Source organism: Capra hircus, chromosome 11 (assembly GCF_001704415.2).
Source record: "Capra hircus breed San Clemente chromosome 11, ASM170441v1, whole genome shotgun sequence".
NCBI lineage: Eukaryota > Metazoa > Chordata > Mammalia > Artiodactyla > Bovidae > Capra > Capra hircus.
Genome location: NC_030818.1, coordinates 14,308,190 through 14,551,982, shown reverse-complemented (window position 1 = coordinate 14,551,982; position 243,793 = coordinate 14,308,190). Strand labels below are relative to the sequence as shown.

The following is a 243,793-nucleotide window of genomic DNA, read 5'->3' as shown; positions in this document are numbered from 1 at the left end:
CTACGTACGAAACCCTGACCCAGAGGCAGGTTGTCTATGAATGGTTTAGCATCTGGTTCCCCAGGAACGTGCAGTGCATGATCGGCAAGGGGCTATCCTGAATTTTGTACTCATCATTTTTCTCCTTTTCATTTTAGTTTCATGTGTACATTAACATGTATAAACATGTTATGTAGTTGCCTGATTTTTACGTAATACAAATATAATCATATTGCACATATTCTTCTTAATTTAATTTTTCTGTTCAATATTAAGTGTTTGAGGACTTCCCTGGTGGTACAGTGGCTGAGAATTCGCCTGCCAATGCAGGGGACACAGGTTCAATCCCGGGTCCTGGAAAACCCCATATCTACTGAGTCTGCGTTCTATAGCCCTTGGACCGCAACTACTGAAGCCTGCGTGCCTAGAGCCTGTGCTTGCAACAAGAGAAGCCACCCCAAGGAGAAGAATGTGCACCACAGGAAGACTTGTTCCTACTTGCCGCAACTAGAGAATGCCCGTAAACACCAATAAAGACCCAGCACAGCCAAAAATATAAACAAGTATTTGAGATCCCTTCTTGTTGGTTTGTATAGCTATAGTGTATTTGTTTTCACTGCAACTGTTGAAGGGTATTTAGTTTGGTGCCAGTTTTGTTTTTTCCCCCTAATTAATTTCTTAACTTAGCCAAGACGCAGCACAATAGTAGAGTGGTTCTGGAGTCAGACTGCTTGCATTCAAATCCCTGTTCCACCACCTTCTTGTACTAGTGACTCGGCTGGCCTCCATATCTGTAGTTCAACTTCCACACCTATCACATAACAGAGTAGTAGCCAGTGCCTGGAATGAAGTTGCAGCTGAATATTTGTTAAATGAGTTCTCCCACATCTATACATATATTATAATCCAAGTGAAATAAAATACTGACAAGTTTCTGAGCACTCTTTGCTCTTTTCCAGGACCACAGTTATCCTCAGGTCATTTTTCTTTCTCTTAGAATTGATTTTCCTCCTACTTCCACCATCAAAATCCTTCAAGGCTCTAATATTGTCTTCTTGATAAATCCTCCCCTTACCACTTCCAGCAGAAATTATATTTTTTTAATTCTTATAACAATATGGTTATGTTACTCTGTGGTTCTTCTAATATATAGTTTGTGTTATTTAAATACTTTATTACCTCCTGATATAGTTTATAAATTCTTTTCAAGGCAATGGCCAAACTTTACACATTTTGGTTCACTTTCTACACCTAGCCTGATGCCTTGCTTATGGTACTCATTTAATAAATATTAATATTTTGAAAAACAATTCAAATATGGTAATTGTTGTAGATATCTGTTGCTATGGGCTTCTCTAGTAGCTCAGCTGGTAAAGAATCCACCTGCAATGTGGGAGACCTGGGTTCGCTCCCTGGATTGGGAGGATCCCCTGGAGAAGGAAACAATTACCCACTCCAGTATTCTTGCCTGGAGAATTCCATGGACTGTATAGTCTATGGGGGTCTCAAAGAGTCGGACATGACTGAGCAACTTTCACTTTCTGTTGCTATGTAATTAACCACTCCCAAACTTACTGACTTAAGATAACCATTTATTTACTCACAGTTCTGTAAGTCAGCAACTTGGACTGCTTGTGGCAGGGTGGTTCTTCTGCTGGCCTTGCCTGGGTTCATTTATATGAATGCAGTAATCTACTATAGGCTTGACTGGGGATGGATGGTGTAGCTATCTTCATTCACATGTCCAGAGGCTGCTGGTGGCTATTGGCTGGGGCATGTATCTCCAGCAGAATATTCCATATCTTTTTTTTTTTTCTTTGTAATTTTTTATTTATTTATTTTATTTTTGGCTACACTGGATTTTCCTTGCTTTGCATGGTCTTTCTCTAGTTGCAGTGAGGGGGGCTACTTTTCATTTCAAAATGCGCCTCATTGTAGTGGCTTCTTTTGTTGCCGACAACAGGCTCTAGGCACACAGGCTTAGTAGTTGCGGCTCACAGGCCCTAGAGTGTGGGGTCAGTAGTTCTGTGGGCTTCCACAACATGCAGAATTTTCCCAGACCAGGGACTGAACCCATGTCCCCTGCATTAGCAGGCAGATTCTTATTCACTACACCACCTGGGAAGTCCCACCATACTTCTTTATATAGCGTCTGGCTTCCAACAGAGCATGAAAGGAAGATGTAAATCCTCTTTAAGCCTAAACTTCAAAGTTGCATAATGTAATTTCTGCTGCATTCTATTATCAAACGAAGTCATATGGCCAACCTCAATGGAGAAGATGGGAAAATAAATTCCATATCTCAATGGAGTAGTAGCAAAGTCACATTGCAAAGAAGTATACAAGTATGGATGAAAGGAATTATTGTGGCCATCTTTGCAAGTAATCTACCACAGTGATTGCAGGTAGAATTTCCTTTTACCTCGATTTCAGATTAGAATCTAAGAAAGCATTTCCCAGCCATTTTGCCGAGTCATCAAAACATTTCTAGTTTCAATCATGAGGTACAGTAACTTACTTGTTTAAGGAGACAACAGCAACAGTAATAATGATGATGACTACTACTACTAGCTAACATGTATTGAACTCATATTCTAGGCTAAGCAGGTTAACTTGACTGTTGTAGTCAATCACCACTATTTTAAGCCTTATTGCCTCCATTCTTCAAAATAAGGAATTTGAGGCTCCTAACAGCCTGTTAGTTGCCCAACATCATGTATTAATTAATGACACATGCTACTTCAGGGTTTTAAGTTTAAAATCTAGGCCTCCAAAGAAAAACACTTGTATATAGACTGTTTATATTTTATTAATCTTGAAATATATATATCACTAACCCCTGAATCGAGAGTAATCTTTCATTCCTGAGCCTCCAGGTATTGGGTTTTTGGCCCCTTGACTCCCACTTGCTAGATCTCTGCTATCCAGTTGTTCTTAACATTGACTGCTTTTCTATAACTTTCTGCCCCCCCCCCCTTTTTTTTTTGGTTTGGTAAAAATATGGGCTTGAGAGAAAGACAGGTTGGTGTTTTGGTTCTGTCACTTATTGGTTGTGTGATATGGATCAAGTCCTTTAACTCATCTGTAAAATGGGTAGAATAAGAATTAAATTACAAAATAAAAGAATACATCTAAAACCTCCTGCCATAATGCCTGGAATGTAAGAAGGCTCAGTAAATTTTATTCATTTCTGTCTCTTACATGTACAGTGCCATTCCAGAATTTATACTCCACTGGGATCTGAATTTTCAATAATCTCAGTCCACATCTTCTGCCTCTTGGAATTCTATGCCAGTCAAATCCATTTTCTCAATTAACATCTTTTAAAACTTGTCTCAAGAAAAATAATGCCTGGATATTGTTGACACTGTTTATTTGCTAAATCATGTCTGACTCTTTGTGACCCCGTGGGCTGTAGTCCACCAGGCTCCTCTGTCCATGGGATTTCCCAGGTAAGAATAATGGAATGGATTGTCATTTGCTTCTCCAGGGGATCTTCCTGACTCAGGGACTGAACCCAGGTCTCCTGCATTGGGTGGATTCTTCACCACTGACCACCTGGGAAGCCACCTAGCTATTACCCTGGCTTTATAATCTCCCTGCACTGAAGATACTAACCTTCTCAGCCATTTACTCTGTAGCATGACAACTTCTCCATTTTCAGATGGCAAGAACTTGCAGGACACTTAATCTTGAAGGCAATCTGGGCCAATTTCACCAGGACAAAAAGAGGACCTGAGTACTGTGCTAACTAATCCAGGACATTGGTCACTTTATCACTTTAACCCATTAATTTATTTAGAAAGAGATTACCACTTAACAGTTGTTATATGTGTATATAAATCTCCTTCTCTTCTAAGAAATTCCCCAACCTTCAGTTTGAAAGATGCTGAATTATTTAAAGTAGGGACCTATGACACTTATTAAGGATTTCTTTTCAATTAATAATAATAATTAAAAGTAAAATGAAGTGGTGCACCTAGAACCAAGAGAAGAATAACTGATTTTGAAAAAGGCAGAAAATGTAAGAGAGAAACATTAAACATGGTTGGAGATTAGAAATGGCAAGAGTAGAGTAACAATTAGGGGATTTTTATCCTATAGCTATGTTTATAAGCAAAAACATGAACGAAAGAAAGTAAAATCACTCAGTCATGTATGACTCTTTGTGACCCCATGGAGGTCACAAAGAGCAGCCTACCAGGCTCCTCCATCCATGGGATTCTCCAGGCAAGAGTACTGGAGTGGGTTGCCAAAACACAGTTGTGGACAATTAATCATTTCCCCACATTGTGACATATATTTATTCATTCATTTGTTCAACAAACATATTAAGCACAGACAACCTGCCAGGTGATGAGTAAGGTGCCAGGACACAGTAGGGAATAAGAGCAAGTGTACAGCCCAATACATGGCTAAAAAACTTAAATCGCAAGTAGCAACAGTGGTCAGACATATATACATAAATTCTATGTGTGGATGTGAAATTCAAAAATGTATATATGATGTGAATAACAAAGACTTTGAAAAATAAATAAATTCTTAAAAAATATTTTGAGAAATTAAAGAGTAGCATTCTCTTATTAAATGTGACAGCTGTTACTAGGCTCCGGCTCTTTGCCTTTCAGAAATGTGTGCCTCTGTTGCCGAAGTTTTAAAACATTTAAAGAGAAACGAGAATTCTGATTTTTTATGCGAAATTTATTGCTCAGGAGATGTTGGCTCAAAATTTGAAAACAAACAAACCAAAACAAAACTGAAGCACCAGTTTGAGATTCTCTAGTTTGCAGAGGATTTGTTACTATGGCAAGTGTGGATGAGCTCATGGTTTTGAAATAGTAGTAGGTGTAACAGTATAAGTTGTTACCTAATTTGCTCAGCTCAGTTTTTAAAGCTGGGAGGCTATGGAGGCAGAGCAGAGTCAGTTAACACAGGATATTAAATGAATGTGGTAGAATGGCAGTCTAAATTACCGGAAGGTATATTCAGTCATCACTCTAAAGAAAATACTTAGGTATGTAAATATGTTACATTTCTATGTTTATGGTGGGCAAGGCATTTACTCTGACATACATTAAAAGGAGAGTAATGGGAATTGTTAGCACTGGATGAATGTTGGGACACATAAAAGAAGTCGTCTGTTTCCCAGAATGGTTTCCATTGTAGTTTCAGAAACTGTTCATTAACCTTGAGATCCTTCTTATCAGATAAGCTTGATTCCTATACTGTTTGTAAAAGTATTTACTTATTTATTTTTGGCTGCAATGGCTCTTTAGTGCTGTGCACAGCTTTTCTCTAGTCACAGCAAGCAGGGGCTACTCTCTAGCTGTGGTGCGAGGGTTTCAGTAGTTGTGGCACAGAGGCTTAGCTGCCCAAGGCATGTGAAATCTTCCCAGAACAGGGACTGAACCCATGTTCCCCGCATTGGCAGGCAGACTGTTTAACTGCTGGACCACCAGGGAAGTCCTCAATTTCTATATTCTAGTATTTGTTGTTGTTCAGTCACTTAGCTGTGTCCCACTCTTTGCCACCCCATGGACTGTAGCACATCCAACTACCTCGTCCTCTGTCATCCCCTTCTCCTCCTGCCTTCAATCTTTCCAGGCATCAGGATCTTTTCCAATGAGTCAGCTCTTCGCATCACGTGGCCAAAGTTTTGGAGCTTCGCCTGTAGCATCAGTCCTTCCAAAGAATATTCAGGATTGATTTCCTTTAGGATTAACTGGTTTGATCTCCTTGCAGTCCTAAGGGTCTCTCAAGAGTCTTCTCCAACACATATTTTTACAACATGTTTTTGCAAAGATACCTGAGTTTCTTCATTTAATTTCTTCATCAGTGAAATTATGTTAATTGGAATTATGTCCCTTTGGCCCCATTCCTCCCTGCTTTGCCGAAATAATTATTCTTTGGTCCAACTTGCTCCAACGATACCTGCTTGCATTTATCTCAACTTCATGTGAACGCCTTCAGAATTAATCTGAAGTATTCAGATAGCTAGCATTCATCTGTAATCAGTTATCTTATATTGACATTTAAATGTCTGATCTAGCTGAACTAGAATTCGAATTTATGAGGGCAGGCACTGTAATTTATATTTATCTTAAACTCTCCAAGAGTGGAAGATCTCCGTGTTTACCCCCTGGTTTGGTCATTTACTAGAAGTACTCACACAATTCAATTTTGCTGATGGCTCAGATGGTAAACAATCTGCCCGCAGTGCAAGAGACCTACATTCAATCCCTGGGTTGGGCAGATCCCTTGGAGAAGGGAATGGCTATCCACTCCAGTATTCTTGCCTGGAGAACTCCATGGACAGAGGAGCTTGTTGGGCTACAGTCCATGGGGTTGCAAAGAGTCGGACATGACTGAGAGACTTTCACTCACTCACTCATACAACTCAGAATAGAGTCTTATTTGCAGCTCTGATTTATTACAGCAGAATGACACAAAGGAAAATCAGCAAGGGAAAAGGCACATGGACAAAGTCTGGAGGAAACCCAAGATCAACTTCCAAGAGCCTTCTCTCAGTTGAGTCACACAGGACGCCATTCCACCAGCAGTGAGATCTGACAGTATGTGTGAAATGCTGTCTATCAGGGACACTCATCAGAAATTCAGTCCTGCTGATCATGTGGTCATTCTCTGCCTAACACATACCAAAAGTCCCAACTCCTAGAAGGAAAGCAGGTGCTTAACATAAACCATGTTGTCTGATCAAACATTTTAGACTCAGTAAGCCACTCTCATCATATAGGGAAAGTTTTATATCAGAGTTGTTTAATCGCTAAGTTGTCTGACTGTTTTGCAAACTCATGGACTGTAGCCCACCAGGCTACTTTGTCCATGGGATTTCCCAAGCAAGAATACTGGAGTGGGTTGCCATTTCCTACTCTAGAGGATCTTCTTGACACAGGGATCAAACCCACATCTCCTGCATTGGCAGGTGGATTCTTTACCACTGAGCCATTGTGACCCCATATATCAGTGTAGGGAACAGTTTACTATTCAAATGCCTAGACACCAGCCAGTCTTTTAAGCAGGCCTTTCTAAAGCTAGAAGTCTCAGGCCTGCTTTGTTAACTCTTTTCTGCAGATGCCCCATAAATAGGAGGGTAAAGGGAAGAATGAACTGGAAGGCTTTTTTTTTTTTTAATGCTATCATATAACCAATGAGACTCATTACTCATGTAAATATTCTTCCTCATTATTGCCAGTGTTACATACATTAAAGTGACATATTTTCCAATTAAGACATTTTTCTAAATATTTTTGGCCTCTATTTTTTTGTTTTCCACTTTTTCCTTGAGGCATGTGGGATCTTACTTCCTATACCAGGGACTGAATCCATGCTGCCTATACTGGAAGTGCAGAGTCTTAACCACTGGACCACCAGGGAAATTCCTGGTCTTTTAATTTTTTTTTTTTTGCAGGTGCATTTGTGTATTTCCCTGTTGCCACTCCTTGGAAGGAAAGTTATGACCAACCTAGGTGTTGGAGAAGACTCTTGAGAGTCCCTTGGACTGCAAGGAGATTCAACCAGTCCATTCTAAAGGAGATCAGTCCTGGGTGTTCATTGGAAGGACTGATGCTAAAGCTGCAACTCCGATACTTTGGCCACCTCATGCGAAGAGTTGACTCATTGGAAAAGACCCTGATGCTGGGAGGGATTGGGGGCAGGAGGAGAAGGGGATGACAGAGGATGAGATGGCTGGATGGCATCACCGACTTGATGGACATGCCTTTGAGTAAACTCTGGGAATTGGTGATGGACAGGGAGGACTTGCGTGTTGCGATTCATGGGGTTGCAAAGAGTCGGACACGACTGAGCGACTGAACTGAACTGAAATGTGACGGCATATTAAAAAGCAGAGACATTACTTTGTCAATAAAGGTCCATCTAGTCAAGGCTATGGTTTTTCCAGTGGTCATGTATGGATGTGAGAGTTGGACTATAAAGAAAGTTGAGTGCCGAAGCATTGATGCTTTTGAACTGTGGTGTTGGAGGAGACTCTTGAGAGTCCCTGGGACTGCAAGGAGATCCAACCAGTCCATCCTAAAGGAGATCAGGATACGACTGAGCGACTGAACTGACGGTTGCTATTATTAGTGGTGTTTCACCTGTTTGCTATTGATAGGCATGATGGGGCTTTTTCTTTCTCTTCTGCATCAGGTGGTCCTCAGTGTGACTAGAGATGGCAGGGATGAGCTAGTTCCTGGACTTTTAATTTCAAAACAAATTCATGCCTTTGGTTAAAAAAAAAAAAAGTCAAACACTATAAAAGTTTGTAGAAAGCAACAACTTATTTACCTTCCACATTTCACTCTCCACAGGTAACCACTATTAATAGTTTGTTGTATATCTCTCCAGGCTTTTTTCTATGCATATACAAGTATGTACATGCAAAAAAATAATGGATCTCACTACACAGATTTCCTACAACATGTGTTTTCAGATAAAATTATGTTGTGAATATGTTTAACATGCCAGTAGCTATAGATGTAGATTTATATAGCTATAACAAAACTAGACATTAAAAAGCAAACATCACTTTGCCAAACAAGGTGCATATAGTCAAAGCTATGGTTTTTCCAATAGTCATGTACAGATGTGAGAGTTGGACCATAAAGAAGGCTGTGTGCTGAAGAATCGATGCTTTTAAATTGTGGTCCTGGAGAAGACTCTTGACAGTCCCTTGGACTGCAAGGAGATCAAACTAGTCAATCCTAAAGGAAATCAACCATGAATCTTTATTGGAAGGACTGATGCTCCATTGCTTTGGCTACCTGAGGTGAACAGTTGACTCACTGGAAAAGCCCCCGATGCTGGGAAAGACTGAGGGCAGGAGGAGAAGGGGATGACAAGGATGAGACGGTTAGATAGCATCACCGACTCAATGGATATGAAACTGAGCAAACACCAGGAAACAGTGGAGGCCAGAGGAGCCTGGCAGGCTATCGTCCAAGAAGTCACAAAGAGCTGGACATGGCTTAGCAATTTAACAACAACAGCACCGTAGATCTACGTCATTCTTTTCAATGGCTGCACAGTAGTCCACTGTATTGAGATATCATAATTTAATCTATTCCCAATCTTCTCCTACTAAAAACTGTGCTATAGTAAGTATCTTTGTATCCTTGTGTTCTATGGGATAAAATGTCATTCCATTTCTTTTTGTCGTAAGCTTGTAATGAGTATGAACTCCTTTCAGAATACACGATAGTGAATATTTTTTGGCTAACTCTTCAAATTCATTCCCTTTCTTCCCTCTTCCTAGTCATTCTAAGGTTTTCCCTTGGGAAAACCTCTCCTGTCCCACTGCATAGCCATCATGCAATTCAGGTGGGATTAACTACCACCAGCTCATATCTGATGCAACCAGGTCATGTCAGGTCCAACCCAAGATGGATGGGTCATGGTGGAGAGTTCTGACAAAATGTGGCCCACTGGAGAAGGGAATGGGAAACCACTTCAGTTTTCTTCCCTTAAGAACCCCATAAACAGTATGAAAAGGCAAAAAGAGAGGACACTGAAAGATGAACTCTCCAAGTCATAGGTGTCCAATATGCTACTGGATATCAGTGGAGAACTAACTCCAGAAAGAATGAAGAGATGGAGCCAAAGCAAAAACAACACCCAGTTATTCTCCTCCTGCCCCCAATCCCTCCCAGCATCAGAGGCTTTTCCAATGAGTCAGCTCTTCACATGAGGTGGCCAAAGTACTGGAGTTTCAGCTTTAGCATCATTCCTTCCAAAGAACAGCCAGGACTGATCTCCTTCAGAATGGACTGGTTGGATCTCTTTGCAGTCCAAGGGACTCTCAAGAGTCTTCTCCAACACCACAGTTTAAAAGCATCAATTCTTTGGCGCTCAGCTTTCTTCACAGTCCAAGTCTCACATCCATACATGACCACTGGAAAAACCATAGCCTTGACTAGACGGACCTTTGTTGGCAAAGTAATGTCTCTGCTTTTGAATATGCTATCTAGGTTGGTCATAACTTTCCTTCCAAGGAGTAAGCGTCTTTTAATTTCATGGCTGCAATCACCATCTGCAGTGATTTTGGAGGCCCCCAAAATAAAGTCTGACACTGGTTCCCCATCTATTTCCCATGAAGTGATGGGACTGGATGCCATGATCTCAGGTTTCTGAATGTTGAGCTTTAAGCCAACTTTTTCACTCTCCTCTTTATAGCAGTGGTTAAAGTCATGAACGCTAGAGCCAGAGTGTCTGGGTTTGAAACTGCGACCCCGCCACTTGCAGCTATAGGTCTGTAAACAGTTCCTCTTCCCATTATGTCTACTGCTGCGGGTAGGAATCCCTCAGAAGAAATGGAGTGGCCATCATAGTCACCAAGAGAGTCTGAGATGCAACACTTGGATGGAATCTCAAAAATGACAGAATGATCTCTGTCCATTTCCAAGGTAAACCATTCAATATCACAGTAATCCAGGTCTATGCCCTGACCAGTAATGCTGAAGAAGCTGAAGTTGAACGGTTCTATGAAGACCTGCAAGACCTTCTAGAACTAACACCCAAAAAAGATGTCCTTTTCATTATAGGGGACTAAAATGCAAAAATCGGAAGTCAAGAAATACGTGGAGTAACAGGCAAATTTGGCCTTGGAGTACAGAATGAACAGGGCAAAGGCTAATGTAGTTTTGTGAAGAGAATGCACAGGTCATAGCAAACACCTTCTTCCAACAACACAAGAGAAGACTCTAAACATGGACATCACCAGATGGTCAATACCAAAATCAGATTGATTATCTTCTTTGCAGCCAAAGATGAAGAAGCTCTAAACAGTAAGCAAAAACAAGACTGGGAGCTGACTGTGGCTCAGATCATGAACTCCTTATTGCCAGATTCAGACTTAAATTGAAAAAAGTGGGGAAAACCACTAGACCATTCAGGTATGACTTAAATCAAATCCCTTACGATTATACAGTGGGAATGACAACTAGATTCAAGGGATTAGATCTGATAGACTGAGTGCCTGAATAACTATGGATGGACATTCGTGAGATTGTACAGGAGGCAGGGATCAAGACCAAGAAAAGAAATGCAAAAAGGCAAAATGGTTGTCTGAGGAGGCCTTACAAATAGCTGAGAAAAGAAGAGAAGCTAAAGGCAAAGGAGAAAAGGAAAGATATCCTTATTTGAATGGAGAGTTCCAAACAATAGCAGGGAGAGATTAGAAAGCCTTCCTCGGTGATCAATGCAAAGAAACAGAGGAAAACAATAGAATGGGAAAGGCTAGAGATCTCTTCAAGAAAATTAGAGATACCAAGGGAACATTTCATGCAGAGATGGGCTCGATAAAGGACAGAAATGGTATGGACCTAACAGAAGCAGAAGATATTAAGAAGAGGTGGCAAGAATACACAGAAGAACTGTACAAAAAGATCTTCACAACCCAGATAATCACGATGGTGTGATCATTCACCTAGAGCCAGACATCCTGGAATGAAAAGTGGGCCTTAGGAAGCATCACTACGAACAAAGCTAGTGTTGGTGATGGAATTCCAGTTGAGCTATTTCAAATGCTAAAAGAGGATGCTGTGAAAGTGCTGCACTCAGTATGCCAGCAAATTTGGAAAACTCAGCAGTGGCCACAGGAGAGGAAAAGGTCAGTTTTCATTCAAATCCCAAAGAAAGGCAATGCCAACGAATGCTCAAACTACCACACAGTTGCACTCATCTCACATGCTAGTAATGCTCAAAATTTTCCAAGCCAGGCTTCAATAGTATGTGAACTGTGAACTTCCAGATGTTTAAGCTAGATTTAGAAAAGGCAGAGGAACCAGAGATCAAATTGCCAACATCTGCTGGATCATCAAAAAAGCAAGAGAGTTCCGGAAAAACATCTACTTCTGCATTATTGACTATGCCAAAGCCTTTGACTATGTGGACCACAACAAACTGTGGAATGTTCTGAAAGAGATGGGAATACCAAACCACCTGACCTGTCTCCTGACAAATCTGTATGCAGGTCAGGAATAAACAGTTAGAACTGGACATGGAACAACAGACTGGTTCCAAACTGGGAGAGGAGTATGTCAAGGCTATATACTGTCACCCTGATTATTTAACTTATATGCAGAGTACATCATGAGAAACACTGGGCTGGATGAAGCACAAACTGGAATCAAAATTGCCAGGAGAAATATCAATAACCTCAGATATGCAGATGACACCACCCTTATGGCAGAAAGTGAAGAACTAAAGAGCCTCTTGATGAAAGTGAGAGTGAAAAAGTTGGCTTGAAACTCAACATTCAGAAAACAAAGTTCATGGCATCGGGTTTCATCACTTCGTGGCAGATAGATGGGGAAACAGTGACAGACTTTATTTTTTGGGGCTCCCGAATCATTGCAGATGGTGACTGCAGCCATGAAATTAAAGACACTTGCTCCTTGGAAGAAAAGTTATGACCAACCTAGACATCATATTAAAAAGCAGAGATATTATTTTGCCAACAAAGGTTCATCTAGTTAAAGCTTTAGTTTTTCCAGTAATCACGCATGGATGTGAGAAATGGATTATAAAGAAAGCTGAGCGCCGAAGAACTGATGCTTTTGAACTGTGGTATTGGAGAAGACTCTTGAGAGTCCCTTGGACAGCAAAGAGATCCAAACAGTTCATCCTAAAGGAAATCAGTCCTGAATATTCATTGGAAGGACTGATGTTGAAGCTGAAACTCCAATACTTTCGCCACCTGATACGAAGAACTGACTCATTTGAAAAGATCCTGGTGCTAGGAAAGATTGAAGGCAGTAGAAGAAGGGGTGACAGAGGATGAGATGGTTGGACGCCATCACCCACTCAATGGATATGAGTTTGAGTAAACTCTGGGATTTGGTGATGGACAGGGAGGCGTGGCGTGCTGCAATCCATGGGGTCGCAAAGAGTCGGACACGACTGAGCGACTGAACTGATATTCTTTCCCGGCTTGTTGAATTTCGGTCTGATATTTTTTCCGTAAGAATTATTCAGCAATTTTTTTCGGTTCCGCGAAGAAGAGCTTCGGCAGATTTCAGGCAGCACCGAGGGATGGCCGGGCCGAACCCCGATAGCTGGTCTATTCACTGGGTCTGCAGGTGGGGTGGGCGGCTGCTCAGCGTAGGCAGGTCAAGGAACGATTGTTTCGCAAACTGCGGGCCACACCTTGGTCAGGACGCTGCTTATCGTAGACAGCACGTTATACTTGCAACCCTCCGGGTCCTTCCCAGCTCGGGCCCGGCTGTACAGTTCTGCGCAGGCGCGGCAGTCGTGCGACATCCGCCACTTACGGCGGAAGCGGTTTGTGCTGGGAGTTGGAGCGGTGCAGGGCTCTTAAGAACGAACGGCTTGGGCGCGGGTAATCAGCTCCCTTTCCCCTTTTCCCCACCTCTTGTAGGTTCTTGGGAGTACCGCGGAGCTACCGGACCTGATGCGGGCGCCCGGTCGTGGACAGTCCCATCCTGCTCCTCTACAGCTCGGGGTGCTCCCGCGCCCAGGTGGGGGTGAGGGGCGGGGTCGGGACTGGGTTGGGCTCCATCCTGGCGTCTTCATCTTAAAATCTCCCGGGTAACTCACGGTTTTTCTTGTTTTCCAAGACTGGTATCCGGGGAGTGTGACTTGCAGGGTCAGCCATGGAGCCAGAGCAGATGCTGGAGGGACAGACGCAGGTACTAGGAGGCCCTGGATTTAGGGTGGCGGTGTGCAGCAAGGAAGAGTGGCTGATGCCTCTGTGACTTGTGTTTTGTTTTCTAGGTTGCAGAAAATCCCCACTCTGAATATGGTCTCACAGACAACGTCGAGGTAACTTGCCCAGTTCCTATGCCATATCTTTGCGTCTCTTAAGAGCTGCAGAAAACTTGGGATCCATTTTTGCTAGGTTGCTTTGCACAAGGGAAAACTTTATCATCATGAACCAAATAGTGTCAAATTATGGGCAGCTTATTTTATTAGCAGCACTAATGCTTCGTGGTATGTAGACGTACACACTAGCTGAGTCCAGAGGTTGAACTTTGATATAGAGAAAGAAACATATTACTAATGGAGATTGTCAGAATCGTTTTGCTTGGTGGCTGTTTATGTTCTGTTGGAATATTGCAGTGGAAAAACTGCACATTACAATTAGGAAACCCATTGTTTTTGTAGCAGATAGTGTGCTGGTGAAGTCAGCATTTAGTCAAGGTTGATATCTTTGCAGAGTTCATTGGCAGGAGACATTGGAAGCTATAACACAGGTAGTAGACACTGTTTTTGCCTTACATGGTTAAACCTGAATTTAGAGAGTTAAGTGTACAAAACCCTATACAAAACGAGTATAATTTTATAGAGCTTTTTCATGCAGGTATGAAGAGGTTACTTTGTAAATGAGTGCTAGAACAGTTCAATTAACCAGAGCTACCCACTCCTGTGTTCTTGCCTGGAGAATCCCAGGGATGGGGAAGCCTGGTGGGCCGCCGTCTATGGGGTCGCACAGAGTCGGACACGACTGAAGCGACTTAGCAGCAGCAGCAGCAGGTGGAATTGGTGAGGAATATAGAGAAAGTGTATGTGTTTTATGGGGGAAAGAAAGACATCAGTAATTAAATAAATGAGGGCAGGAGCATTTCCAAGTACAGTAATAATAGTAATAGCTACTAGTATTAGCGCTAAGTAACTTTTGTGTATTTTCCATCTTGCAAGGCTCAGAGAAGTTGACTAACTTGTCTAAGTTCACCAGGAAGAAAGTGAACTGTGTTTTAAACCTAGGCAGGCTGACATTTTTGAGGTGGGATTAAATCATATTGCTCATCTTGATCAACTCCAGAATTCCCTGTCATGTGGAGTGACTTCTCTGTGCCTGTAAATTGATTACTTATTGGTTTGATATCAGGGTTAAGAGAATTTGAATCTTCATGATGTACTTTTTAATTGAGCTGCTATGCTGAATCAGATGAAGATACTCGATGCTGCTTAGCGTTTTAGTCATTTAAGAGGATTGCTTTTAGGCATCAGTGCAGTCTTTTGTTGTTGGTGCTTGTATATGGAGGCAGAGCCATGATACAGTGATAACAAATATATTTTTTCAAACCTTCAGACCAGTTTCCATAGTACAGTGAGAAAAAAGGAAAGTGGAGTGAATGAATGATGGTGCTACATTATTTAGTGATTGGTTTTCTTTTTTTGTTTTGATTGGTTTTCTTGCTTGCATAGTTTTGAAATGCCTGTTCTTTTATGAGTTCATGGTGATAGTAAAATAATAATTATGCTTGTTTGTTTGTGAGGTTTTACTTGGTTAAATAAAGTTAACAATCTTGTTAGTCCCTTCTTTCAATATGTTATTGTTAATTTACTTGTTTGTGATATCTCAAAGTCTGGAAGTCACTGTTCTACAGCTGTTGCTTTTCTCTTTAGAATTTGATTTTATTTTGACTGTTGACTTATAATTTTTTTGGTGGTTGCTTTAGGACTTGTACAGAAGTTTAACTTCCCACAATTTACCTCCAAGTGGTATCATATCTTTTCACATATGGTATAAAGACCTTGCAACAGTATCCTTCCATTTTCTCTCTCCAGGCCTTTATATTGTTGTTATCACATATTATATTTCTGCATATGTTATAAACCCTGCAGTTGATTGTTTTTATTTTTTCTTTAAAAAGTCAATTATCCTTTTTATTTAAAAATTTTTAAATTGTTTACTTAATATTATAGTTATTTTATTGCTCTAGAAAATTTAATTTTTGAAACTATCAAATTACATAATAATAATGAGACTATCCCCTCCACAATCAACTGAAATTAATGGGCTTCTCTAACTTCAGTCAGTTCAGTTAAGTCGCTCAGTCATGTCCGACTCTGCAACCCCATGAATCGCAGCATGCCAGGCCTCCCTGTCCATCACCAACTTCTGGAGTTCACTCAAACTCATGTCCATTGAGTCAGTGATGCCATCCAACCATCTCATCCTCTGTCGTCCCTTCTCCTCCTGCCGCCAATCCCTCACAGGATCAGGGTCTTTTCCAGTGAGTCAACTCTTCGCATGAGGTGGCCAAAGGATCAGAGTTTCAGCTTTAGCATCAGTCCTTCCAAAGAACACCCAGGGTTGATTTCCTTTAGAATGGACTGGTTGGATCTCTTTGCAGTCCAAGGGACTCTCAAGAGTCTTCTCCAACACCACAGTTCAAAAGCATCAATTCTTTGGCACTCAGCCTTCTTCACACTCCAACTCGCACATCCATACATGACCACTGGGAAAACCATAGCCTTGACTAAACAGATCTTTATGGGCAAAGTAATGTCACTGCTTTTGAATATGCTGTCTAGGTTGGTCATAATTGTCCTTCCAAGGAGTAAGCGTCTTTTAATTTCATGGCTGCAGTCACCATCTGCAGTGATTTTGGAGCCCAGAAAAATAAAGTCTGACACTGTTTCCACTGTTTCCCCATCTGTTTCCCATGAAGTGATGGGACCAGATGCCTTGATCTTCGTTTTCTGAATGTTGAGCTTTAAGCCAACTTTTTCATTTTCCTCTTTCACTTTCAACAAGAGGCTCTTTAGTTCTTCTTCACTTTCTGCCATAAGGGTGCTGTCATCTGTATATCTGAGGTTATTGATATTTTTCCTGGCAATCTTGATTCCAGCTTGTGCTTCTTCCAGCCCAGTGTTTCTCATGATGTACTCTGCATAGAAGTTAAATAAGCAGGGTGACAATATACAGCCTTGATGTACTCCTTTTCCTATTTGGAACCAGTCTGTTGTTCTGTATCCAGTTCTAACTGTTGCTTCCTGACCTGCATACAGGTTTCTCAAGAGGCAGGTCAGGCGGTCTGGTATTCCCATCTCTCTGAGAATCTTCCACAGTTTATTGTGATCCACATAGTCAAAGGCTTTGGCATAGTCCGTAAAGCAGAAATAGATGATTTTCTGGAACTCTCTTGCTTTTTCCATGATCCAGCGGATGTTGGCAATTTGATCTCTGGTTCCTCTGCCTTTTCTAAAACTAGGTTGAACATCAGGAAGTTCACGGTTCACGTATTGGTGAAGCCTGGCCTGGAGAATTTTGAGCATCACTTTACTAGCATCACTCATCCCTAGATGAGTGCAATTGTGCAGTAGTTTGAGCATTCTCTAACTTAGTAGATAAATATTTCAAAATTACAAAAATAGCTGGCTACAGTTGAGCTATCAAGTAAGTATCACATTTCTGTGGATCAAAAAGTTAAATAAAAAGAAAACTGATGTTACTGATAAGTCACTGAGTGTATTTGAGAAATCCAAGTTACATACACAGAAGAATATTGGTTACAAAAACCATTACATTACTCAGTATTAACATTTTGCAATGTTTTAAACAGCAGTAATAAAGATCAGAATGAATTTTATAAAGAAATTGATGGAAGCTTAACAAATGTATTAAACATACAACTCAATCACAGTTGTATTGTACATCCAATTCCCCCAAACTTATCTCTGAATTGCAAAATAGAAATGTACACTGTTTACCTCTTAATTCCTCCTCTGGCCCCATTCCCAATCAATAACCTTACCTATAAACCTTCCTATTAATGGCAACCCACTCCAGTATTCTTGCCTGGAGAATCCCATGGACGGAGGAACCTGGTGGGCTACAGTCCACGGGGTCGCAAAGAGTCGGACACGACTGAGTGACTTCACTAACTAAATCTTTTAAATCAGATTTGATGGGCAAGTATACATAATCTTCTTAACTCTTCTTGCTATTCTTTGGAACTCTGCATTCAGATGCTTATATCTTTCCTTTCCTCCTTTGCTTTTCGCTTCTCTTCTTTTCACAGCTATTTGTAAGACCTCCCCAGACAGCCATTTTGCTTTTTTGCATTTCTTTTCCATGGGGATGGTCTTGATCCCTGTCTCCTGTACAGTGTCACGAACCTCCATCCATAGTTCATCAGGCACTCTTATCAGATCTAGTCCTTTAAATCTATTTCTCACTTGCACTGTATAATCATAAGGGATTTGATTTAGGTGATACCTGAATGGTCTAGTGGTTTTCCCTACTTTCTTCAATTTAAGTCTGAATTTGGTAATAAGGAGTTAATGATCTGAGCCACAGTCAGCTCCTGGTCTTGTTTTTGCTTACTGTATAGAGCTTCTCCATCTTTGGCTGCAAAGAATATAATCAGTCTGATTTTGGTGTTGACCATCTGGTGATGTCCATGTGTAGAGTCTTCTCTTGTGTTGTTGGAAGAGGGTATTTGCTAAGACTAGTGTGTTCTCTTGGCAAAACTCTATTAGCCTTTGCCCTGCTTCATTCCGTACTCCAAGGCCAAATTTGCCTGTTACCCCAGGTGTTTCTTGACTTCCTACTTTTGCATTCCAGTCCCCTATAATGAAAAGGACATCTTTTTTGGGTGTTAGTTCTAAAAGGTCTTGTAGGTCTTCATAGAACCGTTCAAATTCAGCTTCTTCAGCGTTACTGGTTGGGGCATAGACCTGGATTACTGTGATATTGAATGGTTTGCCTTGGAGACGAACAGAGATCATTCTGTCGTTTTTGAGATTGCCTCCAAGTACTGCATTTTGGACTCTCTTGTTGACCATGTTGGCTACTCCATTTCTTCTGAGGGATTCCTGCCCGCAGTAGTAGATATAATGTTCATCTGAGTTAAATTCACCCATTCCAGTCCATTTTAGTTCGCTGATTCCTAGAATGTCGACGTTCACTCTTGCCATCTCCGGTTTGACCACTTCCAATTTGCCTTGATTCATGGACCTGACATTCCAGGTTCTTATGCAATATTGCTCTTTACAGCATCAGACCTTGCTTCTATCACCAGTCACATCCACAACTGGGTATTGTTTTTTCTTTGGCTCCATCCCTTCATTCTTTCTGGATTTATTTCTCCACTGACCTCCAGTAGTATATTGGGCACCTACCGACCTGGGGAGTTCCTCTTTTGGTATCCTATCATTTTGCCTTTTTATGGAGTTTTCAAGGCAAGAGTACTGAAGTGGCTTGCCATTCCCTTCTCCAGTGGACCACATTCTGTCAGACCTCTTCACCATGACCCACCCGTCTTGGGTGGCTCCACATTGCAGCCATGAAATTAAAAGATGCTTACTCCTTGGAAGGAAAGTGATGACCAACCTAGATAGCATATTCAAAAGCAGAGACATTACTTTGCCAACAAAGGTCCGTCTAGTCAAGGCTATGGTTTTTCCAGTAGTCACGTATGGATGTGAGAGTTGGACTGTGAAGAAAGCTGAGCACTGAAGAATTGATGCTTTTGAACTGTGGTGTTGGAGAAGACTCTTGAGAGTCCCTTGGACTGCAAGGAGATCCAACCGGTCCATTCTAAAGGAGATCAGCCCTGGGATTTCTTTGGAAGGAATGATGCTAAAGCTGAAACTCCAGTACTTTGGCCACCTCATGTGAAGAGTTGACTCATTGGAAAAGACTGATGCTGGGATGGATTGAGGGCAGGAGGAGAAGGGGACAACAGAGGATGTGATGGCTGGATGGCCTCACCGACTCGATGGATGTGAGTTTGAGTGAACTCCAGGAGTTGCTGATGGACAGAGGCCTGGTGTGCTGCGATTCATGGGGTCGCAAAGAGTCGGACATGACTGAGCGACTGAACTGAACTGATACATAATCTTCATTATTATTTTAGAACAGATACCAAGTTCAGTCATATGCTAAATCTTCAGTTACATGCCTTTCAAAAGGCATCTGCGCTGCTGTAATTGTGAAAATTTAGGCCTAGGAAACTGAGAAAACTCTTAGTCAAGAATCTGATCTGAGTAATTGTATAAACTACTAAAACCTGTGTGTGCACATTTCTTAAAAAGAAGGATTTTGTATTTGAGAAATGTTACTCAATGGGTCTCTGAAAGGAAAACTGTCTTGACTACCGCTCTGGAATTTAAAATGCTAGGTTACCACAGATATTTACCCAGTTGGCTAACAAACAAGCTTATCCTGGGACCTTTAAAAAAAAATGTTCAAAGCCACAGAAGTAATTATGAAAATAAAAATTTGGAGGATCATAGCATAAAATACATATAGAATTCCTATTATAGTGATACATCCAAAATAAAATCTGTCCTAACCAAGCAGCACTTGGTTGGTTCAGAAAAAATTTGAAATTAAACATAGTGGGAAATGTTTTTGTTAAAATCACTCAAAATTACTGAATGGCAAAAGAATACTGTCTCAAAATATGCTGAATTTACATGTTAACATAACCATAATCAACTCATGCCAGATACAAATTAAGGTTATCAATTAGATGAAAACAATTTTTAGAGCTATTTTTACAAGAGAAATAGATGTATTTCATGATTAAGGCACACTAGTCTAAAGAATTTTAGATACATTTGTCACAAGATTTAAACTTACGTGTTACAATAAAGTTCCTCAGTGTTTAAAAGTTTGATTTTGCATGCTGGGAAAAGGATTATTATTCTTTTGAGATGCATTTATGTAAATTGCATTGAGGGCAGTTTTACACCTGGAATTAACCATCTCTAACAGAAGTACCAGGAGAGGGCAATGGCATCCCACTCCAGTACTCTTGCCTGGAAAATCCCATGGATGGAAGAGCCTGGTAGGCTGCTGTCCTTGGGTCGATAAGAGTCAGGCACGACTGAGCGACTTCACTTTGACTTTTCACTTTCGTGCATTGGAGAAGGAAATGGCAACCCACTCTATTGTTCTTGCTTGGAGAATCCCAGGGACAGAGGTGCCTAGCGGGTTGCTGCTGTCTATGGGGTCGCACAGAGTCGGACACGACGGAAGCCACTTAGCAGCAGCATCAGAAGTACCAGCTGCTAATAATACTCGTTTATATTATATATAACTTAGCTGGATGGTAAACTATGCAAGTGTTAGTGCAATGCTCTGAAGACAAAGTCTTCTCACAAACAGTGGGCAAGCAGGTTTCATTATTAGATATTCAACAACAGCCCTCAAGTTGTTAACGTCCCCTACAATATGGATTTCTTTGAGAGCGGTATTAAGGAATTTATAGTATATAAAAAGCTGGAGCAGATTTTCTTGGCCACTAAAAAAGCATAAAAACTGTAGCAGACATCAAGATTATTTAATGACAAGCAATGAATTTCAGAATATTCTGTTGATTAGTGCTTAATTTATGGATGAGAGGTCTCAGTAGAGATAAACTATTTGAACCCTTTGCACTGCCTTTTTCCAGTATGTGGCAGCATGAAGCCAAGAAAATAACAAGACTGGGAGAATATTAATTGTAACTGGAGGAGTTGACAAAGATGAGTGGATACAACAGGTAGCGCCAGCAGTCCCCTAACAAAGCTCAGGCCAGGAATGCTCTGCTTAACTGGAAGCAAGTCATCTTTTGTGCAGCCCTAGAGCACTGGTCAGAGCACTTGCCAACAAAGCACGTTGGTAACAGCGTGCTGCTTCATGCAGCCCATCAAGAGGCAGCGCAAAGAAACAGAACAGTAAAGTGAACAAGCCAGAAAGCCACATTGTTGTCTTCGGTTCACTGGCCGTCAAGACTTGCACTGTGCCCTTCCCTGGGGGGCCGTTCGTGGAATGTACGCACTATGGGGGTCCCTCACATGCGTCTGGGAGGCTGTCCGGCACCAGCAAGATTTCCAGAAAGACCAGAGCAAAGGCGGAGCTACAGAAAGAGGCCCAGCAGGGTCAACCTAATGCCGCCTGCTCCAGGTGATTGCGGAGCCCGGAAGTGTTCCCTTCACTTCTGTCTAATTATCTCTTTAAAAGAGATTTAAACATTAAGAGGAAGGAGTCACGTTTATCCATATAGATATTATTTCTGGGTTCTCCAACCTTTTGTGTAGATCCAGCTTCCCATCTGGCATCATTTCCCACCCTCCTGGAGGGCTTTCTTTAGTGTTTCTTATAGTGGAGGTCTGCTGGTAAGGAATTCTTTAAGGTTCTGAATGTCTAAAAAGTAGAATTATTTTCCCCTTGTTTTGAGGTATATTTGCTGAGTGTAGATATGCTTTACTGTCTTCTGGCTGATGTTGTTTCTGATGAAAAGTGTTCTATCACTACTCGCTTTGCTCCTCCATATTTAAATGCCTTCTCTTTGTGCTTTTAAGATTTTATTACTAGTTTTAGATAACTTGATTTTGATGTGTCTTGGCATAATTTTTTGTTTTAATGTTTCTTGTGCTTAGAATTGAGCTTCTTGGATCTTTGCATTTAGAGTTTTAATGATATTTGAAAATTCAGACTTTTTTTTCAAATATTTTCAAGTATTTTGTTAGCTTCATTTATTCATTGTTTCCTCTGTCTTCTTTAACATATGGAATATATTATAATAACTAGCCTAATGGCATTGCCAGTGCTCTCTGTATCATTTCTGAGTCTGTTTCTGTGAATTGGTTTTTCTCTTCATCATGGGTGGTTTTTTCCTGCTTCTTGGTCTGTCTGGTAATTTCTACTGAAGGCTTTGCTCTATGCACTTTGTTGGGTGCTGGTGCATTTGTTTTTGCATTTCTTCAAACCTTGAGCTTTGTTCTGGGACATGGTCAAGTTATTTGGGAACATTTTGATCCTTTTGAAGTTTGCCTTTAAGCTTTTTTAGATGGGACCAGATTAGCCTTTGGCAACCCACTCCAGTTTTCTTGCCTGGAGAATTCCATGGACAGAGGAGCCTACACTCCATGGGATCACAAGGAGTCGGACAGGACTGAGTGACTAACCCACTGGCCTTTAGTTCATGCTTCATTTCTTCCTTGTGTATTCTGCCCTATGCTTTATGTATTATGAGGTTTTCATCTAGGTCATAGGACCATGAACTACTCCTGGCCTGTGAAGCTCTGGGGATTGTGCCATGTGCTTCTTCCAAGTGGCTTTTTCTTCTGGCCTTGGGTAGTTCCCTCACACTCATGCTCCGACTAGTACACGCCTGAAAAGTGGGGGACGATCTCTTCGTCTCTTTCTGATCAACTCCCTTCTGTGAAACTGTCCTCTTAGCACTCTGCGATTTCTAGTTCCCTTGATGTCTCTGACTTTTCAACTCTTGTCTTCTCAATTTAGGGAGACTGCAGGGCTCTGCTTGGTTCCTTCTTCCTGGGTATCATTGTAAGTTCTCTAGGCAGGATGCAATAAGCGTGGCAATCATAGGATTCACCTTACTTTTCCCCATTTTTGTGGTCGCTGTTCCACACTCTTAAAAGCTTAATCTATTATGAGTATGTGTGTTAGTTTGGATATACATTTGACCCTTGAACAGCACAGGTTTGAACTGTGTGGGTCCACTTAAATGTGGATTTTTTTTCCAGTAGTAAATACTGTAGTGTACTGCGTGATTTCCAGTTAGTTGAACCCAAGGATGTAGAACTGTAGATACAGAACCACAGATATGGAGGAGCCAACTGTAAGTTATAGGTGGGTTTTTGGCTGGGCAGAATGTGTTGGTGCCCCAAACCTTCATGTTGTTCAGGGGTCAACTGTAAATTTTTTTAGATTAATTTAAGATTTTGACTTTACTAAAATTAAACATTACAGTACATAGTAAGTATTTAGTGAATGTTTAAATGATATAAATGAGAGAACTTGTCAAGGACCTTATTTTAGGATCTTATTAGAGTTGCTTACGTATTGCTGTTTTTTGTTGAGATATTGGGATGTCATGTAAATGACTAGTTTTTATCATATATTTGTTGAAATTTACTGATGAACAAGAAGTTTCTTAATTCATGGGCAAATAGCTATTCTATTCATTAGCATATATAATAATTTTTATTAAGTCCAAAAATTAGACTGAAAAATCATAAACAAAACTAGACAAGTTATCTGATAGTTCTGGCAAATGTTTTGAAAAGCATGGTATGTATGTTATATGCTTAAAGTTTTTTCCCAGTTTTTACAAAATAAAAAATTTTCTTAAAAAAAACTAAGTATAGAAAAATTGTTTTTATAATTATTGACTGATTTATATCCGTTCTGGTATGATTGGAACAACAGTTCTTTAAATAAAAGTGCTCTTAATAGTGTTTTGACTTTTGAGATAGCCACTTATTTCTAAACTTCTGAAATGGTAGATTTTCAGAAGGCACAGCTTTTTAGTAAAGCAGTTTTTGATACTCTGGATATCAGATGACTCTATATGAAAGGCTTGAATTTTCTCATGGAGATTCTTAGGTGAAGGAAGTATAAGTCATCATTTTCTAAACATTATTTAGTATCACAGTAATGATCTTTCCCATATTAGTCATTTCTTCTGTTTTTTGGCTATTTTTACTGAATATTTTTTCTTAAATTTACTTTTAAAAATCAGATGCATTTATTTTAAGAAGAAACATAAATGGAAAAGCATTCTCATTGTGGTAGAGGTAACTATAAAAATGAAAACAGGGAATACAAAAGAGACTACAAAACAGAGGTACTATATTTTAGCTAGACTCTGTTGCCTGTTGAAGCCTCTGAGCCTGAAACCTGTTCCCTGTCTTAAGAAGGGGGGGTTAGCAAGTGTTACAGAAGTGTTAGAGACATCTTAGGGTCAAACTGAGACTTTGTCTGTGATATTACCTGTGATGAAGAAATTGAAACAGAACTAGTTTTCTCACTGTGACTCAGTGCTGCTTAGTGTCATGTCCAGATTTTTTTGAAGCACACTGTAAAAAGGTATTCTCAAAGAAAAAGTACATATTTTTGCTCCTAAAAAAGGCAAAGAGAGAAAGTAAGTGTAGCATCTGGAGATAGGACATTAAAAGGATGAGATATGGTGCCTTCAGAAAAATTCTTGAATGACATTTAGAAGTGAGTCTGATTTTATTTTGGCAGAGAGATTTGCAGTTTTAATATTTATGCCTTTTTTTAAAAAATTCTCTAGAGGATAGTAGAAAATGAGAAAATTAACGCAGAAAAGTCATCAAAACAGAAAGTGGATCTCCAGTCTTTGCCAACTCGTGCCTATCTGGATCAGACAGTTGTGCCTATCTTATTACAAGGACTTGCTGTACTTGCAAAGGAAAGGTAAGATAATAGTGTCTGTCTGCAAATGGGCTTACCAGAGAAAGCAAAATAAAAACTTCCCTGGTTGAAATATCATTAATTATGTGTAGCTATTTTTTTTACTGTATAAGGAACTTATAGATACTAAAGATTTTTTAAAAAGAAGTCAGACATAACCTCAGTTCAGACATTTTCTTTTTCTACTAGTCTTAGATCCTATGTGCATATTTGTAATCATGGTATACATGTAATTTTATGTCTCGTTTTTGAGCATTTAGGTCCAATTTCCTTTATTGTTGTTGGTCACCAGGTAGTTTATCTGCTTTCATTTCCTTTTGTTTTTGTTTAATTACTTCCTTATGATAAACACCCAAGAGTTGGTTTACTATTTCAAATGACATGACTATTTTTATGGTGTTTGACCCATAATAATATATTTCCATTGAAAAGTTTATACTTAAGATTCTTCCAGTGTCATCATAGCCTTAGGTACACGTGTGTTATAAACTTTTTTTTTACCAAGTTGTTTTAATTTACATTTTTTTGTTAGCAAGATTACAATTTTTTCTCTGTTCTGTACATGTTTTTTCCCTGGTAAGTCTACCTAAATTATTTAAGTAAATAATTGATTTAAGTAAATCTTATTGGTTTAAGTAAATCAATAAGACTTTTTTTTTGTAAGTTAATATTAGTCAATATTTACTGGGTGTAACTGGCTTCCAGGTGGCACAGTGGTAAAGAACCTTCCCTCCAATGTAGGAGAAATGGGATTGTGGGTTTAATCCCTGGGTGGGGAAGATCCCCTGGAGAAGGAAATGGCAACCCACTCCAGTATTCTTGCTTGGATATTTTTCCCAAAAGACTAATAATGAACACTGTAAAAGAAGGCCAGTATATTGGAAATTCTAAATATTACTTTAAATTCTAGAAGAATAAAATTTGGAAAAGTTTTATTAAAGTAATATTCTATTAATAAATGCAAGTTTTTGCATTTATTGTAAGGCATTTTAGCAAAATAATCCATCAGATTATTATGTAACAAGTATTGTCTCTGTCTGCTGCTGCTGCTAAGTCACTTCAGTCGTGTCTGAGTCTGTGTGACTCCATAGACAGCAGCCCACCAGGCTATGCCGTCCCTGGAATTCTCCAGGCAAGAACACTGGAGTGGGTTGCCATTTCCTTCACCAATGCATGAAAGTGAAAAGTCAAAGTGAAGTCGCTCAGTCGTGTCAGACTCCTAGCGACCCCATAGACTGCAGCCTATCAGGCTCCTCCGTCCATGGGATTTTCCAGGCAAGAGTACTGGAGTGGGGTGCCGTTGCCTTCTCCGTGTCTCTGTCTGGTTAGTTCAAAAGGCTATTTAAAGTGCTAAGAGAATGTTTAGAGATTATTGTAAATCAGTTCTAAATATGCTTTTTTATAGTAGAGTTTAAAATAGATGTTCCCCCAACTTTTCATTTTTGGACCTGTTTTATCAGCAAAAAGAACATATTTAAAGGTAATAAATGTGAAATAACATTTTATTAAAATTTTTTTCCAGTTTTATTGAGAAAAATATAGACATACATCACTGTTTAAAGTATATAGCATGGTGGTTTACCACATAGGTTTAGTTAACATCCATTATCTCATATAGATACAGTGGGAAAAAAAAGAAAACATCTTTTTGCTAGGAGAACTCTTAGGATCTACTCTTTTAGCAACTTTCTTGTTATAGCAGTGTCAGCTATGGTCATGTTGCACATTACATCCCTTGTACTTATAATTGGAGTATTGTACCTTTTGACCGCCTTCTTCCAGCTCCCCCTCCTACCTGCTGCTTAATTTTAAAATATGTTTAAGGGACTTCCTGGCAATCCAGTGGGTTAAGACTCTGTGCTTCCACTGCAGGGGCACAGGTTCAATGCCTAGTCCAGGAACTAAGATCTTATATCCCATATGGTGCAGCCAAAAAAAAAGAAAAGATTTTATGGAACAATACATTTAACACATCTAGAATGTAAATTTCTAAAATGTGGATTTCTTTTCCCTTACAGACCACCAAATCCCATTGAATTTCTAGCATCGTATCTTTTAAAAAACAAGGCACAGTTTGAAGATCGAAACTGACTTATTGGGAAGAACAGAAAAATTTGGTTTCTACTGTAGATTTACATGATTAAGAGGCAGCTTTAATTGCCATGATTTCCCCCTCCCCCCCTTTTTGGAAGAATAAGAACCTTCAGGACAACAGAACTTACTTCGGAGTTGCAGAAGAAGACATCATTTCCCTTATTGATTTAATCACAACTTATTTAATAAATGTGTTCCGTGCAATTTTTTTTCAGATTGTCTTTAACTTTGTTTTTAAAGTGACCTTCAAAATAAACTGTTGAAACATCATTATTTTACAGTAGTTTTTGTTCTATGTGCAAATATTTTATGCGGTTCAATTGTTTTCATGTATTACTTACTCCCATGAGTCTTAGCATGTTGCCTAGTTTTGCAACAGTGTGAAAATACACCATAGTCAATTAGAATATAAAAAACTCTCAGCCAGTTTTTCTAGTGTTGTTTCTGGATCTCTGAGAGACTAGGATTTGGGCATCTTCAGTTTTTAACAAATGTCATTGGTGATTCTAACGCACGGTAAATTTGGAGTGCTGTTATAAGTACTGCAGAGGGTGTACAATATCTTTCGGTGCTGTCAACCTTTATGGTATTAATAGTAGATATCATTTATTATAGTTCTACTATGTGTTAGGTGCAGAATTATTTTATTTAAATTATCTCTCATGTAGCAACTCTGCAAAGTAGATCTTGTTATTCCGATTTTGCAGATGAAACTGATTGGGAGAGGTTAAGTGACTTGCTCAAGGCCACACAGCTGGTAAGTGTTTGAGTGGGCATTGAGACCCAGTTCTACCAATGTGTTGCTGATAGCTAAGTGAGAAGTTCTTGGGCTAGTTAACATACTGCTTCTTTTTGTAATTAAAAAACACCAGCTAGTCCTTTTTTTGTTTTTCAGGTCTGCTCACTTTGTCCTGTATGAAGAAATTGAAGTAATGCACTAGCTCAGAAAAGAGAAAATTGTCTGCAGAGAGCCAGGCAGGAAAAACATTCACTAGAACAGTGGTTTCTCAACTGGGAGTGATTTCGCGCCCGTCTCCCCTCCTTTCCCAAGGGACATTAGGGGATGTCCAGAAACATTTTGGTGTCGTAACTGGAGTAAGGTGAGATTCTACTGGCATCTAGTGGATAATTGCCAGGAACACTGCTAAATAATCTTAATGCACAGACAGCCTGGGTGTCCCACTCATTCCCCCAAATCATCCAGCTCAAAATGTCAGTAGCGCTAAGGTTGAGAAACCCTGCTTTGGAAGCATGTTAGAGACATGTCTCCAAGCTAACTAAACATGTGAAGGCAGAGTTAGAAATGTAATGCTGATATGGTATGTCTTACAGTTCTCTTTAATACAGCAAAAACTTTAAAGTTCTCTTTAATATAGCAAAAAAGGAGTGACACTTGGGGAGGTGATAGAGTTTTGATGTATCTATGTGGGTTGATAGGTTTAATGGGAAAAACCTGGAAATACTGGACTCATACACTGCTTATAGTTTTTGCAAGTATTAATTTAACAATTTATTTTGGTGATTTGATTAATATGTTACTCTGCCTTGTTAAATTTGAGTAAGCACTAATTCAGACTTCCCTGGCGGCACAGACAGTAAAGCGTCTGTCTACAATGCGGGAGACCTGGGTTCTATCCTTGGGTTGGGAAGATACCCTGGAGAAGGAAATGGCAATCCACTCCAGGACTGTTGCCTGGAAAATCCCAGGGACAGAGGAGCCTGGTAGGCTACAGTCCACGGGGTCGCAAAGAGTCGGACACGACTGAGCGACTTCACTATATTCCCTATAAGTACTAATTGGGTAGTCTTTTATTAAAGCATAAATAGTTTCAACAGTCCATCAGTGATTCACATCAGAGCCACTTGTGAAATTTTTCATATATAAATATATAAAAAATATATTAAAAGTATAAATAGAAATTATATCTGTTATCTCTCTGGATGCCTGGACCCTGGAGAGCCTGATGCAACTGGGATAGAGCCTGGGCTTCTCAATTTGAGAGAAACTCTAAGGCATTCTCATACCACCTTAGGTTAGCGACTACTTAGAAGTAATTCAGTACTCTGCCTAGCGCTGCATTACTTTTAGTGTTCTACTGAGTTATCTTCAAGATAGGGCTTAAATTATTCAGTCTTTAAGTTGATACCTTTTTCAGTAAGGGCTGAGAATAGGCAGGTCTTGCTGGCAGTGCACATCCTACTTAGCGCTTTCCACATGCCAAGCACCATTCTAAATACATGAATTGTCATTTAATCCTCAAAACCCTGTGATGCAGGTTTAGGTGAAAAAAGTGAGATTTAATTAGCTTGCTTAAAGTTATAGGGGAAGTAAGTTCGGGGCAGAGATTCAAACCCAGCTCAAATGCTGTATTGGCTCCCTCCCCTTAATGCTGTATTGCCCTCAGGTGTGCTTAAAGCTTTTCCTTGAGGGGGAAAAAATCAGTCTGTCTGTATGTGTGTACAATAGAAACCCTCTTATCTGGTTGGTAGATTAAAAGAAGGAGTCATAATAAGGAATCATAAAAGACACTGGATAGTTTTTTTTTATCTTAATCTGTTATTAACTTGGTAATATTTTTGATTTCAGCCATTGCTCTGGGTATGGATTCTTTGATTGGAATTCTGTATTTCTTCCACAAACCACTCCTATAATGTATGCAGTTTCAGATTTTTTGAAAGTAGAGTAAGCTCTTAGACATAAGATCTTCATGCCTTAAGGTGTTAAGTGTATAGTGACCCTTTTTTCATGAGTTATTTCCTCCTGCCTTTGGTCACCTTATCTGCTTCTCATTTGACAATTGTTTTTATTGAGTCCAAAGCATTTCACCTAATTTCTGTACTAACACTTTTTGCATTATGTATTTCTATTTCATTGGCTTGTGTAATATTTTATTATGTAATGGCAGTACCTTGTACATCTGGTATAAATAGGTTGGAGAATGTGATTAAGCCTTGTTAGTGATATGCACACACCTGGGAGAAGAGTTGCAACAGTGAATTTCCTAAGTGTAATCTACCAGCTTTAAGAATTCAGCTTGTGGTGGACATGGCTCAGTGTATTTACTATGGAGGTGGAGAACATCGCTTTACTCCAGTAAGCTGGTTAAATAGGAATCACTTAAGCAAGCTTCTGCTATACTTTGAGGAGGTATTTCATGTGTAGCTGACAATTATACTGTGGAACCAATTCCTATCCTTTGATTAGGAAGATAATGTTTAGTAAGCAAATTTTACAATAATAGAGTACAATAATAGAGCAATATCCTATGGAGTGAATTTCTTGAAAAAGGTGGATAAGTGAGAGGACCAGTACAGTAAATCAGGAATAGATTCCCAAAGGATATAGAGACCTTAAATTGGAAAAACAGGGACTTCCCTGGTGGTCTAGTGTTTAGGACTCTGCGCTTTCACTGCCAAATTCAGTTCAGTTCAGTCGCTCAGTCGTGTCCGACTATTTGCGACCGCATGAATTGCAGCACGCCAGGCCTCCCTGTCCATCACCAACTTCTGGAGTTCACTCAAACTCAAGTCCATCAAGTCGGTGATCTCATCCAGCCATCTCATCCTTTGTCATCCCCTTCTCCTCCTGCCCCCAATCCTTCCCAGCATCAGAGGCTTTTCCAATGAGTTAACTCTTCGCATGAGGTGGCCAAAGTACTGGAGTTTCAGCTTTAGCATCATTCCTTCCAAAGAACACCCAGGGCTGATCTTCAGAATGGACTGGTTGGATCTCCTTGCAGTCCAAGGAACTCTCAAGAGTCTTCTCCAACACCACAGTTCAAAAGAATCAATTCTTTGGTGCTCAGCTTTCTTCACAGTCCAACTCTCACATCCATACGTGACCACTGGAAAAACCATAGCCTTGACTAGATGGACCTTAGTCAGCAAAGTAATGTCTCTGCTTTTGAATATGCTATCTAGGTTGGTCATAACTTTCCTTCCAAGGAGTAAGCATCTTTTAATTTCATGGCTGCAATCACCATCTGCAGTGATTTTGGAGCCCAGAAAAATAAAGTCTGACTGTTTCCCCATCAATTTGCCATGAAGTGATGGGACCAGATGCCACAATCTTAGTTTTCTGAATGTTGAGCTTTAAGCCAACTTTTTCACTCTCCTCTTTCACTTTCATCAAGAGGCTTTTTAGTTCCTCTTCACTTTCTCACTGCCAAGGGCACAGGTTTAATCCCGGTCAGGGAACTGAGATTCCCACATGCTGGGGCCAAAAAAATATAAGTTTTAGTAGAAGGAAACTAAACTGTCTTCCTAATTCTGATGAGCCTATTGGGAGAATATTGAACCTTTGTTTAAATTTCATTTAGGAAAAGGTATAGGAGATTTTGGGCCTTCCAGGTGGCTCAGTGGGTCAAGAAGCCAACTGTAATGCAGGAGACACAGGTGACGCAGATTCAATCCCTGGGTCAGGAAGATCCCCTGGAGGAGGAAATGGCAACCCACTCCAGTATTCTTGCCTGGGAAATCCCATGGACAGAGGAGCCTGGTGGGCTACAGTCCAAGGGGTCACAAAGACTCAGACACAAATGAGCGTACACACACACATAGGAGATTTTAAGACTGATAACCTCCCATTAGCAACATGATAGAATGGTTGTAGGGACTGCATTAAATATCGTAGCCAGGTATGTTCCTGGACTGGATTCCGAAAAGGTATTAACAAATAGGCCTGATACATAAAGGGGAAAAAGATGGATGGTGTAAATGACTACTTCTGAGAATCCACTTGCTTAAAATCTCTGGAGTTAAAGTAAGTGATCTAGGGAAATAGATCACTGGAGCTAGAGGGGGCAGTCGAATAAGAATTTTCTTTATAAGAAAACTCGTAAGCCTTTAAACACTTTAAATCTTTTGACTCAGTTTAATTTATCTGTTTGTTAATCCTAAATAATTAAAAAATTTGCAGAAAGCTCTATGTACAAAATTTACTCCAAAAAATTGGAAATGAACAAGTTTTCATCTTGTGGGAATCATTAAATATGTAAAGACTTAGCCTAGTGTCAGATACATAGTAAGGGTTTAGTAAATATTCCTTATGGAGAATGATTTCTAAAGAAGAAAAGGGCTGAGTCAACTGATACTAGGTTATATTGTTAACTGAAATCAAAAGAGCATCCTTATGCTAAACTGTTTTCTCAAGCTTCATTTTTTCAAAACCCTGTGGTATTCTAGAATATTTTTCTGGTAAACAGCCTTAGTAATTAGAGGGCTCCTCAATCTAGCAGTTGTGTATAAAGTGAAGGTGAAAGTCGCTCAGTGGTGTCCGACTCTTTGCAACCCCATGGGCTATACAGTTCATGGAATTCTCTAGGTCAGAATACTGGAATGGGTAGCCTTTCCCTCCAGGGGATCCTCTCCAGGGGATCTTCCCAACTCAGGGATCAAACTCAGGTCTCCTGCATTGCAGGCAGATTCTTTACCAGCTGAGCCACAAGGGAAGCCCAGTTGCTGTATATAGTCACCCTGCTTATTTAACTTCTATGCAGAGTACATCATGAGAAATGCTGGACTGGAAGAAACACAAACTGGAATCAAGATTGCTGGGAGAAATATCAATAACCTCAGATATGCAGATGACACCACCCTTATGGCAGAAAGTGAAGAGGAACTCAAAAGCCTCTTGATGAAAGTGAAAGAGGAGAGTGAAAAAGTTGGCTTAAAGCTCAACATTCAGAAAACGAAGATCATGGCATCCGGTCCCATCACTTCATGGGAAATAGATGGGGAAACAGTGGAAACAGTGTCAGACTTTATTTTTGGGGGCTCCAAAATCACTGCAGATGGTGACTGCAGCCATGAAATGAAAAGATGCTTACTCCTTGGAAGAAAAGTTATGACCAACCTAGACAGCATATTCAAAAGCAGAGATATTACTTTGCCGACTAAGGTCCGTCTAGTCAAGGCTATGGATTCCCATTGGTCATGTATGGATGTGAGAGTTGGACTGTGAAGAAGGCTGAGCACCGAAGAATTGATGCTTTTGAATTGTGGTGTTGGAGAAGACTCTTGAGAGTCCCTTGGACTGCAAGGAGATCCAACCAGTCCATTCTGAAGGAGATCAGCCCTGGGATTTCTTTGGAAGGAATGATGCTAAAGCTGAAACTCCAGTACTCTGGCCACCTCATGGGAAGAGTTGACTCATTGGAAAAGCCTCTGATGCTGGGAGGGATTGGGGGCAGGAGGAGAAGGGGACGACTGAGGATGAGATGGCTGGATGGCATCACGGACTTGATGGACGCGAGTCTGAGTGAACTCCGGGAGTTGGTGATGGACAGGGAGCCCTGGCATGCTGCGATTCATGGGGTCGCAAAGAGTCGGACATGACTGAGGGACTGAACTGGACTGAACTGAACTGAAGGTTTAAAAATGGTCAGTTTAATACTGCCATATAAGCTCCAAAAATCAAGCCTAATAAATTACTCAATTATTTTGGGGTATAGGTACTATATGTATATGGCACAAAGTTCAAAAGATACACAAAGATGTACACTGTTAGCAGTTTGTTATATTTTTCTAGAAGTATTCCATGTATATGCAAGTGTGTGAGAAGTATCTGGTTTTACACAAATGCTATTGTAACTGTACACATTGTTGTGCAATTTGCTTTTTGCATTTTTTTTGGAGTTCTTTCCATACCAGTATATTCTACCTTATTGTTTTTAAAGGGTGTATACATATGGATATATCCTAAATTAACAAGTATCATCGACAGATACTGTGTTTGTTTCTAGTTGTTAGTACAACCTGATGCAGTGATTCTCTGACATGCTATTTCAGAAGATAGTTATTAATGTTGGGTTCTGGGTATCTTATTTGTTGAAGTCTGTGCTTCATGAAGACTATTAATGAAGATTTCCTCCTTGCCCTTTACTTTGGATGATGTTTGTGGAGTGTCAAACCCAAATCCTTGGTAGATATAATGGAATTGTTAATATGAAGTGTACAGTATTGCCAAACAGGCTTCTTCTAGGATATCAAGTATTTTCCATGGATCAAGTATTTATATGGATCTTCCTAAATTTAGGGGTTGTGAGTAAGTGAGTAGTTTAAAGAGTTTATCTTTGAATAAAGTAGCCAGAATAAGATGGACAAGAGGAGTATGATGCGATATATTAAGAGCATTCGTGAGATAATAGAAGATCCTCTAGTCTTTGACTTCACTTGGCATTGTGGTCTTTGTTGAGTGTGATCAGTAAGAAAAATCCTTTGAGGAAAGAAGCCTCCAACTGAGCATTTTAATAGAGAGGATGCTTAATTTTAGATTAGATTACTAGTTTGGAATGAGACCTAGGCTTGTTGCTAGGAGCAGAGAATAATGAGAAAACAAACATTTACAAAGAACAGTTTATAAGTTGTTTTCAGGTGCCTTACTTGGTGATTCTCACAGCAAGCCTGTGAGTTAAATATGACTGCTGTTTGCATTTCACAGATGCGATAACTGAGGGTTGAAAAGGTTAAATTACTAGATATCCATAATCACATAGCTGATGAGTGACAGGGCAATCAATGTTCTTACACCATATAAACCATATCAACTATTTCCTTTTCTTGAAATTTACAGTGAAGTGTTTACAATTTCATCAGTTATCACTGAGTTTTGTCACTTCAGAAAGAGTAACAGGGAATCGGCTTCAGCCCTCCTTTTTCTGTTATCCCTAGATTGACAACTTGGTATGTGTACCCCCACCCTCCAATATTTGGACAGGTTAGTGGTGAAGTGAGAAGGTTAAAAATTGAACACAGAACTACATAGAATGGAGGGGTTTTTTTTTGCAGCGTAAAAAGAGTGTATAAAAAGGTGTGAAAGTCAGAAATGTTCCAGTAATTGACCAGGACTGGGATCTCAAGCAAGATCCATGGACCTTAAAGTTGAAAAGGTGAGAATAGAAAGTGTAGTACCTGAAAAAAAAAAAAATCTATTACTATGACACTAGGAAAACTTGAAAATTAAGCACAGTCGTTTGCTTTGGCCTCTACCACGGATCTGTTTAGAGGCCAAAGCAAACGACTGTGCATAATTTTCAAATTTTCCTAGTGTCATAGTAATAGATTTTTTTTTTCAGGTACTACACTTTCTATTCTCACCTTTTCCACGGCCTCTACCACAGAACTGTTTAGACTTCCCTGGTGGCGCAGACGGTAAAGCGTCTGTTTACAATGCGGGAGACCCGGGTTCCATCCCTGGGTTGGGAAGATCCCCGGGAGAAGGAAATGACAATCCACTCCAGGACTATTGCCTGGAAAATCTCATGGACAGAGGAGGCTGGTAAGCTACAGTCCACCGGGTCGCAAAGAGTCGGACACGGCTGAGTGACTTCACTATATTCACTATACGGATCTGTTTAGTGTGAATTTCAGATATAACAATGTTTTAGTTTTAATTCCAAGTCTTTCATCGAGAGCATGCCATTTGCTCTTACTCTCTTCCTAGTTTTGGAATGGTCTACTCCATAACATTTTCTTGGAGGTCCAAGATATTCTACTTTACTGCGATTATTATATAATTTTAATATAAATCTTTGTTTCTGACGCTTGCGGTGGGATTTAAAAGACAATTGAGGGTTGGAAATAATGTTTGGGGGTTTAGCCGCTAAGTCGTGTCTGGCTCTTGCAACCCCACGGACTGCAGCCAGCCAGGCTCCTCTGTTCATGGGATTCTCCAGGCAAGATTACTGGAGTGGGTTGCCATTTCCTTATCCCTTCCCAACCCAGGAATCGAACCCTGATCTTTTGCACTGCAGGCAGTCTTTACCAACTGAGCTATGAGGGAAGCCAATGTACTAGGCTCTCTTAACACCTCGAGTATTGTTACGACCATTTCATAGATGAGAATAACTGAGGCTAGCTATGTCACACTGTCGCCCAGGTACAGAGTTAAGATATGCACTTACATAAACATAAATCGAAACAAGACAACTTTACAGTATCGAAGCCACGATTAGGTGGTAAGGGTGGCCCTGTGAAGCAAAAACAGCATTTGCTGCACCACAGGCACACCTGCTTCTGCAAATGAACTTTCCAACGTGGCGACAGACTTGCGTGCCTAGGAGTGAAGCCTTGGGGGTAAGCACCCACTAAGGGTTCCTGCGTGTGGTGGGGAAGACAGGGGACTTTCCACGTGGAAAGCTGCACCGAAGAGCCCTCGGTGTTCTCGGTTTAAGGAAGTTGGTTGGGGGAGGGGGCTTGCCCTGCGGCTGCGTCCTGCTCCGCGCGCCCTCCCCCTCCCCGCCTCTGCTGCCGCTAAACCCCGGAGAGCGGAGCGTGCACGGTGAGATTCCTCGGCGGGCCTGGCAGCGGCTGCTGGGCATGCTCAGTGGGCAGGACCCGTTAGAGTGGCGAGTAAGGAAGCGTTGGCTCTTCTCTAGGCTGCCTTCCCCGGTTCAGGCCCCGGCCCTGGGCTTTTGTGTGCGCAGAGCCGCAGCCGCCGCTGCTTCCTCGCGGGGCCGCCCGACCCCAGATGCCGTCTGGCCTGTCCGGTGTCCGCCGTTAACCTCGCCGCGCAGCCGGAGGAGGAGCGGGGCGGGGCGGGGCCGGCGGGCCGGCAGCCGGGCGGGCAGGAGGGCCCGGCCGGGCCTGGGGGTGGGGGTGGGTGCGGGGAGTCCCGCCGGGGGTGGGGGGAGGGGGCGGGCGTGGAGTCACGGGGGTGGGGTCACCGGCGGTGGCTCGGGGAGGCCGACCGGGAAGGGAGGGGGCCGTGGGGGCGGCTCGGAGGAACCAGCCCCGGCTGGGCAGCAGCGGCGACTCCGGGGGCCGGGGCCACGGCTCTCCGAGCTTCGGCGTGAGGCCGCCGCGGGCCCCGTCTTCCGGCGGCCGCCCGAGTTTGTGGTGATTGTTGCCGCCGCCGCCACCGCCCCGGCTGCCATCTCCTCCTCCTCCTCCTCCCGGGCCGCCGCCTCCTCCTCTTCCTCCTCCTCCTGGGCCGGGTCGATCCCCTCCCCGCTGCCGCCTCCTCCTGGGCTGGGCCCGCGGTGTCTCGTCCCCTCGCGGAGCCGCTCCTGCCGCCGCTGCCGCCGCCGCCTCCTCATTCATCCTCGTGCACCATAGGCGGCACAGGCACCAAGATGTCCAACCGAGTGGTCTGCCGGGAAGCCAGTCACGCCGGGAGCTGGTACACAGCCTCAGGTAGGGCCCCAGGCCGGCCGGCCCGCCCGCCGCCGCCGCCGCCTGGCCCGGCGCCCGGCCGCCCGAGCTCGGCGGCCCGGCCCCGCGCGGCGGCGGGAGGGACCAGGGCGCGGACGGCCGCCGGCCGCGGACCGCGTGGGGAGGGAGCGGGCCGGAGGCCGGCCTCGCCGCCTGCCCGACCCGGGCGGCATCCTGCCGGGCAGCCCGGGGCCGGCCACCCTCACGCTCTGCCCGGAGTTGGGCGAGAGGGAGAGTTGCCTCCTCCGCAGCCTGCGCCCTCCCTCGGGACCCGGCTGGGGCAAAGAATGTGCTACCCGACCGAGCCTCCTCGTCGCCTCCTCCAGCTCCCGGGAAGCGGGTGGCCGGCCGCAGCCACCCTGGGGAGGACCGTTCACCAGGCGCCCGAGTCCCGCTTCCTCCGCGCGACCCTCCGGCCGCGGGAGGGACGCGCCTTCCTCTCCCCTTCCCTCCCCTCCCGTCTCCTCTCCTCTCCTCTCCTGCCCGAACGGCGCCCGCGGGACCCGGGGAGTTCTCAGCCTCCCGGGTGCACCCGGTCTCTGCTCGCCCGCCTCCTGCCAGGCACCCTTCGCCCTCTCCACCCCCCACCCCCACCCCGACAGTTGAGAACGGGAGGCCGCATTCTCCCTCACCTCTTCAGGTGCTCTGCCGTCTTGAGAGGAGTGAAGGGTAGTACTTTTTCGCTTGTCAGACTGGACGCAAGGTCTGGGCTTGGGAGATCTGGGAGAGGAGGCCCTTTCCTGGGATTTGCAGCTCAGCCCGTTGGGGGTAGGGTAGGACTACTGTTAAGCAGGGGCTTGGGGTGGCCTCCCAGCTCTTTTGTCGGTGTTTTCATTGTTACTGTCATTCACGAAAGGGGCAGCTGGAGATGGCATCAGCACTTTTCCTGAGCGGCCTCTCAAGCCTCAACACCGAGCAGGTGCTGGAAATAACGAACGCGGTGGTCAGGTTTTGAGTGAATTTAATCTTCTGTCGACACTGTCCAAAAACATTTTAGAGCTCTTTATGTAAAAGAGTGTAGGGATTTTCCCTTTAATAAAGCTCTGGTTGGAACGACTGTTTGGGGGGATTACTTTCTGGAGTCACATTTCTGTTAAGTGACAAAGTTCCACTGTGATTCCTGAATTTTCCGTCATTTGGTACTGGCTTATCAATAACTAGACCCAACTCTTTAATGTGAGTCAGATCATGTTTTCTTTTGCAAATGGTTGGGTTGGACACTGACATGGTTTGTGAGAAGACAAAGATTTGCAAGATAATTAATTTCTCTGAGGTTGCTAAGCTCTCATTAAATGCATGCACTTTACTGACTCACTGAAGATTTCCTGTGTTAAGAAGACACAAAGGATTTGTAGGCCTAACAGGTAGCTATAGTTTTGCATTAAGCAGATGACTTTTCATGGTTACAGTGGCTTCCCTCATGGTCCCAAAGTACTTCATAAATATTTCATCAGGTCTCACAACCTAGAATGTTAGCTAAGCTTTTCTTGTTTAGTTTATGCATATGTGCCCAAGATTCTGTACAGACCAGTGGCAGAACAGGAATGGGAGTCACTGGTTCCTGGGTTTCTCTTCCAGTCAGTGCACTATTACTATTAAATTTATCAATGAATAATAGTCTTTTCAAGGTTGTAAGTCACTAAACGTTTTTTCTTCAGTGTGTTCTGAAGCGTTACAGAGTCTCAGTTTTCACTTTCATGACCATCTTTTGGTTAATTTGTCTTCTATACCTTTCAAAAGTGTTTTAAACTTCTTTTGTAGTTTGCATTGAACTGTGGGCAAATGATTCTGGAGCAATTTTTATAGGTTCTTGAACATTTTTTTCATAGTAAAATAAGGCATAGTTCACACTTCAGACTTGAAAAGACTTCTTCAGTAATCTCAATGTTAAGAATTCTTTAATCTAGCTCAAGACATTGTGTTTTTAAAACTATCAATAGTGAACTAAAATGGACAACTTAAAAAATTTTTTTAACTATATTCTCATTTCTCTAAATTCTGAATGAAGTCAATGTCATTTTGGTAATGTGAGTTGTCATGGAGAAGTTTATTGTTAAAAAAAATTCAGACCATGTGTGGCTTGTGTGTGTGTGTGACTTAAGTAATAATTAAGGGTGAATTTAAAGCAATTTAGTTTTAAAAGCTGATTTCATGTTTTAAAAATGAGTAAAAAGATATGTAAGTAAATTTTGATTTAATCTAGTGACCCCTAGACCCCAGTGTACCTAGATTGGTACCATTGACCATTGGAAAAATTTTACTTGTGTTATTGTTGTTCCCTTAAACTAACCCTAAAAACATATAATAGGAGACATGCTTTTGGATTGTCATTTGTAGTTCCTACAGCATTTAAATGATTATGTCTGTAGAATTGTTCAATTACTGATAAAAGAGAGAAATAAAATATGCTTCATTTATATAGCTAGTTCAGAAAAAAAAGTGTATGCACACATATATGTGTTTTATAACACACATCTTCATCTAGCTATATGCTAGATCCATTGATAGAAGTATCAAGTATTCCCTGCCCTCCAGGAAGATAATTTGAAGTAAGTAGTAACTCAGGACAGCAAGTAAATATCAGATAAATTGAAGCAGTGCTTCTAGAAGCTAGGAGGAGGGTGGAATCACTTCAAAAGATTAGAATTATGTTTCGAAGGAAGAATATTTGGGTAGCTTTGGAAAGGGGAAAGTATATTGGGGAACACCACAAAGATACAGAAGCAGGTGAGTATAAGTAGGTCAGTTTAACAAGAATGGAAGGTTCTCACAGGGGTGTGGTTCAAGGACCTGGTTGAAGCTAGGGTGTAGATCCCTACACATTCATAGGGATTTGACTTATGCAGTGGGCAGTCACAACCAGTGCAGAAGTTTCTGAGTGGGGCACTGATGCACAAGAAACATTTTAGGAAAATTAATCTCGTAGGACGGTTAATCCTCACTTCTTTATGGGTGTACAGCAGGGATCAGCAAACTCACATTGCCTGCAGTCCAAATCCAGCCTGTGACTTTTTTTTTTTGTAAAGTCCACTAGTGAAGTATGGTTTTTCATTTTTAAAGGGTTTAAAAAAACCAAGAAGTGCAGTAGAGACTGTATGTGGCTTGTAAAGCCTAAAGTTTTTTACTTTTTATTGGCCTACAGAAAAAAATCGTTGACACATAGTGTACGTTAGTGGTTCTCAATGTGACTTCTAGATCAGCAGTATGACTGTATTCTGTATTTGTTTCTGGGTGTGTTGTATCTTTCATTTCATTGTTTCAGGCCCTTATCTTCTATCTGGACAGTTATAACTCTCTCCTAACTGCTGTTCTTTCTGCCAGCTTGATTCCTCTTAAGTCTATGCTCTGCATTGCTCCCTGGATAATCTCTCTGACCACATAATTTCTTTGCATAATCCTCACTGGCCCATCTTGCCTATTGGATAAGGTCTAAGCCCTTTCATGACTTGGCATCTTTCTATCTCTTGCCACTTCCCCCAGTCCCATCCTTGTTCTCCCTTTTACTACTCTTCAGCAATGTCTAACAGCTGTTCATTGTTTCTTTAAATACACTATGCTGTTTCTTATCACTGTGTTTTTATTCGAGCTATTTCCTCTGTTGGAATGCACTTCACCAGGATAACTTCTAATGTTTTAAGGACTCAGGTGTTAACACCTCCTAGAAGCCTACCCTGATGCCTTTCCTCCCACTGTCTGTCGTTGATGTTCCTTTGTGTTCCCATAATATCCGGTGTGTATCTCCATACATTTACGTTGTTATCCATGTGTGTGGTCTTTTGTAAGATTATGAACTAGAAGCCAGGGATCATTTGCTACTAATTTTTTTAATACCTTAAGTTCTCAGCGCTGGTTTTGTACAACCTAGTAGATATTCAATAAGTATCTGAACAAGTGAACATTAAAGTACTTGGCATATAGGAGGTTCGGACAAAGATATTGATGTCTGAATCCCTAAGAGCATTGGGCGTCATATAGGACCATTGCTAGTTAAGTCTCTGAGCATGATGTAGGTGAAGAATCTTGTTAGAAAAGGATTAGAAATCTTGATTCACTAGTTAGGGGGACTGTATTTCATATAAGATTTTTAAAGAAATATGACATACATAGAGAAAAGTGTACAGCCAATTGAAGTTTCACAGAATAGGGATATCATTGTAAGTAGCAGCCAGCTCAGCAAATGTCAGTACTGGAATTCTCAACTTGCACTGTATTCCTTGTATTCTAACACCATGGGGAAGTTTTGTCTGTTTTTGAACTCTGTATAAAAGGAATCATGTAGTATATCTTGTTTGAGCTTCTTTTGCTCAACATTATGTTTGAGATTAATTCATGTTTTACTGTGGTTTGTTTATTATTATTGTATTCTATCCTAATGTTTGGGGGGTTTGTCGCTAAGTTGTGTCCGTCTCTTGCAACCCCATGGACTGTAGCCTGCCAGGCTCCTCTGTCCATGGGATTCTCCAGGCAAGATTACTGGAGTGGGTTGCCATTTCCTTTTCCAGGGGATCTTCCCAACCCAGGAATTGAACCCGGGTCTCCTGCACTGCAGGCAAAGTCTTTACAAACTAAGCTATAAGCTGAGCGCTGAAGAATTGATGCTTTTGAACTGCGGTGTTGGAGAAGACTCTTGAGAGTCCCTTGGACTGTAAGGAGATCCAGCCAGTCCATCCTGAAGGAGATCAGTCCTGGGTGTTCTTTGGAAGGACTGATGCTGAAGCTGAAACTCCAATACTTTGGCCACCTCATGGGAAGAGTTGACTCATTTGAAAAGACTGTGATGCTGGGAGGGATTGGGGGCAGGAGGAGAAGGGGACGACAGAGAATGAGTTGGCTGGATGGCATCATCGACTCGATGGACGTGAGTTTGGGTAGACTCCGGGAGTTGGTGATGGACAGGGAGGCCTGGTGTGCTGCGATTCATGGGGTCACAAAGAGTCGGACACGACTGAGCAACTGAACTGAACTGATTCTATTCTATGAGTAAACCAGTTTTTCCATTCTACTGTTGATGGACATTTACATTATTTACAGTTTTGCCGCTTTGGAAATTTTTGTACTCTTATTTCCTGATGAACACATACATGCATTTTTATTGGGTATGTACCTTTAGTGTAATTATTAGGTCATAGTTATGGCTATGATATATTCATTTTTAATAGATTTTGCTGAAGTTCTACCAAGTGGTTTCATAAACTTATACTCCCTCTGGCAGCGTGTGAGAGCGTTCCAGTTGTTCCACATCTTTGCCGACACTTGGTATTGTCAGTCTTTTTATTTTTGGTTATTGCTGGGAGGGTGTGTAGTGACATTGATTGTAGTTTTTATTTTCCCAATGACTGTTGAAATTGAGCATCTTTTTTTATTAGCCATTTGAACTTCTGCTTTTGTGAAATGTCTTTTAAGTCTTTTGCCCTTTTTCTACTAGAGTATTTACTTTTTCCGTATTGATGTAGTTCTTTATGTATTTTGGATACAGTCTTTTTAGATAGGAGTATTGCAGATATCTTCTGCTCTGTAGCTTTTTCAGGATCTTGGTGTCTTGGTGACTCAAAAGTTCTTCATTTTAAAGAAGTCTGGTTAACAATTGGTTAGTGTTCTTTTGTTTCCATTTATGAAATCTCTACCCATGAAATTTAACTTTCCTATGTTTTCTTTTAAAAGCTTTCTTTTCACCTTTCATAGTAAGATCAGTAATTCATTTGCTTGATAGCTGTATCTGTATGGTTTTGGTGGGTTACATAGATTTATTTTGAAATGTACATATAGAAAAATTGTAAATAAGTGTGTAAAATGGGTGGTACACTTTGATGAATATCCAGAAATATAACATACTTTGTAACTATCTCCAGCTCAAGAAACAGAACATTTTCAACATCTCTGAGGGATGTATTACATTTTAATGTTTTCTGAAATTGGTATATTTTATATCTTAAGTGTGTATATAATGTGGGAGTATTCCCCCCCCGGAAATTGGTTGTTATAGCTTATAATCACTAGTGCCATAGAAATAAGGAAATATATCAGAGTCTAATGATTTCATAAAGCATTCTTGAAATGTTTGTTTGATATATCTTAATAGCAGTTTGCTTTTTTAAGTTGTTTTAATTCTTTCTGTTGTATTTCATGAATATATTTAATAGAATTATATCAGGGTTCTATCGTTGGAAAACCACAACCTTTTTTTATTGCTTGTATCTTGAGTTCTAGAGTGTCAAAATATATCTTGGTGTGTGAGAAACAAACACATTCTTTGAAGAGAAAATACTGTATAGTATTTAGTTTTGAAATGAACTTTCTTCTTTGTGCTTCATCTTGTTATTTTATGTTGGAGAAAGACAAGAAAGAAAGAACAAATTTCTTAGGTAAACTGTTGAGATTATTGCTTAATTACCTCTCTCTCACTTTCTCTCTTGTCCTTTCACGTGCAGTTTCCAAGTCAAAAATCTTCCCTACCTTCGTGGTGTAGTTTATATTATCTACTTTTGGGTTTTTGTCCATTTTGAAGAAAGTCAAGACACCAAATAAAGATGTCATTTGTTAAATGTATTCTGTAGTTGTATTTACATATATGTGTATGTAACTTCTAATCTTCAAAAGGCTGCTACAAGTTTGGTATTATCTGCATTTATGGATGTGGAAACCATGACTCAGAGAGTTTGAGAAACTTGTTTAAGTTGTTTAAGGTATAGTAAGTAAGTGGAAGAGCCAGTCTGACTCTGAAACTAGGGGCGAGGAAGTATGCTTTCCCAAACACTGAGATTTTCTGTTCCAGTCAGGTTTTTCCCTTACTACAATATTTGCATTTATATTTCATTTATGGTTTGTAAAGCATTGTCTCACACATTTTTTATTTTCAGAATAATCTTATGATTAGGTGTAGGACAGGTAGGGTGGGCAGGTCTTTGATCCACCCCCACTTTGCTATTTTATTCATGAGAAACTAAGACTTGAAGGAGACTAAATTGCCTGAGTCATCTGCTGTTAAGTGGTAGAGCTAGAATTTGAACCTAGGACTTGTAGCTGAAGCCTAGTGTTCTTTCTAATTATAGTAATGCCAGAGTAAGTAAGAAGTTGAGCTATTTGGAATCAGTAAGCACCTCTATAATTGTCAGGTAAATATATTATAAAATAATAAAAGTGTGATTAAAAAACATTTATGAAATATTGAGTATTATTGATATGGTATAAAAACTGACAAAAGAATTGGTAGAATTTAATTAATCAAGGATTAATCAAATCTAGGATTTGAATTTGGGCCTAACAAAACTTGACACTTCTGTAGAGGCTTTATTTAACATATTTATCAGTATTGGACAGACTCAGTTCTGTCTGAAAGGTACTACTGCTCTAGGGACAGGTGCATAGAAGAAGATGAAACAGACAGAATCGCTATAGAGTTTATATTCTAGTTGGAGACAGGCTATAAGTAAGGTAAGTAAAACATAAAGTACGTTAGATAGAGGAAAGTGCTTTGGAGAACTACAAAGCAAAGAGCTGACGCAAGAGGAATGTTAAAGAATGGGAGGAATTTTAAATGGCAAGGAAAGGGTTGACTTCACTGGACCTACATTTGAGTGAAGAAGTAGGTGAAAGAACAAGCCTTGCATTCTATATAATTTCAGGTCAGGGGTACAGCAAGTTCAAAGGTACTGTGGCTAGAGCAGGCCTGGAGTATTTGAGGAATGCAAGAAGGCCATTGCAACTAGAATGAAGTGACATGAGGTGGTTTGATATGAGGTTAAGAGGAAAATAAAATAGCTGGGGCAGAGGCACAAACGTGTTGTGGTCAGACGATATTAGGTCTGGAAGACCAGTGTGAGGACTTGAGTGAGATAGCCATTGGGAGATTTTGAGCAGTTCGTGACAGGATCTAATTTAGACTTAACTCTAACAGCTTGACTGCTATGTTAAGAGTAGACTAGAGTTGGGGCATGGTGAAAGCAGTGGCAAGGCCTGCACCAATAGTTAAGAGGAAAGTAGTACTCCATCTTACAGATGGGGATGGATTGAGTAATAGCTGTGAGGGAGAATAAGAAGTGGTTGATTATTGGATATATTTCGATGGTAGAGTCAAAAGGATTTGCTGACATACTCAAAGTGAGATATGAGAGGCAGAGAAGAGTCATGGATAGCTCTAAGGTTTATCCTTGAGATTGCAATAATGGAATTGCTGTTGTCTGAGATAAGGAAGAGAAACAGGTTTGGAGGGGGAAGGTTAGAAGCTTGATTTTGGTCTGTTAAGTTTGAGATGTGTGCTTTATAGTTAAGTGAATATGTGAGTCTGGAGTTTAGGGGAGACGCCTAGGATGGAGATATAAGATTGGGAATTATCATCATGTTGGATGGCTCAGCAGTAAAGAATTCGCCTACTAATGCAGGAGGTGGCGGGAACATGGGTTCAGTCCCTGGGTTGAGAAGATCCCAGGGAGGAGGAAATGGCAACCCACTCTAGTATTCTTGCCTGGAAAGTTCCATGGACAGAGGAGTCTGGCTGGCTACAGTACATGGGGTTGCAAAGAGTTGAGCATGACTGAGCATGTGAGCATGCACGCAGATAATATATTTGAAGCCAAGTGTCTGGATGAGATCACTGTAGGAATCAAAGTGGCCAGAAAAAAAGAGGTTTGTGAGTGAGCCTTAGAACACTTTGCACTTGAGGAGGTGAGGGTTATCATGTAAGGAAGATAGATGAAGCTTCTGGTGAGGAGAAGGTGTCCTGGAGCCAAGTAGGGAAAATGCTTTAAGGCATCTCAACACAACTTATATAGTTTTTTTTCTTAGAAAAGCACATTTAATCTGGTTTAAGCGACTCTGGTCTTAGCCGTCTCTCACCCTGCTCCCAGAGCTTCCTAACTGGTTGCCTAGTTCCCATTCTATTCTTTACACAACAGCCTGAGAGATCTTTTCAGAATGTAAATAAGATAATATTATTTTCTAAAAATCCTATCATATTAATATTTAAAATCATACTTAAAAATCCTTGCCAAGGCTTAGAAGGTTTTACATGCTTTCACCTCTGCTCAACGGTCTCATTTTATCTCATATTGCTTGTTGTTTACCTTATGCTGTTCCAGCCATTCAGGCCCCCTTTTTGTTCCACAAATACGTCAAGCTTATACCTGCCTTAGGACTTTTGCGTATACTTCATGATGTCTTCATGTATGGATGTGAAAGCTGGACAGTAAAAAAGGCTGAGCGCCGAAGAATTGATGCCTTCAAACTGTGGTGCTGGAGAAGATTCTTGAGAGTCCCTTGGACTGCAAGGAGATCAAATCAGTCAGCCCTAAAGGAGATCATCCCTGAATATTCATTAGAAGGACTGATGCTGAAGCTGAAGCTCCAATACTTTGGCCACCTGATGCGAAGAGCTGACTCTTTGGAAAAGACCCTGATGCTGGGAAAGATTGAGGGCAGGAAGAGAAGGGGACGACAGAGGATGAGATGGTTGGATGGCATCACCGACTCCATGGACATGAGTTTGCTTGAGCAAACTCCGGGAAATAGTGAGGGACAGGGAAACCTGGCAAGCGGCAGTCCATGGGTTGCAGAGTCGGACATGACTGAGCTACTGAACAGCAAAGTTGTTAACTAACAAAGTAGTTAATAACAAAGTGTTAACTAATCCTGGCTTGATAGTCAAGGAAAGGGTGTTATTTATTGACTCTTATTAGTCACAGTTAGGAGGAGGCTTAGGGGGAGACATTGAAAATGAATGGAATAGGTTTTCCCAAAGTGTTCTGAGAAACAGTAGTCCTTGGAGATGCCTTTGCAGAAAGGGTTTATGGTCAGATAAGTTTAGGAAATGATGCATCTGTTTTTCTCCCTTGGGCTCAGACATCTAACAATGGGCTTGTTTTATGGCTCATTACATGGTCTGTCTTGTTGAGTGTTCTGTGTTTGTTTGAAAATAATGTATGTTTTCTGTAGTTGTGAGGTAGAATGCGCTCTAAATATTAATTAGGTTAAGTTGGGTTGTTGTATTTAAATCTAACGTTCCTATTGATTTTCCTTTTTTGTCTGTCCATTCCTGAGAGGAGTATTAAAATTCCAACTGTAATCCTGGATTTGTCTATTTTTCTCTTTTAGTTTTGTTGATTTGTTGCTTCAAGTTTTGTGAATCTCTGTTTTCTGATATACCTGTTAGGAATTACACCTTCTTGGTGAACTGAGCATCACAGTATATGTTCCTCTTTCTGTTTGGTAGTATTTCTTACTTTGTTTCTTGTTTTGTATTAATGAAGCCAGTCCAGCTTCCTTGTGGTTAATATTTACATATGGTATATGCTTTTCCTTGTGTGTCAAGGGTCACCAAGACCACCTTCAGGTTTGATGATTTGTTAGAAGGATCAAAGCAGTTATACTTACAGGTGGGGTTTATTACAGAGAAAGAATACAGATTAAAATGAGGAAAAGTACGTATAGTGGAGTCCAGGAGGAACCAGGTGTGAGTGTCCAGTTGTCCTCTCAGTGATGCGTGACAGCAAGCGTAAAATACTGCCAACCAGGGAAGCTCAGCTGGGCCTTGGTACCCAGGTTTTTATTGAGGGTCAGTCTGTAGGCATGGGCACTTTTGTGACTAGCTACTCAGTCTCTAGCCCTCCTGTCTCCTGCAGAGGTCATACTGATACAATGTGGCCCAGGTTAGCAGGAGAACAAAAATAGGAGTTCACAGTAAGTCACATTGTTGGCATACACTATCTGGCAAGGCCCCAGGTATACAAAGACACCTAAAAAAATTGTGGTGGAATATATGTAACAAAATTTACTATTTTACCAATTTCTATGTGTCTACTTTTCTGACATCAGCACATTTGTGTTGTTTACAACCATCTCCAGCACCCATTTCTAGAATGTTTTTATCTTTCCCACTGGAGGTTTGTACGCTTTAAGCAGTTAACTCTCTGTTGACCCCTTTCTTCAGCCGTGGCAACCCATCTTTTTTATCTATGATATTGCCTGTCCTTGGTGCATTTAAGTGAATTCATACAATATTTGTCCTTTTATGTCTGATTTATTTAACTTGGCATGTTTTCAGAGTTCATTTAGGTTGTAGCATGTTAGCAGAATTCTTTTCTAAAAATGAGTACTACCCATTGTATGATATACCACAGTTTACTTATTCATTTATTTGTTGACAGACGTTTCCGTTATTTCTACCGGTTGACTTTTGTGAGTGACATTGCTGTGAATGTTGGTGTACAAGTGTCTGCTTGAATCTTGCTTTTAGTTATTTTTTATATCTATCTAGAAGTAGAATTGCTGGGTCATACAGTTCAATACCTGGGTTGGGAAGATCCCCTGGAGAAGGAAATGGCAACCCACTTCAGGACCCATGGAAAATCCCATGGACAGAGGAGTCTGGTAGGCTACAGTCCATAGGGTCGCAAAGAGTCAGACATGACTGAGTGACTTCACTTTATAGTAATGCTGTGTTTTAACTTTTTGACAAAACACCAAGCTGATTTCCACAGTAGTTGCACCATTTTACATTTCTACCAGCAGTGTGTGGGGTTTCTGTTTTTTTTTTCACAACGTTGGCAACACTTGTTATTTTCCTTTTTTTTTTTTGATAATAGTCATCCTAAAGACTGAGTTTGTATCATTATGGTTTTGATTTGTATTTTTCTAATTACTGAAGAGGAACTAAAAAACCTCTTGATGAAAGTGAAAGAGGAGAGTGAAAAAGTTGGCTTAAAGCTCAACATTCAGAAAACGAAGATCATGGCATCCGGTCCCATCACTTCATGGGAAATAGATGGGGAAACAGTGGAAACAGTGTCAGACTTTATTTTGGGGGGCTCCAAAATCACTGCAGATGGTGACTGCAGCCATGAAATTAAAAGACGCTCACTCCTTGGAAAAAAAGTTATGACCAACCTAGATAGTGTATTCAAAAGCAGAGACATTACTTTGCCGACTAAGGTCCGCCTAGTCAAGGCTATGGTTTTTCCTGTGGTCATGTATGGATGTGAGAGTTGGACTGTGAAGAAGGCTGAGTGCTGAAGAATTGATGCATTTGAACTGTGGTGTTGGAGAAGACTCTTGAAGGTTCCTTGGACTGCAAGGAGATCCAACCAGTCCATTCTGAAGGAAACCAGCCCTGGGATTTCTTTGGAAGGAATGATGCTAAACCTGAAACTCCAGTACTTTGGCCACCTCATGTGAAGAGTTGATTCATTAGAAAAGACTCTGATGCTGGGAGGGATTGGGGGCAGGAGGAGAAGGGGACGACTGAGGATGAGATGGCTGGATGGCATCACCGACTCGAAGGGCATGAGTCTGAGTGAACTCCGGGAGATGGTGATGGACAGGGAGGCCTGGCATGCTGAGATTCATGGGGTCGCAAAGAGTGGGAGACGACTGAGCAACTGAACTGAACTGAACTGAATGACTAATTATGTTAAATACCTTTTCATGTGCTTATTGGCCATCTGTAATCATCTTTGGAGAAGTATCTTCAGGTCCTTTGCCCATTTTTGAATTGGGTTGTTTGCTTTTTTGTTGTTGTTGACCTGTAAGAGTTTGTAATATCTGTAATATTCTGGAAAGAAATCCTTTATCAGATATATGATTTGCTAGGATTTTCTCCCATCCTACAGATTGCCTTTTTACTTTCTTGATAATATTCTTTCACGTACAGTTTTTAATTTTGCAAAATTTAGTATTGTCTTTTTTTTTGTTACTCATGCTTTGATATTATTTCTAGAAAACCATTGGCAAATCCAAGGTTATGAAGATTTGCCTTTGTATTCTGAGAGTTTTAGTTTTAACATTTAGGTTATTGATCCATTTTGATATAAGTTTTGTAAATGGAGTGGGTTAAGATCAGCTTCATTCTTTTGCTCATGGATAGTCTAGCTGTCTCAGTACTGTTTGTTGAAGAGATTATTCTTTATCCATTGAAAATTCAGACCAATAGTTCATAGATTTTTGGGTTTATTTCTGGATTCTTAGTTCTATTCCATTGGTCTTTCTGTCTGTCCTATGTCACTACCATAATCTTCTATTTTATTTATTTGTGTTTTTTTTTTTGACTGCCTCACGACTTGCAGGATCTTAGTTTTCCAACCAGGGATTGAACCTGCACCGTTGGCAATGAAAGTGTGGGTTTCTAACCAGTGGACCACCAGGGAATATGCACAACCACACTGTTTTGATTTCTGTAGCTTTTTTTTTTTTTGTAATATTTATTTGGCTGCGGAGGGTTTTAGTTCTGGCATGTGTAATCTAATTTTCTGACCAGGGATTGAACCTGGGGCCCCTACATTGGGAGCACAGAATCTTAGCCACTGGACCACCAGGGAAGTCCCTGATTTCTATAGCTTTTTTTACTCTGTTTTTGAAAGGTAGTTTGGTAGGTATTGAATTCAGTAGATATGTTGACATTACTTCTTTTAGCATTTTATAAATGTTCTGTTGTATTTTGGCTTGCACAGATTCTGAGAATTCTGTGATTTTAAAATATTTGTTCCTGTGAATTCAGGGTGTCTTTTTTTCATCTGGTTACTTTAAGATTTTAAAAAGTTATTACCATTTTCCTGCTAGTCTATTATCATGTGCCTTTGAATAATTTTCTTTGAATTTAGTCCTGTTTCGGATTTGTCAGGTTTCTCAAGATGTGTGGGCTGTAGTTTGCAGCAAATTTGGAAAAACAGTCATCATTATCATCTCATATGTTTTTCTTTTTCACTTCCTTTGTTTTCTAGACTCCAAGCAAAAGTATGTTAGATAGCTTAATATTGAACCACAGTTCACTGAGAATTCTTTTTTTTCTCTCTGCTTACTTTTGGATAATTTCTTTTGCTTTATCTTCCCAGTTCACTGATTCTTTTTTTTTTTTTTCTTGTGCAGTATCTAATTTTGCTTTTAATTCTATCAGTGACATCTTTGAAGTATAAAAGAATTAAAATAACTGCTGATTTCATGGTTTCACCTGAATATTTCTTTCTTTCTTCCTTTCCTTTCTACACTGTGCGACTTGTGGAATCTCAGTTCCCTGACCAGGGGTTGAAGTGGAACCATGGCAGTGAAAAGTCCTGAATCCTAACCACTAGATCACCAGGGAACTCCCAGTATTTTCTTAATAATTAATTTATTCATTACTATTTCTTTTAGGTGATGGATTAATTTAGATACTTATTCTTCTGGCATAAGTATTTATTGATAGTTGCTAGTGATACTGTTTTGCTTCAGAGAGAGGAAAAAAAGGTTAAATATTTTTGTTTTCTGAGCGCCTAAAAATTGAAAAGGCATTTGAATTATGGCTTAATACTGGCTTTAGGATTATGTCCTTTAAATTAGACTATAAATTAAAAGTTTAAAAATACATTTTGTGTGTTTTAAGATTAAAGGTAATTCATTGAGAAGTCTCATTCTGGTACCTTTTTGTGTATCCCATATTCCGCTTCGCTTTATCAGATTCTTGAGGTCCCAGTGTTCATGCATATACAAGCACATATGGACATGCCACCATTTTCTCCCCCTTTTCAGCAAATGGAAGCTAAAGTGTAAAATGCCAGTCTCTCATGTTTTGTCTTTGCCTTTTTGTATTTACACTTTTAATAATTGGAGATCTTTTTAGTGGCCCAGACAGTAAAGAATCTGCCTGCAATGCTGGCGATCCGGGTTCTATCCTTGGGTTGGGAAGATTCCCCTGGAGAAGGAAATGGCACCCCACTCCAGTATCCAGTGCCTGCAAAATTTTTCCAGTGCCTGAAAAATTCCCTGGACAGGGACTTCCCTATTGGTTCAGTGGCTAATATTCTGTGCTGCCAATGCAGGGGCTCCAGGTTTGACCCCTGGTCAGGGAACTAGATCCCACATGCCACAACTAAGACCCAGTGCAGCCAAATAAATAAATAAAAATATTTAAAAGAAAATCCCATGGACTGAGGAGCCTGGTGAGCTACAGTCCATGAGGTCGCAAAGAGTTGGACATAACTCAGCGGCTAACACTTTCAACACTTTCATGTTACAGCAGGTATTTTTTCAAAATTATTGATAACCTCACAAAACTTGTTTTTTGTGGATTATGTCTATTAATACCTATCAAATTAGAGATTGAAAGTGAGGAACTTTAGAAATATTTACATTTAATTCATTTAAAATAACAACAATAAGCTCATTCCATGTTAACATAAGTAGCATTTTTAAGAAAATTTTATTGGAGCAGAGTTGATTTACAGTGTTGTGTTAGTTTCAGGTGTAAGGTGATTGACATTTATTAGCATTTTTGCAAATATATTTAATGTCTAGCTTAATAGAAAACAGCTGGATTTTCATATCTGTTACTGCATTTTCTAATGTTATTTTACTTGAAGCATATGAGAAAATTCTGGTCTTATACAGATATGTAGTTAGAAAAGAACAGAGTATTTTAATAGACTGTTCAGATAATTGTGGCTATTCTTTGATGCTATATAAGAACTCAAGTGGTAGTTTATTATTTTTTAAACTTTTACGGACATTATAGTTGACATCCAATAAGTTACACTTTTTTAACATACCTGTGAAACTGTCAACAAAATCAAAACAATGTGCTCCTTGATGGTGAACTCCAGTTTCAGAAAGATTTTATTGCAGTGTGAAATTTGAAATCATGGCAGTGAAATGAAGTTTTCAAGATCAGTTGGTCTGTCCTCCACTTTGAATGTTTCCATCCACGCAGGATTTTTTAACCCCTTGCATTAATCATTTGGAAAATATTTGTTCTTGGGTTATGCAGATCTGACGAGTGTTTACATGTTTTATTATTCAGTGTTAAAGAATCACATTTGTTAATTTCACATACTCGTCAGAAAAGTGATAAAGTAGGAAGCTTTTAAATCTATAGTGGGAGAAACAAGTTTGCAAAATTCTGCTTTTCTCAAAGCTTGAATTTTGTAGTTAGCAATAGATATTGACAGTTGTTTTCCTTGATGTTATTTCAAGGAAATATCTGCTAAATACCCAGGATAAAGTAACCATTTGTCTATGAATCGTTCTTTCAAGAAAAATAATTTTCTATAAAAACATGGCTTGCAGTGCAGTTGTGTAAGTGCCCTGGGACAACCATTCAACACAGAATATTAAGAAAGTGTGTAGTCAAGGCTAGATATTTTATAAAATGTGTATATTTATAGGTACAGTTTGGTCAAAGGTATTTTTTAATGAAACTTTTTGAATGGTGGTTAGTGTGGGGTGGTGAAGAATGTAATGACTACTAGTATGCTGCTGCTGCTGCTAAGTCGCTTCAGTCGTGTCCAACTCTGTGCGACCCCATATACAGCAGCCCACCAGGCTCCCCTGTCCCTGGGATTCTCCAGGCAAGAACACTGGAGTGGGTTGCCATTTCCTTCTCCAATGCAAGAAAGTGAAAAGTGAAAGTGAAGTCGCTCAGTCGTGCCCGACTCTTAGCGACCCCATGGACTGCAGCCTACCACGCTCCTCTGTCCGTGGGATTTTCCAGGCAAGAGTACTGGAGTGGGGTGCCATTGCCTTCTCCTGACTACTGGTATAGTGTGGTACTAATGCTAAGATGTCTATCATGACTTTTGAACCATCAAGTCAATGCCAGTGAGTGAATCTCAATGAGTGCCAATACAGTGAAACAAGCAAATAATGTTTTTAGTATTTTGAAAATGGTTTTGACTTGATGGACCTTTTGAAAGGGTCTTGGACTTTGCGAACCTGCGGTTTGCAGAAATTCTTACTTCTTTCTTGGCAATTATGATTAAACCTCACACACACGGATTATGATTAAACCGCACACACACACACGCGCATGGACGCACACAAGCACACACACGGACTTTGAAAACCTCCGGTTTGTAGAAACTCTTACTTCTTCCTTGGCAATTATGATTACACCTCACACACACAGACACACAGACACACAGACACACACACACACACACGCATGCAGTTGGACTTTGAAAACCTCCGGTTTGCAGAAATTCTTACTTCTTCCTTGGCAATTATGATTAAACCTCACAACACACACACACACACACCCTATGCCACATTGTATACTCCTCATACTAGTCAAAAGGGTCTTGGACTTTGAGAACCTCACACACACCCCCCCCACACACCCTATGCCACACACACACACACACCCCATGCCATATTGTATACTCCTTTTAGTAATCAAAAGGGTCTTGGACTTTGAGAACCTCCGGTTTACAGAAATTCTTACTTCCTCCTTGGCAATTATGATTAAACCTCACAACACACACACACACACACACACACACACCCCTATGCCATATTGTACACACACACACACACCCCCCCTATGCCATATTGTACACACACACACATACACCCTATGCCATATTGTATACTCCTTCTACTGGTCACACACATACACACCCCAGCACACCCTATGCCATATTACATACTCCTTCTAATTATAATGGCTCAAGGAAAATGGGAGATGTAATTTATAAATTACATGTGATTTTGATAAACTTCCTCACTTATGTTTTTCAAAGTGTGGTGAGGGATTACCATAAAACTTTTGAGTTAGACTCGCTGATATGTGGGACCCAGATGTTTCCCTTTTTTTCCTTCCTTGATGTCTGCATTTTTACCACACACCAGAGTTGGTTCTAATACAATAAAACTGGGTTGCTCAAAGTAGAGAATGACATCACCATTATTAGTTTTGTATTTACTGCTCAGAGTGGAAGATGACATCACCACTACCATGTTTGTATTTCTAGCACCCAGAGAAGTGTCTGGCACAGAGCAGGAACTCACTAAATGCTTTATGAGTGAGTGAATGACTAACCTGACTAGATTATTATGCTATTTGTCTGACACCAACTTGCTAAATATTAATATATGATGACAGAGTTAGCCTTAAATTATGTCTTTCATTATATTTTGTAGTCTGCTTAGTTTACAAATATTTAGAACTTAAAAATATTTAAGTCAGATAATATGGCTGTACTGCGTAGTGATTGCTGCTTTGGTGACCTCCTGTTTTTAAGCTTCTGGTTTTAGGTAACCTGCATGATTTGGCTTATGCCTGTCTGTCCTCCCTTGTCTGTTGTCATTCTCTCCTTTGGTCACTATATTTTAGGATTCACGAAACTGATCCTTTTTCTTCCTGGTTCCTGACCTCAGGGCCATTGTGCTTGTTGTTCGTTCTCCCTGGAAGTCTCTTCCTCCAGCTCTTTTCTTGCTGCTTTCTTCTTCTTCTTCAGGTTGCAATTCAGTTATCATATGCTTGGGGTGCCTTTCCTGCCATTCTTACTTATTCTTCCTTTATTGCTCATTAAGTAGCAATGCAATAGTCTATTTCTTTCATGGCATTCATCACAGTTTGAAGCTACTTTGTTTACTCTTGGCTTCCCTTCTCTAGAATGTATACCCCATGAGAACATAGAGCCACCTGTCTTGTTTATTGTCTTCACAGTACTAGTACCAGAAATAGTATTGGCATATAGTAGACATTTTATAAGATTTATCAAACAGATGAGTGAATGAAAAGAATATATGGAAGAAAAGTATCTGATCATATAAGAAATGACTTTGACTTAGTTTTTTATTAATAAATTGAGGACTTAATGTGAATAACTTTGTTCTACTAGTTTTTAAGTTAAATATCACAGATTACAGTTTCTGGTTTGTAAAACTGCCCGTGGATTAGACATTTCTCTTTATAAATAAATGTAATTTAAACAGTTGTTAAAACTAATAGAAAAGGGAACAGCCGTGTTTTGTGATTTAAAATAAGTAGGTAAATTATAAAATAAAGACTTTACTCTTTATAACCATCCAATAAGTCATTTTAGATAATGTGATGACCCAAGGACGAAAGAGCAGATAAAACCAAGGAGGGTCTTGGAATGCAGGAACGGAAAACCAGACCCTTATCATCCTTCCCTCCCCCATGTTGTAACTATTAATGGAACAGTATAACCCATCTCCCCTCCTACCCTGTAGGGAGAAGGTATTTGCCCTCCTCTTCCTCCTACCCAGTATACATGCTTCATCCAATCAGCAAATGACCCGTAAGACCGCTATCCCACTCCTTACACCCAGGGTATAAAAATGAATCAAGAACCCCTGTTCACTGCCTTTCACCATCGGCTCTCCCTGACTACCAGGAAGCTGGCCTGCTGTGCTGGCAATGACTCTCCCCTGCCCACTCTAATAAACTTTATTCTTCTTTCATTCTGCCTTATGTCTGGAAATTCTTTTCCAACCCATACTCAGACCATGACAGATGAATTATGACTTTCAGCATTGTAGCTTTTTTTTAAGGGATTTGGAAATAGAAAAGTATATGACATAGCTCCTTTTCTTCCTCCATCTTTATTGAATCATAATTGACATATAACATTGTGTAAGTTTAAGATGTACAACATGATGGTTTGATGCTCTTATATGTTGTGAAATAATTTCCACAGAAGGGTAACACTCTGTCATCTCACATAATTACCATATTCTTTTTTGGTAAGAACATTTAACATCTACTCTTTCAGCAGTTTTCAAGTATCCAATATAGTATTGTTAACTATAGTTGTACATTAGATCCCCAGAACTTATTTATAACTGATGGTCATTTTGACAGATGTGCAGTGATAACCTCATTGTGGTTTTGATTTGCATTTCTCTTGAGAATTAGCAGTGTTGAGCATCTTTTCATGTGCCTCTTGGCAATCTGTGTATCTTCATTAGAGAAATGTCTGTTTAGGTTATATGCCCATTTCTTGATTTTTTTTTTTGATATTGAGTTATATGAGCTATTTGAATATTTTGGAAATTAAGCTCTTGTTGGACTCTTCATTTCCAAATACTTTTTCTCATTTCATAGGTTGTCTTGATGTTTTCTTGGTGTTTCGTTTGCTGTGCAAAAGCTTTTAAGTTTGATGAAGTTTCATTTGTTTATTTTTGCTTTTATTTCTTTTGCCTTGAGAGACTGATCTAATAAAGTATTGCTGTGATTTATGTCCAAGAACGTTTTGCCTATGAGGTCCTCTAAGAGTTTTATGGTGTTAACTATAATTCAGAAAGATACATGCACCCCAGGGTTTATAGTAGTGCTAGTTATGGTGATTAAGATACGGAAACAATCCGAATGTCTGTGTGCAAAATGGAATATTACTCAGCCATAAAAAAGAATGAAATATTACTATTTGAAGCAACATTGTTGAACCTAGAAAATTGTATTCTAAGTTTAGTAAGTCATACAGAAAAAGACAAATTTATATGACATCACTTATATGTGAAATCTAAAACAGATACAGATGAATCTATATACAAAGCAAGCAGGCTCACACATAGAAAACAAACTTACTGTTACCAAAGGAGAAGGGAGAGGGAAGTGATAAATTAGAAGTATGGGATTAACAGATACAAATGACTATATGTAAAATAGAGAAGCAACAAGAATTTATTGTAAAACATAGGGAACAATATTCAATATCTTGTAGTAATCTATAATGGAAAATAATCTGAAAAAAAAAATCCGAATCACTTTGCTGTATACCTGAAACTAACATAGTATTGTAAATCATTTGTACTTCAATTCTAAATAAATAAACTGTAAGAGGTAGAAGCCAAGGAGCTGACTGTTCAGTGATCTCCGTCTCTGCTTTGTGTAGAATTCTTCGTCTCCTGAGGCTACTTTACCAGCTGTTGGCCAGCCTATAAATGCACTCTTCTTGGCTGTAGACCCCCATTCCTGTTCTAGTCAGCTGTGGCCAGATTGGAAAGGTTACTTGGCATTATGCCATTTGTAACCATAATTACTGTTTGTCTCTGCATTTGACTATCAGTTCAGTTCAGTTCAGTCACTCAGTTATGTCCTACTCTCTGCGACGCCATGAATCGCAGCATGCCAGGCCTCCCTGTCCATCACCAACTCCCAGAGTTCATTCACTCAGATTCACGTCCATCAAGTCCGTGATACCATCCAGCCATCTCATCCTCTGTCGTCCCCTTCTCCTCCTGCCCCTAATCCCTCCCAGCATCACAGTCTTTTCCAATGAGTCAACTCTTCCCATGAGGTGGCCAAAGTACTGGAATTTCAGCTTCAGCATCATTCCTTCCAAAGAAATCCCAGGGTTGATCTCCTTCAGAATGGACTGGTTGGATCTCCTTGCAGTCCAAGGGACTCTCAAGAGTCTTCTCCAACACCACAATTCAAAAGCATCAGTTCTTCGGCGCTCAGCCTTCTTCACAGTTCAACTCTCACATCCATACATGACCACTGGAAAAACCATAGCCTTGACTAGACGGACCTTAGTCAGCAAAGTAATGTCTCTGCTTTTGAATATACTATCTAGGTTGGTCATAACTTTTCTTCCAAGGAGTAAGCGTCTTTTAATTTCATGGCTGCAATCACCATCTGCAGGGATTTTGGAGCCCCCCCAAAAAACGTCTGACACTGTTTCCACTGTTTCCCCATCTATTTCCCATGAAGTGATGGGACCAGATGCCATTCATTTTCTGAATGTTGAGCTTTAAGCCAACGTTTTTGCTCTCCTCTTTCACTTTCATCAAGAGGCTTTTTAGCTCCTCTTCACTTTCTACCATAAGGGTAGTGTTATCTGCATATCTGAGGTTATTGATATTTCTCCCAGCAATCTTGATTCCAGCTTGTGTTTCTTCCAGTCCAGCGTTTCTCATGATGTACTCTGTATATAAGTTAAATAAAGAAGTGAGTAGAGGTGAAATAGTTAGAGGTGAAATGCAGGGTGATTAGAAGAGGCCTTTCTGTAGAGGTAGAAGTAAGTTGAAGTGTTGAATGCTGTGAAGTTCCTGAGGAGAGAGATTTCTAGTTAGACTATATATGGCTGAAATACAGTAAAGAGGGTTGGAGAGGGAGACTAGGACTTCGTCATGTAGAGTCTTAGAGGGCTGCTAAAATGGTTTGGGTTTTATCCTAATTATAATGGGAATCCATGTGAAGGCAGATAGAACTAAAAAAATTTTGATCAAGCATTAAAATGTTTATACTAAAACAAATATTGAATGAAGAGCCATGATTTAAAAATTAAAGTCCTTAAAATATTTCAAAGTTTCACTGGTAATTTACATTAGCATTGGAATTTTAATCTCAATATAGTTTAATCACCAGCTTTCAATTTTCTTTAAATTTTAAAGTGCTGTTTTTAAGTAATTGGAGCTTCTCTGTTGTCTCTGGTGGTAAAGAATCTGCCTGTAATGCATTAGACCTGGGTTCGATCCCTGGGTTGGGAAGACCCCCTGGAGAAGGGAATGGCTGCCCACTCCAGGGCTCTTGCCTGGAGAATTCCATGGACAAAGGACCCTGGCAGGCTTCAGTCTATGGGGTCATAAAGTCAGATACAACTGAGTAACTAACACTTTAAGTAACCGAGCTAAGGTATTTTGGGTTATGGACTTAGATACAGTCTGTCTACCAGTTTGCCCATCATCTGGTATAGTAATCAACAGTTGGGTTCTATATACCAGTTAATAAGGAAGTGTTTACGAAATACATGGTAGCTTTACACTAAGAATTTTGGGGAATAGAAAATAAGTGGAAATGAACCCTCACCGAAGTTCAAATGAGCCAGCCTCTAATAATAGTAGGGCTTCTGGCTTAATGACTATTAATCAGCACTTATTGAGTCCTTACTATATGTCAGGCGTTTGCACTTGCACTTCTCTTTTAATAAGACAAGCACATGAGGAAGCTGAGTGTTAGGTTGTTCGAGATTATGAAGTTTGTGATTGTGTTCTGACCCGTTGCCTCCCCAGTTGGAGCTCTTACCCACGTTCCATATTACTTCCCATGCAAGTTTTTTTTATAAATATTCTATATTCTAGATTATTAAACATATATTCATTTGAAAATAAAATATTAGGAAGTAATTAACTTTTAAAACAAGTTTAATTTTGTGGAGTTTCAGAGTGTAATATCAGTAAAGGCAGAAGTAAGCCTTAAAAGCCTCCGGATGTGTAAAGTGTTAGCCATGCATGGTGCATAAATGGTACAGGGACCGAGGGTGATCAGTGGTGAAGAATCTGCCTGCCAGTACAGAAGATGCAGGAGACACGTGTTTGACCCTTGGGTAGAGAAGGTCCCCTGGAAAAGGAAAGGGCTGCCCGCTCCAGTGTTCTTGCCTGGAAAATTCATGGACAGAGGAGCCTGGCAGGCTGCAGTTCATGGGGTCACAGACTTGGACACAACTGGGCACCCACACAGGTACACATTTCGATATGTAGCTCTTATAATTAAAACATATCTTTAAGCAGGAGAACTTTCAGTAGCTACCCATTTTCTGTCTATCTGGATAACAAGCTAGCTCCTTAACGTAGGCCTTAAGGGGTCACCCATTCTAGCTCTCCCCATGTCAACTGTGCAGGCTTTTGTGTGAAGCAGCTGGAATTGTCATTTCCACTTCTGTGATTTTGTTCATAGCTTCCTTCTGTTTGGAAATACCCTGCTGTCTTCTCCTGTGGTTCTAGTTAACACTTGAGTCCATTTTCTTCCCAGCATTTTTTCTTCTTCAGAACTTTTTAATCCCTCCCTAGGCATTGTGTATATCCTACCTTGTTTGGTTTAGCTTTTTCCCCAGCTAGATAAGCTGATGGAAGTGGCTGTGACCGATACTGTTATGTAGTGTTTTATACACATAAGAAGCTCAATAATAAGAAGTTATACATGGCAGTATTAGTAATGCTTTTTAATAAACATTTTCATTTTGTTTATCTTATTATATAGCTTAAGTTTATAATCTGAAAATTTATATTCTTTTGGAGGATTTTGATGTTTAATTTCATCAAGAAATGAAAGGTTGACACTCTAAACGAAAAACCAAATATATTTTGTGTTGGTGTGTATAAATAGCAAGAATATGATTATAGTAATTAATATTGTGAGTAGTTAGAATTGCGTATTCCCTTGACATTTGATATATTTAGTTATTGATATTTCAAAGCAGTTTTCTTGAATAACTTATTGGTTTTAAAAATATAGTCTTTATAGCTTTGACTTACACGTTCTAAATTTGGAATTTAGAACATGAGGGAAGCTTTTGACTTCATTAGTGTTTTTCTACGTTGAACTATTTAAAATTTTTGAACTGTCTGAAAATTTGCTTCCTCAGTTGCCACTTTATCTTTCTCCTATAAAGCGTTCAGTTGAGGAGCACTAATTTTAGGAGAAATATTTGTTAAACATAGTTGAAATTAGCATAGTATAGTCTAGATGAAGGGAGTTCCCTGACGATCCAGTGGTTGGAACTCTGCACTTTTCACTGCCGTGGATTCGGATTCAATCCTTGGTCAAGGAACTAAGATTAAGATGTATGGTGCAGCCAAAAAAAAAAGTCCAGATGGAAGTTAAACTTAACCCTCTTTTCATTTTATGGGCCATTTAAAGAGAAAGTGGTTTGCATGTATAATCCAACTTTGTGGACACTGTGGGTTCTTTTCTTCAGTTGTGTTTTCATAATCTTAGTATGTGAATATATATGTTTAGTAAGTTTTAGAAATGTGACCACTAATGCTAGGTTGTTAACGGTGTATATGTTTTACATTATTTTCAGCATTTTTTATTTCTACCATATTTAAACATGTTTTGGAGTCTAGACTCCTTTCTCAGCTCATCATTGCAGTGTACTTGCATTGCAGTTTGTTTCTAGGCAAAACCACTTTGTTTTTTTAGCATGCAGCCCACATAGGGGGTGGGGAAGAAATGGAACTAGGACACTACTGCCCTTTTCTGGATAACCACTAAAGGATGTGTAAGCTAAGTGTTCTTTAAATATGGATGGCATCTCCTCCATGGGTTTAGGTGTTTAGGCTTTCGGTTACTGGCCTCAGTAAGACCCTATCGTATATACATTGCCTGCTGACTCTTTCTCTGTCACACAGATCTGGAGTTGAGGATTTTCCTCAAATCCCAACTTTATCTGGTTAAAGGAGTGTTGTCCCAGGAGAATGCATAATTTAGGAATCATAAAACTCACCAAATGTGCTGGTGTTTATTTTTATTTTTTACATTAGTTTTACTTTCCTACTGCTGACTGGGAAATGGGCGAAACTTTATTTAAAAAAAAATTTTTTTTATGGTGTTCCTGTTCTAAGAAAAGTCAGTGTACCTCTTAGCACTTTTAAGATTTCACTACCCATTTCCATTACTCATGATCATTGTTTTGTTTTTCTTGGTGACATGTGGTTATGAATACAAGATTGAGTTAACTTAGATTTTGGTATTCTACATCTGTCCATAAATTTTTTATCTTTATTGGTATTTTGTACTTTGAAATGGCGAATTTATAGAGATCTTGAAGCCATGAGAAAACAAATGTATTCATATGTTTTAATTTTTACTTAGAAGCCAATTTGAGTCATTAAAAAGGTGCATAACGGATATGTAAGTATCCGTTACATAAATCATCTTGTTAGGTATATGTAATTTTTTAGAACAGTTATGTCTTGAATATGAAAACAAAGTATAGTTTTCCAACCAATATCATGTTAATTGAAACTAATTTTCACATATTTAAATTGTTAACTGTAAATGAGGAGATATACTGACCTTGCTTCTTTGCTGAGTATCAGGCAAAAACGTGGTGAGTCGGAACTTCCCTGGTGGCCTAGTGGTTAAGACTCCGCACTTCCACTCCAAGGGGCACAGATCCATCCTTGGTTAGGTAACAAAGATCCTGCATGCTGTGCGGTGCGGCAAAAAACCCCCACAAAAACCCCAAAAACCACCCAAATGTAGTGGATAAAGTGCCCTTGTTTAGTATTGCAGAGCGAGGTGTATATTTTATGGATGTCTGTGACATTGAAAGTGAAAGTCGCTCAGTCATGTCTGACTCTTTGCGACCCCAGTCCGTGGAATTCTCCAGGCCAGAATGCTGGAGTGGGTAGCCTTTCCCTTCTCCAGGGGATCTTCCCAACCCAGGGATTGAACCCAGGTCTCCCTCATTGCAGGCGGATTCTTTACTAGCTGAGCCACCAGGGAATAATCCCAAGAATAAAGGAGTGGGTAGCCTATGCCTTCCCCAGGCAGATCTTCCCAGCCCAGGAATTGAACCGGGGTCTTCTGCATTGCAGGAGGATTCTTCACCAGCTGAGCTAGGAGGGAAGCCCTCTGTGACATTAGGCAGGTACAAAAAATTAGAGGAGGAGAGAGAATAATTAGCACTTTCTGATTTACTGACTTCATTTTTATCATACTATGAGTGAAGATTTGTCTAAATTATCTTTGTTTTATTGAGGTAAATTTTAGATAATATGAAATTAGCTGTTTTAAACTGTCACAAATTTTACAGTTTCATGTACATGAAATATCCCCATGAGGTGAACCCCCAGAGACAGAAAGCAGATTGGTGGCTGACAGTAGGTGGGGATGAGGAGTCATTGCTTAGTAGGTACGGGGTTTTCTTTGGGGATTCCGAGGATGTTCAGGAACTTGGTACAGGTGGTGGTTTCACAAACCTTTCTGTTGAAATATTGGGTATTGGGAATCCTCCCAGAAAGTTTCCTATGTAATTAATACAGTCTTAAATGGCTAACTGGATCTAATAACTAGCTTTTCTATATAAAAGGTAGATGGTATTGAATTATTTATAACATTTATCTAAAATAAACATTATTAATAAATATTAGTGAAAATACGCATATAAGATCAAGTCAGATTGGTATTTTACATTTTTTAGTAGTTTACAAACTCATATTTTTCCAATTTTTTTTTAGTTTAAAATTTTGTTGTTATGAGTATACTGTAAATTGAACCAGGACTCTAATTTTTCTAGAGGATGAAAAAAATGTTAAAAACCTGGAATAGAAATATCCTGTTTAGAGAGAGAATGTATTTACTATCTAAAATTCTATCTATTAGGGACATTGACAGTAAAATTAGGATGAAAACAAAAAACACAAATAGAGATTAAATTGTGAAAACAGTTTGTATGTCAAGAATTCTGGGGGAAGCATAGAGTTTGGAATGTAAGAATATGAAGTTGAAGGTAGTTTTGTAATCAAGGAGATAAAAAGTGAAAGAGGAGGAGGAGGGCTCCTTTGTAATTAATCTGAGGCACTTGGAGGATTTATCACACTGCAGTTTAGTCTAAGTGAAGTCACTCAGTCGTGTCCGACCCTTAGCGACCCCATGGGATTTTCCAGGCAAGAGTACTGGAGTGGGTTGCCATTGCCTTCTCCGTCTTAAGAAAGCAGAGCCAAATAAATGGAAGGTTTTCTACCAGGAGAAGAAAGTGGCAACCCACTCCAGTATTCTTGCCTGGAGAATCCATGGACGGAGGAGCCTGGCAGGTTACAGTCGATGGGGTCGCAAAGAGTCAGACACGATGGAGCGACTTTGCTTTCACTTTCTTTGCTACCAGGAGATGGAAATCTGCTAATACCAATAGGGTAGCAGGCAGTGCAATATTCAGACTTCCAGGTCAGGAGATCAGCAAGGGAGAGTTCTGAGCAGAATCAGTGAAACCAGGGTAGAAGCTGTTTGCAGTCCGCCCTGCTGGGGTGTTGGTAGCTCTGGGTCCCTTGGTGTTAATTGAAGCCAGGCAGAGTTTAGGTCTGCAGATGCATCCTGTTGCCAAGTGAGACAAAATCAGATACTTCAAAGGTGAGATACCTGGAACTGTTTGAATGAGGTAAGATCATTTCAAGGGCTGGCCAGGGGGAAGATATTTAAGGATAGATAATAGGAAGAAATAGAATAATCTTCAATGAAGTGCTTTTATCTGCTAGGTTTAGGCTTGATATTTTCCTGTATATTCTGATTTAGTCTTTTTGAGTTAGGCTTTGGTGGGGGCGGGTAGTGTCTGAATTTTTATTAATTACATCAGCAGTTCTCTTGAATATGGCTCTTGGACCAGGGATTGAGACACAGAGGCAGGACTCTTGACACTTGGTTAGCATTTGTGAATTTGATTCCTATTAGCTAGTTCTCCTGGGCAGCCCCTCATTGTTCTGAGGCCTCAAGTGGCTCTCCAAGATAATATTTGAGAACAGAGGTCAGAGGGTAATTTGATAATAACTGTTTTCAGAACATATATAAACAACAAATCAAAAATTTTAAAACCTCTGCTAAATACCAACACATTAAAAAAACCATAAAGTTTTACTTAGGAATTATGTTTTTATTAGAAGTAGTTACTATTGATTACCAAATGATTGGGAACTATTAACATTTCTACATGGCAGTTTCATTTAATGAAATTAGGCCGATAACTACAAAATAATTTAGTATTCATTATTTTTCGCCTTCCTTTATAGAACGAAGTCCTGCATTATCCTGTATTTATACGAAGCTTATTGCCCATGAAGAGATGGTATTGTTAGGAAGGAGCTAATTGCATGTGGAATTTGGAGATTTTTTTTTTTCTCACTTTTTAAATGAGATTGAACCAGTTGAGCTAATGTTTGTTTAATACTTTAGGAAAGAAAGGGTTAAGAGAGTTGGCTTTAAGGAAACACATGTTTTCGTGTTATTCCATCTAATGTTACACCACCCCACGAAGGCAAGTGTTTTATCCTCACCTCTATAGAAAAGGAAACAAAGACAGAAAGTTCAGGTCACATACTCAGGTCTTTTTGGCTTTGTCCCCTTTTCTTTCCCTCGTGTTTATGGTGCTCTGATTTCTAAAGTTCTTTACACCTCTAAAAATCTGTGATTTTAATGAAGTGAACAAGATGATGAATTTTCATTTACCTACGGCTCAGACGGTAAAGAATCTGCCCACAATGCAGGAGACATGGGTTTGATCCCTGGGTCTGGAAGATTCCCTGGAGGAGAAAATGGCAACCCACTCCAGTATTCTTACCTGGAGAATTCCATGGACAGAGGACTGGCGAGCTACAGTCCATGGGGTCGCAAAGAGTCAGACTTAATGACTAACACACACAACATGGAACTACAAAATTATAAGCCCATTGCCTGTGTGTTTCCTCTGTACCACTTAAAGTTGCCCTGCACATCATATTGCCCCTACATTTCTTTAACACACATCCCAGTATATCATTTCATCTGTAGACATTTCAGTATACATCTCTAAAAAACGTACCCATACTAATACTATCACTGTTAAACAACCATTAATTCCCTCATGTCCAGTTACTGCTCACATTTTCCTGTCATAATTTCTTCGTAGTTATCTGTTTTCTTTTGGGGAGGCTGGGTTGGTTTTTGCTGCTGTGCAGGCTTTTGTCTAGTTGCAGCGAGGGGGCTACTCTCCAGCTGTGGTGCGTGTGCTTGTTGCAGTGGCCTCTCTTGTGGAGCACAGGCTCTCGTGTAAGAAGACTCCAGCAGCTGCAAACTCCCGGGCTTTGTGCACAGTCTCAATAGTTGTGATGCTTGGGCTTAGTTGCTTTGTGGCGTGTGGTATTTTCCCTGGATCAGGGATCAAATACATGTCTCCTGCGTTCGTAGATGAATTCTTTACCACTGAGCCACCAGGGAAGCCCCCATAATTTCTTTTAAAACTGTTTTTAAGTTTGGATTTAAATAAGAGCCATACATTTTAATTGGTTGATATAGCACTTATGTATTAAACATTTATTTTATTGTTTTTTTAAAAATAGAGTTTGTTTTCAACACTTTTAGGTATATAGCAAAATTGAGCGGAAGGTGCAGAGATTTACCATATAACCCCTGGTTTTCCAATTGTTCCATCACCGTTTGCTGAAAATTCAGATGATCTTTTCTCTGTTGTATTGCCTCTGTTCCGTTGTCAAAGATCAGGTGACTGTATGCATGAGGGTCCTTTTCTGGGTTCTCCATTCTATTCCATTACTCAGTTTGTTTTTTAATCAACACTACACTGTTTTGATTGTTGTATCTGTATATTAAGTCTTGGAATTGGGTAGTGTCAATCCTTAGCCCTCCAACTTTGTTTTTCTCCTTCAGTATTATGTTCCCTGAGTTTTTGTTTTGTCAGGAAGTAACAAATGTCTGGTTGTCTTCTTTTTGGTGATGTTGGTAGTCCTCTGTGATCATCGTTTAGATTTATTAATGTGTTAGGGCTTGTAAAGTGGTGATATTTTTTATCATTCTACCTTCATTTATTATCTGTAACACTTCTTTAAAGGAATACTTTCTATCCTTGATTTTTTTGGCTGTCCAGAGGAACAGTTCATATAGAAGTAGGATGAATAATGCTTGATTATTTTTATTTATTTATCAGTTATCAAAATAATGAATCGGTTCCCTAGCAGTATCCAAAGGTAACTGGCAAATGTCTTCAAGGGTCATTGGAAACGCAGACTTAAAAGATGCTCGGATTGCCTCATCTCTAGCCAGTGGGAGCCTCTGGTTCTTGAACCCTTTCAGCATGGCCTTGATAGGCTTTGATGACTTGCTTTCTGGTGTGTTAGTCTGTGTTCTTCAGAGAAACACAGCCAATAGAATATACCAGGATATATCTCTGTCTTTATCTCCATCTCTGTATCTGTAGAAAGAGACTGCTTATAATGAACTTGTTCACACAGCTTTGGAGACTGACAAATCCCGAGGCCTGCAATAGGCAAGCTGGAGACTTAGGAAGGGGGGTGGGTGTAGTTCCAGTTGAGGGTCCAGTGAGCTCAAGACCTGGGGAGCCAGACCTGCAGGCTCGATGTAGAATTCCCTCTTCCGGCGGAAGGGCCAGCCTTTCTGTTCTGTTAAGGCCTTCAACTGACTGGATGGGCTCACCCATATTAGGGAAGGTCATCTGCTTCACTCAGTCTGCAGATTCAGATGTTAATCTCTTCTAGAAACACCATCACAGACGCACTCAGAATAATGTTTGACCAAAGGTCTGGCACCCCATAATTCAGTCTAGGTGACGTACTAAATTAACCACTAAATGTGGTGTAAGATGTTCCAGGCTTAATTTTATATTTCCTGTTTTCCCAAGGAACCCAGATCTTCTCCTAAACAAAATTGAAGTAAAGTAGCAAAGTCTTCTAAATAATGTTATCAATTAATAAGTGCCATCTGATGATTCTTTTAATGATGAAAATACATTGAGATTCATACTTCACAAAACTTTACTTTAAGAGGCTTTGTAGGGAATTCCTTGGCAGTTGAGTGTTTAGGCATTTTCACTGTAGTGGCTTGGGTTCAGTCCCTGGTTGGGGAACTAAAGCAGTTATCCTCCAATTAAAAATAAATGAAAAAAGAAAGGTATAATTTCTTAAGAGTAATTAAGTTGTCTTCAGTGTTACTTAATTTTCTTCATTTTCTCACTTTTGGGAAAGAGTTTCTCGATGTCTGTCTGTTCTGTCATTCCTACCTTGATCTTTCTTAGTTTCTGATATAACATTTGAGGAAAGTATGGAATGAAAGGTGATGCCGTGGATTTATACCTAGTAAAGTGAAAGTGAAGTTGCTCAATCGTGTCCGACTTTTTGCGACCTCATGGATTGTAGCCCACCAGGCTTCTCCATCCATGGTATTTTCCAGGCATGAGTACTAGAGTGGGTTGCCATTTCCTTCTCCAGAGGATTTTCCTGACCCAGGGGTTGAACCTGGGTCTCCCGCATTGCAGGCAGACGTTTTACCATCTGAGCCATTGATAATTATCTTCTGTAAGCATCAGCCTAAATATCTACCTCTTAGTATGTTACAGTAACGTGGAACTACAGACATAATTGAGTTTACCCCTTTCATTTTACAGAAGAGGAAATTGAGGCTTAGCTCTGTAGGAAAGCTAGGGCTCACTTGGATCATTTGCATTCAGATTTGGCAGTGTGCGGTGGCATTCAGAGACAGACCAGTGTGACTGAAAGATCTTGACATTGCCATTTATTAGCTGTATGAACTTGAGGAAACATATTTTTTTGATCGTGCCATGTGGCACGTTGGATCTTAGTTCCCCAACCAGGGATTGAACCTGTGCCCCTTGCAGTGGAAGCGCAGAGTCTTAACCACTGGACTACCAAGAAGGTCCCAGGGAAACTTTGTTTTTAAAATTTATTTGTAAGCTAGAGATAATAACTATGTGACATGATTACTATGACAGTTAACCAAGAATAACATTCTGAGGAACGCAGTACTGTGCCTGTCACATTGTGCTGTTGTTCAGTAGCTAAGTCATGTTTGACTCTCTGGGACCGCATGGACTGCAGCATGCCAGGCTTCCCTGTCCTTCACTATCTTCCTGGAGTTTGCTCAAACTCATGTCCACTGAGTCGATGGTGCCGTCCAGCCATCTCTTCCTCTCTCGCTCCCTTCTTCTGCCCTCAGTCTTTTCCAGCGTCAGAGTCTTTTTCCACTGAGTCTGCTCTTCGCATCGTGTGGCCAAATTATTGGAATTTCAGCTTCAGCATCAGTCCTTCCAATGAATATTCAGAGTTGATTTCCTTTAAAATTGATTTGATCTCCTTGTAGTCCAAGGGATTCTCAAGAGTCTTCTCCAGCACCACGGTTTAAAAACATCAGTTCTTTAGTGCTCAGCCTTCTTTATGGTCCAACTCTCACATCTGTACATGACTTCTGGAAAAACCATAGCTTTGACTATACAGACCTTTGTTGACAAAGTGATGTCTTTACCTTTTAATACACTGTCTAGGTTTGTCATAGCTTTTCTTTGAAGGAGCAAGTGTCTTTTAATTTTATGGCTGCAGTCACCATCTGCAGTGATTTTGGAACCCAAGAACATGAAATCTGTCACTGTTTCTACTTTTCCCCCTTCTGTTTGCCATGAGGTGATGGGCCCAGATACCATAATCTTAGTTTTTTGAATGTTGAGTTTTAAGCCAGCTTTTTCACTCTTCTCTTTCACCTTCATCAAGGGGCTTTTTATTAGAGTGGTATCATCTGCATATCTGAGGTTGTTGATATTTCTCCCAGCAATCTTGATTCCAGCTTGTAATTCATCCAGGCTGGCCTTTGACATGATGTACTCTCTATAGAAGTTAAATAAACAGGGTGACAATATACAGCCTTGTCATATTCCTTTCTCAATTTGGAACCAGTCTATTGTTCCATGTCCAGTTCCAACTGCTGCTTCCTGACTCACATACAGGTTTCTCAGGAGATAGGTTAAGATGGTCTGGTATTTCCATCTCTTTAAGAATGTTCCATAGTGTGTTGTGATTCGCACAGTCAAAGGCTTTAGTGTAGTCAGTGAAGCAGAAGTAGATGTTTTCCTGAAATTTCCTTGCTTTTTGTATCATCCAACAGATGTTGGCAGTTTGATCTTTGGTCCCTCTGCCTTTTCTAAACCCAGCTTGTACATCTAGAAGTTCTTGGTTCACATACTGCTAAAGCCTAGCTTGAAGGATTTTAAGTATTATCTTACCCTCATATGAAATGAGTACAGTTGTATGGTAGCTTGAACATTCTTTGGCATTGGAATGAAAACTGACCTTTTCCAGTCCTGTGGACACTGCTGAATTTTCCAAATTTTCTGACCTATTGAACGCAGCGCTTTAACAGCACCATCTTTTAGGCTTTTAAATAGCTCAGCTGGAATTCCATCACCTCCACTAGCTTTGTTTGTAGTCATGCTTCCTAAGGCCCACTTGACTTCACACTCTAGGATTCTGGCTATAGATGAGTGACCATACCATTGTGGTTATCCAGCTCATTAAGATGGTAACAATGACCATATATGTGAGACAGAAGAGACACAGATGTAAAGAACAGACTTTTGGGCTTGGTGGGAGAAGGCGAGGGTGGGGTGATTTGAGATAATAGCATTGAAACATGTATATTACCATATGTGAAATATATCACCAGTCCAGGTTTGATGCATGAGACAGGATGCTCAGGGCTGGTGCACTGGGATGACCCTGAGGGATGTGGTGGGGAGGGAGGTAGGAGGAGGGTTCAGGATGGGGAACACATGTACACCCATGGCTGATTCATGTCAGTGTATGGCAGAAACCATTACAATATCGTAAAGTAATTAGCCTCCAATTAAAATTTTTAAAAAAGACCTTTTTTGTATAGTTCTTCTGTGTATTCTGGCCACCTCTTCTTAATCTTATGCTTCTGTTAGGTCCTTACTGTTCCTGTCCTTTATCATGCCTATTTTGTATGAAATGTCCCCTTGATATCTCCAGTTGTAAGTACACTATAAGCTCTGGTTTTTCCTGTCCTCCTCCTTTTTTAATCTTTAAAAAATATTCCTTTATTTATTTGGCTCTTCCAGGTCTTAGTTGGGGCATGTGGGGGATCAGCTCCTGGACTAAGGATGGAACCCAGGCCCCCTGCTTTGGGAGTGCAGAGTCTCAGTGGACCACCAGGGAACTCCCTGGTTTTTCCTGTTCTTCTTGTTTGCAGTTCTTTTCTTGCCTCTTTTTGAAGTGAACATCAAGTGTATCTAAAGTAAATGAAAACAGTATACTTTTGTTGCATTTGTTACCTTGTTCATGGTGTCTACTTAGCAAATGTTTTCTTTTTTTTTTTTTAAGCCTGTATTATTTGTTTTATTTCTTTTGACTGCATGGGATCTTTGTTGCTTTGCTTGGGCTTTCTCCAGTTGCAGGAAGCAGGGGCTCCTTTTCGTTGCGGTGTGTGGGCTTCTGGTTGTGGTGGCTTCTCGTCGCAGAGCACAGCTCTAGGCACGCCTGGGCTTCAGTAGTTGCGGCACACAGGCTCAGTAGTTGTGGCTTGCGGGCATGATTTAAATGGGCTTCAGTACTTGGGGTGCGAGGGCTTAGTTGCTCTGCGGCATGTTAAATCCTCCTGGACCAAGGATCAAACCCATGTCTCCTGCATTGGCAGGCAGATTTTGGTCTGGTCCTTTTCTTAACTTTCTGAATGACAGTTACTAAAGTTCACATTCAGAAGATTTACTTTTAGTCTGAAGTATTTTATCCAAAATAACTTTTGTTGTTATATTCCCATTTATTGTCATTATTTAAATATTAGTCACAAATGTTTTAAACTATTTTATGGGTCATTAGGGTAGATTTTAAACATGTTGATGCTTGTATGCTCCTGGAGCAAGCAGGATTGTTTGGTCAGTATTAATGGATGTTTAAACGTTGCTTTTATGTCCTTAGATGAAAGCTATGTTACCAATATTAAATGTTAGTAATTTTAATTATTGCTTTCCTTTTTAATATGAAATGTTGGCTTGAATTTCTATAGAACTAGCTACAGGATTGTAAACCTGTAATACATGTTTAAATGTGAATATGTAGAAAAAATCTTAAAACTGTTTATCTTCCAAAAATTTTTGCTATCTATTTTGGATAATATTCCAAAAGCTTACTCAAATGTTGACTTTCCCATGACATTAATAGATGGCTTGGTTTATTGAGAGGTATAAAAATATGATTACTAATGCCGATAGGTTAAGGTTATATTTCATAAAGTGAGTGAATAGATGTATTTGAAGTGTTGGAGACTTCAAATTAGGAGAACTAGAGGTGATGAAAAAGAAGGCAATGATAGTTGCTTTCAGTTCTTAGAGTATTTTCATTTGATGACTCCATCTTTTGGTAATTTATCTTGTCTGTAACTACTTGTATATGCAGGTTTTACTCCCAAGCACTGGAAAGTAATTGTTCTAAGATTACTAATTTCTCAGAGTCACCAAATATATTTCTTGGCATTTTTCGGTTCTCATCATGCTTGTTTATTACAGACTATTGGATTAGAGTCTGCTAATCTTCCTGAAGATCTTACCTCTTTGCTTTCTGTGTACTTTATTTCCCCCTAGTCTTGTGTTGATCTCCTTGCCCACTTTTGCTGGGTCAGCTTCATACTCATACCTCTGTCCTAAGACTCAGTTTTTTAACGTTTGTGTTGTCAGCATTGATATGTACACGTTCATACTTAGCCATCGTAATTAGATGACTCCAAAATCTGTTTCTGTCCTTTTTTTCTGCAGTTAAGACTCTTATTCTTTACCAGCTGGATATCTTTATCTGGTTGCCTTATTGTCTCCAAAAACTTTCAGTGTGTCTGAAGTCAAAGTCTTCATCTCGGAACAGACTTCCTGGTCTTGGCTGTGCCACTGGCAGTGTGCTGTCCTTCCTCTACCTCCCAAGTTTAGTCGTGATCCATTCTTCACTCACCCCTTTCTGGTTTATTTAGCCACAAAGGTCTGTATTCTGATTTTGCTGACAAAATTTGGGTAATGTTGGTTTATAGAATTGATTGGTTGAGTAGTTATCTGTATGTCTTTCAAATTGGCTTAGTGTAGAGGGGTTTGAAAGAGCATTTTTTATTTCTTTAATAGAGTTTTTGTGGTGGCTATAATTTAAAAGAAAGTGCTAGTGACATTATCTAAGGCCTCTTAAAGGAGCTAATGCCTGAGCATGGCTGTGAGGCTCTCAGAACTTTTCTGGTTTGATCTTCTGGGAATGGGGGAGATTCCACTTGGGTTTAAACCAGGTGTTCTTCAATCTGGGCAGGTTTTAGATTAACACATTTATTTCAGTATTAGGCAGTTTGATGAAAACAGTTCAAATGGTATGGAAAGTGTTTGGTAGAGTGGATGCACACATGTACCTTAACTTTCTTGCTTAACCATGTCCAATAGTTTCCAAACTTAGTTTTACCCCTAAATCATCAGTCTCAGAACTCCTTAGAAGGCCTTTTATTTTGATGGCTTTTCTGACCAATTGTCTTTGTCTTTTCTTATCTGATACCTGGCATGCCCATTTCTGTTCACATTAGGCATGTTTTCTTGGCTAGTTATCAAGGAAAAACTTGCTGAAATTCTTTTTGTTTGCATCTTATGGTTGCAAAATCAGAAACAGTCTTTAAATCAATGAGCTGGCACACGCAGTACCAACAATTGTGAAAAAAAGGAAAGAGGCCTCAAACATGTCACAGCAAAAGTACAAAAACAAAAATTGTGGTAGATTATCATTAATTACTTCAAAAAGTAATAATGACTTATCTAGATTGTCTGGTACGTGATGGCTGTGGACAATAACTCAAGTACCTGATAGACATTAAAAAAAAAAAGGAAAAAACAAACTGTTGAAGGTGTTGCATTTTCAGGGAAAAAATTATAAAAAGAAAGATATTAATAATCAACTATACTTCAATAAAAATAAACTGAAAAAATACTACTAAAGTGTTTAATGTTTCTTTTCTGGACCATGCTTTTCTAGATTGTTTCTCTATTCTTTGATTCTATCTACCAGAAATCTGGTAATGGATATCAAACCTAGGAAGGCTTCCCTGGTGGCTCACTGGTAAAGAATCCACCTGCCAATGCAGGAGACACAGGTTCCCTGGGTTGGAAGATCCCCTGGAGAAGAAAATGGCCACCCACTCTAGTCTTCTTGCCTGGGAAATTCCACAGACAGAGGCACCTGGCAGACTACAGTCCATGGGGTCACAAAAGATTCAAATATGATCCAGCGACTAAACAACAACTATCAAACCTAGGGAAGTAAAGTAAAAGGGGGAAGTCCCTTCTTGGTAACAGGGAAGTATTGTCAGATTGGTCCATATATATGTATCCCAACGCTCTGATACATATTTTATTGGCCCAATAGCAAGTCTCAACAATTTGGGTTTATTTATTTTAACGTAGATTAGTAATGTAGATGTTATTTTAGGTTTAACAGTGATTTGTTGTTTGGTTTAGTGTTTATAAGTGTTTTTCCATGTCATTTTCATTTGCAATATGAAAATAGGTCCAAGAACGTGGTATATCTCAGTATCTGTGTCATCTTTGATCTCTTTCATCAGTGTCTTATATTAATAGTTTTCTCAGGACAGGTGTTTTGGCTCCTTAGGAACATTTATTCCTAGGTATTTTATTCTCTTCATTGGAGTGGTAAATAAATGGGATTATTTCCTTAATTTTTCCTTCTGATCTTTCATTGCTAGTCTATAGGAATGGAAAAGATTTCTGTGCATTAATGTTGTATCCTGCAACTTTACCAAATTCATTGGTTAGCACCAGTAGTCTTCTAGTGGCATCTTTATGATTTTCTTAGTGTGAATATCATGTCATCTGCAGACAGTGACAGTTTTAGCTTCTCTTTTCCATTTTGGATTCCTTTTTTTTTTTTCCCCCTTGATTGGCATGGCTAGGACTTCCAAACTGTGTTGAATAATAGTGATGAGAGTGGGCATCCTTGTCTTATTCCTGACCTTAGAGCAAATGCTTTTAGTTTTTCACCATTGAGAATGATGTTTGCTGTGGATTTTCTGTATATGGTACGTATTGTTTTGGGGTAGGTTCATCAGAGAAAGTATCTGCATAAAATTCACAGAAAAATTCTTTACTCAAAATTTTGTGATTCATCAGTTTTGAAAATTTTATGGTAATAAACTTGCGGTTATAATGTACAAAAGGTTGAAACCAAAACCTAAGGGAACAAACAAAATGTGAATGACAATAACAATCATAAGTTGTATAATGAACTTTTGGTCAGTTTTAAGCTCTGATAGCTTGGCATGGTGATGTTAAATGTATCAGTCTCTAAAAATGTATTGATACATCTCTGGTCAATAACATTTGGGTAACAAAAGATGTATTAATGTGTTTCTGGTCAAGAATTGTTAATATGGAGTATCATATTGATTGATTTGTGTATATTGAAGAATCCTTGTGTTCCTGCGATAAATTCCACTTGATCATGTAATCCTTTGTAATATGTTTTGGAATTCAATTTGTTAATATTTTGTTGAGAATTTTTCTGTGCTCATCAGTGATATTGGTCTGTAATTTTCTTTTTCTTGTGATTATCTTTTCCTGCTTTTGATATTAAGATGATGATGGCCTTGTAGAATGAGTTTGGGAATGTTTTTCCTCTGCTGTTTGTTTCAGAAGAGTTTGAGATGGATGGTGTTATTAGTTTTTCTCTAAATGTTTGATAAAATTCACCTGTGAAGCCATCTGGTCCTGGACTTTCATTTATTGGAAGATTAAAAAAATTCTTGTGTTTATTTGTTTTCTTCTTGACTGTGCTGGGTCTTTGTTGCTGCGAATGGTCTTTGTGTAGTTTTGGTGAGCAGGGGCCACTCTTCATTGCGGTGCACAGGCCTTTCGTTGAGGAGGCTTCCCTTGTTGTGGAGCACAGGCTCTAGGCATGTGTTAGAGCCCACGTAGCAGCTGCAGCACGCAGGCCCTGGGGCTCACAGGCTCCAGGAGAGGCAGTGTCTGGGTTCAGTGGTTGTGGTGTCTGGGCTTCATTTCTCTGAGGCAGGTGTCCCTTGCATTGGCAGATGGATTCTTACCCACTGAACCACCAGGGAGGTCCCTCTAGGTAGTTTTTGATTTCCTCTGTGATCTTTGGGTTTTAATAACATATTGTTTAGCCTGCCCGTGTTTGTGTTCTTCCAATTTTTGTTTTCCCTATAATTTCCAATCTCATAGAATTGTGATTGGAAGAGATGTTTAATACTGTTTCAGTTTTCTCAAATTTACCAAGGCTTGATTTGTGACTGAAGATGTGATCTCCTGAAGAATGTTCCATGTGCACTGGAGAAGAAACTATATTCTGCAGCTTTCAAATGGAATGTCCTATAAATATCAATTATGTTTATCTGGTCTGATGTGTCATTTAAAGCTTATATTTTCTGATTAATTTTCTGTCTGGATGATCTGTCCTTTGGTATAAATGAGGGTGTTAAAGTTCCCCACTATTACTGTGTTACTGTTGATTTCCTTTTTTATGACTGTTAGTGTTTGCCTTATGTATTGAAGTGCTCCTATGCTGGGTGCATAAATGTTTATAATTGTTACACCTCCTTAGATTGATCCCTTGATCATTATGTCGTGTCCTTCCTTGTCTCTTGTATTACTAATGGTCTTTATTTTAAAGTCTGTTTTGCCTGATTTGACTGTTGCTACTCCAGCTTTCTTTTGAGTTCCATTTGCATGGAGTATCTTTTTCCACCCCCTCACGGTTAGTCTGTGTATGTCCCTAAATCTGAAGTGGGTGTCTTGTAGACATCATATAATGGGTCTTGCTTTTGTATCCATTCAGCCAGTCTATGTTTTCTGTTTGAAGTATTTAATCTATTCACATTGAAGATAATTATATGTATGTTCTTATTACCATTTTCTTAATTGTTTTGGGCTTGTTATTATAGGTCTTTTTTCTTGTGTTTCCCACCTAGAGAAGTTCCTTTAGCGTTTGCTGTAAAGCTGGTTTGGTGGTGCTGAATTATTTTAACTTTTGTGTATCTGTAAAACTTTTAGTTTCTCCATTGAATCTGAATGATATCCTTGCTGGGTAGAGTAGTCTTGATTGTAGGTTTTTCACTTTCATCACTTTAAATATATCTTGCCAGTTCTTTCTGGCCTGATAGCCTTTCCCATATTAAGGAAGTTTTCTACCTATAATCTCTTCAAGTATTTCCTCAGACTCTCTTTTTCTTCTTGAACCCCTATAATTCAAAGATTGGTGCATTTAATGTTGTCCCAGAGGTCTCTGAGACCGTTCTCATTTCTTTTCATTGTTTTTTCTTTACTCTGCTCATTGGCAGTTATTTCCACCATTCTGTTTTCCAGCTCACTTATTCGTTCTTCGCCTCAGTTATTCTGTTGTTGATTCCTTCTAGTGTATTTTTCATTTCAGTTAATGTGTTTTTCATCACCATTTGTTTGTTCTTTACTTCTTCTAGGTCCTTGTAAACATTTCTTGTATTTTCTCAATCTGTGCCTCCATTCTATTTCTGAGTTTATGGATCATCATTATTAATATTACTCTGAGTTCTTTTTCAGGTAGGTTGCCTCTTTCCTCTTCTTTTATTTGTTCTTATAGGTTTTTAGCTTGCTCCTTCATTTGTAACATATTTCTCTGTCATCTCATTTTGGTTGATGGGTTGGGCTGTGTTCCTGTCTTATTGATTGCTTGGCCTGAGGTGTCCAGCACTGGAGTTTGGAGGCAGTTGGTGGAACTGGGTCTTGGTGCTGAGATGCAGACCTTTGGAAGAGCTCACATGGATTCATATTTCTTAGGGTTGAAGTACTCTGTAAGTTCAGCAGTTTGGACTTGGTGCTCCTACCACAGGGCCTTGGACCAGAAAGAAGGCTGAGTGCCAAAAAAGTAGATGCTTTTGAACTGTGGTGTTGGAGAAGACTCTTGAGAGTCCCTTGGACTGCAAGGAGATCCAACCAGTCCATCCTAAAGGAGATCAGTCCTGGGTGTTCTTTGGAAGGACTGATGCTGAAGCTAAAGCTCAGATACTTTGACCACCTGATGCAAACAGCCAACTCATTAGAAGGACCCTGATGCTTGGAAAGATTGAAGGGAGGAGGAGAAGGGGGCAACAGAGGATGAGATGGTTGGATGGCATCACCGACTCAATGGACATGAGTTTGAGCAAGCCCAGGGAGATGGTGAAGGACAGGGAAGCCTGGCCTGCTGCAGTCCATGGGATTGCAAAGAGTCGAACGTGACCGAGTGACTGAACAACCACCACCACCACCACAGGCGCTTAGGCCCAAGCCCTGACCTGTTAGGAGATGAGAACTTCACGTCCTCCTATTCTGCCATCTTGACCGTTGGTATCAGAAACTTATTTTGAGCAGTTACCTGAAAATTATTTCCTTGTGTGGAAAGTTATCCTATTTCTGATTCTTTCCATTCAGGCAGACTCGTTTTATTTTCCCATAAATTGTGTGTTTGCATTTGGTATCAAATTATCCAGATTGGGTAGTAGTAACTGGTTGGTTGTAACCCAAAGAAACATTAAAAAAAAAAAAATTTAGTTGCAGTTGGGAGAAGATAACAAGTCCTGGTTATTTATGCATTAAAGAAGTATTGTGGACTCAACGTTAAGCATTTGTGCCACTTTAGCTTCTTGCCTTTTATGATTCTGGTTCATGTTTCCTAATTAGAGCACTTGACCCTGGTGTTAGAGGGTAAATGTGGTGTATCTTCTTAGGGCCTCCATTTAAATCACAGGTAGGAGCATGGGAGTTTTGAAATTACTATGGATATTGTATTGTCATTTAGTTTATTACATTCACATAAATTTTTGGACTAAGAAGATGTTAGAATTTGTTTATCATCCAGTTTTTATGAATCTTGAATTTATTTTCCTTTGTCATCAGGGTTGTTCGAGTGGAAAAGCTGGTGAGGCATTGATTGAAGTGAGAGGTTAGAAACACTATTAAAAATAAACATGTATATTTTAAGGAATAGTGGATCACTTACGGATTCAGTGAGCTACAAGGGAAACCCTCAAGTAGTTTAGAGACAACAATTCATGCATTTTTATATTGCTAATTTATAGATTATGTGACTTATTTATGCAGTGGAGACAGTTCGTCACCAAGGGTCTGTTACGTTAACTGTGTTTGTTCATATACTCGTTCATGCAGCATGTTCTTGCACGCATTAATGCTCTTATGGCAGTGGTCCCGCATAGTGTGTGTCACAGTCACTGCAGAGTTGGCTAAAAGCTTGTTAAAAGCTGTAGGTACCATCCCCAGAGACTGTGGTGACATAGTGATCTCTCTTTAAAATAAACACATTGGATGATTCTGGTCTGTAGACCACTTTTTGACTATTATAGGAGAAAGAATTATTGTTACTAAAAGGTTAAAAAAAATACCCCATTACTAAAAAAGATTTAATGGCAGGAGAATGTGAAAGTATTTATGACTGTGAGTGATTTAAAACTTAAGCATTAAAAAAAAAAAAAAAACAAACTTAAGCATAATACAACATAATAGGCTTGGTTTTGAATTTGACCTGTCTCCTGTAAAGGCCAGTAGATGGTAGTTGTTTCATAAACTTCAGTAATGGATAACTTGTGACTGGGTGTAATGGGTAACTTGGGCACAATAAAGGGTAAAAATGGTGGAGACCTAGTATATGCTGAAGAGATCAAGAAGAGATAGAATGAATACATGGAAGAACTGTGTAGAAAAGATCTTAATGAGCTGGATTACTACGATGGTGTGGTTAGTCACTCAGAGCCAGACATTCTGGAGTGCGAAGTCAAGTGGGCCTTAAGAAGCACTGCTGTTAATAAAGCTAGTGGGTGTGATGAAATTCTAGCAGAACTATTCAAATCCCTAAAGATGATGCCATCGAGGTTTTGCATTCATTATGTCAGCAAATCTGGAAGACTCAGGAGTGGCCGCAGAATGGGAAAAGGTCAGTCCTCATCCCAGTTCCCAAGAAGGGTAGTAACAAAGAATGGCTCACCATCGAACAATTGCGCTCATCTCCCATGCTAATAAATCTTGCATGCTAGGCTATTCATCATTACATGAACCAATAGCTTCCAGATGTCCAAACTGGGTTTAGAGACGGAAGAACTAGAGATCAAATTGCTAACATTCACTGGGTTAAAGAGAATGCAAGGGAATTTCAGAAAAACATCTATCTCTGTTTCATTGACTGTACTAAAGCCTTGTGTGGATCATGACAAACTGTGGAAAGCTCTTAAGAGAGTTGGGAATACCAGACCATCTTACCTGTCTCCTGAGAAGCCTGTATGTGGATCAAGAAGCAACAGTTAGAATTCTGTATGGAACAACTAATTGGTTCAAGATCAAGAAAGGAGTATGACAGGGCTGTCTGTTGTCACCCTGTTTGTTTAACCTGTACACCGAGCACATAATGAGAAATGCTGGACTGAGTGAGTTACAAGCCGAATCAAGATAAGCAGGAGAAACATCAACAATCTAAGATATGCGGATGATACCACTCTTAATTGCAGAAAGCAGAGGAACTGAAGAGCCTCTTGATGAGGGTGAAGGAGGAGAGTGAAAGAGCTGGCTTAAGACTAAGTATTAAAAAACTAAGATCATGTCATCTAGCCCCATTACTGCATGGCAAATGGAAGGGGAAAAGGTAGAAGTAGTGAGATTTCCTTTTCTTGGGCTCCAAAATCTCTGTGGATGGTGACTACAGCCTTGAAAACAGGAGACGATTGCTTCTTGGCAGGAAAGCAATGACAAAGCTAGACAATATTTTGAAAAGCAAGAGACATTACTTTGCTGACCAAGGTCCGTATAGTGAAGGGTATGGTCTTCCCAGTGGTCATGTACGGTTGTGAGAGCTGGACCATAAAGAAGGCAGAGCACTGAAGAATTGATACCTTCGAGCTGTGGTGCTAGAGAAGATTGCTGAAAGTCCCTTGGACAGCAAGGAGATCAAACCAGTCAATCTTATGGGAGATCAACCCTGAATATTTACTGGAACGACTGATGCTGAAGCTGAAGCTCCAGTGTTTAGGTCATCTGATGTGCACAGACAAATAATTGGAAAAGCCCCTGATGCTGGGAAAGATCAAGGGCAGAAGGAGAAGAGGGCATCAGAGGATGAGATGGCTGGACGGCATCACCGATGCAATGAACATGAACTTGGGCACACTTTGGGAGATGGTGAGGGACAGGGAGGCCTGGCTTGCTGCAGTCCATGGGGTTGCAAAGAGTCAGACTCAACTGGGTGACTGCACAGCAGCAACAACTGTAAAGGCCAATAGATAGTAATTGTTTGCTAAACCTTCAGTATTCCTGCCAGTCACAAGTTACCCATTATTAACACCATGTTGCTATTCCATGGTCTAAGTAGAAAATACGTATCTTATATATATGAGTCAATATATATATATTTTAGTCATTTTAATTGCTTTGAAGAAATACAATGATTTATTTTGAAATGCCAAATATAATTGAGGTCAGGCATTAAATTTTGATTTTTATCAAATGAGAGAAATGAGGTGAGGATATGGTAAAACAGGTGTTGTTCATGCATGGTGCGTAATTATGAAGGGATGCAATTTTGGATAACAATTTTAATACATGTTTTGAAATCTTAAAAAGATTCACATTGATTTACATGGTAATTCCATTCTGAGAGTCTCCAAAGGAGATTATTTAAAATATGAAAATAGAGATATGTGTTATAGAATTATTTATAATTGCACAAAAACTTGGAAAAAATTAAACATATTACAGTAATATTTAAGGAAACCAGTGATCCATTTACACAAAGAAATCTTATTTAACTATAAAATGTTAAAGTGTCCATAATATAGGAAAATACTTATGTATTGTTATGTAAATAAGAGCAGTTTACAGAATTGTCTGTCATTTTAAAGATTAGCAGGAAAGTTGGAACATATTAATTTTGGTGTTTTTTATAATTATAGGATTATTGTTTTACCCTTGTCTTTATATGTGTTCCCCCATATTTTTTTTTATAATGAAGAAATAGCAGATATAAATCAATATGTTGATGTTGAAAGAGAGTTGAGGTCAGACACTATAACCAGGTACTCTCAAGGAGTTCAGTGGCAGCATTTGATAAAGATAGGAAATTTGTTTATAAATAGATTCAGAATAGTGATTCCAAGTTAATAGACTGTTAAAGGAATCAGTGCTGAACCCATTTTTCAGATTATGGTTTTGTAAATCACCTCAAGGGAGGAGTACACGGTGATCCTTCAAATTTTAAATCCCTTTTAGGTACGAAATCCAATGGAATTGGTATTAACTATATGAAAATTTTTGAAAGACTAGATGAGTGGGCAGGAATGTGGTTAAGTGATAGCCACTTGGCCAGATATGAGTTGGATGGTATGCACTGAAGATTGTTCACTGGATAGTTATTTGCCCTGATGAATTGTATTCTGAACTACAGAGTTTAGCAGAAATTACAAACAAATTCTTATGTTTGTAATTTTAGTGGGTAATAAGGAATCCAAGATATTTGGATTTGGTCTGACCCTTTGAGGTTTGTATCAAGGAGAACAATAATTTTCTCTACAACAAGACTGTTTCTGTGTTTTTGGTTTGCTATGTACTGCTCTGGATGGGCTTGGGGTCAGATTCAGTCAGACAGTTCTTGTGTTCCCAAGGGCATGTTATTTTCTGTGTGAGGAGTCTTGTCATAGATACATAAAAACAAATAGCATCCCTTGAGATGTATCTAAAAATAAGATACTTAGTTTTGTAAAAAGCATAGCAATAAATTCTAAGTATATGATCAAGGTAAGACAACAGTAAGGAGGGAAAGGATTTGCGGAGAACTGCTGAAATGTTCCTTTTTAAATTAAATGAGATGATTATATGCAGGAAGCCTTTTGAGAAACAGTTTTGGTTACAGCTAGTCTTTGATGATTTTTTTTTACTGTTCTCCATTGAAATAAAAATACCAGAATATTGTGGAGAGTGTGGTTTTCATAGTGCTACTATATTTCATTGATTTAAAGATATAGATTTCCCCATATTTTAATATTTCTGAAATTGAAATGTGTTTTGCAGTCAGTGGCATCTTTAAATCATTGTCAGTTGTGAAATGGTTATCACTGCCTACATATACCCAAACTCAATAATTAATCCTGTTGGTATGGCTAGATAATGCAACCCATTGGTGTTTCAGGTAACATATCATTTAAGGAAGAGATGAACAGGTCTGTGTTGTCTTCTGAAACCTGTTAGTTGCACTTTCTGGTGATACCTTTTGGTTTGGTAACATCAGGAAAGGTGTAGCATCACAACTTGAACAATGTGTGTCCGTTGCTTGAAGGAGAATTCTGAGGCAGTAGAGGAGCATTTTAAAAAGAAATATCACATCACTACTTCCTTAAATGGTACAGAGGATGATATTATGGAAAAACAGGGTCATTGATGACTGAGTTAAAAAGAAATTTAGAAATCAGATTGTGAATATGAAGAAAATTTTAAGAATATTTTGAATTCATTTTGCTTTTGTTTTTACATAAATAAACATGAGTGCTATGAACATTCATATCTAAGTTAAGAACTTTTTCAATAAATGTAACAATTCTGAGAAAGGAAACAATTTTATTTTTGACAAGTAATAAGCTTGAATACAATGCACATCACCAGCTGTCTGCTAAGAGATTGCAAAGACCTAAAGAACGCTTATCCTTTTATACAGCTAAGCAGATAAAATCCATTACATGCATATTCTTAGGATAAATAATAAGTAGTGCTCAAGAAAGAAGACTTGACAGCAACATTTGTCACACATAGTTCATTCTAAATTCGCTTGGTAATCAGGGTGACCATAATGTATTAGCTAATTGCTTTATCCCAGGAAAAATAAACTTACGTATTTTTATGACAGGAAGTAATTTAGCAACTTGGGGCTAGGTGACCCTCTGAAGTTAGGCTCCTATCCTCCTTGATGATCACATTTCAAAGAGATGGCTACTGGGTCCTTGAGAAAGATGGTCCTGAGTTGCTGGTTAGAGGCTTGTTTAGCTTGTCTTTTTTCTTAATTAAAAAAATTTAAATTTGCATGCCGATGATAATTATCTCATACAAAGGGACAAGTTAGGGCCGGAGAAAAGGATAGTTGGAAGAGCAGAGTCTTTGAGAAAGGAAGGCAAATTGGGACCCAGTGCAGAAGTAGTTTGTTTTTCTTTTGATAGGAGCAGGAAAAGAGGAAGAGGAGGTAGTTCTCTTCTGAGTTTAGGGTGACTAACATTCAGGTTTGCCTGGGACTGAGAGAGTTCCCAGGACACCAGACTTCCAGTGCTAAAACTGGTGAGGTCCTGAGCAAACCAGGGTGATTGGGTATTCTGCTGCTGCTTGTTTTTCCTTAACAAAGTGAAAAGGTTGATCATCTGCTGGGAATGGGAAAGGGGTGACGGTTTAAGATAAAAGGAGAAGCTATATGAAGTAATTCTTTATCTTAAAGATGAAGGAGCAAATTCCCTAGGTCGTTGTGGTATGATTTCTGGGCTTTGTCTCCTAAGGGTCTACTGAAATTTATGAACATAATTTCAAAGTTCTTATGGTTGTGTTTCTTTACAGTCTTATTCAGCTGTTCAGGTGGAGGTGCTGTGTTAGGTGGAATGCTGGTTTTAACTATGATTTGACTATGATGGAGGAAGAGAGGAGCAAAGGAGGAGGCCACAGGCAAGGAAATGATTATAGTGATGGATCATCAAATCTCAGGATAGGTATAGAAGTGGAGAAGAGAGGATGAAGAATAGTTGGCAAAATGACTCCAACAGACTTTTAGAAGTGAACTGGAATAATAGGAAGTGAAGAGAGTGGGATGCCTGAACCTGAGATTTTTGAGGTGGTATAGTTCCTGGTTTGGATAAGGCAGTGGCACCCGACTCTGGTACTCTTGCCTGGAAAACCCCATGGATGGTGGAGCCTGGTAGGCTACAGTCCATGGGGTCGCTAAGAGTTGGACACGACTGAGCGACTTCCCTTTCACTTTTCACTTTCATGCGTTGGAGAAGGAAATGGCAACCCACTCAAGTGTTCTTGCCTGGAAAATTCCAGGGATGGGGGAGCCTGGTGGGCTGCCGTCTCTGGGGTCGCACAGAGTTGGACACGACTGAAGCAACTTAGCAGCAGCAGTTCCTGATTATTGATATAATATGGGAATATGGGCTGGAGTGGATGGCAGAAACAATCATTGAGTATTGTAATGATCACACTATAGATGTGATTTTAGTGATTAAGGCAGGTTTTGGTGCTCCAGAAATATTCAGTTATTTTCTTTTCATATACTGTGGTTTTCTGTTTGCTGTTTTATTTTGTTTGATCAGTACCTTGGTTTGAGGAGGTGGTGGTGGTCTTGAACGAAGGTGATTGTAAATAAATAAGTAGATGGATTAAAGCAAATATTGTTTAATCAGTACTTGTCTTTATCATACGGCTTGCTCCTGGAAACTTTATAATTGGTTAAGTTTCACACATTAACATCTAAAATGATGATCCACTGCCCATTAAGCTATTTTAGTCCCAAATAAGCTCAGGGAGAACTTTGTATCATGTATGGTTACTGTATTGCTTTGCTCACTCCAGTTTACCTCTTTCTCTTTTTATAGGACCGCAGCTGAATGCCCAGCTAGAAGGTTGGCTTTCACAAGTACAGTCTACAAAAAGACCTGCTAGAGCCATTATTGCACCGTAAGTTTAAAGGGTCTTTACCCAGAATCTTTCATGTGTTGATTTTTAGTAAAGGATGAATGTCTATGGATTGAATTAAAAATTAAAAATCAAATGCTGTGTTGAAACGAAGAAGTTATATTCACTAAATTTCATGATTGCTGTGGCTTTCACTTTAACTCAAGGGTAAAGTAATTGGCTATTTTCTCAGATGCAGAAGTTTCAAATTTTATTTTTGGTAATAAAACTGACTTTTAAAACAGTTAAACATTAGTTGAAGCAGTTTAAACATTAGGTAAGCTTGGTGATTGCAGTAGTATTTGGTACAAATGAGTAAGTTCTATTTTAAACATTAAAAAGATTGACTTTAATCACATAATTTTAGACTTACAAATAAAAGTGTATTAAACACAATGTGGTGCAATATGGACTAGCAGCCAGGATTTTAGAGGATGGGTAGATTTTTTTTAAATGAAGGCAGTCTATTGCCTATTAGAAGGCAAGCTGTTGTCTGTGTTAGAGGACTTTTTCAGAATTACAAGCTAACAAACACAGTTAACTGTATGGTATGAATTCAGTTAATTTTGATTTGGTAAATGTTGGCGTTTCTGCTATTTTTCTCTCACAGCAGCGTCTTTTATGTGACTTCTCGAGTTCAGGTTGGTAACTTGATGAATAATTAATAGTGAAAATAATAATAGTAACCACTTATTAAACACTATGAGAATTAAACAAGTAAATACACATAAAGAACTTACATTAATGTTGGGCACATAATAAGTATTATATAAATGTTACCTATTTTATGTGCCAAACATTTAGTTAATGAGATCTAAGTTGATCTCATTTAAAAGATTCAGGAAGTTGACTACACTGCTTACCAACTGTGTGACATACAAGTTATTTAATCTCTTGTGCCTTTGTCTTATTGGTAAAATTAGAATCATGATATTACCTTCATATAGTTTTTCTAACGATTAAATGAGCTAATCTTTATAAAACTTTTAGCATAATGACTTGCTATTACTTATTTTGTCATTCAGCAGATGTCTTATCAGGCTAAATACTAGATACTCTTCTTTGTGCTGCTCTTTGAATAAATTGAAATCACTACTCATAGTGCTTGCCTTTTAGTATTTGGGGAATGCAGACAGTAAATAATGATGCTGTGTTGAGTGCTGTTGGGCACTGAGAAAAATAAAGCAGATAAAAGGATTGAGAGTGACAGCATGGGTTGGGAGTTGCTAGTTTATATAGAATAATAAGAAAAACTCTCCCTGTTAAGTAGCAATTGAGCCTGAATGATGTGAGAGGGGAGTTGTGCAGATATCCAGGAAAGAGCGTTCAGGTTGAGAAGCAGCAAGGACAGAGGCTCTGGGGCAGAATACGCTTAGTGTGTTTGAGGAAAGGCAAGGCCCGTGTAGCTGGAGAGGCATGTGTGTGTGGAAGAGCAGTGGCTGAGATTGGCAGTGGGGGCTTGAGTATGGGGAGGCTTCGTAGGAGACCATAAAAGCTGTGGTTTTCATTGCAAGTTATATGGCAAGTAAGGAGAAGCTTTAAGCAGAAAAGTAATACCATCTGACTTAGGTTTGCAGGGGATTATTCTTGCTGTGGTCTAGACTTTTTGTTTTGTGGAGGCGAGGAGTCTGTTTAGGAGGCTTATTACTCTAGTACTGAAAAGAGATGACGTAACGGCTTTGACTGGGAGCTCTAGTGGCAGAGGTGATGAGAAACAGTATATTCTGGGTATTTTTGAGGCTAATAAAATAGAAGAAAAAGTCATGGATGACTTAAGTTCTGGCTTGCGAAATTGAAAGGATGGAATTGTGTTTATATTAATTAAAGGGAAAAAGAAGGGTAGAGGTGGGGAGTGAAATTTTAAGTGTGTGTAAAGGATCTAACATTTTATTCTCCCTGTGGTAATGTTGAGATGCCTACTAGATATCCAAGTGGGGATTTCAAATGGGCAGCTAAATATGTGAATCTGCAGTACAGGGAACAAGGGCTAGGCTATGTTGGGATATCACACTTAACACAGTTAAGTGTGTAACTTATCACTTAAAGTCTAATTGGACTGTAGTTGCCTAGGGAGTAAAACAGGAGAAATTCAAAGACTAAGCCCTTAGGCAAGCTAGCTTTATTTAGAGGTCAGGATGAAGATGAATATCTGCAAAGGAGATTTTGAAGGAGGACGAGGGAGGAAGGAGGAAAACCAAGAGTGAGTGATGTTTCTGGGAAGTAAAAGGATGGAAATGTGTCAGGGAGGAGAAGATCAGGTGTGTCAAATTCTGCCAGTAGGTCAGATAAGATGCAGACTGATAATTGATAATTGGATACTGTGGAGATTGCTGGTTATTTCAGTAAGAACAATTTCTGTGGAGTGGTAGGGATGAAAGCACAGTTGGAGTGGGTTCAAGAAAGAATCAAGGAGGGAAATGAAGACAGTGAATATAGACAGGTTTTTTTTGGAGAAATTTTGCTATAAATTAAGGAAATAGGGCAATGGGAATATGGTGTCAATGTAAAGTGAGAGTTAATAAAGTGTTTATAATGTTGACACAATCCAGTAGAGAAAAATTGATGCAAGGATAAGCTGGGAAGTTTGTATAAGTGAGATCCTTGGTTGGGTGAGAAACGATAGATTAATAATCATCTTTTTATAGTATCTCATAATATATGTTCTATTGTCATTCCCATTTCTATGTTGATACTTGACTATTATGGTATACCAACTTCCTAGATAAAACCTGTTCTAAATGTGGGAACTGAACTGAATCAACATAAAATTAAAATGAGGTTAGTTATTCATGAAAAACTAGCTATGCTTGTTTCCTTCTTGTAGTTAGTTTTAAATTGAAATCTTTGGAAGTAGCCTGGAAAATGAGATATTTGGGCCTGAGTTACAAATACTTTGATTTGTAAAAAATTTCTAAGTTACCTGAGGTTTCAAAATGAATATTGAAAGTAGTTTTGGCTTTGGTGTGCATGTTTCTGCCATATAGTGACTTTGTAGTTTATATATAAATAATTTCTACTTTGTTAATATATGAAAACTTTAAATTTAGTTAAGTTCATCTTATTATATGGTTTCCAGAGGCAACTTTTCCAGAGTTACCTTTCTTTTTTTTAAGGTCGAAAAGCAATAACAAATATTTTATTGTTAAATAGGCGCAAGGGCTTTCCAGGTGGCTCAGTTGCAAAGAATCCTCCTGCCAGTGCAGGAGACACGGGAGACTTGGGTTTGATCCCTGGGTTGGGAAGATCCCCTGGAGGAGTAAATGGCAACTTGCTTCAGTATTCTTGCTGGAAAAATCTAACAGACAGAAGAGCCTGGCTATGGCTAAAGTCTGTGGGGTCACAGAGTTGGACATGACACAGGCACAGAAAGGTCTTTGTAAGAACATACTTATATAGTAATTAGACAACTTAAAATTTTAACATTTCTGTATTTATTTAAAATAAGAAACGTATTTTTAAAATGTTATAAATTCTAGCTCTCTGGGACCACCTTTTCTTAGATTGTGCCTTCATAAGAATAAATCATACAAGGGGAACCTTAAAAAAACAAACTCAGAACCTAAGTAGCACACTTTCAAAAATGCTTAAACAGTAGGTCCTTTTTATCTTGATGTAGATTAAATAGAATAATGTCATTTATTATTGACATTATTAGAAGAAAAAATATTGACCCATAAACTAACTGTTGATCAGTCATAAAGAATTCTAATCTGTATGACATATAAGCAGGCGCATTTGGGAGAAGGATTAAAAAAATTTGAGTAAAAAATATCCTTATCCTTTGATTGAAACAGAACTACAGGTTCCTTAAGGCAGAGGAGACAGTATGTGGCCCAGGGATATATATTGAAATGATCTCATGAACTAGGAGTTCCAAAAGCCTTCCTGCCATGACTGCCAGATACTTTGATGCCAAAATCGTTTATCTTGCAATATTTTTGAATAATTCAGCAACCGTTAAAATGGAGCTGTATCGGTATACATCACTTAAGAAACCTCTTACTGAATATAAAAATATAAGCCAGTGATTGTAGAAGGGGCTTAATTTGTATGATGAAACCATATTTTGCTGTAAAGCATAGAACCTGCCTCCAATGCAGGAGACATAAGAGACTCAGGTTCGATCCCTGAGTCAGAAAGATCCCCTGGAGGAGGGCATGGCAACCCACTCCAGTGTTCTTGCCTGGAGAATCCCATGGACAGAGGAGCCTGGTGGGCTACAGTCCATAGTTGCAAAGAGTCTGGCACTATTGAAGTGACTTAGCATGCATGCACACACAATGACTATTGAAGGCTCCCACCATACATTTACAATAGAGTTTGATTTTTTTTAAAAAAAGTTTTTGGCTACACACATGGCATATTCTACATTGACAGCATAGAGTCTTACCCACTAGACCACCAGAAAAGTCTGTTAGTTTGATTTCTTAGTGGCTAATCTAGTAGGAATAGTATGGAATAAAGGATACTTTTACTTTTCATTCTGTACCTTTTTTCATTGTTTGACTTTTTTCTTTTTTTTTTTTACTGTGGACATGTATTACCTTTAGTATAAAAACCAGTTTGAAAGCCAAGAAACATTTACATAGAAGACCAAGTTGTATATAGTGAAGCATACTTATAGAGCTCCTACCAGTGTATATCATGAGATAGTGAATCTTCATAAATTATCTAGTTAATTTAATTTCCTAAAGATATGCAGTCCTTGTTAATATTAAGTGGCAGGTTATTCATGGCAGTATGTCAAATCATATATACTCCAGCAGTAAAAGAAACTCAGTATGCAACATTGTGGTTAGCTTATTCTTACTTGACTTTTTAGCTCATAACACTGTTTACTTAATATTTGTGAGGTTCCAATTATAAAAATAAAATATCCTGAATAATGGCTGTTTTACCTGGACATTTTTGGGGTATAACAATCCACTGATATTTTTTACTGAAGCAGGAATCTTTAGGGCCATTGAGCCATGCCTATGAAAGAAAATACAAAGTTAGGTGCAGCAGAATAAAATTGAGAGGGCAGTATGGAGATTGCTGCTTCTGTGAACTGTTTGGGGCCCATTGTCCCCCAGCTTGATCCTGTATGCTCACAGGTGTTATTTTTTTTATTGTTTTTTCAAACTTTTGTTGGTGTATAGTTAATTTACAATGTTGTGTTAGTTTCAGGTGTATAGTAAAGTGAATCAGTCATATATATATATATATATATATATATATGTATATATTCACTTTTTTTTTTCAAAGATTCTTTTCCCATGAAGGTCATTACAGAGAATTGTGTAGAGTTCCTTGTGCTCTGCAACAGGTTGTTATTAGCTGTCTATTTTATATGTAGTAATGTGTATGTTCACAGGGGTTTTTAACTTTAGATTCTAGGTTTGTAGATCATAACTTAAGGTTGCAAACTTATCTTAAATCTCTTAGAAAGGAGATCTCATTTCTTCTGGTCCAGTCTTCTCATTTCATCTAGTGCGGTCTTTATTTTGCATTTTTTGCTGCTGTTCAGTAGAACTAGGACTACTAGATTCTGACTTTGTTGAAGTCAAATAAGTGTTCTTTTATGATTCCCTATATCCTCTTTGATGAAAAGCCTTTCAGAATATTTGTAGACTTGGCATTCATGGTTGATACAAGTGGAAGTTCATGTAGCGATTGGTAATGTTCCTGATGTAGGAATTTAAATTATATCACACTGCAAGGTTGCTGTATGGAAAACTGTCACTTAACCAGTGAATGATCATGGACAGTGGCATTGCATCCTCATTTAATAGCAGCTCTGTAAAGGGCACAAATTCTGGTAGGTTAGGAACTGGACTTGCTGATATAAAGGGTCTGCTGTGTAGATGTAAAGGGAGAAACAAAAGTACTCTGCATTAGAAGAAGGATCAGTTTTTAGAGGCATAGCTCTAGCCTAATGACAAATTATAGATATTAGAGTATAATTCTGTATTTGTTTTCGTGAGAAGTTACATTAAGAATCAGAGTGACCTGTAACTGCTAGCAAGGATGTCTTTGTATTAAGGATTTTACAAACTTTAAAAAGACTGGCTTGGACACACTTTTATGGCGCGTCGTCAAGTATCTGTAGAGCGCAAGTGTTCATTGCGCTTCTGGCGGTCATGCACAAAAGAAAATAACGTAGTCATTCCCCTAGCAAAGCTTTTTACATGCCTGTAGAATTAGATTCTGTCAGCAAGAGAAAGGTATAGGGACAGAGGATCACCGGTGAGAACTGATGATGATTACTACAACTGTATTCTTTACCATATATCTGGGCCAGGATAAAGGAAAGTAATAGAAATTCTCTTCTTCTACTGAGATCTTAGTCCTTGCATACAAGTAGAGTTCCTCACTATGGGGGATAAGAGGGATGGTATACTCAATGATTTTTTAAAAAAAGATACACTTCAATGTATTCTTTATCCAGGTTAAGACTCCTCTCTCTTTGCCACTTTTTTATCTTTCATTCAAGCATACTTTTAAGCCTTCAGCTTCAGAAAGGACTAAAACCATGATATCTGAGTTCTTATTATGAAACAAGTTTACCTTAGTTAATCATGTTATTAAAGCTATCACCTTTCCCTGTAGTCTTACAGGATATATGATTCTGGAATTAGTCTTCAGTTGTTAGGACATTTACTTTTCCAGCTCCACGGACTCTTCCCGCTTTTCCTTCAAATATGTACAGGTCTCTCTTGGTGGTTAAGAATGGGTTCTGGAGCTCTACTGCCTGGCTTTGAATCCTGGAGTACCACTTACTATCTGTATGACCTTGAGCAAGTTTCTTAACCTTTCTGCTTTAGTTTCTTCACCTATAGAAAGAGAAAAATAGTAACTCCTATCTCAGAGAGTTGTTAGGATTAAAAGAAATGCTTTGAGTTAACATAGAAGATTGCCTGACATGTGGTAAGCACTTAGTAGATGTTAGTTACCACTGTTAATCATAACTGTCTTCTTTTTCTTCTTCCTACTTGGTCGCTAAGATATGTCAGTTTTTCTTTTTAGACTCTAGTGCATTGATTTCTCATTTCCCACTGACACTGACACCATTCTAGACCATGACATTACTACCTCAAATCGCAGTTTCCAAGAGAGCTTCATGTAACACTTCTGTCCTTAATGTCCTTTGTGCTTGTTTTTCAGTACATGATAACAGTTTCACATGGTCACTTCCCTGCTCAAAAGCATACATCAGTTTTTCAGAAACTTGTTTTATCAAGTCCAGACTTGATAATGAGTCAGTCTCGTTCTGTCTTAGTACTACTCTCTTATTGCATTCAGGCCAATTTCATATTTTCTCATTTACATCATACATTTGGACATTTGCTCATGTTTTTCCTTCAGCCTTTATTCCCTTCCCTTCCCTTACTATTTCTGTCCTACCTGTTCTTCAAGAATCTAGTGTTTCTAAGAAGTCCGGCACTTATGGTGAATTAACGAATGACAAAGGAGGCATGATTATACAATGGAGAAAAGAAAGCCTTTTCAGTAAATGGTGCTGGGAAAACTGGACAGCTACATGTAAAAAAGCGAAACCATTCTTTAACTCTGTATATAAAAATAAGCTCAAGATGGATTAAAGGCCTAAATGTGAGACCAGACACTCTAAAACTCCTAGGGGAAAACAGGCAGAATACTCTCTGACATAAATTGCAGCTATATCTCTTTCAGTGTATCTCCCAGAGTAATGGAAATAAAAGAAATAAATAAACGAACACGGGACCTATTTAAATTCAAAAGCTTTTGCGCAGCAAAGGAGACCATAAACAATATGAAAAGACAGCCCACAGAATGGGAGAAAATATTTGCAAATGATTTGATTGACAAGGGATTAGTCTCCAAAATCTACAAATAGCTTATGTGCCTCAGTATCAACAAAACACACGGCCCAATCAAAAAAGGGCAGAAGACCTAAATAGATATTTCTCCAAAGAAGACATACGGATGGCCAAGAGGTATATGAAAAGATGTTCAGCTGGGAGAAGGGATAGTTCGGGAGTTTGGGATTAATATGTACACACTGCTGTATTAAAAATGGTTAGCCAACACGGATCTGCTATACAGCACATGCAACTCTGCTCAGTGTTCTGTGGCAGCTTGGATAGGAGGGAAGTTTGGGGAAGAACCGATACATGTATATGTATGGCTGAGCCATTTTGCTGTGCATCTGAAACATCACAACATTGTCAATCAGCTATGTTGTTGTTTAATCGATGAGTTGTGATAAAAGTTAAAATATGTATTTTAAAAAAAGAACTAAGCTTTAGTAGTAACAGCATTGGTAAAATCGGGAGAGACTCAGAAAGACGGGTTGATTTAGAGATGGGAGCATAGCTTGGGGTTCAGGGCCTTTAAATTCACGAAGAGCAAGTAGTAACTAAAGTCTGAAAAGCAGATCTGAGAAGAAAGGACCAGTTTAAGATATAAGAATTGAGAAGTGGAGGAATGTGAAGTGAGTGACAACTAAGAGCAAAGCAGTGTTGAAAATCTGAATGTCATTCACGCTTGAGACAGACCGGGACAGGTCTGGATGGATCAGATGAATTTTAAGGTCCACATGGCAGGGCAAGACAGTGTATTTCTGAATTGATTGGAAGGAGCCAGTAATGTTAAGATGAGGAACAGGTGTTAAGAATCTGAAGCAGTTGGTACTGGTGTCTTGGGCATTGAAAGATGGGGGTTATAATTGGATCAAATAGAGCCTCTGGTTAGTCTAGAGTATCAAGATTAGTACAGGATGACAGCAAATCTGAATTTGCTAAGCCATAGGACAACTTACATTACCTTCTGGCTAAGGTTAGAACTGGGTTGTGAGAATATTGCTATACTGAGGCAGCTTGATAGGCTTCCTTGACAGAGATGTGAGAATGGAGTGACCACCATTACTCTGATTAGTAAAGTCTTCAGTGATTACAGTGTGCTTAGCATATGTCCCATGTTACTTTAGTCCTAATTAAGCAAGCACATTGCTATCTTGTATGACTGTGACTGACTTATGTGACTCTCTTTTTCTGTGTTTAGTTAAGATGAGTACCATTTTTAAAACAGCTCTATTGGGGTATGATTAACATTCAGCTGCATCTAAAGTGTACAGTTTTATATGTAAGTTTGAAATATGTATATGCCTGTGAAATCATTACCACAATTAAGACAGTGAACATACTCCTCATCTTCAGAAGTTTCCTTGTGCCTTCTTTACCTCTCTGCCCTTCTCCCCACCCTCTTACATCCACTGATTTCCTTTCTGTCACTATAGTTTTTATTTTTTAGAATTATTTATTTTTTTAATTTAAGTGTAGCTGATTTACAGTATTGGGTTAGTCTCTGCTCTACAGCAAAGTGACTCGGTTTTACACACACATATGTATATATTCTTTTTCAAAATTAAACATTTTTAATTACAGAATTATTTAAATGGAATCATAATATGAAACTTTTGTCTGTATTCTCTTATTCAGCATATTTACTTTTCTTTATTTTGCCATTCCTTTTTTTTAAGCATAATTATTTTGAGTGTGTCAATAGTTTGTTCTTTTTTATTGCTGAAAAGTTAATTTGTTGTATGGATATATTTTAATTTGTTTATCAGTTCATCTTTTGAGGGATAGTTGACTGTTTCTGTTTTTGGCTATTGCAAATAAAAATGGGATGAATATTGGAGTATAAATCTTTGTGTGCACATAATGCTTTTTTTTTTTTTTTTTAAGGAGTGGAATAGCTGGCAGGAGTTATATAGCAGAAGTATGCTTAGCTTTTTTTTTTTTTAAAGACATTGCCAAACCATTTTTTCCAGAGTAGTTGTACCGTTTTGCATTTCCACAAGTACAGACTGAGTTTCGCTTCTGCATCCTTGCCACACTTGGTATGGCCACTCATTTTATTTTAGCTTATTCTAGTGGGTGTTTAGTGGTAGCTCATTGTTTTCATTTGCCTCTCCTTAATGACTAACCGATGTAGAGCCTTCTCTTGTATGCTTTTTGCCATCCCATGTGTTCTTTTTGAAAGTATTTGTTCACATCTTTTTCTATTTAAAAATTCTAAAAAATCTTAATAAAATATACATAACATAAAATTTACCATTTTAAGGATTTTTTAACCATTTGTATAGTAGTGTTAAGTGCATTCACATTGTTGTACAACCAGTTTTCAGAATTCTTTTTGTCTTGTAAAATAGTTACCTGTGTCTTTTTAAAGCATTAGGTTGTTTTGAAATTTCTTTGTATATCAGATATAAATCTTATATCAGATATTTGCTTTTTCTTTATATATTTAGAGATAAATCCTTTATCAGATATATGCTTTACAAATATTTTCTCCCAGCCTGTGTTTTTTTCTTTTCAGTTTACTGTGTGTCTTGAAATTAGCCATGATAGGAATGATTTACTCCACATTAATAGGCAGATTGCTACAAATCAGGACTTTGTTTTATGTTGATTATATGTCTATACTCAAAGAAAGAAATGGGGAAAGGTTAATAACACAGATTAAACTTTGTGTTATGTCTGTAGCTTTACAGTTGTGACTAGCACAAAGAAACGAGGAAGAAAATATGTTTTTCATTATTTGAAAAACTACTGTCTAATAAACAAAAGGCATTTTTCAAGTTGTTGAATGAGTGAAATTCAGACATATGTCTTCATTGTTTCACTCTTGCACTTGCAGTCATTATTTGGCTAATGATTAAAGAGGTCAGCTAAAATCAGGGAAAGCATTCTGGGACAATCAATTGCCTGTGCGGAATTTGCAGTAAAGGATGTTACATATTTTTTCATTGTTTGGAAATTGTGTGATATATATCTTTTTATTTCAGTAAAATTTATAATAAGCTTCTGTACATGTGTATACATTTTTTCCCCCCTGCAGAGCCATTTGTTAAACATTTACTGCCCACACACTAGAAGCATTAAAGAAAATATTTCTAGACTCACATAACTTGAGTCAAGAAAGAAAATTGATGTTCTGAAACATAGTCATTGTATGGGTGATCAGAGAACTAATGTAAAGCTAAGACCAGAGGGTGAGAAGGATAGAATGCGTAATAGTGAGAGAAAATGAAAGGGCATGATACATAAAAGCCAGGTCAGTTCTCTTACCTCTACGTATGCAGAGGAACATGAGCTGTTTCTTATAGGGTATTTGTTTTGCTCTGATTTGACTTGCTTTTAATCTTATCATTTTGTGTATGTAATAGTCTGTTGATGATATTGAACAGGAATGTTAAAAACTAATATATTATTATTAGTGTTACATTGCGTGTTAAGTCGCTTCAGTTGTGTCCAACTCTTTGTGACCTTATGGACTATAGCCTGCCAGGCTCCTCTGTCCCTGGAATTCTCCAGGCAAGAATACTGGAGTGGGTTGCAGTGCCCTTCTCCAGGGGATCCCAACCCATGGACTGAACCTGAGTCTCTTTCATCTCCTGCATTAGCAGTCGGATTCTTTACCACTGACTCTACCTGGGAAGCCCCTTAGTGTTACATTAGCAACTGCAAATAAGCCTAGAAAATTTTAAATCTAATTTTCCTTCAGATTAAAAAAAAAAAATTACAAAATACTTTTTAACATTTAAAATTGGAACACAGAACAATCATGTGTTCCTTGTGCTATTCTAGAAGTTGCACCATTCCCTACATTGCTTTTTAATCTATACACATAATTCTGTTATGTTTACCATAATTACTATATTTCTTTCAGAAGTTATTTTTCTCCCAGAATGATTTGCTTTTGAATCTGATCATTAAGTTAAACATTTTTTTGTTTTGTAGCCATGCAGGGTATACGTACTGTGGGTCTTGTGCTGCTCATGCTTACAAACAAGTGGATCCATCTATTACGTAAGTAATATAGCTAGATTCCATTTTGATTAGGTGGTTGGAGATTATATCATACTTGCTTTGTCACTGAAGTAATTTGTTTTACATATTTATTATATATTTGATTTCATTAAGAATTTGACTTTTTATCAATTTGGTTATAACATGTAGGTTATAAAAAGCTTTAATACTGTTTTCCATTATCTGAGCATTTGGTTATTACCTTCCCTTTGATGGTAAAATATTTAGTTCTGGAAATGTTAGACGGTTAATACACTATTGTGATTTTGTAAGAAATATATATTTGGTCATTTAGAGGATCAAAATATATTTCACATATACATTTAGTCTTCTTCCATAGTTCCCCAAACTGTTGGACTTGCCTAAGTGGTGACATTGACAAAAAAGCTGTTTCTGGTATGTTAATAAAGTGACTTTTGGACCCCCACCTAAGACCGGGGACTGGTTGCCAGAATATTCAACCTGTGTTTAGAAGGTTGGAATTTTCATTCCCACTTCCTGACCTCCTCTGGGGAGGGGAGAGGGCCTGGAGGTTGAATCAATCATTATCTTGATTAAAAGCCCCAAAGGGCAGGCTTTGGTTTGGAGAGCTTCTGGGTTGGTGAACATTTGGAGATTTAGGGAGAGTGACCTGCCTGGAGAGGGCATGGAAATTCCTGGCTCTTTCCCCTTACCTTGCCCTTTGCATCTCTTCCATCTGGCTGTTACTGAGTTACATCTTTCTATAATAAACCAATGATCTAGTAAGTGAAATGTTTTTCTGAGTTTTGTGAGCCGCTTTAGCAAATAAATTGAACCCAAGGAGGGGGTCATGGGAAGTAATCAGCCTGTCAGAAGTACAGGTAATAACCTGGACTTAATTGGCATCTGAATTGAAATTCAAGGAGGTGGTTGTTGGAATCTCTAATGTGTAAAGCCTAAGTGACAACCTGGGCTTGCACCTGGCATCTGAGGTGGGAGATGGCTGTGGGGACATTCTTGTAGGACTGAACCCTTAACCTGTGGACTCTGATGTTGTCTCAAGGTAGATATTGTCAGAGCTGAGTGTGCCCCTCCTGCCCCCATGAATGCACTCAGTGATAGTGGGTCCAGGAACATTACCAGTTAAATAGTTTGCTTATTAAAATTTTCTTTGAAAACCTGGAGTCGAACACTTTTTTAAAGAAAAATCCAAAGCCTTTTTTCTATTTTAATCACTTTATAATTGAAAATTTCTTATTGTACTTGTTAAATTCTGGTTAATGAATGAAGAATAATTTCTCATTGACAGGAAAAGGTATCTGAATTGTTTTAGAATCTGACAGTGAATTTAATATGGTGTTTGAAGTGTATTATCTCATAATAATTTAATGACAGCTCTGAAATTAGCTTAAAAAAATCTTCCTGGCAAATTGAGACTGAGTCATATAGTACTCTATAAAATGAGAAAGTTGTGAACTTTAAAAGCTAGTATACCACTCTCTAAAATAAGAAATTTGTGAAAGTTCAAAAATTTCTGCTGGAAAATTTTAATTCTGTCAGATGTTGATTGGTTAGACCTGTACTAGCATAGATGAAGTATAATCATTCGTGGTGAGACGTAGAAGTAACTCACAGTAGCCATGAGTTTAAAAAGAGCATCTCACCCTCAGCCTGCTTCCTTGCCTTTGAGCAGTTTGTTCAAATTGTTAAAAAAGCTGCTCTCTTTGGTTTTTATGTAGTATGTTTGTCCTGCACACTTTATCAGGCCTTTATTGAAAGTTTTTTTTAGTAAATTTTTAATAATAAATTATTAAAGACTATAATATTGCCAGATGATTTGAGGCGCATCTTTAACAGATATTTCATAATACATATTTAATGTATAATTTTAACTTGTTTCATGAATAAGGGTGAAGTAGAAATTAGATTGTAAAGCTTTTTAGAAACGTCCTTTATTTGACCCTGGTCTATAAACCATCTGTAATCAAGGCTAGTTCATATAACAACCTTTTCCAAACGTTTTCCGGTTTGGCAGAATTTTTTTGATGATGATACGTACTGAAAGGGTACCCCAGAATTAATTTGGCCTGGGAGTACATAGAGAGTCTAAATTGATATAAGTGGAAATTGTGTGTATAAGCTGGTGGACAGTAAGAATGGAAGGGAAAAAATGGTAAAAAGGAAAGAGAGTAAAAGGTAAAAAGGAAGGACTGAGAAGGCGATGATAAAGGCGATCAGTAAAAAGAAAGACAAATGATGGGTAATGTGAGTGATCACCTTATTCTTGTAATTAGTATATTGGAATAGAATTCTGAATAAATAAATTTGAAGGTCTGAGTGCTGAAAATGATCATTGACAGTCATAGTTTTATTCTCTTGAAAGTGGCTCTCCCTGAGATTTGCAATGTCTTCAGAGTCCTTTGAGAAGATAGAGAACACATGCTTTTGGGAATAATAAGTATAGAGAAAAAATAACAGCCCAAGAGAGAACCTTGAACTTGATACACTGGCTTCCATTCTTACTTTCCCATTCTCTACATGTCCACCAGGATCATCTTTTGTGCGTGGGCTTTGAATAGATCTTTTACCTTGGCATGATTTTTTGATATCTTACATGAACATTTAGAAAATACTTGTTCATTGAGTTAAGCAGGTCTTTCAAATGTTGACATTTCATCATACAATGTAAAAAAAATTTGTTAATATCACCATCAATTTCATTAGAAATAGTTTTAATTATTGGGAAGCTGTCAATCTCACAGTGATACAAGTTTTACGTAAGTCCTAACTTTCACTTAAAAGTTTCAGTTTTATCATTGGCAACAAATACGTCAAATGTTTTCTATGAAGTCAGGCTCATTTTGTTTGTTTTCTAGAAAATTTCTGCCAGTTAGCTAAGTTGGAATAACCACAATTTCTCTGCAGTCATTTTTTGAACTGAAAATTGTGTTCCATGGGGAAAATGTCTACTTTAGCTCATAACTCAAAAGCACACAAATGCTTTTTCCTTGAGACATGCTTCTGTATGTTGCAGAGGTGCTTTGTGCATTTATTACCTCAAATTGAATGCATTTTGTCATACAGCATATTTTAATAAAACTGTATTCAGAGTTCAGCATTTAATGAAATGAAACTGGCTTTAAAAAAACAGCATGAGTGAAGATGAAGAATACATAACTACTAGTACATTTTTATTCCATTATCTTTATTGTAGCCAGCAGTTTACACAGTCCCACTTTTGTACCACAAGTGCAAATTTAACACATTGCAAAGGCAGATAACTTCTTTGTATTATTATGAAAATAGTTTTGATTTTGTGAACTCTTTGAAAAGGTATTGAGGAATCCACAGTTTGCACTTTGAGAACTGCTATAATTCAAGGTGATTGGATTTATATTGTGGATAGGGTATTGGAGACATCTCTGGGGAGATGATCTTTAAGCCAGCAAAAGAAGCAATTAATGTGAAAAAGCTTTGAAATAGGCAGAGGTATCCTTGTCATCAGGGCACTGCAAAAACCAGTGTGCATAAAGTACTGTGATCTAAGTGGGAGAGAATCACATTGGAGGGACTGGTTCATTTCAGACTTTAGAACCTGTTTTAAGGATTTTGGATTTTATCCTCTGACCATGAAAATGAAAAACCTTTGAAAGACATTTTAAGTGGGAGAGTGATATGATCTGATTCATATTTTAGAAAGAGTACTCTGGGCCTTTAAAGAATTTTTAAAATGATACATTAAGTTCTTTCCCATATTTATAGTTGCAAAGTCTTTTCCTATTACTGAAACTTTAAAAACTGAAACTCAGGATGTTACTTAGATAGTAACTTGATTTTAATTTGGATCATTCAGAAAACCTTGCAGGGCAGAAAGAGAGCCAAAAGGAATCTTCTTTGGGGCCACATGACATTTTATTTTTCAGTTAAAATATCTCGGCTTACTATGAAACATTAAAAATTACTTGTGTTCCATTATTTAGTATAAATAGTTGACTATTTATGAGAACAGGCACTTAAGTAACTCATGTGTTGAGTGCACAGACTACTCTCTTAGCAACTCCACAAATGTGGATTCTGGAGGTGTAATTATATGTAAACTACATTATTTCCTGAAAGAATGCCTACTGATTTTTTTTTCCTATTTTTTCATATTAAAAGTTTCTTTTATATGTATGGTAACAGTGATTATATGCAGATATTTTAAAAGTAACCCCTTTATGACAAAGCACTTTGTAATTAATTAAAGGGAGAGAAAGTGGCATTACTTCCAAAGCTTATATTATCCATTTCTCTCCAAAATATGTGTATGGCTTATGTGTTTATGGACCTAGTGGTCTAGGGGGGAAGAAAGAGAAAAGATGGTCATTTTTTATTTATGCTGTTAATTGTCTTTTAGCATATAGCTAACACAGAGATTCAGTCTGAGATTAGTACTCATTCAGTGTGTATTTTGTTTTTCCTTCTTTTCAACAATATCTAGCTTTTTTTTGGTTTGTTTTTGGGTATATCACTTTTAAGGATTTTGTAATGGTGGGACTTAAATCTCTTTTTTTCCCTGGTCTCTCTCTTAACTAAATGCAGAACTTCACTATGTTGCTTTCGGGTGAGTTTCAACCTTTGGGGTACCCAGCTGGATAATTCAGACTGATGGGAGCTCTTTTCCGCACTAGGCTTTATCTTTTCATCTCGGTTGAGTCTGACGAAAATGCAAGCAAGATGAATAGCCACGTATTAAATTAGAGGAAGCAGTTAGGCTTTCTGACCTCCGGTCTTTATTTCTGAAGTAATACTCATCTTTTAGTCACTGTCAGAAGAACCCTGTTACACTTACCTATGAAATATATCTGTGCCTCAATTGATATTATAAAAGTAATTTCATGTTTTAATTATCCTGAATTTCCAGGAGTGCTCTGATTTTAAGTATTCTAGTCTTCTTTTCTTAAAAATACATTCCTCAATCATAAAAATGCTTTTCTTTTCTTACTTAGCTCTTAATTCATACTGGGTTGGCCAAAAAGTTTGTTAGAGTTTTCTGCTTAGGTCCTGTGGAAAAATCCGAAGGAATTTTTTTGCCAACCCAATATAGTACCTTGTCCTTAAGCAAGTTTCCTAAACACTCAGATATACCATTATTTATGTCTCACATTAGACTTTAATTTTAAAAAAAGTGTGGTGTTATTTACATGCCATTAAGATATGAAAACATAGTGGTATCTTTTTGTTCATTTAGGAATCTGTGGATTTGATATTTTTTTCCTTAAACGTTATTGATTTGCTCATAGAGATGATGACAGGAAGTGAGTATTAGCAGGGGAGGTGAGAAAAGGGATTATGTTTCTGACTAGAAACGCTTTGTGGTCTTACATGTCTGCTCTGAGTGACATCTTGAGGATTGCAGTTTCTTCGGGAGATTTTGGGCCTAAATTGAGAATCACCTTTTCCTTACCAACATCTTTCCTAGCTCCCCCAACCCTCCTAACACCTCAGATAGCAAGTAAGATACACCCAACCGTAGGTTAATTTTCTTACCTGTAATAGAATTTTATCAAAATAAATATTTTGCAATATGGCTCACATTCCTTGGCCTGCGAGTTTTCGATGGGAAACAGGTAGAGCTCTGGTGTCTCAGTCTTTGAGTGTTTGTCCCTTAATCGAGCAATGAGTAGCTCTTAAGTTTCTAGGTGTGTAGGTTACATATATATATTCTTTTTACTTAGAGTTTCCTGTCTGTGAGTGTGTGTGTGGTGGGAAAAGTTTTGTTCTTATACATCTGGGAGAATAGAGAAAATGGAGAGTTTTGGAATTAAGATCATAGAGATATTTGAGACAAAATGAGAATTCGTCAATTTTAATCTTGATGTTTAAGATAAAGGGATTGTAAAGATTTAAGCTACAAGTTAGCCCCATTCTTTTCTTTAGCCTATAGTGCAAAGAACACATAATTACGTTTCTTTGTTTTTGGGAATGACTTCTACTTGAATAGGAACAGAGAAAGCTTATTATTACACTGAGTTCTTCTCAACAAGATGCCTTTCTTCTCTGCCATGGGTGAAATGTGGAAATAGCTTTATCTGAATAATTCTTTGTAGTGATATGTTGGATTTTCAGACTTTATACTGTTATGTAGTTTTATTAAAGTTGTAGGCAAGTTTAGGATGTGTTTGAGATTTTATTTAATAGCTGGAATGTTTAAAATGCAATTAATGTAGCTGTTGAAAACCTGTGTTCTAGCCATTGTGAATACAGAGGTGATTTTAAGCATAGTCAGTTGGTTTATTGTAGATAATTAGTAACCTGGTATTTCCAGGTATTGAACATGGTTCTTTTAAAGCCATTTCAACAGAAAGACAGAGATAAGGAACTGAACTTAATTGAGAAGCAAGTCATTAGGTACACTAGTTTGCTAGTGCTGCCATAACAAAATATCATAAACTAGGTGATTGGAACAACAGAAATTTATTTTCTCCTCGTCCTGGATGCTGGAGAAGTCCAAGATGAAGGTGTTGACAGGGTTGGTTTCTTATGAGGCCCCTTCCTTGGCTTGCAGATGGCTGTCTTCCTGATGTCTCTTCACGTGGTCAGTTACCATTTTGTATGTGTGCACCTTTGGTGTCTCCTTCTCTTCTTGTCAAGACACCAGTCATATTGAATTCAGGCCTCACTATAATGACTTCACTTTAACTTAACCACCTCTTCAAAGACCTTATCTCCAAATAGATTCCATTTTAAGGTACGGGGCAGGGCGGACTTTACGTATGATACTAAGGGAACACAATTTAGCATGTAACAGTAGGTGATGAAATCAAGAAGGAAAACAGTATTACACGTAATTTTTAAAAATTACTTTTTTTTTCTTTTTATTTAATAAAGTTTGTGTAGAAGTGCAATTGTCCTGTGTTTTTTGTTGTATATCTCCTAGCCGGAGAATTTTCATCCTTGGGCCTTCTCATCATGTGCCCCTTTCTCGATGTGCACTTTCCAGTGTGGATATATATAGAACACCTCTGTATGACCTTCGTATTGACCAAAAGAGTAAGTATATAGCACTCTTACAGCTTGTAAACATAGTTTTTAAAAATAGGAATTATGAGTTTATTTTAAATTAAAAGTATTACTTTTGTAATATTTCAATTAAAAAAATAAAATTTGTGTAAACTAAGAAAATCTTCCATATGCCTAAAAGACAACTGCAGTTTTTCTGCCAAGCCGCAAAAATCTGTAGATTCACTAGTCTCTGAACTGTAGTGGTTATATTTATAATCAGGGAAGTACCATGTACTCATTGTACCATCAGAAAAGAAATTGGTACCCACAACAACTTTTTGAAAGATTTTGAGCAGGTTAGTCTTCCTCTGTGTATAACAAATCCCTCACTGTAAATGGATAATGAGGATAATGATTTTATTTCCTTGTTTATGGTTTTTATGGGAAAAAATGAGCCTGTAGTTGTGAAGCTCAGCAAGAAGAGTGCTACATAAATCTTAAGTGTATTTTATTTATAAAACATACCTGTTATTTTCATTTTTAAAATAAGATTCCAGGCATCACATTTTTTATTTAGTTGTGTCTCATTTTGTACACTGAATGTGTAAAGTAAAATTTTTCTGACTTTTAATGGTATTTTTGGAGGAATGGGTAAACATAATTTTAAAAATGCCAAACAGTACGGAAACAACTATAACAAACACTCATGTACTTATCATTCACACTTGACTTAGACTTTCCCCTCATCTGAACTCACTTTACATTCCCACATTCCCAAAAGTAGCCACATTCATGAACTTAGTGTATATCCTTCCAGTTCATGAAATTATATTTTAATTATGTTGTGTTTATTGTTTTAAGAAATTTTGCAGCAAATTCTTTTGTAGAATAAAAGAAGCTGTTTGCAAAGGAAATGGTCACCTCTTTTTAAACTTTAGGCTTAAATTTTCATAATTTTGGGGTCTATAGAGTATTAGCATTTTGTTGTTAGGATATAGCTTATTAACAAAACTGGAATATTTCTAACCTTACTCCCTGGAATGGCTTTAGGGTATGTAATTTTTAAATTTTTAAAATGCTTTTAAAATTTTTATTTTTTCTTCCAGTTTTATTGAGATATAATTGACATATGACATTATAAGTTTTAAAGTATGACACAGTAATTTGACTTTTCATATATCATGAAATGATAAGTTTAGTGAATGTAATCTCATATAGATACAAAATTAAAGAATCAAAATAATATTTTTCCCTTGTGATGAGAACTCTTAGGATTTACTCTCAATAGCTTTAATGTATAACATGCAGCAGTGTTCATTATATTTATCATGTTGTACATAACATCCCCAGTACTTACTGATTTTACTACTGGAGCTTTGTACCTTTTTACTACCTTCATCCACCCTCTGGGTCACACTTGATTTGTAAAACCTTGTTAGAGCATTCAGAAAATTTTGGTTTTGGATAGCCTAACAATGAGAATTTTTAATCAGATACAGTTTCATAGAAGAAAAGTCTTACAGTTATTTGTTTCTTTCTTTGATATTGGTTAACCCATTTAAGGATGTAGTTATAAAAATGCTGGTTCTGTTCAATGATAAAATAAAAATATTCTTGTGTCTTTTTTGTATTAAATTCCATTATTTTCTTGCTATATAATGTTTTAAGTATAATTCATCAGAAGGGTCTGAATTGCTAAATCATTTAAAAAATTTAAGATTAAGGCATGGTCCTGTGGTAAATTTATATTCCAGTCTACCTGACAAGTTTAATTCTTAATGTTGAGGAAAATAACATTTTCAGTAGGAATTTTCTGTTCTTGGTATAACAAAACCTAAGGTGTAAAACAGTAATCCTATACATTTTATTTAAAAATAAAACAAAACTCAAAAACTGTATTATTAAACCTCATGAGGAAGTAGATGGGGGGATTTTTCCATATTTCAGTAGGAGTTTTGATCAACCATTCTTGTTAGTATCTACTGGTTGATTAAGGTCAAGGAAAACCTTTAACTTAGAGGTAATTTTAGATATAATGAAAGGACCTGATGATAATTTTAAATTATTATTTTTTATGTAACTATATACCATATGAAAATGCTGAGTAAATCATTACTTGTCTGACTGTTTTGTCTTATATAAGAAGCTAGTTGTTTTTTCCTTTTTTTAAAACTAAAGCCAAAGGAAAATATTACATGATACTTTTGTCTCTTGCCAAAGCATATAGTTTTGTGTTACTGGGTAGTCTCACAGGATAAGGATATACATTAATACATTTGTTTTACTATATTTTGAAACCTCTAGTTTACGGAGAACTATGGAAGACAGGAATGTTTGAACGCATGTCTCTGCAGACAGATGAAGATGAACACAGTATTGAAATGCATTTGCCTTATACAGCTAAAGCCATGGAAAGGTATACTAATTAATATAAGAAATCCCAGAGAAATCATGGATATTAATTTCTTTGGAATTATTTTGACTAGGGTAAGATGATCACTAGGATAAAGAGACTTAAAAATTCTTGTTACAGTGGAATAAAGAATTTTGAGATTAGATTTTTCTGAATGTGGATTGAAGTTGGTTTTGAGTAGTTTGGCTATGAAGGTTAAATGTATGAAGTGGCATGGTTGTTTCATTAGGTAGAAATATTAACAAGAAAACCCATGTGTCTGTGTGTTTGTATGTATTGGTTTGCCTGTTATCTTATTCATTATATATTTATTTATCTCAGAATAACAATTATATTCTTTCATGGTATAGTGCTCCAAGTAAGTAATCATAAAATTTTAGATTTGGGAGTAACTTTGGAGGTAATTTATTTCAGCCCTTATCAAAGTATGTGAATCTCTATTATAAAAGCAATTATTATGTAGTAATATATAATAAGTGAGATAATCTATATATAACATAGATCTCTTATAAAAGAGATCTCTGTTATAAAAAATGCTGACTTGGTACCTGCTAAGAGGTCTTTGAGGATAGCATGCTCACTAGACTATAAGTAGAGTGAAGACAGGGACATTTTGTTTTCCACTTTTACCCCAGTGCCTAGCACAGTGCCTGTCACATAGTAGTCATTATTTTGGTAAAATGAAAGAATTGTTTTAAGACCTTTCTTTCTTCTTTAGGGCAATATTCAAATTAGAACATTTTTCTTTTGAAGGTCACATTTCTGTAATTTTTTCAACCATTTCCTTCATATGGACTTAATATTCCATATGTTTTTAGTTTGATTAGTTCTAAATAGGGTGAGATTATTCCTTCTCTGGTCCTCATTACTGTATTCTCTTAGGAAAATAAGTGGTATGTCTTAGGTTTACAGTAAATATTTGTTAATTAAATGTGTTAATGAAGTATGAGATTAACAATTTTTATGCTGATATGGCTTACTTACTATTATCTGATATATTTGTGGTCAGCTGAAACCCCAAGGGTTTTTTATACTGTTAAACTAGATTATTTTCTCCTTTTGTGCTTCAGTGGTTGATTTCTTTTTAACCCTAAAAGTGAATGTCTCTTCAATTAATTTTGTTTAATTTTTTCATGTTGGTTTTATTCTATTATTGCAGTTTGGGGAGTTATTTCCAGTCTTAATTCTGTTATCAAAGTATTATTTATTTCTCTCAGTCTCATGTTGTCCACATCTTTTCACAAAAATAACTATAAGGGATTACATAGCTGAAGAAGTTTGCAAAAATAGAGTGATATTAAATTGTAAGCAGTATAATTTTAGGTTGTGAAAGTTGCTCAGTCGTGTCCGATTCTTTGCGACCCCGTAGAATTCTCCAGGAATTCTCCAGGCCAGAACACTGAAGTGGGTAGCCTTTCTCTTCTCCAAGGGATCTTCCCAACCCAGGGATTGAACCCAGGTCTCTCGCATTGCAGGCAGATTCTTTACCAGCTGAGCCACAAGGGAAGCCCAAGAATACTGGAGTAGGTAGCCTTTCCCTCTCCAGCGGATCTTCCTGACCCAGGAATGGAACCAGGATCTCCTGCGTTGCAGGCGGATTCTTTACCAATTTTAGGTTATTTGTGTTTTAATACATTCTAATTCTTCAGAAAATTTTAAAGCAGTATAGCCTGTTTACTTTTTGAAATGCTAGTGTCATCAGAGCATCCCATTCTTCAACTGCAACAGGACAGTAAAAAACTTTTGTACCTGGCTAAAATGTTATTTCAAAAGTAAAACAGGTGTAAATGTGGAAATGTAGGAAAATAGAAATTTGAAACCAGTGAACAAAATTTATGTTTTTAATTTCCTCCCTATTAAAAAACATTAAATTACCACTTTTAAGTATATCACTTCTCAGGAAAACCTTCCTTATCTCTCAGATTATGTTGCTGCTGCTGCTAAGTCGCTTCAGTTGTGTCTGACTCTGCAACGCCATAGACAGCAGCCCACCAGGCTCCCTCGTCCCTGGAATTCTCCAGGCAAGAACACTGGAGAGGGTTGCCACTTCCTTCTCCAGTGCATGAAAGTGAAAAGTGAAAGTGAAGTCGCTCAGACGTGTCCGACTCTTAGGGACCTCGTGGACTGCAGCCTACCAGGCTCCTTCGTCCATGTGATTTTCCAGGCAAGAGTACTGGAGTGGGGTGCCGTTAGGATCCCTAATACTGACTCTATCGAAAGCACCTAGTACTTTTCCTTTGTAACCTTGGCTGCAAGCACTGCTTGTGTCACCTAGCTTACCATTACCTGTATCAGTTTCCTTTACTGAATAACAAATTGCCTCAAAACTTATGACTTAAAGTCATAACTGTTTTTATTGCTCACAATTTTGGGGTCAGGAGTTTGAGTAGGGAACACCTTGCTCTGGTCCACAAGACACTGACTGAGATGACTGGAGTAGGCCTTGAGGATCCAAGATGACTTTAGTGCTGACTTTTACTTGAGATACCTCATTTGTTCTCTATGGCCTGTTTTTTTTTTTAATCAGCCAGGGCTTTTCTATCTTTTTGGCCTGTCTCTAGAAGGATGGTCTGGATTTCTTTACATGGTGATTCTGGGTAACATAACAAAACCAGACATTTCTTGGCTTATTAAGGACTAGGCCTAAAACTACGTATCATCATTTCCACTGCATTTTGTTTGCCAAAGGAGAAATAGATGCTACCTCTTGATGGGAGGAGTAGCATATGTGTACAGAAGTAGGAGGGATTGTTGGCAGGCATCTTTGTTGATGGATTACCACAGTTCTTCCTGTGGTAGACAATTCATGTTTCTCCAACATGGAGGACATCTCCTAAGATGCCCAGAAATCTCATCCAGTTATGACATCAGGTTCAAAGTTCATTATTTTATCATCTGAATTTGGTTGGGATGTGGATGAGGCTCCTTGAATGCAGCTCTTTTTGATTTGGATACCTGTGAACTAGGAAGGCAAGTCTCCCCATTGTCCGCCCCACCCCTCCCCACCCCCCGCAATATACTTAGTATGTGGTTTTGAGACAAAGACAGTTAATCACATTGGAGGGTGGAAAAATGAAAAGCATGTAGTAGTCTCTGTTCTAAAGCAGTTCTGAAATCTAACCAGGAAACAGAAAATGTCCTTGATTATGGCTTGGTTCTATCTTTTGATAGTGGTTTCATAATTCATTACAGATGGTTCCTGATTTATGCTGGCTCCACTTAGGATTTTTTGGCTTTTTGATGGTGTGAAAGTGATACATAATTAAGTAGAAACTGTACTTTGAATTTTGATCTTTTCCCAGGCTAGCAATATGTATGATACTCTCTCATGTTTCTAGGCAGTGGCAGGGATTCGCAGCTCCCAGTCAGCCATGTGATCAAGAAGGTGAACACCCAATACACTTAAAAAACCTTTTGTACTCAGACAACAATTCTGTTTTTCATTTTCAGTACAGTATTCAATAAGTTGGGCTTCCCGGGTAGCTCAGCTGGTAAAGAATCCTCCTGCAGTGCAGGAGACCTGAATTTGATCCTTGGGTTGGGAAGATCCCCTGGAGGAGGGCATGGCAACCCACTCCAGTATTCTTGCCTGGAGAATCCCCGTGGACAGAGAAGCCTGGTGGGCTATAGTCCATGGGGTCGCAAAGAGTCAGACATGACTGAGAGACTAAGCATAGCACATTCAATAAATTACATGAGAGATTCAGCACTTTATTATAAAATACACTTTGTTTTAGATAATTTTGCCCATCTGCAAGCTATTGAAAATGTTGTAAGCACACTTAAGGTAGGCTAGGCTAAGCTATGGTATTTAGTAGGTTAGGTGTAGTAAATGTATTTTCAACTTATAATGGATTTATTTAGACTTAACCCCATTGTAAGCTGAGGAAGATCTGTATTATTCTTAGCTCTTGGCTGGGTCATTTTGGCTCTTGTCTCTGTTCTTTTAGTCCTATTTACTTTTCCATAAGAAATGGGCTTTGTTTGCATCTGAGTAGCAGTTTTATTCTGCTGTATGTGACAGTTAAAAGCCTAAAGGCCTCTTTTCATTTGAGATAGTGTTTTATTTTAGTACAAACTGATAGAACTCCGTTAACCACATTGTGGATTTTCTATATATAAGATTAAAAGTGCATTCCATTAGACAAAAGTCACATCCACAGTTCTTACTGTGACAAGATTCTCTCCACTTTCTTACTGAGACGGGATTCTCTCCACTTTCTTACTGAGACAGGATTCTCTCCACTTTGGAGCCCAAGTTCAGTTCAGTTCAGTCGCTCAGTCGTGTCCGACTCTTTGCGATCCCATGAATCGCAGCACGCCAGGCCTCCCTGTCCATCACCAACTCCCGGAGTTCACTCAGATTCACGTCCATCGAGTCAATGATGCCATCCAGCCATCTCATCCTCTGTCGTCCCCTTCTCCTCCTGCCCCCAGTCCCTACCAGCATCAGTCTTTTCCAATGAGTCAACTCTTCGCATGAGGTGGCCAAAGTACTGGAGTTTCAGCTTTAGCATCAGTCCCTCCAAAGAAATCCCGGGGCTGATCTCCTTCAGGATGGACTGGTTGGATCTCCTTGCAGTCCAAGGGACTCTCAAGAGTCTTCTCCAACACCACAGTTCAAAAGCATCAATTCTTTGGTGCTCAGCCTTCTTCACAGTCCAACTCTCACATCCCGTGTAATTTCTTAGAAGCCCTTTTACCTGCCTGAGAGAATATGCAAGCATGGTCTGAAGTCTTCCTGTGGTCCTAACACAGGCTTTTACAGATGTGGTTTCGATTTGATGATTCTGAGCCCATGTTCTTGGTAGTACTCTGTATTTGGTCTTTGTCCTTAGGCTGTTTGCTTGACAGTGTTTGGTTCTCTGTAGAGGCTAGTGATGAGAAACAGTTATTTTCTAACCAAGAAACTCTTAGTTAGAAATATTTCTTTTAAATTCTGCTTATAGTTAGTTCTTTAGCTCATGTTTTTCTTCTTGCATCTCCTCATATTTGGCTGTGAAGAAGCCATTGACACTTTGAATATTTTGTTGGGGAATCTTAGTTACATTTATAGATGCTCTAATCTTCTAAGTTTTGTCGTGTGACAGTTTTATGCTAATTATTTTCTGCCAGGAAATAATATGGATAACCCTTCTTCTAGCAGTGTCCTTACTGCGTGTCTACTTTCAGGCTCCTTGTTGCCCTTTTACCTTCCACCTGTCTCTTGTCCCCAAAGCCAATATTATATTTTCTAGGTGTCTCTTTTAGTAATACACTTTCCAGGCACCCATTTTTGGTCTCGGTTATCAGTTGTAGCATGGCATATCACCTCAAAGTACTTTTTTTGTTTTCTTAATGATTCTTTGGGCTAGAAATTTGTGTTCAGGGATGAGTGGCAACCAGTCATTTCCATTTCATTTGCTGTCAGGTAAGATAGGTTGACTTAGGCTAGAGGTTCCAGGGTGCTGTCACTTTCTGTCTGGGGCTTAATGCAGGTTGTCTACTAGGCACCTTCGTTCTCATCTTGGTCCTGTCTCCACTTGTTACTTTTCTTCAGGGCCTTTCTCTACACATGGTTTCCCTTTCCTGCTGATCTATCCTGAAGTACATGGCAATTCAGTGTAGCAAGAAAGTAAGTAGAAATTTTAGGTCTCTTAATCTTTCGGCTTGCAAGTGGCACAGTATTACTTGTGCCATATTTTACTTGACAATGCGAATTAGAAGACTGGATTCAAGGGGAGGGAAAAATTGTACCTAATGGGAGGAATGGCCTGAGCATCCAGAGGTGGGAGGAATTTTGTTGATTGTGTTTGTAGATAGCCTACCACGGTAGCACTGCAGTTAAATAGCTTTTCGGGAGGTTATGTATGCATGTATATCTGTCTGCTTCCCTTCTCTCCTTTCCCCTAACCTGTCCCCTACTCCAGGGCAGCTGGTCTACTCTGCATATTCTGTACCCATCTCAGTTTCTGGCGCAAACAGGATCTCATCAATTAATTGTTGAATAAATTAATAGCAATCTATTTGTAATACTTTCATTAAATATTTCCCAAAAATGAGGTCAGAGTTTTTTAATTGGCTGCTTTTTATGTCATGAACCTATTTACATGTTTTTTTTAAAAGCTCCTTTTAATTGGGTATACATAGGACTTTCCAGTATATGACTATGTAGTACTTCAGTTGCCTAATTTTAAAACTTTTCCCTCAGTTTTCACTATTATGAAAATTATGATGGGCTAAAAAATTAAATATCTAAGTGTATTATTTATAATTCTCTTATATTAAGCAGATTTAAAAGTGATATTCATTAGAGCTTTCTTTAAAAAAAAAAAAAAGAATAATATAGAGGAGAAAACAAAATGACCCATAAAGTCCTTGCTAAGTTAAATCTGTCCTTTTGAAAAATGGGTGTACATGATTTAAAAGCATACGCAATGAGCAGTGAAACCCTCTTTTATTCTCCTCAGCAGTGTTTACTGGCAGTGAAGATTATTATGGAAATGCTAAAATATATGTATGCATATATAAGTTTGTGTGTGTGTGTTTGTGTGTGTGTGTATATATATATATAAGACTTATACATACACATTTTTGTGTAATTAAATAATAATCTCATATTAAGAGGAGGTCTTATTTTAAGCATTTTATTCTGATCCTTTTTTCCATATATTATCTTTACTGTCAAAATTAATAATTTTTAATATTATATATGATTGCATTTAAGAGATATTTTTAAGTTGGGATATGTAGAAATCATCTATTTTGAAAAAGCTATTTACTCTTAAAATTTGGAGAAGTAAAAGGCAACCCACTCTGGTATTCTTGTCTGGAAAATCTCATGGATGGAGGAGCCTGGTAGGCTACATACAGTCCATGGGGTCGCAAAGAGTCAGACACGACTGAGCGACTAACACACTCTTAAAATTAACAACATGCTGCCACTTCTTTTTCTTTGCATTTTACTCTGTTATCTTTCCTGCCTTTTATTCCTTTCTCTGTATTATTCTCATTTATTCTTTGTTTACAGTTTAAAATTTTAATTGATTTTGGGTCACTGTAAAATGTATTCTTTGTGACATAGAAGTCTATGAATATTGATAAATGTCGATTTGTAAATATGCAACACCATCAAGATATATAACAATTCCTTTGCCTCAGTTTTAGTCCTTTTTTGTTCAGAAAAATGTGCAAAGTAAATAGTACAATTCTTTAGTAACTTTTGAAGTGTTTGAGAAATATGGCCCTGTAAAAATACTTATGTTCACTGTAAAAATATTATATTTTTAGCCATATAGTAGTTTTTGTTACTGTTAATATTTCTGTAACATGGACAGCTTGAAAGCACAGTACACTGTATTTAAATCTTTCATCTTAGATTTTAGGTTCAAGTCAATCTTAGAAATTCACTGTGGTTAGGATTTGACAACTTCAGTACTTATACCATTATATATATTTAAAAAAATATTGATTTTGTATAGTTTATCCAGATTGTTAAGCCTAACTCTTATAATTTCTTGTGTTTATTCTTATTAATTATATTTTTGAGTTCCCTGAGTGAGAAAACTACTATCAAATACCAAATGCCTTGTATGGTATTAATTACTAATAACTGAACTTTTTCCTGTTCTTAATATCTTATATTAGTATAATGTATTTGTTAAAATTGAGGAACCAGTATTGATACATGATTATTAAATAAAGTTCATAGTTTAATTAGGATTCACTCTTTTGTGTTAGTATAGTCTTCGGCTTTGCCAAATGCTTCATTTCATGTCTTTCAACCTTTAATAGTCCCCTGTAGAGTAGTTTTACTGTCCTAAAAATCCCCTGTGTTCTACATATTGATCTTCTCTCTTCACTCCACCTCCATCTGACCCCTGATAACTACTGATCTTTTTATTGTCTTCATAGCCATATAGTTTCTGGAATATCGTGTAGTTGAAATCATGTAATATGTAGCTTTTTCAGGTTGACTTTTTGAACTTAGTAATATATTATCAAAATTCCTCCAAGTCTTTTTATGGCTTGGTAGCTTGTTTTCCTTTGTTGTTGAATAATAGCCCATTTTATGGCTGTGTCAGTTTTTCCACTCACCTATTAAAAGAGTATTGATATCATTGGATTCAGTTCAGTTCAGTGGCCCAGTCATGTCTGACTCTTTGCAACCCCATGAACCGCAGCACACCAGGCCTCCCTGTCCATCAGCAACTCCTGGGGTCCACCCAAACCCATGTCCATTGAGTCGGTGATGCCATCCAACCATCTCATCCTCTGTTGTCCTCTTCTCCTCCTGCCTTCAGCCTTTCCCAGCATCAGGGTCTTCTCAAATGAGTCAGCGCTTCGCATCAGGTGGCCAAAGTATTGGAGATTCAGCTTCAACATCAGTCCTTCGAATGAACACCCAGGACTGATGTCCTTTAGGATGGACTGGTTGGCTCTCCTCGCAGTCCAAGGGATTCTCAAGAGTCTTCTCCATCACCCCAGTTAGAAACCATTAATTCTTCAGTGCTCAGCTTTCTTTATAGACCAACTGTCACATCCATGCATGACTACTGGAAAAACCACAGACTTGACTAGAGACTTGACTTGACCTTTGTTGACCAAGTAATGTCTCTGCTTTATAATATGCTGTCTAGGTTGTTCATAACGTTCCTTCCAAGGAGTAAGTATCTTTTCATTTCATGGCTGCAGTCACCATCTGCAGTGATTTTGGAGCCCCAAAAGATAAAGTCAGCCACTGTTTCTGCTGTTTCCCCACCTATTTGCCATGAAATGATGGGACCCAATGCCATGATCTTAGTTTTTGAATGTTGAGTTTGAAATCAGATTTTTCACTCTCCTCTTCCACTTTCATCAAGAGGCTCTTTAGTTCTTCTTCACTTTCTGCCATAAGGGTGGTGTCATCTGCATATCTGAGGTTATTGATATTTTTCCTGGCAATATTGATTCCAGCTTGTAGTTCCTCCAGCCCAGCATTTCTCATGATGTACTCTGCATATAAGTTAAATGAGCAGGGTGACAATATACAGCCTTGACGTACTCCTTTTCCTATTTGGAACTAGTCTGTTGTTCCATGTCCAGTTCTAACTGTTGCTTCCTGACCTGCATATATTTTTCTCAAGAGGCAGGTCAGGTGGTCTGGTATTCCCATCTCTTTCAGAGTTTTCCACAGTTAATTGTGATCCACAGAGTCAAAGGTTTTGGCATAGTCAGTAAGGCAGAAATAGATGTTTTTCTGGAACTCTCTTGCTTTTTTGATGATCCAGCGGATGTTGGCAATTTGATGTCTGGTTTCTCTGCCTTTTCTAAAACCAGCTTGAACATCTGGAAGTTCATGGTTCATGAATTGCTGAAGCCTGGCTTGGAGAATTTTGAGCATTACTTTCCTAGCATGTGAGATGAGTGCAATTGTGTGGTAGTTTGAGCATTCTTTGACATTGCCTTTCTTTGGGATTGGAATGAAAACTTACCTTTCCACTCACCTGTTAAAAGATTATTGATATTGTTGGATTAATATCTGTTACATTTTTTACCATTTTCTATTCACTGTTCTTGTTCTTTCTTTTCTTACTCTCTTTTTCTTTTTCCTCTGATTTTAATTGAACATTTAATACAAGTTCATTTTCTTTCATCTCTTAGCATAGGTTACACTTCTTTTTACTTTTTTTAGTGGTTGCTGTGAAGTTTGCAATGTACATTTGCAACTGATGCAAGTATACTTTCAAATAACACTGTACTGATTCATGCAGTGCAGGTATCTCACATTATTCACAATTTCTTGTTCTTATCCCTTATAACATTGTTATCATTAATAAACTATAATTACCAAGCTCATTATTGCTGTATTATTTTGAACAAATCATTATGTTAGATCAATTAAGGATAATAAAAATGAAATAAAACAAAGATGTTATTTTAAATTCTTTTATTCCTTTCTAATGTGCTTCTTTTTTTCTATGTTGGTATGAGCTTATGAACTATGTTGTTTTCCTTCTTTCTGAAAGACTTATTACCAGTTCGTGGCTCTGATTTTATTATTTAAAACTTGCTGTTTTGGATTGGACAAAGGATGTCTTTTATCTTTGCCACCTCCTCAAGAACACACAAGAGATGTTTCCTTTTCCATTGTTTCTATTAATCTCAAATTAAGAATAATGTATTTTATTTATAGGGAGTAATTAAGCAGGCTAGTAAGCAAAACTCATTTTGTCTCCATAGTGGTAATTCCTCCCTGTCCAGTTTTACTAGTTATTGATGTAAAGATTTGATTGTTTTAAAGATATTTACCTTTATTTTTGGGGGCTCCAAAATCACTGCAGATAGTGATTGCAGCCATGAAATTAAAAGACACTTACTCCTTGGAAGGAAAGTTATGACTAACCTAGACAGCATATTAAAAAGCAGAGACACCTTGGTCAACAAAGGTCCATCTAATCAAGGCTATGGTTTTTCCAGTAGTCATATATGGATGTGAGAGTTGGGCTATCAAGAAAGCTGAGCGCCAGAGAATTGATGCTATGAACTGTGGTGTTGGAGAAGACTCTTGAGAGTCCCTTGGACTGCAAGGAGATCCAACTGGTCCATCCTAAAGGAGATCAGTCCTGGGTGTTCATTGGAAGGACTGATGCTAAAGCTGAAACTCCAATACTTTGGCCACCTCATGCGAAGAATTGACTCATTGGAAAGGACTCTGATTCTGGGAGGGATTGGGGGCAGGAGGAAAGGGGATGACAGAGGGTAAGATGGTTTGATGGTATCACTGACTCAATGGACATGGGTTTGGGTAGATTCCGGCTGTTGGTGATGGATAGGGAGGCCTGGCATGCTGTGGTTCATGCGGTCGCAAAGAGTCGGACATGACTGAGTGACTAAACTGAATTGAACCTTCAAAATTTAAAAATTTGGTTAATCTGAATTTTTCAGATATGAGCAGAGTTGCTTAATTATGCAGGGAATAATGAGTGATGCAAAAATAAGTCAATATTGTGTGTTTCCTCAAGCATATAGTCCAGTTGGAGGAATAAGAACTGTATATAAATAAATGTAATATAATTCAAAATGTAGTAAGTACAATTGAAGAGTTTATAGAAGCAGAAAAAAAGGGATGAAGGTGACAGCTGAGTTAGGGGAGCACAGAGAAGAATTGTGAAGAAGATGATATTTGGGTGTACTTTGAGGATGACTGTAGTTTTCACAGAATGAGGCAGAATTTTCTGTTGGAAACAGAATACTGTAAATATAAAATGTGGAAGTAAGAAAGCCCAGGGCTAATTTTAAGAGCAGGAACCTATTTGACTTAGTTTGTGGAAGTTACAGAAGTCTGGGTTAGTAACTGAGGTCTGTTTCTAGATGACTTTTGTTTGACCTGCATAGGTAGAAAAAGTTTTTCACAGATATGAATGTTTTTAGTTTGATGTTGATCCTGCCACTCCTTGTTATCATATACCTTATCTGACCTTTCACACATATATGGTACCAGCGTGGGCCTAGAACCATTTGAGTAGGTAACCTTGTAGGTGCAGAGAGTAAGAGGGCCAAGATTAGAAAGCTGGAATGGTTGGTTGGGACAGGATTATGAAGGACATTGAATGTCATTTTAAGATATTTGTATTTTATTCCATGATTGTTATAGAGCTAGTAAATGTTCTTGAGAAGGAGGGTGATGATTAGAACTTGACTGTAAGAGTATTCTTCTTTGATGGCATAATGGTACTGTGAAGGATGAATTAGAGTTGGAAGAGGTTGATAGAAATAGTTTAGAAATTATGGAGGCTTTGGACTAAAGTAATGATGGCTAAAACTGAGCAGATTATGGGAGAATGAAGAAAACTTGGTAAATATTTCTGTGTGGGAGAGTAAAATAATTTAAAACACTTTTAATGTGTAAGAGTATACAATTATCAGAGATGGTCAAGATGTTAGCTTTTTGGTGTAAACCAGATACAATTTTAGGAGAACATAGGGCATGGAAATGTTGACTTGTTTCCATCAAAATACTGGAATGTTTCTGTAAAAAATACTGGTGTGACCATAATTCTGAAAGCTGACTTGGGCCAGTTCATCATACTACTGTTTTGCTTCAAACAGTTGAGTTTCCGTAATAGAGTTCAGTAAGATTCTCTGGTACCTGAAATACGCCTGCCCTTGTAAAATCTCTTTTTACTAGTTTTCGTACCAGAATGGAAATTCAGAAAGGTATACCCTTTGAAATTAATTTTGATAGTCTCACTGTATGCCCTTACCTGATCCAACAGTAAAGAGTTATAATGACTTAAATGCTAATTTTAGTTGTCATTGACAGTTTACCTTCTCCCTTTCTCTCTCTTTTCCCCCATCTTCTTTGGCTCTACCTGATGTCTTCTGGGTCTTTCTAGTTTATTCTTTCTCACAGTGAGTCACAGTGTTCTGCATTTAATCTGTATGTGTATCCCTGTCGTTGAAGGTGAATTTGATCAAGAGGAAAAGATTAGTGGAATTCTCCCACGTAGGGTTCCCTGAAACTCCACGTTATGATTCCTTTCAGTCTCTGTGCCTTTAACACCATTTTTGAGAGTTCCACGACCAGCCTCACTTGAAGGACTCATAGATGTATGAGGACTCTGGTTTATTAGAAAAGATGTGATACGCAGCAGGACCAGCAAGGGACAAAAGGCGTGTCGAGCAGAATCTGGAGGAATCTGAATGTAGGCTTCCAGCATTCTCCCTCCCATAGGGGTGGGCCAAACAGAACGTGGTTCCTCCAGCACTGTAACATGTATACAGTGCTTCTGGCCAGGGACGCCTGCTTTAAGATTCTAAATCCAGGATTTTTGTTAGGGGCTAGTCATGTAGACATAAAACTAAGACTGTAAAGCTATACTGAAACTTGCAGAAGGAAAGCATTGCCATAATCACATAATTTATTAACAATCTAGGCAAGCTGGTACTATGTCCCAAGTGGGTAAAAAGAGCCTTAATCCACCTAAATAACATTGCAGAAGCCAAGTTGCTAGGTACCCAAAGGCCAGTCTTACGCATAGGACTTTCTAAAGATTTCCGCAACAAGTCTGCTGAATTTAACCCAGTTGCGGAATTCCCTTGCCACTTTCCCAGTTCCAGGCTGCCGTATTGCCATTCCAACTTTGTGAATTTTTGATTCACCTGAATACCATTTTAACTCCTTTATAGTTTAGGTTTGTACTAGGTCTTAAGATTCTTCTTTCCTTTCTGATTTGGCCTCAGTCAAGGTCTTCAACTATTTAAAATGATCAGAGAAAAAGTAAGGTATGCTCTTATGTAGTTACTTTTTAACAGGGTGGAATGACTTGTCTATGGGCATAGAAAACAGCCTGAGATTTTCCACCCCCGTCCAGCTTAAATGACAGCCACAAGAGCAGTGCGATTTTCACATGTGTTCTTACCCTTTGACTTTCATACTCCTGGTCGTGTATTTCTGCATATATCTTGTTTTTTTAAATTGTCATTTATTGAGATTTTAGAGCAAACGTATGTTTTCTTTGTATATTGCTCAGTTTCTCTTTTTCATGAACATAGAAGATTCCTTTGGATTAGTACCTGTATATCAGGAAGAGAGCGTTTTTTAGAATTACAGAGCATGGAGTATCTCCAAAATAAATAAAATTTCGGTTTTGATTGTAATGGAACAGTTTTTGTTTCTGTGACCATGAAAAGGATGTGCAAGAGGTACCATAAGACATTTGAGAAGATTGGAATATATTTTATTTTTATCAGAGTAGACTTTTAGTATTTATCTACATATGTTTTGTCCTCTCTTTTTTCCTCCTATGAATATTTTCTATCTAAAAGAGGAGAGGAGAATAAATTATATAGCGCTATTGTGGCAACAGCTTCAGCATCTTAGAGATAAGAATAGCTTTTCTTTTGACTGGCTTAGTTATGATTTTTTAAAAATTCTCACCTGAGAAGCTCTAGACTGCTTCTAAAATCTTTGGAAAGTTGGAAGGATTTGTATAGAAAAGAAAATTCTCGTGTTCATCAATGTTGTTCAGAGGAGAAATGTTCAAATAAATGCCATGGAAAGAATAATCAAATAACTATTTGTATACAGTATTTGATCTAGTTTAAAATGTCATCACTTTTAAGATTTCGGTTATTGATATGCCGCTAATTTCATGAAAACTGCCATTTAAATGATCTTATCACTTAGAATATTCATATTAGAATTCATATTTTTCTTCTGATGAGGACTTTTAAAATCTACGCTTACCAAGTTTCAGATGTTCATATAGTATTATTAACTATAACATTAACTATAGAACTGTGTTAGCTACAGAATTCACATTTTTATGTTAGAATATTTACATTAGAATTTAGACTTTTTGTACTCTGTACCAGTAAAAGCATTGGTGATATAGAGTGATATTGTTTGTTTTTAAGGAGAGTGCTTCACTATTGGTTCTGTGATTTCAGTTTTTTTGTTTGTTACACATCTTGGATACAATAATTTTCCACAGCATGGATTAAGGCATAGGACAGAAAAAGAAGGGCTAAAACTTTCATCTGTATTACTAAAGTGCTCGTAGGTATTTTGTAAGGTGGGTTTTATTAACTTTGTTTTTATGGATGACAGATGATAGTTTAAGTAACCTGCTGCAGGTAGCAGAGATGGATTTTCTTTCTTTTTTTGACAGTTTTATTGAAGCTTGAAGTATGAATTTATATCCTATAAAATTTTTGATGAGTTTATAGATTTGTGCAGACATTTTCACAATCTAGTTTTTTTAAAAAGAATATTTTGTTTATTTTTATTTATTTATTTGGCTGGACTGGATCTTAGTTATGGCATGTAGGATCTTTAGCTGCAGCATATGGGATCTAGTTTTTTAACCAGGGATCAAACCTGGGCTCCCTGCATTGGGCACATGGAGTCTTAGCCCCTAGACCACTAGGGAAGTCCCTCACAATCTAGTTTTAACATTTTTATCACCCAAAAAAGAGACCTTGTGTTCATTTGAGGACAATTTCTGCTTCTATTCTCAACCTCAGGTACCCATTACCTTCTTTCTCTGTAGATTTGTATTTTTTGGAAATTTTAAATAAATGGAATCATACAATATGTAGTCCTTTGTGTCGGTCCTTTTTCACTTAGCATACTGTTCTTGAGATTCATCCACGTTGCATTGTGTATTAACGGTTCATTCGTTTTTTATTGCCAAGTGGATATTCCATTGTATGACTGTGCCCCATTTTGTTTAACCATTCACCAGTTGATGGGCATTTGGATCATCTTCATTTTTGGCTGTTAGGAATAATGTTATAAACATTCTTGTACAAGTCTTTATATGAATATATGTTTTCATTTCTCTTGAATAGGTACTTGTGAATGGAATTGCTGAGTCATATGATAAGTCTGTGTTTTTCATAGTGATGGGACCATTTTATATTCTAGGGTACAAAGCATGAGGGTTCTGTTTCTCCATATTCTGGCCAATACCTGGTATTGTCAGTCTTTACATTACAACCCTTCTGACAGATGTGTAGTGTAAGCTGACTGTGGTGTTAGTTTGCCATCTCCCCAGTGACTTGTGAAGTTGAGCAACTTTTCATATGATAGTCATTTGTGTATCTTCTTTTGTGAAATGTCTGTTCATATATTTTGCCCTAGTTTTAATTTGATAATTTATCTTTTTACTTAGTTATGAGAGATTTTTGTATTCTGGACATAAGTTTTTTATTGATATGCCAAGATTTCTTCCCATGGTATATCTTATCTGTTTGTTTTCTTAATGGTGTTTATTGAAGAGCAAATGTTCTTGATGGATTCAATTTCTTTATTTGTTTTTTTTTCTTGTATGGATTACACTTTTGATATCAAGAAATCTTTGCCTAATCTAGGGTTACATAGATTTTCTCTTCTTGAACATGGTCAGCAAACACAATCTGCAGACCATATCTAGCTGACAGCTTGTTACTGTAATGTTTTATCAGAGCATAGACACACCCATTCATTTACCTATTGACTATGGCTGCTTTCTCTTTACTGTAGCAGTTGAGAAGTTGCTAAAAAGATTGTATAGCCCAGAAAACCTAGTATGGCCCATTTCAAAAGATGTTTGCTGAACCCTGTTCTCTTAAGTGTTACAATTTTAGCTTATAATATAGTTGTGTCTGTGATCCAGTTTGTGTATGGTACGAGGTAAAGGTCTGACTTCACTTTTTGTCCTATGGATTATGCAATTATCCCAGTACTATCCGTTGAAAAGACTATCCTGTAGGTAATGAGTCATTGTCTTTTTGCTGCTTTCACGATTTTCTCTTTGTCTTTGGTTTTCGTCAGTTCGTTGTGCTGTATCTAGGTTGGAAATCTTTTTATACTTACCTACTTTGGGTTGTTGAGTGTTTTTGATCTCTAGATAAATGTTTCATGAAACTTGGAAAGTTTTCAGCCATTATTTTTTCTGATTTTTTTCCTGTAACTTTTGTGGGACTCTCATTGTGTGCATCCTATTGTATTTGATGTTGTGAACACGTCTCCACTGTTCTATTCATTTTTCTTCAGTCTTTTTTTTCCTCTGTTCTTCAGATTGGATAACTTATTTTGTCTTTAATTTTACTGATTCTTTATGTAATATTGATTCTCCTCTTCAGACCATATAGTGAATTTTTCATTTCAGTTATACTTTTCAACTCTAAAATTTCCCTTTGGTTCTTTTTAATGGTTTATGTTTCTTTGTTGATATTTGCTGTAGTCATTGTATATATGTATACATTAAACTTTTTAAAGCATAGTTTCCTTTATTTCTTTTAACATATTTATAATAACTTTAGGGGCTTCCCAGGTGATGCTAGTGGTAAAGAATCTGCCTGCCAGTGTAGTAGATGCGGGTTCAATTCCTGGGTCAGGAAGATCCCCGGGAGTAGGAAAAGATACCCTACTCCAGTATTCTTGCCTGGAAAATTCCATGGACAGAGAAGCCTGGTGGGCTACAGTCCATGGGGCTGCAAAGAGTCGGACACGACTGAGTGAGCACATAATAACTTTAAAATCTGTCTGCTGACTCTAATATCCAGTTCCACTTGAATACAGCTTCTGCTAGCTCTCTCCTTGCTCCCAAGAATGGGTTACAGTTTCCTTGTTCTTTGGCTCTGAATTTTTTTTTCTTTGAAACTGAACCTTTACATAGTACAGTATATTATAGCAACTTTATTGTAACTTTATCAATTTTTTTCTTCCGATGATAGTGGTGATGCTTTCATTCATGCATGCATTTATTTTGGGCTGTCCTGGGTCTTCCTTGCTCTATTAGTCACAGCAGACAGGGGCTGCTCTTTGTTGTGGTGCATGGGCTTCTCACTGCAGTGGTTTCTCTTGTGGAGCATAGGCTCTAGGGTTTGCAGGCTTCAGTAGTTGCAGCTCCCAGGCTGCTGGGCACGGGCTCAGTAGTTGTGGCACACAAACTTAGTTGCTCTGAGGCATGTGGGATCTTCCTGGACCAGCTTTTGAACCTCCTGCATTGACAGGTGGATTCTTTACCACTGAGCTTCCAGGGAAGCCCTCATTTTTTTAAAAAGGTACCTTTCATAGACTCTGTCTGCAGAATCTTTGTTCCAGTGTTTGGCTATTGATGAATCTCCTCAGCTTTTAAAACATTCTTACTTGTTTTCACCTCGACTTTCTAGAGTTCTCCCTGGTGTCTGCACTGCTTGGTGCTAGCTACTGTTTGTTTGGAAGTTGTGTTTAAATGCCTTGGGCCTATATAGCTTTCACCGTGTGCTGGTGGGTTGTGAGTGTTTTGGGGAGAACATTAGAAGTTTTCAAGTTTGCCTCTTTTTCTTTCTCTTGGGTCTTCTCTGGTCTCCCAGTGCTTGTACGCATCCCTTGTTTCCAGGCAGCCAGGGATGTGTAAGAGCTTATTGTCCCTCAGGTCTCCACTCGCCTTTGTGCTTGCTCTCATCCTCCCGGTTCCCTGGCATTTGGGTGGAGCTTCAGCCTTCTGGACCTCCCCTGCATACATGTGCTGCCTCCTGTTCAGCCAGGGCATCTTCTCAGAATTTGTGAATTTATCCTGTCCCTCCCTATATGGCTCTTTCCTTCGTAGGACCTCCCTATTAGATTTCTAGGTAGTCCTCAGGTTTGCGGCTTGGCTCAAATGGTGTGGTCATTTCAGGCTACAAAAGTGGCAGGATTTTCTGTTTCCTGTTGGGTGTGGGTATTCTGCTCTCTGCCCCAAGCCAAAGACAGGCTCCTTCAACAGCAAAGCTGTTGGTTTTTCATGGCCAGCCTCACCTTGCATTTACCATAATGTTGAAGGAGGGAGGATTGAGGCAGTTCCTGGTAAGGTGCCAGGCTTGCACTGTTCTTCTCAAAAACGTTATTTTTCAGGAATTAACTCTTCTCATTGTATTTTTTGGCCTTTGCTTGATTTTCAGAGCACAAAATGGTTGTTTTTTGGACAGTTTTATAATTGTTCTTTGAGGGCAAGATTTTATACTCTTTCGCTAGGGAAGACCAGCTTCACAACTTGGATTCTGGACTTTTTATAGGAATGTCACATTTCAAAGCCAAATGCTGTCTTCTTTGATTTATGCTTTGTGGGGATAGAGAACAGTAGTAACAATAATTTTTCAAAAAGCGAAATGGCAAAGAGGTAGATGGATGAATCTTAATTCAAAGGTTGGATTTCTCAGTAGTATGAGACTTTTACCCCTGTATAGATAGCTCAAACTGAGGTTAACTGAGTGGTTTGGTGGCTCTTAGAGAGTAGACTTGTGATGCTTCTTCAGAGTAAATTAACACTGACAAAGTACTTTTCTTACAGTATTCCTCACTTTTTAACAGTTTTATGAATTAGATATTGTAATTATGATCATTTTACAAATAAGATAAATTTTTAGGTTAGTAACTTACCTTTGCAATCAACATTTGTTTGTATGTGATAGAGATAGTACTTGAACCCATTTCTTCTGACTTCTTGTTTTTTTTATACTCTGCTTCCCTACTGTTTCATTTTAATGATCTTAGTGTTTTTATTTATGTAGGTAGTACTTGAAGTTAGAACAACTCATAACAATCTTCTTGAATTTTTTGCTAGAGTACAAATTCTTTTCTTTCATATGATAATCACTCTTACCTTACTGAAAAGCCCCTATTCATTCACGCAGTTGTGAAGCACAGTGGTAAGAATCATAGAAAGAGATATCCCATGGCAGCTTCCTCTGCCAGCTTCCTGTTTTTTTCTTACTCCATAGATGCAGATTCTGCCCAAGAAGCCCCTGCATTGCAGAGGGACTGGAGATCTGTATGATCTGTTTATTTCGCAATTGACAAGGGTAAGGGGGCCTTTTTGGGGGAGGCGCTTGGGTGCCCTGAATTTAGCTTTATGAAGCTGAGCTAACATTTATTTTGGTAATACTTAAACCTAGTTTTTGTTTTTTTTTTTTACAGACCCTTCTATAAATTCTGTTTGTCCTATATCAATTAAGTGCCAGATTATCATATTAAAAACCATTTATCATAAGATTTTTTTTTTTATCCTGTTCAGAACAAGTCAGACAAGCATGAGTCATGTTTCTACAATGTCAAATCTGGGGTCATTTAGAATATAAATAATATTGGATATATGTAAGTTAAATTTCACTACAATGAAAAAATTTAAAGGTCTGTTTCTATAGCCCGTCACGGTTATTCTTAATTTGCTTTGTTCCTTTTCCATAAATCTTTCAATCTGTAGAGTGAAAAAGGGACTTGTAAATATGCTATAGACATTGTGGATGGGCGTGGTATCTTTTTCTTGCTGCCAGAAATTAATACCTATTTCCTTGAATTCTATGTCCATCCTAGATGCCAGTGAAATTTGAGTTGTATCTTCAGACTGTCCTATATCTGTTTAATTAGTTTAGGTGTGAGGTGCAGCTGGTGAATCTTTTGGGAGCCAAGATAAGTTTTGTGGGTCTCAGTTGGCAGGTTTATAGAGCTAGTGCCAGAAATGGTGGTGTTTACAATCAGAATTAAATTAAGTAAGGAAAAATTTAATGCTCTTTTAAACTGCAGAAGCATTGGGCAGAGATGATTGTAGCTTTTCTGGGTAGTTGAGAAGATTGATGATAGTGATTTCATGAGCTTACTTTTATATTTGATGTTATTGTTAGTAGTAAAATAGCTTCGTTTACCAAGCTGCTTTATCTAAAGAACTAGTGTACATTTCTTTAATTTACATAGATATTTTTAATATTCTGTACTTCTCATTTTTAAATGGTTTTCTTTAAATATTAATTTATAGATTTTAAGGATTCAACAACATTATGTATATTATCCATACCACTGTTAATAAATGTTCCACTTTTTAGTGCCAAGCATTGGAAATCTATTTTTATTATATTTCTTAAATGACTTTTTTTTCCCTTTCTGTTTTCTTTAAGCCATAAGGATGAGTTTACCATTATTCCTGTATTGGTTGGAGCTCTGAGTGAGTCAAAAGAACAGGAATTCGGAAAACTCTTCAGTAAATACCTAGCGGATCCTAGTAATCTCTTTGTGGTTTCTTCTGATTTCTGCCATTGGGGTAAGTTCTAGATTTTAACATTTCATGGTAGAAATTATGTACTTGTGGTTAAAGGTATCTTTTCATTCTAAGCTCTGATCTTCAGTTATTTATCACTTTCCTTGGAAAGTTACACTTTTAGCAATAATATATAAAGGTGAATGAAAAACTCTTGGTCATTTAAAAAGGATGAGACTGTAATAGGGGATTATGGATACATTTCCAAAGGCGACTGGTATAATTGGATTCACACTGTGAGGGCATCCTTGCTTAGACACTTAGGTTAGTAGGAGTTAAGATCTTTTAACCCCATTTCTAGGTAGAGCTGTGTGATAGATTCTCTGAAGTTAGTGTTTGGCAGATAAAACAGATGTTCTTTAGAACGAAGAAGAGCACTGTGTGCTATGCCAGTCTTGCTCCACATTTTTTTCTTGTAATTAGTCCTTTCTACTTTCTTTTTTTGCCTTTGGTGCTTAATTTTTGCCCATAGTTGCCTCCGAAGATTATACCTCCAAAGTATCCTCCAAAGATTGTAACATGTTAGCTATTAGCACTGTGGTCTTCACTGGTTCATAAGGATAAGAACTTCAAAGAGATTTTTATTATTATTGTGAATTAAAAAAAATAAAGAAGCTTCACAGCGAATAGATCATAAAGGAAGTGAGATGTTTATGGATGCCTCTTTTGGTTGAATTTTTTTTCTTGAATTCTTCGGATACAGTTTGTTCTATTTACCCATTACTGTGATAGAATGTTTCTAAATCCTATTCGTTTTAGGACACTCTTTGACTTATTGATTTAATGGTTTAAGGATGCCAATATCTGTTCATTCTTCAGCTGTTTCTTTGATTATGGTGAAAACATAAGGCTCAACACCATAAATTTTAAGCTACATAATGGCCAGAAAAACACCTTTAATGAGCTATAGGGAACCCTGGCCTTTACACGTCTTGTCATCGATTGCCAGTGTTGGTTCTACGTTTATCAGGCCTAGATAGGCTGGTTTCTTCCTCTCTTACATCATGCTGCACTGTGTGTGGCCTTGAGATTTCAGTTCAAGAGAAACATTCTCCCTAATGGTATAGATAAATATTTTGTTATCACTGATTTCTCAGCTGGGGCTGATTATCCCCGCAGGAGACATTTGGAAAAGCCTGGAGACAGTTCTGGTCCTCATAGCTGGAGTGGGAAGGAGGTGGGGATGCTATTGGCATCTAATGAGTAGAGTCCAGCAAAGCTGTTAGGTAAACATCCTATAATGTGCAGGATTATCTTGTCCACATGTCGATAGTGCTGAGGTTGAAAGCCCTGGTTTAGGGTACGCAGGTAGCTCTGTCTGCTACCTCGCCAAATTCCTTAAGAGGCTCTCAGGGTTCTTTAATAACAAATTCTATTTGCTAGTTGGTTTGCTACCTCTGGCAGAAGTTATTTTTTATGGATATAAGTGTATTACTTAGATCTGAAAGGGTTCTTTTCTTGGGGATTTTGAAGTTTAGTAATAAAACTGGGAAGTATCATTATTGGGGGGGGGGAAGCTATTTTTCTTAGTATTATGAATAAAGCATGTTTTAGAAATTTAAAGTTCCTAAAGCATGTGTCCCTTCCTCTTCACTTTTAAGGCTCTTTGAATTGTTTAAAATCACTTCGTGATTTAAATAATTCACTTCCCTGATATGATAGTATTCTTCAGGGCCTAGACTCTCCCTCAATGTTGATATAGTACAACCACAACATAAATCTCTAAAAGACGAGTAGATGTTTTAATGTTGCTTTTGTGTGAACTCATCCTTTTTTACCTCATTGGTGATTATAAAGCAAATCCTAGTCCGCTACTGTGTTTAAGTAGAATGTAGAGAGAGAAAAACAAATTTGGTTTATATCTATTTAAATCTTCAGAAAATTATTTAGGCCATTTAGTCTACTAATTTCTTGAAAATTTTGGCATTTAAATTGCAGGATTGAATTTTCTGGTTATAATTAGAAAAAAGAAGTCAAACTTTCCAGTCTGGTAAATGTTAGCTATTGGAATTGTCAAGAGACTAAAACATATTTATATTTACATTTAGTGGTTAAGTAATAGAACCTTTCCAAGTGTTTATTTTTTCAGTATAACTGTCACTAATAATGCTCATTAAATGCCTACTTTGCACTTATGGAAAGCAGTATACTAATATTTGTTAGGAAATTTGATGGAGGTTTGAGAGTAAGTGGAAAGAGTTACATGGACACTATTCCAAAATTGGTAGACTCCTTTCTACAATGCAATAGTGACTGCCATTCTTGTAAAGTAAGCTTTATTTTCTCCTTTACATGCCTATTGAGATAATATAAACCATTGGCTAGTTATGGGTTAAATTGTGTTTACTTACAGAAATTAAATTTCATATTTTTCAAATTCATGCTCTAGTGGCGCTGGTCCTCTTTCCTATGTGAATGAACAGGAATTTCCATCTCAAAAATATAGCCTTTTCTCATGACTACAGTACTTAGTTTCTTCTTCTTGTTTTAATGATACTATGCGGATTGATTTTATCATGCTTAAGTAATGATAACACTGAATTCAGAATCATTTCACAGGAAAGATTAATTTTCTCATGTACTTAGAGATCTTAAAAGTTTCATTGAGTTAGGCTCTTAACACACTTCACATTTCTGAATAGCTTGGTTTTTTTTTTTTTTAAGAGAAGTCACTTGATTATGGTAGTTGACCAATTGCTCAGATATATACAGTGGGATTTTTTGTTGTTGTTGTTAAATAATATGTTAGAGTACTGGCAGTAACGACATCTTTATTTCTAGCGGGTGTTTCTCTTTATATTCAGTCCAGGTTCTGTGAAAAATAAAATGAAAAACTTGATGATAGAGACAGTTGAGAGACCTACATGTGTGTAACTGGAAGGATTTTGCCTTGTCAACCTTATTTGTTAGCCAATGTCCATTATAAAAATTAATTTTTTAAAGGGGTGTTTTGCTTTAAAGAGATTCATCTTTCTGATCCCACTTAGCTCTTGTTTAGACTTGAAAGAGATATTGGAGAAAGAAGAAAATAGATTAAAATACTCTCAATTTTTCTTTTTGGGTGAGACAAGCAAAGGGACAGTTTGGAACCTAGATTCTATTGTGCCCTGTCTTTCTGTCCCCTCATTTGAATCTCCCTGCTTTTTGGGAGCCCCAAATGGTGTTTCTCTGATAACATTTGAATATCAGGAAGAGTAACAGAAGCGAAAGGACACTTGCTGCTCGAATCTGACTTTTACCACGGTTAAATGATGCTGTCCCCACACATTGTGCACTTACTCACCAAGTCCGCATCCTGTTGGATGGCTCCATTATGGAGAATTTTGTCTGTGGTCAGGACTTTTTAGTTTTTCTAGTTAGTAGAATTTGTATTCTGTTTTCCTGAGTTTTATTTTTTTTCTTTTCCATATATTCTGTTAATACTTGCTTTTTCCTGATCATCCCAAACTTTATACTTTCAAATGTAGATTATTGACAGCTTTCATTAACATAACTTTCAGTTAACTTCTGAGAAGTTTCTAAATGAAACTGGATTTAACAGAAGTTGATTCTTTAAAGTGGATTCACACTTCTGTTTATTAAATAATTTTCCTTTTAAATGATAGTTTTAATTTCAAATCAGTTTCAATAAATTTATTTGGTAAAAGTTAATGATAAATTATTTTGTTAAAATGTGAATAAGGTTTATACTACAGTCACTTCAGCAGGTTTGGATTTTTATCTGTAAACTTGCATTTGTATATTTACATAATTTTTAATAAATATGTGTCACTTCTTAAAATTGGCATTTCTAGTTTGATATGTATTAGTATATGATTATTCATATTCTTCTCCCTTTCTGTTGTTAGTCTCTTGGGTATTACTATTTTCTAAATATTTAAATTGATTTAAGTTAGCTAATTCCTGAAATATATCTTATTCAAGATATTATATTTGTCTTCACAAATATTGGTACATAGTGATTTCACATTTTTAGGGTTTTGATCTTTTGCAAGTTTGAGATAAAGCCAGTACTTTTACATTATAACTAAGACTTCAGAATGAAAGGACTATAGTATTTTGCTTATAAAAATGAATACCTTATTTGATGCTACTTAGATAATATTTTCTTTATGAAACATTTTTTCTTTGGTAGTGATTTCAGTTAAATGTCCCTAGTTTAGGTCCTTAGTGTAGAATGGTCTAATAGTCTTATCTCACAGGTGTTGTGAGGTTGAACTCAAATATTTAAACATATAAAGTGATTAAGTAAATGTATAATAGTACAGTTTTTCCTGGACATATGTCTGGAAGTCTGTCTTACTCACTGATCTTTTGGGGGCTTTATAGAACAACTTTCCAAGCTCATTGTTTATTTCTGCAATCTAGTATATAGCTTAATGTTGAGATGGTTAATATTTTTTTTTACTTTCTGTTTTGAGGTATTTCAAAAGTAGTGTTGGTTCTTGTACCATTCATTGTTATGTTTGTCCTCATTAGTTGATTGTTGTGTGTTAAACAGACATCCCTGGAGCTTATTCTCCACACTCTGTGAATCCACTCATTAATCACCAGTCACCTTTGGAGATGGGAAAATTACTTACCTGTATTTCTTTTTCTCAGAAAGCGTGCTCTGGAATGGATTCACAAATGAGCTACCCTCCTTCCCTCAAAGAGTAAGGTTTCTGCTTTACAGGATTTTTTTCTTGGGTTATTTTTCCTCTCATCTTTTGAATTTGAAAAGAACTGAGGGAAGGCACCTGAAGAAACTACTGACATACTCACTAGGGGAGTTCCAAAGCTTGTGCTGCCCCTAGGGGCAGTATCAATGGCTCTTAAAGCTAGAAAGCTCATACTTGGAGTTGAAACAGGGGCTCAAAGAATCCATTTTCCCAGTGTACCTTCTGAAAGGATAAGTTTCAGGTAAGTAATTTTCTCTTACTATGTGATATGCTTAATTCATACTTATATACAAGTTCACACGTCCAGTTCTCCAGGCATATAGGCAGCCGTATTTGTTCACTTTAGATGCATAAGCTTTACTGAATGTTAGAAATACTGTAAAGCAAAACTGATAAGATACATGAAATCATAATATATTTTAAATGAACAATATTTGAAGGTGCATTAATGAGCAATGTATTGTATTAGTGTCGTTTCTTTTATTTCTTAGTAAATAAAATCTTGACAAACTTTATTTTTAATAATTAGAAGCAAAAAAATCTTTTCAATTCAAATTCCAAATGGTGTTTAAGTAAACTTGTTATGTGTGTGTACCCATGTGCTTTCACATGTATATGCATACATACGTATGTACATATTAATGCATTTAGGTTAGGATAATGGCAACTGTTTACTTTAAATTTGATGCTTTCTCCAAGTATATTGACCAGAATGAATTACTGAAGTAATTTTGGAATGTTTATATAGTTAAATTATCATGAGACAGTTTGAGCTGTTACAAGTAAGATGCTTTTTTCAATGTAGTAGCTATAGACGTGTGAATTTAGCTTCTTAACAAATTCTTCAGTGCGTATCAAATATTTCTACTCAGTTCTTCAGCTACTAAATTTGAGATGGCTACTGAAACATAGCAAAAAGTAGATAACAAAATATTAAAACATTTGCTCATTGATTTTCTTTGTATTTTGTCGTTCTTACTAAATCACATGTTGATTTAGTATTTTAACTTATTTTAAACATTGGGTGTACTTCTGTCTTCAGAAGTAGTTTTTAAGTGAAAGTTACATTAAAAATGGTCCATATGAATAAGATAGCATTTTAAAATATAGTTACACTTTTGACGTATGATTAGGGCAGGTTTAACCAACTTCAGCAATTTGAAACAGGAGCTCTAAAATTGAAAATAAGTAGAAAAGACTTCTGAATAGCAAATGTCACAAAGTACACACATTTTTCTCTGCACTTGAGAGTGGCCATCTTGAGATAAGACAATTATGTCCCAGTAACAGGGATTATTGACAACTAAAACTAACAGTTATTGTCAGAAGTAAGAAAAAGAGAATGTATTAGTGAAAACCTGAAGCAGCTCAGGTTCAAAGAATATTCATCTTGATTTCATCCAAGAATATTACTCTAATTACAGTGACAGTGAGTTAGAATTTTCTTGTCCAGGATTGTTTATTTGTTTGTTTATTCATTTCACAGACGATGTGAGGCAGCTTTATCAAAAGAACTTTGCAATAAAAGTAGAAATTTAGTACCAGGGAATTGAATCACTAAGTTATAATGATAGACTTTAGATTTGGCTTTGAACCTTCTGAGAGCAGCCTGGCAAATAGGAAAAATAGAGTAAATTATGTAACGCGTGTTAGGTAGGAGTAAGTACATATATTCTTTAAAGGAAAACAAAGCTGTACCTAACTCTTAAGTTTTGAAGGAAATGTCTGATGAATTGTTTAAAATAGAGATATTGTGTGATAGAGTTGTCACTGTTTAAGAATTTTTTTAGTTCAACAACTGTAATAGATCTGATAGTTATAGCAACATACAGTAATCTCCAGTGTTTACCAGAAAAGGTTGTTAATATTCAAAATGCAGGTAATTGTCTCAGAACCCTATTGCTTGATTCTAGGATATCATGAATTGTAAGATGCAGTATTGATTTAATAATGGTGCTTGGTGGGGAAGTGGGGGGAAATAAGAATTGCCACATTGAGTGGTTGTACATGTTAATGTATGTGAAAAGTTAATATGTGAAAGCTAAGGAAATATGGTATATTGTAGAAAGGTGACTATCAGAGATGAGTAGCATCAACAAGTTAATGAAATGTTAAAAACTGTAATGTGTAGTTTCAAAAAGGACATCCAAAGGGTTTTATAATTTTACGTAGCTCGTGATCTGTAAGATGATATTTTTTAGTGAGATAAATAGAAAACTTAAAAATCATAATTATCTAGTCAAAGAAACCCATCTTCTCAGATGCGAGGATAATAGTTGGCTATGTGAGCTTTGCTGTAAAATTTCAGCACAAAGACGCATGGTATGTGTGTACATGATTAGTGTACTCTAATGCCTTCAGAATTGCACTTTGGTGCATCTTTGAAAATAAGGAATATAAAAATAATGAATCCTTGAAAATAAAGGCATTGCTGAAAAACAAGTTTTGATATATCTGAAATACAACATAATCAGTTGAATAATAATCTGTAATTAATTATGAATATGTTTAACTTTTGGCTTTTATATGAACATAGTAGGAAGCAAAATTCACTTCCTGAGCCTTTTGTTTCTCCCTTCTTAAACTTCTTCCATTTACCCTCTTTTTCTTTGGAGAATAACTAAGCATTGATTGTTCTGTGCTTGAACCCTTACTGAGACTTTATTGTCAGAGTAGAACTACTTGTTAAATTTATACTTTTGTGTATCCTACTTAAAGGCACTTGTATTAATTGTTTTCTAACATTTGCAACAATGACATAAATTTTAAAATTTAGATCATAAAAATTATACAAGCCACATATATCTCTGACTTACTTTTTTTTATTTTCTATAGTAGAGATTAAATCTTTGCATTTGTACAACAAAAGCCAACCTTTCATTGGTTTGTTATACTGAGATAGTTTCCTTAAGCCAGTCTTCTTGAATCATGTTCTTTGGGTTTACTTTCCATTATAGACCGATATAATATGTTTTAACAATGCTTCTAACTTTTAAACTGTTTTTCCTTAGTCTTTTGTATTGCTTGTGACTTTAAGGTTTTACAGTTTGAAATAGTTTTTAACCTTGTAAAACACTGATGATATATCATTTCTTTATTACCTTCCCAAATATGCCTTTTATTTTTACATACAAGGGCTCTTGGGAATCATTCTCTCAGAGGCTTAAGCTGTGCTTTGCCTTCCATGAGAACTGAAATTATTTGGTAAGCGCTTGCTTTCTTTTTAGCTTCTAATTTTTCCCTATTTTATTTTGTACATGATATTTGTTTCAAGGTCAAAGGTTCCGTTACAGTTACTATGATGAATCCCAGGGGGAGATTTATAGATCCATTGAACATCTAGATAAAATGGTAAGTCCTTCAGGTGTGGGGTTTTACTGCTCTAAGATTTTTTTCTTTAATTTCAGATTAGTGACTCAAGACTTATTATGTTAAGGTATACAATGGGCTGATAATTCTTTCCCTATCTTTAAATGTGCAAAATATATATTGTAATCATGTGATATTGATTATAAAATAATCCCTGTTCTATTAGTAGAGATTTCCTTCATCTTAATTTTATTTGATTAATTAATTATACTTTGAATAGATACAGATTTTAGATACTGTTTGGGGAATGTCTTGGATTTAGGGACAGTAGGATACTAATGCAATTACTTACTGTTAAGCAGAAGCAACCATAGTAAATTCTAAGTTTATTTTATTACTTAATTCTATTTTTTGGCCATTTGGGTTTTTCTTAAATGGAATTTGGATTCATTTTAAATTAGAATTTTAAAACATTATTGTATTCTTTACTAGCCCAGGAATACAGTAGATATTGATCCTGCAGTCAAAACTGCAGATATTGTCAAAATCTGCAGTCAAAATATCCTGCAGATCTTGAGTCAAAACCTGCAGTCAATATATCCTGCAGGTCTTGAGTCAAAACCTCAAGTTTTCCTTGAGGTAGGGTGGTCAGAGTACTTGCTTTAATATTTAATATTTAGTATTTAATATTTTAGATAATATTTGATATTTTAGAGACATGCAGATCATTTTGGTATCGACTCATAATGGAATATTAAATCTAGCAAATATATCACTAATTTTTTCTGATCTTCAACAGATTGTTTCAGTTTTATAGTCCTCAATTTGTCTCTCTAAGATGAGAGACTTGGAGAGACTTAGTCTCTAAATTATCTTTAAACTCTTATCAACCTTTCCCTCCGTAATCTTAAAATCAATTTGGCCAGTTTGTGATAAGCTTTATTGGGTATGTTTTAATATAAGAATATTTGGTCTAAAATAGAAAAACATTTTAGTAAGGATTTTGGATCTGAAGCTATAAGTAGATTATATTGAGTAGTATTATTTTATTAAAAGCCAAATGGAATAAATGCAGTTACTCAGGAGATTCTATCATATTTAAATTTATCATGTTACTTTAAATCCGATTATGGCCTAATACTTTTGCCTTTGAAATTTTGTTTGAATTTTAATTCACTGACTTTTTTTTTGGCCTTATTATATTGTCATGTCGGTCAATTAATTCTTTTCTGGCTACTATTCTAATCTTGCTGTTCTGAGGTTTAGTTCTCAGTTGCCTCAGAAAACTTTTCCGGTTCTATGTCATTTATTTTCTTCATAAAAGCAAATGGTTATTGAGTGTCTACTGTATTCTAATACTATATGAAGTATTGAAGATACTAAGAAGAGAAAGCATGATCTCTGATTTAATTGATCCTACAGTATCATCATCTAGTAGACTTAGAAAAGAAGCCATTACAATATAGAGATGTAAGGTGTTTAGGAGGCATTTTGGACACACCGGTCTCCTTACCGTTCCCCAGTGATGCCATACATGTGTCCCAGCTTAGAGCTTGTGCCCTTTGCACTGGACTGTCTCACTTACTTTATGACTGCTTGGTTTTCACCCTCCCAGTGAGGCCTGCTGGCACATCTTACACTCCACCCTTTCAGCATCCACAGTCCACCTTACTTTTCCTCTAAAAAACTAAACGTTTCACTTATTTATTATGTAAGGATATATGTTTTCTTTACGAATGTATCCAAAGTGCTTAGACTAGCTGTTGAAACGTAGGTAGGGGCCCAGCAAATAGTTTTCAAATGATTGAGTTGGTGAATATAATCTTTCTGTGTACATAATTAAATTAAACAAATACCCTAATTGTAATCTGAGGAAGAAATAAAAGGAAAAGTAATTTATAGTAAATTAATATATGTTTGATAATGTACATGCCCAGGTACCAACTCTATTCGAGGAGACAGTGGAGTAGTTAGATACTTAGAGAGTATCATTAATTCAACAGCTATACACAAACATCTATTTAAAGATGTTTATATTTGTGACTTACATTACCAAGTTACATGGGTGAATGAATAATTCATCAATTCTAAAATGGTGAATAATTCTTAGGAAAACTGTAAATTTAACAAAGTATAGTTTTCCCTCACTTTATATGATAGTTTATTTTTGGGAAATCTATTGTGTATTAAAATCATGCAAAACATCTTTGTGTTTGTATGTAAAATGGTGTTAAGAGTATAGATAATTATAAGCAGGTTTTTTCTCATATATGGACATATGAAAGTGTTAAGGGATAAGAGCAGTTCCTTGTGTGTGGAACTGTCCTGTATTGCAGGACAGTCAGCATCTCTGGTTGTCACCCACTAAATCCCCCAGTAGTATCTTCTGGTTATTGGCACAACCCAGAAATATGCCCTGGGTTGGGAAGATATCCTAAAATAGGAAATGGCAACCCACTCCAGTATTCTTGCCTGGAGAATTCCATGGACAGAGGAGCCTGGCCGGCTATAGGACTGCGAAGAGTTGGACATGATGGAGCATTTGAGCATCTAGAAGTATGCCCACAATTTTCCACTAAGCCCCTGTGGTGAACAGTTATTCTAAGACCTTTCCATGATGTGCTCAATCATGTCTGACTCTTTGCAGCCCTATGGACTGTAGCCTGCTAGGTTTCTCTGTCCATGGGATTTTTCCAGGCAAGAATACTGGAGTGGGTTGCCATTTCCTCTTCAAGGGGATCTTCCCTTCCAGGGAAGATCTTCCCGGCCCAGGGATCAAACCTGCATTGGCAGACAGATTCCTTACTACTGAGTGATCTGGGAATCTACCATTGTAAGACCTTTTGTTGTTCCGTCACACAGTGTAAAATCTTACCCTGTTCTATTTTTCTTCTTAGTACTTATTACTGTGTGACTTAATATTTGTTGATTTGTTGGTAAAAACCTCCTCTATTAGATTGTAAGCTTCATGAGATCAAGATCTTTATTTTGTATCACCCTGTTTCTGGTACTCGGTATGTGTATCTGTCAAATCAATGGCTAAGTGGATGAGAGAGAGTGAGAAATTATGCTAGAGAATCTAGAACAGGCTGTTTAAAGGATATCAAATAGGAAAGTGATAAAAGAAGACTGTATGTGAATAGATCATATAGCTGTACTGCAGCAAATGGGTTGGACGTAGGCCAGAGGAGAAATGAGTAGACTAGTTTGATTATCCAAGTGAGACATGGTAATTTGGTTGGGTTGGTGATGGGGGAGAGAGGGACAGAGTGGATGTGTCCAGTATATTTTAGAGACATACTGATGATAAAACTCGGAGGAGAAGGAAGTATCAAGGGTAATTCCTTCCAGGAAATACAGCAAATTAGTGAATACAGCAAAAAAGAGGCAGACTCACAGATACAGGGAACAGACCAGTGGTTACCAGTGGGGAGGGGGTGAGGGGCGACATAGGTTGGGGAGTGGGAGGTATAAACTATAGGGTGTAAGATAGGCCTATAAGGATGTATTGTACAACATGGGGAATAGAGTTAGTATTTTGTAATAATTGTATATGGGATGTAATTTATAAAAAAATCTTTTAAAAATTAAAAAAAAAAGATGTTTCCTAATTTTCTGGCTTATGCTGCTGGCTATATCTTCATTCTATTCACTTAGGTCAGAATCACAAGGTGATAGGACTAGTTTTTTTTTACAAGGTAGGGTGATCATAAATTCAAATATTAGGGATATGTTATATTTGCTATAACAAATAGCAAGGCATCCAAGTGGAGATATCAGGCAAGTAGGCATTTGGATTTTCTTTTCACCAAATATTTTTGAGTGCATTTAAAGTTCTAGGCACTGGTGAAAATAAGGCAATAAATAAGCTCACTTGATCTCACAGAAATTTTATTCTATCTGGAGGAGACGCATATTTTTTTTTTTAAAGAGTTAAGAATGTACTATATAAGTCAGTTTTCAAAAGTGATGTGTGCTATGCAGAAAATATTAACAGGGTTTTGTAAAAGCATATAATTCTAAGCTGCTTTAGATTGAATGCTTGGAAAAAGACTTCCTGAGGAGGAACATTAAATTGAGTTATAAATGATAAGAAGGAACAAACTCAGTAGATCAGAGGGAAGAACATTCTAGACAAAACTGCCATTGTGACAGCCTTATGATGGGAAGAGGTCAGGGTTATAGGGATAAGAATGATACAGCTCAGGTAAGAGAGGTGGGCAGGGGATCAGGAAATGTAGGGCTTTAACTTCCAGGATAGGAAATTTATGTGAATACAGTGGGAAGTGAAATGATGGAATAATAAAATAATTATTTTAAAGGTTGCTTTGCTGGTTGTATAGAGAATGGATTCTGCAAAAGGATCAGGAGTAGTAACAGTGGGCATTGGCAGGAGTTTGGGGGAGAGATGCTAGTAATTTGAACCAGGGTGGTATTAGTGAAGATGGAAAGAAGTTCATAGATTTGAGTTCTTGTATTCAACAGAGCTTTGCTAATGGATTAACTGTATTGGTTTGGAGCTCAGAGAAGAGATCTGGAGTAAGTTTGGGAGTTCTCAACAGGTAGTTGTTAATCAAAGCCAAGGCAGAGATGGGATTGTCTACTGCAGTAATTCCCAACCCCGTCTTTACAACTGAAATCACTTGTGGAACTCTCTCAAAATAGACTTGCCCATACCTGCCCCTGGGGATCCCCTTTTAATAATATGGAGAGAGTCCAAACAACTGTATTCCAAAACCATCTTTGAAGGTGAGTTGGAGCTAGCCTATTATGGACTCTGATCTGTTGAAATAGAATTTCCTATTCATTTTCTTTCCCTTTGTTTTCTACTCAGCTATGTAAATAATCTGTGGACTTTAATCAGATAGCATTTAATTTTGCAAATGTAAGAATTCATCAATCAATGAATTGATGCTTTTAGCACAAGGGAAATGTCCTCAAAACATTGGTTTACCTGGTATTCTGAAGTTACTGAATATAATAGCATCATTTGGAATTTTCTAGAATAGAGGACATATTTAAGTAATATTATTGTTCTCTGTGTATGTTGTATATTACAGACATCTATATTTAACATTTCTTTTAGCCTGCCTTTTAACTTTGTTGATTTTTAGGTTATATTAAAAGGACTAGCTTTGTCTTTCTTGATGTGTATGATCAGTTGGATAACTAGACCCTGGTTACTTACTTTGAGGAAGAGCAAGAAGAGTCACATTTACCCATTGGCATGATTCTTGTAACTTCTGAAATTTTTTGCCTCTTCTGCTCACTTCTTAGGCTTTGAAACTTTCAGAAATTTTTGTTCAGTAGAACCAATAAGCTTTAGGTTGAATTCCAAATCTACCTTACTTTACATGTCCAAAATTATCGGAGGTTAGCTTTAAAATTTTTATTTAAATAGCCTGGAATATAATTTCAGAATAAATATTGAATATTTGCTTCATTTTAATATGCTTGAATTTAATAGTTGATATAATATTTGACTTGAACTTGATTTTTGTGGTCCATTTATTGAAACACTTCTGTAATATATGTCTATATAATTTTGAAAGGACTCTTAAGTGTTTGTTTTTTTTTTTTAATTGGCATGCTGTTAATTCAAGTTATAAATCCATTCTGGGAGTTAGAATAAATGGGTTAAAATAACAAGAATAGCTAGCTCTATACATATACTTATGTATATAAGATTTTATACATGTAAGTATATTTATACACTCACTATTATGCCAGCTCTTATGCAGTGTGTTTTCTTAATTGATTTATGTGACCAAATGGTGAATATCCTACTGTATATTCCTTTTTATGAGTATCGTTTTATGTTGTAAATAGTTTCTTTAAGAATTAATATCATAATTTCTATATATCAATCTTTTCAGAGCAGAATATAGTAGGATACTTCTATACGCGTATTGCAAAAATGTTAGCAATTCTGAATTGTAATTATACCTTTGGAAAGTTTGATAGAGTGAAAAGATTATTTTTAAGTATAAAATTATAAAATTTTAGATTTTTGGGGAAAGTTATGTTAAGTTTTGGTGCCTTTTTTGTTATCAGAAGAGTCTTTTTAAACGTAGTTAATAAATGTTAGAAAATAAAGTTTTTAGGCTCCAAAATCAAAATTGCTGATTTTTGATGGGAGAAATTTTATGTCTAGCATTTGGATATCTTGGAAATTAATTATGTGAAGAAAACACATAAGGAAAGAAAAATATATAGGAAAACAAGCTGAATCTTTCAAATGTTGTAGTTTGGAGAAAAAAAGTAACTAGTTGTAAGAGATGTAGATTCTGAAAGCCTTACAATGTTACTGACTACTGGCCATGTGTTTTGGTAATTAGTATGTTGCAATTTCAGTTTGTATAGTGACCAAAGCAGAGCACATTTTAAGATGTTGATTCTGTGAACCTTTTAGATTACATACTTGGAACAGCAGCCACATTTATACATGTTTTATATATATTTGATTGCAGGTTATTTTTCCATACTGCTTTTGATGTAGACCGGTGTTTCCTTATGGCTACTGGCATTTATGATTTGGCAGAGAGAATCTGAAAATGTCATTGTAGTCATCTTTTTAACTTCTTTTTCTTCCAGATTTATAATAGTCACTTTATTTACTTTGAACTTTAACTTCTTTTCTTCCTGTTAGTCTTTTGAAAGTGAAATTGTTCATATTTGTCTCCTCACATTTCTTTCTCTTGAACTTAGCCTGGTGGTTTCTTTAGTAGTTGCTGCTAGTTTTACAATATCTTCCTTAAGGTAGCTATTTATTAGTACATTTGTTCTTAGCACTGCTATGTTTAGAGTGTTTTTTTCCCCCCCAAAACTTCTTTCATTATAAGATTTTATCTTGGTACCTCTTAAAGAAACTAGAATATTTCCTTTTCCTACCTCATCTTCCTAAATGTGTGCCCATCTCTCCAACATAAATGTGTATCCTTATTTAAAAAAATAAGGCCACAGTCTTAATGATATGATAATGTAGTTTTAGTTATGTGTTAATAATGGAAAGATATGGTTCAGTTCTTATTTCTCAAAGACTTCTAAAAATGTTTTGCTACTCTTTTTGGTGTTTGTTTCTTTAGAGGGAGATTATTTCTAGGTAATAGTATTTAAAATTAAATAAAATTTATGTAATTTATTATATATAGGTAGACTTTTAAAAAGGGAAGACCTTTGTTATCTTATTAGAGTTCTGAATTTGCAGCTCTGCTAGGTGAACTGCCTGTTCAGTTTAGGATGACCAGGTAGGATTTGACATTACAAACGTTCAGTTATTACTTGGAGAGTCAGCACAATGATAGATTCCCTTTGCTCTTCTTCCCTTCGAGGTAGGAAGTTAGCTTTCAATCTGAGGATTTCTTGCCAAAGCTGCTAAATTCCTCAGAAACTCATATGGTCATTGTGATGGGTAGGCAATTGGTGTTTATAATGTCTTCTTGTATCTTAGAACTGAATGGGTAGTGACCCACTTCACTGCTTCCTATTAGATTAAGTTCAAATTCTCAGTATACCAGGCCCTACCAAGGTTTCTGTCACCTGGACATTAGATTTACTGATCATCTCTTCCAGTATTTTAAGAAATAGAAGACTTCTTTAGGCATATTTGGGAAGTACTTTTGTTTTTCATCTTTTTGGAATTTGGGCAGTAGCATCAAACTGGCATTTTTTATCTTCTTTGGATTTTGGTAATAGTAGTTTCAGAATTGTTAGAATCAAAACATAAATATATACAAAAGTTTATTTGTCACTGTTCTGTGTTAATTAATGGGTGTTCCATTTTGCAGTTGTACTAATCATTTTTATTGTTTTTGCATACTTTATGAATTTTCTAGTTGGAGAGGTTCACTCATGAGAAATGCCTTAATTTTTCTATCCCTTATTTGTAAAAAGGCATACCTCTTAACTGTTGTATTTGTCAGAGAATTGAGTATAATAAAATTGATTCTTGCCCTGGTAGGTACACAGTGCACTTCAGGGAATTAAAATTTTAAATTTAATCTCTTAACTTCCATTACCTCAATTTTTTGCTTTCTGGATTGTAATTTAACTATTGTATCTTCATTTTGAACACTTTATTTAGTAATGTCTTCTTTACATTTATAATTTTATATTTTCTGTGTGAAATTTCTTGGCCACTTGCTTTGAATTCTTTGTCTTCTACAAATGTGATAATTAGTTTTCTCTTTGAGTTATTCATGTTTATATATATATATATATGATACATTTATTCACAGAGTGCTTTGAGATTTTAATATTAAGGTACACATTGTACCTTTAATGTTACATAATTCATTACAAAGTGGAATTTGATTTAGGGTAAGCTGTCCTAGACTTCATCCAGGAGTTTTGAAAATTCTTTTACAAGATGTATACCCTTTGTAGCTATGTGCGAGTATTAAAGATTTATTGATATTTCTCTTGTTATTCTGTATGATGTAGAGTAAGTAAGTGAGAAGGAGCCTAGAATTAGAAATTTAGAGACATGCTTTTAACCTTTTTAATGTATAGTTTCTTCATCTTTAGGGAGTTAGACCTTGATTATTTATATTTATGGAATAGATTTATAATTCCATCTTGGTATTATTATTTGCTTTAGAAACATATTGAGTGATTTTCTATGTACCAAAATCATAATACTAATCGTTTATCTTAGGTTTAACTTTTAAATTAGTTCATATTTCTCTCTAGGAGAATGTTGACCTGGAAGTCACCTAGTTGACAGGAGAAAACCAACTTAGCATTAAACACTGGTTGTGGATAAATTTGAGAGTGGCTAATTGATGTGCAAGAAGTTGGAAGTTGACTACACACACATAGGCTTATCTTTCAGATATATTTGTAAAAAATATGATAATGTTTATGAAAAACTTGGATATTCTGGTGAAAGATTCTTTATAAAATTAAATTTTGATTTAAATGTTGCCACTGCAATATTTGTACTATGTCACTTGCTAACTGCTATCATTTTCCAGATGAGTGTTCATCTGATTACTGTAGATACTTTTACATTGTGCTTGTTAAAATATGTTGAAATACAATTAAAAAACACACAAATTATGTTAAAAAAAGACACAATTATGTCACTTGATTCATTAATTAACCACAATTTACATTTCTCCCAGAGGATATTAATCCAGTTTATTGAACATAAGTATAAAGTATTTTACCTGGGTAAGAAAATAAGGTGAGGTAGTTAGTGAATGAATGAATTTAGAATCATTGGTTTATTTGCTTGATTCAGATGAGTTAAAGTTGCTCTATATTGAAGTATTATGAACACATTTGAAGGCATTTGCAGAATACAGAATTAAGTGTAAACAAATGTCCAAATCAGAGGTCATTTCAATAGTAGTCTAAAAAATTTTTGATTCTCAGTTAAAATTTTGAAAACAAAACATTCTAGTTTAAGAGAGAGAGAACTTTTATTTTTTCAGCTTGTTTGTAAAGACCTATTTTGCTTAAGCTTTTATCAGTCTGTTATGAGCTTTAAATTGATTAAAAATATATTAACTATTTTCTTAGTTTGTGGTATCATTTATCACATACCTAAATAATCACTGATAATTAAAATGCCTTACACACTGTTGATATTTATGTATATGTAATGGAAGTAGTAAAATTATAATCAGCTCGTGATTATGTCAGTGGTATGAGTTATATAACAGACATGAGAAAAATAACCATATATCAAATCTAATTTTAGATTTTGTATGAAAATTTTCACAACAGGTTTACTTGTATAAATCTTGTGTGTATACACACATATGAAAAATATAAAATCCTGAAATGTTTGAGGATTTGTGAGCTGAGTGACAACTGGGAAACGTGGTGTAGAAACATCCCAGGAGGTTAGAGAAAACTAAACTGGGGATTAAATGTTTTTGTTAATAAAATGTGTGTATTGTTGAGAGTTCACTGTGATGAGATTATCTTGGATAAATGAGTGAAGTATCAACTTCACTAAGTAATGTGTTTTCTTTATTGAAAAATTATGTTCATTAGCTTTAAGTAGCTGTTTTAAAATGTAATTAAATTTAATTAGGAAATAATAAGTTGTCCTATTTTCTTTTTCTTTCATTCTTTTTTTTTTTTTTTAGGGTATGAGTATTATAGAACAATTAGATCCTGTATCTTTTAGCAATTACTTGAAGAAATACCATAATACTATATGTGGAAGACATCCCATTGGGGTGTTATTAAATGTGAGTATCCTTAGGAAGCCTTTTTAAAAAAAAAAAAAATTTAATGTTATTATGTTTTGGAATATCTTAATTGATACCATCTGTGACAGCTTATTAGCTTTAGTTTTAGGTATATGTAATAAATTTTCTTTCTAGTACCTTTAAGATAATTTAAATTTTATTGTTTTGGTTTTTAAGGTTATTTATCACTGTATGACTGGCCAAGACTTTCTTTCAAATAAAGAGAGTTTTTTAGAGTTGAAACCCATTTTTTCCTCTTGACTCTTAGCCAGTTCCAGTATGCTCTTTACAAATATAAACCAAAGTAAACATGGTCTTACTAATTTTGGGGTTTTACTTAGTGTTCTTGACTCCATGAAAAATAAGTGGAAGATTCTGTGCTGGAGTTTTAGATATTGATAATTTAATAAAGCAAGGCAAATGGTATGTTTTTCTTCTTATAACAAAGACAATAGTATTTCATTTAAAGACTGGTAAAGAGGCAGAAGTTTTTGATTAACTGGACTTTCTAAAGAGAAAATAACATTAATTTTTTCCCTAATAAAACCGAAATTGGAAGAAAATGTGAGACTCAAAAAGAAGAAAATGTGTACTCAGGAATAGGAAGAGGAAGGAATAATGGGCTCATTGTTCGGAGAGGTAGAGAAATCATGGAATTGGTAATGTAGTCTAGAATAGTCTAGGGTAGAAACCTGAAAGTCTAGCATTACTGTACTGTAATTTGAAAGATAGTACACTGAGGATTTTTAGGAAAGGTCTCCTCTTAAGCAGTATTGACTGTAAGAGCCTGTTAAAGGCTTAAATTGATCTTTGAAATTTAAACAAGACTAATCTATACTAATTTACTAAAGTTTGAATTGAATCAAATAAAACTTCACTAAGTAAAATTTTAGTAAAATAAATGATGAACCAATTTGCAGTTAGATTAAATTACACCTCTTAGATTTGGTACTGAACTTATATACGTTTAAAATTTAATCAATGTCAGACAAAGAAAAGACTCCCAACATTTCAAGATGAAAGTGGGCAAGATTTGGTTTAGAGAATAGAGAGAAAAATACTGTGCTTTAAAATTTTTTAAGTGGCTTTATTAAATACAGGGAGGGATAAAGTGGAAGATGACTGATGTTTATCAAGAAGCTAGATTAGGATATGTTCTTTGAGAGAATAAAATAAAGAATCCTTTCTTTTTCCTGTTTAATGTGAGGTGATGAAAAATCCAAGAAACGTAGAGTGGGAGGGATCTAGGCTTCGTTTGTGAAGTGAACAAAGTTAAGCTACGGGTGCGTTCAGAGAGTGCTCACTTTTTTATGTGATGTCTGTCATAACCAGTTTTTTTCTTTTCCTAGGCTATCACAGAGCTGCAGAAGAATGGAATGAATATGAGCTTTTCCTTTTTGAATTATGCCCAGTCCAGCCAGTGTAGAAACTGGCAAGACAGTTCAGTGAGTTATGCAGCTGGAGCACTCACGGTTCACTGAAGCTCTGAATCCTCAGGAATGCCATCTGCACATACTCATACTCTGTCCAGGGTCCCAGCCTAACCCTTACCAAGATACTGGTCCTGGTTTGGGGGGATTCTGAAACCTCAAACTAATAGAACTTTCTTCTCTTCTTTTCTAGTAGGTGTAGTCCTTCCTTAATTTCAACTCATTAAAAAAATGCTTTATAGTTTAGAGCAGTGGAAGGAACGCTGGCATCAAAATATTTTGATCAAAAAAAAAAAAAAAAACAGGCAATGTAAAGGCACAGTTGTGGCAGTCAGTTTTTTGAAAGTAACTTGTGAAGCATTTACCATATCCTAATTTGCACTCTTTGCAGACTTGTGCACATATACTCTGCTTTCAGAATAGTTTTGCAAATTGTACACAAACAAACAAAAAGGGTGGAAGCTTTTTAATAAAGAAGTTGCATTTATAAATGATCTGTATTAGAATATAAAATTCTCCAGTTATAGTCAATTACTACCCATATTGTACAACAGATACCTTCTATTTTAGTTGCTAATAAAGGGCTACACAACTCAAAATAGTCTGATTTAAACTTATTGCTCTGTGGTACATATGAAAATTGTTTTTTATTAGTTCCATTTCAGAATTTTTATGTTAAAAGTGGTAAACTTTAGTTCTTATGTAAAAGTATGTTAGGATGTATTTTTATATTTTACATATTTATGTGATTTTTTTTATCACAGATAATAGAGTCATATTTTAAAGTTAGTTTTTAAAATTACATACAGTTTGCCTTTTTATGTGTGACATCACTTTGTGTCATGACTATATTATAATACAATATAAATTCAAGATTGGTAAAGAACACAGATGTAGTTCCGTAATTCTCAGATAGTGTTTGATAGGCAGTAGTCTGCAAATGAGGAAACAATGAAGAATGTTCTTAGTGTTTCTCAAGTCATTGCAGACCATACACTGCTGCTATGCTTTTTTAGTGCTCCAAGCAGTTTGACTGTCTTACTTGAATTTTTAGCAAGAAGTCATTAACAATAACAACAGAAAACCACTGGATTTTCTTATAGTTCTGCAGTGTTTTTTGTCATGATTTTTGGTGCGGCTCTTCCAACTAAAATAATGGTATGGTGTTGTATTTCTTTAGCCTAGATCAATCCTAGTCACTTTGGCAAAAAAAAAAATGTAACCCAATTAGTTAATTATTGGCCATGATGTATGTACTAGATTATACCTATTTTAATATACACTGGGTATTTATATCACATTGGAGAGCATTTATATCTTCAATGTTATGCCAGAATAGCACAATTTTTAGATGCCTTGCACCAATTTTATTTAAAGATTTGCATTTCTTACTAAATACCAACTTTCTATACTCAAGAACTGAGATGAAATACTGTAATCTTTTGGATTCAAAATTACCCACCTATACATGTATGGAAATTATATTCTTACATGTTATTGATTTATTTCCCAGCATTCAGATTTACTTTTGAGTATTGTAAATATTTATTCCTTATTTATTACATAGACCATAAAACTTTCAAAATTGACTACAGAGTAAATTTTTAATGTTTTCTGGATATAAGACTAATACATGATTATTACAGAAAATTTAGAAAATATTGATAAGTATAAAGAAGAGAAAAAAATTATCTTCAATCTCACTATCCAGAGATAACACTGTTAATATTTTTTGTATTTCCTTTCAATCTTTGTCTATGCTATTTATATGTATGGGTGTGTATATGTGTTTGTGTGTGTGCATAACAACAGAATTGAGATTTTGCTGACCATATAGTTGTATACCCTGCTTTTTATAATTTACTTCCCCGTCATAAGTGCTTCCCCATGTCTTTGAAAATGTGATTTTAAAAAATGGCTGCCTATTATTCTGTTGTATGAATATAACATAATTGAACCAATTCTCTCTTTGGATATTAGGTTGTTTCTAATATTTCACAATTATAAATAGTGGGATGGACATCTTTGTATGTGAAATTTGAATTCTATATTAGACTAGTTCTATTTAGGTGAGAACTTTCAAAGCTCTTTAAAATATGACCAAGTTACCCTTCAGAAAGATTGTACCAAATTAGCGATATATAAGTTCTCATCACACTGCCCCCTACTTCACTATTACTATTTTTTCTAATCATTGACAATTTGTTAAGCAAATAGTTGGTTGTTCTTTTGATCTTTCTGTTAGGAGTGGCTTTATAATGAATTATTTTTCTCCCTTCTGTAATTTTATAGTTGATTGATTAATAAAAAAACACAAGAGGGTTTTTAGATTGAGTTGGCTATAGCCCTCTGAATATGTTTACTGTACATTTAAATATCCAAAGTACTTCAATGTTACTTTTTTCTGGAATGGGCATATCTTTCTTACTTAGTCACAAAGTAGAAAGAGTTCCAAACTGATAGAGAAGTTTTGGTTTCTAGCTCTGCTTCTGCCACTAATTATTTGTCACACCATAAATATTTCATATTGTATTGAAACTTTAACTGTAAAATACTGAGGTAGTCTGTTAAACACTTTACAGTTTCAAAGTCCTTTGATGTTGTGACTTTGCTCTTTAGAGATTCTAATGTCACTTACGTTGAAAACACTACCTGATTGAATTGGATTAGAAGTATTATCTTTTGATTTCAACTCTGCATACATGAAAATCCTTTTTTTTAATACAAAAGGAAATTAATTTAATGCAGTTAATATTACCTAAATTATTGAACTTAAACTTTCCTACTTTAAGTGCCTTTAAAAGTGTTTTTATTTGAAATACAAAATGTAAAGGAAATTTTATGTAGTTCTATAGTTTCTTTTTTATAATATACTTTTGAGTTATTTGCAGCATCTTTCTTTTAACCTTAGATTGCACAGAGCAGTATATTCATGGATTCTTCACTATTCTCATAGTGAGTCCTTGAGAAATGTATGTTATAGTTTAGCTCAGTGAGCAGGTAAGTAAGTGCTTTCTGTCTTGGGTGGGCAACAAATCTTTATGGCAACAGAGTAGGAATAAAGGATCATTCAGATTCCAAAAGAGAAAGTAGGTGTCCTGGGTTAGTTAACGGTTATTGTTGGAAATCTCAAATTTTTCTTTGGTAGCACACAGTTCATTATCCTAGATTAAAGTTAGTCTTTTAGGGCCAGCTGTGCAGTGCTGTGCTAAGTCACTTCAGTTGTGTCCACGTCTTTGCGACCCTGTGGACCGTAGCTGGCCAGGCTCCTCTGTCCGTGGGGTTTTCGAGGCAAGAGTACTGGAGTGGGTTGCACATTTCCTTCTCCAGGGGATCTTGCTGAGCCAGGGATTGAAGCCGGCTCTCCTGTGCTGCAGGTAGTCTTCTGTGTTGCAGGCAGATTCTTTACTGACCGCGCCCCCCAGGGAAGCCCTATCCTAGATTAAAGGTTGGTAAATGTTTTTGTGTGAAGGGCCACACAATAAATGTTTTGGGGTTTTCAGGCCATATAGTTTCTTCCCAGCTGTTCACTTTTGCCACTGTAACACAAACACAGCCATAGACAACGTGGAAATAATTGGCTGTGTCTGTGCCTCGCTGACACATTATTTTCACAGAAAAGATAGCTGAATTTGGTCCACTGGTCACAGTTTGCTGTCCTAGATGGTTTTAGTAATTTTAAACTGTAACAGGTGGTTGTGAGTTTCTGTCATCCCAACCCTCTCTTAATTTTCTATATATGGCCTGGTTGCTGAGTTTGAGTGTTGTTTAGGACTATAAACATAAGTGAGAAGTAGGTAAGGGAAACAGAAACTCTTAAGAACTAGTGTTAAAGCATTTTGAAGTCCTTTTATTTGCTAGAGCTGATTAGGAACTTTGCTTTGCTGCCATAATTAACCAAAAGATTGAAGAATAGAGATTGTAATTGGTTGTTGAAAATTATATAAATTATTCTAAGCACTTGGCTACCTAGGTGGTAGTTTTTTACCAAATAAGATAAGCCTTTTACAGATTAGCCTTTTTAACCTTCATATTCTAGGACACTTGGAGACCAGATTTAAGAGAAATTGTGAAATGTGAGACTTTATTTTGCCATGTAAGGAAAGGGTTTTGGAAAAATAACTACCGTCTTCCATCACTATCACTTTAAGACCCCCTCCTCCCTGCATATTTAGGAAAAACATAAACTTAGAATAAAAGAGAGTTAAACTTAAGTTGAATGACTTTAAATTGATGGAAAAATTACTCCACTATTCTTTTCTCATTTACTCTGGATCACTGAAAACTTCATCAAGGGGAAGTATCAGTCTAGAGACTTATCAGTTGAAAAGTGCTGTGATACAGTTGCTGAAAGGTCTAATGTAATTATAAAATTATTATTGACTAGAGGGTGTAATAAACCACATGCACTCTGATACTAAGACTAAAACTTTTATATTACTGTGTTAAATTGTAAGTGCCACATATCAAGAGGGACATGAACTGTAGTGTTCATAGGAAGGCAGACAGCATGTAGAAAGGCTTGAGTGGAATGCAGAGGTATTGGTGATATTTATTTTGGAGTAAATAAAGAGAGGGGGTTTTCTTCAGACATTTGAGTGACTGCCATGTATAAGAAGGAATAGAATTGTTCTGTCTTATTCTAGGTGGACAAATGAATTATAAGAAATGAAAGTTTCTGGTTCCACATTTAAGGTTCCATATGAGAATTTCTAAATGAAAATTGGCCCTTTCCTCATAAAATCATTTGAAGTATTCAAACAAAAGCCAAATCAGTGGTTTTCAAAGTAGAATCCCTATACTATCAGCATCACTGGGGCATATTACCTGTATAGACCTGAAATTATGGATCACCGAGCTGAAAAACAGGTAATGGAATTAGTACAAATATGAAACTTAATTCATTTGTGTAAAACTGTCAAGGGAACTGTTAAGGGAAATCATTTTAAAGTAAACACTGATTTTGATCTTTTAACAGTGACTTTCAGAGATTATAAACTGATGTTACTTATTAGTGAAAGTGACTTAGCTTTTCCTAAGCAGAGGTTCTGTTTTAATCCAAAACAGAGCTGTATCACTAGCAGAAAAGGGTATTGAAATAGCTTACTGTTATATTATTTTAATGTCAAAATATTACTAAGTGACATGTCACAGTATCCCATTGACCAGGCTGTATGCCTGTGATAAAAGTAATGCTAGTAACTGGAACCTCTGCTTTTTTAAAGTCACTGTTGTGGATAGAGTTTGTTTGCCTGTCATGAGTTTATTAATACGTTCTGTTTGTTGGGTCCTGTGTGAAGAACCTTAGGAGTTTTAGATTTGTCATTTGTTCAAGGCTTCTCCAGTGGTCCCAGATGGTTTGTTCCTAGGGGGTATCACATTTGCAGTATTTGTTTGTATGTGTTTAATTCTAATACAAGATTTTGGCCATCACCCTATAAAAATAATGAGAAAAAAACTTTAAAGCCAGTTGTCCTGATTTTGAAAGCCATAATACAGTGCAGTTGGTTTTTCTTTATAAATTACACATTGTATTTAAATGCATATCTCATACTGTATAAATTGAGGTTTGTAACTTTACTAGATGTAGTCCTATTTTTTTTTTTTTTTCCTATCAGCCTAATAAGGAAACCAAAGAGCAAGCAAGTACCATGAAGAACCTGTTGAAGGCCATGTATATCAGTTTTGGTCTTAAGCCTGCCAATGTAAACTTTGGAAAATATTTTAATTTTTTCACCACAGTATTATCTGAATTACTGAATGTGATATTATATGCACTTAAGTAAAAAAGTATTAAAGCAAGATGAAAACTAAGAAGATTAGAGTGATATATGAGTGATGTCATATACATGACAAGGCTGAGTTTTGTAAGTTTTAAAATTAAATACTAGATTTAATAAAATATTCTTACCTTAACAATTTTTTAAATAGCAGTTTTTTCTGAGAAGTTTTTTTTCCCATTTAAGATTTATCCATTTGAATCTAGCACCTAAGAGGCTTCAGTTGATATTTGTTTAGTTCTGATGAATTGGATTTTTAAAGCAAAGAGAACAAAAACTTCATGCTCTATATGAAGTGTTTTTTAAAGGACTGGAAATCATAAGCCTTTTAACTGGAAACAATTTTAACTGGCTTTTTCCATTTTCAGGTTTTGATGTGGGAACCAGCATTCTTATTAATTTTAAAAGATGATAAAATTTTATATTCCTAAATTCTGTGTAATGCCAGGTGAAGTGAATGGTAATATAAGTGATAAATTTGAAACCACTGGCCTACGATTCTTGGCTCATGTTTTACAATATCCTATGGTGTTTACTGTTATTTATGTGTTATCTACCTGTTTTCCCAATGACATGTCCAGCCAGCTCTCAATTGAAAGATGCTATGGGGTGCTAGAAGCTTTGAACTGGAATCCAGTTTCAGCTTTGCCAGTCAGTTGCTACTGATTTGCTGGAACATATCACAGGTCTTTCCTAGAGCAGAGGTTATCTCTTTAATGTGTGCTGGAAGTGAATAGTATGACTCCTAAAGGCCTTTCCACCTTTGACTTTTTATGACAATAATAAAGAAATACCCTATTATTTAACATATTATACTTTTAATTTTAAAAATATGTTCACGGGTTTTTCTTTTAATCTCAACTTTAAGAAGGCCATACATTGCTGCATTTTTACTGAGGGAATCCTAAGCCCATATAAATAGCATGACATATAAATTTGTTTGGTTAGTATCAAGAGCTAGTCTAAGAATTCAGTTCTTCTAATTTTTAGTTCTGTGTGTTACAAATGTTATACTATATAATATTATTCTGTTTTGTTTTTGGTGCTCACTCTGAGATATCACATTGAATTCAAACAGTAATGTGCATGTGTGGCTTCAGTAAAAATGGAAACCATTTATGTAAAGGTCTATTTTGATTAATTCTGGCAAAAATAGATTTCTTTTGGTGGATTAAAATATTCCTAATAACTGCAGACTTCTTTTTCCTGGGAGGTTTACTTTTAGTCTTCAAAATTCTGATCCATTGCTTTCATCATTAAAAATGCACTACTTCTTTGTTAGGAGATCATAACAGAAAATGAAATTTATTTGTATGTAAGTCTTTCTGATGGTGAGACTTTGCAGCAGACACTTGACTCCCACCATTCCAGTTCATGCATTAAAGTGTCCTGCAAGTACCTGCGGCTCTGTTTGGGATTTTCTCATCCACATGCAGGCAGATTGGATGCGAATCGGAGAATAATTTTTCCAGCTTCCTTACCCTTCTGGTAATACTTCGAGACATGTTTCTTAGAGTTTGCAGTGGGGCTAGACCTCACTGTCCTCTGCAGCAGAAAGACTGGACTGTTTAATAAAGAAGACTTTATTTTCTTCCTCCTCTTCTCTGTCTCACTTCCGATTCATTTAACAGTGTTTTCTGACATTACCTCTCAAATGAAATTGTTGTCTTTGAATCCTGTCTCAGTTTCTGGGGTCATCTAAAAAACATGTTTGATTTGAAAAATAAGTCATTACCAGTGTTTGTTAGATAAGAAAGATTTTTTAAAAGGCAGTTATTTTGAATAAAATTAAAAACAAGTATTTAATATTCTGACTTTGTTAGTCTCATAATCATGTCCATGTTCAAAATTGTTTCCTTAGCTTCATTTCATAACAAAGATTCAAGGTAAAAAGCTCTTTAAGTAGAAATTCAAGGTAAATGTCTTATGTGGAAATCTTTCTACTAGATCTGTTTATTCTTTTCTTCTAAAAAAAATTATAGCCTGATTTTCCAGATGCTTTATCAGGACACAGTGAGTTATCTATTTTGGTAGAAATTGGGTTAACATGGAATTTGGTTCAGCCAAAATTACAAATTATTGTCTTCTTGAATCCAACTTTCTCATCTCTTATTTGGACCTGGTTATTCTCCAGCAGGGACCAGGGTTAGCCTTGCTGAACATTGATTGTAAGGATAAATTTAGTCCCTGGCTAATTTCCCCAAAGGTTGTTCTTTGGTCCTTGTTAAGTAAAAAACTTTTTGATTTATTAAGGATTAAGGAATAGGGCATTTTTAAATTGAAGAAGCCCTACATTAAGTCCAGTGTATTGTAAGTACATCTTTGTAATTCTTTGATACCTTTTTAAAAATTAGAAATAATGTTTATATGATTTTTGAAAATTGATTTGGGAGATTTGTATTCATTTTAGGCACATATTATCAACCTTTTTTTGTCCCCATGTAAAAGTTATGTTTGTGTATCTGAAATGTATTTGATTTATGTGATGGAACATGCATGAATTTAACCAAGTTTATAGTTGTGTTTATAGGGCCATCCTAAGATTATCATGCACAGATATTTTTCCATAGGAAAAACAAAATATTTAAAGAATATATTTTAGTTAGTTATCCTTACTGTAAAGTAGCATCTCTAAACATTTGTATTTTTTAAGCAAAAATATTAGTGTATACAGAGTATTTTCCTTCAATATAGTTGCTTGTGGTACCTTCACATTCTGCCATGTTCTTTTTAATATAGGACAGGGCATTTATTGACCTGTGAGGTTGCATTTTTCTGTTAGAAATGATCAGAGATCAGTTGGGTGATTAAATTGGATAGTATGGTTTAGGGGAAAAATATGTTCAAGGGTAAATAAGTCTGACTTTCTCCTGGGATACATCAAACTGGTCTAAAGTGGAAATTCCTCAAAATCCCTGCAGTGGCATACTAGAATAGCTTGTGTATGTGTGCTAAGTTGCTAAGTGTCTGACTCTTTGCAACCCTGTGGACCATAGCCTGCTAGGCTCCTCTGTCCATGGTATTCTCCAGGCAAGAATACAAGTAACTGTTCATTTATAAGTTCAATTGTTTTTAAAAAAATCAGTCTTATTGATAAGTATAAGCTCAATTGTGTAAAAAAAATCAATCTTGTTACTTTTTAGTCATGTTATATCCCAACAACTACCTAGTTTATCAAATCCAGTCTAGGCTTTTGACATTTGAAACATCTCAGTATGATAGGTTCAAAAGCTGGAATAAGAACCAGAGATGGTTTTAAAATGTATCAAGAAGGAATTCTCATTTCCTAAAGACCAAATATTTTCTATAAGGAATGTTAGATAAAAAATGTGGAATATCAGTTTACTGTCTTTACTGGAAGCTGATTCCTTGTGCTAAATGTGAACAGTCTTATGATAACTTAATGTAAAACAAGCTTGAAAAATTTCTCTCTTCAGAGTTTACATATTTTCCATCACCAATAGGCCACTTATACAGTACCTCTGTACTGAGTATTTAAGTACAACCTGACTTTGTTAAGGTTTAAAAATTGCTCCCTGCTTACATTAATGTTCAGTTCAGTTCAGTTGCTCAGTCGTGTCCAACTCTTTGTTGACCCCATGAATTGCAACATGCCAGGCCTCCCTGTCCATCACCAACTCCCGGAGTTTACCCAAACTCATGTCCATCGAGTTGGTGATACCATCCAGCCATCTCATCCTCTGTCGTCCCCTTCTCCTCCTGCCCCCAATCCCTCCTAGCATCAGAGTCTTTTCCAATGAGTCAACTCTTCACATGAAGTGGCCAAAGCATTAATGTTAAGTACTTGTATTTAGCAATGTTATATTTCTGGATGTTAGTTAATTTGATGAACAGCATTAGTCTGTTCTTCAAAGTTCTACTTGGTACAGTGTCCGAGAAAATTAACTTGGATAAAACAATGATGCATGTTTTACAGTTAAAATATTTCAAAATTTCTGTATAAGGAGTAGATCTCCATAATTGCCACAGATAATTTAGTGATTATGGTTCTGGTAGTTTTTGTGTTAGGAAAATATTGTACCTCGCAGTGCTTGATTTGTATTTTTTTACTGTTTTAAAAACCTTCACATTTATTATCTCTTAACAGAAGTAATTTTTAGCTAAATGTTTATTGAATGAGGAAAGTCAAACCGTGGTTAGGACTAAAACAGGCTGAAATTTAGATTTGGTGTTCTGCATGGAGTTTTGTTATTGAATATCTAAAGGATGGCAGTTTCCACTCAGGTATTTATGCATTAGAATTAATATTGGATTCCAAATCACTTGATTATAATTTGCATTTCAAGTGTAATATACAGATTCTACTTTATTAGTAAGTGTCGTTTTAAATTTCTACCTTCATTTAAGCTTGTTTTTAAAATGAAGATTAAAAAAATTTTTTAGCTAATAGAAATTTAGGTAAATATGTAGTGTTTAAGTTACTGCTGGTTTATTACTTGAATTTTGGTTCAGTGTGCAATAATAGCTTTTATGTGGTAAAACTACATACTACTATGTTCTTTTTTTCACTTGAAATACCTCTTTAACTGAAGTGGTGTTTGTCCATAATAGCTTCAGGTTTCTGTGACCAATTCATATATGATTGAAGTGACTCTTGATATAAAATGAGTTAGAAAAATTATTTTTTAGCAGACTGAATATTAACTTTAATACTGTATGATAACAAAAAGCTATCTGTCTTGAATTTTTAGCCTTTCTTGTTAGTTTCTATCCTATTATTTCCCCTGCTTAAAAAAAAAGTCTACATTGCCAGTACCTTCTCTACAACTTTAGGAAGACTGGATATTTGACAGTAGAGTTATTTTCACCGAATTTTAGTCTTTGTGCCTGAAATAAGCAGTACTGACAGGAAGATATAAGTAACTTCCCTCTCTTGTAACAGAGTTTACATTCTTTAATATTCTTAAAGAATAAACCTTTACCAAATTTTGTACTTATTTGCAGATCAGCCTAGGAACACCCTCAAGAAAGCAGTAGGTGGATTGTATAGAAAATAGACACAGAGATTATTGATCGTGGAGATTTTATCATGTCCACTGAAAAAAAATAATCTTTCAAATAAAGATAATGAAGTTTATAAGTGGAAAATAATATGATTAGTCAAAATATTTAAAAAAAACTAAACTCTTGAAGACAAAATAAATTGGTTATTTCTAGGAAAAGGGTATCTTTCATGTATTTGGAAACAAAGCAGTAAAGGCAATGGCACCCCACTCCAGTCCTCTTGCCCGGAAAACCCCATGGACGGGAGGAACCTGGTGGGCCATAGCCCACGGGGTCGCTAAGAGTCGGACACGGCTGAGCGACTTCCCTTCCTTCCCCTTTTAGTTGGTTGACACAACCAAGTAGTTCAATAGTAGTATTAACTGGTTTAATTCTATAATGCTATTATCTCCTAACATTTAAAAAGACATTGCCTCCAAGATAAAAGATGTTGGTAGAAAGAGAAAAGATACTGATCTGTATCCATCCTTCTTTTCTCTCTATTGTATCTCCCCGCCCCCTCAATATTAAAAACAACAACAATGATAACAGCCTACTTCTGTAGGCCTGAAGAGGCTGCTTTTACCCAGGAGAAACTTTTTCAAGATATTTCAAAACCTGTGACTTCTGGTCATAGGTAATGTATTCATCCTCTTGTATTCTTAGCCATGACTTTTTTTTAAAATATAAATTTATTTATTTTAATTGGAGGGTAATTACTTTACAATATTGTATTGGTTTTGCCATATATCAACATGAATCCACCACAGATATACACTTGTTCCCCATCCTGAACCCCCCTCCCTCTTTTTAATGAAGACTGGAACTCAGGAGATAATATATATCCAGCAGCCCAAGTTTGTGTGCAAGAATGGTGTTAGGCATTTTTTTCCATTGTAGGGGATGTCTCAGATGCTTTTTTATGGTTCCCTCCAAGGAGCTTTCCAGCCCCCCAAAATAACACCCCACCAGCATGACCCTCTTCTTCCCCCTTTTCCCTCTCTCTCCCTTTCTGTTTCTCCTCCTCCTTTCAATGAACACATCAAGGGAAACAGGACCCTGTAAGTATGCAATTACTGTGTTTCATATTCTTAATTAGCAGTCATAACTTTAGCATTATCTCCTAACAAGGCAGTTTCACCATTAGTCATGCTCCTGTAGTTCATTGTCCTTCTAAATATCAGTGTCAGTTTGGATCACCTTTAAGTGTATTGAACATAGGGAAAGGGATAAAGGGAAGAAATAATAATTTATAATGTTACTGGGTTTCATTTCCTATGGTATTTAATGTTTTAATCTTTTGCCAAATGAAAAACAATCTTTTAAAAAGGGAAAAAATCATTTTATGCAAATGTTTGTAAACATGTATGTAAATATGTTTTCTTTACCTCCAAAAATCATTAATAAAAATGGATTTTTAGTTTCTTCTTGAATGGGGTTCCTTTGTGTATAGTAGGGCAACTTTTGCAAGCCTAAAACACTTAAATCTGAGTTTCCTTTATCACATGATATCAGGAAGGATACAGCTTTTTCTGTTTAGTCGTTTTTCAACTTTTGTCTCTGTTTTCCCTTTGTCTTAGAAAGAATGTCATTTTTCTTTTTTTGATTGAAGCATAACTTAGGTTATATATATAACTTAGGTTATATATATAAGCTGCTTTTAGCAGCTTTCAAATATGTAGTACATTTTTATTAACTAGTCACTATGTTGTATATTACTACCCCTATTATTTATATGTTTTATAGCTGAAAGTTTTAGCTTTTTTTTTTTTAGATTCCACCTTTAAGTGAGATCTTGCAATCTTTGCCTTTCTCTGACTTTTTTCACTTAGAATAATGTTCTCAAGGTCCATTCACATTGTTGCAATAAGTTGGCAAGATTTTATACTTTAAAAATGACTGAATACTAAATACTCATGTCATTATGTCATTACCATAGTTTCTTTGTCCATGCATCAGTGGATTCTTAGATTGTTTTCCTATCTTGGCTACTGTAAATAATGCTGCAGTGAACGTAGAGGTGCATATACCTTTTTCAGTTAGTGTCTCCATTTTTTTTTAAATTTATTTTTTTTTCCATTTTTTAAATGGAATAAATACCCGAAGTGAAATTACTAGATCATATGGTAGTTCTGTTTTTAATTTTTTGAGGAAACTCCATACAGTAGTTGGCCTCTTTCTCAGAAAGATGAAGCTCTGTTTTATAGTAACCACTCCAGTTTATATCCCCTCCAATAGTGTACAAGGGTTACCTTTTCTCCAAGTCATTTCCAGCACTTCTTACTTACTGACTTTTGATAATAGCTATTCCACTCGGTGTGAGGTGATGTTTCACTGTAGTTTTGATTTGCATTGCCCTGATGATTAGTGATGTTGAGCGTCTTTTCACATACCTGTTGGCCATGAGCATGTATTCTTTGGAAAAATGTCTTTTCACGTTCTCTGTCCATTTTTAAATTGGATTTTCTTTTTCTTGTGGTGTATGAGTTCTTTATGTGTTCTGGATATTAACCCCTTATCAGTGATGTGGTTTTCAAATATTTTTTCCCATTCTGTATGTGGTCTTTTCATTTTGTTAATTGCTGTACAGAAGCTTTTCAGTTTTGATAGAATCCCACTTGTTTATTTTTACTCTACTTGTCTTTGCTTTTTGAATCAGATCCAAAAAGTCATTGCTAAGCTTGATGTCACGGAGATTACCATGTATGTTTTCTTCTAGAAGGTTTATGGTTTGAGGTCTTACATTTAAATTTTTATTTGGTATGGTGTAAGGTAGTGGTACAGTTTGATCTCTGCTCATTGCTCTGCATTAGCTAAACCGGCCACCTCTTCCAGTCTTGAAGGAATTGCCTTGTGTAAGCAATAAACCTTATCATTCAACCCTGCTCTATCTCTTATATCTCAAGGCTTTGTAGCTTTTCATGTAGCCTATTTTATTTTTAATAACCTCCAATAGTTGAGGGTGTGCCAAGACCTGTCAGTGTCCCAAAGCGGAGTATTTTAGCACCTAGATTCAGGCTCGTTGCGAGCTAAACCCTCAGGCTGCAGCTTTTGAAGCATGTAAACATATACAATCCCATGGGACTGCAAGCATAAGCCCTGTTGGAGACCAGATCTAGGCAATCTGGAAGTGTTCCCTAGGCAACGGTTACACAAATCTGTGCTCCAGACGAGTATATAAGCTCCTTTCTTGAAGATACCTGAGAGCTCTAGCAAGCAGATGGAGAGTGCAGAGATGACACCCTGTTCCTGGAGGACCTCTGTAGTCTAGATGTGTGGCAGGCAGAAACCTGCCCCTCAGGCTGAAGTTATAGGACAAGCAAATAGGCCTCTTTCTCAGGAAGGTGGATGTGTGTTTCAGCTGGCTGTCCTTGCAGTGCCCTGGGGGTGGCAGGCTACTTAAAACTGCCTCTTGGATGGTTTCAGTTTCAAGGGACCCAGGAATGCAAGCCCCGCCCCATCCCCCACTGGGTTTTCAGAAAGAAACAATAATTATGGAAATTGAATCTGCTTATTGCCATCCACTTATAGTACGGCATCATATGTTCAATGAGAGAAGAATGGCCATCTTACCTGTTTTGTAGAGTCCTTACACATTGTTTAAACATTTCTAAGAGTTTTGTGCTTGATTTTGGACTCCACCCATGGAAAAAGGAGAGAAAAATTAAGAGTAAGGGGTCACATATAATTGAGGAAATAAAAATGGGAGGAAGATATAAGAAAACTGTTAAATGGGAGAGTGAAGAAGTCAGGATTGACTAGTAGCATGTGGATGAGTGACTGTTTCTAGTATCTGACTATCTCTAGTAGGAAGATGATGAGGTGCTTTTGTTTTAGTCAGTAGCTAGTTTTAAAGAGTTATGAATCAGACCAGACCCAGGGAGAAGCTTGGGTAGCTTCTGGAGCATAACAGAACACACAGTCATGGGAAGGTTTGGTGAAGAAAATGAATCATCAAGAATGGTGTAGGCAAGGTTCTGCCCAGGAAAAATTTCAAAGATTAGGGAAATTCCTTAAAAAATTTCTCTTAGTTAAAAGTGAGATTGTAGAATGAATTGTTAAGGGTAATGCCACAAGGCTTTCTGTGTGGTGTATGTTGTGGGTGTGTAGGAGGGGACTCTGTTTCTGGCTCTTTGAGACCCCATGAACTGTAGTCCACCAGGCTCCTCTGTCCATGGAGCTCTCCATGCAAGAATACTGGAATGGGTTGCCATTCCTTTCTTAGGGGATCTTCCCCACCCAAGAATCGAACCTGGGTCTCCCACATTGCAGGCAGACTCTTTACCATCTGAGCTACCAGGGAAGCTGTAGAATTCATTATTGAGGGTAGTGCCACAGGCCTTTTGTGTGGTGTATGTTGGGAGTGTGGGTGGGGGAGGGGAGAGGGAAGCAAAAGAGAATATGCCTCAAAACGAGAACATGCCTCAAAACAAAAGTTTTGGAATAATTGTGGTTTAGTCACTTAAGTCCTGTGTAAACTGTAGCCCCCATGGCTCCTCTGTCTATGGAATCCTCCTGGCAAGAATGCTGGAGTGGGTTGCCATTTCCTTCTCCAGGGAATCTTCACCATCCAGAGATCAAACCTGGGTCTCCTGCTTTGGCAGGTGGATTCTTTACCACTGAGCCACCAGGGATTGCTTTACCCTAAACTTATTTCTCTGAGCAGGATAGTAAAAATATTAACTTGATGGATGGCCTATAGATAATGTAACAGTTGTTGTTTATTCACTAAGTCATGTCTGACTATTTTGCCATCCCATGGACTGTAGCCTTTCAGGCTTCTCTGTCCATAGGATTTCCCAGGCAAGAGTACTGGAGTGGGTTACCATTTCCTCCTCCAAGGGATCTTCCCAACCAGAGATCGAACCTGAGTCTCCTGCATTGGCAGGTGGATTCTTTACCACTGAGCTGCCGGGTAAGCCCATATAACATAATACAAATTACTTAAATCATTAGAGAATTATGTGTGTGAAAACTCCTAGACCAGTGAAAATTGATAACTGGTATAAAAATGCAGTTTTTGAAAATGCAGAAGCTTCAAGTTTTTTTCAATTGAATTTCTTAGAACCACTGTGAAAGTTGGGGAAATATGAATTAGTAATTTTAATATAGAAAACTTTTACTTCATTAAAATTTAAGAAATAGATGTTTTGAAGTCCTTGAGTTTTTTTTTTTTTTAACTTATGTTCTTTAATTTGGCACAAGAATCAAGGCATCTGCAGCTGTGATTCTCAGGGAAGTAATGTCATTTTAAAACTTAGCTGTGCTTTTAAAATAACAGTGTTCTTAAGCAGTTCTTTCTTGGCAATACTCTTAAAATTACTTTTTCCATCTTTTAAAATGTTCACATAGGATTTAAATAAGTTTTTTTTGATAAAAGTGTTTGATGAACATTATGAGTATGTTATATACCTAGTAATGGAAAATGATAACATAAACGTAATATTCAGCCAGTTTGAAGCTATATTATAGATCAAATCTCATCATAGAAAGTACTGTTTAAAATAAAGTCTGCATAACAATGTAAACAATATACAAAAGTAGACTTTGAGTCAGAATGAATTTGGATACAATGTGATGATCCCCTAGAATAAGATATGCCTATCAACTGAGGAGACCTTTGTCTTCTACCAGCTTAGCAGAATTCATGTACACAGACAGCTGCTGCCCTTGTGGTAATATCTGGGTAGCTGACTGCCTAGCAGCACTTTGGCACCTTCTGTAACTGTTTCACGACTTGTGAGATACTCATTTTTATTCTTCTTAGTGATCACCTTAAGCCTTAAGAAGGATATGAAACATGTTGGAATAATTAATAAATTCGGTTTTTGTCAGATCACCTGTACCTTTCAAATTTAATTTGATTCAATTTTTTTAAAAATAGACTTTTTCAGAGCAGTTTTAGGTTCACAGAAAGATTTAAGAGAAAGTACAGACTTCCTGTATACCCCTCTCCTGACATGTGCACAGCCTTCCCACTATCGTGGCCTGAATCAGAGTGGTATATTTGTTAAAATCCATGAACCTGCACTGACACGTTATCACTCAAAGCCCACAGTTTACAGCCATTACACAGTGTACCTTCAGTGGGTTTTGGTAGATGTGTAATGACATGTATCCACCATTACAGTATCGTACAGAATAGTTGCATTGCTCTAAAAATCTTACATGCCTCTGCCTTCATTCCACCATCCTGCATACTCCTGACCATCACTGATCCTTTTACTGTCGTCATAGTTTTGCCTTTTCCAGAATGTCATACATTGGGGTCATAAGCTATGATAGCATTTTCAGATTGGTGCCTTTCACTTACTAATGTGCATTTAAGTTTCCTTCAGGTCATTTTATGGCTTTATAGCTCACTTCTTTTTTGTGTTAATATTCCATTGCCTGGATGTACCACAGTTCATTCATCCATTCACCAACTGAAGGACGTTTTGATTGTTTCCAAGTTTCAGCAATTTTGAATAAAGCTACTATAAGCATTTTTGTGTGAATGTAAGGTTTCAGCTCATTTGGGTAAGTACCAAGTAGTGTGATCGCTGAATTGTTTGGTAAGGGTGTGTTTAGTTTTGTAAGAAGTTGCCAAACTGTTTTCCAAAGTGACTGTACTATTATTTAAATTTTTTTATTGTGGTAAAAGTCACATAAAACATACTACTTTAACTGTATTTAACTACAGTGGTACTAAGTACATTCACATTTTTGTGCAATTTCCACTGTCATCCATCTCCCATATTTTTCGCTTTCCTAAACTGAAATTCTGTCCCCACTAAACACTTAAGTTCCCAGCCCCTGCCCTCACCCCTGGCATCTAGCAGGGTACTTTCTGACTCTATGAATTTGACTATTCTGGGTACCTTGTATAAGTGGAATCAAGTAGTACTTGTCTGCACCTACAGTATATTGGAATGCATTTTTAAGGCTAGCTTAATATATGTGACTTTACTGTTGCTATTGCATTTTCAGCAGCAGTGAATAAGAGTTCTTGTTGATCCTTTCCTCCCCAGCGTTTGGTTTTGGATTTTTGCTGCTTGTTTCTGAATTTGTCACAAGGGGAATTTATCCATAAATTGTTGAATTGGTGTGTTTGTTGGGGAAGGCTTCCTATTTTGTCATCTCGCTGATACTGCTGCTATATGGTGCTTCTATGTTAAGACCTTAACCAAAGCGATAACTCGCCAGGAAAAAACTTTTTTTTTAAACGTTGTAAAGTTATTTTTTTTGCTTGTTTACTTAGAACTCTGAAGAGTTAAACTCTTCTCTGTGAGACTTACCTGAAATACAACTGTTACCTGGGATTAGACTATGTAAAAAAACTAAAGAACCCACCCAGCTTAATTATACTATTTTTTCCTCTATTTTCTTTTTATGTTCTTAAAGCCTCTCTTAAACAGTGAAACAAATTCTGGTTCTTCAAGACTGTGATTGCAGTGGTTTGATTTGAGAAAAGCTGAGTCTTCTAAAGGGGGGATTTAGTGCATTTATGTGGTTAATATAGTAACAACCTGTTGGTATTCTAGCCACTTTGCAGTGATACAGTAAAAGGCTTGAGTGGTGACCATTTATTCACATGTTTTCCTTAGTACCTTTCTGGCAGAGTTAACTTGTGGGTGAAACGGAAGATTTTCTTGTGATATTTAAATTTATGTTAAATCTGTATGCAGTATTTGTTGAGTCAAGATACTTACAGCTGTCTGAGCAACCAAAGATTATAGCAGCAGTAATTGAAGTAGTGATTAATACTCCTTTGGATAGTCTTGACTACATTTGCTAACCCATACTCTCTCTATTGAGGATTATCAGGACATGTGGCTGTACTTGCTCAGTGCTACTTCTCATATTTTTGCTAATGAGAGTGTTCAAACTTGTGACGTCACTGTTTTGTGGTGTTTTGAATTGGTATGTAGATTCTGGAAGCATCGAGCTTAGCTGGGTTATGGAGAATAACCCGTTCTTTATTTCTGCAAGATCTCCAGGGGGAAGCTTTATAACTTTACCTAACAATACGTATGTATTCATTTTTCTCTATGTATTTGAAATCATTTTCAACTGCCTTACCTACCAACCCCAACTACTCTTGCTTGGCTTAATTCATTCTTATCCTTGAATATTTCTTCACTGACTGCTTCCATTTCATCATCTTCTGGGTTGTTTTGTTTTGTTTACCTGAGTTGTTTCTTTAACATCTTTTGATAATGGGAACATATTATAATTAAGTCATAGGCTAGGTTACTTTCATCTTTTACCTTCTAAAATAAGGCCACTTAATCAGTTTGCCATCACAATACAGTTGTCTTCTCGAGAATGCTAAAGTATTCTGGCTAATAGTTAGTTGCTTTTTTGGGGGGAAAACACTGGCTCAATTGAATGTTCTACACCCATAATTTTTGTCCAAGGTAATCCTACTAGGATGTATTGTTACTTATTACTGCATAACTAACTACAACAAAAGTAATAATTTAAAGCTAAACCTAGTTATCATCTCACATTTTCTGTGGGTTAGGAATCTGAGCACAGCTTAAGTGGTTGGTCCTCTGCCTCATAAGGTGGTATCTCATATGGATTCAAAGTGTCAGTCAGGGTTGGAGTCTCATCTGAAAGCTTGACTGAAGAAGGTCTGCTTTGAAGCTCATGTGAGTGGTTTTGGCAGGACTGAGTGTTTTGAGGATGTTGGACTAAGGCTTTAGATCTGTAGCTTCCTGCCAGGCCAGAAGTTCCTTGTTGTCTAGGCTTCCTGAATATGGCAACTTCATCAGAGCCAGCAAGAGAATAAAACTAAAATGTGTTTGGGGCCAATACCATACATAGAAGTAAAACATCTAAAAATAATATCAGTGTGAAAATGGGGAATGGGCAGAATGCATTTGTAAGATTCTTAGAGTATGTGTGATGTGGTATAATGTTATTTGAAGATTGGCTGTAAACTCTAGCAACTACTAAGACAAAATAACAAAGAATTATAGCTAATTAACTAATAGTGCAAGTAAAATTGAATTATTAAAACAAAAAATCCAGGTGAACTCAGAAGTTAGGGAAAGAGGAAAGGAGCAAAGACCATGTAAGACAAAACAACTATGAAAAATGTAGATTAAAGGTAGTCATTAAAAAATCTTTTTTTCTGATCACAGTGGAATTAAACTAAATAACAAAGTTTCTGGACCAACTTCAAATATTTGAAAATTAAAAAAAACACATGCTTTTAAATATTGAGTCAAGAAATATTTTGGAGTGAATGAAAATGAAAACAATGTATGGGATTTAGCTAAAGCAGTGCTTAGAGAAAAATTTGAATGTTTTTTTAGAAGATAGACAAGAATGCAAGTTTATAACCTAAACTTCTACTTTTCAAAACTAGAAAAGAAAGAGCAAAGTAACACAAACTATAGATACTTTGTACTTTATACTATATAACCCAAAGTATAAAGATCTTATCTGCAAAGATAAGAGCAAAACTCAGTGATACAGAGTTCAGTTCAGTTCAGTTCAGTTGCTCAGTCGTATCCGACTCTTTGCGACCCCATGAATAGCAGCACGCCAGGCCTCCCTGTCCATCACCATCTCCTGGAGTTCACTCAGACTCACATCCATCGAGTCCATGATGCCATCCAGCCATCTCATCCTTGGTTGTCCCCTTCTCCTCCTGCCCCCAATCCCTCCCAGCATCAGAGTCTTTTCCAATCAGTCAACTCTTCACATAAGGTGTCCAAAGTACTGGAGCTTCAGCTTTAGCATCATTCCTTCCAAAGAAATCCCAGGGCTGATCTCCTTCAGAATGGACTGGTTGGATCTCCTTGCAGTCCAAGGGACCTTCAAGAGTCTTCTCCAACACCACAGTTCAAACACATCAATTCTTCAGTGCTCAGCCTTCTTCAGAGTCCAACTCTCACATCCATACATGACCACAGGGAAAACCATAGCCTTGACTAGGCAGACCTTAGTTGGCAAAGTAATGTCTCTGCTTTTGAATATGCTATCTAGGTTGGTCATAACTTTTCTTCCAAGGAGTAAGCATCTTTTAATTTCATGGCTGCAATCACCATCTGCAGTGATTTTGGAGCCCCCGAAAATAAAGTCTGACACTGTTTCCACTGTTTCCCCATCTATTTCGCATGAAGTGATGGGACTGGATGCCATGATCTTCGTTTTCTGAATGTTGAACTTTAAGCCAACTTTTTCACTCTCCTCTTTCACTTTCATCAAGAGGCTTTTTAGCTCCTCTTCACTTTCTGCCATAAGAGTGGTGTCATCTGCATATCTGAGGTTATTGATATTTCTCCCAGCAATCTTGGAGCTTGTGTTTCTTCCAGCCCAGCGTTTCTCATGATGCACTCTGCATATAAGTTAATGTATATAGCCGTGTATACATACTCCTTTTCCTATTTGGAACCAGTCTGTTGTTCCATGTCCAGTTCTAACTGTTGCTTCCTGACCTGCATACAGATTTCTCAAGAGGCAGGTTAGGTGGTCTGGTATTCGGTAATTTGGTATTGCCAAATTCTGACTTAAATCGAAGAAAGTAGGGAAAACCGCTAGACCATTCAGGTATGACCTAAATAAAACCCCTTATGATTATACAGTGGAAGTGAGAAATAGATTTATGGGTCTAGATCTGATAGATAGAGTGCCTGATGAACTATGGAACGAGGTTCGTGACATTGTACAGGAGACAGCAATCAAGACCATCCCCATGTAAAGGAAATGCAAAAAAGCAAAATGGCTGTCTGGGGAGACCTTACAAAATAGCTGTGAAAAGAAGAGAGGCGAAAAGCAAAGGAGAAAAGGAAAGATATAGGCATCTGAATGCAGAGTTCCAAAGAATAGCAAGAAGAGATAAGAAAGCCTTCTTCAGCGATCAATGCAAAGAAATAGAGGAAAAGAACAGAATGGGAAAGACTAGAGATCTCTTCAAGAAAATTAGAGATACCAAGGGAACATTTCATGCAAAGATGGGCTCGATAAAGGACAGAAATGGTGTGGACCTAACAGAAGCAGAAGATATTAAGAAGAGGTGGCAAGAATACACAGAAGAATTGTACAAAAAAGATCTTCACGACCCAGATAATCATGATGATGTGATCACTCATCTAGAGCCAGACATCTTGGAATGTGAAGTCAAGTGGGCCTTAGAAAGCATCACTATGAACAAAGCTAGTGGAGGTGATGGAATTCCAGTTGAGCTGTTTCAAATCCTGAAAGATGATGCTGTGAAAGTGCTGCACTCAATATGCCAGCACATTTGGAAAACTCAGCAGTGGCCACAGGACTGGAAAAGGTCAGTTTTCATTCCAATTCCAAAGAAAAGCAATGCAAAAGAATGCTCAAACTACCACACAATTGCACTCATCTCACATGCTAGTAAAGTAATGCTCAAAATTCTCCAAGCCAGGCTTCAGCAATACATGAACTGTGAACTTCCTGATGTTCAAGCTGGTTTTAGAAAAGGCAGAGGAACCAGAGATCAAATTGCCAACATCTGCTGGATCATGGAAAAAGCAAGAGAGTTCCAGAAAAACATCTATTTCTGTTTTATTGACTATGCCAAAGCCTTTGACTGTGTGGGTCCCAATAAACTGGAAAATTCTGAAAGTGATACAGAAAACAAAAATAAATGGAATCAAAATGGATTTTGTGAAGAAGCAATATAGATATATTTCTATCCAAGTAGGTCAGAAAAAAGGGTGAAGACACAAATAGTTATAAGAATGACAGAGGGGACATCACTACAGACCATTTAGATATCAAAATAATTAAAGAAACTTGTAATTTTATGCCAATATATTGGACAACTTAGGTGAAATGTGTAGATACACCTACCAGAGCTCACTCAAGAAACTAGATAACTAGGTAAGTAGTCATATCTTTTAAAGGAATTAAAGTTAAATACCTCCCACAAAGAAAATTTCTGTCTTAATTAGATGACTTCACTGGTAAATTCTAACAAGCATTTAAGAAGGAAGCAAACAAAAAAGGAAACAATACTAATTTCATACAGATTCATAAAATATAGAACAGTAAGGAACATTTCCCAGGTTTTGAGTCCAACTGAAACACAACTGAAAAAATTTCAGAAAAAACCCAGTAATAGAAAAATGGCAAACTGATATTTCTGATAAACACTGATACAAAAATTCTTGAGAAAATTTTAACAAATTGAATTTGGCAACATGAAAATAATAATATGGTGACTGTGAGTGTATTTTATCTCAGGAATGCAGACTTAGTTAACATGTAAGAAACAGCTAGAGAAAAATAAAAATACTGTGTGATTTCATTTGTATGTGAAATCTAAAAAACCAGGGAACAAACAAAATGAAACAGAAAGAGACTCAGATACAGTGGTTGCCAGAGGGGAAGGTGGTGTGGGGAATGGATGAAACAGATGAGAGGGATTCAGTGACAGCTTCCCTGGTGGCTCAGACAATAAAGTGATAAAGCGCCTGCCCGCAATGCAGGAGACCTGGGTTTGATCTCTGGTCGGGAAGATCCCCTGGAGAAGGAAATGACAATCCACTCCAGTACTCTTGACTAGAAAATTCCATGGATGGAGGAGCCTGGTAGGCTGTCCATGGGGTTGCAAAGAGTCGGACACGACTGAGCAACTTCACTTAACTCAGCTATAAGATAAATATCACAGTGATAAACACATGGAGAATACAGTCAATAAGACTGTAACAACTTTGAATGGTGACAGATTACCACTGTAAATTTTTATAATATATAAAATATTGAATTACTATGTTGTATACCTAAAATCAATATGTGTGTAAACTATACCAAAAATAAAAGAAAAATCAATTTAACTCATGGCATAATAAAGAAGAAAATCATATAACACTTTAATAGATGTGGAAAACACATTTGATACCCATGTAAGATAGACAATCTTCTAAGAGTAAAGAATAGATTAAGAACTTCCTCAACTTGATATGGAGAAGGCAATGGCACCCCACTCCAATACTCTTGCCTGGAAAATCGCATGGACAGAGGAGCCTGGTAGGCTGCAGTCCATGGGGTCGCTGCGAGTCAGACACATCTGAGCGACTTCACTTTCACTTTTTACTTTCATGCATTGGGGAAGGAAATGGCATCCCACTCCAGTGTTCTTGCTAGGAGAATCCCAGGGATGGGGGAGCCTGGTGGGCTGCCATCTATGGGGTCTCACAGAGTTGGACATGACTGAAGTGACTTAGCAGCAGCAGCAGCTTGATAAAGGATGTCTACAGTAAACTTACAGCTAATGTCATACCTGATGGTGAAAGATTGAATACTTTGCCCCCAAGATTGAGAATAATGCAAGGATGTCTGCTGTAATTATTTTTATTCATTTTTGTACTGGAGGTTTTCAACAGTGCTGCTGCTGTTGATCCCTGGTTGGGAAGATCCCCTGGAGAAGGAAATGGCAATCCACTCCAGTACTCTTGCCTAGAAAATTCCATGGATGGAGGAGCCTGGTAGGCTAAGTCCATGGGGTTGCAAAGAGTCGGACATGACTGAGCGACTTGTATGCCATCCAACCATCTCATCCTCTGTTGTCCCCTTCTCCTGCCTTTGATCTTTCTCAGCTTCAGGGTCTTTTCCAGTGAGTCAGCTCTTTGCATTAGTAGGCCAGGGTATTGGAGCTTCAGCATCAGTACTTCCAATGAATATTCAGGATTGATTTCCTTTAGGATTGACTGGTTTGACCTCCTTGCTATCCAAGGGACTCTCAAGTGTCTTCTCCAACACCACTGTTTGAAAGTGTCAGTTCTTCAGTGCTCAGCCTTCTCTGGTCCAGTTCTCACATCCATACATGACTACTGGGAAAACCATAGCTTTGACTATACAGATCTTTGTCAGCAAAGTAATAACTCTTGTTGTTTTTTTTTTTTTCTTTAGCTTTCTCTCTATATAGTTGACATATTACATTCTGTAAGTTTAAGGTGTACAACATGATTTGATACATGTATATATTGCAAAATGATACCACAGGTTAGTTAATACATTCATTACTTCATGTAGTTACCTTTTTTGTCTGTAGTGAGAACACTTAGGATCTAATTCCATAGCAACTTTCAAGTATTCAATACACTTATTAACTGTAGTCACCATGTTATATTGATACATTAGATCCCCAGAATTTTATCATCTTACTGTTGGAAGTTTTACCATTTGACCAATATATTACTTGTAAATAATTATACCAATGTTTCTACCAAGCTTTCAGGAAAGAACAAACTCTTGGCTACCTGGCTGAGCGAAAAAAAAGGGCAAGTCTTTCAAAAATTTGAATAAGGTGACTAAAGGCCTCCATCTCAAAGGGCAGTAATGCATGTAGTTTTCATAAATATTTATATCTCCATTATATTTTTTCACTACTGTATAACATTTTTCAAAGATTTACTTGAATTTTTAATTTCAAGCATTTTATTGAAAGTTTTGAAATGTAGTTAAGGACCATTTGCATTAGAATTACCTTAGATGTTTATCCCATACACAAAATAAGCTCAAAATGGATTAAAGACCTAAATGTAAGGATACTATAAAACTCTTAGAGGAAAATATAGGCAGCACACTCTTTGACATAAATCGCAACAATACAGAGTAATGGAAATACAAGCAAAACTAAACAGGGCATACTTAACAGCTTTTGTATAGCAAAGGAAGCCATAAGATAAGCCCACAGAATGGGAGAAATTTGCAAATCATGTGACTGACAAGGGGTTAATCTCCAGATTTTACAAAGAGCTCATGTGGCTCAATACCAGGAAAACAACCTAATTAAAAATGGGCAGAAAACCTGAATAGACATTTCTCCAAAGAAGAATACATGTGGCCAACACGCAAATGAAAAGATGCTCAACATCACTAATTTAGAGAAATGCAAATCAAAACTACAATGAGATGTAATCTTACACCAATCAGAAGGCCTGTCTATGGTATGTTGGTCCATGAAATTCTCCAGGCAGGAATATTGAAATGGTAGCCCTTCCCTTTTCCAGCGGATTCAACTTGGATCTCCTGCATTGCAGGCAGATTCTTTACCATATGAGCCACCAGGGAAGCCTCAGTCAGAATGGTCATCATCAAAACGTCTACAAGCAATAAATGGTGGAGAGGGTGTGGAGAAAAGGGAGCCCTCTTACACTGTTGGTGGAACTGTAAAGCAGTATAGCCACTATGGAAAATAGTATGGAGGTTCCTTAAGAAGCTAGAAATTGAGCTACCATATGATCCAGCAATCCCACTCTGGGACATATTTCAAGAGAAGTACATGGTTCAAAAGGATATGTATACCTCAGTGGTCATTGCAGCATTATTTACAGTAGCCAAGACACGGAAGCAACAGAAATGTCCATTGACAGAGGAATGGATAAAGAAAATGTGGTGCTCATATACAATGGAATATTACTCAGCCATTAAGAAGAATGATAGTGTCCTTTGTAGCAATATGGATGGACTTGGAGATTATCATAATAAGTGAAGTAAGTCAGAGAAAGAGGAATATCGTATCACTTATATGTGCTGTGCTTAGTCGCTTAGTCATGTCTGACTCTTTATGACCCAATGGACTGTCAAACAGGCTTGTCTGTCCATGGGAATTCTCCAGGCAAGAATACTGGAGTGGGTTACCATTCTGTCCTCCAGGGGATCTTCCCAACCCAGGGACTGAACCCAGTTCTCTCACATTGCAGACGGGTTCTTTACCATCTGAGCCACCAGGGAAATATATGTTGTTGTTCAGTCAATCAGTTGTGCCCGACTCTGTGACTCAATGAATTGCGGCATGCCAGGCTTCCCTGTCCTTCACCATCTGCCAGAGCTTGCTCAAACACATGTCCATTGAGGTGGTGATGCCATCCAACCACCTCATCTTCTGTTGTCCCCTCTCCTCCTGTCTTCAATCTTTCCCCGCATCAGGGTCTTTTCCAATGAGTTGGCTCTTCACATCAGGTGGCCAAAGTATTGGAGCTTCAGTATCAGTCTTTCCAGAGTATTCAAGATCAATTTCCTTTAGCATTGACTGGTTTGATCTTGCTATCCAAGGGACTCTGAAGAGTCTTCTCCAGCACCACAGTTCAAAGCCATCATTCTTTAGCACTCAACCTTTTTTACTGTTCAGCTCTCACAACTGTACATGACTACTGGAAAAACCACAGCTTTGACTATACAGACCTTTGTTGACAAAGTAATGTCTTAGCTTTTTAATATGCCCTGTAGGTTTTTCATTGCTTATCTTTCAAGAAGCAACTGTCTTTTAATTTCATGGCTGCAGTCACCATCTACAGTGATTTTGGAGCCCAAGAAAATAAAACCTGTCACTGTTTCCATTGTTTCCCTATCTATTTACAATGAAGTGATGCAACCAGATTCCATGATTTTAGTTTTTTGAATGTTGAGATTTAAGCCAGCTTTTCACTCTCCTCTTTCACCTTCATCAGGAGGCTCTTTAATTCCTCTTTGCTTTCTGCCATAAGGGTGGTATCATCTGCATATCTGAGGTTATTGATATTTCTCCTGGCAATCTTGATTCCAGCTTGTGCTTCATCCAGCCCAGCATTTCGCATGATGTACTCTGCATATAAGTTAAACAAGCAGGGTGACAATATGCAGCCTTGATGTACTTCTTTCCCAGTTTTGAACCAGTCTGTTGTTCCATGTCCGGTTCTAACTTGCTTCTTGACCGGCTACAGATTTCTCAGGAGGCAAGTAAAGTGGTCTGGTATTCCCCTCTTGAAGAATTTCCCACAGTTTGTTCATAGTGATGCTTCTTAAGGTCCACTTGACTTCACATTCCAGGATTTCTGGCTCTAGGTGAGTGATCACACCATCATGGTTATCTGGGTCATTAACATCTTTTTTATACAGTTCTTCTGTGTATTCTTGCCACCTCTTCTTAATATCTTCTGCTTCTCTTAGCTCCATACATTTTCTGTCCTTTATTGTGCCTATCTTTATATGAAATGTTCCCTTGGTATCTCTAATTTTCTTGAAGAGATCTCTAGTCTTTCCCATTCTATTGTTTTCCTCTATTTCTTTGCCTTGTTCAAATAAAAGTGCTTTCTTATCTCTTCTTGCTATTCTCTGGAACTCTGCATCCAGATATCTTATTTACAAAACAGAAACAGACTAAGACTTTGAATGAATTAATGGTTACCAGAAGGGAAGGGTGTGGGGTAGGGAGAGACTTGGAGTTTGGGATTGATATGCACATGTTGCTGTATTTAAAACAGACAACCAACAAAACTGTGCAGCACAGGGAATTGTGCTCAATATTCTGTAATAAGCTAAATGGGAAAAGAATTCTGAAAAAGAGTAGAAACATGTATGTGTAACTGATTTACACTGCTGAACACCAAAAACTAACTCAACATAGTTTATCAACTACAAGATAAAATAAATATTTAATGTATACTATCTTATAAGTATAAAATATATCCTCTATCTCAAAGATTTGGTGCAAAATGTAAAGTAACTCAATAGTTCTAATATTGATTACACGATGAAATGATAATACTGTTGATATACTGGTATAATTAAATGTCATGAAATTCTTAAAAGAGAATTCCCTTAGGTGTTTAAAGGCTTCAAACCAGAGTCATTAATTAGAATTCTTTGAGGATAGTCTAGGAAACCCAACTCTTAGCCATCTTCCCATCAGGATTACTCACTGAATTTTGAAAACTACTGAAATGATAGTAAAATGTGTATAACTGGGAGCCTGTGGGAAGTAAAGGGGTTCCCAGGTGGCGCTAGTGGTAAGGAATCCACCTATCAATGCAGGAGGCTTAAGAGATGCAGGTTGGATCCCTGGGTCGGGAATATCCCTTGGAGAAGGAAATGGCAAACCCCTCCAGTATCCTTGCCTGGAAAACCCCATGGACAGAAGAGCCTGGTGGGCTACAGTCCATGGAGTCGCAAAGAGTCAGACATGAGTGAAGCAGCTTAGCACATTGAGGGAAGTAATGTTACTCTATCAGATGTTAGACATCTTCTTTTTAAAAAATTGTTTATTTGACTGCATTGGGTCTCATGGGCTCTCTAGTTGTGACACATGGGCTCAGTAGTCATCGCGTGTGGGCTCAGTTGCCCATCTAGGGTTCAAATCTGCATCCCCTTCATTGAAAAGCAGATTTTTAACTACTAGACCACTAGGGAAGTCTGAGTACCTTTAATATCTACAGTTTTCAGACAGTGGCATTTACTTTACTGAAACAGACTGTAAGTCACTGATACAAATGAATTTGATTTTCTGGAAAAGGAGATAAAATTGTTGAATATGAATTTGTCCAACTTTGTGTTAATAGAAATAACATGGTATAAATCAGCTCTAAATTTCTACTTCATCTAAAGGTCCCTACATCAAGTAAACAACAGTCATTAATCACATACATTTTAATTTGAATGAACTTATTACAGAGTTTCCCAGAAAGAGGATTATGGGATATTCTGCATCCAGAGTATTTGGGATATTCTGTGTCAAAAGGTAATTTTCAGTAAAGTAAAAGGTCAGCACTGCTGTTTTCAGATGGGCGTTTGGATAACTGTCTCAAACTGAAGTTCAGGCCTGACAGGAAAGACTTGCTTTTTTCATGCAAAAGGAACAAAAGAAACACTGAGTTTTGGACTTGGGATTCGTAATTGTAAAGTGTTGGATTTTGAGTCAAATATTACTCTGGAGCTTGAACTTGGATGAATTACTTAACTTCTCTTATTGTGTTTCCTAATCTGTAAAACTGAAGCGATAATAATAGTTTTTTTTTTCCTGATATAATGTATGTGCTTTGTTAAGCAAGGAACTTGTATGTGCCAAGTATTTGATCAATGGTAGCTTTATTTTCTCTAGTACTAAATTTTCATCAAGGATGCATTGTATGCTAGACGCCGGAAAGTGAAAGTGAAGTCACTCAGTTGTGTCTGACTCTTTGTGACCCCACGGACTGTAGTCCCAGGCTCCTCCGTCCATGGGATTTTCCAGGCAAGAATACTGGAATGGGTTGCTATTTCCTTCTCCAGAGGATCTTCCCGTCCCAGGGATCAAACCCAGGTCTCCCGCACTATAGGCAGACACTGGACGGGAGGAATAAAAACTAGTCTTGAAGAACTAGGCTAGAAGTATTTTGACAGATTCTTTTCAAGTTTAATTACAGAGATTTAGACAAAAAGATTTAGTGACAGACTGATCCAAGAAAGTTGAAAGGGAAACCCTAGAAGGAGCAAAGTTATGCTTGATCAAATTAACTGGAAATCCTGACACTGCGTGTGTTAATGGTTACTTCTCTAACTGTCTTATTCCCACTGCTTTAGAACAGCTGATGCATCTTGGTTTCAGAACTGTGAGGGGAGGAGATGGCAAAGGGAAATGAAACTTTTGAAAGAGCCTTTGGTTAGAGACATTTCACGTCCTGGGGACCTTGTTTTCTTGAGACAAGTTAAGCAGCTCACTTGGAGTTTGTACTTAGAACCATTGTCTTAGCACCAGGCACCTGAACTCCAAGAACTGGATACTATAAATAAAAGGTGCAAAGAAAATAACTTGAAATAAGAAATAACAGAATCTCAACCTTTCATTAATATATTTAGCACATTATTACTGAGTACCCACTATATGCCAAGTTTTATGCCTTTGAAAATGAGAAAGGCATATGTTCTGGCCTCTTGTGGTACTCAGTCTAGAAGAAACGAGTTAACCTGAGGAAAAGTAGGCTTTCCCTATCAGGAACTATACTATAGTGTATATTGCTCATGAGATAAAGTGTTGTCCTTTCTGAAAAACCAGAGGTAACCAGAACTTACATGGAGGCCTCCATGAGTCTTCTTATGCCCTCAAAGGGAGAATGAAAGGGCAACAGATCTGGGTGATTCTAGGCTTGACTTCCTGTCATAGAAGAACTAAGATTTGTCATGTTTTCTGCCTTGACTCTTATGGATAGTCTTGAATGAAGTCTGTTGTAAACTTGTACTCCAAGTGAATAACATATAAAGTAAGTTTACTGTCCAATGAAACAATCTATTTAAAAAACTTATTTTAAGAATAGTTATTGAGTGCTTCAGCTCCAGAGCCATACAGCAAATTCCTGTCGGCTGTCTATTTTACATATGGTAATGTAAGTTTCCATGTTATTCTCACTATACATCTCACCCTCTCCTCCTCTCTCCACATGTCAATAAGTCTCTTCTTTATGTCTGTTTCTCCATTGTTGCCCTGTTAATAAATTCTTCAGTACCATTTTTCTAGATTTGGTATATACGCGTTAGAATACGGTATTTATCTTTCTCTTTCTGACATCACTCTGGATAATAGGTTCTAGGTTCATCCACCTCATTAGAACTGACTCAAGTGCATTCTTTTTATGGCTGAATAATACTCCATTGTATATATGTAGCACAACTTCTTTATCCATTCATCTGTCATTGGACATCTAGGTTGCTTCCGTGTTCTAGCTATTGTAAATAGCGCTGCAATGAACAATGGATGCATGTGTCTCTTTCAATTTCGGTTTCCTCAGGGTATATGCCTAAGAGTGGGATTGCTAGGTCTTTTGGTGGTTTTATTCCTAGTTTTTTAAGGAATCTCTATACTGTCTTCCATAGTGTCTTCAATTTATATTCCCACCAACAGTGCAAGAGCGTTCCCTTTTCTCCACACCTCTCCAGCATTTATTGTTTGCAGACTTTTTGATGATGGCCATTCTGACAGGTGTGAGGTGATATCTCATTGTAGTTTTGATTTGCATTTTTCTAATAAAGAACAGTGTTGAGCATCTTTTCATGTGTTTGTTAGCCATCTGTATGTCTTCTTTGGAGACATGTCTGTTTAGGTCTTTTTCCCACTTTTTGATTGGGCTGTTTGTTTTTCTGGTATTGAGTTGTATGAGCTGCTTGTATATTTTGAAAATCCTTTATCAATTGTTTCATTTGCTATTATTTTCTTCCATCCTGAGGGTTGTCCTTTCATCTTGCTTATCAGCTGTGCAAAAGCTTTTAAGTTTAATCAGGTCCCACTTGTTTACTTTTGTTTTTATTTCCATTACTCTAGGAAGAGGATCATAGAGGATCTTGCTTTGATTTATGTCAGTGAGTGTTATGCCTATGTTTTCCTCTAAGAATTTTATAGTTTCCAGTCTTACATTTAGGTCTTTAATCCATTTTGAGTTATCTTTGTGTATAGTGTTAGGAAGAGTCCTAATTTCATTCTTTTACATGTAGCTGTCCAGTTTTCCCAGCACCATTTATTGAAGAGGCTGTCTTTGCTCCATTGTATATTCTTGCCTCCTTTGTCAAAAATAAGCTACCCATAGGTGCATGGGTTTATTTCTGGGCTTTTTATCTTGTTCTATTGGTCTATATTTCTGTTTTTGTGCCAGTACAATACTGTCTTGATGACTGTAGCTTTGCAGTATAGTCTGAAGTCAGGACAGTTGATTCCTCCAGCTCCTTTCTTCTTTCTCAAGACTGCTTTGGCTATTTGGGGTCTTTTGTGTTTCCATATGAATTGCAAAATTTTTTGTTCTAGTTCTGTGAAAAATGCCATTGGTAATTTGATAGGGATCACATTGAATCTGTAGACTGCATTTGGTAGTATAGTCATTTTTACAGTATTTATTTTTCCTATCCAGGAACATGGAATCTCTCTCCATCTGTTTATGTCGTCTTTGATTTCTTTCATTAGTGTCTTATAATTTTTTGTGTACAGTTCTTTTGTCTCCTTAGGTAGGTTTGTTCCTAGATATTTAATTCTTTTTTTGCAATGGTGAGTGGGATTGATTCCTTAATTTCTCTTTCTGATTTTTCATTGTTAGTATATAGAAATGCTAGTGATTTCTGTGTATTGATTTTGTATCCTGCAACTTTGCTAAATTCACTGATTAGCTCTAGTAATTTTCTGATACTATCTTTAGGGTTTTCTATGTACAGTATCATGTCATCTGCAAACAGTGAAAGATTTACTTCTTATCCAATATGGATTCCTTTTATTTTTTTTTCTTCTCTGATTGCTGTAGCTAGGACTTCCAGAAGTATGTTGAATAATAGTTGGAAAAGTGGACACCCTTGTCTTGTTCCTGATCTTGGGAATGCTTTAAGGTTTTCACAATTGAGAATAATGTTTGCTGTAGGCTTATCATATATAGACTTTACTATGTTGAGGTAGGTTCCTTCTGTGCCCATTTTTGAAGAGTTTTAATAATAAACGGGTGCTGAGTTTTATCAAAGGCTTTTTCTGCATCTATTGAGATGATCATATGGTTTTTATCTTTTAATTTGTTAATATGGTGTATCACATTGATTGATTTGTGTATACTGAAGAATACTTGCATCCCTGGAATAAACCCAACTTGATCACAGTGTATGAGCTTTTTGATGTGTTGCTGAATTCTGTTTGCTAAAATTTTGTTGAGGATTTTTGCATCTCTGTTCATCAGTGATGTTGGCCTGTAGTTTTCTTTTTTTGTGTTGTCTTTGTCTGGTTTTAGTATCAAGGTGATGGTGGCCTTGTAGAATGAGTTTGGAAGTGCAATTTTTTGAAAGAGTTTTAGAAGGGTAGGCATTAGCTCTTCTCTAAATGTTTGATAGAATTCTCCTGTGAAGCCATCTGGTCCTGGGCTTTTGTATTTTGGGAGATTTTTGATCATAGCTTCAATTTCAGTGCTTGTAATTGGGTTGTTCATAATTTCTATTTCTTCCTGGTTCAGTCTCAGAAGATTGAACTTTTCTGAGAATCTGTCCATTTCTTCCAGGTTATCTATTTTATTGCCATATAGTTGTTCATAATAGTCTCTTACTATCCTTTCTATTTCTGCATTGTCTGTTGTAACCTCTCTTTTTTCATTTCTAATTTTGTTGATTTGATTCTTCTCTCTTTTTTCTTGATGAGTCTGGCTAAAAGTTTGTCAATTTTATCTTCTCTAAGAACCAGCTTTTAGTTTTTTGGACCTTTACTATTGTTCCTTTCATTTCTTTTTCATTTATTTCTGCTCAGATCTTTATGATTTCTTTCCTGCTACTAATTTTGGGGGTTTTTTGTTTTTCTTTTTCCAGTTGTTTTAGGTGTAAAGTTAGGTTGTCTATTTAATGTTTTTCTTGTTTCTTGAGATAGGATTATATTGCTATAAACTTCCCTCTTAGAATTGCTTTTGTAGCATCCCAGAGGTTTTGAGTTGTTGTGTTTTCACTGTCATTTGTTTCTAGAAGTTTTTTGATTTCCCTTTTGATTTCTTCAGTAACCTGTTGGTTATTTAGAAACGTGTTGTTTAATCTCCATGTGTTTGTGTTTCTTACAGTTTTTTTTCTTGTAATTAATATCTAATCTCATAGCATTGTGGTCAGAGAAGATGCTTGATACAATTTCAATTTTCTTAAATTTAAGAAAGGTAAATTTAAGAGTTTTGGTTTGTGACCCAAGATGTGGTCTATCCTGGAGAATGTTCCATGTGCACTTGAGAAGAAGGTGTATTCTTCTGCATTTGGATGGAATTTCCTGAAGATATTAGTAAGATCCATCTCATCTAATATATCATTTAAGACTTGTGTTTCCTTATTAATTTTCTGTATTGATGATCTGTCCATTGATGTGAGTGGGGTGTTAAAGTCTCCTACTATTATTTTGTTACTTTCAGTTTCTTTTATGTCTGTTAGTGTTTGTCTTATTGTTGAGGTGTTCCTATGTTGGGTACATAGACACTTGCTGGGAGACAGCAGAATCCCGCCCATGACAAAGGTCATGAGGAAGGAGGCCTGACATATGCAAAGCTGGGATCAGGCCTCAGGGGTCCCCCTGGACATTCTCGAGCATCTACCCCCAAAACCAGAGTCTGCCTACCTTACTGCATTATGCTTTCACCTACACTTCTGACATTACGGGGGGCTATCCCCCGCCACCTTTCTCTAAAAGGAGTTAACTTAGAGCTCCAGTTAATGAATCTCCTGGGCATAACAAGAGTGTTTCAGTCCAAAGACTTCTCTGATGGCTCTCTAGCCTGCCTGACAGGTTTATCCAGCCACATGTGATTGTTCACAGCCTCCCAACCGTGAGAGGCATGAGATGCCATAAACTTTCCAAATACAGATCCTTTTGAGAAGTTAGAAAATAATTAGTATAATATTAGCAAGTTAGTTAGAAATTATACCAGTGGAGGGTTTCATTGTTGAGCCAGTATTTGCTGCTAAGCCTCCATATCCCTTGCCCCTTATACACACTAATTGATATAACTAGCATATAGGAGAAATAAGTATTAACCTTAAAATTAATCACGTTAGACCTTAGGCTAAGTAAATTCTTTTCTTGATTATAGCCCACTGCACCTTTGCCCTGTAGGAATGCAACTGTATCTGGTGCCTTCGGAGGGTGGTGCCTTACTTAAGAAAAATCACCTTTGGAGAAAATAGGTTTTCTGGTTGACTAATCATCACAAAAAGGGTCGTAAAATGTTAGCAGGTCTCTTGGCCAGAAGATGATGTAAATCTCCTGGGAACTTTGTATATCGGAAGGAATGCAGAAAGAAAGCGTGGTTTCAATAAGGCTCAGGACTGCTGACCCCGCGTGACTTTGTATCTTCCATTTATCTCTATGTATAACCAAAAGTATAAAAGCGGCCCTGGAAAATAAGAAACAGACCAGTTCCTGGAAAGACTGGTTTCCCCCGTGTCATCTTTCCTTTCTGGCTGAATTCCCATCTGGAGCGTGGAGGCTTGCTGAGCCTACTAATTTTGCCTGGGCTTCTAAGATCTGAACAGGGAGGCACTTTGTGTCTCCGCTCCTTTGGGAGACCGGGAAGATGCCTGTGGCCTACGTAGGCGGTGCAAACCCCTTGTCTCAGGGTTTTATTGGTTTTCTGCATAAACCAAGTTATTTAGCCTCTTTTCTCCACTAATTTTCCTACTACACTGTTCTTTTCTAATCTCTCTCCATATCTTTAATTAAACAATTTTCCTCTAGATGCTGACTCCGTCCCCGCTTTGAATTACCCTGGATCCACCGGGGCTGGACCCCGGCAGATACTTACAATTGTTAGGTCTTCTTCTTGAATTGATCCCTTGATCATTATGTGTGTCCCTCCTTATCTTGTAATATTCTTTATTTTAAGGTCTATTTTGTCTGATATGAAGATTGCTACTCCACCTTTCTTTTGCTTCCCATTTGCATGGAATATATTTTTCCATCCTCTCACTTTTAGTCTATATGTGTCTTGAGGTCTGAAGTGGGTTTCTTGTAGACAGCATATATATGGGTCCTGTTTTTGTAACTATTCAGCCAGTCTGTGTCTTTTGGTTGGAGCATTTGATCCATTTAAATTTAAAGTAATTATTGATATATATGTTCCTATTGCCATTTTCTTAATTGTTCGGGGTTGATTTTGTAGACCTTTTTTCTTCTCTTGTATTTCTTGACCATATAAGCCCCTTTAACTTTTGTTGTAAAGCTGGTTTGGTGGTACTGAATTCTCTTAACTTTTGCTTGTCTGAAAAGCTTTTTCTTTTTCCATCAATTTTGAATGAGAACCTTGCTGGATACAGTAATCTTGGTTGTAGATTTATCCCTTCCAGTATTTTAAATATATCCTGCCATTTCCTTCTGGCCTGCAGAGTGTCTGCTGAAAGATCAGCTGTTAAGCATATGGGGTTTCCTTTGTATGTTACTTGTTGCTTCTCCCTTGCTGCTTTTAATATTCTTTCTTTGTTTAGTCTTTGTGAGCTTGATTAGTATGTGTCTTGGCATGTTTATCCTGTAAGGGACTCTTTGTGCCTCTTGGACTTGATTGACTATTTCCTTTTCCATGTTGGGGAAATTTTCAACTATAATCTCTTCAAAAATTTTCTCATACCCTTTCTTTTTCTCTTCTTCTTCTGGGACCCCTGTAATTTGAATGTTGGTGTGTTTGATATTGTCCCAGAGGTCTCTGAGACTATCCTCAGTTCTTTTCATTCTTTTTACATTATTCTGCTCTTCAGAAGTTATTTCTACCATTTTATCTTCCAGCTCACTGATTCGTTCTTCTGCTTCAGATATTCTGCTATTGATTCCTTCTAGAGTATTTTTAATTTCAGTAGTTGTGTTTTTTTTCTCTGTATGTTTATTCTTTAATTCTTCTAGGTCTTGTTAATTGATTCTTGCATTTTCTCCATTTTGTTCTCAAGGTTTTTGATCATCTTACTATCATTATTCTGAATTCTTTTTCAGGTAGTTTACCTATTTTCTCTTCATTTATTTGCACTTCTGTGTTTCTAGTTTGTTCCTTCTTTTGTGTAGTATTTCTCTGCCTTTTCATTATTTATTTTTAAGTTATTGTGTTTGAGGTCTCCTTTTCCCAGGCTTCAAGGAAAGCTGAATTCTTTCCTTGAAGAAGGTTGAATTCTTTCTTCCTTTTGGTTTCTGCCCTCTTGAGGTTGGTCCAGTGGTTTGTGTAAGCTTTGTGTAGGGTGAGATTTGTGTTGAGTTTTTGTGTTTGTTTTTCCTCTGATGGGCAAGGCTGAGTGAGGTGGTAATCCTGTCTGCTGATGATTGGGTTTGTATTTTTGCTTTGTTTGTTGTTTAGATGAGGTGTCCTGCACAGGGTGCTACTGGTAGTTGGGTGATGCTGGGTCTTGCATTCAAGTGGTTTCATTTGTGTGAGTTCTCACTATTTGATACTCCCTATCAAATAGTGAGTTCTCTGGTTGTCTAGGGTCTTGGAGTCAGTACTCCCACTCCAAAGGCTCAGGGCTTGATCTCCTTATCCTGATTATCTGACAGAAAAGGTGCATCTGATGTGAAAGAAGGGCCATGAGTTCCACTGTGATTATCATTGGAGCTGTCCTGTCCAAGGTAATTTTCAGGTTGGTCTCCCCCTGGATGGGAAATTAACTAATTAGAACTAATAACTAACTAGAACTTAGAAACTGTTAGTTAAAGTGAGGAGACCTTTTGCCACCAGAAAGAAATTTTCCCATTTTTTAAACCTCTCCCACTTGCTGCCTTTTGTTTTAATGAAATAGGGATGATGATGAAGAATTATTTGTAGTTGATGAAGATAAATATGTTGTAAATTCTCAATAAATGTTGGCTTTTATTAAACTATATCCTAGGGAATTCCCTGGCATTCCAGTGGTTGGGACTCCAGGCTTCCATTGCCAGGGGGCAGGATTCAATCACTGATTAGGGAACTAGGATTCCACAGGCTGCATGGTGCAGCCAGAAAAAACCACAAGCAAAACCCTATATCTTCGTAGCCACTCTTGGAGGAAGGGAGGGAGGGAGGAAGGAAAAAAGGGAAGGAGGGAGGGAAAGAAGGAAGGATGGGAGAGCAGAATGAAGGAATGAAATAGAAAATAATGAAAGAAAAAATCAGGTAATACACTAGGTGTCAGCATTGTGCTTCAAATAGTCATGTATACAAAATGCCTACTCTGATTTTATTTGGAGGCTATCTAAGCTGAACTGGCTTGGAATAGAAAGATATGTAAGCAGATGTGGGAAATTCGGATCTAAAACTGGAAAAGGGTATAACAGTGTACTAGCTTAGGGCACTATGCACCAACTATCTTTCAGACCGGCAGCCTGTTGAAAGTGAGAGATCTGCCTATCTTATTTGACTCCTGCTCTCTCCATAAACTCAGCATATCAGAAATTTAAACAATCTCCTCTTTGTCTAAGATCCTAATATTTTCTCATATCTGGGCTTTAAGTGTTGGAGTCATTTTTAAGGAAGAACTGTGTTTGAATCCTGTCTTTACTACTTACTAGCTATGTACATTGGAGAAGGCAATGGCACCCCCTCCAGTACTCTTGCCTGGAAAATCCCATGGACGGAGCTGCAGTCCATGGGGTCGCTAAGAGTTGCTCATGACTGAGCACCTTCACTTTTACTTTTCACTTTCATGCATTGGAGAAGGAAATGGCAGCCCACTCCAGTGTTCTTGCCTGGAGAATCCCAGGGACGGGGGAGCCTGGTGGGCTGCCATCTATGGGGTTTCACAGAGTTGGACACAACTAAAGCAACTTAGCAGCAGCAGCAGCTATGTCGATAATGATAATCTCTACCTTACCTACTACACAGGGTCATCTGAATGACATTTGAACAAATATTTTTTAAAAAAGCTTTACTGAAATGTAAGAAACACTTTCTTTTAAATTAATTAATTGACTGTGCTGGGTCTTAGTTGCAGCACACAGGATCTTCAGTCTTCATTGTAGCATGTGGAATCTTTAATTGTGGCATGCAAACTCTTAGTTGTGGCATGTGGGATCTAGTTTCCTGACCAAGGATTGAACCTGGGCCCACTGCATTTGGGAGCATGGAGTCTTAACCACTGGGCCGCCAGGGAAGTCCCAAGAAATTCTTATTATTCTGTACATTTTGTACATGTTAAAGGTAAATGGAAGTAGACATGGTGAAAGACTTGACCCAGAATTCTTCTTTTAAAAACTGAGATATAACTGAAATATAACATTGTGTAAGTTTAAGGTGTACAACATGTTGATACATTTACGTATTGCAATTTGATTGTCACTAGCTAGAATCAGGATTGCTGGGAAAGATATCAATAACCTCAGATATGCAGATGACACCACCCTTATGGCAGAAAGTGAAGAGGAACTCAAAAGCCTCTTGATGAAAGTGAAAGAGGAGAGTGAAAAAGTTGGCTTAAAGCTCAACATTCAGAAAACGAAGATCATGGCATCTGGTCCCATCACTTCATGGCAAATAGATGAGGAAACAGTGTCAGACTTTTTTTGGGGGGGTGGGGCTCCAAAATCACTGCAGATGGTGATTGCAGCCATGAAATTAAAAGACGCTTACTCCTTGGAAGAAAAGTTATGACCAACCTAGATAGCATATTCAAAAGCAGAGACATTACTTTGCCGACTAAGGTCCATCTAGTCAAGGCTATGGTTTTTCCAGTGGTCATGTATGGATGTGAGAGTTGGACTGTGAAGAAGGCTGAGCGCTGAAGAATTGATGCTTTTGAACTGTGGTGTTGGAGAAGACTCTTGAGAGTCCCTTGGACTGCAAGGAGATCCAACTGATTCTGAAGGAGATCAGTCCTGGGATTTCTTTGGATGGAATGATGCTAAAGCTGAAACTCCAGTACTTTGGCCACCTCATGCGAAGAGTTGACTCATTGGAAAAGACTGTGATGCTGGGAGGGATTGGGGGCAGGAGGAGAAGGGGACGACAGAGGATGAGATGGCTGGATGGCATCACGGACCCAATGGATGTGAGTCTGAGTGAACTCCGGGAGTTGGTGATGGACAGGGAGGCCTGGCGTGCTGCGATTCATGGGGTCTCAAAGAGTCAGACATGATGGAGCGACTGAACTGAGCTGAACTGAACTGATAGTTTATATTTCCATCACATAATTATCACTTGGAAGACTAGACTAAATATAGGAATGGTGACTTAGGACCTTTGTATCTCAGGCCTGAAATTGGAGAGCTGTTCTGGCTTCTCTGCAGAGGTATGGTTTTAGGGCTATCTCACTGTACAGTTATTTCTGCCTTTTGAATGTACTCTTACTCTTTCAGCTCAGCCATGAATAATGTATATTCCAGCTTTAAAAAAAAATGTTCAGTACAAAAGGAATTTTTCTGACATTTATTGATTCCATAGGGCTGGAAACAGAACTCAACTGATAAGTATTTAACATTTCATCATTAGTTTTATTCAGTTTATTTATAACTTTTCCAGGTTACTCATATTCACCTAACTTTACAGTTTGTACAAGAACACATAGTTGGATATTTATCATCTATCTATCATAAACTCTTGATAGTCTATTAATAAATATAAATTTATTAAAAATGGTGTTCACAGACTTATAAACTTACATATATTATCTTTTAGTTTTAATAAACCTTGAGACTTTGCTGTAAATTAAAGGGTTGTACTTCATATTGTCTTAGCTAATCCTATTTTCTTTTCAACAAAAATGACACAGTCATATTCTCTTGTTAGCAGTTTTTCTAAGAGTAAGTTTTAAGACAAAGCCAAAGTCTAACAGCTGGAAACTGATGGACATAGAGCAATAATTCTGGTTGCTCACTGGAATATTTATAATAAGATTTCACCTTATACTTCACTTGCTTTGTTCCATTTGCTATGAAATAAATTAATTTTAAAAGCTCACACACACACAAAGAAAATAAAGACTTCATTCAGCTATTCTTAATCTTTAATATTCAGATAACAGATTCTGGTAGCAGAAGAAATAGGAAGGACTTCTCATTATTAATTCTTTTCCTTTCCTAGCCAATAATCTCAATACTCCAGAGGAAATGAAAACTAATTCTTGTTCTCACAAAGGTATCCTTAAATCATCAAATTACTTGGCAAATGGCTAAAATAAATAACTGCTGAAATAAATCAAGAGGTAAGGTTTTAACCCCTCTAATAGAAAATTATGTTGTCCAGAATTTTCATGCTTGTATAAATCTTTTAAAGTGAGAACAGGAGTGGTAGCGATTACACACTAATACAAGAAGTTAAATTGGCATGAGTTCTGGGTCTTCAAATTTAGTAATTAGTTATACAATTTTATCCTCAATACTTTGAGTTATAATTGAATTGAATGCTATTTTGATTTGTAGTTGCTCTGGAATAGGAAACAGATAATTCTGAAACATTTAACTTTCTAAGAACTAAAAGCTGGCTAGTTGACTGACTAGTTCTTAATATTGGGAAAAATACTCTTAAAAGACTAGTGATTGACTTTAATATTTCTTAACTGGTTCTTCTGTATTAGGGCATATGTATGATAGGTTTGGCTAATTTCTTGATCTTTTGGGCTGGCATTTGTTCGCCTATTGAAAATAATCCTTGGCTATGAAAATATCATTTAATAATTTCTTCACTGTAAGAAGAGCACCTCATTTGTGCAGCACTCTACAGAGAGCTTTCACATAGCCATTTGGTTTTTACAATTTTATGACATAGATAGGAAATGTATTATTATTCATTAATTTAATATGTTCATTCAACATGTATTTATAATGCCTTGCTCTGCAACAGGCATTGAGGATATGTAATGAACTAAACAAAAACCTCATTCTCATAGAGCTTATGTATTAGTGGGCAAGAAAGACAATAAACAAATAAATATAAGTTTATGTCAGTTCTACAGAGAAAGTTAAGCATAGTAAAAGGAACAGGGAAATATGGGGGTTGTATATGAATACTACTTTATATATTATATAGAGTAGTCAGGAAAATTCCCTCTGATAAGGTGACATTTGAGCAAAGGATTCCAGAGGAAGAATATCCCTGGCAGAGGAAACAGGAAGAAGTCCTGCTGAAGAGGATGTTCATCAATGTGTTCAAGAACCATAATAAATAGAATTATAGGAGAGGTAATGTGACTGGAATGAAGTAAGCAATAGAAGAATGGTAAAAGACAGAGAAAATAAGTAAAAGGCTCCGAGTAAGATTAGCTGTATTGCTCTTGATCATTTAGTATGTGACAGAATTGAATTCAAACACAAATCCCATGACTTCAAATCCCATATGTAATAGTAGCTGCTTTATTAATTGTTATTGGGTAGATTCAGTGCATCTAGGGAACTGAAGAGAATCAGAAAGATGAGGTTAACTTTTATGATCTCTCCTTGGGCAGTTATAATTTGGCTGTGTTTATGAAAATCTCTTAGCCAAGGACAAGAACAGACCTTAACTGGTCAGCTAAATGGGCAACTAAGACTACCTCCCACTACTTCTCTCCTCACTTAAAATTTCCCCCTTAAAAGATTTCATTCAGCTATCCCTAAACATTAATATTGAGACAAGTTCTGACAGCAGAGAAAATGGGAAGTAAATATTAAAAACTTGAAAGAAACTTTATGGAATTAATTATTAAATTAATTCCCTATGTGTGTTGCATGTCCCTATGTGTGAAATGTATGTATATAAATATCTCCAGGGTGGTAAAGAACCCGCCTGCTGATGCAGGAGACATAAGAGACACAGGTTCAATCCCTGAGTCAGTAAGATCCTCCAGAGGAGAGCATGACAACCCACTCCAGTATTCTTGCCTGGGAAATCCCATGGACAGAGGAGCCTGGCAGGCTACAGTCCATGGGGTTGCAAAGAGTCCGACCTGACTGAAGTGACTTAGCAGCAGCAGCAGTTGCATGTGTACAAATATATATTTATATATTATATATATATCCAGAGAAACATACATATATATATATAACATACACTTATACATGCATACATACATACATACATATATCACTCCCCATGGGAAGCTTTTATAGCTAATATTAGTGGTAGTTGTAGATATAAATGGTGATATAGACTGAATATCAAAAGATGTCTATTGCAATACAGTGAACTCAAGTTTATACTGTAATCATAGGTTAAATCATACTATTATGTATTATAAGTTTTCAAAATATAATACCTCAGTGAAATGCAGATACTAAAAATAAGGGTATTATAATAACAATGGAATTAGGTATTAAGTGATAATACATTCTTTGGACTGAGCATTGAACTAACTCTTCCTTAGCATACTTTAAGAAGACCTAGCATTACTTAAATGGACATGAGTTTGGGTGAACTCTGGGAGTTGGTGATGGACAGGGAGGCCTGGTGTGCTTCAGTTTATGGGGTCGCAAAGAGTTGGATATGACTGAGCGACTGAACTGAACTGAAGCATTACTTAATCAATTTTTGTAAAATATTATAAATTATTTTGCTTTGGAGATTGGCAAATAGTACCCAGCACAATGGCTTAAACATTGAGTGGGAGACAGTGGAAGTGGTGCCTAAGAGAAGACAGTCTCTGCATTCTGGCTAAGTTAAAAAACCCAGTTCCACAGTTATTTTCTGTGTGATCTAGTTTCCAACTGCTTGCCAACTTTTTCCATTTTGATATCAAAAAGGCATTGCTAAATAACATGTTCAAAGCTAAACTTATTGTCTTCACTATAAAGTGCATTTATCTCCTTGTTTTAACCATCTCAATTAACAAGGTCACTGCCACTAAGTCATCTCAATTGGAAATCTCAATTATCTTTGTTACTCTTTGTTCTCCTGAACATATTCCAAACACATATGATACATTTAATTTATTATTAGAACTTGTTAATACTTATAAAACACTTTTATATTCCTTGCTACATGCCAGACTTTTAACAGTTTTATTATACAATGAATATTTAAGGTACTTTGAATCCTCACAAGAGGAAATTGTGCTTCCATATACCAAGCAACAAACAACTGAAAATTGAAATTAAAATACCATTTATAATAGCATAAAAAGAAATCAAAGAGGACACTAATAGATGGAGAAATATACCATGTTCATGGATAGGAAGAATCAATATAGTGAAAATGAGTATTCTACCCAAAGCAATCTACAGATTCAATGCAATTCCTATCAAGCTACCTTCGGTATTTTTCACAGAACTAGAACAAATAATTTCAAGATTTGTATGGAAATACAAAAAGCCTCGAATAGCCAAAGCAATCTTGAGAAAGAAGAATGGAACTGGAGGAATCAACTTGCCTGACTTCAGGCTCTACTATAAAGCCACAGTCATCAAGACAGTATGGTGCTGGCACAAAGACAGAAATATAGATCAATGGGACAAAATAAAAAGCCCAGAGATAAATCCACGCACATATGGACACCTTATCTTTGACAAAGGAGGCAAGAATATACAATGGAGTAAAGACAATCTCTTTAACAAGTGGTGCTGGGAAAACTGGTCAACCACTTGTAAAAGAATGAAAGTAGATCACTTTCTAATACCACACACAAAAATAAAGTGGATTAAAGATCTAAACATAAGACCAGAAACTATAAAACTCTGAGAGGAGAACATAGGCAAAACACTCTCCGACATAAGTCACAGAAGGATCCTCTATGATCCACCTCCCAGAATTCTGGAAATAAAAGAAAAAATAAACCAATGGGATCTAATTAAAATTAAAAGCTTCTGCACAACAAAGGAAACTATAAGCAAGGTGAAAAGACAGCCTTCATAATGGGGGAAAATAATAGCAAATGAAGCAACTGACAAAGAACTAATCTCAAAAATATACAAGCAACTAATGCAGCTCAAGTCCAGAAAAATAAACGACCCAATCAAAAAATGGGCCAAAGAACTAAATAGACATTTTTCCAAAGAAGACATACAGATGGCTAACAAACACATGAAAAGATGCTCAACATCACTCATTATTAGAGAAATGCAAATCAAGACCACAATGAGGTACCACTTCACACCAGTCAGAATGGCTGTGATGCAAAATTCTGCAAGCAATAAATGCTGGAGAGGGTGTGGAGAAAAGGGAACCCTCTTACACTGTTGGTGGGAATGCAAACTAGTATAGCCACTATGGAGAACAGCGTGGAGATTCCTTAAAAAATTGCAAATAGAACTGCCTTATGACCCAGCAATCCCACTGCTGGGCATACACACCAAGGAAACCAGAATAGAAAGAGACACATGTACCCCAATGTTCATCACAGCACTGTTTATAATAGCCAGGACATGGAAACAATCTAGATGTCCATCAACAGATGAATGGATAAGAAAGCTGTGGTACATATACACAATGGAGTATTACCCAGCCATTAAAAAGAATACATTTGAATCAGTTCTGTTGAGATGGATGAAACTGGAGCCGATTATACAGAGTGAAGTAAGCCAGAAAGAAAAACACCAATACAGTATACTAACACATAGATATGGAATTTAGAAAGATGGCAATGATGACCCTGTATGCAAGACAGCAAAAGAGACACAGATGTGTAGAGCGGACTTTTGGACTCAGAGGGAGAGGGAGAGGGTGGGATGATTTGGGAGAATGGCATTCAAACGTGTATACTATCATGTAAGAAACGAATCGCCAGTCTATGTCCGATGCAGGATACAGGATGCTTGGGGCTGGTGCACGGGGATGATCCAGAGAGATGATATGGGGTGGGAGGGGGGTTCATGTTTGGGAACTCATGTACACCCATGGTGGATTCATGTCAATGTATGGCAATACCAATACAGTATTGTAAAGTAAAGTAAAAAAAAAAAATAGCATAAAAATATGAAAAGGACAAATCTGATCAAAGATGTACAGATCCTGTGCACTGAAAACTACTAAATATTGCTTACAGACATGAAAAAGGTCAATAAATGGAGCGATATACTTTGTGCCTGGGTGGGAAGACCCAGTATTTTTGAGTTAGTTCCTCCCAGATTGATTTATAGATTCAATATAATCCCAATCAAAGTCTCAGCAAAAATTGACAAGTTGATTCACATGGGAATGCCAAACATTAGAATAACTAAAACAGCTTAAAAATAATAAAAGTTAGAAGGCTACACCAACAGATGTTAAGCACTATTACTAAGCTATGTTAGTAAAAATTTGGTATTGACATGAAGAAAGGCAATTATATCTAAAGAACAGAATAGAGAGTTCTGAAATAGACTCACACATATATGAACAATTGATTTATATTTTTACATCAGTGTAAAGGCAATGAATTGGAAAGAGTGTTTTCAACAGATGGTGTGGAGATAGTTGTATCTCTCTCTATATATACATATTTAGAAAAGAATTTGTGTCCATACCATGCATGTATACAATAACTAACTCAAAATAGACCATTTAACTAAATGTAAAACCTACAACTATAAAAATCATGGAAGAAAATGGGAAAATCTTTGTGACTTTGAGTTAGGCAATATTTCTTAGAAAAGACACCAAAGTGATAATCAATAAAGGACAAATTGGCAAATTAGACTTCATCAACATTTAAAATTTCTGTTCTTCAGAAGACACTGTTAGGCAAGGACAAAAAGCCACAGACTAGGAGAAAATCTTTGGAAAGCATTTTATAAAGGAATTGATTTCAGAATTTATAAAGAATACTGGAAACAATAATAAGGAAACTACCCAATAAAAATGGGGTAAGATTTGAAAAGACACTTTGCCAAAGAAGATACATAGCTGGAAAATAATTAAGTGAAAATATGCCTAATATCATTATTTATTGGGAAAATGAAAATTTAAAACTTTAGAGTGACTAACATTAAAAAGATTGACCATGGCAAGTGTTGGAGAGGACGTGGAGAAACTGGAACTCTCAAATACGACTGAGACTGTTAAAGGTACATTCACTTTGGAAAACAGGTTGGCAGTTACTTAATATGTTAACTATAGATCTATATAGCATGATCCAGCCATTCCATCCCAAGATGGAATGTATCCCAAGATACTAACCACCCCCCCCAGAAAAAAACAAAATGCTTGTCCATATATAGACTTGTGCGCAAATGTTCATAGCAGCTTTATTTACAGTCCCAAATAGTAAGCTACCCAAATTCCCATCAACAGGTGAATAAACAAATTATTGTATATCTGTACAGTGTAACACTCCTCAACTATAAAAAGGAATGAACTGTAGAGAGAGTCAACAACAAGGATGACTCGCTATTTATACTGAGTAAAGTAAGCCAATCTAAAAGGAGTGTCTACTGGAGAAGGGAATGGCAAGCCACTTCAGTATTCTTGCCTTGAGAACCCCACGAACAGTATGAAAAGGCAAAATGATAGGATACCAAAAGAGGAACTGCCCAGGTCTGTAGGTGCCCAATATGCTACTGGAGATCAGTGGAGAAATAACTCCAGAAAGAATGAAGGGACGGAGCCAAAGCAAAAACAACACCCAGTTGTGGATGTGACTGGTGATAGAAGCAAGATCCGATGCTGTAAAGAGCAATATTGCATAGGAACCTGGAATGTCAGGTCCATAAATCAAGGCAAATTGGAAGTGGTCAAACAAGAGATGGCAAGGGTGAAGTCGACATTCTAGGAATCAGCGAACTAAAATGGACTGGAATGGGTGAATTTAACTCAGATGACCATTATATCTACTACTGCGGGAAGGAATCCCTCAAAAGAAATGGAGTAGCCATCATGGTCAACAAAAGAGTCCGAAATGCAGTACTTGGATGTAATCTCAAAAATGACAGAATGATCTCTGTTCATCTCCAAGGCAAACCAATCAATATCACAGTTATCCAAGTCTATGCCCCAACCAGTAATGCTGAAGAAGCTGAAGTTGAAAGGTTTTATGAAGACCTACAAGGCTTTTTAGAACTAACACCCAAAAAAGATATCCTTTTCATTATAGGGGACTGGAATGCAAAAGTAGGAAGTCAAGAAACACCTGGAGTAACAGGCAAATTTGGCCTTGGAATGCAGAATGAAGCAGGGCAAAGACTAATAGAGTTTTACCAAGAAAATGCACTGGTCATAGCAAACACCCTCTTCCAACAACACAAGAGAAGACTCTACACATGGACATCACCAGATGGTCAACACCGAAATCAGATTGATTATATTCTATGCAGCCAAAGATGGAGAAGCTCTATACAGCCAACAAAAACAAGACCAGGAGCTGACTATGGCTCAGATCATGAACTCCTTATTACCAAATTCAGACTTAAATTTAAGAAAGTAGGGAAAACCACTAGACCATTCAGGTACGACCTAAATCAAATCCCTTATGATTATACTGTGGAAGTGAGAAATAGATTTAAGGGCCTAGATCTGATAGATAGAGTGCCTGATGAACTATGGAATGAGGTTCATGACATTGTACAGGAGACAGGGATCAAGACCATCCCCATGGAAAAGAAATGCAAAAAGGCAAAATGGCTGTCTGGGGAGGCCTTACAAATAGCTGTGAAAAGAAGAGAAGTGAAAAGCAAAGGAGAAAAGGAAAGATATAGGCATCTGAATGCAGAGTTCCAAAGAATAGCAAGAAGAGATAAGAAAGCCTTCTTCAGTGATCAATGCAAAGAAATAGAGGAAAAGAACAGAATGGGAAAGACTAGAGATCTCTTCAAGAAAATTAGAGATACCAAGGGAACATTTCATGCAAGGATGGACTCGATAAAGGACAGAAATTGTATGGACCTAACAGAAGCAGAAGATATTAAGAAGAGGTGGCAAGAATACATGGAAGAACTGTACAAAAAACATCTTCACGACCCAGATAATCATGATGATGTGATCACTCATCTAGAGCCAGACATCTTGGAATGTGAAGTCAAGTGGGCCTTAGAAGCATCACTATGAACAAAGCTAGTGGAGGTGATGGAATTCCAGTTGAGCTGTTTCAAATCCTGAAAGATGATGCTGTGAAAGTGCTGCACTCAATATGCCAGCACATTTGGAAAACTCAGCAGTGGCCACAGGAGAGGAAAAGGTCAGTTTTCATTCCAATTCCAAAGAAAGGCAATGCAAAAGAATGCTCAAACTACCGCACAATTGAACTCATCTCACATGCTAGTAAAGTAATGCTCAAAATTCTCCAAGCCAGGCTTCAGCAATATGTGAACCGTGAACTCCCTGATGTTCAAGCTGGTTTTAGAAAAGGCAGAGGAACCAGAAATCAAATTGCCAACATCCACTGGATCATGGAAAAAGCAAGAGAGTTCCAGAAAAACATCTATTTCTGCTTTATTGACTATGCCAAAGCCTTTGACTGTGTAGATCTCAATAAACTGTGGAAAACTCTGAAAGAGATGGGAATACCAGACTGCCTGACCTGCCTCTTGAGAAATCTGCATGCAGGTCAGGAAGCAACAGTTAGAACTGGACATGGAACAACAGACTGGTTCCAAATAGGAAAAGGAGTGTGTCAAGGCTGTATATTGTCACCCTGCTTATTTAACTTCTATGCAGAGTACATCATGAGAAACGCTGGGCTGGAAGAAGCACAAGCTGGAATCAAGATTGCCAGAAGAAATATCAATAACCTCAGATATGCAGATGACACCACCCTTATGGCAGAAAGTGAAGAGGAACTCAAAAGCCTCTTGATGAAAGTGAGAGAGTGAAAAAGTTGGCTTAAAGCTCAACATTCAGAAAATGAAGATCATGGCATCCGGTCCCATCACTTCATGGGAAATAGATGGGCAAACAGTGGAAACAGTGTCAGACTTTATTTTTTTGGGCTCCCAAATCACTGCAGATGGTGACTGCAGCCATGAAATTAAAAGATGCTAACTCCTTGGAAAAAAAGTTATGACCAACCTAGTTAGTATATTCAAAAGCAGAGACATTACTTTGCCGACTAAGGTCCGTCTAGTCAAGGCTATGGTTTTTCCTGTGGTCATGTATGGGTGTGAGAGTTGGACTGTGAAGAAGCCTGAGCACTGAAGAATTGATGCTTTTGAACTGTGGTGTTGGAGAAGAGTCTTGAGAGTCCCTTGGACTGCAAGGAGATCCAACCAGTCCATTCTGAAGGAGATCAACCCTGGGATTTCTTTGGAAGGAATGATGCTGAAACTCCAGTACTTTGGCCACCTCATGCGAAGATTTGACTGATTGGAAAAGACTCTGATGCTGGGAGGGATTTGGGGCAGGAGGAGAAGGGGACAACAGAGGATGAGATGGCTGGATGGCATCACGGACTCGATGCACGTGAGTCTGGGTGAACTCCGGGAGTTGGTGATGAACAGGGAGGCCTGGCGTGCTGCGATTCACGGGGTCGCAAAGAGTCGGACACGACTGAGCGACTGAACTGAACTGAACTGGATGATTACATTCATGTAAAACTCTAGAAAGTGAAAACAAATATATAGTGATAGAAAGCAGTTTGCGGAGACAGGGAGGGATGGACGAACAGAGTAGAGTGGGAAGGAAGGGATTAGAATGGGACATGAGGAAACCTTAAGTGATGACGCATGTGTTTACTACCTTGATTGCAGCGACGGGTTCATGAGTATATACATATGTCAAAGCTTATCAAATTGTAATCTTTAAATATGTGCAATTTATTTTATATCAATTATATATCAATAAAAATTTTTAAAGGTGATTCCAACATCCATTTGAGTGTTTGAGGTGTGGGTAGCTCATGTCCAACGTGGGGTTGGAAAAGGGGATCTGGAACTTGAGGGAGAAGTTGGGGAGAAAGATTTTAGTAAATGTCCTTCTTTCTTCCTCCATTCATCTGTGTCTACCATAAAGATTTGATATGGTAAATACTATTAATATAGAGTGGCAGTTGAAGATATGAGAAAGGCTGGTTGTATCAAGGAATGGATACAAAGAAATGTTATTAGGGAAATGAAACTTGAGAAACACTTGGAGAATGTTTGAAAAGGACATTGAAGAATAAGAGAAACCTGTATGACCAGAGGACTGATGGGCACATAGGAAAATAAGTAGTAGGAGGGAATGGATGGGCTACATTGTTGTTCAGTTCAGCTCAGTTCAGTTGCTCAGTCGTGTCCAACTCTTTGTGACCCAATGAACTGCAGCACGCCAGGCCTCCCTGTCCATCACCAACTCCCAGAGTTTACCCAAACTCATGTCCATCGAGTCGGAGATGCCATCCAACCATCTCATCCTCTGTCGTCCCCTTCTCCTGCTCTCAATCTTTCCCAGCATCAGGGTCTTTTCCAATGAGTCAACTCTTCACATGAGGTGGCCAAAGTATTGGAGTTTCAGCTTCAGCATCAGTCCTTCCAATGAACACCCAGGACTGATCTTTAGGATGGACTGGTTGGATCTCCTTTCAGTCTAAGGGACTCTCAAGAGTCTTCTCCAACACCACAGTTCAAAAGCATCAATTCTTCAGCGCTCAGCTTTCTTCACAGTCCAACTCTCACATCCATACATGACTACTGGAAAAACCATAGCCTTGTTTTTCATTTAGCATCGCCTATTTCTGTGAATGTTGATCTATCTTTCCAGGACTCAAGAACGTTGCCACAGGGATAAAGAACAAACAAACCATAGGGACTATGCTAGTTAACGTCCTATCATTTCTGGTCGAGTGGTGTGTTGTTAAAAACCATTAAAGGCACAGAGCTAAAATTCAATAAAGCAGATATCCTTACCAGATGGGAGTCTTTTCACATGTCACCCTTCAGCTCACTCAACAAAGCAAACAATATTTGATCAGAACCTTTATCTCCTGTTTTCATAAGTCAGAACACATGAAATGTTGAGTCTTTAAAAGCAGCATAGCAATTTATTCCCCAATGTTTGGCAATAGGTGAAAATTTTTAAATTTCATAGAACAAGAATAGAAAAAAGTAAATTAAATAGAAACATATATAGTGACTTTTTGAGAGGCTTTTCTGCCTTTCCTGCTGCTCCTGCCTGCAAAGTCCTGATAATTTCTAGACACTGCTCGGTTCTTGAATTCATATTGTACAAATGTGCCAAAGAGAAATTAGTCAATTATTTCAGAGAAACAACAGGCACTTGTAGTAAAGCACTCAACAGGGTTGGAATTTCTACTTTGTTGTGTTCTTTAACTTTCCTCCTGTAGTAAAGAAATGTTTATTGAAATCTAAAGACTTTCCAGGGAAGATTTAGTATTCAGTTCAGTTCAGTTCAGTTCAGTTCAGTCGCTCAGTCATGTCTGACTCTTTGAGACCCCATGAATTGCAGCACACCAGGCCTCCCTGTTCATCACCAACTCCCAGAGTTCACTCAGACACACGTCCATCGGGTCCGTGATGCCATCCAGCCATCTCATCCTCTGTCATCCTCTTCTCCTCCTGCCCTCAATCCCTCCCAGCATCAGAGTCTTTTCCAATGAGTCAACTCTCTGCATGAGGTGGCCAAAGTATTGGAGTTTCAGCTTCAGCATCATTCCTTCCAAAGAAATCCCAGGGTTGATCTCCTTCAGAATGGACTGGTTGGATCTCCTTGCAGTCCAAGGGACTCTCAAGACTTCTCCAACACCACAGTTCAAAAACATCGATTCTTCAGTGTTCAGCTTTCTTCACAGTCCAACTCTCACATCCATATGTGACCACTGGAAAAACCATAGCCTTGACTAGATGGACCTTTGTTGGCAAAGTAATGTCTCTGCTTTTGAATATACTATCTAGGTTGGTCATAACTTTTCTTTCAAGGAGTAAGCATCTTTTAATTTCATGGCTGCAGTCACCATCTGCAGTGATTTGGGAGCCCAAAAAAATAAAGTCTGACACTGTTTCCACTGTTTCCCCACTGATTTGCCATGAAATGATGGGACCGGATGCCATGATCTTCATTTTCTGAATGTTGAGCTTTAAGCCAACTTTTTCACTCTCCTCTTTCACTTTCATCAAGAGGCTTTTGAGTTCCTCTTCACTTTCTGCCATAAGGGTGGTGTCATCTGCGTATCTGAGGTTATTGATATTTCTTCTGGCAATCTTGATTCCAGCTTATGCTTCTTCCAGCCCAGCGTTTCTCATGATGTACTCTGCATAGAAGTTAAATAAGCAGGGTGACAATATACAGCCTTGACGTACTCCTTTTCCTATTTGGAACCAGTCTATTGTTCCATGTCCAGTTGTAACTGTTGCTTCCTGACCTGCATACAGATTTCTCAAGAGGCAGGTCAGGCAGTCTGGTATTCCCATCTCTTTCAGAGTTTTCCACAGTTTATTGTGATCCACACAGTCAAAGGCTTTGGCATAGTCAATAAAGCAGAAATAGATGTTTTTCTGGAACTCTCTTGCTTTTTCCATGATCTAGTGGATGTTGGCAATTTGATCTCTGGTTCTTCTGCCTTTTCTAAAACCAGATTGAACATCTGGAAGTTCACGGTTCACATATTGCTGAAGCCTGGCTTGGAGAATTTTGAGCATTACTTTAGTATTTAGTATTAAGGTCAATTAAAGTATCTTGTCCAAAGTCTTTAGAGGAAAGTGGGTTGGATTATATGGCTGAGGCTTAATAGTGCCCAGGGAGGAACAACAACCAAAGAAAAGAAACCAGTTGACCAAACAAACAAAACCCCAAACTAACAAAAATAAAAACACTTGTAAACCTAATACAGCATTGTATGCTGACCTGATTGTAAGATGTCAGACAGCCCTGCGCTGCAGTCTCTGGTGTGACTGATTCTAGTCTCTCTGAACTTCCAACTTCTGCAAGTGGCCTCATATTACCTACCTTGTCTATAAAGGTGTGGTGAGAATAAACAGAAGAGATCTATGGGAGAGGGCTTGGCCCAAATTATCCAGATATGTTTTATTTAAGAGCTATTAAACATTTTATCTCTCATATTTACCTGCTTCTCCACTCACCTCACCTTAGCCTAACCCCTGAAAGGTGCCTTGGCCTGGGGAAGTACTAATCTAAAGGTTTTATTTGCTGTGTAAATCCTGATATGTGATCTCTCTAATTGTTTCATCCCTAGGATGTTGTTAGAGAGAATGCCAGCTGGGAAAATTTGCAAAGACCCCCATAGCATCCATGAATACAGTGTGTCCTTATAAAACCAGTGCTTCAAAAACAGCTACGTTTTACTGAGAGAATTAAGTAACCAAAAATTGAGGCTAATTTTTGCAACTGAGGAAATGAAGCTGCATTAATTATTTATGAAACTTATTCTGAAGTGGTCCTCAGTTCTAAAATTCTCAAGGATGAGAGCAGAGTACAGTATGCAATGTTCTCTGAGGCAGATGATCCAGGCTTCTCAAGTTAGGAGGTCTCATTGGAAGCAGTTATGATGCTGAATTGTTTTATGGTTTTACTCTTATAAAAGAGGCTCTTTTAAGCCCACAGAGCAGAACAAGCTGGCCTATCTCTGAGCACCGGGGCTAGATCCAAAGTGCACCAACTTTTTTCTTTTCTAACAAAACAAAAAAAACGTAAACAATATTTCTTCTAAAATTGAAAAAAAATGCAGTGCGGAATAGTCTGAGAAATGGTTAAAAGAAGGACATTTTTGGATTTTGTAAGAATTAAACTTTCATTCAGAATTTGAGTTGAATCTGTTTTAATTTGCATTCACTAAAAGCCGAGGCCCAGGTCTAGGAGAATTACTGTAACATTCTCTGCAAAACTTTGAGCAAGCTCTGGGAGTTGGTGATGGACAGGGAGGACTGGTGTGCTGCAGTCCATGGGGTTGCAAAGAGTCGGACATGACTGAGCGACTGGACTGAACTGAAAGACTTTCCTTTGTTTTCCACATTTAAGTTGAGTGATGGGGGAATTTCTTGGTGGTCCAGTGATTAAGATTCGGTGCTTTCACTGCTGTAGGTCCTGGTTGGACCTCTGGTTGGGGAATTATTATCCCATAAGCCTTGAGGTGCCACCAAAAAAATCTAAATAAATAAATTGAGTGATTGGTGCAGTAGGATTCTCTTTCCAGTCTGAATTGACTTAGAAGCATGGATGAACATACAATGTGTACAAAGCTATTAGCATGGCTGAGGAATAAGCTTAGCTTTCATTGCAACATATATAAATCTTATAGAGTAAAGGACCTGGGGCTTAAGTTGACTTTAAAATTTTAAACAGCATTCATTATGACAAACTTTTATTGTCTTAGAATTTATTTGTTGTTCTAGGCATTCAAAGCACCTTATTTATTCTGAGAGATGGAATCAGTTTTATGATGATAATTAACTCTTCAACAGATGAGAAAATTGATGCCGGATGTTATGACTTGATCTCTTCTGCTCAGCTAAAGCGAGGAATTTAATCTCTGACTTGACTTGACTGTGCTGTAGTTGCAGAGCAAGGACCACAGGCTTTGAAATCAGTTTCTGCTATGTATATGCTTTGACCTTGGGAAAATTGCTAGTGATTCTTAAAATTTAATGTCCATACAAATCACCTGTGAATTCTGCATCTGTAGGTTGGTGAAGCCTCAGGTTCTGCATTTCTAACAAACTCCTAGGTGATGCTGATGGTCTCATAGCCATGCTTTGAGGACAGAAAACTATTGAAACCTTTGTTTTCTCATATGTGAAATAGGACTTGGGAAGACTGTTAGGAATATTAAGTGAGCCAGTGGGGTGAGGCATCTGGCACTTAGAAGGATTACCACAAATATAAAGGACCTACTCCTCCTTTTCCCCTATTTTGTTCCTGTGTGTGCTTAGTTGCCCAGTTGTGTCCAACTCTTTGTGACCCCAGGGACTGTAGCCTGCCAGGTTCCTCTGTCCATGGGGATTCTCCAGGCAAGAATACTGGAGTGGGTTGCCATGCCATCCTCCAGGGGATGTTCCCAATTCAGGTTTCGAACCCAGGTCTCTGGCAAAGCAGGCAGATTCTTTGCCATCTGAGCAGACAGGGAAGCCCTATTTTGTTCCTACCTAGATCAATAGCTTATTTAACTCTCGTTTCCCAGTTTTCACTGGATTCACTTCCATATTTGTGTGGCTTAGTCAGGTTCATGGCAGAAAGGTATGTATAAATAACTAAGAATCCGCCACTGTTCTCTTTCTCCAAGTCAGTGTTTTACATGACATCCAATGTAACATGAAAAATCTCTGCCAAATACAAATGCTCAGAATTAACATGCAATTTGTTCAAACTGGCTTTCAACCTTTACCATTAATAAAAAATAACTGTTTGGATCACAAAACAAAACCCAACTATGTTGGTATAAGACACAGTTTTAAAATAGTTTCAAAATGGTTAAAAATAAAAGAACGGGCAAATTTCCTAGATTTATAAATTGCCAACATCCATTGTATCATTGAAAAAGCGAGAGAGTTCCAGAAAAACATCTACTTCTGCTTTATTGACCATACCAAAGCCTTTGACTATGTGGATCATAACAAACTGTGGAAAATTCTTAAAGAGATGGGAATACCAGACCACCTGACCTGCCTCCCAAGATATCTGTATGCAGGTCAAGAAGTAACAGTTAGAACTGGACATGGAACAACAGACTGTTTCCAAATCAGGAAAGGAGTATATGTCAAGGTTGTATATTGTCACCCTGCTTGTTTAACTTCTATGCAGAGTACATGATGTGAAATGCTGGGCTAGATGAAGCACAGGCTGGAATCAAGATTGCCAGGAGAAATATCAATAACCTCAGATATGCAGATGACACCACCCTTATGGCAGAAAGTGAAGAGGAGCCAAAGAGCCTTTTGATGAAAGTGAAAGAGGAGAGTGAAAAAGTTGGCTTAAAGCTCAACATTCAGAAAACGAAGATCATGGCATCTGGTCCCATCCTTTCCTGGCACATAGATGGGGAAATGATGGAAACAGTGTCAGACTTTATTTTCTTGGGCTCCAAAATCACTGCAGTTTGTGACCGCTGCCATGAAATTAAAAGACACTTGCTCCTTGGAAGAAAAATTATGACCAAACTAGACAGCATATTTAAAAGCAGAGGCATTACTTTGCCAACAAAGTTCTGTCTAGTCAAGGCTATGGTTTTTCCAGTAGTCTGATATGGATGTCAGAGTTGGACTATAAAGAAAGCTGAGTGCCAAAGAATTGAGCTTTTGAACTGTGGTGTTGGAGAAGACTCTTGAGAGTCTCTTGGACTGCAAGGAGATCAAACCAGTCCATCCTAAAGGAAATCAGTCCTGAATATTCATTGGAAGACTGATGCTGAAGCTGAAACTCCAATACTTTGGCAACCTCATGCAAAGAACTGACTCCTTGGAAAAAACCTGATGCTGGGAAAGATTGAAGGCAGAAGGAGAAGGGGATGACAGAGGATGAGATGGTTGGATGGCATCACCGACTCAATGGACATGAATTTGAGTCGGCTCTGGGAGTTGGTGATGGACAGGGAGGCCTGGTGTGCTGCAGTCCATGGGGTCACAAAGAGTCGGACATGACTGAGTGACTGAACTGAACTGAAATGATGTTTCCTTCCTCTGTGTCTTCATAAATACCTAGGAGTTTCTTTATTAGTAGGCACACTGTAATATAGTTACCTGTTCATGTGTCCAAGATTTTTAAAAAATCTTTGAAGTCAAATACTTAGCACATTTTCTGGAATAAAAAGACATCTCATTAAGTTCTTTGTAAAAAAGAATAGGCAAAAGCATACTGGACAATTCAAACATAAAATGGGGGTTCTAATTTTAACATCAGAAAAATTTAGAATTCAGTTCACAAACTGTTCCAGAAAGCAGAAGAGGAGGGAACACTTGCCAATCCATCCTCTAAGGCCAGTTTTATGGCAACCCACTCTGGTACTCTTGCCTGGAAAGTCCCACGGACAGAGGAGCCTGGTGGGCTGCAGTCCATGGGGCCGCTAAGAGTCGGACATGACCGAGCAACTTCACTTTCATTTTTCACTTTCATGCATTGGAGAAGGAAATGGCAACCCACTCCAGTATTCTTGCCTGGAGAATCTCAGGGACAGGGGAGCCTGGTTGGCTGCTGTCTATGGGGTTGCACAGAGCTGGACACGACTGAAGCGACTTCGCAGCAGCAGCAAGGCCAGTTTTAACTGGATAGCAAGAAAAGAAGACTACAGGCTAATCTCTTATGAATATAGGTGCAAACCCATTCTCAACAAATTGCTAGTAAACGTGTTTGATAAAATCCAGTTTTTCTCAGGATAAAATTCCTGAACAAACTATGAACAGAAGAGAAGGTCTCCAAACTGATGAAGAACATCTATGAAAACCTATGCCTAATGTTCTACTTAATGGTGAAGGAGTGGTTGCTTTCCTTCTAAGATTAGGAACAAGACAAAGGTGGCACTTTTACCATTTTTATTCAACACTGTACTGGGTGTTCCAGCTAGGAACAATGTCTTGATCCATTCAGGCTACTATTACAAAATGCCATAAACTATGTGGCTTGTGTGCTGTGCTGTGCTAAGTCGCCTCAGTCATGTCTGGCTTTTTGTGACCCTGTTGACTTTTTGGACCCAAAGTTCCATATAGTCAAAGCTATGGTTTTTCCAGTAGTCATGTGCAGATGTGAGAGCTGGGCAATAAGAAAGGCTGAGTGACGAAGAATTGATGCCTTTGAACTGTGGTACTGGAGAAGACCCTTGAGAGTCCCTTGGACAGCAAGGAGATCAAACCAGTGAATCCTAAAGGAATTCAACCCTGAATATTCATTGGAAGGACTGATGCTGAAGCTGAAGCTCTAATACTCTGGCCACCTAATGCAAAGAGTCGACTCACTGGAAAAGACCTTGATGCTGGGAAAGACTGAAGACAGGAGGAAAAGGGGATGACAGAAGATGAGATGGTTGAATGGCATCACTGACTCAGTGGACATGAGTTTGAGCAAACTCTGGGAGATGGTGAAGGACAGGGAGGCCTGGCATGCTGCAGTTCATGGGGTCACAAAGAATCAGACACAACTGAGTGACTGAACAACCACAATATCAACATGGGCTGAAGCCCACCAGGCTCCTCTGTCCGTGGGATTCTCTAGGCAAGAATACTGGAGTGGGTTGCCATTCCCTCCTCCAGAGGATCTACCCTACCAGGGATTGAACTCAAGTTTCTTATATATCCTGCATTGGCAGTCAGGTTCTTTACCATGAGCATAGGTAGCTTATAAATAACAGAAATTAATTTCTCATAGTTGTGGAGCCTCAGTCCAAAATCAAGGAACTGGCAGTTCCATCTGGTGAGAGCCCACTTCCTGAAGACAGCAGACCTTTTCCTGTGTCCTCACAAGGCAGACGGGGAGAAGAACCTCTCTCAGGCCTTACTTCTAAGGGTACAAATCCAGTTCATGAATGCTCTGACTTCATGACTTAATCACCTCTCAAATGTTGCACCTTCTAATACCATCGCCTTGGAGGTTAGGATTTCAACATACAAAGAGCGGGGAGGGACACAAATATTAAGTCTATAGCAGGTAATTAGGCAAGAAAAAGAAATAAAAGACATTCAGACTGGAATTGAAGAATAAAACTATTTCTATTCGCAAGTATCATGATTTTGTATATTAAAGAACCACATGGAACCTAGTAAAGACATGTTGGAGCTAATAAATTTTAGCACAGTTACAGGATACAAGATCAGTATAAAAACCAGTTGTATTTCAATATATTAGCAATTAGTAATCTGAAAATGGAGAAGGGAATGGCACCCCACTCCAGTGTTCTTGCCTGGAGAATCCCATGGACAAAGGAGCCTGGTGGGCTGCAGTCCATGGTGTCGCTGCCAGTCGGATACAACTGAGCGACTTCACTTTCACTTTTCACTTTCATGCATTGGAGAAGGAAAGGGCAACCCACTCCAGTGTTCTTGCCTGGAGAATCCCAGGGACGGGGGAGCCTGGTGGGCTGCCATCTATGGGGCTGCACAGAGTCAGACACGACTGAAGCGACTTAGCAGCAGCAGCAATCTGAAAATGAAATTCGAAAACATTTCCTTTTATAATAGCATCGAAAAGGATAAAACAGGAATAATTTAAAGAAGTGTTTCAGACTTGTATACTGAAAACTACAAAACATTATTGAAGTAAATGAAAGAATATCTAAATAAATAGATATCCACGTTCATGAACTGAAAAAATATGTTAAAAATGGCAGTTCTCTAAATGCCATCGATTCAACACAATTTCTATCAAAAATCCCAGATATTGACAAGGCAATCCTAAAATTTATGTGGAAAGGCAGGGAATCTATAATAGCCAGAGCAATCATGAGAAGAACAATACTTGTAGGACTAATACTTGCAATTTCAAAACTTATTGCAAAGTTATAGTAACCAAGACAGTATGTGAAGCAAAAGTCGCCCAGTTGTGTCCAACTCTTTGCAACCCCATGCACTACAGCTTGCCAGGCTTCTTTGTCCATGGAATTTTCCAGGCAACAATACTGGAGTCAGTTGCCATTTTTTCTCTAAAACATTATGGCACTGTCATAAAAATAAACATAAAAATCAATGGAATAGAATTTGGAGTCCAGAACCAAATTCTAACTTATACGGTCACTTGACTTTTAAAAAAGACACCAAGACAATTAAATGGGGGAAGTAATAGCCTTATAACAAATGGTATTGGAGAAACTAGATCCACATGCATAAATGGCCACAGGAAAGAAGGAGAGAAGCATGGAATGAATTCTTCAGAATCTAGAAGGAACCAATGCTGCCGAGACCTTGATTTTAGACTCCAGAGCTATGAAAGAATGCATTTCTATTATTTTGAACCAACAAGTTTGTGGTAACTTGTTTTGGCATCCCTAAGAAACTAACAGATTTTGGTACTGGAAAGCGTAGTGTTGGAATAAATACCTGAATATGTGGAGTTGGGTTTGGAATTGAGGGATGGAAGAGGTTGGAAGAATTTTGAGATGCATGATAGAGAAGTTCTGGATTGAATATTAAAAGTGATTCTGTTGTGAGTTCAGAAGAAAGTGAAAAGCACAGTAGAGAAAAGATTCTCTCATCTTAACAAGTACATATATCATAGTGAATAGAAATACGAATGTTAAAAGTGCTTCTGATGAGATCTCAGAAGAAAATGAGGAGCATATTTTGAAAACTGGAGGGAAAGCAATCTTCACTACAGAGTGGCAGAAAACTTGGCTGAATTGTGTTCTACTATTGGGTAGAGGGCAGAAAGTATAAGCAATGAACTTGGATATTGAACTGAGGAGATTTTAGCACAGTATTGAAGGTGTAGCCTTGTTTCGCCTTGCTATTTATAGAAAAATGAGAAGAATAAAATAAACTGAGGATTTATTAAGCAAAGTGGAACCAGCACTTGATTTGAGATGTTCTTGGCCTATCTAGATTGCAAAGGATGCTGAAATTAGAAAATTTATTGTTGGAAAAGCCTGCTCTGGAGAGAAGGCCAAGGATGTGACTGGGCAACATTTTGTAAAAGAGAATAAGTATGTGACTCATGGATCCCAATCAATCATACCAGCTGAAGCTAGGAGTAGAGGTGAGGTTATCCAGGAAGGATCTGTAGAGACCTTCTTATCTAATGGTGTTGATCCCCACGACATACACAGGAGGTCCACAAGGCTTTTGAGGGTGTTTTCCTGGAAGAAAGCACCGCCAACTTGATTGAAGATAACAGAGACAGGACAAAATAAGAGAAGGCTGTTGCTGCTGCTTCTAAGTCGCTTCAGTCATGTCCAACTCTGTGCGACCCCATAGACAGCAGCCCATCAGGCTCCCCTGTCCCTGAGATTCTCCAGGCAAGAACACTGGAGTGGGTTGCCATTTCCTTCTCCAATGCTTGAAAGTGAAAAGTGAAAGTGAAGCCGCTCAGTCGTGTCTGACTCTTAGCAACCCCATGGACTGCAGCCCATCAGGCTCCTCCGTCCATGGGATTTTCCAGGCAAGAGTACTGGAGTGGGGTGCCATTGGGAGAAGGCTGTAGGTCTTCAAAAATTCTATAGGTGGAAACAGGCTAATAGGACAATTGAACTGCAAATGTTATTCATCAAGGAAAAGGAAAAATGAGGTCACTGAAGGCAGCACAGAGGCCAGCAGGGCTGCTGCTGTGTGTCCACAGGCCAACAATGCCAGAGCTGGGCCCAGAAGGTGGAGCTGCTGGCCCAGATGTTAGATGATTGATCTGAGATCGTTCTTCTTCTTTAATATAGGTATTTGCAGCTATAAATTTTCCATTGAGCAAGGCCTTAAACTGTGTCTCATTTTTCATCTTCATTCATCTCAAGGTATTTCTAACTTCTCTTGTGATATTTTCTTTGACTTAAATTGGTTATTTTGGAGTATGTTATTTAATTTCCACATATTTGTCATTTCCCCAAATTTCCTGGTGTGTTGATGTCTAACTTAATTTCATTGTGGTAAGGAAACATATTTGTTATAATTTCAATCTCTTTAAATGTTTGAAGCTTGTTCTGTGACATACATGCATACCTCAAAATATTGTAGATTTGGTTTCAGATGACTGCAATAAGGTAAGTATCACAAAAGGTGAGTCACAGAAATATTTTGGTTTCTCAATGCACAATCTTCACACTATCCTGTAATCTGTTAAGTGAACAATAACATTGTGTCTTAAAAAAAAGCAAGGTTCATTCCTTAATTGTAAAATACTTTATTGATAAAAAAAAATGCTGGCCATTATCTGAGCCATCTCAACGTTCTTTTTGCTAAGCAGATGGTCTTGCCTCTGTGTTGATGATTGCTGTGTGATCAGGGTGGTGATTGCTGAAGACTGGGGTGCCTGTGGTAATTTCTTAAAATAAGAAATTTTGAAGTTTGCTGTATCAATTGACTCTTCCTCTCATGAATGCAGAGAAGGCAATAGCACCCCACTCCAGTACTCTTGCCTGGAAAGTCCCATGGACCAATGACTCCTTTGTAGCATGCAATGCTATTTCATAACATTTTACCAACAGTGGAACTTCTTTCAAAATTGGAGTCAATCTTCTCAAACTCTGCCACACCAGGAGTAGTTTCCATCTCAGAAAACCACTTTATTTGTTTATTCATAAGAAGCAACTCTGTGTCTATTAAACTTTTATCTTGAGGTTGCAGCAATTCAGTTCCATTTTCAGGTTCCACTTCTAATTTTCACTCTTTTGCTATTTCTACCTCATTTGCAGTTACAATAGTAACATCAAAGATCACTGAACATATGTAACAATAGTGAAAAATTTGAAATATTGTGAGAATTACAGAAATGTAACACACAGACACTAAGTGAGCAAATGCTGTTAGAAAAATGATGCTGATAAACTTGCTCAATGCAGGGTTACCACAAGCCTTCAATTTGTTAAAAACCTGGTATCTATGAAGTGCAATAAAATGAAACATAATAGAATTAGTATGCCCATAATATATTCCATTGTAGAGAATGTTTCATGTGCACTTGGATGAATGTGTATTGTGCTCTTGTTGAGTGGAATGTTTTATAGGTATCCACTATATTTAGTTGGCTTATAATGTTGTTTGAGGTCTCTGTTTTCTTATTGATCTTCGGACAAGTTGGACACATCCTGCCTGTCTTTGTTTATGTGGGGCTTAAAGCCACACCAGATAGTTTATACTGAAAATGTGTTTTATGGCGGGTGTGTTGGGACATGTAGTATCAGTTTGATATCTGAAAGGACTGGGAGTTGAGTAACCAAGGCCAGCCATATGACCTTTGCTGATTTTAATCTCTATCCTTAGCTATAATAAATTATAATCATGGGCATAACAGTCTAGAGATAAATATCCAGTGAATAATGAACTCACACAAATCATTAAACACACACGAAAACCAGTCTCTGAATAAGAGTCATCAAAAACAACAAAATGTAAGATCAGACCAACAGATATTGAAAACATCAGAGGCAGAAATAAGAATGTCTAGTATTTTCGAGGAACTGAAAGAAAAATTTAAAAATGTGAATGAAGAGAAAGAGACTATTAAAAATTGACCAGACTTAAAGAGGAATCAAATTATTTATTTTTCTTTAAAGAAGAAGATGCAATTGAAATGGAATGCTAAATATAAATGAAAAAAGTTTAGACACAGATGTAGAAAATTACTGAATTGGGAAAAAGACTTAAAGAAATTACCCAAAAATCTGCAGAGAAGTGAAGATATGGACAGTATGAAAGAGTTTAAGATTAAAACAGTAAGTATATTGTGCATTTAACTGGAGTCCCAGCAAAAGAAAATAGAGATAATGGAAGTTAAGAGAGAATGGGTTTTCCAGAATTAAAGATATAAATTCACAGATTCAGGAATTATAACCAATCTTAAACAGAATAAGTGAAATTAAGTCTATAATACCTAGACATGTTCTAGTAAAACTGAGAACACCAACCATGAAGTAAAGATCTTAAAAACAGCCAGATATAAAAGACAAATCACATACAAGGAAATGACAGATTGTAACCTGACATCAGTGGAAGCCAGAGATGACAGAATATCTTCAAAGTGCTGAAAGCAAATCACTACCCACTTTGAACTGTATGTCCCGGAAAATAGTCTTTCAAAATTAAAGGTGAAGTAGGTGAAATAACTTAACATCAATAGGTTTTCACTAAAGAAACTTCCCAGGGGTATACTCATGAAAAAGAAAATAGCCTGAAAAGGAAGTTCTGCAAGAAAGAATTTTGAGCCAAGAAAGTCAGGTAGCTTGTTCTAAATGGACACTATCATGTAAGAATTGAATCGCCAGTCTATGCCTGACGCAGGATACAGCATGCTTGGGGCTGGTGCATGGGGATGACCCAGAGAGATGTTATGGGGAGGGAGGTGGGAGGGGGGTTCATGTTTGGGGACGCATGTAAGAATGAAAGATTTTAAAATTTAAAAAATAAAAAACTAAAAAAAAAACCCACAATAAAATTGTTTAATATTTGGAGTTAAAGAAATGTAAAAGGATTTTATATCCTGCAACTTTACTATATTCATTGATTAGCTCTAGTAATTTTCTGGTGGAGTCTTTAGGGTTTTCCATGTAGAGGATCATGTCATCTGCAAACAGTGAGAGTTTTACTTCTTCTTTTCCAATTTGGATTCCTTTTATTTCTTTTTCTGCTCTAATTGCTGTGGCCAAAACTTCCAGAACTATGTTGAATAGTAGCGGTGAAAGTGGACACCCTTGTCTTGTTCCTGACTTTAGGGGAAATGCTTTCAATTTTTCACCATTGAGGATAATGTTTGCTGTGGGTTTGTCATATATAGCTTTTATTATGTTGAGGTAAGTTCCTTCTATTCCTGCTTTCTGGAGAGTTTTTATCATAAATGGATGTTGAATTTTGTCAAAGGCCTTCTCTGCATCTATTGAGATAATCATATGGTTTTTATTTTGCAGGATATAAAATCAACACACAGAAATCCCTTGCATTCCTATACACGAATAATGAGAAAGTAGAAAAAGAAATTAAGGAAACAATTCCATTCACCATTGCAACGAAAAGAATAAAATACTTAGGAATATATCTACCTAAAGAAACTAAAGACCTATATATAGAAAACTATAAAACACTGATGAAAGAAATCAAAGAGGACACTAATAGATGGAGAAATATACCATGTTCATGGATAGGAAGAATCAATATAGTGAAAATGAGTATACTACCCAAAGCAATTTACAAATTCAATGCAATCCCTGTCAAGCTACCAGCCACATTTTTCACAGAACTAGAACAAATAATTTCAAGATTTGTATGGAAATACAAAAAACCTCGAATAGCCAAAGCAATCTTGAGAAAGAAGAATGGAACTGGAGGAATCAACTTGCCTGACTTCAGGCTCTACTACAAAGCCACAGTCATCAAGACAGGATGGTACTGGCACAAAGACAGACATATAGATCAGTGGAACAAAATAGAAAGCCCAGAGATAAATCCACACACATATGGACACCTTATCTTTGACAAAGGAGGCAAGAATATACAATGGAGTAAAGACAATCTCTTTAACAAGTGGTGCTGGGAAAACTGGTCAACCACTTGTAAAAGAATGAAACTAGATCACTTTCTAACACCATACACAAAAATAAACTCAAAATGGATTAAAGATCTAAATGTAAGATCAGAAACTATAAAACTCCTAGAGGAGAACATAGGCAAAACACTCTCAGACATAAATCACAGCAGGATCCTCTATGATCCACCTCCCAGAATACTGGAAATAAAAGCAAAAATAAACAAATGGGATCTAATTAAAATGAAAAGCTTCTGCACAACAAAGGAAAATATAAGCAAGGTGAAAAGACAGCCTTCTGAATGGGAGAAAATAATAGCAAATGAAGCAACTGACAAACAACTAACCTCAAAAATATACAAGCAACTTCTGCAGCTCAAGTCCAGAAAAATAAACGACCCAATCAAAAAATGGGCCAAAGAACTAAATAGACATTTCTCCAAAAAAGACATACAGATGGCTAACAAACACATGAAAAGATGCTCAACATCACTCATTATTAGAGAAATGCAAATCAAAACCACAATGAGGTACCACTTCACACCAGTCAGAATGGCTGCGATCCAAAAATCTGCAAGCAATAAATGCTGGAGAGGGTGTGGAGAAAAGGGAACCCTCCTACACTGTTGGTGGGAATGCAAACTAGCACAGCCACTATGGAGAACAGTGTGGAGATTCCTTAAAAAATTGCAAATAGAACTACCTTATGACCCAGCAATCCCACTGCTGGGCATACACACTGAGGAAACCAGAATTGAAAGAGACACATGTACCCCAATGTTCATCGCAGCACTGTTTATAATAGCCAGGACATGGAAACAATCTAGATGTCCATCAGCAGATGAATGGATAAGAAAGCTGTGGTACATATACACAATGGAGTATTACTCAGCCGTTAAAAAGAATTCATTTGAATCAGTTCTGATGAGATGGATGAAACTGGAGCCAATTATACAGAGTGAAGTAAGCCAGAAAGAAAAACACCAATACAGTATACTAACACATATATATGGAATTTAGGAAGATGGCAATGACGACCCTGTATGCAAGACAGGAAAAAAGACACAGATGTGTATAACGGACTTTTGGACTCAGAGGGAGAGGGAGAGGGTGGGATGATTTGGGAGAATGGGAATTCTAACATGTATACTGTCATGTAAGAATTGAATCGCCAGTCCATGTCTGACGTAGGGTGCAGCTTGCTTGCGGCTGGTGCATGGGGATGACCCAGAGAGATGTTGTTGGGAGGGAGGTGGGAGGGGAGTTCATGTTTGGAAACGCATGTAAGAATTAAAGATCTTAAAATTTAAAAAATAAAAAAAAAGAAATGTAAAAGGAAAATGCCAGACTGTAATAGCAACTGAAGTGTAAGGAGTGATTGGAATTAAAGTATTCTAATATCGTGTTCAGAAAAAGGATGGAGACATTGGCTTTGTTAAGGAGCATATAAAAATTTTAGATTTAACTACTAAAGTAATGAAATAGAGTACACTGTTTCAAAATCAGTAGAGGGAAAAAAAGAAATGGGGGAAAAATCTTCTCAAACAGATGAAACACAGAGAAACGGAAACAAATAAATGCATAAAATAAAACAATGGAATGAATTACAAATGTATCAGATTCTCAACAAATTTAAGTTAGAAGCACATTCAGTTAAAATATATATAGGTATCCAGAAAGGTCCTGAAATAGGATGCATCCAGCTGTAGATCTCAGACAAAAACTGTTTTCCAAAGTAGCTGGGACACATGAAAGGCAAAAGCCAACCATGCTAGTTTGGAACAATGGAAATAGGGTGCCACAGTTGGAGAGAGGTACCTCCCAGGACCTTGTTGGTACCACAGTGTGAATGTATGCAGCCGTGGTGGGAAAGAAGGGAGAAGAGATGGCATGGAATAGGAAACATACAGACAGTACATTCTTGTGGGCAATACACATGTGCATGTACGCACATGCACACACACACACACACACACACCACACACACATTGTGTTGTAGGAAGCTACACTAAGATTCAGGGCAAATATCTGTTAGCCCTGGAACCACCCCAACTAAACTTCCCTGAAAGTTGCTAGGCCAGGAAGAACTCACGTCATTCAAAATGAATCACCACAAAAAAGGAACCAGTGCGTGCATGCTAAGTTGCTTCAGTCATGTCCAACTCTTTGTGACCCTAGGGACTATAGCCCGCCAGGCTCCTCTGGCCATGGGACTCTCCAGGCAAGAATACTGGAATGGGTTACCATGCTTTTCTCCAGGGGATCTTCCTAACCCAGGGGTCAAACTCGTGTCTCTTACATCTCCTGCATTGACAGATGGGTTCTTTACCACTGGTGCCACTCGGGAAGCCCCTTGAATGGCTCCTAGTGTATCATTTTGGAATATTCATACCATTCGCCTAGAAAACTAGCATGATACTCATGCAAACATTTTTTTGCATATGTAATAGACATAGAAACATAAATTTAAATAGTAAACTTCATCTCAATTTTTTAGAAAAGACAGAAGAATCATCATTTTGCAGATGTCATTGCATGTGAAGTCAGAATAATTAATAATTTCCTGGTTGAATCTAATGTGAGATGAAGTTGAACAGACAAGAGGGTGATTCAGCAATCTTACTTCGGCCCAGCTGTGATATTTATTGAGCTCTAAGTATGCAAGGCACTGCACTGGGCTTTTCAGAGAATGCAGATGCTGATGAGGAGTTATTTGACACTTGAACATCCATTTTATTCCAGACATTAGTCTAAGCACTTTGTACGTATTTTCTCACTTGATACCCTTGCAAGGAAACATCCTGATCTCAACTTTAAGATGAGACTATGCCTCAGTTAAATAACTTGTCCAAGGGTGACTAGATGATGGTATACCAGTTTTTGAGGCTTTTCTGAAGCCTTGTTCTTTGTTCTTGGGGGTGTACAGTCTAGAACACCTAAATATTGGGTCGAGTGAGATAGGTGGCTGCATCTGTCAAATGAACCAGTGCTCTAGAGTTGAGAGGAAGAAGAGAGCATTGGAAAAGCCTTCAGGAAGGAGGAAGCATCTTAATTTGTTCCCAAAGAGTGAAAAGGCCTTTAAGGATAACTAAAACCTTGCTACTTTTAAAGCACGTAAGCCAGTTCAGTTTAGTCGCTCAGTCGTGTCCGACTCTGGGACCCCATGAATCGCAGCACGCCTGGTCTCCCTGTCCATCACCAACTCCCGGAGTTCACCCAAACTCATGTCCGTTGAGCCGGTGATGCTAATTTATGACAAGGACCATCCCAGCGTGAGATTAGTACACAACCTATATTACAAGTAAAAGGGGAGGAAAAACTAATGAAAGATGAAGACCCTCCCAAGAAAAATGTTGACCCTAACCAGATAAAAATAGTGACTAAACATGTCACCAAAACTTCAAAGAACTTACTCAAGTACTCACAATGCTCAAAGAAAACACCAGCATTTAAGGAAGATGTGGATGTAGAGGGTGATGTGAAACCTGTAGAATAATTGAACTGATAAAGGCCGAGGAAGAAAAGGTAGGAGGTGCTATAGATATAATTGTTATTTTTCATAGGTAAGCATCAAGATAAAAATTCAGGAAAAACCATCTGAGTACTTGTAAAGACGTGTATCAGGTAACTATTCCTGTGCAACATATTACCATACAATTTAGAGACTTAATCTCAGATTAAAACTTGGTGATTTAAAACAACCACTTACCGTTTTTCATGAATCTATGCGTTGGTTGATGTGTTCTGCTCATCTGAGCTACTCTAGGCTTTCTGGTGTACCTCTGGTCAACTAGCTGGCTGGCGGGTAGCTGGCTAGTCTACAGCCACTTTGGCTGGGGTGACTCAGCTCACCAGCATGCACTGTCACTTCCTCCAGCAGGCTAGACTGGACATGTTCTTATGGTAAGTAAATAAAAACAATAGCGAGCACAGATCACAAGTGCTTTTTCAAGTCTCTACTTGTATCAACTGAGCTAACATTCTATTGGCTAAAGTAAGTCATATGGCCAATCCTAGCTTCAAGGGGAAGAGACTTTACCTGTTATGAAGAGGGAACTGTAGAATCTCAGTGCAAAGGGGGTGCCTGCAGAGGGAGGTGAAGAATTGGTGCCTTGAATTCAATCTGTCATAATATAAAAGTGAAACTCACTCAGTTGCGTCTAACTCTTTGTGACCCCATGGACTGTAGCCCACCAGGCTCCCCTGTCCTTGGAATTCTCCAGGCAAGAATACTGTAGTGGGTAGACATTCCCTTCTCCTGGGGATCTTCCCAACCCAGGGATCAAACTCAGGTCTCCCACATTACAGGCAGATTCTTTACCATCTGAGCCACCAGGGAAGCCCACCACAATATAAAAGTGAATACTAAAAGGACCAAGCAAATAATATGAAATTTTTTTGTTGGAAAAAGGAAAACAGGGCTAGAAAGTGAGAGGAAGTGGAAGCAGGGGTGATACTAGAAATGTTTTTTAGAGCCAGTAATGCACTGGGGAAGTAAGGCAAGGGCTTCCCTTGTGGCTCAGGAGGTAAGGAATCTGCCTGCAATGCAGGAAACCTGGGTTTGATCCTTGGTTAGGAAGATCCCCTGGAAAAGGGAATGGCTACCCACTCCAGTATTCTTGCCTGGAGAATTCCATGGACAGAGGAACCTGGCAGGTTACACTCCATGGGTCTGCAAAGAGTCAGACACGACTGAGTGACTAACACACACACACAAACACACACACCAGGCACTGGCAAAGAAAAAAACTGGAAAGGTGGCTTAGATGGCAAAGAATCTGTCTGCAATGCAGAAGACCCAGGCTTGATCCCTGTGCCGGGAAGATCCTCTGAAGAAGGAAATGGCTACCCAGTCCAATATTCTTGCCTTGAGAAGTCCATGGACAGAGGAGCCTGGCAGGTTACAGTCCATGGGGTTGCAAAGAGTCAGACGCAATTGAGGGACTAACATTAAGGCACTGGCACCCGCCAATCAGAACTGACATTGGCTACTATAAGAGTAGGATTTTGGTGGTCATCAGCTGTGTCAGACATTGATCCTTCTGAGTTCTGAGGTCCAGAAGAGTAGTAGGGAGGGCACATTGGAGCTTATTTTGGAAGTATATCAGTAGTTTGAGTTGCTTTTTCAGCTGTAGCAGTGAGAGACTGAATATTCAAACACACAATGACTGGATTATATATAAACATAGAACTCTGACCCACAGTCTGCAACAACCACTGCAGGGAACTAACACATTATCCACAGTAATCCCACCTGAGACAGCTATCAGTTCAGTTCAGTTCAGTCGCTCAGTCATGTCCGACTCTTTGCAACCCCATGAACTGCAGCACGCCAGGCCTCTCTGTCCATCACCAACTCCCGGAGTTCACTCAACCTCATGTCCATCTAGTCGGTGATGCCATTCAGCCATCTCATCCTCTGTCATCCCCTTCTCCTCCTGCCCCCAATCCCTCCAAGAATCAGGGTCTTTTCCAATGAGCCAACTCTTCCCATGAGGTGGCCAAAGTACTGGAGTTTCAGCTTCAGCATCAGTCCTTCCAAAGAACACCCAGGACTGATCTCCTTTAGGATGGACTGGTTGGATCTCCTTGCAGTCCAAGGGACTCTCAAGAGTCTTCTCCAACACCACAGTTCAAAACCATCAACTCTTTGGTGTTCAGCTTTCTTCACTGTCCAACTCTCACATCCATACATGACCACTGGAAAAACCATAGCCTTTGACTAGACGAGCCTTTGTTGGCAAAGTAATATCTCTGCTTTTCAATAGACTATCTAGATAGGTCATAACTTTCCTTCCAAGGAGTAAGCATCTTTTAATTTCATGGCTGCAATCACCATCTGTAGTGATTTTGGAGCCCCCCAAAATAAAGTCTGACACTGTTTCCCCATCGATTTGCCATGAAGTGATGGGACCAGATGCCATGATCTTCATTTTCTGAATGTTGAGCTTTAAGCCAACTTTTTCACTCTCCACTTTCACTTTCATCAAGAGGCTTTTGAGTTCCTCTTCACTTTCTGCCATAAGGGTGGTGTCATCTGCATATCTGAGGTTATTGATATATCTTCTGTCTACCTTGATTCCAGCTTGCACTTCTTCCAGCCCAGCATTTCTCATGATGTACTCCACATTTAAGTTAAATAAGCAGGGTGACAATATACAGCCTTGATGTACTCCTTTTCCTATTTGGAACCAGTCTGTTGTTCCATGTCCAGTTCTAACTGTTGCTTCCTGACCTGCATATAGGTTTCTCAAGAGGCAGGTCAGGCGGTCTGGTATTCCCATCTCTCTGAGAATCTTCCACAGTTTATTGTGATCACATAGTCAAAGGCTTTGGCATAGTCAATAAAGCAGAAATAGATGTTTTTCTGGAACTCTCTTGCTTTTTCCATGATCCAGTGGATGTTGGCAATTTGATCTCTGGTTTCTCTGCCTTTTCTAAATCCAGCTTGAACATCTGGAAGTTCATGGTTCGTGTATTGCTGAAGCCTGGCTTGGAGAATTTTGAGCATTACATTTACTTTATCGTGTGAGATGAGTGCAATTGTGCTGTAGTTTGAGCATTCTTTGGCATTGCCTTTCTTTGGGATTGGAATGCTATAGGAGGCCACATACTCACCCCTAAATAATCATATAAGGTGTCCTCCTTCTGATTAGTCTACCTACAACTTTCCCACCAATAGCCTCCAATGGGAGCATATTTGAAGGCTTCCCCTCTTTTCCCCTTATAAACCTTTCTCATTCCTCTGCCTGCTTATGAGTCTCTGTCAAAACACAAGTGATGGCAGCTAGCTCCTTTGCTACAGGAGCTCTGAATAAGTAGGTTTTGTCTTTTCTCATTTGACTAATCTCCATTTATTTCCATGGCAGAGTGTATGTCCTAATACCAAACCTGAATGCAAACGTACTGATGTTATCACTGCTTGTTACATAGAGCTTATAGATTCTGCATTAAGAAATAAAAGGTTAAGTGTGAATAAAGAGATAAAGGATATGGTTTATTGCATACAATCATAGTTATTTATCAGACAAGATATTTTCAGTTGCATATTTTAGAAAACAAAAAATTTATTTTAAAAAAAGGATCTTTTCCCCCCTCACAAGATGGCCTGCTTCTTTCCATGTGCTTTTTTCAGGTCAATGAGATCAATGAAGAACATCCTTTTCCTGATGTCTCCTTCTCATGTCTGGTTGACTGGAAGAGTATGGGCTGGGAAGATAAATGGGACCATCCTGCTTGGCTTAAACCAACTAATGAATCACACCTCTGGGACTGGAAGAAAAGGTCCCATTTGCAGTAGGAGCAAAAACAGTAAAATACCAAGCAATAGGCTTAACAAGAAATGTAGAAGCCCATGCTAAAAAAATTTGATACTTGTTATCTTAGTCAATAAGAATGAAGTCACTAGGCACTGTAGTTCCTGACCTTCAACATACACTGAAGGGAGTTTAGGGTGGGGATGAGAAATGAGGCATCTGTCCTCTGGGAAAACTGTCAGAACGGGCCTTCAGATAGATATTCCCAGGAGAGGGTTTTATGAGCCCAGATTCTTGCATCTTCTCATATCTAGAAAGGGACCAAAATCATTAACAGAGACATCTTCTCCTTGTGACTAGAATTAACCTTCTGCCAAAATGTGTGCTTGATTGAACATATCCCCCTTCACTAAAACCACATATAAACTAATGTCCACCCCACCTCTTCAGGACAGTTCCTCAGAGCTGTCTGAGATGCTGTCTCCCAGGCTATAGTCCTTATTTTGCTCCAAATTAAACTTAACTCACAATTCTCATATTGTGCTCTTTTTTCAGTCAACACTTCATAAAAAGAAAATTTTAAATATGATTCAGGGACACTGAAGAAGATTTGAATAAATGGAAATCTAGTAGAGTTTCTTGAACATTAAAACTCAACTTGACAAAAATATATTTATAAATTAATCTATAAACTTAGTGCAAGCCCAGTGAAAAATGCCAAAATTATTTTTAAAGGGAGACATGCAAAATAGCCAGAAAAAAAGTATAAAATTGTAATGTTATTTTTCAGCTACGCTATAATTTAAAAGATTCTAAAATTTGAAAACTGGCTTTTTCTGTAAGGATAGGGGAGAAGGTGCTGGGAATCAACAGATTCTTCCCTAGATGTACTTGCATTACTATGGAAAAGGATCATTTATGTTGCTATTAGTCATCTACAATTTACAGAGTTGTGAAATAGCTCAAAGACATGGAAAGGCTGAAATAACCTGGTGAACTAGGCAAAATACTTGCTAATCTTTTCCTGTTTATTCCCAAGTTTTAACAAAACTTTCTGGTAGTTCCCCCACCTTGTAATCATAATAATCTTGGAAAAAAAGCTTTCACAAAATAAATCTGACTCATTGGATTTGACTTTTTTATTTATTATAAGTGAAGCAAGCATGTTAATTTACTATATAGGCCTCCTTAAGTTTGCTTTGCCAAATCAAGAGTCATAAGAAAATTAATTTTTATTTGGAAATTTTCAAAAGGAATCTTAGATTGCACTTTTTAAGGCCTTTGTTATTTGGAATCCTGCTTTTGAACTGTGATGTTGGAGAAGACTCTTGAGAGTCCCTTGGACTGCAGGGAGATCCAACCAGTCCATCCAGGGAGGCCTGGTGTGCTGCGGTTCATGAGGTCACAAAGAGTTGGACATGACTGAGTGACTGAACTGAACTGAAATGAAACATATCCACACACAATTAATGGAAATTAGACAAAAACAAACAAACTAGAGAAGTGGAGAGTCAGGAAAGTTTAAGATCTGTTGCCATTTGGCGTTCATCTCTGGGAGCAACAATAGTATGTGCCTGTCCTCAAGCCATTTACTTAGTTGTTTCAGATAAATTCAATGAGCATCTTGGTGGAGGACCTCCAGAAAGATCATTTATTAAAAAAAAAGAAAAGTAAAATCATGACTCCAATACAAATGTAAAATGAACATGTGTTGAGATTTTATTTAACTCATTTATTGAGAGAACCAATAAACAAGTTATCACAACTAGTTCCTCATTCCCAGTATTTAAAAAAAAAAACACCCCAAACTCAGAATGTAGTCTCATTGTCTGATTTAAGTCATTTATGCCCATGGTTGAACTGATTGACTATGTGGATCACAACAAACTGGAAAATTTTTAAGAGATGAAAAATACCAAACCACCTTACCTGCCTCCTGGAAAACCTGTATGCAGGTCAAGAAGAAGCAACAGTTAGACCCTTACATGGAAAAACAGACTGGTTCAAAATTGGGAAAGGAGTTCGTCAAGGCTGTATATTGTCACCCTGCTTATTTAACTTCTATGCAGAGTACAGCATGAGAAATACCAGGTTGGACAAGCACAAGCTGTAATCAAGATTTCCAGGAGAAAATATCAATAGCCTCAGATATGCAGATGACATCACTCTTGTGAGCAGAAAATGAAGAGGAACTAAAGAGCCCCTTGATAAAAGTGAAAGAGGAGAGTGAAAAGCTGGCTTAAAACTCAACATTCAGAAAATGAAGATCATGCCATCTGGTCCCATCACTTCATGGGAAATAGATGGAGAAACAGTGGAAACAGTGTCAGACTTTATTTTTTTGGGCTTCAAAATCACTGCAGATGGTGACTGCAGCCATGAAATTAAAAGACGCTTACTCCTTGGAAGGAAAGCTATGATCAACCTAGATATATTATTCAAAAGCAGAGACATTACTTTGCCGACAAAGGTCCATCTAGTCAAGACTACGGATTTTCCAGTAGTCATGTATGGATGTGAGAGTTGGACTGTGAAGAAGGCTGAACGCCAAAGAATTGATGCTTTTGAACTGTGGTGTTGGAGAAGACTCTTGAGAGTCCCTTGGACTGCAAGGAGATCCAACCAGTCCATTCTGAAGGAGATCAGCCCTGGGATTTCTTTGGAAGGAATGATGCTAAAGCTGAAGCTCCAGTACTTTGGCCACCTCATGTGAAGAGCTGACTCATTGGAAAAGACTTTGATGCTGGGAGGGATTGGGGGCAGGAGGAGAAGGGGATGACAGAGGATGAGATGGCTGGATGGCATCACTGACTCGATGGATGTGAGTCTGAGTGAACTCTGGGAGTTGGTGATGGACAGGGAGGCCTGGCGTGCTGCGATTCATGGGGTCTCAAAGAGTCGGACACGACTGAGCAACCGAACTGAACTGAACTGAGCAAGCGAACAACAACAACAACTGCTGTGTCCCAGGGAATGGAATTCTCTGTCCATGTTTAGGTTTGTGCCCAGAGATGGTCTGAGAATGGGGGATTTGTGGATCCTCAATAAAAAATTTGGGTAATGTTATTCACAGTAAGAAAGGAGGATGGATTCTGGGCAGATTGCAGACTTAGGAACCTAGTTTGCTTACTGTATATAGGCCGTATGAAAATGGAAGGTCTGATAAAGAAAGACTGTGGTTGTACATTTGACCAAACTTGGCAAAAGGATTCATATGAGTGTAAAATATGTCAGTCTTGTAGCCTGTGGATCTAGGATGATGATGGAAGTCATAATAAAAATGGAGAACGCAAAGAAAGAGCAGATGTAGGGATAAGGTGAACAGCATGGTATAAACACATCAAAATGTATTGGGACTTTGGTATATTTCCAGGCTTATTAAAGAAACTAATAGAGCAGGAAAGGGTCACATAAAAAAGAAAGGATAATTGATGGGGCAAGAGCTCAGCAGAGATGGAATTACATGGAAGGTGTTGCAAACAGATCAGTATGCTTTTTCTCCAGAAACAAAAGGGAATGACCAGAGGATCGCTAAAGGTATGGAAACCTTTTGAAAAAGAAGGGAGAGGAGTCGAGGAAGTTCACATAAGATGACTTCAGATTCCATAGGAGACAGGTGAATTCACCTTGGATCTAATGAAACTGAACACTGCAGAACCCCCTAGTTTCATGGGCACCCCCTTTTCTAGCAGTGTGTTAACATGTTTTTGTAAGATTTGCAAGAGTACAATATTTAACTGTATTTGATTAAGGTTGCTGTCTCTTTCCATTTCGGATTCCTGTTTGTCACACTTTCGTCTCATGTGGATTGGCATTGGAGGGTGGAGAGCATTTGGAAGGTCTGGCTACAGGGAAGTTAGTTGGGGATATATTTAATTTGGTTTAGTGGGGTATATTCCTTTGATCTCAGTCACTTCTGTGTATAGGTAAGTCATTTGTAGCAAACCTAGTGTACGAATGACATCCAGGAATATTCCACAGCCCACTGAGCTGAAGTAACCTGGCATCATGACATGAAGGTATGGAGCCAAAAGTCATAATGTTAAATGAACATTTTCTACAGTGCTTGGCATCAGAAGTGTGTGGATAGTGGAGGAGAAACAGTTTGAAAAGTAAGGAGCTGTAATCTATGGAAATTTCTTCCATACCCTATAGGTTATATATGAAAGAAACTTAGTAGAGGTTTTCCTCAATTTGACAGTGATCCTAAAAATTTTCCTCATATCACCATTAACAGAATCAGGAAACTGAAAGAAAATTTCCCAAAATATCAGTTTTAAAAACCCACAAATTTTGATTAACTCTGCTAAGGGAAAGATAATGATCCTTCTGTTATACCTATAAAAAATGACACAAAGTCATTGCCATATGAAGGGATGATCACAGAGTATACAGGCAAAAAATTGTAAGAAAAATATAGAGATATGTCAGGTAGTTAATTAATAAAAATGTTGTGTAATTTTCCTATATATTTTCCACTTAAAATTTTATGCTTTCTGTTTTTTTATGAATACAGAATATTATATTCATGATTTTGTATTCTTTTCCTTAAAAAATCCTTCTCCCCAAATTGTATAAACTTCAGACTTCACAAAATCTCCTGGGAAACTAGGTCATCTGTGCATTTGGGGGTGGGATGTGAGTTTTTATCTGATTTCTTAAAGATAGTGGGAAAAGTCTGGAGTGATGATTGTAAAAATGAGCTGAGAGTCAGCCAAGGAAGAGAGTAGCTCTGGGGCACCAGCTGAGGCTACATATCCCATGTTCATTTTTTGATATGGTTAATACTGGGCAGGAATCCCTGGTAAAACAGCATATCACCATTACAGATTTTGGGTAAGCAGTGATCAACGTCAGATTTAAGATTTTAAAAATGAATTTGACAGCTGATAGAATAGCTATGGAGAAGGCAATGGCACCCCACGCCAGTACTCTTGCCTGGAAACTCCCATGGATGGAGGAGCCCAGGAGGCTGCAGTCCATGGGTTCACTGAGGGTCGGACACGACTGAGCGACTTCACTTTCACTTTCATGCATTGGAGGAGGATATGGCAGCCCACTCCAGTGTTCTTGCCTGGAGAATCCCAGGGACGGGGGAGCCTGGTGGGCTGCCGTCCATGGGATCGCTAAGAGTAGGACATGAGTGAACGACTTCACTTTGACTTTTCACTTTCATGCATTGGAGAAGGAAATGGCAACCCACTCCAGTGTTCTTGCCTGGAGAATCCCAGGGACAGGGGAGCCTGGTGGGCTGCCGTCTATGGGGTCGCACAGGGTGAGACATGACTGAAGTGACTTAGCAGCAGCAGGAGCAGCAGCAGCAGCAGCAGCAGCAGCAGCAGCAGCAGAATAGCTCTAGCTAACTCCTCTGGCTGAATCCCATGAATCCTTTGATGATTCACTAACATATGCTAATGAGATGATCTGCTTTTGCTCATCTGTTACTGACTTATCTCTTGCTGTCATGCCTGCACTTATGGTGTTGGGATTCAGTTTGGGAGTCATTCACCCTCGTGGTTCCTCTGACACACCTCTGTGCATAGCCTCCTCCATGGGGACAGGTCTCTTTCCTCTCTTAGTGTTATCTGAAGGCAGGCATGTGGTCTGAGCTTAATTACTGAAAGTGAGTGTGTGGTTGTAAATAGGAAACAGTAGTAGACTGAAAAATAATCAGTGGTTATCACAAGGATGGAACTGGTGTCACTTCTGGTGAAACTACATTGCAAGTAACTGGTATTACTAATAATTTGTTTTTACTAACTATGGAATGTTTGTGAATGACTTACATGAAGATAAATTAGAGCTGATTTAATATCATTCTTACCTGGATTTTGCTGTACTTCTCTTTAAGTAGGAGAGAAAGTAGTGGAATTACAGTTGGATGGGGTTCCCTGGTGCCTCAGCAATGCAGGAGGTGTGGGTTTGATCCCTGGGTCAGGAAGATTCCCTGGAGAAGGAAATGGCATCCCACTCAATTTTCTTGCCTGGGAAATCCTGTGGAGAGAGGAGCCTGGTGGGCTACAGTCTGTGGGGTTGCAAAGAGTCAGACACGACTAAGCATGCACCCACTTACACGATCCTGCACTGGTGAAATGATCTCAGGTGTACGTCAAGTATCGTGGAAGTGAGATAGAAAGGAGGTAAGAATTGCTAGACTGAAGATGCTGTACACAGAAAGATGCTGCAGCTCTTGTGTATGTCACTCTCAAATTTGGTTCCCAGGCTCTTTGAATGAAAGTGGGGGGATATTTATCTCAGGGAGTAATCTTCTGTGCAGAAGGTGATTTGGTCCACACACAGGGCAGCAACGAAAGTATCTATATGACCCTGAACAAGTCATTTAGCTTTTCCCAACTTTAGTTCCCCACCTGGAAAGTTGAGTTGTGTCCTGTGGAATACCTACTTCACAGGCTTTTTGTGAGAACCAAAGGAGATTGTGACTTTTGCTGTGAATACTAGTTTTAGAGATCTGGTAGCAAGTCCACTGAAACTAAAGATCTCAGAGAAAGACAACCTGTTAAGCCCTTAACTCCTAAGTCTTTTCCTCCATTCCTCCCACGCATAGGCACACATGCTCAGTGAATCCTTCACCCCTCTCCTGCTCAAGTCTCTGCTTCCCAAGTTCTCCAACACACCACATACTAAACAAAAACCATTAGGAACTTTTAGATGGGTTGAGACCCCCAACAGGGCTGGGCCCCATTTTTGGTAACATGTTGATATGATGTTTGAGAATTAGTTCTGAAACTCATTACTTTTCCCCTAAATGGAATTTTTCCTGGAAGGCCATTAAAATAGAAGGGATTAAAATTTTTACTAGGTTGATCAGGTTACATGCATCCTCTGGCCTGATACATCACAAACAAGAAAATAATAAAAGGCATTTAAACAGAGACTTTCTGCCAGAGGTCTTCTCAACACATCATAAAACTTTAGAAGATGACAAGGAAGGGATTGGAATCAGCCGTGCCTATAAACTAGCACTCACTCACAGCCTGCGCATTCAGGGTGGGAGAAAACTTGAAGGGTATGAGGGGTTGCATAAACAGGCCTTGTGAGCCAGTGGGAATGGACTCGGCCCGTCTTCTCCCCTCAGCCTGTTTGGCTGTTCCAGTGCCCTCCTATCAAGGAAAACTGGAGCCCGTTTTGCTCGTGGCTGCTCTGACCAGCAGCTTCAGGCTCCATCTGGTCCTGATACTAAGGGCATTCCAAATGCTGGGCATGACATATCATCTGGCGCCTAAAGCTTTGAAAATTCAGTCTTTGAGAAGACAAGGCTGGAAGAATGATTTTTATCATTTTATCAGTAAAAATGGTGATCTCCTTTGGAGGAAGTTGAAAAGTTCATATTGTGACAATATCTCAGCCATCATTCGGTGTACATTTGTTGACCCTTATTCACAGTCCCTCCCCTATAATTGGTTATGGAGCTGGAATAGAGAGTGATCCTGCCTCCCACTGCAACTCAGCACTCTCCTTTGCCTGTATTTTATCATAGCCTTTACCACTGACTTGTCTCCCCAGTCTAGATGCAAATCTATTGAGTGCCTGACTTATTAGGGTTCCGCAAATGTTTGCCTTTATATTTTCCATCTGACTAGGCTTATCAAATCATCTAGATTTAAAAGGGAGAAGGCAATGGCACCCCACTCCAGTACTCTTGCCTAGAAAATCCCATGGATGGAGGAGCCTGGTGGGCTGCAGTCCATGGGGTCGTGAAGAGTCGGACATGACTGAGCGACTTCACTTTCACTTTTCACTTTCATGCACTGGAGAAGGAAATGGCAACCCATTCCAGTGTTCTTGCCTGGAGAATCCCAGGGACGGGGGCGCCTGGTGGGCTGCCGTCTATGGGGTCACACAGAGTTGGACACGACTGAAGCGACTTAGCAGCAGCAGCAGCAGATTTAAAAGTCATCTTTTAATTGATATAATTTTATTCCAAATGATATGATTTCTCCTTGGCAACTCTCTTCTTGACATATTCATAGGTTTCTCATAGAAATCTCAAAGTCAGAATCTAAGAAATGTCAACAGCAGTTTGCTTCCCACCCACCTGCCCTTCCCCACACCCATGCTCAGGTTTTCTGTGTCTCTGTGTCGCCATGTCTACTCAGTTATTCACACTAGAAACTGAGAAGTCACTTTTTTTTTTTTTTTGGCTGCTGAATGTATTTATATTATTAAATTTATTTTTTATTGAGGTAACATTGGTTTATAATGTAACATATGTTTCACATGCACAAAATTATACTTTTTACTTCTGTAGATGTTAATGCTACAGTGTGCTCACCACCAATTTAATTTCCATCCATCCCATCACCACACATTTGATTCCCTTTACCCATGTCACCCTCCCCCTCCCCCTTATCCTCTGTTAACCATTTTTCTGTTCTCTGTATTGGTGTGTTTGTTTTTGCTTGGTTTATTCATTTTTTGTTATTTTTTATTACACATGTGAGTAAAATAATGCAGTATCTGTCTTTCCCCATCTGACTTATTTCACTTAGTGTGATACCCTTGAGTTTATCCATGCTGTTGCAAATGGCATGGTTTCATCTTTTTTAATGCCTGAGTACTGTTCCATTTTAATATATAAAAATTATATTTATATCATTCCTTACATATAAAAATCATTTATGTATAAGGAAATTTATTTGTTGAGGAAACCAAGCTATTTCTCGGGAGTGTCTCACAGTCCGGATTTTGCTTTTTGCATCTTTATGGTGCATTTTGATATGCCCCTTTATCTTTAGCATTTCTTGTAGGTAGATTGGTAGATGGATTCAAAGGCTTGATTGAATTCAGGTCTGATTTTTTTCCCAAGATGACGACTTCATAGTGGCATTGTGTTTTTCTATTAGAAGGCTTCTGATGTCCAGTTGTCCATCTTTTAGTGATCTTAGCAGCTATGAATTCAATACTTAGATTCATTATCTCACTAGGTTTGTAAAACAATGATATTCAAAATTTGTTATTCTTTCTTCGCTAATAATATGGGTCTCATCGATAAAGAGAAATATCCTCTTATCCACTATTTGGAGAGCGATGTTATGAAGACAAAAGCGAATTTCCTGGATTTGGTAATAACATTCCCTCTGAAGACAACTAAAAGAAGCTGGACCAAAAAAAACCATTTAAAAAGTGAATGGTGAGGAAAAGTGATGGTGAATAATTATGGGTTCTGATCAGCAGAAGTTTGGAGAGATAGGCTTCTGCTACTGCTTCCCTGGAGGAGTTCATTGATGGGAACAGAGCTACACTTTTGGCAGGTCAGTGTAGGAAGTATTTGGCATCAGGAGGTGGAGACTCCTGTGCCATTAAAAATGTTTTTATTCTGGGTGCATATGCTCATTTCAGGGAAAAGAATGAAAGGTAGGACTATACCTTATCTTGACAGAGCCAACGATTAGAGTCCAGCACAATCCAAATTAGGAAAAAGAACTGAAACGCTCCCTGCTCAGGACTGAGATCTCAATGGGCTGTGTCTTAGGAACAGGGAATAGGAATACAACTATGCTTTGGTAATTCATCTTGGCAGCTCAGAAAAACCTTGGGTTCCAACAGCGAGGACCCTCAGCTACCTGATAGAAGGGGGAAGAAAATCTCTGAAGGAAGATAAGACTGTTTAGGACTTCAAATTACTTCTAAAGTGATTACAAGTGAAAATGGCCTCAAAACGATGAAATACACCAAGAGGTAAAACAATACAAGCCAGAACTAGCAGAGAAAGTAGATCCGCAGAGACGGCAGATACTGGAATTATCAGATACGAACTGTAGAACTGCTACGCTTACTAAATTCACAGAGATAAATTTGGGGCTTAAAAATTTCAGCAGGGAGCTAGAAATATAAAGACTGATACAATGTTTTTCCCTTCATGTCAGGAACAAGAAAAGGATATTTGCCCTTGCCACTTCTATTGATCATTGTACTGAAGAAAGGGCAACTGGGAAAAATAAATAAAAGACATACAGATTGAAAAGGAAGAAATAAAACCTCTCTATTCACAGATGACATGATCTTGTACCTAGAGAACATCCTAAAGAATCCACACTACTAAAAAAACTATTAGGATTAATTAATTCAGGAAGTTTCAGGATATAAGATCAATACACAAATGTTGCATTTTCCTACACTAACAATGAAAGTTCTGAAAATGAAATTAAGAAAACAATTCAATTTACAATGGCATAAAAAAGAAAAAATAGTTGGATAGAAATTTAACAAATGAAATACAAGACTTACACTGAAAACTATGAAATGCTGGTGGAAGAAATGAAAGAAAATCTAAGTAAATGGAAAACTATACATGTTCATGGACTGGAATACTTAGTGTTGTTAAGGTGCCAATATTCTCCCGATTTATCCACAAATTAAACACACTTTATATCAAAATCCTGCCTGATATTTTTGCAGAAAGGGACAAGTTAATATTAAAATTAATATGAGAATGCAAGGAAATCAGAATAGCCAGAAAAATCTAAAAAACAAAAAAGTTGTAGGACTCACTTTTAAAAAAACTTTAAATTTATTTATTTTAATTGGAGGCTAATTACTTTACAATATTGTATTGGTTCTGCCACACATCAACATGAATCCGCCACGGGCATACACGTGTTCCCCATACTGAGCCCCCCTCCCACCTCCCTCCCCATACCATCCCTCCAGGTCATCCCAGTGCACCAGCCCCAAGGATCCTGTATTGAACCTGGACTGGCAATTCATTTCTTATATGATATTATACATGTTTCCATGCCATTCTCCCAAATCATCCCACCCTCTCCATCTCCCACAGAGTCCAAAAGACTGTTCTATATATCTGTGACTCTTTTGCTGTCTCGCATACAGGGTTATCATTATCATCTTTCTAAATTTCATATATATGTGTTAGTATACTGTATTGGTGTTTTTCTTCCTGGCTTACTTCACTCTGTATAATCGGCTCCAGTTTCATCCACCTCATTAGAATTGATTCAAATGTATTCTTTTTAATGGCTAAGTAATACTCCATTGTGTATATGTACCACAGCTTTCTTATCCATTCATCTGCTGATGGACATCTAGGTTGCTTCCATGTCCTGGCTATTATAAACAGTGCTGCAATGAACATTGGGGTACACGTGTCTCTTTTAATTCTGGTTTCCTCTGTGTGTATGCCCAGCAGTGGGATTGCTGGGTCATAAGGCAGGCTCTACTACAAAGCCACAGTCATCAAGACAGTATGGTACTGGCACAAAGACAGAAATATAGATCAATGGAACAAAATAGAAAACCCAGAGATAAAGCCACACACCTATGGACACCTCTTCTTTGGCAAAGGAGGCAAGAATATACAATGGAGAAACACTAATCTCTTTAACAAGTGGTGCTGGGAAAACTGGTCAACCACTTGTAAAAGAATGAAACTAGATCACTTTCTAACACCATACACAAAAATAAACTCAAAATGGATTAAAGATCTAAACGTAAGACCAGAAACTATACAACTCCTAGAGGAGAACATAGGCAAAACACTCTCCGACATAAATCACAGCAGGATCCTCTGTGACCCACCTCCAAGAATACTGGAAATGAAAGCAAAAATAAACAAATGGGGCCTAATTAAAATAAAAAGCTTCTGCACAACAAAGGAAACTATAAGCAAGGTGAAAAGACAGCTTTCACAATGGGAGAAAATAATAGCAAATGAAGCAACTGACAAAGAACTAATCTCAAAAATATACAAGCAACTCCTGCAGCTCAATTCCAGAAAAACAAATGACCCAATCAAAAAATGGGCCAAAGAACTAAACAGATATTTCTCCAAAGAAGACAAACGAATGGCTAACAAACACATGAAAAGATACTCAACATCACTATTTATCAGAGAAAGGCAAATCAAAACCACAATGAGGTACCATTTCACACCAGTCAGAATGGCTGCTATCCAAAAGTCTGCAAGCAATAAATGCTGGAGAGGGTGTGGAGAAAAGGGAACCCTCTTACACTGTTGGTGGGAATGCAAACTAGTACAGCCACTATGGAGAACAGTGTGGAGATTCCTTAAAAAAAAAAAAAAAAAAGACTCACTTTTTTAATTTCAAAATTTACTGCAAAGACATAGTAACCAAGACAGTGTGGTACTGGGACAAGGATAGGTATATAGCTAAATAGAATGGAATTGAAAGTACAGAAATGATACCTTATATTGTGGTAAACTGACTTTTGATAAGAGTGTCAAGACAGCTTCAATGGTAAAAGAATAGTCTTTTCAAAAGTTATTGCTGGGGAAATTGGATAGCCACATGCAAAAGAATAAATTTGAAGCCTCATCTCACAGTATACACAAATAGTAACTCAAGATCAATGGAACAAGATAGAAAGCCCAGAGATAAATCCACACGCCTATGGACACCTTATCTTTGACAAAGGAGGCAAGAATATACAATGGATTAAAGACAATCTCTTTAACAAGTGGTGCTGGGAAAACTGGTCAACCACTTGTAAAAGAATGAAACTAGAACAACTTCTAACACCACACACAAAAATAAACTCAAAATGGATTAAAGATCTAAATGTAAGATCAGAAACTATAAAACTCATAGAGGAGAGCATAGGCAAAACACTCTCCGACATAAATCACAGCAGGATCCTCTATGATCCACCTCCCAGAATACTGGAAATAAAAGCAAAAATAAACAAATGGGACCTAATTAAAATTAAAAGCTTCTGCACAACAAAGGAAACTATAAGCAAAGTGAAAAGACAGCCTTCACAATGGGAGAAAATAATAGCAAATGAAGCAACTGACAAAGAACTAATCTCAAAAATATACAAGCAACTCCTGCAGCTCAATTCCAGAAAAATAAATGACCCAATCAAAAAATGGGCCAAAGAACTAAACAGATATTTCTCCAAAGAAGACATATGGATGGCTAACTCATGAAAAGATGCTCAACATCACTCATTATCAGAGAAATGCAAATCAAAACCACCATGAGGTACCATTTCACACCAGTCAGAATGGCTGCTATCCAAAAGTCTACAAGCAATAAATGCTGGAGAGGGTGTGGAGAAAAGGGAACCCTCCTACACTGTTGGTGGGAATGCAAACTAGTATAGCCACTATGGAGAACAGTGTGGAGATTCCTTAAAAAACTGGAAATAGAACTGCCTTATGACCCAGCAATCCCACTGTTGGGCATACACACCAAGGAAACCAGAATCGAAAGAGACACATGTACCCCAGTGTTCATCGCAACACTTCCAAGACATGGAAGCAACCTAGATGTCCATCAGCAGATGAATGGATAAGAAAACTGTGGTACATATATACAATGGAGTATTACTCAGCCATTAAAAAGAATACATTTGAATCAATTCTAATGAGGTGGATGAAACTGGAGCTGACTATACAGAGTGAAGTAAGCCAGAAAGAAAAACACCAATACAGTATACTAACACATATATATGGAATTTAGAAAGATGATAACGATAACCCTGTATGTGGGACAGCAAAAGAGACACAGATATATAGAACAGTCTTTTGGACTCTGTGGGAGAGGGAGAGGGTGGGATGATTTGGGAGAATGGCATGGAAACATGTATAATATCATATATGAAATGAATCGCCCGTCCAGGTTTGATGCAGGGCACAGGATGCTCAGAGCTGGTGAACCGGGATGACCCAGAGAGATGATATGGGGAGGGAGGTGGGAGGGGGAGTTCAGGATTGGGAACACGTGTATTTGAATAAAATAATTTTTAATGGAAAAAATATAATAGTAAATAAAATTTAAAAAATCGATCATAAACCTCACTATAAGAGCCAAACCTATAAAACTGTCGCAGTCATGTTGACGTAGGGCAGCTTGCAGTGCATGATGACCAGAGAGATGTTGGGGAGGGAGGTGGAGTATGTTTGGGACGCATGTAAGAATTAAGATTTAAAATTAAAAAAAAAAAAAAAAAAAAAGAAATAACAGGAAGTGAAGTTGCTCAGTTGTGTCCGACTCTTTGCGACCCCATGGACTGTAGCCTACCAGGCTCCTCCCTCCAAGGGATTCTCCAGGCAAGAGTACTGGAGTGGGTTGCCATTTCCTTCTCCAGGGGATCTTCCCAACCCAGGGGTTGAACCTGGGTCTCCCGCATTCCAGGCAGACACTTTAACCTCTGAGTTACCAGGGAAGCCCCTCTTAATTGCCCTGGATTAAGCAATGTTTTCTTAGCTGTGACACCAAAAGCACAAGCAGCAAGAAAGAAAAAACAGATAAATTTGACCTCATCAAAAAATTTTTATGCTAAAAACAATCCCATCACAAAAGTGAAAAGGTAATCCACAGAAGGGGAGAAAATATATGCAATTTGAATATCTGATAAGGGATTGGTATCAACAATATATAAAGAACTCATTCAACTCAACAATAAAAAGGCAAATAATCCAATTTGAAAACAGGCCAAGATTTTGAGTAGACATTTCTCTGAAGAAGTACAGATGACCAATAAACTCATGAAAAGATGCTTACCATGATTAGTCATTATGGAAATGCAAATCACAAACACAATGCAATTTCATTTCACACCTGCTAAAGTGGTTATAATTAAAAAGATGAGTGGTAAGTCTTGGAGAGGATGTGGAGAAATTGGACCCCACATACACTGCTGATGGAAATAGAAGATTCCTTCTGACAAATGCACACTGAAGAAAAATTTAAAGACTATTGTTCATTAAAAGGGAAAATGATGCCAGATGACATCATCTGTGATGTAGCAAGGAAAAGAGAGCAAAGAAGGTGGTAAATATGTGGCTGAATCTAAATAACCATTAACTATATAGAGCAGCTGCACTCAACACGTCAGCAAATTTGGCAAACTCAACAGTGGCCACAGGACTGGAAAACGTCAGTTTTCATTCCAATCCCAAAGAAAGGCAATGCCAAAGAATGCTCAAACTACCACACAATTGCACTCATCTCACATGTTAGTAAAGTAATGCTCAAAATTCTCCAAGTCAGGCTTCAGCAATACACGCACCATGAACTTCCAGATATTCAAGCTGGTTTTAAAAAAGGCAGAGGAAGCAGGGATCAAATTGCCAACATCCGCTGGATCATCAGAAAAGCAAGAGAGTTCCAGAAAAACATCTATTTCTGCTTAATTGACTATGCCAAAGCCTTTGACTATGTGGATCACAATAAACTGTGGAAAACTCTGAAAGAGATGGGAATACCAGACCACCTGCCCTGCCTCTTGAGAAACCTATATGCAGGTCAGGAAGCAACAGTTAGAACTGAACATGGAACAGCAGACTGGTTCCAAATAGGAAAAGGAGTATGTCAAGGCTGGAGGAAGCACAAGCTGGAATCAAGATTGCCGGGAGAAAGATCAATAACCTCAGATATGCAGATGACACCACCCTTATGGCAGAAAGTGAAGAAGAACTAAAGAGTCTCTTGATGAAAGTGAAAGAGGATTATCATAACCCTGTATGCGAGACAGCAAAAGAGACACAGGTGTATAGAACGGACTTTTGGACTCTGTGGGAGAAGGAGAGGGTGGGATGATTTGGGAGAATGGCATTGAAACATGTATACTATCATGTAAGAAATGAATCGCCAGTCTATGTTCGATACAGGATACAGGATGCTTGGGGCTGGTGCACAAGGATGATCTAGAGAGATGATATGGGGTGGGAGGTGGGAAGGGGGTTCAGGATTGGGAACTCATGTACACCCGTGGTGGATTCATGTCAATGTATGGCAAAACCAATACAGTATTGTAAAGCAAAATAAAGTAAAAATGAAAAATGAAAAAAAAAAAAGAAAGTGAAAGAGGAGAGTGAAAAAATTGGCTTAAAGCTCAACATTCAGAAAACTATAATCATCGCATCTGGTCCCATCACTTCATGACAAATAGATGGGGAAACAGTGGAAACAGTGGCTGACTTTATTTTTGGCGGCTCCAAAATCACTGCAGATGGTGATTGCAGCCATGAAATGAAAAGATGCTTACTCCTTGGAAGGAAAGTTATGACCAACCTAGACAGCATATTCAAAAGCAGAGACATTACTTTGTCAACAAATGTCTGTCTAGCCAAGGCTATGGTTTTTTCCAGTAGTCACGTATGCATGTGAGAGTTGGACTATAAAGAAAGTTGAGCACCGAAGAATTGATGCTTTTGAACTGTGGTGTTGGAGAAGACTCTTGAGAATCCCTTGGACTGCAAGGAGATCAAACCAGTCAGTCCTAAAGGAGATCAGCCCTGGGTGTTCATTGAAAGGACTGATGTTGAAGCTGAAACTCCAATACTTTGGCTACCTGATGCGAAGAGCTGACTCATTTAAAAAGACCCTGATGCTGGTAAAGATTGAAGGCAGGAGGAGAAGGGGATGACATGGAATGAGATGGTTGGATGGCATCACCAACTCAATGGATATGAGTTTGGGTAAACTCCAGGAGTTGGTGATGGACAGGGTAGCCTGGTGTGCTGCGGTTCATGGGGTTGCAAAGAGTTGAACATGACTGAGTGACCAAACTGAACTGAACTGAATATAAAGCAGCAATAATAATAACATCTTGTGGGGTTTTGAAACTATATGCCATCAAAATACATAACAATACTACATACAATTTTTTTGAGGGGAAAGAGGTAGTTAAGGTATTCCAAGTTTCCTGCACTTTCTCAGTGGGAGGATAAAAGTAAAGATTAACATTGGATTTTGGTATTTCAAAGATGCTATGGGATAATCGTGAAAAAAGTGGAAAAAGTATGCACTTTTTTCACCATTCTGTCTTTTCCAAATATATGAAAAATGCAGAATGATACAAAACAGTCCATTTAAAGGAAGCATGAAATGAGAGAAAAAGGAATGCAAAGTTCAGTTCAGTAGCTCAGTTGTGTCTGACTCTTTGCAACCCCATGAACCTCAGCATGCCAGGCCTCCCTGTCCATCACCAACTGCTGGAGTCCACCCAAACTCATGTCCATTGAGTCGGTGATGCCATCCAACCATCTCATCCTCTGTTGTCCCCTTCTCCTCCTGCCCTCAATCTTTCCCAGCATCAGGGGCTTTTCAAATGAGTCAGCTCTTCGCATCAGGTGGCCAAAGTAGTGGAGTTTCAGCTTCAACATCAGTCCTTCGAATGAACACCCAGGACTGATGTCCTTTAGGATGGACTGGTTGGATCTCCTTGCAGTCCAAGGGATTCAAGAGTCTTCTCCAACACCACAGTTCAAAAGCATCAATTCTTCGGCGCTCAACTTTCTTTATAGTCCAACTCACACATGGATACATGACCACTGGAAAAAACCGTAGCCTTGACTAGACAGACATTTGTTGACAAAGTAAGGTCTCTGCTTTTGAATATGCTGTCTAGGTTGGTCATAACTTTCCTTCCAAGGAGTAAGCATCTTTTCATTTCATGGCTGCAATCACCATCTGCAGTGATTTTGGAACCCAAAAAGATAAAGTCAGCCACTGTTTCCACTGTTTCCCCATCTATTTGTCATGAAGTGATGGGACCAGATGCGATGATTATAGTTTTCTGAATGTTGAGCTTTAAGCCAACTTTTTCACTCTCCTCTTTCACTTTCATCAAGAGGCTCTTCATCACTTTCTGCCATAAGGGTGGTGTCATCTGCATAGCTGAGGTTATTGATATTTCTCCTGGCAATCTTGTTTCCAGCTTGTGCTTCCTCCAGGAAACATGAAAGGAGAGGAAAAGGAATCCAAAACAGTGGCTCAAATAGAAGAAAATAATAAGATGATAAAATTAAATTTGCCAGTAGTTTTAAATATATTTTATATTTTATACATATTTTATATTTTAAATATAAATGAACAAAATACTCCAGTTAAAAGATAAAGATTTTTAAGGTGGAATTTAAGAAATACTCATTGTAAGCTGGTTACCAGAAAAAGATAAAAAATAATAAGGTTTCAAAAAGGTTGAAGAATGAAAAAAGATATCATGCAAAAAAGTAACTAAAAGAAAGCTGGTATGATTATTGTCAGACATAATAATACTTTCTTACTTAAAGTCTACTTAAGTAATATTATTAGAGTGGGTCAGTTCTTTCTAGCAACTAGAGAGATTTAATAATTCTAAAATTTTAGTTCTAATAAGCTTTTACAAATTTGAAATTTATGTAGTATCTTTTCATACTCTAAGTAAGGTTAGTTTTGTTCCTAATATTGTATTCCAAATATTGTGTTATTTTCCTTAAAGAACTCTCCTCTCTGCCTAGTCCCCTGGTTGTATGTATCCCCCTTAGTCACTGCGCTTCAGTCTCTCTGACCTCCTTCCAATTGCCTGACTGTGTCAAGTCTCAGGGCCTTTGTGTATAACTGGTATTCTGACTTTTCCACATCTAGATCTCTACTCAAGTGACATCTCCCCAGAGCACCTTCTCTGACTACTCTGATTCCCCACATAGATTGCACACCCCATTACTGTACATCCCAACCCTGGTTTTCTTGCTGGTACTTATTGTGATCTTAAATTACTTTGTTTTAATTATTTGTTTACTTGTTTTGAATGGCTGGGGCAAGAGCCTGCCTTCCATTCTAAAAAGTAAGCCCTATGAGGGCACTAACTATGTCTTGCTCACCATTGTATTTCCAGGACTTACAAAATGTGGAATGAATAAATGTGAAGAAGGGATTGAAGGAGAATAGGGAAAGGGAGGTTGTGAGCTAGCATGCCCAGAGTAGGTTGAAGCAGAAGGGGTGAGACTGGGGCCAGAATAAAAGGCCTGGATTTAGGTAAGAGGTTACTCCCATCAGGGGGACCAGAAAACTGAAGAAGATGATCTCATCCATGCCCAGAGCAGATCCTGGGCTGCACAGCCAGAAGAGAAAGAGACACAGGCTGAGCCCCACCCACAGGCCTGATGTGACTGCCCAAGGCTGTTGCTGTTTCCCATTGTGGGTGTTCCCAAAGTGCTGAGAGCCCTGTTCTAAGAACTCAGACTAAAAACAGTCTTCCACTTTCTCCAGCACCAGTGTTCACCTGGTCATCATCTGTAAAACATGCTACTTGGATGAGATAGTCTGGAGGAATTTTGCAGGTTTAAGAGTTTATATTCTCTGCCTTCCTCTCCCCAACCGTTCAGATCCTCACCCTCCCAGTCACGTAAGCTGGAAACCTTTAATTTACTCTTGATGGTTACCTCTCTCCCAAAAATCCATTTTTATTTTCTTTGTAGTCTCCTAGCCCAGACATTATCACTCCCTACTTTCTATCTACTTTATCTGTTTCCAGTGTAGTTCCCTGACTTTACTTAGTGTCTGGTTTATCTTTTAAAATCACCATCTTTTTCAAGTGCCAATATTAAAACAGTTTTAAGAGCATCCTGATATTACCGGATAGAGTCTGAACTCTGATCTTTAAGGGTTTTTGATCCCAACCTACTATTGGAGCCTTATCTCCCACTACTTTCCTGAAAGAAACTTCTGCTGCCTCCAAACTGGTTTGGTTACTATTTTCTGCAACATATCATGCTCCTTTTGATTACCATACATTTCCTGATTCCCTCACTACTACTTATAATGCTGTATTCATACTCTTCCCTTGGAAATATGATTAAATCCTATCTTCTTCAATAATACTTATTTTACTCCATACTTATATGACACTGATTATTTATATGGTCCTTGATAAAGGTTGCTGTGTGTGCTTAGTTGCTCAGTCATGTCTGACTCTTTGCGACCTCATGGACTGTAGCCTGCCAGGCTCTTCTGTCCATGGAAATCCTCCAGGCAAGAGTACTGGAGTGGTTTGCCATGCCCCCTTCCAAGGGGTCTTCCCAACCCAGGAGTCTAACCCAGGTCTCCCACACTGCAGGTGGATTCTTTACTGTCTGAGCCACCAGGGAAGCCCTTCCTGCATTTTCACATCTCTAACCTTGAGTTCCTTTTCTATAAAATAAAACAATTAAAGGAGATGATCTTTAAGTTTCCTTCAAACAGTAATAGTTTATAGCTTGTTAATTTCTTTGTGTATATGCCTTTTTCTTCATACTGAATGCAGCACCTTTCAACTTACCAAATATTCTTGACACTCTGACATGGTCCAAATCTGTGTTAGGCCCTGTTAGAAGTGCAAAGATGAATAACAGACAGTTCCAGGGTCTAATAATTATTTGTGAGTGTGTATGTGTGAGTGATGGGGAGGAAGGAAAGGGGGAGCAGAGACAGATCTACTCACAAGAAATTATGATATAAGGCAGATTAAGAGAGGTGCTATTGAAGTATCATAAAATGGGTTGGGAGAAGGGGTAAGGAGAAATTAATTTTGACTGGTAGCATCTGGAGAAGCCCCATCAAGAAAGGTGATGAAGCTGAACTTTGGCTGATGAATCTAACTTTAAGCTTACATGGAATTTGAGGAGGGAAGGTAAAGAAGGGGCATGAGGGCATGCAAAGCTATGGACTTCAGTGTGGCCAAAGCATGGGGCACAGGGAGCATTCTTCCTCAGGATAAGGTTATGGAAAGCCCTGCACCACAGGCTAAGACATTTGGATTTTATTCTTTGTGATATTATTGAAGATATATCAAGCAGGGCCATGACTTGATTATTAATGTCTGTTGGTAAAGTGAAGGAGAAAAAGATTAAACAAATGGGAAAGAAGACAGAGCCAAGACAGAAATTTTCTTTTAGCCTAGAGAAGTCTCCCCACCAAAAATCAGTAAATATCTATGACAGTACATAAGAAGATAGAGCAGCATGTTTGAGAGACAAGAGAATTGCTCGTAATAAATTATTTAGGTCTACTGTGTGCCCAGAACCCAACGAATCCCTCTTTAGTAAGAATCTAGGCTATGGCAAACTTTCACTTTATTTAACATCTTATTCATTGTTCCTGGGGGGTTGTCTTCCTGGTACTGTGAGTAAGAGTGGGACAGGCTGGTTAGAAGAACATCCTGGTGGAGAACTGTGTGGAGTGCCACCCTCTATGTGCTGGAACGAGGTGTTGAGGGGCTCAGCTCATCCCTTCTTCCACCAGGATGCTCTGGTGCAGAAGCGTTTCTGGATCGTCTGCCTTTGTTAACTTCTCCAGTAATGCAGGACTCTCAGGAACCCAACAATTTCAGAACAAATAAAAAGGAGCTGAGATTTAAAGCAATCCTTAGATTGGTATGTGCGTGTCTGTGTCTGTATTATATAGAGAAACTCAGTTACAAGACAGCCAAGAGCTGAAAAGGGCTCATCTTTTGTCTTCTGTATGTTCCTACTAGGTTCCTCTCTCTTGGATTATTTGTCTCAATTCTCTGGTTCTTGTTTTTTCTGCCTACATTCTAAGTGTTCTACCATCAACATCTTCTCTTCCTCCTTCAGACTTTTTCTGGTGGCCCCCATGGCTCCAAATTCCATCTACAGACTAAGGAATCTTGGATATTTATCTTCGGGTAAGAACCAGAGCTAAAGGCTTTCAGACATGAAGGATTTCTTCTGAGATTTCAATGAGTCAATTAAGAATAGTAAAAAGTTTACTCCAGCCATGGGGGTTGATAGGGTTAAGTGGGAGTGAAGTGTTGGGAGACTCTTCCAGCCAAGACAAAAAACCTAGATATGCTGCAACAACTTGACTTTAGAAAATGAAGTCAACTGCTTAGTCAGGTAAAGAAACATAAGGCTTCATCTGCTAGTTACTAATAATATGAAATGCCCCAGAGAAATAAACAGGTTAGCAAGGTTTTTTTATGCTTTTTTTATATGAAAAATTGGTAATATGATTAATACAATCAGCCTCTTAAAGAAGAGCATGCTGTGCTGTGGAATGTCTGTTGGGTGGGCTTGTTGGTTACCCAGGCTATGTTAAAACATCATTTCAACCCTCACACTTCTTGAAACGGACTCCTTTCCATCTTGACTCCGAGGCTCTGTTTGGAGTTCCCTGTGTTTCTTACCTGGACTAATGCTACTGTTCTGTTTCCTGTCTCCATACTTCTGCAGTTTGAGGTGCCTATGCTGTAAATTGGCCTGTCATACTCCTGCCTAAAGTTCTCCAGTGACTCTACCATCATCCTTGGAATGAAGCTTAATCTCCTCAACAAGGCCCTAGGGTCTGGCTCTGCCCTGTCTTCGACCTCATCTCATACTCTCCTCCTTTGCTTCATCATATTTCTTGCAGCTCTCCGTGCTCTCTGACCGTGTTCCTGCTGTTCTGTGCTCTGCTCTTGTTGACTGCTGTGTCTCAGGCCCTCCCAGGCCTCTTGCCAGCTCTCTTTTTCCCCACCCTGGCTAACTCATTCTTCATCCCCAACTCTGCTCAGGCTTCATCTCCTCCAGGAGTTCAAGATGGGCTTGGCAGCTTACCTCCAGGGTCCCCTAGCATCCTCTCTTGTAACATCCACCACTTTAAAGTGATCTCCTTGCATATGTTTTCCCTGCTAATCTGTATTTCTCATTTTTTGTGCGTTAATATGTGGAAAGATAGTGTGTTGTAGAGGAGAGAGCACTAATCCAGGAGTTAAGAGACTTTGAGGCTTAATCTCAAGTACCAGCTGTGCGTCTCTGGCCAACATTCTGGATGATTTCATGGTTTTGATAACCATGAGAGATAATACGTGAGAAATCTTTTGAAAAGCAAAGTACTAAACAGGTAGACAACCACTAGCTACTTCCTAAGTCTTACATTTAATAGCCTTTCTTGACGACCCATCATATAAGCATTTGGCAGGCTTATAATCACAGTCTCTTCTTTTGTCCTTTACATGTTCCTATTGATTGGACGATTTTTCTCAGTTCTCTGGTTCTTGTTTTTCTGCCCACATCCTAAGTTTTCTGCCATTAGCATAATCTCTTCATGCTTCCAACTTTTCCTGGTGGCCTCCTTGGCTTTAATTTTCAGATCTTTTATCTTCAGCCCTTTCTTCCTCAACTTCACACTTTGCTTTCTAACTCTATGCTTAGCATCTCCACCTATGATTTATCCCTTAGGCACACTGAAACAAAGATGTCTCAAAACCATATGCCCTCCTTCTGCATCTTCTCATGTTTCCATGAATGGCACCATCCACTCTGTGAGTCAAGCTAGAAACCTTGGACACCTCCTTACCTGTGTGTCTTCCTCGACATTGCAGCAATGTGAGGAAAAGAAGTGGGGAGAAATAGAGACGAAGAGTTTTGGAGGCAAATCCTTCAGTGAGACAAAGAGTACAAACAGAAGCAGGGAGGTACTGGGTGGTGAAAGAAGGTAGGCAGGAACCAAACCTCAAAAAGCCACATAAGTCATCCTAAGGAATTTGGACTAATGCTGGAGACAACTAAGATTCATTTATTGAAGAGCTTTGAAAAGGGGGCATTCATGATGAGCTTAATCTGACTGCAGTGTGAAGAATGGATTGTAGTGACTCGGGTAGGAGTTAGGAAGAATGTCAGGACCTGGATGCAGAAGGGGAGATGATGAGATAACAAAGAGGAGAAGATGAGATCCTGAACAAAACTGAAGTATGAAGGTGGCAAGATAAAGCTGAATTCTCAGTAGAAGTCAAAACACTGGAGGGCCAGTCCTATCTCAGCTGGAGAGACTGAAAGGGATGAGGAAGAGAAGGCTGTG

At 37.9% G+C, this 243,793-nt stretch overlaps 2 protein-coding genes and 1 pseudogene across 4 annotated transcripts; 2 read left to right on the top strand and 1 right to left on the bottom strand.

The window, feature by feature from the left end:
• DPY30 (dpy-30, histone methyltransferase complex regulatory subunit) lies at nucleotides 13,227–27,286 on the top strand. 2 transcript variants are annotated; one of them, XM_005686393.2, is made up of 5 exons: nucleotides 13,227–13,336; nucleotides 13,575–13,646; nucleotides 13,732–13,779; nucleotides 24,783–24,925; nucleotides 26,941–27,286. In XM_005686393.2, exons 2-5 carry the CDS (start codon nucleotides 13,611–13,613, stop codon nucleotides 27,011–27,013), a joined length of 300 nt encoding a protein of 99 aa, XP_005686450.1. In that variant the 5' UTR covers nucleotides 13,227–13,336; nucleotides 13,575–13,610; the 3' UTR covers nucleotides 27,014–27,286. The 2 variants fall into 2 exon arrangements, with proteins under 2 accessions (XP_005686450.1, XP_005686451.1); XM_005686394.3 differs by having other exon boundaries at nucleotides 13,242–13,475.
• Nucleotides 20,739–22,835, bottom strand: LOC102169188 (annotated as a pseudogene).
• On the top strand, nucleotides 36,261–147,783 carry MEMO1 (mediator of cell motility 1). Of its 2 annotated transcripts, none has more exons than XM_018055087.1 (10): nucleotides 36,261–36,367; nucleotides 37,073–37,150; nucleotides 85,803–85,884; nucleotides 97,650–97,718; nucleotides 104,599–104,711; nucleotides 106,968–107,079; nucleotides 127,438–127,580; nucleotides 135,513–135,589; nucleotides 145,648–145,752; nucleotides 147,102–147,783. In XM_018055087.1, the coding sequence occupies exons 2-10, from the start codon at nucleotides 37,090–37,092 to the stop codon at nucleotides 147,231–147,233; spliced, it is 894 nt and encodes a 297-aa protein (XP_017910576.1). In that variant the 5' UTR covers nucleotides 36,261–36,367; nucleotides 37,073–37,089; the 3' UTR covers nucleotides 147,234–147,783. The 2 variants fall into 2 exon arrangements, with proteins under 2 accessions (XP_017910576.1, XP_017910577.1); XM_018055088.1 differs by having other exon boundaries at nucleotides 36,278–36,296; nucleotides 147,102–147,777.

What these genes read in the sequence shown, in the direction of transcription:
- DPY30 (XM_005686393.2), top strand. Translation starts at nt 13,611, where the DNA reads ATGGAGCCAGAGCAGATGCTGGAGGGACAGACGCAG. An exon ending in TGCTGGAGGGACAGACGCAG is followed by an intron (nt 13,647 to 13,731) that starts GTACTAGGAGGC and finishes TTTGTTTTCTAG; the next exon opens with GTTGCAGAAAATCCCCACTC. An exon ending in GTCTCACAGACAACGTCGAG is followed by an intron (nt 13,780 to 24,782) that starts GTAACTTGCCCA and finishes AAAATTCTCTAG; the next exon opens with AGGATAGTAGAAAATGAGAA.
- MEMO1 (XM_018055087.1), top strand. Translation starts at nt 37,090, where the DNA reads ATGTCCAACCGAGTGGTCTGCCGGGAAGCCAGTCACGCCGGGAGCTGG. An exon ending in ACAGCTAAAGCCATGGAAAG is followed by an intron (nt 107,080 to 127,437) that starts GTATACTAATTA and finishes GTTTTCTTTAAG; the next exon opens with CCATAAGGATGAGTTTACCA. An exon ending in TTGAACATCTAGATAAAATG is followed by an intron (nt 135,590 to 145,647) that starts GTAAGTCCTTCA and finishes TTTTTTTTTTAG; the next exon opens with GGTATGAGTATTATAGAACA.